Source organism: Micromys minutus (assembly GCF_963924665.1).
Source record: "Micromys minutus genome assembly, chromosome: 4".
Lineage (NCBI taxonomy): Eukaryota > Metazoa > Chordata > Mammalia > Rodentia > Muridae > Micromys > Micromys minutus.
In genome coordinates, this window is record NC_137973.1 from 86,721,944 (window position 1) to 87,010,301 (window position 288,358).

Sequence of the window (288,358 nt, forward strand, 5' to 3'; positions counted from 1 at the left end):
CTAGCAAAACTGGGAGACTAAGGAGAAGAAACTAAGGAAGCAAAATAATGCCACATAGGGACAAAACAAAGTTTGCTTTTCATTTTTTTTAAACAACTTTATTTTATAAAACAAAGATAAATGTACAGATTTTAAACATTTTTTGCTTAAAATTATACATTTTGTCAGTACTTATTTTTCAGATTTTAACATAATTTTTACATAAGACTATATGAATATATTTTTAGTCAGTACTTGATTTTTTTCAAGGTTTGATAGTATGCCTTGAAAACTTAATAGTTGCAATGAGCATAAAATACATGTAAAATAAAGTGTAACATGGAAATAGTTAAAGTTTTCTTGTTTTATAAATATTTTTTTGTTTTGTTTTGTTTTCTTTATTTCTTGAACTTCACACAGTCTGTGAGTTGTTTCTGGGGGAGTACAAGCCTCTGGGGTAAGCATCCCACTATCAGTGACTGCATATTATGTCTGTTCTTTTGTGACTGGGTTATTTCAATCAGGATGATATTCTCTAGATGCAGTCATTTTCTTAAGAATTTGGTTAAGTCGTTGTTTCTGGTGGCTGAGTAGTATTCCATTGTGTATATGTACCACAATTTTTGTATCCATTCGTCTTCTGAAGGACATCTGGGTTCTTTCCAGCTTCTGGCTATTATAAATAGAGCAGCTATGAACATTGTGGTGCATATAACTTTGTTGTGTATTAAAGTGTCTCTGGGTTATATGCTCAGAAGTGGAATAGCTGGGTCTTCAAGTAGTACTATATCCAATTTTCTGAGGTATCGCCAGACTGATTTCCAGAGTGGTTGTATTAGCTTGCAACCCCACAAACAGTGGAGAAGTGTTCCTCTTTCTCCGCAGCCTCGCCAGCATCTGCTGTCATCTGAGTTTTGGATCTTGGCCAATCTGATTGGTGTGAGGTGGAATCTCAGGGTTGTTTTGATTTGCATTTCCCTGATGGCTAAGGATGTCCAGCACTCCCTCAGATGTTTCTTGGCCATTCGGTGTTCCTCAACTGAAAACATTTTGTTTAGCTCTGTACCCCATTTTTTAATACGGTTATTTGATTCTCTGGTATCTAGCTTTTTGAGTTCCTTGTATACCTTGGATATTAGGCCTCTATCTGATGTGGTGATGGTAAAGATCTTTTCCCATTCTGTTGGTTACCGTTTTGTTTTCTTGACAATGTTCTTAGCCTTACAGAAACTTTGCAATCTCATTAAGTCCCATTTGTTAATCTTTGACCTTAGAGCTTGAGCCATTGGTGTTTTGTTCAGGAAATTTTCTCCTGTGCTAAGGTTTTTCCTACTTTCTCATCTAATAGTTTCAGTTTATCTGGTTTTCTGTGGAGATCTTTGATCCACATGCTCTTGAGCTTTGTACAAGAAGATAAGAAAGGGTCTATTTTCATTCTTTTGCATGTTGAGTTCCAGTTGGACCAGCACAATTTGTTGAATAGGCTCTCCTTTTCCAATGAATGTTTACTGCTCCTTTGTCAAAAATCAGGTGAACATATACATGAGGGCTCATTTCTGGATCTTCTATTCTGTTCTATTGATCCACATGCCTATTTCTGTACCAGTACCATGCAGTTTTCAGCACAATTGCCTTTTAATATAGCTTGAGGTCAGGGATAGTGATTCCCGCAGATGTTTTTTTGTTGTTGAGGATGGATTTTGCTATTCTAGGTCTTTTGTTATTCCATATGAAATTGCACATTGATCTTTCCAATTCCATGAAAAGCTGGGTTGGAATTTTGATGGAGATTGCATTGAATCTGTAGATTGCTTTTGGTAGGATGGCCATTTATAAGATGTTGATTTTTCCAATTCATGATCATGGGAGATCTTTCCATTTTCTGAGATCTTCCTCAATTTCTTTCTTTAGAGGTTTGAAGTTCTTGTCATAAAGGTCCTTCACTTGCTTAGTTAGAGTCACACCAAATATTTCATAATTTTTGTGACGATTGTGAAGGGTACCTTTTCCCTAATTTCTTTCTCCACATGTTTGTCCATTGAGTATAGGAAGGCTACTGATTTGTTTGAGTTAATTTTGTATCCAGCCACTTTGCTGAACTTGTTTATCAGCTGTAGGAGTTCTCTGGTGGAATTTTTGGGGTCACTCAAGTACACTATCATGTCATTGGCAAAGAAGGATGTTTTTATCTCTTCCTTTCCAATTTGTATCCCCTTGATCTCCTTTTGCTGTCTAATTGCTCCTGCCAGGATTTCTAGTACTATGTTGAATAGGTAGGGGGAGAGTGGGCAGCCTTGTCGAGTCCCTGATTTTAGTGGGATTGCTTCAAGTTTCCCACCATTAAGTTTGATGTTGGCTGTTGGTTTGCTGTATATTGCTTTTATTATGTTTAAGTATGGACCTTGGATTCCTGTTCTTTACAGGAGTTTTAACATGAAGTGGTGTTGGATTTTGTCAAATGCTTTCTCAGTTTCTAGTGAGATGACCATGTGATTATGATCTTTGAGTTTGTTTATATGGTGGATTACATTGATGGATTTCCTTATGTTAAACCATCCCTGCATCCCAGGGATGAAGCCTACTTGGTCATGATGAATGATCGTTTTGATGTGTTCTTGGATTCGGTTTGCAAGGATTTTGTTGAGTATCTTTGCATCAATGTTCATAAGTGAGATTGGTCTTAAGTTCTCTTTCCTTGTAGGGTCTTTGTGTGGTTTAGGTATGAGGGTTATTGTAGCCTCAAAAAATGAGTTGGGTAATATTCCATCTGATTCTATCTTTTGGAATAGTTTGGAGAGTATTGGTGTTATATCCCCAATAAATGTCTGATAAAATTCTGCACTGAACCTGTCTGGACCTGGGCTTTTTTTGGTAGGGAGGCTTTGGATGACTTCTTCTATTTCTTTAGGTGTTATAGAATTATTTAGATGGTTTACTTGGTCTTGGTTTAACTTTGAGATCTTGTATCTGTCCAGGAATTTGTCCAGTTCCTCCAGATTTTCCAATTTTGTGGAGTATAAGTTTTTGTAGTAGGATCTCATGATTTCTTGAATTTCCTCAGTTTCAGTTGTTATGTCGCCACTTTCCTTTCTGATTTTGTTAATTTGGATACTCTCTCTTTGCCCTCTAGTTAGTCTGGCTAGGGGTTTATCAATCTTGTTGATTTTCTCAAAGAACCAACTTTTGGTTTTGTTGATATTTTCAATGGTTCTTTTTGTTTCTATTTGGTCTATTTCTGCCTTAATATTAATTATTTCTTGCCGTCTACTCTTTTTGGGTATATTTGCTTCTCTTTCTTCTAGGGCTTTTAGCTGTGCTGTCAGGTTGCTGATGTAGGGTCTCTCCATTTTCTTTTTGGAAGCACTTAGGGCTATGAGTTTTCCTCTCAATACTGCTTTCATTGCATCCCGTAGGTTGGGTATGTTGTGTTTTCGTTTTCGTTGAATACTAGAATATCCTTAATTTCTTTCTTTATTTCTTCTTTGACCCTGCTCTAGTTTAATAAAGCGTTGTTTAGTTTCCATGTGTATGTGGGTTTTTTGTTGTCTTTGTTGTTGTTAAAGATCAGTCATAGACCACGGTGATCTGAGAGGATGCATGGGAGGATTTCAGTCTTCTTATATTGATGTAGGCTCGTTCTGCATTGAATTATGTAGTCAATTTTCGAGAAGGTGTCATGGTGTGGTGAGAAGAAGGTGTATTCTTTTACTTTAGGATAATATGTTCTGTACATATCTATTAATTCTAGTTGGTTCAAAGTCTCTGCTAGTTTTGCAGTGTCCTTCTTCAGTTTCTGTTTCCATGATCTGTCCATTGGTGAGAGTGGGATATTAAAGTCTACCACTATTATTGTGTGGGGTGAGATGTATTTTTTGAGCATTAGTAGGGTTTCTTTTATGAATGTGGGTGCTTTTTTATTTGGAGCATATATGTTGAGGGTGAGAGTTCCTCCTGACAGATTTCTCCAGTAATGAGTAAAAAGTGTTCTTCCTTATTTTTTTGATAACTTTTGGTTGGAAATTTACTTTATTCGATATTAGAATACCCACTCCAGATTGTTTCTTGGAGCTGTTTGCTTGGAAGTTTTTTTCCCACCCTTTTATTCTGAGATAGTGTCTGTCTCTGTCTCTGAGATGAGTTTCCTGTATGCAGCAAAAGACTGGATTTTGTTTATGTATCCAGTCTGATAGTCTATGTCTCTCTATTTGGGAGTTCAGTCCATTTATGTTGATAGATATTAAGGAATAGTTGTTTCTGTTTCCTGCCATTATTGCTTTTCTGGGTTGAGTTGTGTCTGTGTTTTTTCTTCTTTTAGTTTTCTTATTTAGGAGTTTTCTTTTTTTACTAGGCTGTATTTTCCCTCATTGTATTGGGTTTTCCAACTATAATCAGTTGTAGTGCTGGGTTTGTGGTCCGATATTGTGTAAATTTTGATTTGTCTTGAAATATCTTCATCTCTCCATCGATGGTGATTGATAGTTTTGCTGGGTATAGCAGCTTGGGCTGGCACTTGTGCTCTCTTAAGGAGTGCATGATGTCTGTCCAGGCTCTTCTAGCTTTCATAGTCTCTGTTGAGAAATCGGGTGTGAGTCTGATTGGTCTGCCTTTATATGTTACCTGACCTTTTTCCCTTACTGCTTTTAGTATTCTTTCTTTGCTTTGGGCACTTGATGTGTTTACTATTATGTGTCGGGAGGTATTTCTTTTCTGGTCCAACCTATTTGGAGTTCTGAAGGCTTCTTTTATGCTCGTGGTCATCTCATTCTTGAGGGTAGGGAAGTTTTCTTCTATGATTTTGTTAAAGATATTTACTGTGCCTCTTAGTTGATACTCTTCTCCCTCTTCTATTCCTATTATCCTTATGTTCGGTCTTCTCATTGTGTCCTGGATTTCCTGGACATTTTGGGTTAGAAACTTTTTGTTTTTTGCGTCTTTTCTGGCTGTTTTGTCTACGTTTGCAATGTTGTCTTCTGCCCCCGAGATTCTCTTTTCGATCTCTTGTAATCCATTGGAAATGCTTGCTTCTGTGACTCCTGATTTCTTTTTTTGGTGTTCTGACTCTAGGGTTATCTCTTTTAGCGTTTTCTTTATTGTGTCAATTTCCGTTTTAATTTCCCTCTTCCATTCCTTTATTTCTTTGGTTCTCTTTTCCTCTAGTTCTTTGAGTTCTTTGAGTGTTTTTCTTGTTTCTTCTTTAAAAGCTTCTGAATCTTTTTGCTTTTCCTCCCTTTCTTGTTTAAGTATCTCTATCATCATCTTGAGGCATGTTTTCAGGTCTGTGTCTTCTTTCTCTGGAGTGTTTGGAATTCCGATGTTTGCTGTTATGGGAGAGCTGGGTTCTGGTGTTGCTAGATTGTCTTGGTTTCCTTTGGATATACTCTCTCTCTTTCTTTTTGCCATTTTGTTGTCAGTGATATGTTCTTGCCTTTCCCTTGTATCTGGTCTGTGTCCCTGGATCTCCACTGGTCCAGGTGTCAGATGGGCTGAGCCCTGTTCTATGCCTCAGAGTCGTCGGGTGGGAACAGAAGTTCCAATGTTCTGTTTCTGGTCACTGGATCAGGCTCGGCAGGGCAAGGCAAGGCAGGGGCGCACTTTCCGTGTGCACTCCGCAGAGATCTCTCTGCTCCCCTGCAGCTTACGTCTCCCACTCACCAGTTGTTTAGCCTTTACGAACTGCTGTTCCTGGTAGCAGATTGGCCAGGCTCAGCTCTGCGTCCTGTAGTCGCCTCCGGGTGGAAAAAGAAGTTCTAATTTTCTGTTCCCAGTTGCTGGATTGGGCAAGGCAGGGCAGGGCAAGGCAGGGGGTGCACTTTTCGTGTGCACTCCGCAGAGATCTCTCTGCTCCCCAGCAGCCCAGGTCTCCCACCCACCAGTTGCTCAGCCTCTCAAAGTTCGCTTTTCTATCCTGCTCTTTTCTCTGTCCTGCTTTTTATAAAAATATTTCCAAAATAAAATAATATTTATTTTGTTTGTTGTTCACTTTTTTTTCTGGAAATGTTCTAGAAGAGGAAGTTTTCTGGGATCTTTTCATTATACAGCTCAGAAAAATTTAAATTTTTACCACCAATTAAATTTGCTTTTCTCTTGAAGTAAAACTCACACACAAAAAAAGAAGAGGTATTCTATAATCATTTCTAAAAGAAAGATGCATAAAATAATTAGGACATTACTTGGGGGATTATAACAAATGGAAAATAACAAAGTCTCAAAACAGACAAAATGTGTTTCTCTTCATATTATCAACAATGAATCATGGTGTATGCATCATTCTCTTCAGATGTACAGCACTGCTCTCTGACCTGACAGATTCTGCTGTAGTTCTACCTTTTGTAACTGTGTTGTAACTACCAGCAAGAGTTACTGGATAGTGAGGGTCATGAGACTCCAAGTTCTCAGCAAGGAACTTAACTCTATCCTATGTGTTTTATTCATACACTTGAGTTTTATGGTCACTAAAGAACAAATGTCTAGAAAATGAGACAGTTGTGTGGCTTCATGGGAACTTAGTCAAAGTAGTTTGCTGTGTGTAAAAGAAGATGTGAGAGTACATGTTACCAAATATGCACCTTCATGTGGATATTTAAACAGATTTAATCTACAATGAAATTCCATTTCTTTGTTATTTGGTTAGTAGATAGAACATATACCCATGTTCAACCCCCACCAAAATTATAACGGGACAAAGGGAAGTAAAATTATACCTTAAAATTGTTCAATATCTTTGAGGAAAATATTTTAATTACTATGTTCTTGGGAAGGTAAAGTGGAGGCCCTGAAACCTTGACTCACGCTGAGATTTTGGTCCAATAGGATGAGCAGTCCTTGGTTAGTGCTCAGTCATGTGGGTGTTTTACATATCTCATAGACCTTCTGCATATAGGCACGAATTCTGTATTTGCTCCACAAAGCAAGATATTTAGAGCCACATGACCTCTGAGATGTTTTTAGTGTTCATGTCATCAGAGAAATTAACTCAAAAGTCTACTTGTATGTTTATGAGTTGTTGACATATGCAATGTGGTTTGAAGAAGGATTACATTGCGGAATATGAGAGATTGTTGTTAAGGCAATTTTTGACAAGAAATCCTGCAGAAATTTACTGCATCATACACAAGCTCCACATGTCAAGCTTGATAGAGAAAACAGCCATAAGTAAGTACCCACTTTGGTGTGCACTTCAAAGTACCCCAACATTACCATTACTACCACCAATACACACAGACACACATACACAAACAAATACATATGCACACATACACATATACATACACATGCATGCATGGGCATACACATACATACACATATATACACATGCACACATACATACATATACACATACACACACAAACACATTCACACACATGCATGCACCCACACAAGCACACATAGGTACACACACACACATGCATGCATGTGCACACACACATACACTCACACATAGACACCCACAAGCACATACACACACATGCAGATGAATGTATGCATGCACACATGCACATGCACACATACAGAACAACTCTGACATTGGCCTGTTAGTAACAGTGTGCCACCTAGTGTTTGTAGATATTGTCAATCACAGACAAGTTTATGTTGTCAGTCTTAGATAATAATAAATTTACAATTTGACAAGAATTAGTTCTTCATCCTGTTGCACCACGGCAGAAACACGTTTTTAAAGATTATATTAATTTTTAAATATAACTATTTCTACTGCAGTATAATAAATAATGTTTATAAATGCCTAGACAAATAGCAAGGCTTCATAATTAGAACCTAACATCATGTAACCACTGCTTAATTTTCAATACAAAAATCATTTGTTCATGATTTCTGGTTCAGAAATGTTTAGACTTGTGCAGCATTTATCTAGAACTGTCCTCTTATCTAGGAAGAGATATGCCTAAGATCCTGGGGAAGTAATCAAGATGCTGTGTAAGACAGTGCGGGGGCGATTCCTGCGCAGGATGGCACCCAATGGAGATTAAAGCGGGTCATTCACACACCACCGATCAGTTTCACTGCCCCCGTTATTTTCAAGTATCTAAGTGCATAGTACTAAAGCATGGGTGATAACGAGGTGTCCAACTGAAATGACTCATACCAAAAACTGGGTTTAGTTAAAATATTGAAATTCTAGCCCACAGAAGTTTGCTGGCTCTTCAATATTCAAACCTGGAGAGGACAAAGATTCCCTTTTGTTCCAATTCTATGTGAAGTTGCATTGATTCAGACACATTCTCATTCTTCATTCATTTAATCATTTATTCATTCAACAAATGGTGCCCACGAGCCCAGCGCAGGCCAAGACCTCCCTGCAGACATGACACATGACACCACTGGATGCACATCCTTCATCTTCACCACAGTTCACATGTGTGCATTGTTTAGCCCCATCTGCCTCGTCCCATTCCATGGCCTGTAACCACGGTAAATGTACCTTCACCCATACATGGGAGGCAGAGTGCAATGGATGAATCCTGGATGCCTTGATGACCTTCACCTGTCACTCCGACTGAGCCACACACCATTAAATTACTCTGTAATTCTCAGTCAGGGTGGACTCGGTGCTTACATCATTGATGCAATGATGCATTAGTTAGAGGTACATAAGATAAATAAAACAATCTTTGACCATTATCCTCTCACGAATTAGCCAGAAACATTAACCAGTGTTGGTGCTTTATGTAACTGCATGACAAAGTAGCTGTTGAGAAAACGGGGCACATGGAGCAGGTTGCATTGGATGGTGCAGTATGCCTTCAGCTTGATAGCCTGTTTAAGCTCCATCTTAAACAGAGGAGGACAATTTCACAGAGGCAGCAGGGAAAGAGTGTGAGAACAGATACACCAGAGAAACACTTTCAAAGAACAGGTAGGATGTGCAAAGTAGTGCAACTGCTTTCAAGAAAAGGCGACATGAGGGCGTGTCAGGGGAGGAGGCACTGTTATGATTGACAAGGTTGCTGTAGTTTGGAGAACAACTTATCATCTAATGTTCCTTCACTGACTGAGTTTCTAGGACTAAATCACAAAAGCATATACACTATAGAACTTTCTAGCGTGGATGTTCTATATGTGTATAGTGGTTTGGATATGCTTGGCCCACTGTTAGGAGGTGTGGCCTTGTTGGGGGTAGCATTTCTCTGTGGCTGTGGGCTTTAAGATCCTCCTCCTAGCTGCCTGAAAGTCAGTCTTCCCCTTTTTCCTTTGGGACAAGGTGTTGAATTCTCTGCTCCTCCTGTGATATGTATGCAAAGGTGCTGCCATGTTTCCACCTCGGTAATGATAATGAACTGACTGAACCACTGAACTTGCAAACCAGCCCCAGTTAAATCTTGTCCTTATGAGGGTATCCTTCATAATGGTGTATGCTCACAGCAGTAAAACCCTAACTAAGACAATGTAGAATAAAGAATAGTGTGATTGTCTTTTGTTATGTATTTCCTGCTCAGTAACGTGCTTCATTCATGATAAAAATACAAGTGATCACAGCTATATGAAGGGATAATCTCAAGAACAAAGAGATACTTTCATTCTGTCATAATAGACACAAGGAATCTTCCAGTTAAGTTCAAATGGCAGGAATTACAGACAGAACCTAAAAAGCTTTTATATGAATAATTTTTACTATAGGCCATAACATACAGTGTAGTTGAAAGGCTGGGAAATTAATGCAGTGTTGCCTTGCACCCGTTCATTGTCCCCAGCAATGTGTCTTCTGGATACATCTGCATCTCCATGACTGAGGGTTAGTCTGCAAGGAGAACAAAAACATAGAAACAGGCTTCCTGAGACAACAACAAAACATTAATTACTCTGTAGTTTCAGCAACACAAAGTAAATATTTTGGTTTGAGACTGGAGGGGTTAATGCCTGATCCACCTCTCCATGACCTGGTGAGTGTCAAAAAGCATACTTTATTCATCTTTTCAGTTCTTTTGTTCCTCCTTTATGTTATCCAATTGAATCCAGAATGTTGTATTATGTGGGCTAGTTAGAATCTTTTATACCTGAGTTTGTGGCCAAAGGAGTTTAATAACATAGAGAATTGATGACTGTCCATCATCAAGATATTGTACTAAGTGAGGGGCGGTCGATGAGAATAGAGTTAGATTCCTTCAAACCAATGGGTTCTTACAGTTGAAAATTTAATTGACTATCAGGCCAACATTTTTAGAAGTGCCACAATATCAACGATAAAACCAGGGTCTGCAAAGTTGTATATGAAGCTTAGACTGCAGTCACAGACACAATAATTGGCAAAGAAAACATACCAGCTGTCAATGTATTCTTCATATAGCCTGATTTTTTGTGCTATAATTTTAGGGTTTCTGATAGGATGGGTATATAGGTCATACAGTTTGATAGCATTTCTATTTATAGTATCATATTTCCCATTTATTTTTAAAGAAATACTTTTATAGGTAAAAATAAAATAAGACAAGTGCTAAGTGATCATTTAAAATATGATTATGCAGAAGGTACACTTAAAACAAAATTAGTTACTTGAGTTTAACATTTAAAGGATAAAAATATATGGAATAATTCAGGAAACCCTTGGCATTGTCATCTGGGTGAATTAAAAGGTTGTGGGGAACACATAAAATGAAATAACTCTGAAGGTATTTCTTACCTCCTTAGATGGACTTTGGAAAGTACAAAGATACATTATAAGAAAGGTATGCTTTTGGAAAAATTCACCCTAAAAGCACTCTGACAATGAGTTCTTACTTAGAGGAAATTCAAAGTTATGAGCTCAAATCTAATTTGAAGAAATAAAACATAAATGGTCCTACATCTACACTTCTTCCTCTAGATCATTTCTACAATTAGGAAACAAAGATGGTGTCCACAGTTAAGATGTAACTACAATTTCCATGATTTCTAAAGGTTTTTGGACTAAGCAGTTTCAGTTGTGTGATTTGAGGAAAAGCACCTATGAATAAAAGCTTTGCTAAACTAGAGTAAAATCAACACCCTCCCTTCAGTGGGCTCCTGACTGAGAATGATTCTACTTCATTATAAGAAAGAGGATAAACATTTTAGGCTCAATAAGAACATAGTTATATCCATATGTTTCCAACTTTGCAATTTCCAATTCTATACAAAAACAGATTGAAGCAACATTTACAGTAATAAAATGGGTAAGCTGTTTTGTGAGACATAAGTGGAATACAATATTTACAAAATGATGTCAGAAGAACAGCACTGCTAAGGTTAACAAATGTGTCTTCATGGACTCAAGATACCTGTTTTCAAATTATTGTAACCCAGCATTTTACATGGTAGGTAAATAACACCCACTTTCTTTGTTTATATACAAGGTGCCCTAGAAGTTTGGGGAGTTTGAAAGTTCAACCATAATGAAAACATTCCAAAACTCAGCTGTGAACTCAAAAGTCTCTGTGTGGAGATGTTAGGAGAAATTGCCACATCCCATCTCACAGTGTGAGCATGTTCATGAAGAAAGAAGCTCGATTCATAATTTCATTGACTTATGTCTTTAAGATGCCAAACCGTAGAAATGTGAAGTTAACAAAATAAAATAAAAATAAAGAAAATGAAATTATTATCAGAAACAATTCAGAAAGTAACAATTTTGTTACAAAAATGTTAACAATTTTGCAGAGACATGTGTTAGCCACTTAAAGAAAGAAACTCTAGAAGTTTAAATGAAAGCTAGGAATCTTCTAAGATTCTATCAAGTAACTCCAGGTAAAGATAAAGACAGCGTGTAACAAAATTCAACAAATAATCAGCAAGGTTTATTTACCATTGTGTTCCTGATATGATAACAAACGGTAGTTGTAGTGGTCACAATGCTCATGGTGGTGATGGGGGTGATAGTGATAATGTTGATGTTGATGATGATGATGATTATGATGATGATATGATGATGATGATGATGATGATGATGATGATGATGATGATTATGATGATATGATGATGATGATGATGATTATGATGATGATGGTGATAATGATGAGGATGATAATGATGAGGATGATGATGATGATGATGATGACGATGGTGGTGATGGTAATGATGATGATGGTAATAATAATTATAATGGTAGTGATCCTGGTGGTGGTAATGATGATAATATAATGATGATAGTTCTGGTGGTGATGATGATGATGTTGGTAGTGGTAAAAATGATTGTGATGATGATAGTGATGGCAGTGACTATGGTGTTGGTGGTGGTAATGAGGATAATTACCTATTATTAAGTTTCAGTCTCTTCAAAGCCTCAACTTAATCATCCATTACGCATACACCTGTATTTGTAATAAAAATAATTGTGTGGAGAAAAAAATAACTTCATACATCCATCTAATATGATTAAATGAAGATTATTGCTATATTATTTTTATATTACATAACAAATTAACAAGATGGAGGTGATAAAGGCCACACAAATTTCAATAAGTAGACTGTGAATGGAAGCTAAGGAACAGTCTGTAGCAAGTTCCATTTTTAAATTTACCATGTTTGATATCTGAGAAGGACCAGAAATAAGAACTTGGGTACATATATTAAAAAGTATAACCCTTTCTAACTACCATTAGATCATTGTTAATTTACATTAGCTGGTTTATTTATAGTTGTCTTTTAGAAGGGGTCTGCTTGATACTTGAGAGGTGCTATGGAATCGGGCAGGGTACACCATGGCACAAAGTCCTATGAAAGATGCTTTGGCATCCAAGAATTTCTTTCTTAAAACGAATAGCTTTGAAAGCTAGAATACATTAAAAACATAAAGATATAAAAATGCAAAAATTTCAAATGATTAATCAATGAAAAATACAGAAATGAAATGAAAACAGAAAATGATTGAAGAGACCTTGAGCTTCAATGGTCATCTCTGCTTTATTCTGTGGGTTTTGTGTTCCTGGGGGTAAAATAACCCAGTCACAAAAGAACAGACATAATATGCAGTCACTGATAGTGGGATGCTAACCCCAGAGCCTCGAACTGCCCCCAAAACAACTCACAGACTGTGTGAAGTTCAAGAAAAAGAGAAAAGAAAAGAAAACAAACAAACAAACAAAAAAAAGTCATGATCAATCCTTACACTCCAAGAAAACGTTGACTAATTCTGGGTTACATCCTGTTTTACATGTACTTTTTGCTCATTGTAACTAGTAAGACCTTAATGCAGAATATCAAACCTTAAAAAAAGAAAAAAAAAAAAAAAAAAAAAAAAGCCAAGCACTGACACAATTGTATTTGTATACATTTATTCAAAACTGTTTAAAATTTAAATAAAGTTAAAAAAATAAAAATAACTAAGAAAATGAAAAAAAAAGAAAAAGAAAATGATTGAAGAGACCTTATGCTTCAGTGGTCACCTCTGCTTTATTCTGTGGGTTTTGTGTTCCTGTGGGTGGGGGGGTGTGTACACGGGTGTGTGTGCACATGTGTGTATGTGTGTGTGTTAAGATATAGACTTCAATTATTAATGTTTGTACTTTAGAATAGAGACTTCTTCAAGGCCAGGACTTTCTTTCTCAAAACCTCTGTATCTATTTCATAACCAGGACACAGGTAGCACTGCAAGAAATCCTGTCCGTACGCAACCAGAACACCAAAGTTCTTTCATAATATTGACTCAAGTAAAAACACAAATAGTATACAATGGCAAAAAAAGAACAAGAATAAAGTCTTTATTTTGTATTGTTGTTGTTTTGAGATGAGGTGTTTCTATATACCTTTTCCTGGATTTGAAATCACTTTGTTGTCTAAGCTGGCTTTAAACTCTCCAAGGCTTGCTACTGCCTCGTGAGTACAGGGAGTGTTAGCATGTATCAGCACGCCTAAGGGGAAGGAGTCAACTCTTTAAATAACAACAAAAAGAATGAAATTCCATAGTCAACACATAGTAAGGCTCTGGAAAAATGAAATGCCGTGACTGACACATAGTAGGACTGTGATGTACTCAGGTGAGAACTTAACTCATGAGTGGATAGAGATATATACTTATACTATTGACTGCATCTACTCATTTTTATATACTTGTACTTGATACTTAGTAGAGTTTAGTCAGGGTAGGGAATGCTGGCAACAGGGCAAAGATAGCCTTAATACACACAGTATTCTGCAGTTGACTGTAATTTAGGTGCAAGATTCTATTTACCAATTAAGAGTCACATCTGAGGCGACTGCTTTTCTTCTTAATATAACCGTTTTCACCCTTTGCTCAGCTGTGGACAGAATCCGGATAGTTGTCTCAGCTACTCTATATTCAGTTTACTATGCTTGCCAACATTCAGCCCAAATGAGTTTTTTATAGTAATGGGGAATAATACAAAGTGTATATCATTAACAGTGATATAATATGCTCATTAGATGTAGAATCATATTTGCTTGTATGCATAAGTCAGTGTATATGTGTATATCACCTGGTACTGACTACCAATGGGGGTTTTGTTGCCCTATGCTCTAAAGCATTTATTCCAACAGAGCTAATAAATAGTGAAGCATGAGAGATGCTAAGTTTGTAAAGTGCTTACTGCTCAACTATGATAACCCCAGCCCTCACATGAAAGTCAGGCACTTCAGTGTTTTTGTAACCATGGCATTATGGGAAGAGGGATTACATGGCAGAGAAACAGAAATCTCGGGGACTTGTGAAAATGTTAATCTATCTAAAAGAAAGAATCACGAGTTCTATAAAGAGACCAGTCTGACAAAGTAATAAAGTATAGAGCAACAAGAGAACCTAGTTCGGCTTCCACATGTGTGTACAGAAAGCACACTCACACACAAATGCACATGTGCATATATATGCTACACACATAAACAAAATAATTGTTTGGAAGTTCAGAAAAAAAGTAGGAAGTTAATACTAAAAAAATTGCAAGAATGTTTGTGAAAAGATATGTTAATTATGGATCTGGCCCTAATTATCAACTTGGTTTTCTCCTTTTCCCATGGTGTTTCTGTTCTGCTACAGCCTAACGGTAGCTGTATCAACACAAGTTTAACACTGTATTATGTATTCGGTTGACTAAACCTTTATTTTCTTCCAGAAAAAAAAAGTAGTTTTGTAAAATAAATACATGTATTTCTTACAGACTCGATATTTAAACAAACGTGCTCATTTCAGTGCATACATTGTTATTTTCCAGGTATCTTCTAAACCCATGCATCTAGATATCACTTTTTAATGGAGATGAAATAAGGTCAACAAATGAGGACCTACGGGCGACATGTGAAAGGTAAAGCAGAAAAGGAATGACACCTAACGGATGGGCTTTGGTCTGGAAAAGAAAACGTTTTGGAATCATGCTATATTAATCAGCTTAATTAAACGTGATAGTGGAATGACTAAATTTAAGCTTAGGCAAGGATACTGCCAACTCACTGCCTCAGGAGGGAAACCAGCTGATTGTTGTTGCCAAAACAGTACTCCTTCTAGTTTTATACAGAGCATTGAATATCTGTTCAGTATCAGAATCACTAGAAATTTTGCCATTTAGCTGAAAGTTATATTTTATAATATAGTCCTATTTTGGGGAAGAGTTAAGAAAAAACAATGAACTTGCCTTAGTCCTTTACAGACAGTCTAGAAATGTCGGCAATGAAAAGTTGAAGTTGGTCTATCTGTTCATCAGCCAAACCCAGTACAGAAACTCAGGACAAGGTCAGCTGCTCCTTCAACACAGACTTTCTCCTTTGATGTCATGAAATGCCTCTGAAGAGAAGCAACCACTTAAAGCAAAGATCCCTTCATTGTTCAGCTCTTAAGGCCTGTAAAGATAATCTTGTGTCCTGTGCTGCATACGGGGCCTAATTTATGATTGACATTCTGATGAAGAGCTGTCTGCCAGCATCTTTATCTCTTCGTCTCAGCTGAGTTATTGGTGAGAGAACATTGCGATTTCAGTGAGTATGCCATTTCCATTTTGGCTGCCCAGACACAGGTCACATACTTATAATGATTAAACAGACAGTAGCTGGCAACTGTGGGCTGAACTTTTACTACTGAACCACAGAGATGAGATGACAATGCTTTTAATGGCAGTGTGTCTCTCTTTCCTGGGTATTTAGGTCACCAGTGAGTACAATTTTGGCAGCTGCAGCCTTATCCCCATTTAGACATAGAAAAACGTGTCTAATTTGTGTCCCTAAATGCTCAGTGGTGATTGACAGCTCTCCATCAAGCACCAAGCACCTCACTGTGAGGCATGCACAGAAAGCTGAAGGGTCTTCTTCAAACACTGGGGCATCTGCAGAGAGTAAACTATTCTTAATTATTTTTCACAGGAGAAAACAGGTCAGGAAGATGGGGAGGGTAGGACAAAGAAAGGCCATTGTCCTCCTCTATTACCAATCTGCTTTGGGTGCTGCTAAGAGCCTTCAGTCACTGACAAGACATATCTTGGCTTAAGATGAAGGAAATAGAATTTAGGAGCACATGTCTGTGGCAATTCAATTTGATTGGACTCCAGTAAAGTTAATGCAATATGACTTGAAATCAGAGCAATTCAATTCCACAAAATAGATTCTCCGGTTTCTGGTGGCATCTTGGTCTCCACCACTTTTGAGGGCTGCACACAGAGAAGTTTTACACACTTAACTTTTTGTAATTCTATTGGGACTTTGAACTGCTTTTCTAAAAAACTAACTAAACTACTTTGATAATTAAGCTCCAAAGACCTTTGCAACTAACAATATTCTAATAATTATGCTGTAATACATGATTCTACTCAACCTGCCTAAATATCTATCTATTATGTAAAATTGTTCTAGAAGGTTTCATGAAAAGTTGATACTGAATTAAATGAATAGCCTTATTTATTCAACACATCTGATTACTAGTAAAAGTTTCTGTAAAAGTGCATAGTAATCGAAGATGTTGATCAACAAGGCTGCAGCAATAGGGATCCATGTTTTCTTGCTCTCCACTTAACCATGGAGAGCTCAGCTGCAGCAAAGGCCTCAATCGTGAGTTCATTTTCCATGACCTCATCAACCTGGCATGTGCCTCCTCATGAGCGCACCTCAGGACGGCACTGAGTCAAATCCTCCTTAGTTTATCTTCGGTGTTCATGTCTGTATTATCTGGGTTGGCCTTCCTCACCTTCAAACTGCGTAATTTATATCCATTTAATTCCAGCGGTTTCCTAAATATTTACCACTTCACAAGAGTGAGCTCCTATATATACACATACACTCACACACACTCACACACTCACACACATACACACAAATGCATACCATCTCCATATTGTGAACTTTACATAAGCTACATATTGTATTGTGTAAATTTCAACAGCTTAGTTTTTGAGAGTAAAGACTGTGTTTGTTAACTTTGTATTAATGTATGCATGTACCACTAAGTTTACTTTTTCTTGTTACATAGGAAAAGTCATCTAACTATTTTTTTTTCTTCTTTTGATTTTGTTTTTGGTCATATCCACTTTTATAGTTCTCACTTCCAATGTGTGTGCATGCATGTGGTGTGTGTGTGTTAGCTAAGAAATGCATCTGTTTTCAGATGATACATTTTACCTTTGGGTTAATCTTTTGCCTACCATCTGTCACTTGCCTGCTTAAACATTTTCATACCGAGTATTTGACCCTCTATTTCCATATTGTAATTTCTTCTTTACTGAAATGTTTTCATAACATATACTTTTGTAATATTCTTTCCCATCCCCCCAGTGGCTACCAGATCCTTCCAGTCTTTCGACTTATCCAACTTCATGTCCTCTCTCTCTCTCTCTCTCTCTCTCTCTCTCTCTCTCTCTCCCTCTGTCTGGAAAAAAAAAAAGCAACAAAATTCAAAACAAACTAAGAAAAAAAGAAAGGTTAAAAAGGAAATTAAAAAGTTAAGACAAAAATACAAAAAGAAAACAAAGAAAAATCATGGTTTTCATTTTCTGTTGTCAAACTACTCCTTGATATGAAACTTGTTCTAGAATATGGTTGATATATTTAGAGACATTTGCAGGATAAAAAAAGTTATTTTCCCCTTTCTGTCAGGTATAAGTTACAAATAGCATCTTAGTTTGGGTGTGACTTTGTGTTTTTCTATTTTCTCTTTCCAGTACTGGGACCATACATGTTTGAACCTGTTGAAGTCATGTGTGTGCCGTTACACTCTGTGAGTACATGTGGGCAGTGTGACTTTGTGAAAAACAGACATTTCTTCTTTCACCCATCTACACCTTCTGCCTCTTAAAATATGTCCATATTTTTATACAGCTTTATAGAATGACTCATTGTATACATAAAGCACATTTTCTTTATTCATTCCTTAGCTAATGAACATTTAGACTGATTCCATTTCATGGTTTTTATGAATACAGTAACTCTTGGCATGGATAGTAGACATGTGCAAGTGTCTCTGTGTTAATAAACAGAGTTTATTATGGGTGTTGACCAAGCCATGGTATTACTAAAATCTGAGAGAGAGAGAGAGAGAGAGAGAGAGAGAGAGAGAGAGAGAGAGAGAGAGAGAGCGAGAGAGAGAGAGAGAGCGAGAGAGAGAGAGAGAGCGAGAGAGAGAGAGAGAGAGAGAGAGAGAGATGTGTGTGTGTGTGTGTGTTCCTGTGTGACTGTAAGTCTCTATGTGTGTCTTTGTGCCTTTATCTGTTTATTTGTGTTCATGTATGTATAGATGGCGTCAAATGTGTTACATGTTCTAATTGGATAAAATAGCATGAATGGAATACTATGAACCAGGAATAATTTTATCATGAGAATCAATATACTTCAAATGTCTTAAAAATCCAAATAAGATACTTAAATATGTAAGTAATTATTTTTGTGGATTTTGAAAAGTAAGAAAGGGAAATTATTTAGTTTTAAAAGGCTGATGTCTGACTAGTAATCTCCCATTTGTTTACACTAGCCACAAATTAGTACTTGATGTTTGTGAGAATTTCACCCCTGTGGTAAATAGAGTTGTATTGTAATATTTCTTGTTTCACTGAGAGATCATTTTTCTGTACAGAAAAATACTCCAGGAAAGAAAGACTGTCCTTCAGAGAGCTAAGGCTGGACCATTAAGCCCACATAATGTGCTCCCTGTCATGAGTAGACCTTAGATGTCTATAAAGTGAGATACAAACATGAACACAGTGGGGCATGTTTATTACAATGAGCAGTACCACTAAGAGGCAGGGCTGTTTGGAGGACAAGGACATTGACTGTTCATGACAGAATCAGAGCAGAGAATGGCACTCCTTATTGTGAGCACTGGAAGGTAATGCCTAGCGGGAAATAATAAAAACAGCACCATCCCACACTAAAGATAGCTACTCTCTGGCCCTGGTGGCCTTGCTTCCTCCATGGATAGCCCCATGCAGCGACTGTTCATTTCGTGGTTAGCTGTCATAAATCCCTGTAACGTGGTAAAATAAAAACTCTAGAGGCTTGTAATTTATCAATAAGATTGGTATTATTAAACTCTCACCCCACAAAACATCCACACAATGAACTCAGAGCCAATTGATATTGATATAAACTGCTCATTTAGATAAGACAAATGGTCCTGCAATTAGCCATCTTTTTTAAGATATCGATATCTACCTGTGACTATTCAAAAACAAGCAGAATCTGTGTCGTCTTTCTCTTCCTTTATTTTCCTTCCTTCTGCTTTGCTCTCTGTGTTCTCTGTACTTGTCTCTAAAATCCTCGTCCTGCCTTCCTTTTCCACTGCCCAGTCACAAGCTCTTACCTTAGCTTACACCTGCCCTCACATGCATAAAAACAGAAATCTACAGAATTGCTCAGGAAAATCTCCACAGAGTAACCAGATAGATTAGAACTAAACAATGCTCAATAACAACTTACATGTGCCTATGTATCTACACACATGTAAAGTTAATCTGTTCCGACATTTGATACAAGTAATACAGTATTTAAAATGTGATTCACAAGCACAAAAATGTACTTCCAACATAAAAGAACATTTATAGAAGTATAAGAATATATATAGAACTATAAAGTCTGTGATAGAAATTTAACACTTTTCCAATTATCAAGGTGAACTATGGGTTTCTGAGTTATATGCAGGAGCAACGTTTATATTATGACTGCATCTCCTTCATTCCTGCTTTATGTTACATGACAGTAAGCCCACTGCACTGAACTTGTCTTGCAAAGCAAAAGTTGATACTAGTATCAATTTTTGAACATTCCAGGATAATGCTGAAAATAAAATCATAGCTTGTCAGAAAATCTAGCCATGGTTTTTTTTCTGACACTAAAGTAAAATAAGAATTTCACATTATTATAGAATATGACAGTTCAATCCATGGAAGGCAATGGCTCTTGAGAATATTTAGATGTTTGTATTATCTATTTTATATAAAATAGATGGGTTTTGGATACATGAGCAGCATCCCGACACAATATGACACTTTAAGAGTTAACTCTTGCCATTATTATTAAAATTATGAAGGGCAATTTCATGGTGACTCTATAAGAGTTGCTTAGAGATTCTATGACACCCATGTCATGTTGTTCTATATATCAAAAAGACAGTCATTTGACACAGCGTGAAACAAAGTATTATTGTGGGGTCTATTGCAATACACTATTATTTGTTTAAACTTCTTTCTACAAGTGATGTTTTAGAAGAAAGACCTATGACCTTCAGAATCTGATGTTCTGATTGTAACACTGATGCTACAAAGCTGGGTGATGTTTTAGCTGTTTTGATACTTGCTACAAAACTATCAATAATATTTATCTTTCAGGTTTATTGCCTTTATGGAAGGTAGTGTAAGGTAGGTTGTTGCAGCTAAGCAGGTTTGTTGGTGAGTGTTGAGGTCAGCTGTCTCTTATTCCTGCCAGGAGATACCATGGAAGCTCTAACCTACTAAAAATTTTTTTAAAAAATGATATTCTTAGAGATGTGATTTTTTGTGACTAATCAAAAACAAACATAGACTCTTTTCTCATAGAATAAACAAGAAAAATAAATTCCTATTATGACTCTTTTACCATTTGGAGAATATGCCAAAAACTATCAAAGAAGAAAAAAAGCATAATCAGGCCTATAATATAAATATCCCATCTTAAGTAAAAAATTTCTCTCCAAGTTACTATTCTCTTGCTGTAAGAAGATGTCATGGCCAAGGCAATTCATTCAAGGGAAAAATTTAATTAGGGCTTGATTACAGTTTTATAGGATCCTTCCATTATCACCACGGGGAAGAACATGGAGGCAGGCATAGCAGTTATGGTGCTGGAGAAATAGTTGAAAGCTACATCCTGATGCATGAGATCAAGACTGGGTCTACCATGTTTTTTGAAAGCTAAAAACCCATATAAGTAATATAGTACCTCCAACAAGCCCTCACCTCCTAATCTTTCTCAAGTAGTGCTACTCCCTAATGACTGAAGATTCCATTATGTGAGCCTCTGGGGGGCCATTCTCATTCAGACCACCACACAGTATTTATACAAAAAAAAATTATGTATTTAGATATGACAGGACAAGAGGCAGCAGAGAAAACCTGCCCAGTAGTAAAGACAGTACGTACCCAGATAAAGAGAAAATGAGCATCATTCTCCTTATCTTAGGATAAATCAATTCTCTATGTCTCAGGAATAAACATAATGAAATATTTTTTGAAAGACATAGACATTAGTTGGTCAGTGAGAGCTGTTTCTTTATCATTATGGAGAGAAAAACTCAGTGCCAAATACTTCACAAATGCTATTTCTGTGTACATTTAAAAAAAAAAAAAGAAGGGAAGGAGAAATAACAGATGTTCTGATTAGATTTGCATTAAAATGCTGACAGTATTTCTATCAGAACTTCAAATAAAAGGCTTAATTTGATACTAGTGACATTTGCCTCTCCTCTATGGAACACAACCCAGAAACAGACTTAAGTTAAACTACAGAGTGCATTCCAAACACATGCCCAAACAATTTTCCAGTCATTACCAGGATCTTGCTAGAAATTCTGTGAGACATCATTTCTCAATGCGTATATATGAAAAATAAGTATCTTATAAGAATATACAAAATTAATGATAAAATAAATAAAGCTAAACACCCAAGAAAATATCACTACAAAAAGTATCACAGTTTAGAAAAACTTACACAGTTATTAGTTTTAAGGAGATGTTGTCTGAAGCTTTGTAGGTAAAACAGGCCTATTATGCTCAGTGCCAGGCTACCTGTATCACTTCCTCTACAACCGAACATGGATGGGCAAAGCCATTATCTCTCCACTAGAAACTGTACAGATCATTTAATAGTTAAAGAAGGAAATGTGTGCATATACTGTGAGAAGAATACTGAAGGAATCTGCTAAGACTGAATAGAAGAATAGCTTATTTGCAATTCCAAAGAAGATCTCAAGTTACAGTTAGAATTTCTGGAAGAAGCTATAATTTAATGAGGCTTTAAAGATGCAAAGCATTTGAGGGAAATAGAATTGGTTTTGAAATTCAGTAAGTGTAGTTTTCTAAATATTACATGTAATTATGTGCAAAAATTTACAAAAAAAATTTAGCAGAATAGCACACTGAATGATAATGCCATCATGAGATTCATACAACTAGTATAAAAGAATGCGCAACTGTTGGAATGAAAGTATCCATTTTATAAACACTGGAAAGCTTTATACCTTACAAAGACAACTACACGCATGTGCTTTTTCATAGATAATTGCAACTACATGGACGTCACACTTAGCTGTGGACATTCTGGCCCTGTAAGAGAGGCAGCAGAAACCTACAACTCCAGTGGCTGAAGGTCAGGGGGTTTCATTGGTTCAGAAAGAAGATAAAAACTCAGAAACTTAGACAATTTAAGAGCAAAGGAGTCATAAATGTGTTGAGAGAAACAACATGTCTCTTTCTGCTGCTGAATGAATATTCCTGTAAACGACCTTACCCAAAATAAATAGATGGAGGATCTTTAAAACTCTTCACAACTGGAATTGCGTTTCTCAATTCAGAGTTCCATTCATGCAGAAGAAGGAAAGTTGTTAAGAAAAAGAGGGGCCCAGTCTCTGTGAAAATCATGACCTGACAGATGGATGCTAGAGGAAAGGCTGTCTACTGTGTTGCCCAGGTCCACATTTTCCAGCCGAAATGCACTTCATAGTTTGACTTAAGATTACTTAATTTCAATATAAAAGAGAAATTAAGCAGACTTTGAGGAGCAATATGGAACCCAGTGTTGTTGCTCTGATTATCACTGGCATCCTTGCTTCATCCCAAAGAAACTAGATATTGAAAGTGGAATCAAAATTACATATATATATTTGGAAAGTGACAGATCTCCATATAACTCAAAATATTAACGATTATTGTACATAGATTGTTGTTAGGAATTTACTGGGTTGATTTTAAAACTCAAAATTGATGTTTTAACAGCATTCTAAGAGAAAAACTATAGATGTGGAAATGATGCTAGTTTAAAAAAATACCAAAACTTTATGCATGAATCACACTATAATGACACGGAATGTTGTTCACTAGATATGGGACAGCACAGTTATACTAGACTGCTAACAACCGACTTCAGATAAGATGCTAGACCCAGAAGCACCAGTGTCACATGTTGTGCCTCATATGTGGACTCTGGCTTTGAGTCTTCAGATATGTGTGTGTTTAAATTAGTATAAAATAGAATGTAGAAAGCTATTAGGAGCCATGTAGATGGATTCCTGATAATTATAATATAATGAAATGGTATAAATGGGAAAAGCAGTTAGTGGAACAAGAAGAGTGAGATAGGGTGGAGGATGCAAGCCAGAGAGAGAATACATAGAATGATAACTAAAGACCTTGGAAAATACATATGAGACTCACTGCTATAGAATCTTCCTAAAATATACACATAGTCATATATAAAGGGGTGAAGCCAGAGTCACATTGTAACTGTGTCTATCCTTAGATGACATCGGCTTTAAGATAAAAATTAATATTGGTTGTTGATAAATGGAATCCCATAGGTGTCCTAAAATATTACATGATATACATGCCACAAGGGCTCAGATATAAGACCAGAAGAAATCAAACTGGCAAATTCTTTTATACTGGAAAATATAGATAATGCCAGAATGTTCTATGTACATGAGCAGGGAAGAAAAGTCAGTAACAGTCTTACCCAGTTATGAACCTGCTAACAATAATAACCTCTGGACTGGTAAAAATCTATCCACTGACACAATAGTAACATAATATAATGAAACTAATCAGCCATGTTCTGATTAGATTTAAATCTCTCTCAACAAGAAATACAAAGGAAAAGAAAACCCTAATGTTTACTGGACAATAAAAATCCCTGGCTGGCTAGATGGTAGGACTAAGCAGAGAACTTAGTGCTATTATTCTGCCAAGTGTACCATGAATTCTTGTCTTTACACACATAGATTAGTGTATATCTGTTCCTCACCAGATAACCTTTTTTGTGCCATTGTTGGTTGTTAGTACACATAGCCACAACTGGCCATAATGTGGAGAATCTGGAAAGATTCTGTAAAGCTCATCTCCAAGGGGAACAACTATGTCAGACATCCAACTAAGGGCTCAGTTATCATTGAAAGTATAAGGGACAGAAATATTAACCAATCCTGAAAGACTAGGTATCTGCCATGAGATAGTATTTGCCTAACATTAAGGCACTGTTGAATTATTAACCCATATATACATGACTGTGACTGCAATATATGAAACCAGCAAAAGATCTAGCTGCTGAATATCCAACATGAATGTTAGAGGGAAGAACAGTCTTGAAACCTACCCATGCATTATACAGTACACAGCTATGAATGTTCTGCTTTTCTATGTAGAGCTTTAAGTTCAATGAAAGATTTAAACTTACTCTAAAGGAATTAAAAATAAACACTAAGCAAGGCCAATAAGGAAGCCTCTGGTTTTTCTAATTGATTCTTCCATGAATGGATGTAAACTCAGCAAAGATGTTTGTCTAGTTGGACAATGACTCTGTATGATACTATGAAAAGGCCATGGGGCAGTCTTGATGAATTTTAGCTACAGGGGCCTTCTCATGATGCCAAAAAAGAAATTGATTTAAAATCAGAGCTACTGCAGCATGAGACAGAGACTTCATGGAATGTAATGGGAGTGTTCCACAGCCTCCACATGTCCTTCTCCTCCAGATAGCAGGTTAACAGTCTACCTCTTCTCACTAGTGACCAATCAGAAGAACAACAGCATCTCCTTGAAATAAATGGACTGGACAGATTTTGTGAGGTGTGATGTTTTCTTTTTATAAAGATTTATGTACTTATTATGTATGCCTGAAAACCATAAGAGAGCTCTAGATGTCATTATAAATGGTTTGAAGCCACCGTGTTGTTGGTGGGAATTGAACTCAGGACATCCTGGAAGAGCAACCAGTGCTCTTAACCTCTGAGCCATCTCTCCAGCCCCAAGGTGTGATGCTTTCTTATCCACTGTGTATTAAAATTGATGTACAGCTGATTCAGTGAAGGACAAGGCATAGTTGGGTTAAAGCAGTAGACACAGATGCTATGTCTTCTCAGGCTGGCAGAGAACAAATGTATTTATTTGTGGGGAAAAATGAAGGAACACTTCCGGCCAAGAAGGGGTACTCCATTAATTCAGAGTATCTCTGAAATTTCTTCATATTTTATGAGCACCGTAATTTGTTTTAACACTGAGAGGAAAACTGTCAAGCTGAAGGCAGAACACATTTTTGGAAAAAGCTTATTCTTTCACAAATGTCATTGTAGCCTAGGACCAGCTTCTGGATATTTAAAGATGCTACTTTATTGTCCTTTCTGACATTTCTGTCTCAGTGGCTAGTCCAGTATGAAAACAGGATGTTGCCTCTCAATTGGTGCCACTGTAGAGTTCATGCTTCCTTCACTCTGCTCCTTTTTGCTTTACATGTTCTGATATGCCTCTGGTGGGCACATTTTATTACATATTAACCTTGACATAATTTTGCTGTCTGAATTCTTTCACAATCACATGATAGCTGTGTTTAATTTTATTCATAGTTCTGATCTGAGGTCTTTTTTATTGACAGAAAGTATTTATTCATGATCTCATTTAATTTCCAGTGACTTGGGTGTATTTTTTTTTCATTGTTGCTCTGATAAGGTGTGTCTTCTTAGACTGCATAACAATGAGTCTTTGCTTTCTACCTGTTCCTTCGCCTCAGGGCCACTTGTTTGAGAATTGTATACTGGTTCCAGTAAAGTAATTTTATTTGGTGGGGACTCAGCACTGGCTTAGTGTCCCTTATTTACTGCTGGCTTCATTTCCTTCAGGCTCTTCAATTCTGTCTTCTCCTGCCTTATCCTGGTCGCTCAGGGATTTTTCTCTCTGCTGCACATTGATTGTGCTTGATTTTTACTTCTACTTTGTATATTATATGTTTTATCTTATAGTCACCAAAAGGCTTGCTAAAAAATACCTTGTGATTATGACATCTTTTCATAATTATGTAATTCTATTTCAAGGGAAAAATAAAATAGTGCATTTTGCTTCCATTTAAATTTATTGTGGAAGTTTTCTTATCACAATCTGCAGTCTCTATCTGTAATAGGTGCTTCTGAGTACTAACAATGCCCTCAAATGTTACCAAACAAAGTCAAGTAATGGTACAGTACATGGAAGCCAAACCATCCCCAGAGCACATTTAGACATTATGAACATTTAATTACAAAAACAAATTCTAGAAATAAGTGAAACAGAAAAGGGAAATATTATATCACCTGACTTCAAATTCAAATGACAAACCACTGTGAGGAAAACAGACACTGAACAATAGGAAAGAATATAGATCTAACATTACACATTTACACAAATCTGTGCTGGCTCTGTTTGTTTTTATGTGTATATGTATGTGAGTCTGTATGTTTGTGTATATAAGTATGTTGGTATGTATGTGTGTGTTTGTGTGTTTATGTGTGTGTGTACATGTGTATTCATAGATGGATGGGTGTGGTGTGTGAGTTTGTGTATGCAGGTGGGTTGTATGTACATATGTGTGTTTATATGTGCATGAGTATGTACATGCATGTGTAATGTGTGTGTACACAGATGTGTGCACGTGATATATATGTATATGGAATATGTGAATGTGTATGTATGTATGGGTATATCCAGTATTAAAGATTAAACCTGTGAAATTAAAATTTCTGGTTTCTTTGGAGACTCACATATTCCATGTGATATGTTTCTGGAAACTGTCTTATGAAAAGATATTTTTGTTATAGCAGACAAATGGGAAAATGTTTTGCTGAGAACAATCATGGTGTTTTTCCAGAAGCTATCTGGAAAATGGGCACGTGATGTTTTGCTAGAGTCAACACATGAGAAAACGCATGATGTTTGGAAAGGTTATAAATATAACCCCAACAAACAGTGTATAATGCTGTGTGGCATTGGTTCACGTTGCCAGTCTTTGCTGGTCTTCATTGGGCTTTGCTGATGCTGGTTTTCACTGATAATGCTGTAGCATTGGTTTGCCTTGCCTTCCTAGCTAACTATCTTTCATCATGACTTCATAGAGAGAAATGCACCAAAGAACTTCTGGCGGTGTTCTGGTGGCTTCTTGCTGCCTCCAAGGACTTGGGCAGATTGGCAGAGCCTTGTGGTTTCTTCTGGATCACACTGCCATTGCTGGTTTGTGAACAGAGTTTGCTAACGGATTGAGCTACCACTGCTGATTCATATAAACTGAACTGCTGATATTCTGACAACAAAGACTGAAATTTTACCAAAAAACTATTTCTAAACATGTCCACATCCTATTTTGCCCTGTTAACGTTTTCTTTCCACTATTTTTGGTGGGTGGTGAGCTAAAAGGGAAGTTAAAGCCTTTAAGTACCCTTATAAGCTAAGTTTAAAAAAATATATAAGCCTTCATCCTGGAACCTTCTCATGGTTGACAGTTTCTCTGCCATTAGCTTCAGCCTCATCCCTAGGCATAAGAATCTCATCAAGGGAGGAAAGAAAACACACAAGTGAACCATTAGTCTCTTGATATAAAATGCTCCGAAATCCTGGTATCAGTTTGTAGAAAAAGCAACTAGACTCCCATCTCTTACCAGCTGCAGTAACCAAGTAAAAATGACTAAATGTACAAATGTGAAACTCTCAGAAGAAAACTGAAGAAACACCTCAAGATATGGATTCAGGTAAGGACATATTTTTGCTATGACTCTGTAAGCACAGAAATAAAAACTAAGATATGAAATTACAGTACTAATTACCTCTCCATTACAGAGGAAGTAACTGAATAAAACCTAAAGTCCAACTCAGGAGCAAAACAAGATGTGAACTACAATTCTGATTGACTAATACTAGTTTATGAGGAACTAAGACAATCTGATTTCAAGTAAATCTAAATCATCCAGTGGTTCAGTGAACTGAAGAATCGAGGAGACTCCACAAGACCTACAGATGGCATACAAATTGAGAGACACATCACAGAAGGACTTACAGATGGCCAGCATGATTGAAAAAAAGAAAAGGACTCAGACCTACAGATGGTCACCAAAGGCACAGACATTTTTCTATCAACAGTAACCACTGAAAACTTATAGACCCAAACTACGATAGATGTGGACCCTCCCTAAAGTGCTCATTATAAAAAATAGTATGAAAATTTCTCAAAAATATAAAATTAGAACTGCCAATCTTAGCCCTCATATATACTTAAGGAGATGAATACATCCATGGAGGAGACTCTGTCCTCTGTGTCACCACAGCATCGCTGACATATAGATATGACATATGAATATCCATTACCAGACAAGTGTATAATACAGAAAATGACAGGATGAAGTACTATGCAGCCAGAAGACTGTCCCGTAATAGCACATGGCCTCACTCCTGTACATTTAATATCCTGATCTCAGGAGGAACTAGAGAACACCAGTGCTTACCACAGACGGTAAAGATGAGATGGATGTAGGTGTGGCAAATGGAGGAAGATAATTTGACAGTCAGATGAGCTGACCCTCTGAGACATGACAGAGTAAAACCATTTTAAAATAATGCCCTTGCATTTTAAATATTTCACTGTAGAAGAATTGATTAAATTTTAAGGTGATATATGTGTCTATTATTCTATTTAATTATTTTTTTAATCCATTCAAAGCACAATTACCAAATTGTATTGCATAAGCACATGTATGCCAGGTAATTAAAAAATAATACTTGGAAAAAATCATATATGTATATACATATATACGTGTGTGTGTGTGTGTGTGTGTGTTGGCAAAAACATTTAAGCCAAGTGGCACAGCCCTAGTCCTAGAACTCAGGAATCTGAAGCAGGAAAGTCAATGTAAGTTTGGTACTAGCCTGGGACACATGACAGGCCTGTACCTTAGATAAAGTATGAAAAGACAATTTTAATAATATCATCTGCAATAGCCATAAAATGCTTCTGCTTATATGTGAGAGCTTCACAGTCAGTCTTGGTGAATAATGGGATACAGAGGTCCTTAAGAGCCAGAGAGGAAGAAGGAGACAGGAAGTCGGGTGCACAAATGCTCTCAGACACATGTGCTCTGCCCACATTACCCATCTGCAGAGTCATGTGTGATCTTATCTTTTAGACATTTCAGAACACATAAAGTGACCAAAAGTGTCCACCTGAGAACATGGTGCTGTATTTGTCAGTTTTCCACACACATCCCATAATACAGCAGCCTTGGGTTTTATAGCTTTGTAAAAATTTCAATTACTGAATTTAGGTCACTCAGACTAAGGTGCCATTTCAGCAGAATATAGGCTAATGCCTTTAAGAAAAATATTACCTGGATATGTACATAATAAGTTTGTCCTGTCTGAGCTTTTAGTTTAAAAGTAAACCTTGAGTTGTAAGCATTTCCCCAGGTGTCCAGTTTGAGCATCACATTTTCTGAGAATAAACCCACAAGCAAAGAAGCCCCAGTAAAACAAAGAAGAAGCAGTATTGGCTATAGGAAGCCAAGTCAGTGAGCTGATAGTAGAAGCTTTGTACAAACAGCGTGAGGGTAGAATGGTACACAATTAAGACCAGAATTGTGGGGCACTGCCTGCACATTCTCCATTACAAGATGGCACTGACATCCAGCTGGAGTTAGCAGTAAACAAGTCATGTGCACACGCGCTGGGTAACTTTCCACTCCTTGAGCTCTGCCTCTCCCGTGGCGTCATAGGGCCTGATGAGTTTCAACCAATCAGGGGGCTCCATGTCCAAGGCGAGGACTGATTCCTATATAAGGGAACGGGTTAGATAGTTCGGGGTCTTCACTTCTACTTGATGTAAGCTTATGCTCTGCCTCTCGAGAGCATTAAAGCTTTACGCAGAAGAATCCTATTTCCTGTGCCGCATTGTTCTTGCTGGCGAGAAGGTTGAGCGGGACACAGAATTAACAGACAATGTAGCAAGCCACAACAAAAAAAAGAAGAAACAAAGCATCAGTTCAAACATGGGCATGGATGGACAGACACACATACGGAGACAAAAAAAAAAAAAAAAAAAAAAAAAAAAAAAACGGCTAACCTTTGGTGCTTTAACTGAATGCTGGGCCATAATGTCTCCAAAGAGACCAACTAGGCAAACCATATTGCTCACAAAATGATAGCTCGATGAAACTCTCCACAAACCAGTGAGAAAGTAGGAATCCATTCACTGCTGATTCTTTTCTTTCATTTATAGCCATGAGCGTAACAACTGTGCAGTCATGTTCTATTATAGCTCATTCTTCAGTCAAAAGTCACCATGTATTCAGAAGATGTTAGGCTCGGTGCTTCCACTCCAGTCACCCTCTTTTAGCTAACCATCCTTTGAAGGAGACTGCCATGAGGCAACAGTCTAATGAGCACCACGGTTGTGGAACAAAAATCAGCTCCTGGTTTGCAGGAGACTGGAAACATTCGATGAATAAATATTTAAAATTAACATGGGAGGAGATTAAAAAGAGCATCTGCTAGGAAATCAGGAATCCAGGGAAAAATTGGCAGGGCAGAGACCCAGCCAAGGGAGCTGCATCCACTTGCTGACTGCAGACAGAAAGAGCCAGAGGGCTTGGACCAGTTTTCTTATCATAATCACACACATACAAAAAAAGACAATAACAATACGCACAAATAGCGGGATCATAAGCCTGGATATGAAAGTGCCAATAAAAAGCAATGCATCTGGCATATTTGAAGATAGACTAGACTTGGAGCTGATCCTTGTGGTCACTGGAGCTTGAAAGGTAGCTCTAGAATATTGCAGCTGCTTATTATCCTATCCTATCAGATTCAGGAAAATTACAGACTGAACACTTAGCTTGTCTATGCTATTGCAAAAATTAATTGCAAATATTAAACCAGAAGACTATTGCAATGGAGCATAAGCATACAGTGATGAGACTAGAATCTGCAGTGTGGCTTCAGGGTGATAATAAATGTCTAGTTGGCTGACTAATTTAAAAAAATCTTAGATACATTTGTTTCTGCAGGAGACCACTACCACAAGTAATTGGCTGAGGACTAATGATTGTAAACAATCTAAGCATGTTATAAAATGAAGGACATTCAACAAGATAACACACAACACATGCTTGTGTTAGATCTGAAGTACAATTAGTTGACACAGTAGCTACACAGCCTTCTTCCTCTTTTAGCTAAGATGGCTTGTGTGCTTCCCCAGTATACAGTGCAGAGAGATCATAAAGTCTGTATGTATGAATAACCCACCGAACAAGGAAATTAAGCTCTCTTTTACTGGAACATGGATGAACAATATTAACTGATGACGATTCTGCCCCATCCTGGGAATTTAAAAACATTTAGCATTGCTAGGAGGAGCGTCTTACAATGGCCTGCCCCTCCCTGAAAATTTGTTGGCAGTCAGTTGTCTTTACTGATGTAACCAATGGTATGTCCTCCACGGTAAAATAACCCATTGCCCATGGCCATAGTTGTCTTTACTGATGTAACCAATGGTATGTCCTCCATGGTAAAATAACCCATTGCCCATGGCCATAGTTGTCTTTATTGATGCAACCAATGGTATGTCCTCCATGGTAAAATAACCCATTGCCCATGGCCATGTGCTCAGCACTCACTGATCCAACAGGTCCAACACTCAGATGAGACCATCGGAAAGTCGAAGAGGATGAGCTGAAATGGAAGAAGTGTAGTGGGCATGGAAGGGAACAAAAGGGGGAGACGGAGGGCTAACTGAGGCCCTATGAGCCCACATGTGCATGAACACACACCAGTATTTCTCATGCTTGATAGATCAGGGAAAGTCACATATATCATGTAATTGTATTGACTTCATGAGGAAATGTGCAAATATCACTCCTAAAAGGGAATTGTTTTATTTTAATAAACATCCATCCTTCCTTTCTGCTGGTATCTTACAGCATACATATACAGACCTCCCCCACCAAACACGCACACACACACACACACACACACACACGAGACAGACAGATGCATATCCTGTCTTCCCACATAGAAAGACAGGCAACACACAAACACACACACACACACACACACACACACACACACGAGACAGACAGAGGCATATCCTGTCTTCCCACATAGAAAGACAGGCAAACTCCCACACACACAGACAGCCACACACATACACACATAGAGACACATTTGAACAGACACATGTACCCAGACACACATACACACAAAGACCCAGAAGGAGATACACACATAGACCCACAAGCATACTCACAGAGAAACAGACATACACACAGACACACACACAAACACACATACACAACACAGGTATAAAGTCACATACAGAGACATATACAAACACACAGAGACACACAGACACATACTCAAACAGACAGACCCACACACAGATTCACAGACAGAAACACACATAGAAAGACCCACAGACAGACAAATACACACACAGACCCCCAGAGAGACAGACTGATACACATAAACAGAGCCATACAGGCCTACAAACAGACAGACAGACACACACATACACACAGAGAAACATACCTTTGACTTTTATTCCTGTTCTGCTTTAATAACAATAGTAAATTTGACACAAGGAATTATAGTTAATTAGCAATAGAAACCATCTACACCATTTACGTGTGGGATGCCTGTGTCTGGCAGGACCTTTTTCACTGGCTGCCACTACTCAGTGGAGGAATGTGTTGTAAATTCAAAAACTCACAGCTACTCATGAAGTCCCAAAGTGAAAGATGCAGCTAAGTCACAGTAGTAACTGTATTCTGAAGATCACATGGACTCTGGGATCCTGGAAGATACCCAGTCATTCACTTCTCACTTTCTCCTTGAGATGTGAGGAGATACTTTCATCAGCCACCATCCAGCCATCATCACAACGTTGTTCAAATACACACACACACACACACACACACACACACACACACAATAAAAACTAAATCCAGACCTGGTATTGGGCTGACCTAACCATCACACTCTCTTAATTGGTGCTAAAGTTCTTCTTGGTTAAAGGCTCCACCATCTATGTCCTTTCTGAACAGACTGTGGCTGACTTATCACTGATATACTGCCTTGAAGCTGCCTACAGTGTGGCTGATCCAACTCTGATACTGTCTTGAAGCTACTTCTTTAGTTTGTTCATAAACATTTCTTTTCCTAAATTAATTTCTAACCCCTAGCTATAATTTTTTAATCTGCACATGTTAAGGTTTATTTTCAAATATTTATATTTGTTCTTTGGAAATTCTATGTATGTATACAATGTATCTTGATAGTCTACCCATCCTTCTCCTCACTTTCAACCCCCTATAATTCTTGGAACAAAATTTCCAAGAGGTAAAAACAGACACAGACCAGGAAATTTTTTACTTTGTAAAGTTCATTTTATTTTAGACTAGATCACCTATCAACACCTAGGACTCCATATACAATGATTTATTTTCCAAGTAAAGCCACTGCATCAAAATCCCACGTGATCTAGGCACACAAGTAGGTATCTAAAATGTTCCTTCTGTGGATTCTGAGAAGGCCCCTGAAAGCAACACAGAGTGATTTTGGGACTGTGGCCAGCTTGGGCATGGCCAGCATGGCTCAGGCAGGCCTTGCCCTTCTCTATTTCCTGCCTTAATAAAAACAATTAGATTGCATTCCTGAAGCTAGCCACCAAAGTCTGCTGCCTTATTTGGCCACTTCCTCCGCTTGAAGCCAACTATCCAGGTCCAGAATTAAAGCCTAGCCATCAAAAGCCTCCTTTGTCTCACCTAATTAGCATGCCTAATTAAAATTAAACACCTCATCCTAACATGGGGTTTCCCCTGTATCTTTGTAAACCTCCTATGTGCCACATCTGGGTCTTCTCTATCCAGAGGCAGTCCTTTCCTTTGGGATAAATACATCTAATACCTCTCCCTTGTTCCTTTCCCCTTCTCCCCCATACTCTATCTCATGCCTTTGTCTTTTATTCCCTGTCCCCTGTCCCTCTGGGGCAAATAAAAGTCCTTTGTGCTGAGAACTAGGCCTCAGGGGTCCTGAGCCAATACCTTCCCCAACAATAATGTTTCTGAAGACTCTCCAATTGAAAAAAGAAAAGTGGGATAGATGCTATGAGCTACTGCTCAGACCTCTTAAGGTCTGAAGCATTTGTACTCACAGCTGTCACATGGAAACGCTCAACTCTAAGTCATCTCAGGACACTGCCCTTGGCTGGAGCCAGCTGCCATGGACAAAAGCAGGCTTCCTCTTCAGGGAGCCTACATATAAATAAACCCTGGTTCATATGAGTGCAGAACCAAATATCCCCACAAGAGATACCCAGAAGAGTCCCAGCTGCAGAGCTCTAACATTGGGTAGATGGGAGCTATGACTGAGCCCAGAGTCTGCTACCACAGGCTCCATTTCTATAACGTGCTAACAAATTACTCTTCTCTACTAACTTTCTAAGAGGTTCCATGAAGTCCATTTTTGTGCACACACTTAAGCAAATAAAAAATATCTAAAATAACTAAGTAATAGTAACATTTCGGCTTGTGAAGCTGTAACAGGCATCAAACAACCAAATGCTCTACAGTCTGACAGCGCGTAAATTCGACACAGTAACAGATAGTTCTGGGAACTTCTGCCCACAACACATTAAACCATTCCTGTGCATTCTTACACATAAAGCAGTGTTGTGAGGTTGTGACTACTATTTTCAAATGTTGCTGCCACACAGAACCTCATCCTTAGAAAGTTCTAACACCTTATTGTAGATCCACAGCCTCTAACCTGGAGAACCATGTTAGAATTGCAAAAGGTTCAGTACAACACTGTTTTCTGTCCCATTTTTATATCTTATTCTCAAACTCAAAGGAGAAGCTGGGCATTACAACTGTCATACAACATCTGTATTTCTTGTGTTCCCTGGGCTTCTCCTATGCTGTTAGCATAACATCCAGTAGGTAGGAAACACGTGGTGGTGAGTTATCATCTGCTCTCCTACCATGTGAGTTCTTCATTCCTGAGCTTAATTGCTACAGAAAATGTTGTCAGCACACAGTTAAAATATTGAGACAAAACATGTAGCTGTTTCACATAATTAACATTTCAGAGATTGAGATTAATACTGGCAAAATGCAAATCCATAATTGACTAATGATCAGTCATCATAGAGACAGTTTGGAGTTCACAGTCAGCTAACACCAACACCACCCAAGCTAAGGCCAAAGTATTCTTAGACAAAATACTTAAGAGTTATAAATGTGAACAGCTTCATCAAGATTTCATAATAGGAAATAGAGTTGAGCTCTGACCACTTTATATGTATCCTTTCCAATTAACAAATATGTAAGTATAATAATGTAACAATAATATGAGACACAATGAGGAACAATTCTTTGTCTTTAATGTCCTATTAACATCATGGTTCCATTTATTATATAAATACTAACTAGAATTTTGGAGGAAAATAACAAAATTATTATCTTTCCAAAATTTATTAAGTAGTATTTATTATTATTTTAATATAATAAAATCACTTTTTAACTCTAGATTATTTTTATTTGAAAATGTTATTCATGGGATTTATCATCCTTTCCTGGTTTCTCAGGTATCCTGCTTTTGCTCAGAGCCAGAGAAGTCCTGTGGCTAGACAAGCTGTCTTCCGGGCAGCTTGCTTGCAAGTTCCAAGTTGCTGCACAACTTCCTACCCAAGGTGTAGGATGCCTCACCAGGCTCCCATCTTTGTGCTTTTAGCCTGCAGACACCACCACTGCTCTGTGCTTCCTTTGTTTCCAGCGGACAAGCAGCAAGTAGCTGCAGCTGCAGCTGCTCCATGCAAGAGGCTGCCTATTGGACATAGAATTGGCTCCATTCAGTAATGACATCAGATTTTCAGGATTGTCTCCTCCATGAACTCCAGAAATTTACAGATGGGGTAGAGTTTGGAGACCATCTCAAAGCACTGGATCTGGGCCTGTGTGTCCCATGTTAGAGCAGGCGACATGGAAGCAGACAGAACTGAGGGTTGGGGGGGGCAGTGTCCGGATCCATGACTGGCAGATGAGCTGGGAGCTCTGTAGACTTCTGCTTCCTGTTGGTAGGTGGCCACCGAATTCCGAGCTTACACAACCATCTTAGCAGCTTGCTCTCCGGTTTTCAGAGCCATATTTAAACATAAAATGAAAGAGAGCCTAACAAACCGTATTGAGATCCATGCTCTGAATGTGAGAGTCTTCATGGAGATAGAGATGATGGGCTTCATTTAAGCGAGGAAGGTAGCAAACCTCTACACCATGGCCACTGGCATGCTGGAAGCTCTGACAGTATGGCCTGGAAGGTCATGTGTGAGGACACCCTCTGCAGGAACCTCTCAGTGTAGGATCCTACACTCACACTCTTCATGAATGACCTCCACAGGTCAGAGCATCTGAAAATGCAGGCCTTGGATATCATTACAATCCATACCTCTGAGGTCTCTGAGACCTAGGGGTGAAAGTCAATGGTGAAAACATATTCCTATTTGGAGGCTGAAGCTTACATTTCTGTCATCAGCACTGGACATGTTACTAGAGATTCTCTTAACTGGGAGCCTTATGGTAAACCCGGGAAGGACAGCATGTTGGCTCTCATGTTAATACAGGTCCAAATAAATTGGAATGTCCAGTAGTCTATACTGGACTTCGGCATACCTACCCATATCTACTCCATTGCTGGACTGGTTCCATTTTTCTCTGAGTTTAGAAACTGAGAATCAATTTAGTTGACAGCCCCAAGCACATCTCAACAGGGTTTGATTGATTGATTGATTGATTGATTGACTGTATTTGGAGACACCTTCCTGCATTCGAGTGAGCAGAACACATTGCTCAGAATAGGCAATTTAAGCAAAGGAGAAAAAAAAGAAACATTAACATTCAGTTATGAGTGAAAGGAAGGGAAAGAGAACAAAGTTTGTGGGACCCGAGGCTCTAACTCAGGTGGCAAAAGCAAATACTGAGCCCCAACATTTGAAGAAATGTCCCTTTCTTTGTTCTTGCCCACACAGTGAACTCATCAAACATCTATAACTAGAGATTCAAAAGATCCAAATCCTCCTTCACTAGACATAATCTTATCCACATAAAAACCAAATGAATAAAAGTTGTAAAATAACAAAATATTACTCAACTTTTCAATGAAGTTAAAATTAAATCAGCATTTCAAGTCATAATTATCTTAGACCTTTAATCAGTCAAGATAGCATAACAGAACAGCAGCCTACAGGGTATTTCTACCCTGAACACTGACTTTGAGCACATAATTAACAGATTCCGTGCCTTATTCAATCATAGGTCTTATATTCATAAAAATCCATAACAAAATAAAGAAAACACAGTTTGCATCAAACACAACACAACCACCAAACTTTACACAGCAAACTCTATACAGAGTTTGGAGCAATTTTGTCTTCTGAAACAGAAAAAAAGCATAGAACTGTCCTTCTGTACCAGCTTTTCACACCGGCGCTTTTGCCCTGCTGAGAAGAAAATGCTAACTCTGGGGTATTCTGAGTATTTCAGTGTACATCACTCATGTTAGTAGGGAAACTATGTGAAACTGTGGCCACAGCACTTTTAGAAACATGTATATGCCACTGCAACCCATCTGAAATAAATACTTAGAGAGTAGCTTGCTTTATTTGTACATCAAGGTTTGAATATTAGAATAAGCCTGTGCTTGAAGTGTCCCAGCAGTGTATAAATGAAGCACGTGTTAGCCTTGTAATCTATATCCACATTTAGAGACAAGTCTGACAGTTCACTTCCGGCCTCCTATTAAGCCACTTTTACCCAACCCTCTGTGGAATTCTGGCATGAACACCAACGAAGAAGTGAGGAAATTCAAAACTTCACTATCCTCACATTCTATCTGGAACCACACGTGCTTAGGAAACACACCAGAAAGAAATTCAGAACATCTGGGAGACCTTTATGGAGAGGAACAGGTAGGGCCTGAGTCCTTCCACATATATAAGCAGCTCAAGGTAGGCTCAATCTTCTGACACTGAGATATAACAGTTCCATCTCCATAGCTCAAAGTCCAGAAATGAACAGCACCACTAACATGTTTCTAATTAGTCTTGATCCACATTATTACCTATGTGTCCCATGTGTTGGAAAAGGTTAGGAGAGAAAAAAGGAAATGTTCAAAGAAGTTTAAAGGATGAACTGTAAGGAACAATGAAATAGATCTCTTATTAAGTCAGGGGTGGATACTTGGGGAGAAGAAGGGAGCTCATTGGAAAGAGAGGGATTGTAGGGAGCCATTTGTGCTGCACCCAAACATGGCGCCGGCTTCCCGCCGAGAACTCAGCAAACAGAGCTGTTGCCCAGCCAAGAGACTTAATGCGCATGCGCCACATACGTCATAGCCTGCTCTCGGGGCATACTATTGAGTTACTGGAGGGCGCACCAATCAGGTAGCGACACGAGTCTCCTAGGCATATATAGCAGTGCATTTCTCCCCCATGTGGGAGAGGAAGACAGAGGGGGAGAGGAAGAGAGTGGAGAGATTGCGAGAGACCACGTGGAGGGATGGCAGGGAGATACCACGTGGAGAGAAACCCGATAGGAGAGGTTGCGGGAGATCCCACGTGGAGAGAGACTCGGTAAAAGAGATTGCAGGAGGTCCCGCGTGGACAGAGACTGGACAGAGAGATCGCTCGTGGGGGACTGCGCGAGAGGTCGCCTAGACAGTAGAACCCGGTAGGGAGTCCCCGGCTCAAAGAGAAGTTTCCTGCTCAAGAAGCCCCTGCTCAAAGTGCTGTTCAATAAAGGTTATCCGCAGAAGAAGCTGTTTGTTTGTTGCACGCCTGTTCCTAGCGGCGGGAAGCATGGGCGCGTGACAAGGGATAAGGGAGGCAATGGTGTGGTCTCTAGGAATAAAGTCTACTGGAGCATTTGTATGATGAAACTCAGAACAACATAGCTGAAACCGGGGAAGGGGCCATATGCACCCTGGAGGCTGGGGAGGTATCTGTGAAGACACATTCTATCTGTTGTCTCTTCTGAAATTTATGGGTAGATCTTCCTCTGTCACATGTCCCCATGTAATGACTCTTGCCTAGTGAGAGTAAGAAGAGGTGCAGAGGCCAGGTCCAGATGAGCCTCACACAATGGCTCTTCCACACTTGTCAAAGGCCCCCGACTCTGCTGTCTTCAGATTTTCTTGTGCTTGCTCTGCCTGTCCCGAACATGCCTGCTCTGCAGATTCTTTCATGATATTAACCCAAGTTCATTCTCCCTACTTCTTCTCGCTGAACTTTGTTATAAATCAATACTTAAGATGTATTTATACACTATGATTTCCATATATAATCTGTAATTTTGACAAAATGAATAAACATACAACTACTGCTTTTTACCACTCTTGCTGACGTTGATTTGGGTCTGTTCCACTCACCCCTCTTCACATAAATTCTTAAAGTGTCCTTGGTAGTGTCCTGCAAGTTAAAGCATAAATAGAACATGTTTAAAATTTACCTCTAATAGCACCTCCCTTTATACCCGCATTTCCTTGCCTTCCTTCCACATTACCAATTTCTGGCACAGACTCCTGAGGTAGTATCAACTATTTTTAAACCATACCACCCGCCCCACCCTTAATGAACACAGCCACCATTTCTCTAAATGGTTCTTCACATGAATTAGACTCTGTTTTCTGAACCTTTCTGCATCTGCTGCTTTGAATCAGTCCTTGTCATACACGGCTGCTAATTTTGGACACAATGCTGCTGTAGGTTCTGGTAATCAATATCCCTTCTCTGGATTTGTCCTTTTCCTTCCTCTCTTGGCTGTTTTCCAGAATCTTTTACTGAATAAGGTACACTATAAGATCTCCTGCAAACATGCTAAGTAGCCATTGCACAGCTTCACAGCTCTTGACCCTAGAGGAAAACCGTCACCTGTAGAATGTTTATTCATGAACAATTGCCAGTCTCTTAATCTTAGTCATCTTTAAATCACTGATAAATATCACTGTACCTTGCATAATGACTAGCAGGTTAATAGACATGGCTTCCTAATGAACGCCCCGTAACTGGATTTAATTTCTCCCTGTGCCTTTGTTCATTTTATTGTGATTTTTCCTCCCCGATACCACCGATACCACTGCTGCCTGAATTCTTTCACTGAAACCTGTGTTTCTGTCTCCTTAATGAGTCATTAGACCCTGGAAAGGACACAAATGAAGGAAGAGGACTATTCAGGTGTTTCTTTCTAAGTCACTTGGTTGAATAGGAAATCAGCATACAATGCCAGGGCCAAGCCAAACAAATCACACAAAGTAGCCAGATGCATGTGGTTATTCTTAGTTATCAACTTTACTACATCTGCAATTAACCATGGCTCAAGTTGCTGAGTATTTTTCTTGACTGAATCACTTAAAGTCAGAAGTCTCACCCTACATCCAGCTTTGCTTTGTTTTGTTTTCTTTTCTCTTCTTTTCTAGGGTGAGAAAACCCATGTTAGTCTCAGCCACACTCTCTTCTGGCTGCCTATGTAAAATTCATGGAAGAAGGAAGGTCTTGTTCTTTTTCTGCTTGCTTTGCTTCTGCTGGCAAGTCCATTCCCTCACTAGAGCCTACTTGTGTGGAATTCTGGAGTACGTTGAAGACTAGACAAGACCTCGCTTCTTGGACTTAACAACTACTGGATACTTGGACTTTAAACCAAAATACAGCTTTTGTTGGTGTAGTCAGACCATAAACTGAAAACCACTCCAAGAAACCTTATATATTCATTCTATCAGTTTTCTTTCCCTAAAGAACCCCAAGTATGCTCATCACGTTTATAAAGTAATTTATCAATTAATGTTCTCAACTACAAGTAGACATCAAGCATTGGCTTCCTGTATCACAGGTAGCCAGACTCTGCAACCCAAGGTATGATCTGTCTGATGCCAGGACTGTCTCTGCCTGTGCCTTCTTTTTTCCTCCTCTGCACATAGCAGTGCAAGGTCTCCCAATATCTCATCGTTTCTTGGTTGTATGTAGCATGACATCATTATACAGCAAGGCATGTCCAGCCTATTACTGGATGAGAAGGAAAGATAGGTGGAGACAAGTCTAGGAAGGACAGAAAAGAAAGAGCAGGGGAAAATCAAGATGAAACCGGAAAAGGAACATCAAGATCCAGGTGGTCTTAATTGGCAAAAGGTAGATATGAATATTTTCAAGGGTTTCTGTAGGTCAATTTGTCTTATCTAGGTGGGCAGATTATTTTTCAACTGGTTGTAAGCTTATTGTGTGGATGGGTTATAGATTGAGGATTTAACTTATAAATCTGATTGATAAATTATTGATTATTGATTCATGACTTTTCCGGGTTGTAGAGAATGTGAGCAAAGTTCCGAGTTGGCAGAGAGACAACCTGGAGAGGGTGGTCCACAGACCTGCCCAGGAGGTCTGCTCCTCCTTGCTGGTGTGGCTACTACAATTCCACAGAGCCACACGGAGTGACAAGACACGTGAACGAGTAGCCACAGATTCATTTCTTAATGTTACTGCAACAGTTGTGCCCTACCCTGGCTTCCTGGATCTGAGAGGTTCCAGAACTCTTGGCTAGCATCCTATGCTGTGTCATATTGAACCTACTAATACACCAACCCGAAGCTTCTATGGGAAACCTCTAGCATTTCCTCCTACTTCTTCTCCATTCAGCCCCATCTTTTCCCTGAATATCTTGATCTTTATTTTCCCTTGGTTCAGGTTTCTGCTGTCATTTGCCTTCACCATAGGAGTCATCTGTCTCCCTTCCATCACTATACTGACAAGCCTTTTGAGGACTACAACTAAAGTATTACTCAAGAACTCCACTGACACATTGCTATTCTGTTTATTTTTCTCCAGATAGCTATTGCTACTGTACCCAATCTCACCAGGACAAATAAACAAAAAGCCATGCCATTCAAGCAAGATGACTTCATCCAAAAAAACCTTTTTGATTGAGACAGAAGACTGTCATCAAAGCTTGTCTTTCTCTTTAGTACCAGCAAGACATTTTTAAGTTAATTTTATTACAATATTTTATTTGCAGTTAGGAGAATATGTTTGGCATATAGTATATATGTAGAGATCAGAAAACAACTTAGGTCTGTTGGTTCTCTATGCCCACCATTTCGGTACAGTGATCTATATCAAGTCATTAGACTTACCAGCTACCATTTTTATCCAGTGAGCCCTCTTGCTGTTCCTTGTTTTTTTGTTTTTTTGTTTTTTATTTAATTCTTAGGGGCAGAAGAATGTTTAGTTATGGAGTATCTGCCCAAAGCTTTATGGGTAAAAGGCATGTCTCTTGATATAGTACTATTTATAGGTAAGGCTTGTGGGAGATGGTTAGATTATGAGGAGATTATTAGATTAGGCTGTGACTTCACTGGTGGGCTAATCCATCAATGGAGTCATAATCTTATGCCATTATTAGAAGACGATAAAAAGTAGGAAGTGGAATTATGCTGGCTACTTTTATGTCTATTTGGCTCAGGCCAGGAGCCCCTATTAGAAGGGAACCTCAACTGAGAAAACTCCTTCATGAGACAGGCCCCTGGGCATTCCTGTAGAACACCTTAGAATAAGTGGTTACTGTGGGAGGGCCCAGATCACTGTGTACTGTGCTATCTCCTGGGAAGGTCACTCTAGGTGCTATAAGAAAGCAGGCTAAGCTTGCCAGGAGGAGAAAGCCAATACACAGCTTTCTTCCAGGATCTCTGCTTCAGCTCCTCCTGTGACCTCACTAAGTAATGGAGTGCAACTGAGTTATGAGCTGAAATAAACCTTTCTCCCCATATTGTTTACAGCTAAGCATAACAATAGAAGGCTTACTAAGACAAGGCTCTGATTGGAGGTGGCAGGCAACCGGGATCACCTTCCTGGAATTTATGCTGTCAGCTCTCTGTGTTTTCTAGCTACCATGAAGCAAGCTTATCTGCTTGTTTTTATTTCCAATAGGACTTTTTTCTTTACCACAGGCCCACTGTGACCCACTGACAAAACACTGGCAACTGTGAGCCAAAATAAGATTTTCTTCTATGAGTTGATTTTCTCCACTATCATGGAAAGATTTTTATATGAGGGAATAAAGAAATGCAAAGAGAACATCATGAGATTTTCCCCCTCCACTAGAGTCTGGTATACTTGTCTAAGGTCTCTGTAACTTTTGCATAGGGGTCCATCTCAACCACAAGTTAACATACCACATGCCTCGCATCAGATTGATGTTTCAAGGCTCTCTTTGTGTACGTTGCTTATACTGAGATGTTATTAAACAGAATCTAAATTTTTGGAAGCTAAGGCTAACAAGCTGTTCTATATGGAATCAATGCAGACATATCATGACCATTAAGATCTCAACACCAATGTAAAGTGGCTGTTATACTTTAAATGACTTGTATTGTAACTTAATCTGCAAATAACGATGTGAGGTAGTTTTATGTGCTTGCTATTAGGGGACAGAACACCAATGATTTCCTGTTCTGGGGGGCAGATTGAAGTACTTCCACTTCATGCTGTCCTTCTCCTGCAGTACCTCTTCCACAGAATGAAACAAACAGATCCCGTGGCATATATACATTTCAGACAAAGGAACATTTGATATCACAAGTATGTGTGTTATAAAATTGTCCTGATTTTCTTTTCTCCCTTTCTTCTTTTTTGTCTTTCTTTCTTTCTTTGTTGTTATTTCTTCTTCTGTGATGAACACTGTAAGCAAAATCAATGTAAGAAAAGAAAGGGACCATGTCCTCCTGTTCTTTCATGTCACAGTACATCACAGGAAAGTCAGGTCAGGGACTCAAATAGTGACCATGGCTGAACTTTGATTACTGGGTTGCTGTCACGGATCCCTTCTTAGGAAGGCATGGCCTACAGAGTGTTGGGCCCTGCCACTCTAATCAATAGTCAGTCTGTCACATACATGGTCAAAGACCACTCTGTTCTGGGAATTCACCCAGTGGAGACTCCCTCAGATGACTCTAGGTTGTGTCAAGTCAACACTCAAGACCAACTGAGATAGTGGCTATTGAAAACATACAGATGTACTTCACAACTCAATAAGGAAAAATCAACTCCTCACAAAAGAGTGGGTTTAGAGGATGAGTTAAACATTTGTCTTGGCGTGATATGCCAGCTGACAATGCTCTATCTCTGGAGAATGATTGGTTTATAATGTATCCTTCACACATGGAGGTATCTCCAGTATCGGTCACATTATATTTTTTTCAGAAAAGAACCCTCATCATCCAATCCAGTCGGGCATCTATGGGGTTAGAGAGGACAGCAGCTCTGTGTGTGAGAACATTTAAAATGAAAGAAAGGAGGCCTGGTGAGACTGTGCTGCAAGTAGCCAGGGCACAGAGAGGTCTAGGCCAAGCTCACAGAAAGCGCCCCCCTCCATTGGGTCGGGGAAGCAGGAACTCTGCTGTAAAGATTTGGTTGCCACCCAGAGGGCCCATGCCTACAGAACAGGTGATCGGGCCATCTGCCACCAGGAACAACAGAGGTCCAGGAACATAGACCTGGTGAGACTCGGCTGCAAGTAGCCGAGGCGCAGAGATGTCTGGGCCGAGACCATGAAAAGCACTACCTGGGATTGGTTCAGGGGAGCAAGAATTCTGGTGTAGGGACACAGAGACCACCCTGAGGGCCCATGAATGTGGAACAAACACTCAGGCCATCTGCCACGAGGAAGAGCTGAGATCCAGGGATGCAGCCCTAGTGAAACTGCACTGTTAGTAGCCAAGGTGCAGAGAGGTCTGGGCTGAGCACTCAAAAAGCACACCCCCCACATTGGGTCAGGGGAGCAGGAACTCTGCTATAGGGACTCAGTATTCACCTTGAGAGCCCCTGCATTCAGAAAAAAAATGCTCAGGCCATCTGCTACCAGGAACAGCAGAGATCCAGGGACAAACGCCAGATACACGGGAGAGACAGTAACGAATCACTGATAACAAGGCCACAGATAATCACAGATAACAAGATGGCAAGAGGAAAGCAAAAGAACTTACCCAATGGAAACCAAGACAACCTGGTAAACCAGAATGTAGCTCTCCCATCAAAGCAAACCCAAAAAGCTAACACTCCAGAAAAAGAAGACTCAGACCTGAAATCATACCTCAAGATGATGATAGAGATCCTTAAACAAGAAAGGGAGGAAAATCATAAAGAAATAGAATCTTTTAAAGAGGAAACAAGAAAAACACTCAAAGAAAGCAATGAACTAGAGGAAAACAGAACCAAAGAGATTAAGGAATTGAAGAAGAAACTTAAAATTGAAATGGAAACAATAAAGAAAACACTAAAAGAGACAACCCTGAAGGTAGAAAACCTAAAAAAAGAAATCAGTAGTAACAGATGCAAGCATCTCCAACAGACTACAAGAAATGGAACAGAGAATCTCAGGGCCTGTAGACAACATGGAAAACATAGACAAAAGAGTCAGAGAAGATGCAAAAGCCAAAAAGCTCCTAACCCAAAGTATCTAGGAGATCCAGGTCACAATGACTAAGACCAAACCTAAGGATAATAGGAATAGAAGAGGGCAAAGAATATCAACTAATAGGCACAGTAAATATCTTCAACAAAATTGTAAAAGAAAACTTGCCTACCCTTAAGAATGAGATGACCATGAGTATAAAAGAAGAGTAAAGAAGTCCAAATAGATTGGACCAGAAGAGAAATTGATCCTGACACATGATAGTCAAAACGACAAGTGACCAAAGCAAAGAAGGAATACTAAAAGCAGTAAGGAAAAAGGTCATGTAACATATAAAGACAGACCAATCAGAATCACACATGACTTTTCAACAGAGACTAGAAAAGCTAGAATCCTGGACAGACATCATGTAGACCCTAAGAGAACACAAGTGTCAGTCCAAGTTGCTATAAACAGCAAAATTTTCTTTTTTTTTAAACAAATTTATTTTACAAAACAAAGATAAATGTACAGATTTTAAACATTTTTTGCTTAAAATTATACATTTTTGTCAATACTTTTTTTTTCAGATTTTAAAATAATTTTTACATAAAACAATATGAATATATTTTTTAGTCAGTACTTGATTTTTTTTAAGGTTTGATAGTATGCATTGAAAACATAATAGTTACAATGAGCATAAAGTACATGTAAAACAAAATGTAACATGGAAATAGTCAAAGTTTTCTTGTTGTGTAAATATTCTTTTGTTTTTGTTTTCTTTTCTTTATTTCTTGGACTTCATACAGTCTGTGAGTTATTTCTGGGGGAGTGCAAGCCTCTGGGGTTAGCATCCCACTATCAGTGACTGCATATTATGTCTGTTCTTTTGTGACTGGGTTATCTCACTCAGGATGATATTCTCTAGATGCAGCCATTTTCTTAAGAATTTGGTTAAGTCATTGTTTCCGGTGGCTGAGTAGTATTTCATTGTGTAAATGTACCACAATTTTTATATCCATTCATCTTCTGAAGGACATCTGGGTTATTTCCAGCTTCGGGCTATTATAAATAGAGCTGCTATGAACATTGTGGTGCATATATCTTTGTTGTGTATTAAAGTGTCTCTGGGGTATATGCCCAGAAGTGGAATAGGTGGGTCTTCAGGTAGTATTATGTCCAATTTTCTGAGGTATCGCCAGACAGATTTCCAGAGTGGTTGTATTAGTCAACACCACCAACAGTAGAGAAGTGTTCCTCTTTCTCCACAACCTTGCCAGCATTTGTTGTCATCTGAGTTGTGGATCTTGGCCAATCTGACTGATGTGAGTAGAATCACAGGGTTGTTTTCATTTGCATTTCCCTAATGGCTAAGGATGTTGAGCACTTCCTTAGATGTTTTTCAGCCATTCGATATTTCTCTATTGAGAACATTTTGTTTAGTTCTGTTCCCCAATTTTAGTAGGGTTATTTGATTCTCTGGTGTCTAGCTTTTTGAGTTGTTTGTATACCTTGGATATTAGGCCTCTATCTGATGTAGTGTTGGTAAAAGTCTTTCCCCATTCTGTTGGTTGCCGTTTTGTTTTCTTGACAATGTCCTTAGCCTTACAGAAACATTGCAATCTCATTAAGTCCCATTTGTTAATCTTTGACCTTAGAGCTTGAGCCATTGGTGTTTTGTTCAGGAAATTTTCTCCTGTACCAATGTGTTCTAAGGTTTTCCCTACTTTCTCATCTAATAGTTTCAGTGTATCTGGTTTACTGTGAAGATCTTTGATCCACTTACACTTGAGCTTTGTACAAGGAGATAAGAAAGGGTCTATTTTCATTCTTTTGCATGCTGAGTGCCAGTTGGACCAACACCATTTGTTGAATAGTCTGTCCTTTTTCCATTGAATGTTTACTGCTCCTTCGTCAAAAATCAGGTGACCATATACATGAGGGCTCATTTCTGGATCTTCTATTCTATTCCATTGATCCACATGCCTATTTCTGTACCAGTACCATGCAGTTTTAGCACAATTGCCTTGTAATATAGCTTGAGGTCAGGGATAGTTATTCCCACAGATGTTTTTTTGTTGTTGAGGATGGATTTCGCTATTCTAGGTCTTTTGTTATTCCATATGAAATTGCACATTGACCTTTCCAATTCCATGAAGAACTGGGTTGGAATTTTGATGGGGATTGCATAGAATCTTTAGATTGCTTTTGGTAGGATGGCCATTTTTAAGATGTTGATCATTCCAATCCATGAGCATGGGAGATCTTTCCATTTTCTGAGATCGTCCTCAATTTCTTTCTTTAGAGGTTTGAAGTTCTTGTTATACAGGTTCTTCACTTGCTTAGTTAGAGTCACACCAAGGTATTTCAGAGTTTTTGAAACGATTGTGAAGGGTACCATTTTCCTAATTTCTTTCTCCACATGTTTGTCCTTGAGTATAGGAAGGCTACTGATTTGTTTGAGTTAATTTTGTATCCATCCACTTTCCTGAACTTGTTTATCAGCTGTAGGAGTTCTCTGGTGAAATTTTTGGGGTCACTCAAGTACATTATCATGTCATCGGCAAAGAGTGATGTTTTTATCTCTTCCTTTCCGATTTGTATCCCCTTGATCTCCTTTTGCTCTCTAATTGCTCCAGCCAGGACTTACAGTACTATGCTGAATAGGTAGGGGGAGAGTGGGCAGCCTTGTCGAGTCCCTGATTTTAGTGGGATTGCTTCAAGTTTCTCTCCATTAAGTTTGATGTTGGCTGTTGGTTTGCTGTATATTGCTTTTATTATGTTTAAGTATAGACCTTGGATTCCTGTTCTTTCCAGGACTTTTAACATGAAGGGGTGTTGGATTTTGTCAAATGCTTTCTCAGCATCTAGTGAGATGACCATGTGATTTTCATCTTTGAGTTTGTTTATATGTGGGATTACATTGATAGATTTCCTTATATTAAACCATCCCTGCATCCCAGGGATGAAGCCTACTTGGTCATGATGAATGATCGTTTTGATGTGTTCTTGGATTCGGTTTGCAAGGATTTTGTTGAGTATTTTTGCATCAATGTTCATAAGTGAGATTGGTCTGAAGTTCTCTTTCCTTGTAGGGGCTTTGTGTGGTTTAGGTACGAGGGTTATTGTAGCCTCAAAAAATGAGTTAGGTAGTATTCCATCTGATTCTATCTTTTGGAATAGTTTGGAGAGTATTGGTGTTATATCCACAATAAATGTCTGATAAAATTCTGCACTGAACCCGTCTAGACCTGGGCATTTTTTGGTTGGGAGGCTTTTGATGACTTCTTCTTTTTCTTTAGGTGTTATAGGGTTATTTAGATGGTTTATTGATCCTGGTTTAACTTTAGGATCTTGTATCTGTCTAAAAATTCGTCCATTTCCTCCAGATTTTCTAATTTTGTGGAGTATAAGTTTTTGTAGTAGGATCTGATGATTTCTTGAATTTCCTCATTTCAGTTGTTATGTCCCCACTTTCCTTTCTGATTCTTTAATTTGTATACTCTCTCTTTGCCCTCTAGTTAGTCTAGCTGGGGTTTATCAATCTTGTTGATTTTCTCAAAGAACCAACTCTTGGTTTTGTTGATTTTTTTCAATGGTTCTTTTTGATTCTATTTGGTCTATTTCTGCCCTAATTTTGATTATTTCTTGCCGTCTACTCTTTTTGGGTATATCTGCTTCCTTTTGTTCTAGGGCTTTTAGCTGTGTTGTCAGGTTGCTGATGTCAGCTCTCTCCAGTTTTTTTTTTTTGGAAGCACTTAGGGCTATGAGTTTTCCTTGCAGTACTGCTTTCAATGCATCCCATAGGTTTGGGTATGTTGTATTTTCGTTTTTGTTGAATTCTAGAAAATCCTTAATTTCTTTCTTTATTTCTTCTTTGACCCTGCTATCTTTAACAGAGCATTATTTAGTTTCTATGTGTATGTGGGCTTTTTGTTGTCGATGTTGCTGTTAAAGACCAGCCGTAGACCATGGTGATCTGAGAGGATGCATGGTAGTATTTCAATCTTCTTATATCGATTGAGGCTCGTTCTGTGTCCAATTATGTGGTCAGTTTTCGAGAAGGTGCCATGGGGTGGTGAGAAGAAGGTATATTCTTTTACTTTAGGATAATATGTTGTGTATATATCTATTAATTCTAGTTGGTTCAAAGTCTCTGCTACTTTTGCAATGTCTTTGTTCTGTTTCTGTTTCCATAATCTGTCCATTGGTGAGAGTGGGGTATTAAAGTCTCCCACTATTATTGTGTGGGGCAAAATGTATTTTTTGAGCTTTAGTAGGGTTTCTTTTATGAATGTGGGTGCTTTTTTATTTGGAGCATATATATTAAGGATTGAGAGTTCCTCCTGACAGATTTCCCCGGTAATGAGTAAAAAGTGTCCTACCTTATCTTTTTGATAACATTTGGTTGGAAATTTACTTTATTTGATATTAGAATAGCCACTCCAGCTTGCTTCTTGGAGCTGTTTGCTTGGAAGTTTTTTTTCCCACCTCTTTACTCTGAGATAGTGTCTGTCTTTGTCTCTGAGATGAGTTTCCTGTATGCAGCAAAAGGCTGGATTTTGTTTATGTATACAGTCTGATAGCCTATGTCTCTTTATTGGGGAGTTGAGTCCATTTATGTTAAAAGATATCAAGAAATAGTTGTTTCTGCTTCCTGCCATTATTGCTTTTGTGGGATGAGTTGTGTCTTTGTCTTTTTTTTCTTTTAGTTTTCTTGTTTTCACCAGGCTGTATTTTCCTTCATTGTATTGGGTTTTCCACCTATACTTTGTTGTAGTTCTTGGTTTGTGGTCCGATATTGTGTAAATTTTGATTTGTCTTGAAATATCTTCATCTCTCCATCGATGGTGATTGATAGTTTTGCTGGGTATAGCAGCTTGGGCTGGCACTTGTGCTCTCTTAGGGTGTGCATGATGTCTGTCCAGGCTCGTCTAGCTTTCATAGTCTCTTTTGAGAAATCTGGTGTGAGTCTGATTGGTCTGCCTTTATATGTTACCAGACATTTTTCCCTTACTGCTTTTAGTATTCTTTCTTTGCTTTGGGCACTTGAAGTTTTCACTATTATGTGTCGGGAGGTATTTCTTTTCTGGTCCAACCGATTTGGAGTTCTGAAGGCTTCTTTTATGTTTGTGGTCATCTCATTCTTGAGGGTAGGGAAGTTTTCTTTTACGATTTTGTTGAAGATATTTACTGTGCCTCTTAGTTGATACTCTTCTCCCTCTTCTATTTCTATTATCCTTAGTTTCAGTCTTCTCATTGTGTCCTGGATTTCCTGGACATTTTGGGTTAGGAGCTTTTTGTTTTTTGCATCTTCTCTGGCTGTTTTGTCTATGTTTACAATGTTGTCTTCTGCCCCCAAGATTCTCTCTTCCATCTCTTGTAATCTATTGGAAATGCTTGCTTCTGTGACTCCTGATTTCTTTTTTTTCTTTTTTTTTTTTTTTTTTTTTTTTTTTTTTTTTTTTTTTTGGTGTTCTACCTCAAGGTTTATCTCTTTTATTGTTTTCTTTATTGTTTTAATTTCCATTTTAAATTCTCTCTTCCATTCCTTCTTCACTTTGGTTGTGTTTTCCTATAGTTCTTTGAGTTTTTTGTTTTGTTTCCTCTTTAAAAGCTTCTGAATCTTATTGCTTTTCCTCCCATTCTTGTTTAAGTATCTCTATCAGCATCTTGAGTTATGATTTCAAGTCTGTGTCTTTTTTTTCTGGAGTGTTTGGCATTCTGATGTTTGCTGTTATGGAACAGCTGGGTTCTGGTGTTGCTAGATTGTCTTGGTTTCCTTGGGATATACTCTTTTGCTTTCCTCTTGCCATTTTGTTGTCAGTGATATGTTCTTGCCTTTCTTTTGTATCTGGTCTGTGTCCCTGGATTTCCTCTGGTTCAGGTGGCAGATGGGCTGAGCCCTGTTCTATGCCTCCGAGTCGCCAGGTGGGAACAGAAGTTTCAAAGTTCTGTTCCTGGTCGCTGGATTAGGCGGGGCAGGGCGGGGCAAGGCAGGGGTGTACTTTCCATGTGCAATCCGCAGAGGTCTCTCTGCTCCCTGGCAGCCCAGGTCTCCCACTCACCAGTTGTTCAGCCTTTACAAGCTGCCGTTCCGGGTGGCAGATCCCAGCAAAACTTTCAATCAATATAGATGGAGAGACCAAGATATTCCAGGACAAAACTAAATTTATACACTATCTGACCACAAACCCAACACTACAAAGAATTATAGTTGGAAAACCCAATACAAGGAAGGAAACTATATCCTAGTAAAAGCAAGAAAACCAAAAGACAAAGACACTCAGGCACAAATCTACCTATAAAAGCAAAAATAGCATGAAAGAGCAACCACTATTCCTTAATATCTGTTAACATCAATATACTCAATAACCCAATAAATAGATATAAGCTATCAGACTGGATATATATACAGAGTCCAGCGTTTTGCTGCATACAGGAAACTCATCTCAGAGACAAAGACTGACACTATCTCAGAGTAAAAGGTTGGGACAAAAACTTCCAAGAAAACAGCCCCAAGAAGCAAGCTGGAGTGGCCATTCTAATATCGAATAAAGTAGATTTTCAACCAAAAGTTATCTAAAAAGACAGGGAAGGACACCTTTTACTCATCACAGGGAAAATATGTCAGGAGGAACTCTCTATTCTCAATGCTTCAAATATAAGAGCACTCATATTCATAAAAGAAACCGTATTAAAGCTCAAAATATACATTGCCCCCCACATAATAATAGTGGGAGACCTCAACAACCCACTCTCCTCAATGGACAGATCATGGAAATAGAAACTGAACAATGACACAGTGAAACTAGCATGGATATGAACCAATTCAATTAATAGACATCAACAGAACATATCATCCAAAAACAAAAGAATACACCTTCTTCTCAGCACATCATAGCACCTTCTCCAAAATTGACCATATAATTCGTAACAAAACAAGTCTCAATAGATATAAGAAGATTGAAATACTCCCATGCATCCCAGCAGATCACGATGGTCTAAGGCTGGTCTTTAATATTAACAAATAGAACAAAAAGCCCAAGTACACATGAAACTAAACAATGCTCTATTAAATTATAGCATGGTCAAAGAAGAAATAAAGAAAGAAATTAAGGATCTTCTAGAATTTAATAAAAATGAAAACACAACATACCCAAACCTATTAGATGCAATGAAAGCAGTACTGAGAGGAAAACTTATACCTCTGAATACTTCCAGAAAGAAACTAAAGAGAACATATAGTAGCAAATTGACAGCATAGTTGAAAGCTCTAGAATAAAAGGAAACAGATACACCCAAGCAGACAGCAAGAAATAATGAAAATCAGAGCAGAAATTAACCAAATAGAAACAAAAAGAACCATTCAAAGAATCAAAAAAACCAAGAGTGGATTCTTTGAGAAAATTAACAAGATTGATAATCCCTTAGCCAGACTAATGAAAGGCCAAAGAGACAGTATACAAATGAACAAAATCAGAAAAAAAAAAGTGGAGACATAACAACTGAAACTGAGGAAATTCAAGAAATTATCAGTTCCTACTACAAAAGCCTATACTCAACAAAGCTAGAAAATCTGGAGGAAATAGATGAATTTCTAGACAGATACCAGATACTAAAGTTAAACGAGGACCAGGTAAACCATCTAAAGAATCCCATAACACATAAAGAAAAGAAGCAGTCGTCAAAAGCTTCCCAACTAAAAAAAGCCCAGATCCAGATGGGTTTAGTACAGAATTTTATCAGACATTTATTGATGACATAATACCAATACTGTCCAAACTATTCCAAAAAATAGAATCAGATGGAACATTACCTAACTCATTATTTGAGGTTACAATAACCCTCGTTCCTAAACCACACAAAGACCCTACAAAGAAAGAGAACTTCAAACCAATCTCACTTATTAACGTTGATGCAAAAATATTCAACAAAATTCTTGCAAACTGAATCCAAGAAAACATCAAAATGATCATTTACTATGATCAAATAGGCTTCATCCCTGGGATGTAGGAATGGTTTAATATACGAGAAACCATCAATGTAATCCACCATATAAACAAACTCATAGAAAAAAAATTACATGGTTATCTCACTAGATGTTGAGAAATCATTTGACAAAATTCAACACCCCTTGATGTTAAAAGTCTCGGAAAAAACAAGAATCCAAGGCCCATACCTAAACATAATAAAAGCAAAATACCGCAAACCAATAGTTAACATCAAACTTAACGGTGGGAAACGTGAAGCAATCCTACTAAAATCGGGGACTAGTCAAGGCTGCCCACTCTCCCCCTACCTATTCAATTAGACAGCAAAATTAAATCAAAGGGATGCAAATTAGAAAGGAAGAAATAAAAACATCACTGTCTACAGATAATATCAGCACTTATGTACTGATAGTGTACATAAGTGACCCCAAAAATTCCACCAGAGAACTTCTACAGCTGATAAACAAGTTCAGCAATGTGGCTGGATATAAAATTAACTCAAACAAATCAGTAGCCTTCCTCTACTCAAAGGACAAACATGTGGAGAAAGAAATTAGGGAAAAAATACCCTTAAAAATAGTCACAAACAATATGATACACCTTGGTGGAACTCAAACTAAGCAAGTGAAGGTCGACATGATCTTCAAATCTCAAAGAAGAAAATCGAGGAAGACCTCAAAAAATGGAAAGATCTCCCATGCTTATAGATTGGAAGGATCAGCATCTTAAAAATGGCCATCTTACCAAAAGCCATTTACAGATTCAATTCAATCCCCATCAAAATTCCAACCCAATTCTTCATAGAGTTGAAAAGAGCAATGTGCAATTTCATCTGGAATAGCAAAAGACCTAGAAAAGTGAAAACCATCCTCAACAACAAGAACACATCTGTGGTAATCACTATCTCTGACTTCAAGCTATAATACAAGGCAATTGTGCTAAGAATTGCATGGCACTGAGACAAAGATAAACACATGGATCAATGGAATAGAATAGAAGATTCAGAAATAAGCTCTCACATATATGGTAACTTGATTTTTGGCAAAGGAGCTGTAAACATTCAATGGAAAAAGGACAGCCTCTTCAACAAATTGTGTTAGTCCAACTGGCACTCAGCATGAAGAAGAATGAAAATAAACACTTTCTTATCTCTTGTACAAAGCTCAAGTGCAAGTGGATCAAAGATCTCCACATTAAACCAGGTACACTGAAACTAATAGATGAGAAAGTAGGGAAAACCTTAGAACACATAGGCACAGGAGAAAATTTCCTGAACAGAACACCAGTGGCTCGTGCTCTAAGGCCAAATAGGGACAAATGGGACTTAATGAGATTGCAATGTTTCTGTAAGGCTAAGGACACTGTCAGGAAAACAAAATGGCAGCCAACAGATTGGGAAAAGATTGTTACCAACCCCACATCTGATAGAGGCCTACTATTCAAGGTATTCAAAGAACTCAAGAAGTTAGACACCACAAAATCAAACAACCCTATTTAAAAATGGGGTACAGAGCTAAACAAAAATTTCTCAATTGAGGAATATCGAATAGCTGAGAAGCATCTAAGGAAGTGCTTGACATCATTATTCATCAGGGAAATGCAAATCCAAACAACACTGAGATTCCACCTCACACCAGTCAGAATGGCTAAGATCAAAAATTCAGATGACAGCAGATGCTGACGAGGGTGTGAAGAAAGAGGAACACTTCTCCACTGTTGGTGGGGTTGGAAACTGGTACAACCACTCTGAGAATCAGTCTGGTAATCTGCAGAAAATTGGGCATAGTACTACCTAAAGACCCAGTTATTCCACTTCTGGGCATTTACCCCAGAGAAGCTCCAACATACAACAAAGACACATGCACCACAATGTTCATAGAAGCCCTATTTATAATAGCCAGAAGCTGGAAAGAACCCAGATGTCCTTCAGTAGATGAATGGATACAAAAATTGTGTTATATTTACACAATGGAGTACTACTCAGCTATCAGAAACAATGACTTTATGAAATTCTTAAGAAAATGGATGCATCTAGAGAATATCATCCTGAGTGAGGGAACCCATTCACAAAAGAACAGACATAATACGCAGTCACTGATAATTGGATACTAATCCCAGAACGCTCTGAACACCCCAGAAACAACCCACAGACTATATGAAGTTCAAGAAAAACAAAGGCCAAAAAAAAAAAAAAGAAAAAAATGAAAAACCCTTATGCTTAATTTTTACACACCAAGAAACTTTGACTATTTCCAGGTTACATCTTATTTTACACGTACACTATGTTCATTGTAACTAGTAAGACTTTAATGCATACTATCAAACCTTGAAAACAATCAAGGACTGACAAAAACATATTCATATACTTTCATGCAAAAATTCTTAAAATCTGTACATTTATTTTTGTTTGTTATAATAAAGTTGTTCAATTGTAAAAAAAAATAAAAGGATAGACAGTAAAGTATCTCTGAAGTTAAAATGTAGCAGAATGCTGAATTGCCATATAATGGTTATACCAAGAGATTCAGCTAGCATATTACACCAAGACATTTGGGCTCCTTTTTCTACTGACTTCTGGTTCTGGCTAGATTAAGTCAAACATCCTTCATGCTGGTGGTAACTTCAGGTCTTTATGTGTGACCTCCTTTAGCTTGGCCAATATAAATCTTAATAGAGTAATATGCAGATTGAACACATCCCAATATCTTGTCCACAGGATGCCAGCCAAGGTCTGCACACTGCACTAGAGGTAAGGGCTATTTCTATTTTTCATCTCAAAATGCAGGATCATCTGAAATAATCACTTTAGTATTAACAGAAGGCCTGTCATAGCCTCCTTGGTTTTCTTAGCTGACATCCAGAAATGGCCATGCCAGAGTAAACCTGCTTTCTAAATAGTCATCAGCCATCCAAGGGGCACATAGCAAGGCAGCTCTTAGTCATTTTAAATGACCTGTTTGCGTAGTTAACATCTGTCCTGCTGGGGAAAGGTTACAAATTTTCCACAGTAATTTTCAATTTCTTTTTATTCCTCTATTTTATTTTACATGGGATAAAAGTTTTTCTTTTTAATGAAACTCAATGAAAACAGAAAAATAAAAGGAGTTCAATTATTGATCAGCATGGCTGGTGTAGAATAGAAAGGTGACTTGCACAGATTGCTTCTGAGGTGTCTTTAATTGATTGAGTCATTATTTTCTCAAGCACAAAGAAAAATTCTGGGAAAGCTCTGCTCTGCCTTTCAAATCTGGGTGAGAAGCTGTGTTGGAATAGTTTCTTTCAGACTAGCTGAAAAGCATAGCAGAAAGGTTTCCTTTCAAAATATTTGTTTTTAGCTTTTCCTAAAAAATTGTTTAAACAAATGCCAAGGACCCCCTTTGAGGAGTGAAATTACTACAAAGAGCCATACATAACCACAAACAGGTATGGGTGCTGACTTTCCATGTACTGAGGAAAAGGCTTTGTGTATGGCAGGTTACCTGGTGGTGTTTTACACATAGATACCAGGTCTTCCTAAGACAACTCTCTTTCTAGTTTCCAAACTAATGCCAACTCTATTTCTCCAAACATGTCAGCAAATGCCACCCGAAGTAAAGGAAAGATTCAAATCAGCACAGTTCTGTTTAGAGTTTGGCAAGATGGCTGGTCTGGGATCAGGCACTTATGCAAAGGATGTTTTTAATACATTTACTGTAGGATTTGGTATAGACAAGCTTCTAAAGTACTATAGCCTGAGAATGTGATTTGGATGCTGTGCTGCTGACTTACTTATGACTCAGTTTAGTTGAATGGAAAGCAGTAGGTATCTCAGCATGTTATATGAGCATGTTTTAAAAGCCTCATTTCTCCAGTGTTTTCTTTTTGTGTTATCCTCGATACTTGCTCAATAAGAATCCCCTCTTTTTTTTTTTTTTAGATGTATTCATTTTAATTTCAGATTTGAGTCTCCCATGTCATATCTAGGTTGTTTCATTTTCTTTTCATTATGGTAAAGTTACTAAATATTTTTTAGTTAGTAATTCTTTACATTATATCATTTTTCTTAGTTGAGATGCCCCCTAGCACACATCACCTTTTCCTTCCACCCCTCACTGACCTCTATGTTTCTTCTCTTTCTTCTACCAATTTATCCTCTTCTACATCTACTTGGAGAACCCTTCGGTTGACCTAAAGTCTCTACCTCATTTCCTCCATGTTCCAAATACCTTTGATACTTTAGAAATTTAAACTTTTCTTTATTGCAGTTCAATACTACTTTTTATATTCTATCATTAATTGACCTTTAAGGTACTTTAAATTTGTGTGTGTGTGTGTGTGTGTGTGTGTGTGTGTGTGTGTGTTTGCTATGCTTGTTTGAAATTCGTATCTATCAATATCTGGAACACCTGTATCTATGTATTTCTGACATGCATGATTCTGATTGGTTAGGGTTTTTGAGACTGTTGTGTTCCTAAAGAAGTCATGTTGAACTTTGAGAGTTCCTCTGTATGATTCTTAGACAATGCTTACCTGCATTTAATTCTATCTTCACTTGGTTTTGTAAAGTGTATTGCTCATATAGCTTTGAGCCTTGAATAGGGATCAGATACAAATCAGACTGGTCCCCACTGTCCTCTCTCTGCATTTTATAGAGTGCTGTGGCCAACACAGTGGTTTGGTCCCTGCTTCCCACTCCCAAGATCTTACTGCTTTCTTTATTTTTACTACTTCCTCATAGTGTAAGGTTACTATGTTTTAAGTACTCATGCTAGCAAGTAAACTCAAGAGACAATTATTGGCTTGGCTGTCTGTACTTATTTAGAAATCCCTGTGATTTCTCAAGCTTACCTTTTAATTCCCATTCATGAAGTTTTCCTTCTCTGCATAATAGTAGAACATAATTGTAAAATTTTTGTTGCTATTTATGTTTATCATTTTTATAATTTGCATTTATTGTAATATCCTCATATTTGTATTTTAAAGTTTAAAGAGTCTGTTTATCTATTTGAATAAAGTATTATTTTCTTTGTTGAAATTTGCATTATGTTATTGTTTTAATAATACTCATTGGATGCTTCCACCTGTAGAGACCCCAGGAAGTCTAATGTTTGCCTCTTATACCAGTTGCACTATATTCAGAACTGAAGGAGAACATATATGGTCTCTTACTGTCCACTTCTGTGGAGATCAGCTTCATGATGCATCAATAGAAAATGTAAAATCCCCATGAGGAGCTGGAGAAGTGACTCAGTCTCAGTTTGATTTTCAGTATCTATGTAGCAGCTCACAACTATCGAATCTCTAGTGGGCCAACATGAGTGTGTGCATGAGCCTGTGTGGTATCCACAGCTGCATGAAATTGCTTGCACACAAATGGGTCATATAGTGCTTCTGACAGAAAGGCTGTATCCCTATCTCTTTGCCTATTACAATAAACATAAAAACATTCTCAGAAAATGTGGAAAGTAAGTTCTCCATGGTTGATAATAATAAGACTGTGATTCTATTGTCCTGGTAAAACATATGCTCATCAATACAAGTATGGTATTTTCATACCTTAAACAATAAACTACCTCAAATGAGACTTCTTGTCTCTGAGAGAACTAATCCCATCAAAGTTGAGGATATTTTGAACTAGAGCAGGGAAACGCTCTCCCAGGTAAGTGTGTCAGGCTTGTATTCCTATGAGGTTAACTCACTGTTCTCTTTTGCAATTAATTTAATCTTTCTAGAGGCTGATTTTATCTATTACTTTATCAAGATGTGGATTCATGAATGCCTGGGGAAGACAGACTTAGAAATTACATGTAACTAAGGAAAGAATAAAGTCAAGACTTTTAGCCATCATCCACAATGCTCAGTGATTATTATTACATTTAAAGCTGATGCTGATCTGATGGTGTCTATTTAAAACTTGTAATCACAATCAGGAAGCTTTGGATACCATTCATTAAATTTGCAAACAAAAACAAAAAGCCTAATATCAAACAGTAAATTTCCATGATAGAAAAAGCTTTGAAGACACCACGTGCAGTAGAATCTTGTCCCTTCATACACCCATTCAGCACCAACTAACCTTTTGGAGTTGTGATTTTTCCTTTATAAGTCCTGTCATAGTTTGTTCATCCTAGAAACACCAACTCTACACCAACATTCACAGCAGAAGAGATGAAATTGGCTTGTGTATTCCAGTGAACCTGTATCACCAAGACATACACTGAGCAAGTGATCTCCCCACACTGTCTTACCCTAAGTGCGTCATGTCTGTGAGGTTGGTAATAGCTGTGCTCTACTACCTTGGCTCCAACTATGTCCAGGCAGGGTTTCTAAAGCTCCTTTGCAATTGCCAATCATAGAATGCAACATGATGCTTGACAGAGGCAGTTTCGGATCCCATTCACAGTCATGTCCTTCCCCACTGTTCTTGAGACTGTTGTCTTGAATGACTATTCATTAAGACTGAGAACTTGAAGTCCTTGAAGAAAGAAATTAAAGATAAAATCAGAAGAAGAAAAGATTCCCTTATGCTCATGGATAGGCAGGAATAACATAGTAAAAATGGCAAACTTACCAAAAGCAAATCTACAGATTCAGTGTAATCTCCATCAAAATTCCAACACACTGTTTATAGACTTTAAAAGAGCAATTCTCAACTTCATATGGAAAAATTAAAGCAAACAACAATCAAAAGCATCAAAATTAAACAAACAAAAAATACAAATAAGCAAGCAAAAAACAGAATAGCCAAAAATAATCCTGAACAATAAAAAAAGAAAAAAACAACTTCTTCCAGGGGAATAGTCATCTGTCACCTCAAGCTGTACTACAGAGCAATAGTGATAAAAACTAAATGGTATTGATACAGGGTCATATACATAGCTTTATTTTTTCAAAGTAGATATGGGTCTCAATATAATTGTTCCTGCCAGCAGATATGTCACAAATTTCTTGGGGAAAATACAGTAGGGTTTGACAACTGTGGCCACCAAAAATCTCACACTGTATCTACTTCTGAAAATAACATTTTCACAATTACAATTATACTGTTAAAGAAATGCTTTTAGTTGGATATGTGTATATATACATATATATGCATATATATGCATTCCTTTATTGAAATTATATTAGTAGTTTCAACACAAAAGAGCTTAAGTCACTCTGAACTTTTGATTTATCAAGAACTCTTTGAGAGTAATATGCTAAGGCAGATAAGGCAGATAATATTGGGAATTCAGTAAGACTAACAATGACTCTAAAGAGTTTAAGATATAAAACTGGAAGTCCCTGTGTTTAGCTCATGTGATCAGTTTACAGAGTTATTGGTATTTTACCAAAGCCAAAGAATCCTATAAAATATAATCTTCATCTTCCCCACCTAGGTCTTAACTCATACATTCTTTGCACAGTTTCTCTGCCCTGTTGCCCATCTACCTATGGCTGCAGGTTCCTCCCCTGTCCGCCTAGCTACCTATGGCTGCAGGCTCCTTCCCTGATCTTCCAGCTACCCATGGCTACAGCTTCCTCTTCTGTTCCTCTAGTTGTCCCTGACTGCAAGATGCTCCACTATCAATTCTTTCTGGAACAGATACTACCTTAGATATTTTAAGATCACTCTAACTGTCCTCTGCTCAAGGCTCAGCATCTCAGAAAAATGGATTTGGCTTGGTGTGCTAGGTTCAGATCTTTGATACATTGTACTTACCTTTTACTATATGTGATAGCTACAAATGTAACCTTTTCATATCTATTTAATCTCATTCTTGTAGCCTTGAAAGGCAGGCATATTGTTTGCCTCATGTTCACTGGTATTTTCCAACAACCATCAAGAACCTGATGTATAAGGATTGGAAAATTTCAAAGTTGTCTTTAAAGATTAGTTATTCCAAGACTGTACTTTCTGCAAAGGTTGGCAAAATTAACGTGAAAGTTTGAAAGCTACAAATTCCTAGGGATAATGAAGGAATTATATTCATTAAAAAAATGTTCGAGAGGTTAGAAACACAATTCTTTAAACTGAGGATTCCCTTCCTTAAACTGAGACAACTCCTGTTGACAGTGTTTAAGGACTATATGAAATACTCTCAAATTCCTCAGTTCAAACCCTAACCCTATGTCTTAATCCATGTTGCATTAAATTAATGACATATCTGCAGCACTATTTTAAAAAATAAAGTTTGTGTTGCTTACAGTTATGGAAGCTTAAGGACAAGGATAATGAATGATCCCTGTCTTGGTCCCCATATGGGAGAGGGCATCAGATGGTAAGGATGCACAACTGCATGTCTTTATCCTTTTGATAAAAAGGTTGGTGACTTTTTACTAATTTAAATAATGCTTGAGGCCTCAGCTCCAGATAATACAGTCTGTACAGGTTTCTAGACATTTGAAGTCCATTTTCCAGACTGATGCAGAGTTCTTGCCTTAGAGCTTCCCCAAGAGCCACATTCTAAGAGTACAAAATGCAATCTTGTCATTCTGGATAATCCTATGCCTATGAATAAATGTATTTGAACATTAAGTCAAAAGTCTAAAATCTAGAATTTCATTTGATGGTCAAGAAGGATCCTCATACTAGTGAACTTATAATTCAAAATAAATTTTCCACTTCCAAAGAGTGGTGGGAGGCAAAAACACACATTTCCTGCCCAAAATACATAGATCCACATGGGAAAAATAGCCAAAGCAAGAGCTGAATTTTGTAGAGCAGTCACTATATTATAAGGTCTACAGTACCCACACACACTCCAGCAAAGAGAACATCCTCAAAATCGCATGCTCTCTGACCTTGAATATTTATAGACTGTCATCCACAAGACAATTACTTCTGACTGATGTCATGTGCTAGCATTGTGTGGTAGCCATAGGGTTTCCCATGAGCCTTAACTTCCCTGTCTCTATGAACTCATGAGCATTTACTGCTAGAGCCTTTATCCTGACTCCCAGCTTGTATTTAAAGCCTTACTTTGGTGTTGTGATGCATGTCATCTCAACATGACATGTGTCTATGGCCAATGTATAAAGAAATTTAAATTCAGCATCATGGCCAGACTAGCAAAGTAGTGCATGCAAAGAGCTCCTAGGTGTATGTGATCTGGTTAGAGTACAGACATCACCTTAGCACACACCTTTAATCCCTAACAATGAGGACTAAGTCTTAGAAGAAAGCAGCCTTGGTGGAAAGTAATGTCTAATTGAGGGACAAAGTAATTAATCAGAGAAAGATTTGATGTAATGAATCAGAGATATGATATATCCAACACTGACAAAAAGTAACATAGGAAGATGAGCCCATTTAAGAATAGCATAGGGAGAGAAAAGAGGTGGTATATGGCAATTTTGGTGTGATAGTTTTACAAAGACTGGTGTCTGAGAAAACAAGCATGACACAGGTGAACCCAGAATAATACAGAAAATGATAAGGAACCAGAAAATTAGAACATATCACCAAAGTTAATATGAGGTCAGGCAGAATAATTCAGTGAGAAGCCAAGAGAAGCCTGATTGAATCAGTCAGCTTTAAAGATTAGATTGTGTAGAGGCTAGAAGCTTCCAAGCCTAGACTTATAAATAGTTAGAGCAGAGAAAACAAAAGTTCTAAGCTCAGCTGAGGCCTTGCATTCACATAGCTTGGATGTGGCTCTCATTTCATCCCTCTGTCTAAGGAAGTAAGTGTGAAATTTACACAGTGTGAGACACATCTGGATTTTTTTTTTGAACCACAGCTACAGCCATGAGGTCGACAAAAATATAACAAAGGGAAAACCAGTACAAAAGGACTCACAGCAGTAAGTTTATAGATGATGCTCTGGGATACCTTCCTGACATTACTCTATCCTGAAAAGTTCTGCTCCTCTGGTGAGAAGGGAGAACTGTGAAATTTCAGATGGTCTTACAATTCCGTTGTGAAATTTCTGAGTTTTGGTGAACTTCATATGATCAATAGCTTGATCATTTTTATATGTCCACTATTTCATTCATACAGCAAAATAATGATTCCAATGCTCCAGTTTCTTATTAGGAGGCAAAATACCTTATGTGTAAATCTCTTCTCACATGATTAAATCCTCATTGAATGAGAGCTACTATCACTGATGAGTGTTTCTGAGTGCAGACATTCAGGTTCTACACATAACACAAAGAAATGTCAACTCACTTAGAAATCATTTAACCTTTCTTCTTTCTACTCTAGTCTCTGTGAATCCAGTCATAACATGCCAATTTATTAGCATAATAGAAAAGGGCCTGAAACTATGCACATGGGCTCTTTGTGAATTCTACCATTTCATTGACTTGTCACAGTGAACAACACATTTGCTATTTTAATCCATAGTTCTGTGTTTGTATCTGCAGTGTAGCAAGGTGGGAACTAATTAAGTATGAAATTACCTTATATATCCAAAGCAGTGCCCGCTCACCTTTAGGCATTTTGGGAATCCACCTAATGAGTTGTGAGTTTTGCTCCACAGGACAATCGCAGAGCTCATTAATGCTCATTAAAACATAAGTAGTATTCAATGGATTCAGCAAAAACTCACTGTATTTTAATGAGCAGCTGAGTTATCCAATGATCCAAACCCTGTCATGGGGAAAATCTAACTACACAAAGAAAGTGGATGTCTATAAAGACACAAAGCACTGTGTGTTACATCAATGGATGCATCAGCAACAAAGGGACAAACTAACCCAAGAAGTGTATAGCCTCACACCAAATTCAAAACTGAGTGGATGGTTTAGAAAGACTATGAAGCAACAAAGAAGGTTATTGGTAATTACCAATCTCAGCCTAACTTGAGTAAGGAACACTACCAAGGTGACAAACCAGTAAGGGACAAGGTTGAAGGATACATAGAATCTCAGTGTGAATAGGTATATTCAACAGCTTGCAAACTCAGAGAGAAGAACTCCACCAATCACCTGAAGCCTCAGAAAACCAGAAGCTAGGACAGTCAATGTGTCAGAACTCATTAGGTCTCTCAGTAACAACAAATACCAGTCACAAGCAATGTAAGGAAGAAATGCGGTTGTTGTTATTTTTGTTGTCATTGACACAGTTTGAGATAAATAGTCTCTCATATTGAGTAAGGGATAGAGGAGGCATCACTTATATTGCTCAGCTAACCTCTATCCTAGTCAACCAGGCACGCAAGCCAAGGATTGACATTCACATCAGAGTGAGTCTTCTCTCTTCATTTACTCCTTTCTAAATACCCTCAGGGACACATACAGTTGACTCTAAATTCAATACAATTGGAATTTAAGATCACCCAGAATAAGATGCATGAATTCGAATAGCCAAGTCTCTCTTATGCCGAGGTCTCTGGATTCCTTGGCCTAAGGATCATGAGAGTCTGAGAACGTCCCAGGATTTCCCTCCTTTAGTCACAGGCTGAAAATGTAACATTAGTTTCTCTGGTTCTAAGATCTTTGTATTTAAACCAACAGTCTACAAAGACTAGAGAGATACCAATTCAAACAAATTGTTGCATTGACCTATATTACCATCCAAGACATGTCCATGAAAATTCTTCATTGTGTATATAAATATGCAGATTAAATACATGACCTTACTATTTAGAAATAGTGACAGATCTTGAGATAACCAATGCTGGTACTGAATGAAAGCCACAGAATTTGTTAAGCAATCTATGAGCCTAGAATATAAAAACACATACAGATTAATGTGAGAAAACATGATAGGTTCAACTCTACCTGCATCAGGTTGCTGCCACCTGTGTCAGTGTGTTTTATGACAATGCCATAATACAAACAAAGCAAGAGAATTTCAACCTTATTGTATTTCTTGTGGCCAGAAGTCAACTTTAGATCTTTAGTCTAATATAATTATTATCTACATAACATTTCATATTTTAAATAGTAGGGATTTATTTCTCTCAAATATGCTTATATATTAACACTGAAACTAGGAAATATTCTGTAAAGTCATGAACTAAGCACTGGGTGCTTCTCATGAGCCCCTAACTAAGAATTTTTATCCATGAAACCCTCTTCCCATTTCAAAGCATTAAAGGCTGTATCAATCTTTTTATTTTGAAAGGGCAGGTCTTGGTTGCTCTCTCTACTGAAGTTCAAAATATGATCCTATTTTGGGAACATTCAGACATTATTTTTGTTTAAATGTTAAGGATTTCTTATAAGGATGACTAGTAATTAGTGAAATCAGTCATTTTGAGGCAATTGAACTTGGTGGATTGTACCATAATCTCCCCCCCCACACACACACACTTAGCAAAACCTATCTTATTCCTTAGGAATTTTCCTATGAACAGGCATTCATTCATTCATTTATGAAACTCCAGGCTTCTTTGCAACTTACCGGAAGAGAGCATACTTTTTGAAAACTATCTGTGTACACATGCACCAAATCTGTCAATTTCTTCAAAGTCTGTCCACAGTGCACAGAATCCACCTATGCTCCTCAAAACTTACTTCATTTCTGGAAGGACCATTGTATCTATTCTAGTTCTCTTAAGCTTGCTGTAGGCTCATTATTATCAGTCATTTGCTTAGTTAATCTAAACTCATATCTGAAATCTGGCTTTTAACACTATTACTTTAACTTCCATGTGATGAACTGTACTACACAGAGGAAAATTCCTAAGGGAAATGTGATCATTGTCAGGTCATTTTGTTTTGTCAAGCAGGCCTTCATCAATAGGATGGTTTTGATTTTATCACATTAGATCATTGATAGGCTTAACAATTAGCAGGATAGGGAGATCAAATCTAGATGCAAAATAAATATCCGTGGCATGGATAACAAATTACTGCTCCCCACTGCTAATTGTAAGCCTCGAAATGCAATCAGTGTCACAAGCTTTCCCCACTGCTACACTTGAAATATGACACTGATGGGCAGGTATTGGTGACAGATAAAGCCTTGAAAAAGACCCCAAGTTTGGTAAAGTCCATGGAACCTATGCACCATACCTCACATACTCTCGTTGCATGGCCATTTGGAAGATATTTTCCCCGAACAAGGCCTTTGACCTTACTTAGTTTATGTGTCTGAATATAATGATTAGTCCTCTGTTCATTTTGAACATTTACCATGGTAGCATTTTTGTGTGAAATAGGTCATTTTGAGGCTATTTGTGAAATTCAGCCTATATCTACCATTTGCTTAGGAAACAAAATTGTGCTTACTTTTATTTATAAGACAATACCACTTGATGTAAGCCCCAGAGGACATATAAACTCTCAGAATGACTTTCTTTGACAAAATATGTAGGGATTGCATTTATTATACAAAGACGTTCATTAGATGACAAAACCGGAGGAAAAGAATTTGTATGAATTTGTGATGCAAGCATTTTGTGAAGATATTTTCTCTCTTGTTTTGTTGTTGTTGTTTGTTTTCTTCTTCTTTTTGATATATATTTTTGTATCTCTCTCTGTCTCTCTCTGTTGTCTCTGTCTCTCCCTCTCACACCCTTTTTCTCCCCCCAGTGTGTGTGTGATTGTATGTGTGTGTGTGTGTGTGTGTGTGTGTGTGTGTGTGTGTGTGTTTGTAGTGCAGTGTACATGTGAGTTACATTATCAGCAGAGTAGAGAAGAGGGTGTCAGATGTCCCAGACCTAAAGTTGCCAGTAACTTTGACCTGCCCAGAGTGGGTGTTGAAAATGAGATTTTGTTTGTTGACAAAAAATCTGCATATTCATAATTACTGACCCATTTCTTCTACACCAACATCTTTTTTACAAACTTTGAAAATTCCATGAAAAGTCTCTCTAACAGTTGTTTTCAGAGTCAGACCATTCCTGGGTTATGATAGTCATTGTAGAATACAGAAAGAGTATGTGTGTCTAATAATAGGAATGAAGACAGGATATTGCCATTTATCATTAAAAGATGATTTATACCTTTCTGTCCAACATGGCTACCTCTTTTTTTCTCTTCCCTTTTTTCCTTCCGTTTTCTATATAGATTTTCTAGGCTGACCCATAACTAGCTGCATATCTAAAAACGTCTGGACACTCAAGCAAACTCTTAGTGCTGAGGCTGTAGTCATGCAACACCCAAATTATGTGTCTCATGCTTTATAAACAATTTAGTAGATGAACCTCACGCTGGAACCAATACAATGTAACATAGACTATCCTTATTCTCAATATGCAGATTGGGAATCTTTTACTGGGAAGAGACCTGTTCATAGTAGCTGGTCTATGTTAATAGAATCAATATTCTTTGCTTTAGTATTCATACAGTCCCTAACAATGTATAGTTTCTCTCGAGATTTCCAGAATGGGATAGTCATTGATAGGATGCTGTTCTTTTAAAAAGTGTCTGTTACACCAGAGAATGCATCTCAGGTACAATCGTGGACACAATGTCTATTGCCCTTTTTACCTTTTCCAAATGCTGAGAATGGAGTCAAAACTCAGCATTGAATGATACCCTCATAACCATGAAATTGCATCACAGTTCCACTGAGTTACTGCTATGTAGGTTTGATGTTCCTGTGGTGGCAAGGGTAGCTAAGTATGGAGACCTAACATGTTGAGTTTGATGCCTGAGATTTAACTGGTGAAAGGAGTGAATAGGCTTCTGAAAGCTATTCATATGTTCACTTAGATACTCACTAAACCTGGGCGCACACACAAAATAAGTGAATGTTAAAAGTCTCCCTAATTCTGTGCTCTGTGACTCTTAATTAACCTTCATGGCTTCAGCATTATTGTTTGTTTAATGAAAATGAATTAGTGCCTATTTATAGTGCCCAGAAGGATGAGAGAGAAAAAAGTTGTAAAGATGGTCAGAATGTCCTACTTTATGCTGTTGGATGGATTTCAATCAATTTCATCTATAGACATAGTAAAAGATTTGTAAACATGTAGTAGTAAAAGTGTTGGTGGCTGTAAATAACACCGGTGTATTTTCAGTTGAAGACTGTATAAAAGCAGATTTTTGTCTTTAGTGGAGAAATGACTTGAATGTTAAAAGGAAAGCTTGAAATCATAGATCGATATTGGAAGTTAATAGTAAGCAACGAATAGTGCAAGGTAGTGAAATGCATGTGGAGGTAGACATACTTGCACAGATGAAGAAATAAAGTACTCATAAGATAGTAATAATGAAATGAGGGCACATGCAGACAACTCATAATGCCTAAGTAGAAATGACATTGTAAGAACAAAATCAATATTAATAAAATTCAGAAATCAAGGAATGGATTATTATACATTCATGTCTGTCCATAAAATACACTACAGATAAGCTTCATAATATAAATATCTAAATGGTTGAAATGTTATACTGTGACTTTACTATATAAAAGGAAGACATGAGGAAATTTCCACTGTTTTTTGAGAGGCCAGAGCATTAATAAGTTGCATTAGCCTAACTGAATCAGGTTCAGTGGAATCTTTATCCAACAAGAGATTCTTACTACATTGCTCACTGTAGAAAAAATGAATTAGACATCAGATGCTATCTTCATCTAACAAAACGGCATGATATTGCAGCATAAAGGGGCAAATTATATTTAAATAACCAGACGTTCTTAATATGACCAGAATTATGTAAACTCCAACAACCATCAATTTTCAAAGAATTTTAGTCTTCATGCTAATTCACAAAATCAAGCACAATATATTTGCAGCTGGCTTAAATCTCGGCTAATCTTTCACAAGGAGATTTTGTTAAGTTGTATACTTGAATTATTGAAAAGCATATTTCACAGAACTGGGCATTGCCAAACTGGTGTGGTTCCATTAAGACAAATAATATTTGGCAAATTTCAGTATGATCATAGGGCACTCAAGTCTCTGGCATCTTACACTGTGCCCCATACAATCAACAGCCAGAACTACATTTGGCAGATGAGACTCAGAATGTCAATAGGACCATGGTTTCTGTCCTACAGCTGAAGTTTTTAGAAGAGTTAATACCTATGGTTTACATAGGTAAGGAACTTCCTCCATTTGAAGTTTACTATCTCCAACTTACACATAGTCATCATTATGTATACAATAGGAGCTTAGTGACCCTTTGGTAGCTGTGTTCATTTCAACCTTCTCAGATGGTGACTATATAAATTTTTCTAGATCATTTTAGCAGGGATAAAAAAGAAAAGGAAATTCAAAAACCAAGAAGAGAACACACAGCCTTTGTCAGTGTTGTTGAGTTAAGCACTTGAGTATAGTAACAAAATGACATGAACTGAATACTGAATAAAACAGAATTGATTTCTCACAGTTTTGGAAGCTGAAAAGCTTAAGGCCAAAGTTCCGAAAAATTAAGTGTCTGGTGAGACTGTTTTTCTCAAAGATGAACCTTCTCTATGTCTTTCAATGCTTACCAGGCACTAGAGATCTCAAGGAATCTTCCCATGAAGTCATTAATCAGTTCCATTCATGACAATCTAATAATTGTGATCTGGTCACACTCTGAAGACCACAACTCATAATATCAGTGTCTTACAGATAAGGATGTCAACATTTGAAATTCAGGGAAATGTACTTTTGAGTTTAGCAAGCTTTAAACAGACAGACACAGAGGCTAGAATACAGAGGGCATGCAGAGATACATGATACAATGAGCCTCCCAAGATGAGGACAAGCATGCCTATTAACCATTATTAGACAACTTATTTGCCCCACGAACGCCTAAGGGCCCTGATTACATCCTCATAATCAGAACTCATCTACTGCTCTGAACGTATTTTCTACTTGCTACATTTAAACAATAGTAGTCAAAGTATAGTCTTATTCTCTTCCTACACACACGTGACTTTTGAAATGAAAATAAATCATATACAAAGTTCTTCCACTTAAGTTTATGTCCGGAATGCAAAGATTCAATCACACTGTCCTTAAGACAATGGGTCCACAGAACACTAATGATGATTCTGACAGGAGTCAGCAGAGCAGCTTGGCTGAGCCAGCACTGCATAATGGGGTAGATATGTCCAAGTGCATTTATAGCCATTGTTACAATTTACACCAATCACCAATCCTTCCACTACCTGTGAAAGTGGCACTGATTCCAAGGCAGCTGTTAGGATGAGAAGAACATTTGGAAGCCAGAATCCCATGTATACACAGAAGAGTTCCAAGTGAAATCTTGAAACCGTAAATGGAAAAACTTTTATTTACAACCAGGCTTCAGCTTATTCTTTTTTGCTCTTAATTTTTTTATATATTTTCACGCTATAATGAACAACTCTAAAAAATGATGCTTAAGCATTCATTTTTAAAAAAAAACATTCTTATTGGCATAGAAAATAATATTTTTTTCTTTCTATTTATTTATTTATTTTAATTAAGCAACTTTATTTTAAAAAACAGAGATAAATGTACAGATTTTAAAAGGATTTTTGCACAAAACTATATGAATATATTTTTGTCAGTATTTGATTTTTTTAAAGGTATGATAGTATGCATTGAAATCTTACTAGTTACAATGAGCATAATGTACATGTAAAACAAAATGTAACATGGAAATAGTCAAAGTTTTCTGTGACTCATTATCCCCTTGTGTGTGTGTGTGTGTGTGTGTGTGTGTGTGTGTGTGTGTGCGCGTGCGTGTGTGTGTGTGTGTGTGTGTGTGTGTGTGCACATGTATCCATGCACTCACATTGAATGAGTATGCATATTTGCAAGTTCATGTACTCGTACATGGGTTTTACATATTATATGTGTGATAGAAACAAGGACTTGAAAAAAGGTCGTTGGATCCTCTGGAACTGGAGTTACAGGTGGGTCTGAGCCAAGGCATAGATGTTAAATACTGAACCAGGTCCTCAGCAACCATACTCTCAACCACTAACTAAGCCATCCTTTTACCCCATCTGTCTCTTTGTAACCTTGTGGGTAAAGGTGAGGTAAGTGGGAAGATTAGTCTGGTTAGGTTTGTAAATTTGCATAGCAAGTGTAAATAAGTAAGACAGATGCAGAAAGAAAATTTCATCTCTGGATTATATACGTTGAACTACCTGTGACAGAAAGTGACATATAAATGTTCAAAACAAAGAAAGAAAGAAAGAAAGTAGTTTGCTGGACAGATGAAGTGCAGGTCACATGGAACAAAGAATTTTAGAAGTCCTGCAATCATGCATTGTAAACTAGAAATGTAGGAGCTGGTTACAGGAAACATAGAGGTTTTGTTGTTGTTTGATATTTTCGATAATCAAGGTGTGTGTGTGTGTGTGTGTGTGTGTGTGTGTGTGTGTGTGTGTGTGTGTGTGTTATGACTGGGGTGAAGCAAAGTACATGGATTTTGAAGGATGTCAAAGAACTCAGAGCTCAAGCTTCAGAAATGTTGTGATAATGTAGACCATTTTCAGGAGCAACTATATTCATGTGGTTCAAAATTTTAGGAATGCTATCTCATATCATAAGTTATCAGGTAAATACAAATCAAAACAGCAGTTACCTAGAAGCAGTATAGGTACAACAAATTGATAGATGCATGCTGTGTTGGAGTTTATGTAGACAAATCCAATCTGCATTTATTGTAGGTCAGAAGATAAAAAAGGTGTGTCTGTTTAAGAAAGTTCTTTAACAGTTTCACAACTTGTTACATGTAACTTTACTACGTATCTCAAGAATGCATTCAGGACTGATGAAAACATGTAAATACAAGAGTAATAAATTATTTATATTAGCAAAAATGTGCATGCAGCCTAAGCTACATGTCCCTTGTCTAAGGGATGTACAAATAGAGTGTGGTATGTTCTCATGTCGGTTATTATTCAGCAATAAAATAATTGAGGCACCAAGACGTGTTAAAAGATAAATCAGCATTTTAATCATTATGTTTGCTGAAGGAAGCCAACTACTGAAAGCCACCAGATTCTTTATCCTACTTATCTCTGATGTCTAGAACTAGACAAATCTATAGAGACATGAAGTAAGTTAGTAGTTGACTGTAGTTTGGACAAAATGCTGGGCGGGAGCAATGTTTCATAATATATAGAGAGTCTCTATGGAAGGAGTTGAAAATATTCTTGTGGAAATGTTTTAATGAATGTAGTAAAATCTTTAAATTGCACAGTATAGATATACTTGAGTGTGGGAAAACATTGGGCATAGGCACATAATAAAACTTTGCTTCCTGTATGCATGTATTAATAGCTGAGTAGAATGCACTAGAAAAGTGATAAATAAGAGCTACACTTATATATTAGACAAGCACTACTAAACCCATTATACACTCCCGATCTTGGACTGGTTTAGGGAGTGGCTGGTCTACCTGTTTACAGTAGAAAAGGGCCACTCAATGTAAATGATTTTCTTTCCGTTCCTGTGTACCTAGCTACCACAAAATTAATATCAGAAATGATGTCATCTGTTCACAGAAGTAAAACCCTAAGACATACCTAGAGATAAGTTTATTTTAACATGGTTAAAATAAAAAATCACAAGCTAAATAGAATTCCCAAATTTCCAAAACAATTTTATTTCAAAATGTGGTAAATAAACACATAATTCTAAATAATTTGAAAACATTTATATTACATTACAGGAAAATATTACAGGAAAAGATAATAATAATAATAGTAATTCTATTAAAAATAAGCTAATACTTTTTCCATCTTTATTTGGTGATGACAATGAACCTTAGCTGGGTAAAGAGTCTAGTGAGGAGTGATGGCAAATTTAAATTCATATTGTGATAACTGTCAGCAACAGCTGCTAGTCCTATGAACTCATCAAAACTGAAATAGTAAATATCTGTGGAATCTGAGTGATGTTTTTATTTATTTTATATTGCTTTAGTGAAACCCAATTTCTTATAACAGACATGTGTCACTCCTGGGAAGTCACTTTTTAAAGTATAAATTCAATGGAAACCAATAAGCTAATGACCCAAAGATTGTTAATTCTACATTATATGAAGGGGAATAACTTGAGATAGTGCTGGATACAGGGTTGAGAATACTAGCTGCTTTTAGAAAGGACCTGACTTTAGTTCCTAGACATGAATAAAGGTTCCCAACATATATGACTCTAGTTATAGGGTATATGATGTGCTCTTCCACACTTGATGATTATTGAACATGCATGCCATGTAGACATTTATGTAGGCAAAACACTCATATAATAAAATAAAAATAAACGAGTCATTCAAAAATATCATAAAGTGGAGATAGGTTTAGGAGTATCTATGTGAAAATATAGCATGTATGTGTGTGTGTGTGTGTGTGTGTGTGTGTGTGTGAATACATGCATATATGTGCACACAATCAGAACGTTCCTATCTTAAGCTGCTTTAATAGATGAAAAACAAACCAAAACCAAAACAAAACAAAAAAACAACTAACAAACAAAATGAAAACAATAAACAAACCAAACTAAAAAAAAACTAGTCTATGGGAAATCTCTATTCCAGTCTACACCTCTATCTGCAATTGCAGATCTGCATTTCACACCCCAACTTATGGCTCTTTATGACGTCCAGGAGTCCTGCTGCCACCCAAGACCCAGTCCCAGAGGCCTGTTACTCCCAGGGACTTCGAAACCAGCTAACACCAAAGACAAGAAAATAGCTAAAGGCAATCCCAAAAAGAAGTTTAAACAAGCCAGTGCAACATGGCACCATGAGAACCCAGCTCTTCTACTATAGCAGGCCTTAGATATGTGAACACACCTGTAAGGTAAGACTGTGACCTTAAATCTCATCTTATAATGTTGATAGAATCTTTTAAGGAGGAAATAAATAAAATTCTTAGATAAATACAAGAAAACACAATCAGAGAGAGGCCTTTAAAGGGGAAACAAATATCTTAAAGAAATGCCTGAAAATGTAATCAAACAAGTGAATAAAATTAATAAAGCTGTTTAAGACCTGAAAATAGTAATAGAAGCAATAAAGAAAACACAAATGGAGGTACTCTAGAGATGGAAAACCTAGGAAAGAGAACAAAACAGACACACACAAGCATCTCCAACAGATGCAAGAGATGGGAGAGAAATTTTCAAGCATAAAAGATACAATAAAGAAACTGGTGCATCAGTCAAAGAAAATGTCAAATCTAAAAAGATTCTAACAAAAAACATTCAAGAAGTTTGTGATACTATTAGAAGTCTAAAACTAAAAATAATAGAAATAGAAGATGGTAAGATTCTCATTTCAAAGGCGCAAAAATTAAAATCAACAAAATCATAGAAGAAAACTACCATAACCTAAAGAATGATATGGCTATAAATGTAAAAGAAGCTTACAGAACGTCAAATAGATTAGGTTAGAAACAATCCTCCCACCACATAATAATCATAAATGTAGAGGAGAAAGAAAGTATATTAAAAGCTATAAGAGAAAAAGGCAAAGTTATAAATAAAGGCAGATTTATCAGAATTATACCGGATTTCTCAACAGAGACTCTAAATGTCAGAAGGTCCTGGACAGATGCCAACCCAGATTACTATACCCAGCAAAATTTTCAATCACCATAGAATATTCAATGGCAAAACCAAATTTAAACAATCCTTCTACTAATCCAGGCTTATAATAAATAATAAGAGGAAAACTCCAATACAAGAAGGATAGCCACACCCAAGAAAAAGAAGGGAAACACACACATACACACATACAGAGAGGGGGGAGGGAGGGAGGGAGAAAGAGAGAGAGAGAGAGAGAGAGAGAGAGAGAGAGAGAGAGAGAGAGAGAGAGAGAGAGAATAGTACCACCAACATCAATATAATAAGACTAAAAGTAAATGCTCATTATATCTTTCAACAGCAATAGATTAAATTCACCAATAAAAATACACTGGCTAACAGAGTAAATACAGAAATAGAATCCATCACTCTGCTGCATTCAATAAACACACTTCAGCAACAAAGATAGATATTACTTCAGAGAAAAGGGCTGGAGAATTTTTTCCATGCATCTACAACAAAGAAACACGCTGGAGTAGACATTCTAATATCTAACAAAATAGATAGACTTTTGACTAAATATAATCAAAACAGATTAGGAAAACACATGTTACTCATCAAAGATCCACCAAAATGACATTAGAAATGTGAACATTTATGTCCCAAATGCAAGGGAACCCACATTCATAATAAAAGAATTACTAAAGCTTAAATCACACATCAAACTCCACACAATAATAAATAGAGGGGGACATCAACATGTCACTCTGAGCAATGAACAGGTCATCAAAACCAAAACTAAACAGAGAAATTCTGAAACTAACGTGTTATAAATCAAATAGACCTCACAGATATTTACAGAACCTTTTACCGAAACACAAAAGTACCGCATGAACCCCTTTTTAAATTGGCCATTTAATCAGTCACAAAATGAGCCCCAACAGAGAGAAGAAATTGAAATAACCCCTTGCATCTTATCATATCACCATGGATTAAAGCTGGACTTCAACCATGACAAAAACAGCAAAATCTCAACACATTTATGGATTGTGAACAATTCTCTACTCAATGATCACTTAGTCAGGGAAGAAACAAAGAAAGACATGGAAGACTTTCTAGATCTCAATAAAAATAGATACATCATACCCAAACTTTTAGAATGCAATGAAAGTGGTGGTAAAAAGGAAAGTTCATAGTACTGTGCACCTTCATAAAAAAATTAGAGATGCCTCACACCAACAACTTAGCAGCATACTTTAGAGATCTAGAACAAAAAAAAAGAAAATACACTGACATCAAATTTAGGGTTGAAATCAATTATTTGAAACAAAGAGAACAAAGCAAAAAATCAACAAAAAGAAGGGCTGGCTCTTTGAGAAAATCAACAAGATACACAAACCCTTAGCCAAACTAACTAAAAGGAAGAGAGACAGTATCTAAATTAACAGAATCAGAAATGAAAAGGAAACATAACAATAGAAATTGAAGAGATCCAAAGAATCATTAGGTCTTATTTCAAAATCTGGTACTTCACAAAATTAGAAAATTTAGATGAAATAGACAATTTTCTAGATAGATACTACTTACCAAATTTAAGTCAAGATCAGGTAAACTATTTAAACACTCTTATAACTGTTCAGGAATTAGAAGATTAGAAGAAGCAGAATAACACTGCTGAACTCACTCACTCAATGAGAACACAGTCACCCTGATACCTAAAGCACACTGAACCCTAAACCACATACACAATAGACTCCACAAAGAAAGAAAATTTCAGAAAAAGTTTCTTATGAACATCGAGCCCAAAACACATAAATAACACCATCCACCATGATCAACGATGCTTTATCCCAGGGATGCAGAGATGGTTCAACATATGAAAATCTATCAATGTAATACACCATATAAAATATCTGAAAGGAAAAAAACACACAAATATCTCATTATATGCTGAAAAAAAAAAGCCTTTGACAAAACCCAATACTCCTTCATGTTAAAAGTCTCAGAGAGATCAGGAGTGTAAAGCACATAATAAAAGCAATATTCAGCAAGCCAATAGCAAACACCAAATTATGTGAAAAAACATAAAGCAATCGCTCTAAAATCAGAGACAATACTGCCCACTCTTTCCCTATATATTTTTTATAGTATGTAAAGTTATAGCTAGAGCAATAAGACAACTAAAAGAGATCACAACTATACAAATTTCAAAGAAAGAAATTAATGTATCACTATTCACAGAAGATATGATAGTATACATAAGTGACCCCAAAAATTCAATCAGAGAACTTTTACTGCTGAGAAAATCCTATAGCAAATTGGCTGGACACAAAATTTACTCAAATAAATTAGTAGTTCTCCTTTATACAAATGATAAATTAACTGAGAGAGAAATTATAGAACAACACCCTTGACAATAGCCACATATAATATAAAATATCTTGGTGTAACGCTAACCAAACAAGTGAAAGATCTATATGACAGGAATTTCACATCCTTGAAGAAAGAAATTGAAGAAGATATTAAAGATGAGAAGACCTTCCATGGTCATGGATTAGTAGGATTAATAGTGAAAATGACCATCTCAACAAAAGTAATTTACAGATTCAATACAATTCCCACCAAAATTCCAACACACTTTTTTACAGACCATCAAAGAGCAATTCTCGACATCATATGGAAAAACAAAATAACCCAGAATAACTAAAGGACAGAGGAATCACTGTCCCTGATCTCAAGCTGTTCTACAGAGCAATAGCAATAACAACTGCATGTTATTGGTACAGAAACAGACAGGTTAATCAAATTGAATAGAAGGCTCAGAAATACATCTACATGTCTATAAACACTTGGTGTTTAACCAAGACTCCAAACCATTTAATGAAAAAGAAGAAACTATCTTCAATAAATGGTATAACTGGACAGCTGCATATAGAAGAATGCAAATAGATGCAGATCTATCCCCCCACACTTAACTCAAGTTCAAATGGAGCAAATTTTTCAACATAGAAACAATTATACTAAATCTAATAAAATAGAACCTTGGAAATAGCTTTGACAACATTGGAACAGAAGACAACTTCATGAACAGAACACCAACAGCTCAGGCACTAAGAACATAAATTAACAAATAAAACTTGTGAAACTTTAATACTTCTTTAAGGCAAAGAACACTGTCTTTTAGAACCAAATTGCCCTCTACAGATTGAGAGCTAACCCTACATACAACAGAAGGCTAATATCAAAAATATTTAAAACAGTCAGGGAATTAAACACCAACAAACCAAATAACCCAATCAAAAATGAGCTACAGAACTAAATAGAATTCTCAGTAGAGGAATATTGAATGGCTGAGAAGCACTTAAAGAAATGTTCAATGTTCTTTGTCACCAGGAAAATAAAAATCAAAATGATACTGAGATTTCATCTTAACCTATCAGAATGGCTAAGATAAAAAACTAAAAATACCATACACTATTGATGATGTGGAGAATGGCAAATAAGCATTCTTCCCTTGCTGATGGGAATGCAAACTTGTATAATCACTCTGGAAATCAATCTGACCATTCATTTTCTGAAAATTGGAAATAGTTCTACTTGGAGACCCAGCTATATCACTTCTGGGCATATAAAAAGACCCAAAAGATGTTCTGCCATACCAGAAGGGCATGTGCTCCACTGTGTTCATAGCAGCCTTATTTAGAATAAGCAGAAGCTGGAAATAACACAGATGTCCTTCAACCAAAGAATGTATACAGAAAATGTGGTTCATTTAAACAATGGTTTAATATTCAGCTTTAAAGTCAAGGGTATCATGAATTTTTTTCATGCAAATGGATTGAACTAGAAAAATATCATACTGAGTGAAGTAACCCAGACCCAAAAGGGCACGCAGGATATGCGCTCACTTAGAAGAGTATAATAGACATAAAGTAGAAGATACCCACAATACATCCACAGACCCAAAGAAACTGAACAAGAACAAGACCCAAGCAGGAAAGCTTAGAAGGAAGAATAAAATAGTCATAGGAGACAGATGGTGGAGGGGGTCTGGGTAGGAGAGGAAATGGGGGTATCAGTGTCTGGTGTGGGGAGACACTGAAGAAAGGGTCAGAGGACTCGGAGAATGGATGAAAATCTTTAACTGCTGGCAGGGAGGTGGGAGGCATCTCCAGTAGGTTCGAGAGACCTGGCATGGAGGGGGCTTCTAGATGTCAGTATGGGTGACCTTAGCTAAGATGTTTAGCAGTGGACATATAAAAACTAAAGAAATCACCTCCTGTCGCCAGGCAGCCCCTACAGTGGAGGGATAAGGATGGTAATCCACCCACAAAATTTTTGACACAAAGTTTGTCCTGTCTAGTAGAAATATTGGAACAAAGATGGAGCAGAGACTGAGAAAAGAACCAACCAACAATAGACACGACTTGAGACCCATCCCATCAGTAAGCACCAATACCAGACACTATTAATCATACTGTTATGCTTACAAATAGGAGCCTAGCATGGCTGTCCTATGAGAGGCTCTATACCTCAGCTGAAGGAAATGGATGAAGCGACCCACATCCAAACATTGGATGTAGCTCAGGAAGATTTGGGAGAAAACTTAAGGGCACAGAAGGAGATAGGAACTCCACAGGAAGATCAGCAGAATCAAGTAGCCTGGATCCTTGGGGCTCTCAAAGACTGAACCTCCAACCAATGAGCATATATGGACTAGACCAAGGCCAAAGGCACATATGTAGCTTATGTGCTGCTTGGTCTTTGGATCCAGGGGCTGTTCTTAAGCTGTGGCCTGTCTGTGGAATCTATTACCCAAACTGGGCTGCCTATTGTCCTCAGTGGGAGAGCATGTGCCACAAATCTTGATATGCTGGCTGGTGGGGAGGGATACCTAGAGGAAGCCTCTACCCCCTCAAAGAAGAAATAGAGGCAAAGAGGGGGCAGAGGGACTGTGTGAGGGAGAGCGTGGGAGGTTGAGTAGCTATCCAGATATAAAATAAATAATTAAAGAAATAGTTGAAAAAAAGATTTTGAGTTTATTACCAACAGTCTTCAAAAAATTCTTTCTTTGACCTCATAATAAGGGTTTAATTTTCATTTAAAATTATACTTAAAGGAAAAGACTTGGTTTAACTTTAACATCTAATGTGATTTGCCTTCTGTTTATAAAACAGAAAAAAATGTAGGGAATAGTCAATGGAATGAGTGTGAAGTCTTAAATATCATGACTTCCTCTGGCTTTGTATAAATTATGTGTGTATTTTCAGTTTGGTAGCTGACTGACATTTTTCTCATCTCTGTTGCATAGATCAGTAACTCTTACTACCTATTTATGAAGTTAATAACATATAGACAGTAACAATCAAAGCATACTAAAAGGATTAGTCCTGAATGTTAACAACAACAACAACAACAACAATAATAATAATAATAATAATAATAATAATAATAATGTATATTATGTTCCCAGCAGTTTCCCAAAAGAGAGGAAGCAATGTTGAATATCAGTAAATATAAAACGTTATTTAGATTTATAGAGTAACAGACACCTGATGTTGCTTTAAGAAAAATTGATGTATGGCTCCTATTGTCAGATACACTAGGGGTGAGCAAATTTATCTGACACTAATGTGTAATTTGTTTGGTGTTTTCTGTTGGTGAAATAAATAATGTAAAGCCAATGAGATGGCTCTACAGACAAAGAGGCTTGCTGCCAAGCCTGTGGTTCTGAATTCACTCTCCTGAATCCACAGAGTTGGAAAGAACCAACTCTGGCAAGTTGTCCTCTATCCTCAGGATTCACCCTGCTGAGCATACATACACATGCATGCATACACAAAATACAACTTTGAAACTTAAAATAATGCAAATGTTATAACCACCTATCTTTATATGCTTAAGTATTCTTATAGGAACACCATTTTTTTTCTTGTCATTCCCACATATACACAAAATACAACTTTGAAACTTAAAATAATGCAAACGTTATGACCACCTATCTTTATATGCCAAAATATTCTTATAGGAACACCATTTTTTTTTCTTGTCACTCCCACATACATCCAGACATTTATGTAAGTGAATGTAATACAGTGTTGTAGAAGAATATGATCTTGCTGCTGAAAGCACTGTGATCAATATGAAATCAATATTGTTTCATGTGCTTCACAAAGGAGCTCACCCAAAACTATGATTCACAGACAAAATCCGGCATACCAACTGTTTAGGAGAATGTAGCTTTGGCAACTATTTGATGGTGGTGTGATTGCAGGATGGGACAATTACTTGGTACAGCGGTGTACAAGTCCCTTACCTAACTCTCATTTTGCAATGAGTCCCTTTACAATGGGGGTTGAAATCTTAAAAGATGGTCAAGGAGTTCTGTAAGGATCTTGCAGCCTGAATGGTCTCTGTCAAACTTTAGGGAAAATCAAAGCATTCTTCAGCAGGTGAATGCATAAATTGTCATATATTTGTACAAGAAAAGACGTTTCAGGACTAAAGTGAGAGTAGGGTCAAGAAATAATAAAGAAGAAGGCACCATGGAAACATCCCTGAAAAACAAAAAACAAACAAATACCTGGGTAGCTCAGTGCACCATACGGAAAAGGCAAAAGGCGAAGTGTGACCTGAGTCTGAGGAAACATACATATACAGCATGCCTATACTAAGGCTGTGTGACTTCTTACTCACACTCTTCTTAACATAATGCACACTTACATGATGTAAAACGCAAAAAGGAAATTGAAGTGTCAGCTCTGCATTTGGATGGTGATGATGGGTTTGTGTCAGCAACATCCACAGATACTACCCCTGCCAGTGACCCATAAAATAGAAAAAGACCCTGTTTACTGGAAACCAGAGGACAAATGTGAAGACGACCCTTTTTCTACTTCACTTTATTATAAATTTAAAATGGCTCTACAAAAAGAAATCCATGTTTAGATCATATAAAAATGATTGTGTGGATTTATTTATCTTAGAGAAAAGTTTGATGGTGTACAACTAGGGAGATGTTTGTTTCAATTTCTCCAAAATTTTTCCACTAATTCAAAACACTGCGTTTGGATATCAAACATGAGTTGAGGCACATGAGGAATTTCAAAGGTTTTCCCCAGAGACCCCAAGTTTCCAAAAACACCGACAATAAAACCTTTGTGGTAAGTTGGCACTGAGAATGTAGAAATGCAGCCAAACCGGCTGTGTTGGCAAGCATACCTTAGGACAGTTTCATAAATGCGTTTGTAGAGTGTGTCAACCTGGACAGTTGCCTGGGAATTCTGATACTTGCATGTGTATTGCTATTTCTAGGGAATGCAGCTATCTATGGTAGATGATTTCTAGGGAACATAAGGGACAGCCTCACTCAGTGCTTCTTTATTTCTTCCTAAGGCATTTGAGAAGGAGTAATAAAGACATTATCTCATGCCATGGAGTGTTGACATATTCATCCTGCCAGGAAGCAGGGATACTCCTGGTATGTCACTTTCAACAGAGTCACAAAGACCTGCTGCAGCTGGCCTCTCCCTGTTCCTTTTACCACTCAGGAAACACTCAGTAGACATCTTTGCCAGTATTGACCATCATGCTTTGTGTACTGAGATCCTAAACTGTGCTAATTACTCTGGCTGGAATTCAAAAATCATAACTCCTTTGCCAGGAGTAAGACAGCGGTCCCTAGAATGCTGGCAGGACTGGTAGGTGGGTGAAGGGAGGACTCAGCTTTTAGCTTATTAAGCCACCATGCTGGCCACTTCATCATCGAAGTCTTTATGTCCCTAGAAGCCAAGAAAGATTTATGGAGCTGCTTACAAATTAAAGGAGATGCTGAATAGGCAAGCACACGCTTCAGCTCTCTGTGAATAGAGCTAGAAAAAAAATAAAACAGTGTAAAACAGACAATACCAGTGTGCTATTCAACATGTGCAAAGTTATGATTGACTTCAGGCTTTAGAATTTACATTACAGAAGACTTTGCTTCCTACTTTTGAAGTATCAAAGCAATAGTAGTAAATTGAGTGTCAACAATCTTTAGAGGGCAAAAATGCATTTTTCCCAACCTCTAAACTGCCTGGATTGGTTTGCTTGTTTGTTGTGTGGAAATCCCATCTGTCAAAAAATAAGTGCCACAAAATGACAAATCAATCATTTTAAATATCTTTTTATCAGATTCATTTCTCTTCTTCCTCTTGGGGGTGATTAATAAAGTTAATTTGGTGTTGAAAGTGCCTTCTTTTCCTCATATCTCCAAAATGTATCTGAAGCCAAATCCTTGCTACAGCTGTCAGAAATTTGGATGTTTAATAGTCTCCCTGAGGTCTTAGCTCACTCTAATTCCTATTAATGGCTTGCAGTTGGTACAGAAGACAACCACCGTTTTGTTATAACACAGCTACTCAGTGATTTGGCTAAAGGTTTGAGCATATCTGATTTTCTTAATACCCAAGTAAAATTAGATAAAAAGAAGAGAATTGCAAATTAGCAAAGTGTTTAATTTAGGTCCACAGGGCTGCTGATTTGGGCTTTCCCACAGAGCTGGCTGCAGGGGCTTGGCCCAGATGCAGCCAACTCCCCACTTTTCCCTTTGAATCCTGTTCCAGGTTGAGTACCCTCCCCTTTGACTCAGAGCTTTGACATCAGCATGAATTTTTCTATTTTCCCTCTTTTTTCTGTTATTTTTGATGTACACAAGGCATTTATAAAGTGCTTTATGAGAAAATACACAAACTATTTATTGGGTATTTGCTATTTTGCCAATACTGACTTACATGCAATCAGGTAAAGAAGCGATATTGCAAATGTAAATTAGTCCATCATCAAAAACTTGAAATTTGGCAGGAGATAAAACACATGGAGGAGACAATGTCAGCCCAACAGAGCCTTTTTATTTCGATGCTGAATCATATACCAGGCTTAGGGAGGCCTTAAACACTCTAAAACAAAGCTCTGGCTTACAATGTTGAAACAGACTTAGACCATAATAGATTTCTGTCGGCACTAATGTGTTCTGAATGCTATCTTCGGAAAAGACTGTGAACATAGTAAATGTATTCATTGAATTAGCACAGTAAATGCAGTGTGTTCGTGCCCTTCATGTGAAAGGCATCCAGGAATGAATGCAAGTGGAGGGGGAAATCTTCTTGTTCTAGACTGTAGGGAGAGCAATACGTTCACATGACAAAGCTCTTCTCTGAGCTTTGTCCCATGGGCTGAGAGAAATCATATTGATTTCTATGTCACTGGGGTATCTACTTTCTGTATTCATCATGACCTTTCCATGTCCACATGTTTTCAAGAGAAACCAAAGAAATGTATCCTGGAGACTGGAGAAATGGCTTAGCAGTTAAAAACAGTCATTGCCTGTCATTGCAGAGATCCCAAGCTTGGTTCTAACACCTATACCAGGTGGCTCACAACTGCCTGAAACTGGAACTCTAATGGACCCATCACTCTCTCCTGGACTCTTTGGATATTGCACAAACAGGTGCATATCCCTACCTAAATGTGCACACATGCACACACAAACACACACACACACATAGACACACACATACACACACACACAAACACAGACACAAACACAGATACATACACAGACACACACGCACACAGACACACACACACAGAGACACATACACACACACAGACACATAGACACACAGAGACACACACACACTGATACAGACACACACAGGGACACACACAGAAACACACACAGAAACACACACACACACACACACACACACACACACGGACATACACAAATAAAATCTAATATAAAAATATGTCTTGTAATAATTGTTCATAAGTAACTCTTCTTTCTTCTCTTCTTTCTCTCTACCTCACTCCATGTTCTTACAGAGCCTTTGGTTATTCAGAATGTAATGTTCTAATTAAATTCATATTCTACTGCGCCCTGATATGATGCAATAAGGCACATAGGGAGTGAGAGGGAGCAGCAGTGTAGACTTAGATGTAAAGGGATCTCCGAGATGGACAGTTCTTTTTGGAGGACAAGTCATCCCCGGTGATGAGCGACAATTACAGTAGCAGTAAGCAGAAAGTAGAACAAAGCCAGGCTTTCTGTTGACACAGATTGCTTTGGGTCATTGCTACTCTGCAGCAGCAGAAGGCACAGAGCTGAAGGGGTTCTCATAAGGAATTCACATTCAGACATGGTGGGCAGGGTTTGCTGAGAGCCAGCAAGAGGTTTGGTTTGGCAAGTGAAGTTGCCTGCCATGAAGCTTGAAGACCTGAATCCAACTTCTGAGCTCACTTAGGAGAAGGAGAGAACTGACTCCCATAAGTTGTCCTCTGGCTTCCACACATGTGTCCCCTACCGCCCACATACATATTCATGCAGAAGAAAATGACATAAAAATAGACCTGTAGATACAGAAGTAGAATAGATTTTGCTATGTTGAGAAAACACTTGTTCTTTCTGAAGTGCTCTTGTAAAGAGTTTACTGGAATCCATGTTTTACTTAGTGTGGGGAAATATGTCATATTTTACAATGTTGAAGATGGCCTGTATAATGAACTTGATCACTAAACAATAGACAGAAATGAAAAATTAATGTCCTTGAGAAGTAAGTAGTATTCATCACATAAAAACAAAACTGGAGGTGTGTGTGTGTGTGTGTGTGTGTGTGTGTGTATGTGTGTATGTATGTATGTGTGTGTGTGTGTGTGTGTGTGTATGTGTATGTGTGTGTGTGTGTGTGTGTGTGTGTGTTGGCATGTCTATATGCTTCTGCATGGCAAGACATGGGAATACTTCCTCAGCAAGCTTAGAATGGCTGGGGTCAGTTTTAGGACTAAAAAGGAAAGGGGAGTTGTTTACTTATTATTTTTTAATTATTTAATATGCAGGGGTGTTTTATCTGCATGCACACATGTGTACCATTTGTATGTCTCTTGCCTAAGGAGACCAGAAGATAGGGTCAGATTTCCAGGGACTGGAATTGCAGACAGTTGGGAGCTGTCATGTGGGTGTTAGGGAACAGGGCCTACTACAAGAGCAGTTAGTTCTTTTACTCGACCATGTATCCAGTCCCCAAATCAACTTTCTAAAAGGTAGAAACTTTCAATGGGATTTAAAAAATAATACTGAATAATGTTCAGATTTCTTCCTTAAGTTGGGTTTAAAAATATCACCACTGCCCATCACTGTAGAAAACTCAAACTCTTCTTCATGCTGCTAAAGAAATGCTGAGCGGAGCAAAGCAATTGAGTAAAGGCTCAGCGGGCACTGTTTACATGTGGGTGTCTGACCCCATAGACCCACGAGGGCCACGACTAACTACTGTAGCACCGTGCAGTGGGAATACAACTGGAAGCTGGCCTCACCTTCCTTTAGAATAAGAACACAGTAATTCCTCTGCGTCAACTCCCATGTTCAGGTTAGTCTTTTCGTAGTAGCGGTTTAATAAGGGTGTTTTGGAGGCTTGAAAGGAAACGGCTTGCGTTTGAAAATGCCTGGAGTGGCTTTGCAGCCCGTGATAAGGCAATATATAAATCTGAGTTGTTGTTGTTGCTAATGGGATCTATTCTCAACAAAGCATCATTGTGCTGGCTGCTTTTGTGCTGAGGCTGCCTGGAGGAGGGAGGCAGGAGGAGAGTGCAGTCCCTGCTCTAAAGGAAATAATCAGTCTGCAGGTGGCTGCATGGTGGGTAAGCAAATGGGACTAAGTGCAGCATGGCTTTCCTCACAGAATCACAGCGAATGCGAATGAGCCCGATAAAGATCTTTTGTACTACCAGCATGGAACAAAAGCTTTGGCTACTGAAGTCTTCATGTTTATGCAGCAAAATCATGGTTTGCTTAAAATTGCATTTTTCTCCCCAGGAACTCCCTACTATTGTGTAGAATTGGGGAAGTGTATGACTCTAGCTAGCTAACTGTTTCTATCCCTTCAGTGCGTCCCGAACCTATTGGGAGTCACTTCTAGGCCACCATGGGTCACAGTGTAGTAGATCCTGGCTCTGAGATACAGCGCTGCAGGCTCCGTTAGTTATCTATTACCAAGTAGTTTGTCCAGCGTTCAAAGTTAATATGCTTCTATTTATCTCTATACAGCAAACATTTTCTCAAAAGAAGAAAGTAGGTTTAAAGCACTATTGAATTACTTTGAAAGGGGGTATTATTCTGGCTTTTCACATCTCCTTAGTCAACTCAGTCTTACGGCGCAGTTGGGAAACATTTGACGCACATCATGGACTTTGGAGAATATGCTTCTTTAGATTCTCAGTGCAATGAAATCTGGACATGTTTGAGTCCCTATGATTTTCAATGATAAGAACTTTCCTGAAGACACTACTAGGTGCTCTCCAGCTTGCTGAGAGAAACGTAGAAGAATTTGATTTAAAATCTCCCCTGGCAAAAACAAGGGACAGCTTTAGTGAATGGGGTTCCCCCTAAAATGTGTTGCAGTTTATTCTGTGTGAGAGTCCCCAAACTCTTGTATTGGGATTCTGTGGAGTGGTCTCCAGGATAGCCATATTGCAGGACAAAAGCTAGAAGCAAGGGATGGAGGGCTTCCAGCTACATCCTATGAGCCTGTGAGCTGCTGCCAGAGATAACAGGAAGGCTTCAAAGGCTATGTATGAGGACAGCTGCTCCAGCAGGGAGCTAAGAAGGCAAGAAAGAAAAGGAGAAGGGGAGGGAGAGGCATGGAGGGCAGGGAGGGCAGGGAGGGAGAGGTAAAGAGGGTATTGGAGAGGAAGAGAAAAGAGGGGGAGGAACAGGAATGTGGGTGAGAAAAACAGGAGAAAAGATGAGCCTCTGACTAACAAGGAAGTGGTCCCCTTGGAACCAGTTACTAATTTACAGGACAATAATCAGTATTCCTTGTTGTTATGTCAGAATTTCCTCCTTCAGAATAGTCTGGTTAAACACATCCACTCCCAGAGCAACAATTACAAACCTAAATGAGAGTCCCAATGAAAATGAATCTATTCAAACCTTATCAGAGAGTTTAAAGATTTGTGTGTGGGGGGGGGGGGAATTCAGGAAGTATAGTGAGAGCATGAGACACCCAGAGGGAGAGAGGGAGGGAGGGAAAGACAAAAATCAGAGAGAGACAACGAGACAGCAACAGAGAAAGAAACAGCACACTTGTGTGGTTGTACATATGCCTGTGTGTGTGTGTGTGTGTGTAACTCTGTGTATGTATGTGTGTGTCTGTGCATATGTGATTGCATATATTCAGGTCAGGGTAGATTATGAAGGAGAAGGTCATCTGATAATAAGTTTTTAGAAGTAGATGATTCCTAGTGTTCTCTCTCTCTCTCTCTCTCTCTCTCTCTGCCAAAAATATGTATACCAGGTCAGGTTTGTTTCTCTGGAGGGTACATCTGGGGCTATGTTTTTTTCCCCTTCTTTTAATTTAATTTTTTGTATAATATATTTGATCATTGTTTTTCTTTCCTTTTTGTCATGAATGACAAGTCAATCTAACAACCCTATGGCCAGGCCAAGGGAGAGACAGTCTAACTTCCTGCTGCCTATGGAACTCAGAGCCAGTTAACCACCCAGATCCTTGGAGACTGCGAATATGAAGATTCAGCACTTTGCCCCTTTCCAGGTCTTGGGTAAGTGACTTATTATTCTGTGCCTCTGTTTTTCACTGGTTCATAGAACAGACACAATCTCTTTCCAGGATGTCTGAGAATTAGATGAAGTCTATCTAGCATACAGATGAATAACTAAGCAGCCCCCAACGCTGTCCTAGAGAGCAGTCTGGTATTCAGCACACAACATTTGCAATTTGCTTCCAAGTTAGGCTCTGGGAGGAATAATGGAAGAGGACTGATAATATTTACCCCAAGCTTCCAATTGTTTTGTGTGCCGAGGAAAGAGACAATGTTGGTTTCCACAGTACACAGGAAATGAGAAATGTTTTCAATACCAAGTAGCAGACAGAAGACTAACTGCTCCTGGAGGATAAGGGAATAGCGTCTTATCAAAATATTCAGTGAGCAAATTCTAGATTTAAATGGCTTTATGGTCACATAATTCCTTTCAATAGCCTTCTCTTTATCGAAACTCTTGGCTATGCTCTCCTTTCTAGATTTGGGTCTGCTATTTTCATGATGTGTCATATACTTAGTGGTCTCAGGACTTTCTCAAACTGTAATCTTGTGAAAATAGAGGCACAGTTTCAGTAGGAACATGAAAATCCCATCATTCTGAGTTTGCTAGAGTGACAAAAACCTGAAGTTACTTACATGTGGCAAAGACTCACTGCCAGACAAAGTAGGAACTTTTACAGTAAAAACCAAGATGGGTCTGAAGAGCTGTGGCCTGATTAAGGTGTGTGTACAGACATGGCTCAGGATACAGTGAGCAAGCCTGGGGAGGTTATCGGCTGCTACTGAAGTCATGAATGTTAGATTCAAAGACCAGAGATGGTGTGGATAGATTTGTGGGACTTATGAAAGTTATGGGTTTTATTCTAACACTTGGTTTTATTTGTGTATGTAACTAATGATTGTTGGAGAAATGCTGTGTGTTCGCTTCTACTCTGCTTGCAAAGCTGAGCTAGACCAGCTGAAAGCAACAAGAAATGAAAGGAAGCAGGAGAAAGCCAGAGTCACAGCCACTTTTATTCCTGACTTCAGTCCATTTTTAATCAGGATAAAATCAGAGTCAAAAGTAAGGGTCAAATACAAGAAGTCCTTTTTCCGTTTGTAAATAAATCACACATATCCAGCAAATCATATTTTCAATAAAGATTAATTGAACACAAATCTGGATTCTATAGCTTTCCTACAAAGAGCACAGATTTCACTGGACACTCGCACTCAGGAGAGACAATTGCAGGCCTCTGTGCTGGTTTCGCTAAGGTATCAGTCTCCTAGACACTGAAAGAGGGAGGATGACTCAAGAATGGGTTTGTCACTCTCACTACAGGGACAGGAGGGAGAAGTGTAGAAATGTGTCCAAGGAAGCAGTAGAGGTTGAAGAGGGGCGAACTTTCAAACAATCAAACAGCTAAAGTCAATGTGTGGCCTTACCACCCAAAGTACAATGATCATAAGTCATAACTCACGCAGCAAGATTGCCTTCAGGGACAATACTCAATACTGCAAAAGGAAAAGGAACCAAAAGGATATATTGGAATTCACCGAAGCTTTAACCATTTTCTTCTCAAGGCCAGCAAATTCACAGTCAGCATTTGTCCTGACTCTCCTTCCACTAGCTCTGGTACACACACACACACACACACACACACACACACACACACACACACACACACACAAATGGCATTTTCTAAAGCAAAATATAAGACGTGTATGAGGTAGAAATAATACTGTACAAGAAATATATGGTCCCGGGCCCTGTATTCCAGCTGGATGGAAACAAGCCCAGTTTCACAGAGTACTGGATGAGGAGGGCCTCTGTATTGATGATAACCAGTATAGTGCTTACCAAAGACCTATAACAGGGGTTATCAAAGCCCATCATAGACGCGTTCAGTGCACAGAAAGGGCAAGCTGGTGTAAAAACTCTAGTTAGATCCAGTCTGAAAGGACATAAATGGGAAGCAAACAGAGAAAGAGGTCCTGCTCTTAAATTCAAATCCTGTAGGTAGCTGCTGTGTTTTAGATGTTAACCGTCCTTAGAGGGGCGTGAGCCAGAAGAAATACTTGCTCACACTTCTGCTTTAGACAGTTCACCCCAGCAGCAGGATAAAGGGATGTGTGGAGGGACTTCTGAGTGATGTGCCTTCAGCAACATAAGACCACTCACTCAAGAATGAGAGGGATTTATTTTCAAACGATGTTGCTAAGAAGAAAGATAACAAGGCAGAACCTGAGAGTAGAGAGGAAGGTGGCCTTAGTGATGAGCACAGGATGAAGAAGTTGAGGAGAACTCAAGAGGGGACCACGGGAAGCACGTGTTCAACTCCCCCTTGTGCTCTACAGCTCTCAGGAAGAGTCCTGGCCTCTGACATTCTGCAGGTTAACCTTGGTAAGTACAGACTTACTGAAGAGATTCCAGCTCAGCTATTGTGTTATTTGTTACCTTCTTGCCAGACTATCGCTTGTATTCAGTCTTTATTGCTTGATTGACCTTCCTTACTTATATGACAAATTCTTGGAGGACAACAATGTTGACACCTTTCGAAAAAGCACCTGTTCAGTAAATGTCTGTGTATTCTCCATCATCAGCAATGAGACAGCAAGAAAGTGTGAACTTAAAGCACTCTTAATCCTTATGACCCACCGTATTCTTCCACTTCCTGTTTGTGGAAGACAACCTGAGTCACCGTTTCCCTTCTTACAATATTAAATATCTCTGCATGTTCATCACACAAAATTGGCAAATAAAATGAGCACAGCCTGTTTCAGTTTCCAGGCGGTGTGCCGGAATGGGCCGAGAGGTCTGCAGTGATGGGAATATCTCTTCATAGGGACGGCCGGCTGATTCCTGCAACAGCTGGTTTCACATGAGGGAAGACATTTCAAAATGTGAAGAAATACAAATTCAGAAATAAATATTTCATCTGGAAAATTAAAAACTCCATATAAATTAAAGTTTGAATTTCATAAACATATTTTTCTAAGACACTGATTTAATGTGCTACGTAGTTAGTGTTGGAATTACAGTATTAGAACTTCTGAGATGATAAAATGCAAATAAATTAGTTAATATATAATAACTATGTTATTAATGAATTTACAGCTATAAATTTGACAAAAACAAATAAATTTAGCTTATTTCAAGCAAGTCCTTTTGTTTGTCACTGGGGATCAAGTCTGGGATCCTATGAGTGCCAGAAATAGCCTTTACACCTGAGTTGTCTCGAGTACTTGTGTTGTTGCTAAGGGTTTGTTTGTTTGTTTTTCTTTTCTTTTGTCATTACTGTATTTCTTCTGAGATTATAATTATATAATTTCACTTTCTTTTTCTTCCTCCAAACCCTCCCACATATAATTCCCTGATCTTCTTCAAATTCCTGGCCTCTTTTTTCATTAATTATTATTACATATATGGATATGGACACACATTCCTAAATGTAACCTATTGAGTCCATGAAATGTTACTTGTATGTCTGCCATGGGGCAGTCTGGGCTATGAAGATATTCTTCCTACTCCACCCCCAACACACCACACCTTTCTTCACTTGTGGCAAAGGGAGTAGCTAGCTGACCCGGGGGCTATGAGAATGAGTGCTGGTGAACTGGTCCTGAGGCTTAAGAGCAGAGCAGTTGGTTCTGCACCTTGCCAGCGTCACCAGTGGATGATCTAGCCAGCAGAGTGCTAGAGAGTTTGTCCTGGTGGTGCGGGTGCAGGAGAGCTGGCAGGTTGACCAGACCCAGGTCCAGGGCTACAAGTTTGCATACTCCAACACCTACCCCATCTGTGAAGGGACTGATCCTACAGATTCACAGCTGTAGTATCTCTATGACCTGGGGCAACATCAGGGTATCTGAGCAGCATCCTGCTGAAGATCCAGTATTATTCATACTATTACAAACACCGTAGGCATCAAACAAGGCCAAGAACTCATTGCAATGAACATTCACAAGCAAAGGTCTGTGGACTAAAGGAAACGCAGTGTGAACCAAAGGGAAAACAGTGGGACACGCTGTGACCCACCACAGCTTCCACACGTTTTTTTCCTATTCGGAAGAGATTGGCAGGAGGAGGAAAGGTAGGAAGACAGGGAGATGAGCAGGATGGAGGTGCATGATTCATAAACCATCAATTAAAAACCACCTTCTAAAAAAGAATGAGAAACAGGCTTCAGGAACTAGATGAGTTTGTACGGGTTCCCTGGCATTTCTGATCCTGGGTGTTTGTTTCCTGCTGCATTACCTTCAGTGGGAGGACTGGTGCAGTCCTGAGCCTTGTCCCACATGGTAGCACTTCCTGTACTTTGGAGCCTGTGGCCTTTTAATAGCTCTGTCGGAACCGGTAGCTCTGCTTCAATAGCAAGCTAGAGTGTTCTCCAGGCAACTGCAACGAGAACGCGACCTCGGTTGTCCTCTCCTGATCCGTTTACACTTGTCCCGCCGCAGTGACAGAAAAGTGACAGAGCAGATAACAAAACCCCTGGGAATTCAGTTTCCAGAGTCATCCTCACCCGGCAACTCAGACCAAAGAATTTGCTGATGGTGCCCTCTCTATATAGACAGAAGCCTGACCTAGATGCTTGGTGAAACTCGTAAGCACACACATGCAGTATGAGTCTGAACATAAGCTTAAAACTGCAAAACCCCAGGAACTATAGTGTATCACTCCTCACACCGGAGTCTGACCAAGTGGTACAAAAACAAGACAACAAAATAAAGCCAAAACCAAAGACTACTAAAACGCAATGCACATTTTCATGTTAAAATATATCCATCTCACCCCATAAGAAGAGCAATATCAACCAACAAGACTCCCAGAGCTCCCAGAAACTAAACCACCATCCAAAGAGTACACATGGAGGGACCCTTGGCTCCAGCTGCATATGTAGAAGAGGATGGCCTTGTCAAACATCAATAGGAAGAAAGGCCCTGGGTCCTATGAAGGCTTGATGTCCCCAATGCAGGGAAATGCCAGGGCAGGTAGTCGAGAGTGGGGGCTGGGGGGATGGGTGGTGGAGCACCCTCATAGAAGCAGGGAGAAGGGGATGAGATAGAGGGAATTCAAGAGGGGAATCCTGGAAAGGGAATAACATTTGAAATGTAAATTAAGTAATAGCCAATAAAAGAAAATATATATTCAGCTTAAAAGTTAAATATGTCTAATTACCAAAATTTACCAGCTTACATCCAACTTAGATCTTGGGGAATAAGATGGATGGCACATGTACATTTTGAAATCTAGTTGCATTGCAATGAACATTTGCAAATAAAGAAATGTGATCTAAAGAGAACATTGCAGTTTCCACAGTTTTTTTTTTTTTTTTTTTTTTTTTTTTTTTTTTTTTTTTTTTTTTTTTTTCTTTTTCCATTTAGGAGGAGATTCCCAGAGGAAGGACATGTAGAAAAGGACAAGAAGAGACTGGGATCAGGGGACAAGGAGACGGTGGGATTGGGGAGATGGTGGGATTGGGAGACAGTGGTATTGGGAAGATTGTGGGATTGGGGAAACCGTGGGATTGGGGTGCCTGATACTGGTTGAGTCAGTACTAGCTGCCAGTACCCCCCATGAGTTGCAAAGTCAAAGACAGGAAAACGGCAATGAATAAAATTCAATCAGGAGTTAATCTGTTAGATTCAAGTAGGACAGCTTTTTAGGGTACATGTAACTGATTATAAAGAGGTGACAACATAGTTTAGCATTGGTAACCAACCAATGTACATACACACAGAGCTGTAAAAGAGTTTAGCAATGTCACATAACTCTCTGAACTTGAAAAAGACAAAGTGTCTTCATAGCCTAATTACCCCAAAATTCACATTATCACAGCAATCCAGTCTTCTGCTCTTCCTGGTAACGTGGCCAGAAACACATTTAGAAAAGGTAGCTATTCTTTTATGTCAGAGGGTTTTGAATCATAAGGAAATGTGGTGTCACAGAAAACAGTGCATTGGTGCAGAATAGCAATTGTGGCAATCATATATGAAAACAGGCAACAAAACATCCTAAACATTTGGAGGCATTAGTGATGGGATATAACTATCACTATAGCAACACATTCAGGACCTTGTCACAAGAAAACAAACTGAGGAAAGAATGGGAATATTTATTACTTGTCTGCCTTATGCTAAAGTTTGGTGAGATGTGTGCACTGCACAGTCTGTGATGTGTGTACAGCTGATCTCCATCACACAAAACCCATTGTCCACAGAGCCATTAATATCATAATGTATATGTCCCATCCATACTCTTCCCCAAAACCTACATTGAATGTAAGTTGGTATATTTTGATAATTAAACATTTAATTATCAAAGCTGGAAACATTTAACATGAAAATATGCAGAGCATTTTGGTGGTTTGAGGGGCGTTGTTTGCTTTTTGTTTTGTTTTTGCGATTTGAACTCAGTATAATCTAAAACCAAGATAAATCCATTTCATGAACAACAGACAAAATAATGATAATAACACCAAGGACTAGAGTGATAGGAATTGCATAAAACTGAGTGAATTCAGTTTCTCACCATGTACAGAGCACATGTACAAACAAGTAATATTTTAATAAAATTTATGGTGATTTAATAAAACATTAGATAAATTATCTTAAACAGTTAACTTAGGAAGAAGACAGAAAAGTCTGGATCATGTGTCTGCTCTGCAGTAACGACAAGTCAAAGCTTCCTGGGAGCAAAACGATCTTGGAGATATTATAGGAGAATCACACGGTAGTTAAGCTGAGTTTGTACCACAGAGCAGGCACTGTCACACTTCACATGAGGAGACCAATCTTCACTTGGAGCTGCAGGTAGTCTCACCCTAAATCCCAAATACGTCATCTTCTCTGTTTTGCAATGAAAGGGAAGTAAAGGAAAACCAAGGTCTAAGATCATGATTTTGGTTGAAATACTTATTCGTAATTTTTCTCGGTTTTCCATTGGAAATAAAAACTGTAAGTGTAGTTTGTGTGAAGCTTCTCTGTGCTGAGATATTGCTATGATGTGTGATTTGAGGCATTTGCAAAACCATTATTAAGTTGCATCCCTGTAAGCCAGCTTGAGGCATAGTGGTAGATTTCATAGAGTCTCTTAGACACATCATGTGCTCATTAAAAAAGAAATAGTCAAATATCAAATACGTTTAGGCAGAATGCTGGAAATTAATTGAATACAGCTTTATAATTTAGATGATCCCAACTGCATCAAGTTCACAGTGAGGTAGTCACTCTCCTTCTAAGTAAAAATGGGTATTTTTTAGAATGTTTAAAAGCTTCAACTCTGCAGAAGCTTCACCATCCAGAAGCCTGGAGAAGTAATCTGATATAGTCCAAATAAACACTCCTGTCTGTCACATAACCTTTAATTATAATATGCAACTGTAATTTCACCTAATTAGAAAAGGTGAACTCAATTTTGAATTGCAAATTATTCATTTTATGGAAGCTTTTATGAAATTAAATCCTTGTCAGACTGACAGACTCAGTCAGTGTGGAATGAGATGCCCTATGATGTGAGAGTTTTGATTAATCAGAGATCCGTTCCAAAGGCTGATGGCTGGAACCATTCACTGGTTTTAATGCCAGTAAAGACAACTTTTCAATTAAAACTTCCATCATTGTTTTAGAGACCAGAACTCTAGCCCTGCCCAATCTCCCTGAACTTACCCATTGTTCCTCAGGTGTAAGGGTGGATCTGAGAACTCACTTCCTGTGAAGTAAAACCTTCATGAGAAGTCATAATAAAATAATCTGCTCATCATGAAGGCTGATTTAAACTGAGCCTAATTGTAATTAGTTTAGTATTGCAAGCCTTGAGCATTAGTTCTACCAAGAATATCAAAAATCTTTGTAGGTGTAAAACTGTAGAAAAATTTTTGGTTTTGTGACCTGAGGATATTAAATCACCACCAGTTGAATAAAAATGTTTATGTTTAATGAAATCAATGAAAGGCCCTTTAAAGGAAGAACTGAGTCTAAGATGATATAAATGAGGAGGGAACTTTTAAGTTTTTACATATTTAGTAATAAACTAGCCTCCTGGCTTTGCCGTTCCAAGATTTGTTAAAATGTAAGCATCCTAATATGAAAATAATCCCCTTAATGCATAAGCACACCTGCAGAACCCACTTGCAATCCCACCAGGAACAGCAACTGTTAATGTCTTAGCTGTAAGCAGAATTGTAAGCCAATGGGCCTCTATGATGCTACCTTAAAGAGGTGATGGTTAAATAATTAAAAGAACTTGGTCTCTTAATTTTCCTTCACAGCACCCACTCCAGACAACTCATCCATCTGTAAACCCAGTTCTATATAACCCAATTCCCTCATGACCTCTGTGGGTACCACAGGCAGTTTTGTTTACAAACATAGTTCAGGCACACAGACAGACTCAAACATATAAAAAAGAAAAAAAAAAATGTATGTGTTAAGAATCTGAAAGCCTAAAGGCATAGCCATACTCAACAGACTTTCATTTTCACCAAACAAACATTAAGAATTGAGGTATTAAACAACTATAAAATTTATTTTTTGTGTTCTATAGGCATCATCATTGCTAGCATATAAATAACTTCAAAAGGTTATTATTATTATTATTATTATTATTATTATTAGGACTTTCACATTATAATATACAAAGAATAATATTTATAAGAAAACCTTAGTATTGTGGATTGCACTTTCATTTTCTGGAATGTAGCGGAAGCCAATAAAACAGAATAAGACAGCTAGCAGAGACAGTCTATCTTGTTGAGTTCTCACAGCAGCCCCCAGAGACAAGAAAGCAAAAATCAGAAAAGAAATAATGCTTTGGTGTTGTTAACTTTCCCACAGAATTTTTTTCTTTTCATACACAGTTTCAAAAGAATGTTTACGAACCTCTCGTCCCTGTTGTAAAAACTCATCCTGTAGAAAATCCTCTGGTCTGAAGACTGAGCAAGAACTGCAGGCCCTTGAAGCCTTCTTCCATCATGTATCTTCATGGCTTCTTAGCACAGAAGTTGGGAAACGACGAGTCAGCGTGCACAGTGAACAGTTTATCTGACTCAGAGCAACAGAAGACAGTTTCTAATGGGACTCCATGGGAGAAAATGTGTAACACACTCAGATAGAAACTCATAGTCCAGGCAGAGGCGATCATTCCCAGGAAATCCATAAGTCCCATTGCAGTGCAATTGGCAAAAATAGACCAGTACTAGCATATTCACTTCTCCCTGTGCCGGTGATGAGTGTGGAGAAAAGAAATGGATGGGTGTGACAGTTTGTATATGCTTGGCCCAGAGAGCGACACTATTAAGAGGTGTGGCCTTGTTGGAGTGGGTGTGTCACTGTGGGCCTGGGCGTAAGACCCTCATCCTAGCTGCCTGGAAGTCAGTTTTCCACTAGCCACTTTCAGATGAAGGTGTAGAACTCTAAGTTCTGCCTGCACCAGGCCTGCCTGGATGCTGCCATGCTCCCACCTTGATGATAATAGACTGAACCTTTGAACTGTAAGCCAGCCCCAAATATATGTTGTCCTTTATAAGCCTTGGTCATGGTGTCTGTTCACAGAAATAAAACCTAAACTAAAACAGTGGGTCAATATGAAGAACATGCATCCTTGGAAAGATAAATTCAGCATTGCATCCAACTCAGCATTGAACCCAGAGGCTTCCAGAGTGGATTATATCTTTTGAGTTTACTCAAAACAAAACTATGTTCTATTGTGAAGTCATCTCCTGTCATACAGCCTTCTTTCAGTAGCACAGGAGAAACAATACCCATCTCTGAAGTGTTATGATACATAAATTAATGCAGTATGGTTTTGTTTGTAAGATATCTGCTACATACTACATTCTTGATAAATATACATATGTGGTTTGTATCTCCTGAGTAATTCAGAAAGCCTTTCATTTGTTGTAGTTACCTCTTGTTTTTTAGAAATATCCTGGTAGATCGGGTAGCCCTAAGCTTGCTCTATTGCTAAGAATCTCCTTGAACTCGTCATCATCCTATCTCTACCTCCTAGGGGCAAATTGTGCTGGGAGAGGTGTGTGCCACCAGCTCAAGGTTAAGTGTGCTCCAAAACAAACCTTCTAAGCTACAGCCCCATCCAACAACTGGAACCTCCACTAATAGCCTAAATATTGTATTATAATAATTGCATTAATAGTCACAACATCATTGCCTCGCTATAGACACAGGGGATGTTGCCTTCAATGTGAACAAAGGTGACAATCAAATTGAACATGTATATGACATAGAAGAAACTGGATGAGTGATTACGAGTAAAGAGGAATCTGAGGAAGTGATAGGTAATAATTTTAAAGACAAAGAAATGGAACACAGATTCCACAAGTGGGTAAGAAAATTAAAACAGCTGGAAATGATTACTGTTTCCATAGCCCATGACTCCCCACCAAAAATAATCAAAATAAATACACACTGTCCCATTAGAAACAGAAAGCAATTATAGAAAATACAGAGCCATCCCCAAGCACCTTCCTCAGACAAAAAGTAACTGCATTTGCTGCTCCCATATCTTACTACAGTAAAGAATAGACGAATTGCTGTTTAAAAGTTAGATTCTGTGGCCGACAATATTTTTGTAAATCTTCTTAAGGAACAGTAAGAGTTGAATTCTAAAGAAATTTTAAGACTGTTTTCATCATGAAAATTTTAAGGAATTAAAATAAATCTCAACTTTGTTATTTGGGACTTGAATAAACTGACACTGTCACCCATGAGATGTTTCTATGCCTAAAGTTATTAATGTTATCAGTGTTTTAAACTTTCCCTGAAGACCTTCATCCAAAGATCCCCATCAGAAGAGGGAGTGGACGAAAAAGGCACAGCACATCCGGATTTTGCAGGAACCATAAATACATATGTCATACAATGACTGACAGATCTGCCAAGTGTCACATGCCTTCCATGACATCCACAACATTGGACAGATTTCTATGTATCACATACAAAAAGTCTAGAGGTGCTAGAGAATCTTTCCTTCAGAATGGTGTCCGGCTAGGTTAGGAGTCCATTCCTACAGTCTCTGAAGACAGAAGCAGGGCATCAGGAGTTTCCAGTTGTCGTGTATTCTTAGTAAATCTTGGTGGTAGAACCATAAAACTGTGGGGCATACAATATAATATGATGTCATGTTTTTATGCATTCATGGTTTCTTCTGATGATGCTATGGGTCTGCACAGAGAAAAATTTGCCAAGTGTCTGCTATTGATATGAAGTTCTCTCTATTCCAGCTTTATAGGGTGGCAAATTCATGGCCAAGCTGTGCTAATGAGTCCCACAAAGCTAACCTGTGGGATGTGACCCCTCTAGAAGATTCAACAAGACATAGTTGAGTGATTTCAAGGAGACTCAATGCAAGTTTATCACGATCCTTCAGTGGAAACAAAATCATCCCAAGTAACTAGTGTGATGGATACAGTGATGTGCACAGGCACACTCGGGCACCCTCAGGCACACTTGGACACACTCGGGCACACTGGGGAGGCAAGAGTGGAAAAGAAGACAAACAGTGGTTTGCCTTGAGCCATGCACTTGCTATATCAAGCAAACCCACATGATGACTGCCTGTCAAAGCAGCACCCAAAAATCAATCAAGGAGCATAAATTGTGAAACTAATTCTAGATTTCTAAGAATCCCAAAGTGCTAAGAAAACCTACAAATGTCAAAGCCTTAAGAAAATTCTTTCCAATGTAAGCTTAAGTGTCAGGGTCACCATAAAATCAGAGGCAAGCAGATCCCTGCCAGTTCTTTGTTCCTTGGCTGGCCTTGTGCCTCACATCAAATCCTGGAAATAATTCAGAAGTTTTGTTTTGAACAATCTTGATTTCTGATGTTTCAAATACACAGGCCTTACTGTATCTACCCTTGTCAAATTCACTCATAAAACATAAGGCTTTACCACTACTAGTCAGGTTTGTTTGTTTAATATATGAAGAACATGTCCTGTATGAGAAAACATACTTCTTCCCACATAGCTAACATAAGACTGTATTCTACCTGAATGAAATTTAACTAATTTTTATGTAGCTGTAACTCAGTTTTATAACTTTATTCAACAATAAATAAAGTGAAATAAATGTGAGAATTTGAGTAAAAAAACCAAATATATACATATTAGTGTATTTAAAAATCATGCAAATGTACAATTCATTCTAATTTTATGAACAAATTCTATTAAATATAAGTGATTCTTACCTAGGTATTAAGGAGCTAACCCAATAATGAGTGTAACGCTGAGCTGTGTCAGATAGAAGCATCACAGGAAAAAAAAAGTGTCACATGCCAAGAAGAAAAAAGGAAGAGTTCAAAATTATTAACTTTATTGGTTTGTTGGACAGATCCTACAGAGGCAAAATCCAGACTTTTATAAAAACAGACTAGAAGTGTTGTGTCTGAGATCAAGGGCGTCCTGCAGGCTGGGCAGGCACACTTCAGCAGGCTGGAACAGAAGTCCCTGGGCGACATCAGGCTTGGTTTTGTAAGCATTGTAGGAAGGATATCAGCTGGAACCCAGGCCTATTTAGACTGCTTGTCTGTTACTGACAGGAGGAGAAAGCTAATAGAACCCTGTAGTCAGCAAGAGTCTGTCTTCCTGCCTGTAAAAGCTCCTGTGTCTGTTCCTGGTACACTCTCCAGAGTCTTAACAGAAAGAGAAGTTGATGAGGCAGAAATTATGTTTGCTGAGTCTAAGATCCAGACCTGAAGATTTTAACAGAGCCTTGAATACCAAAAGTAAAGAATATTGTTATATACCGACTTAGATGAAGGGAAATTTATTGCAGTGATAGAGATTTTCTCAATTCACTCCCAAACACCAGAAAACCTCTAGACTTGTACAATAAAATTAATGAGAATATTGCTCAGAACATCATCTAAAATAAAGTTCTAGGCCCCAATTAAGGTTACTTGCAAATTCTTTCCAGTATGAGCTACGGTGTTAGCAAAACTTTATAACTAAAGGTATAATGTTAAAAGAAAATTTCATGCAAATACCCATCCATGATGAAAATACATAAAATTCTTTACACTCATGCAGCTACTAATTCAAATTCTACAATGTGTAAAAGATATTACTGATAATGGAGCTTAGCCCCAGGCTGTATGCAAATTGTGTATGTTTACAGCTGAGTATTATAATGGTCATACAATGAACAACGATCATCAAGGATTGGGTATCAGTGCAAAGAGGCAAAGTTCCAAAGGATCACCAAGACACTGCTAAAAAAAAGGAAAATTCATTGTCAATTGATAACGTCTCCTACCAACACCCTGTCTTCCCATCTAGACTGTGCATCCCATACATGCTCAGACACAGCCTCATCCATCACTGTGTAAACAGCTTGTCACTTTGAAATCTGAACTTGTCTTTCCTGCTCTACAGTGCTATTCACACCCTACAGATGTCAATCATAAGAATTGATACCATTCACGAGTAGCAATTCTTATGTCTGTCAGAAATGAAACCAGATGTGTGGGGCTTCACATTTTATAAAAGACTCAAGTTAAATGCTAAAGGACAAATTATTTAAAGTCACTCCCAAGGTCTTTCATAATCTCTGCTTTGATCATGTAAGAACAAGAGAGTAAAGTTTCCTGATCCCTCCCAAATCATTACATACAAAAGCAAAACAATATGGGGTTACTTCTTGTTAATAATTCTTATGAATTTATAGGAAATAATTTCTAAGCAAGAAATATGCTGAACTTTTGTTGAAGCTGTTTTGAAATTTAGTAAACAAATCATTACTGTTATTTTTATTGTAAACTTTATTTGTATCAAGTTCAAAATAATTTTGCACATAGATTTGAGTCAGATAAGAAGAGTGTAGAAACTGGCTCTTCAAACCAATTAAGGAGCATTAGTAATTTTTAAAATGCATTAGTACCAATACCATTAGGGTCACATGGCACTGTGAGGTATCTTTATCTCAGCAGCTTCATGTTGTCCCCAAATAATCTCAGAGGCAGGCAATCTGCAAGCCACCCTCTCCCAGCTGTCTTCCTACCAGCCTGGAACTTTGCTTACATTCCCCACAGCCCAAAAAAATGATGGCTCAATAATCGATAATTTATCAATCAGAATTTTATATTAGATTCTCAACACATAATCTATCCACACAACCAGTTGACAAAGATATAAACCTCCCACTTAGATAAGATAAATTGACCTATAGAAATCCATCCCTTAGAAAATATACATACTCCTCAATTGAGAATTGTTATCACTCTGCCCCATTTTTAACAGTATTGTTTGATTCTTTGGAATCTAATTTCTTGAATTCTTAGTATATATTGGATATTAGACCTCTATCAGATGTGGGATTGGTAGAGATTGTTTCCCAATCTGTTGGTTGCTTCTTGAGAGTGTCCTTAGCCTTACAGAAACTTCGTAATCTCATTTAGTCTCATTTATCAATTCTTGATCTTAGAGCACAAGCCATTGGTGTTCTGTTCAGGAAATTTCCCCTGTGCCTATGTGTTCTAAGGTTTTCCACGCTTTCTCTTATAATAGTTTCAGTGTATCTGGTTTTATGTGGCAATCTTTCTCCACTTGCACTTGAGCTTTGTACAAGGAGATAAGAAAGGATCTATTTTCATTCTTCTGCATGCTGACTGTCAGTTGAGCCAAAATCATTTGTTGAAGAGTCTGTCTTTTTTACATTGAATGTTTTCAGCTATTCACAATAAGTGTATAGCACGTTCTTAGAGTGGGGTACACCTAGACCTTAAATCATTAATAACTCAAGAGCTAAAAAGATAGCCTTGTAGGAATTTTTGATGTTTAAAAATCATTATGTTTAATTTATACACATCAAAAAAACTGACTATTTCCATGTTATACTTTATTTTCCATGTACTTTATGTTTATTGTAACTAGTAAGATTTCAATGCATCCTATCAAACCTTTAAAAAATGAAGTACTGACAAAAATATAGTTTCATGCAAAAATGCCTTTAAAAATCTGTACATGTATCTCTGTTTTTTTAAAAATAAAGAAAATATACACAACTACCTGTGACTACTCAGAGCCATGCAGCCAGAGATCGTTCATCTTCATTCTTCAACTTTTCCTCCTCTACTGGCCTTCCTAAACTTTCTACCACCCACTTTCCTTTCTCAGACAATGATAGGCTGTACCTGCCTTGTTTTATAATGATATCATCCTACAAGGTTTGGTATAGAGTATTGTTCATGGGGGAAAAGTATGCCATGTTTGGTAGTGTACAATCATATTTGCAAATCAGTTGTGAGGCTCTAAGGTTCATAAAGGTTCCTGTGCTACTAGAGCATACCCCTTCCATGATTTTAGCACAACAGCAAAAACAGCTTTTGTGCTGAATAATAAATAATAATATATAATATAAAAATACATAAATATATAATTTATAAGTATAAAATATATAAATAATAATAAATAATGAATAATAATGAGTGTATTATTTCAACATTGAAATTATTGATATTGTCATTTGATACCCACCCTTTGAGAAGGAAATGAGTTGGGTTGAATAACAATAAAAATTTTGATTTTTTTGCTATAATGAATTATCTAGGTATTATGTAAGCCAAATATTAGCATAACACCAAGAGTTCAATCCTTTGAAGATTTCAACATCAAGTCATACAAGCTATTTTGCAGTTCTACAAAAACCAAGCATATTGCCACACTTCTGGATTTAAACCATTAGGTAAACTAAGGCTGGAGGATTATGCATTAACACAGGCTAGTGTCAGCTACACAAAGAAACTCTGTGTTAAAATATAGATAGAAACATAGATAAATGTAGATGATAATTAGATGACAATACCTAGAGAGACAGAAACTGATAGATAGATAGATAGATAGATAGATAGATAGATAGATAGATAGATAGATAGGAATAGATAGGCAGGAAGACAAACAGACAGACAGACAGATAGATAGATGGATGAAGAGATCCATAGGTAATAGATGTAGGTATATGAATACATAGATAATAGGTAAGTAAGTAGTTAGGTAGGTAGAGGCAGACAGATCTACATATGCATACTTACATGTGTACATAGATAGCAGAGAGGTAGATAAGTCATAGATGATGGATTGATAAGTAATACATAATATACAGATAATATGACTGAGACAACTACAGATTTATGGACAGAGAGACGTGAATACATAGATGAAAGAACAGTGGGTTTTGATAGAGAAGCTGGAGCTGAGTCATTGTTACAATCCTTGGGAAAATTTAAAATATAAACTTTGCTGAACAAAGCACACTTATTTCTATTTTACAAAGAGTATGAACTATTATGAACCATTAAAACATCTAGAATATTAATTTTTAGTAGTTACTTAAATTTAGTCATGAAATTTTATATCTTGCACATGTGTGCATGTGTATGTATGCATGCTCACTCTGGTAAAATAATCTCAAGGTAATTCATAGAAAATTTTGTACATGTTATGTGTCAAATCCAGATTTCATTAGAGACTTTAGCTTGGCTCATATTCATCTGATAATATATTGGTGTTCTCTCAAGATGTAGTGTTTTCCTCATTTTGAATATAGACCAACTGAGAATTTTCAACCCTGGGTATAACATATGTTCCAAGCACTGAAATGATTGGGTTAGATTTCTTTCTCTTTTTCAAATTAATATAATTAAAAGTATAATAGTATAGTTCACATATTGAATTTATTCATTTCTACACAATTTCCCTCCACTTCCATATGACATGGCACATGAGACAGTGCATAATAAGAGATTCAAGTAAGTATGGTATCTCATCCTCTGTAGGTCAGACCTCCAACGTCTGACTGCAATGTCCCCCCATAGGACTCGTTCTGAAGCAGTGTTTCTTCTCCCGAATATGCCAGCTTGCATATACACACAACACATCTGCCCAGGGCACGTTAAATGTTTTCTGAGAACATTTTTGTCTTTCCATGAGACGTCTGGAGACTTGATCCCTCACTCCAGGAGAGAGCATATCCCATGTTTTTCCTTTCCTGGATAGATAGGAATAGACCACAAACTTCTCCTGAATCACTGAACCACTATTTATAATGTACACATTCAACTTCAAACTAAGAATATGTCCACCTATAAAGCTGCACTTGGCAACTGGACTTTCAAAATATCTGCCTTAATTATTTCTCTCCAAACACAGCTTTAAATCATTTATTTCTTTAAGTGACTACAGAACTAAAGATCTGATGACACAGACCTCTTTCTGGCCTTGATTAGAGTGATACCATTATTTGTTTCTTGAACTGAGCACTCCTCAGCTCAGGACTACAATGCTTTACCCAGAAATCTGACTGGAAAAGTTGTGGCCTCTTTATAAAAGAAAATATTACATTAACTTACTCAGTCAAATCCTCAGCTTTCTCAGTAGTCCTTGTGGGCCTTGAGTTGGTAATTCACATGTCTAAGCATCCAGAGTAACTCTGAATACAGACCTTCACCATAGGTTCTGTTTCTCTTTATGGTGTAAAACTTACTTTACAAGCACTTTACTCTGAGTACAAGGGCAATCATAATAAACATTTAATGTGTTAAATTGTGTCTTTTATATGCAGTTTTCTTCTCCAGTGTTTTTGGTTTTGGTGTTGATGGTGTTTTGTTTTGTTCTTCCATATGGACTTTAAGTTAAAATTTGTGACAATGTTATGGAATAGAACATAACTATAGTGAAGGCAAATACATGAAAACTAGTGATCAAGAGTGTACACGTACACACACACACATACACACACACACACACACACACACACACACACACACACACAAGAAGATCCTTACTTCCATTATTGTCTCATTCCTTTGTTGGTTGTAGTCAGGCTCTTGCTATGTTTCCCTTATTGGTCTGTAACCCAGCAGGTAGACCAGATGGGCCTTAAACTTGTAGAGACTCATGTACCTTTGCCTTCCCATTGCTAAGGTCAAAGGTGTGTTCCACAGTAGTGACTAAGTCTTATTATTTTTAGCTTATTTTTATGTAAATGGTGCAACATTACTCCAGGAACACAATTATTTAGTACTGTTTCTTTTTCTTCTAAGATTTTTTATTAGATACTCTCTGTATTTACATTTCAAATGTTATCCTCTTTTCCTAACCTGCTCCCATCCCCTCCCTACTTGTCTCCACGAAGGTGCACCCTCCCCAATCACCCTCTCCACTTCAGTGGGAAATGAACCCTCACTGAACCAAAGGCCTCTTCTTATATTTATGCCAGACACTGCTATCTTCTGCTACATAAGCAACTGGAGCCATAGACTCTCAATGTCTGCTCAATGGTTGGTGTTTTAGTCCATGGGGATTGTGGAGGGATCAAAAACCTCCATAAAAAACCAAATACACTGAAAATATTAAAAGAGAAAGTGGGAAAGAGCTTAGAACACATAGACACAGGGAAATTTTTCTGAGCAGAACACCAATGGCTTTTGCTCTAAGATCAATAATCCACAAATGGGAACTCATGAAACTGCAAAGTTTCTGTAAGGCTAAAGAGACTGTAAAGAAGACAAAATGGCAGGCAACAGATTAGAAAAAAAATTTACCAATCCTGCCTCTGATAGAGGGCTAATGTGCAATATATACAAAGAACTCAAGAAATTAGACTCCAGAGAATCAAACAATCCTATTTAAAATGGGATACAGAGCTAAACAAAAAATTCTCAACTGAGGATTACTGAATGACCAAGAAGCACCTAAGGAAATACTCAACATCCCTAGTCATCAGGGAAATGCAAATCAAAACAACCCTGAGATTCCACCTCATACCAGTCAGAATGGCTAAGATCAAAAACCCAGGTGACAGCAGATGCTGGTGAGGATGTACATAAAAAGAAACATTTCTCCACTGTTGGTGGGGTTGTAAGCTGGTACAACCACTCTAGAAATCAGTCTGGCGGTTCCTCTGAAAATTAGACATAGTACCACCTAAAGATCCAGCTATTCCACTTCTGGGCATAGACTCTAATGATGCTTCAACATACAACAAAGACACATACACTACCATGTTCATAGCAGCCTTATATATAATATCTATAATCTGGAAAGAACCCAGATGTCCTTCAACAGAGGAATGGATACAGAAAGTGTGGTACATTTACACAACTGAGCACTACTCAGCTATTAGAAACAATGGCTTCATGAAATTCCTATGCAAATGGATGGAACTAGAAACTATCATCCTGAGTTAGATAACCCAGTCACAAAAGGACACAAAAGGACACAGATGCTAACCCCTGAAAATTCTTTTGAGATTTTAAAGCAAGAATTCTTAATATCCCATCACTGGTGACTTCACTTCATTTCACCACCAAGGACAAGTCATATGAGAATATGCTTAGAATATGATCTCTAAGTTTAAGTACTATACCAGGGGTAATAGGTGGAACACCTGTGTTCGTCACACCTATAAGAGAATTATGATACTGCTGTCCTGAAGACCAGCACAGACTGAATGCAATGCTCACTGAAGTCCCTGAACATGATCAGTCTGAGTGAAATTGCTAGCCCATCCGAAGGAATCATATTATGACCCCTTCTCTTGTGGCACCACTGCTGACTAAGGTAGTGACACGTGTGAGAATTTCCATCAATAGATTTTAAAGCCAGAAAATGTAGGATCTGTTCCAGAAAGAGAAAAGTAAAACAGATTATGCTAAAGTTGGGTTCTGTCACTTGTGTAGATAGATGGCTTAAAAATAGACTTTAATCAATAAGAATGATCTCATAATACTAGACACTGGCTTTATGGCACACTTTTCTCTGAGCCTCCATCTTGCACTGCATTATGAAAGTCAGTTCACAGCCATCATCCTGGTGAAAAGCACATGAGATCATTTTTTATCTTCCAGTTCACACCTTTAGAGCTCATATATAAACCATCTTCTATATTTTTAACATGCTATTCAAATTCATTATTTATTCTTCTAAATAACTTTATTTAGAATCTCTCTTACATTTTTTCTCAACCATTGTCCACAATTACAACTAAATCATTTATAGATGGCATAGTTTCACTACCAGTAACAATACAATTCAAAAAATTTCTAAAGATATGATAAATATTTCAATTGGATCTTCCACAATATTCAATAATTTTCCAAAACACAGTCATCTCATTCTTTCCGAGAGGTGAGGTAGTGTCACATATGCCTTCCAAATGCCAGAGGCATCAAAGATCTGATAACCTTGCTTAACTAATGGGACACACTTGGCTGCAGAAAACAGAAGGTACTAACAGAAACAGACACCGTGTGTGTGTGTGTGTGTGTGTGTGTGTGTGTGTGTGTGTGTGTGTCTGTGTGTGTGTGTGTGTGTGTGTGTTCTAATGTGTGTGTATTTATATATGGGTATGTGTGTGTGCATGTGTATTTGTATGTGTGTGTGCATTTGTGTGCATTTATATGTGTGTGTATGTGTATGTATGTATGTATATATGTATGTATGTATGTATGTATGTATATATGCATGTATGTTCCAAAATCCTATGACTGCTTAGTAACTACAGAAGCTAAGAGAGAAACACATGGCTAGTCAAGAAGCACACAGTCCTTCATGGAAATAAAATGCTTAAGTAATTTTAGGGAACTTCAGGCAAAACTCCTAGACAACAAACTAAATGCAGGCAATTCAAACTAGAGGCTTTATATGTTGATATAAGCTCATATGGTTTAATTCACCAACATCTTTAACTATGTTCAAGAGATCAGCCACTACACCACTGAAATATGCCCTGGAAAAGCAACTGCTTAAAACATTATAGAGCATTAAAAATCAAAACTAATTCCCCAGTTATCAGTTCTCAACTCCATCGTTGTATTGTGAAGATTGAGTAGGATGCCATGAGGTCCTCCACAGCCTCAGTTTGTACAGCATTGTAGAAAATGGTGCCACTTTGTGACAGCCTGGACTTCTCAAGGGACAGATTTACTCCCCCAGTTCAAATAACTTGGACTTCTCTAGCCAGAATCCTTGTCTTTGAGGAGAATATCTTTCTCCAAGGATTAAGTTGGGCCAGACTACAAGGTTGTTCCTTTGTTTAATCTCTTAGGGATAATTATAATAGAAGTTATTAGTCTGTAATAGACCGGCCAATATCCTGAATGCCATTCTTTTCTAACTGTAAGTTCCTTATCCATCATCTTAGTCAGGATTTATACTCCTACATAAAACATCATGACCAAGAAGCAAATTGCATAGAAAAGGTTGTATTCAGCTTACACTTCCACATTGCTGTTCATCACCAAAGAAAGTCAAGGCAGGAACTCACACAGGGCAGAAATTTTGAGGCAGGAGGTGATGCAGAGACCATGGAGGGGTGCTGCTAATGGGATTGCTCCCCTTGGCTTGCTCAACTTTCATTCTTATAGAACCCAGGACTTCAGGCCCAGGTATGGCACAACCCACAGTGGACATTCCTGCCCTTGATCACTAATTGAGGAAATGCCTTACTGCTAGATCTCATGGAGCCATCACCTCAAAGGAGGCTCCTTTCTCTGTAATAACTCCAGTTTATGTCAAGTTGACACAAAAACCAGTTAATACATCTTTTGTCTAAATTAAGAAATTAAGTCAGTCCCTTTCATTCTTCCTTAAGCAAAACTGAATAGATGTGTGTGAATGCCTATATGTGTATTCATGTATGTGTTTCTTTGTGTGTGTGTGTTTTTTGTGTATTTGTGTTTTGTTTTTCTTTTATGTTTAAAAGTGTTCAACAGAAGCATATTATTTTATGATTGAAAGATCTGTGTCATTTTACTCTCAAAGTTAGATCTGTGAAATGTTGAAACATCTGCTTGAAATTTTAAGCTGAAGTTTATAGATTGTGAGCCACAACATTGCAGGATTGTAAGGGTAAATTAGTAGAGGGGTTTTGGTTTGTTTGTTTGTTTGTTTGTTTTTGTTGATTTCTTTGTTTTGTGCTATGTTACAGCTTATTAGAAACAATCCTGATCATGTAGATTGGAAATAAGTTAATTGATCAGCTAATCCTCTCATTCTCATCCCCAGTTGAAGTTCTACATTACTGCAGAATTATATTTAAATATCAATGTATGTATTAGACATATTATTGATATGGTTCATAAGCTAAAATCAATCCTTGTAAATAGCTGTGGGACAATTGCTTTCTTTGCAGATAATTAGTATAAATTGTGCATATCTGCTTTCTAATCATTTTATTATTGATTTCACTTTTATTATCATTAACAATATTTTATACATATTTGAACATCTTGGCATCAGTTTCCCTAACATGAAATGATCAATAAGACCTGCTTTTAAAACCTTCAGTCTGAGTATGTGGTCATCTGTTTCTGATGACAGACATGTCATGGGAGATATCAGTCCTTTCTTCATGTATATTGTTGAAGCTCAGAAGCACAATGTGGTTAATGGCACTGAAATCTGCTGCCTTATAGAATGATTTTGTTAAATTTCTCATTCATGTGTTATTTTTACATGTAGAAGTAATGTAGGTGCCAGACTATATTCAAACTGCTTGAAGAGATCAGGACAAGGATGGTGATAGATCATTATTTCATAATTGAGTATTAAAGATCAGCCATGGACTGATGAGATTTCTTAGCTGGTAAATACATTTGCTGATGTACCTGGTAACCTGAGTTTGATCACTGGAACCCATACGCCTGAAGCAGAGAACTTATTCTTTAACTTGTCCACTGATGCCTTGTATCATACACATGCAAGGTAAATAAGTAATTAAAAATTAAAAAAATAAAATTATTTTTTAAAAATTCTGCTTTATTCATCCTGAGTGAGGTAACCCAGTCACAAAAGAACTCTCATGGAATGTACCCACTTATAAGTGGATACTAGCCCCAAAAGCTCAGAATACCTAAGAAACAATTCACAGAACTTATGAAACTCAAAAAGAAGGAAGGCCAGAAGGTAGATGCCTCAGTCCTTCTTAGAAGGGAGAATGAAATGCTTGAGAGGAAATAAATGGACAAAGAGGAATAGGAATTGGAGAAAAAATTATCCAAAGAATGCTTCACCACGGGATCCACCCCTTATGCAGCCACTAAACCCAAGCACTATTGCTGATGCCAAGTAGTGCTTACTGGCAGGAACCTCATATGGATGACTCCTCAGAGGAGGATGCTTATAGCTAACCATCAGAATGATCACAAGAAACCTAATGAAGGAGCTAGAGCAAGAACTGAAGGAGTTGAAAGGGTCTGCCACCCCATGGGAAGAACAAAATTATTAACTAACCAAACCCACCACAGCTCCTAGGGATTAAATCACCACCCAATGAGTTCACATGGAGAGACCCATGGCTCCAGGTGCATATGCAGCAGAAGATAGCATTCTCTGTCATCGATGAGAGGAGAGGACTTTGCTCTAGCGAAGGCTTGTTTTCCCAGTCTAGGGAAATGTCAAGATATTGAGGTAGGAGAGGGTGGCTGGAAGAGGGAGCTCCTTCATGAGAAGGGGGAATGGGATTGGGAGAAGGGGATAACATCTGAAATGTAAATAAAGAGAATATCCAATTTAAAAAAAAATCTCTGCGTTATGCAACCATTTCTTCTCAGCTACATAGCAACGTTTGTCCCTCTCCTAAATAATCAGTCTGCAATTAGCCCACTGGATGGCATCAGATGGCTGGTAGGTTCCTGTTGTCTTATTATGTACTTGATAACTTCACAAGGTGGATATTCACAGACATATCTTAGAAACGCTTATACACTCAGTGGCTCGTGCCTCATCAAAGGTTTATGCTTGAGATGGCATCTACACAAGTGAAGGAGAAAACTGAGTCACTTCACTTGACAAATCACAAATTACTTTAGATCACCCGGGCAATTCTATTTTATGTGCATCTCACAGAAGATTCATGCATTGCAATGTTCATTTCTATGTATCCATACACATGTGTGTGTATGTGTATCTGTGTGCATGTATGTTTCTGAGTGCATGTATTGATTTGTATGTGTACCTATGTGCATATGTATTTCTGCATGTAAGTGTATATGTATGTATGTATGTATGTATGTATGTATGTATGTATATTTTGTGTTACATTTTAACTATTCCCTAGACAACTGTATAGCCTGTCAAATAATTCTCATGTTTCAAAGAATATGCAATAATTTCATGATCCATTTTAAGCCACTGTATTATCATCATCATAACATGCTTGATGTCATGTCACCATGTTCACATCTTCCAATAATTAATCAAATACAAGCATATCTATTATGTTCTATCAGGAAAATTAAATTTTGGAAAAAATACAAAGTATAAGAGAACTTGGAACATTTTCATCCTGAGATCTTTTTGATATGGACTATTATGCTAAACCCAATATTCCATTTTTAAATTCTTATTATATATAAACAGGTGACATGCAAAACTATGTAGAGAAAATATTCCAACCCAGGAAAATAAACAAAGTATCTATAATTGAATTAAAACATAGAAATGAGAGAATTTCTTGTAGGCAATAATCTTAACTCCAGGTCTTTCATGAAATAAGAACCAATGAAAGAATGGAACAAAATCATTCATGGTCTCTCTTACTGAATTGTGTCTTACTAAATATCACCATCATTAGACACCTTCATCCGAAAATATTATCTACACCTGCAAAATGACACTTCACTCTAATTAGAGAAATCCACTTCAAAAGAGTGAAAAATAAACGTGAAAAGAATGAAATTACCAAATATACACGATTTGCTGCAAAGTAACATGACTTTTCTTTAGTGTATCAAAATTTAGAGCAGTAATTTTGGAATTTGAATATTCTTTACAAATTTTTCCAAGTTTAATTCTCAAAAATTTCAATTTTTATGTGTGTTTTTTGTCTCTCTCTGTATATCCATTTTTATGTGTAATATATAGTCAGTGTCCACAGAAGCTGGAAGAGGGTGTCCGATTCTCTGGAAATGATTCAATAAAAGTCAGAGCAGACAGATGTAGATGCTAGAAATCAGTACAGGAGCACAGACAAAGATTTCAATTCAGTGATTGATTTAAAGGAATGTCATGGAATCTTTTTACTTTAATTTTTCATTGGTTATTTATTTATTTACATTTCAAATATTATCCCCTTTCTGGTTTCCCCTCTGCAAACCCTCACCTCATCCACCTACCCCATTGGTTTCTCTGAAGGAGCTCTCCCACCCACTCACTCCTGCCTCACCCCTCTAGTATCTCCCTATGCTGGGTCATTGAACCTCCACAGGACCAAAGAGCTCCTCTCCCATTGATGCCAGCAGGATAGGGCCATCCTCTGCTACATTTCCACCTGGGGTCATGGGTCACCACATGTGAACACTTTGGTTTAGATCCCTGGAAGCTCTGGGGTTTGGTTGATTGATATTGTTGTTTTTCCTATGGGGGTGCAAACCCCTTCAACTCCTTCAGTCCTTGCCCTAACTTCTCCACTGGGGTCTCTGCACTTAGTCAGATGTTTGGCTGCATGCATCTGCATTTTCTTAACAAAGTCTGATTTGTTTACACTCTTTGGCCAATATTCTGTTGATGATTTTCTTCTATGTTCATATCTCCATAAACAATTTTAAATCATCTGGGCAGATTTGTTTCATTTTAGAGTACATACTTCAGGATAGGAGAATTCTGTGTTTGTGATGCAGATCTTTGAAAGAAGAGGAATCTTTTAACCCAGGGGGTTTTATCCAGAGTCTTGGGTGCTGAACACCAGTGCTCCCTGGAAGTCGACCTAAGGCATGAGGACATAAATGTGTTGTCTCACATCAGTGGGAATGGCATGATTGGAGGATGAGTGAGAAAAGCAAAAATTAGACTTTTTGAAAAATTTAGAAAGATTCCCTAGGGAGGCTTCACTCAGATGTTGGACTGGGAACTTTTATAGAACTTATGCCAGAAACTAGACAGAGATTATGTAGGTTTTCTTAAGGTAAGGTCATTCTCTGTGAAAACCACAGCCTAGTAGACCAATATGGTTTCACATGTTCTGAGAAAATTTAATCAGCTGTAATTAGATGTAAGGACAAGACAGAGCAGCATTGACTTGCGTATGCTTCTAAGAGGGGCTTCTTAGTAACCAGTGGTTGAGTTCTTTCTTTCAGAGATCTTTACTTATATGATCAGCTTGGATGTCTCAAATGAGCTTTGCTCCTAACTAGTTCTGGATTTGCTGTATTAATCATAACCTTCCTTTTAAGTAACTAATCTTAGTTTTCTCCTTAACATTATGGCGTGCCATATTTGCATTCTAAAACTCTCATTTTAAAAAGGGGTTGCTATATTGAGCACCTGTAAATGAATAGGTCATGTAGGGTCAGGCTAAAATTCCTGAAAGGCACCATGCCAAACCCTTGGTCCATGACCCATAACAACACTGAGAGGAGCTGTGACCTTTCACAGACTGCGATTGTGTAGTCACTGTGGTATATATTGTATGACTATCCTGTGGCTCAAAAACATCCTGCTAGAAAAAAATAATGAGGCTCTCATCTCTGGATCAGCCGAGATAGAAGCAAGAATTCATGAAACTTATAAACATTAGGAAGCTCACAGACTTAAGACACTCACAGCCACCCCATCCCCCCAACTTGATTTAGACAGAGTCCAATTTCTGGGGTGAGCAGATTCAAATTGTTGGTAGAGTGGTCTACAAGATATCCCAAAAGCTCTAGGTGTAGTTTAAATAAAACCTCACCGGCACTGGGGTAAGATTTGGGTGGTGCAGCTGGCACTGAGTCACTTCCTCATGCAAGCAACCTTAGTAAATGCTGAACTCTACAGGAGATGTGGACACAGTTTCCTTGGCCTCCCACAAATGCTTTCTCTAGGGGCAAATATGTTTGTTTATTTTCTTCATGAAAGGTGACTTTAGTGTCCATTTTTCCTGTTGTTCTTTCACCTCTGTCTTCATGAGTTGAAGAACTTTGTCCACCAGGCACTTCTGTCACAGATCCAAAGAACCACATGAGGGAGAACCCACAGAACTATAGAGCAATTACAGAGAAAGCTGTATTCTTTTAAGCTTTGGTCCCTCAGATATTTTATTTTTTCACCATAATGGAAATTTGACTGTCACAAGTGATGTTTAACTGGTCCACTAATGAAACTTAAGACAAATATTCCCTACAGTAGAAGAAATCACAATCATAATCACCATGAATGATTCCCTTCACGGCCTCAGTATCCCAAAGACCTATATTTCAGCACAGAATAAAGTTACCAAAGATGTGTTTCTGACTACTTTCGACTTTGTCTAGCTCCTGGGAACATCCATCTGCCTATGAAGCTTTCAAGACAGTGACAGTCCTACAATTCAACGAAATCTTACATTCAAATAATTTCTCTTTCATTCCTTTTCTATTGCCTTGTCACAAGCAGAGATGTGAGATGCCTTTCAGAAAACAATCTTGAGCACAAGTGAAGAAACTGTGGTTATTTGTAAGAAATATCACCTTGTGAAAGGAACACCCGAAGTAAGCAAAAAAAAAGTATGGGAAACTGAAAACACTTCATTTTTCAGCACACAGCTGCTTTTTTGAGATCTGTTCTATTTGTTTCCTTTCTCTTCAATAGTTTAATGTTGTAATTGTGCAGACTAAGACAGATGCATATTACTGAAATTGCCAGGTAGATAAATATCTCAATATCTGCCTATTAGGAGCCACACAATCATAGAGAGAAAATGGCTTTTTAATGGCAAAATGCAATAGAAGCTCAACACAGTGGAAGTTAAAACCGATGGCCACACACCTCTTTGGATAAAATAATTGCTAGGGAATTTCTCCTTTAGAATGTTCGAGCTGCCACTACATAATACGGTTTTAATGCAATCACATAAGCCATATAAATACATCTTAATCAGCCGTAAAATTGAAAGGGTGCACTATTACCTAAGATGATAGGATTTTAGCACAGTGAGAGCCTCAGGTATGCAATGGAAGGATGGTTTCTGTTGGCAGTTAAACATTTAGGACCACATATGTTTCAGCAGTGATGTGACAATGACAAGAATAAGTGAACATGTCTTTGTTTGACCTCTGTACCTGAGTTCCTCAGGTGCTCATGTTTCTCAGATTTTTGTAAAGTACTTGAATACTGACTAGTCAAGTATTTTAATGTCTGCCCTCCAACCAGTAATATCAGGAAGGTGTGAGTGGACTTGATTTCTTCAAACCTTGATAATAGATTGAACTGTGAATGTGCCAAAATTATCAACTTTTACAAAAAGTCTAACTTGTTATTAAATTTTAAATTTATTGCAAAAGCTTCTAAACAGAACTAAATAAATACAGGTTATTCTATTAAATCATACAGATGTAAAAGACAAAAAATATATAATTAATTAATAGTCTGTATTTTACTCTCTTCAATTCACCAACAAATACTTCCAAATTCTCTATATTATTTTAAAACTATTTAAATTGTGTTATTGAAATCTACTATGTATCGCATATGCATGTGCATGCACATGCATGTGCATATGTGTATGTGTATATGTATATACATGCTTTAACAAATGATTGCTACAATGCACATGTTGACGTCCAAGAACTGGTGGGGCTGTTTCTCCTCTTTCATCATGACTGTCCGAATGATCAAATTCTGGTCATCAGGGTGGATGGAAAGCATTGGTATCCACCCAACTATTTTGCTTGGCAATTTGAAATAATTGAACGACCAGCAAGAAACAAATAGATGACTTATTTTCATTTTGTTTTTAAATTTTGAATGGTAAGTCAAAATCCCAGTTTGACCCAATTGTGACCCTCTTGTTTAGAGTCACAAATGCATCATGTAGAAAATGAAACTGTAAGAGAAACTAAGCTTATGTAATCAATTCTTTGAATGTATGGGAGAGATCAAGAGAGGGAGAAAGGAAGCATACTGTGTAAAGCTTAGATAAAAAATATGAGCAGGATAAGAAAGGAATATTTGTAATAAAGAAAGCATACACACATGCCCTGCCCCACATGCTCATGGTGGTTGGGTGGTGACGAGATTTACACTTGCATTCTCTGTTTTCCTACACTAGCACCTGGGGCAGTCAGCTCTGTAACTGAGAGTCTAAGGAGATTTAACAGAAATCTCTTATAAATGTCACCCCAGGCATCAAATGAAGATCATACATAAACAATTAAATAACTAACTCTAATTATAAAAATATGACTTTATAAATCGTAATGCATGCATTCAAAACTAGACTTTTAAGTGAAGACACATGACCTTGAACAAAAACTTAAAGCCCAGATTGCTGATTTCTTCAGTTTCTCTCTTACAAGATAGCTAGAACTCAAGTCATGAGGTTTAGTTCATTTGCAAATTGAAGTAAGAAAGAAAACACATTTCTAAAAACTTTCAAGTTTGAAAACCAAGATCCTGTAATGTTTCTCTCATTTTTCCGATACTTTACTTGAAACCAGTAATGAAGATATTTTTGTAGTGATCATCAAATCACTGCTTATTTTAATAACTCAGAAACCATTTTTTACAGAATTAATAAAGCATCGGACAGAAAGTTTAATTAAATTGCCCCATAATATGTCAGTATGCTACATGGAAGAAAGGCTGTTTCTATAAAGCTGAACTTAAGGCTGGCACATGAGTGTTTCTCTCATAGGATAGAATATTCATGAGCAAGAGATATCAGTAAGTAGGAAAAGATGATCACATTTGGTTGTAAGTTTGTTTATATTAAAATAATAGTAACTATGTCTTATTTTCATAATGATTGTTAATTCCTTAATGCATTACTAAGTGGCAATTTTTTTTAGAAAACAATTTAGTAGAGTTCATTTGAGTAATAGTATACATAAAAGCTAAAACAGAATAAATCAAATTTGAGTATCAGGCAGCCACAGAACCAGAATGGTCTCCAGGATCTCCCTCCTGAAACACTGACAAAAAGTGGGACTGAGAGATGGTCGTTGTCCAGACAGAGCCTAATTACTCACCTGGTAACAGAACCTCCTATAACTAAGCTTAGCCACTGTGATAAGACACTATAGCATGTTGTTCTGTTGGGTCCAGTGTGAGAGCTTAGTTTGGTTTATGATAGCCTTAAGTACTCACATGACAATTTCCCTCCATTGAATTTTCTCCCCACTCTCCCACATAACCTCTCAAGAGCTGAGATTGTAAGGTATGAGTCATCACAGCCAACATACAAAGTTCTTTCAAGTGTAACAAATATTTTTTAAACTAACCAGCAGCATACATCCTTTCTTCTCTATCCCCTCTTCTACTGACCAAGTTACTTCTTGTCCTTTTGCTTTTCTCCCCTAATTTACAGGAGTCATCGAACACTTGTGGTTTTCTGTTACCAGGTTCTCTTCTGTACTTTTCCTCTAGTAATGCCACCAACAATCACTTGCAAGGAGAATTTCTCCTTCCCTCTGGTGTTTTAAAATTCCAGCAGAGGAAGCCCTAAAATTTTGCAGTTATCACTTTTCAGACATTGCCTATACAAACAATATCAGCTTTGCCTTTCCCTACAATGCTTATTATTATTATTATGATGCCCCACAATTCTCCAACTGGTCTACCCACTTAAACATTACCAATACTAGTTTGCTGGGTTTCTGATTTTTGGGTCCTAAGTGCACTTCTATAACCAACTGGCATATTGTATGATATGGTTAGGCTGCTCCATCTGTAATGTTCAACTATGCCTGCCGGGCCTGTTTTACAGTTTAGCTATGAAAATTAAGTTAAATGGCAGCTTATGCCCTTTGAACCTATTTTAGAACAACCATTTGAAAATTTGTTTTTGCTTACCTTTTGCAGAATGCATGTCATTTGATACACAGAAGAAAACACATAGCCCAGCTTTGCTATAGGGTGCTACTGTGGCCATCCCTGTGAAAAATTTTCTCATCCAGGCCTAGTTCAGAAATTGGTAGCTTTCTACAAAAGAAGAAGACATGCCAACCATCTGTGGTGGCTCAGGTAGCAAGTGCTGCCTCCAAAGCAGTCAGTTTTGATGCTACTTATTTTAATTTCCATTACAATATTTTCTGATCATAGTTTGTCCTCCCTGAACTCCTCCCATATTCTACCTCTGCAACTACTTAAATCTACACCATTTCTTGCTCTCACTCACTACAATCCACCTATCTAAAAAAGGAAGGAAGGAAAGAAGGAAGGAAGGAAGAAAGAAAGAAAGGAAATAATAGGAAAAAGAGCCAAAGAAAAAACACAAGAACACATGAATAGATACCAGTCACATAAGTTCACACACAATGAAATGTCATAAGGACACAAAAATCAGAAATCATAATGTATAAGCTAAATACCTGTAGGGGAAAACTAAAACAAAAGAATGCTTTTGACAAAGGATTATGAGACAAAAAGCTTGTGAAACTGCTGTTAAGTTAGTTTTGTGTGTCCATCCATTGCTGATTGTGCCTGCCCTTCAGAGTGGTTTGTATAACCAGTGAGACTCCATTGGAAAAGTAACTATTTTTTCCTTGTAACCAGTTGGATATTGATTAAAAATAGCTTGTTTTTAGCCTACCATGTACTATGTACAAAAAAACTATGCAGATTTTTTTCAAAGCCATAGAAATTTAAAAGAATTTCAGTTGGAATACTGAACAGGACTTGCAGAAATCTTTCATGTTTTCTCTCAGATAAAAAAAATGTAAAGTGATTTATATGCATAACTATGTTCTTAAAGGTTGAGAGGAGATGATTAGATGGTTGAAGAGTTCAGAGTCAGGGAGAAGATGGGGGAATATACAAGGCAAGAAAGCAGAAGGAAATTGTTTGTGGGAAGCCAGTGACCAGCAAAAGGGAGAAATGAGGAAAGAGGGAAAGTAGTGGTGGAGAATGAGAACAAAGAATAATGTGTGCATGTGCATATGTGTTTGTTTGTGTGCATGTGTGCATGTATGTGTGTGTACATGTCTGAGTGTGTGCATCCTTGTGTGTATGTGAAATAAAATAATAAAATAGAGTTATCTATAATTCTGTGAGTATTGATTTAAACAATTGATTCCACATGTAATTAAATTCACAAGTCAGGTTTAAAAAGTAATAAAAGAACAGTTGAGGACCTGCCATGTGTCTCTCTCACACTGGGCAAATGTGCTGTGAGCTTTACAGCTCACCTCTGACCAATACCATGGGCAAACCTATTCAAGGCAGTTAACCCTAAAATTGCGGTCTGCATGTGGCCTGCTAACCCTGAGCAATTGCTTGCATCAGACAGCCATGACCCGTGGCAGTTTCCAGCTGTTCCTCTAACAGAATCATGCCCTGACCTAGCACAGACACTCTCTATGGCTGTAGGACGGGGTCTGCCCATGGCATGCTGTCCTGCCTGCAGAGCTCTGCCTTTGATTTACAAGCCAACGATGCTTCCCGAGCGAAACGCTGTTTCACAGGACCTCCATGCTTTCTTGGCCTAGGTGTATGTCTCACAGAGCAATCGGGACTTTTGAAATGTCTCCTTTTACAAAGCAAATACATAATTTTTAATAACACAGAGTATCAGAGTGACTGATGTCCTCGCAATCTCATATTTACCTTCAGAGTCTTTAATGGCGAAATCATTCCAGCAAAGCAGAAAATTAATATTTTAATATGTCTCCCACTTTAGCAAGTGGAAATAAGAAAAGCGGGGCTCATGGCAGAGAAGAAATGTTTTAGTGTTAACTATGCTCATGAATATTTATTGCCCTTACACATCTTTTTTCCAGTGTGCCCACTCACTTAGATATATCATAAATCACTGCAGAATTCGAGAGCAATTGTTTCACATTTTACAGAAAAGAGGGCGACAATTTCCCTTTAATACTCTTTTGATTGGATTTTGTCAGAGTTTTTTTACTGAATGAATACTTAAGAGTGAAGCACAGCTAATAAAAGCGCAGACAATAGCTTTCTACTCAGGACATCTCATCAGCCAAGGGGACAGCAGTGAAACTAGAGGGGAATTTAAAGGGACAGGGGTGAGAGCATGGGTGTGGGTGTGGGTGGGAGCTTCACTGCCTAATTACTGTCTGGAAACTGCTTTCCCTCTTGGACCAGCAGTGACTCATTTAACTCTTCTGTTGTTATGATGTGGCTGCATTTGCTTGAGGAATAAACAAACAAACAAACAAAACGGTGTGGTCAAAAAGTTCATCAATAAATGCAAGTATCATGTAAAACACCGCAGTCATAGGGGATTTGTCAGTGCAGAGGGAATCCAAACTCTGAATCGTGTGGCCAATTATTTATGGCCTTAGTATTGTTTAATATAGTCCACCACATAGGGTTTTACTTTGGTGTCCAGTAACTTTTCGAAATGCATTCAACGCTCACTCTGTTCCCTTTGCCTTTATATGTCCTCCTCACACATGAACTACATAACAATCACATGCATGAACTCTTAAAATGTTATCTTTTGTTGGAATTTTATTTGTTTAACAAGAATATTCTCACCCTATGGTAAAGTAGAGTCAACTGAATGCTGTGGATAGGACAAAACATGTAACCAAATATGAGGAAAATGTTTACCAAATTTCCTTATGGAGACCCATTAAATCTTAGGTCCTAGAACTCCCTCTCCATGAAGGCCCCTCTACACCCCTGATCAATAGAGCCATTCTTCTTGGGACAATATTCAATAACCCAAATTAAATCCTCTCGGTGCCAGCTTGACTTTCATGGAGGCAACAAAAACAAAGCAAAACTATTGAAACAAATCTATTAACTATTTATAGAGAAACATGCTTAAAAGACTGAGCTATCTCTGTGAAGAAGTGATTTAAAAGTTGTTTTAGTAATGTGTAGAAGTTTAAAGGAGTAAAAATATCACAAACACGGACACTCAGAACTAAATGGGGGAAAATATTGCCTGTCATCTGCTGACATCTAGGTTGGTTCCACTTGCTATTGCCAATAAAACAGCAATAAACATATAGAGATGCTGAAATGTGGCTCAGGTACAGAGAGGAAATGGCATCTTGGTTTGCATGAACCTTCAGATTCCCCTGTACATGTGTGTCCATAGAAAGCATCATCACACTGGACCATCAGGGAGTAAATTTTAACAGTGATTCCATGTTCAGTGAGTGACAGACATGTCTGTGGACATGTGCATCTTACACTATCAGGTAACAGATGAATTACAGCTAAGCAATATCCCTGATCTCTTATTGCAGAAGAGAGATTACATCATCTAAATTAGAAAAATAAATAAATAAAATACAGGGAAACGACCCTTATTTCCTTTAAGAGTTCAGATGGGTAAGGGCAGAAACTAAAGACAACTGTCTCCTCTGCTTTAGGGCAACACAACTATGTGTCTGATATTTTCTGTGTAACAGCTATAATTATAAAACATACGTGTGTGTGTGTGTGTGTGTGTGTGTGTGTGTGTGTGTGTGTTTGTGTGTGTGACTTTGATTTTACAGTCAGATAAAAGACAACATCTAGGCAGTACCTCAGTGTCCATTTTTCATTCAGGTTTCCTCATAGGAGCATCTTAGAACATCTGGGGTCTTATTTCTCATTTTGGCAGCTGTTACCAAACCGTAACCTACCTCAACAGTGCTCATCAGGCTACTCATCCAGTCTTATTCCTTCCTAGCTGCCATGGTGCATTAGGCTTTCTAGAGTTGAGCTGTTAGCCGCCTCCTATCGAGATGGCTACATGGTTTTACTGCCCTGCCTTATTGCTTCCAACAACAGGCAAGCTGCCCTCTGAGTTTTTAAGGTACTATAAATCACTCAATGAAACAAGGAGAGAACAGAAAAATGCTAAGCTAACAATGAGTCTTTATAGCACCCTTGACCTGACAGTGTGAGAACCACAGAAGACTTGGAGCCAGACAGATGGAGGCTTTAATCTCATTTCACCTGTCTCTATTTTAGGATTGAGTTACCTCTCTGAGCACCAGAACCATCTGACTGGTGGTCTAGTGATGCTGTCAATCATCGAGTCACAAGCCAGTGAATCATAGGAGCAGCACAACACAGAGAGAATCAATGACACAACTGAAAAAAATCTATGTGCTTGATCCAATAACAGAAGCTATTATCATTATTAATAACAATGATTGTAACTGTGACCATTTCCCTCCATGTGACAAACTGTAAGGATTGTACTAACTTATAGTATTGAAAATTACATAGCAAGATGAAAGTTATTGAAATGCCTCTTGAAAGATATAATTGCTTCTCTCATTTCCTTGCTTCTGCATGCCGCATTTCATTTTTTACTGTGTTCTAACTTCATTGGGTGAGAGGAGAGGAATAAACTTGATGCACTACTTATGCAGGGATGTAACTGGAAACCAGTTGATGTCAAATTTCGTCCATGATAATTATGGTAAAGGGTAAGTCAGAAAATATATATCCTAAATCTATTCGCAAATACTAGCTTGAATGCATACTTCATATTAGCATTTCATATATGACTTTTGAAAATGTTGTTGAAGATGTCTATGTCTTTAGAAGAGAAAAGGAGAACTGAAAATTTTCTGTTCTCTATTCTCCTGAATGGGCTATCATTTCTATGAAATAAACCAGCAGTCATGTTCTATCTCTGCCTACCACAAATTACAACGAGTCCCACTTTTTGTTTTCCATGTAATTGACGCTATTCCAAACAATAGCAGATTAATTTACTTCCTGTCTGTATCCACACACAATGGGAGATGATAAGAGTGGTGCAGAATTTTTTAAAAACCAGTTCAATCTGTGTTCACTGATTCAAGTACACTGAATATGAGGAAGCTCAGATGCTTAGCATGAGAGCTCATAGCTCTAGAAGGTTCCTCGCTCTCTTTCAATGAACAGGCTTATGTGCACACCCACACGGTGGAACTGTATCAGATGAAAATGATTGATCAAAAAAACATCAGGCTCACAGGTCCAGAAGAATGAATTGTAGGGAGAAGTGCCTTGGCATGAAGAGACAGAGAAAGCAGCTAACTGCACAGAGCTGAGTGGAGAAGGTGAATGTGTCTAGGCTGTTTGCTCATTTACTGATACTTTTTTGTAGCAAGGAAGATAAGCCATTGTATGTTGTGTGGAATAGAACAAGGGACAGTAAAAGAGCTCTGGGGGTCTGAGTATTGTGTGTACGTCTTAAATACAAACATATTCATCAATTGATATGGGCAAACACCCAAAAGTCCTCATCATGTTTTTCTACACATACATAAACCTAATACATCATGCATTGATTTATAGACCATGAAAATAGCATGAACTTTGGCAATATCTCAGTTATACTGTTTCATCAGAGGTCAATGGCTATATGTTCCTTTATCTAAGGACGGGCTATATCTCATGTCATATTTTTTCCAAGGTCAGTTTTCTTTGTTTTTAGCTCCCAATTTTATTTATTTATCCAATGTTGATTAGTAGCCTTTGCAATTGTATATGGCAATATTCTGTAAAATATTTCATAAAGTATTTAATGTTGCATTTGGTTATGTGCCATTCATGGGTTTTGTAATGAAGCCTTTTATGGCACAACTGTCCTGTATACATCATCAAGTCTCTCATTACAGAACAACTTGATTGCTTTAGTACATGTTGTGTTGTGTTCCAAACTTCTAATTCCAAATGACAAAAAAAAATATGTGACTCTGCCTATTTTTGATAGTACTTGTATCTCAACAACAAAGTAACCATCTTGTAATGGATACATTATAATTGGAAATGAAAAGAACCATATGTTGATATAAAACAAATGCCACAAATTCATGCATCAATCCGTACTTCAAACTTGACCTTTTGCAAGGAGCAGTATTTAATGGTGCTATTGGGGCAGGGAGTTGTTGCTATTTTATTGTCACAGGAGCCATCTATAGAGGCGAACTTGAATACAGAACACAATGGCATAAAATAATTAGCTGTGCAAATGTCATGGGTAAAATATCCAGGACAGAGGACCTGCTGTGAGCCAACTGTGTGTTGGAGGAACAATGGCAGATGGTTCAGCGGTCTCTGGCAGGGAATGACAGGAGGCAAATGATGCCAGCGTCCCCTTGAGTAGGGAATACTCAAGACTGCTGTTTCATTAAGTGTAGCAATAAGCTTCTATGGGGGTCTGGAGAGGAACAATGATACTCCTTTTCTAATTGTAAAAAAAATGCTTTGTGTTATAACGAAGGAAGAGTGTGTAGAGAGAGAAGGAAAACTCCTTCTGTAGTACAGGTCAAGATGATGGGTTTGGACTTCTAGATAAAGAAATGTGTTCACCTTAAAAAGCAATGGCATTACTTGTCTTGTGCCTGGACTGGGAAAGTCATTGAGTGATTGAGCAAAAGAGAGATGTCCTGACTAGAATTTAAGCATAGAGAAAGAACAAAGATAAAACTAAATTTTCTTTCAGTGTTACAATGTGTTTTCCATATCACAATACCTCAGCACAGTCAGTGAAGAAGCAATGGTAGGCTAAGGCATGTTGATGATGTCATAGAGTGCACCTTATGAGTGCCTGGTGCTCGCAGGGTTTAGAAGAGGGTGTCTGGTCCTGAGGTTATAGAGATATGAATAGTAGTGAGTTATCATGTAACTTATAGAAGCTGAATATAGGTCCTTTCCAAAAGCAGCCAATGCTCTAACCCACTGAGCCATTACTCATACCTCTGTGCTAAACCTTTTTGAATTCATTTGCACAGGGGAAATTTTCCTAAACAGAATTCTGATAGTTCAGTGTCTAAGATCAAGAACTGATAAATGGGACCTCATGAAACTGGAAAGCTTCTGTAAGACAAAGGATAAGGTCAATAGGACAAATCAACAACCTAGAGATTGGAAAAAAAAATCTTTACTAACTCCACAACTGATAGAGAAATAATATCCAAAATATATAAGGAACTCAAGAAGCTAACCACCAAACAACTCAATGGGAAAAATGGCATATAGAACTGGACCCCTGAGGGCCAGAAAAAAGAATGAAAACAGGCAACTTCAGGAGGTAGGAGGTGTGTGGGACCCTCTATAATGTACCAGATACCAGGGAGTTGGGAGACTCAAAGGGAAGGGCCTTAGATGGAATGTTCTACAATGAGGAAAAGTAACTTGTATACTCCACCTACCGTAGAAAAACAGGGCATCAAATGAGGGATGCAGTTGCCATCCCACAGTCAAAAAACTGACCCAAAAACTGACAAAAATGGAGAAGAGCCTGAGGTCTTCAACAGGCCCAAATTTAGATCTGGCTCAAAGGGAGGCCCCAAGGCCTGACATTATTACTGAGGTGTGCTCATAAAATTGGGTCTATCCTGACTGTTCTCCAAAAGACCCAACAAGCAGCTGATAGAGTCATGTGCAGATATTTATACCCAAGCAATGGACAGAAGCTGCTTAACCCCATCACTGAATTAGGAGACAGCTGGAAGAAGCTGAGGAGGGCAAACCTATAGGAAGACCAGCACTCACAACTGACCTGGATTCCTAAGATCTCTCAGACACTGGGCCACCAACCAGGCATCATATACCAGCTGATTTGAGGCCCTCAACATATATACAGCAGAGGACTGCCTGGTCTAGACTCAGTCAAAGGAAGATATACCTAACCCTCAAGAGACTGGAGGCCTCAGGGAGTAGGTTGGTCTGGTGGTCTGGGGAATGGAGAAGTGGGGACATCCTCATGGAGATGGAAGGGGAAGTAGGAAGGGTATGGGATGTGGAACAGTCAGAGAATGGACAGGAAAGGGATAAAATCTGGACTGTAAAAATTATGAAATAAAATTAATTAAAAAATGTATCTAGTCAAGAGAGGAGAAAATGGGAAGAAAAGAAAGAACTTCAATGGGCTGCTAATGCATATACCACCATGCAAAGAAAGATAGAGTTAATGTGGCAAGGAGTGGATAATGATAATTTATTTACCTGACATGATCTTATTGCTGTTCCATTCTCTACTTCTTGAAGCACTAATGTTTGTCTTACTGTTTTCATTTACAAGTAACTCCCACATTGACAAAAAATTACCCAGAAATTCCATTTAAACCACAACCCAGGATTCCACCTCTGAACTTTAAATTCCCTCAAATTCTCTTATGTAAATTTTCTGGTGGACCACATCTTACGAACTACCCCTTGTGGACAGTAACTACTAAATAAGGCTATTTTTTTAAATAAATGAAAAAGTGGATTGCACTGTTTATTGAAAGATATTCTCCAATCAACACTAGAAAGAATATCTATGGAACCTTATGTGACAACCTGACATCAACCTAAAAATAAACACCATAGATAGAACAAAACAAAGCAGCTGATCACATATAAATTGTAACATTTGAATGACCAGTGTACCTGCAATATTAGATCTACCGTCCTGGAGCCAGTATGCATAGATGTAAATTCTAAATGGCAGAAGCAAACCCATCTCTTCCTAAAATTGAAAGGAAAAATTAAACAGATGTCATTCGTTCCTTTGAAGTCACCAAGGTGTTAAATTATAAATCACATTGTCAAGCAAATGGCACCATTTCTTCATTCACAGAAGTCAAAATCTTTGAGTGTTACTATATGTCTTAATAATAAACTTTTTTGCCATGCTTGTTATGACCCCCAAAATTCATCAATCATTATTTATTTTAGGGCAGTTTGGAAATTCTGATGAGAGCATATTCTACCAAAATAATTATGAAGACTGTAAAGCAAAACAGTGCTTGGATGGATCTTAACTGATAATCCACTCTTTCCTTTTCAAAAATGCCAAGAGGGACATGGATTGTAGCTCAAGATCCAGTTCCCATACCAAAAATCTTTCTTAAGATTGTATACATTCTGACCATGTGTATGTCTGAAAGCTGGCATAGATGACTGCCTTGTTATACAAATGTGATTAGTTTCCACAAGTTTACATAATGAAAAACAAGACCCCTCCACACACACACTGTACACGTCTCTGAGACTCATGCCATTCTTAGAGAAAAGAAAATGTATATGTCCAAGAAGTATGAATTCACAATTAATTCTCATAGAAACACAAAGGTTTATATAGCTGTTGTCTCTAAAAAAGAATTTGTGCTTTTCTCTCTTTCTGTGCACAGGCTTTCTATTAGTACTTTATCTGTGAACTTTTTTTTTTTTTTTTTTTTTTTTTTTTTTTTTTTTTTACTACGTCACCAGTAACTATGGCCAGTTACTACAATCAAGCGTTTTAAGATACAAGCTCTAAGAACAACATCATTCGAATAGAACAATTAAGAAACATTTTATTATGAGAAATGAGAATTCTCTAAGAGAGAAGAATTGATCTAAATACTCCCATGAAGGTGTGTGTCTCCTGAGGGTTGCTTTGGTTTTGTTTTGTATGTTTTGTTTTTGTCTAAGCTGGTATGGGTTTGTAACTTTTACTTTCAGTCTTTGTCAGAGGACATAAATTCCTAAGGCAGTTACAGATAAAATGTTGTCTTTGTTCCTCATAAAAATATAAAAATACCTGTGTTATTTTTCTCCCAAAGGATCATAAATACACCTGAACACTGGGGCTCCTGAGAGCTGATCATTCCCAACCACTAAAACAAACAATTAGCTTAGAAGGAAGCTAAGGAACAAATTACCAAATGTCATGAAGAAACCTTTTTTAGTTATTTTATTTATTTACATTTCATATGTTGTCCCCTTCCTGGTCTCCTCTCTGCAATCCTTGATCCCATCTCCCGTCCCATTTGCCTCTAAGAGAGTGGTCCCCCACCCACCCACTCTCAACACACCTCTCTACATCCTCTACTTCAGGTTTTCTGTATTTAATGCATAATTTCCCTTATTTATGTCAGGATTAAAAATGTTTACATGTTTTTATTAGGAAGGGGCTCTAAATGGTTCCAGAGCCCCTAGGTAAAGCCTCAGCTTGCAGATCAATTTTCTCGTGGTAGCCATGTGTCTGTATTTTGGCCCTGGAGAAAGAGTAATGTCTGAAGCCATCACAACACCAGCACTGTGGTGGGTTGACCTGGGCTGCATTGTTCCAGAAAGATCCTCACAAGATGCTGTGATGAAGAACCCTGAAGTACCCTAGTGTGTGGAAGAATGCCCACCTTTTCTCTGTTTTGAGATATGCATTGTATCCACTTTATAATAGTTATAACAGAGACTAGAGACACTCCTATGACTTGTCTCACTTTTAAAGGTGGTCAGAACATCTCACTTCTAATTCATCAGGCTATATAGATGATTTTAGTAAAGGTAACATAACTGCTTGTCAATCAAAAGACAATATCTGAGAGAAATGGGGAAGTGTGGATATTGTGTAATGGAATGTCTTCTTATGTACATTTATGAAATAAAAGAGAAGTTTACAGTGTGGTAGTAACATTGAATACAACTCAAAGTAATATACAGTTTTCAATAGAATTTTACAATACTTAAGCTTTGTTTTTTCCTTTGAGACAGTATGGTATAGTCTAGTCTGGTCTCAAGTCACTATGTAATTAAAGATGACATTGAACGCTAAGGCAAGCATCTACCCTCCTGGGTTCTGGGTACATGTGTGCATCAACACAACATGTTTGTGTGCTTGAACCATGAACTTCATGTAAACCAGGTAGGCACTTATAAAATAAGCTGTATTCATTGTTCTGCATTCTGAAAATGTTAAAATAGAAAGTGTGTGTGTGTTGAGTTTGGTATGCATGATGTGCATGTATATGAATGGGTTTGGTATACATGTGTTATGTGTGTAGTCAGTGTATTACATAAACATGAGCATATGCAGGCATGTGCACCAATGTAGCTGGAGAAGCCAGGGAAGAATGTTCAGTGTCCTCTGCAATCCCTATGAATCATATGGAGACAAGACCTCTCACTGAACCTGGAAGAATCTATATATGCACATATTAATTTAAAATTCTGTATATGAACTTAGTTAATATGTTATTGGGGTTAATTTATCTTTACTTATGAATACAGACTGTAAACATTTTCATGCCTCTTCTGTTACTTTCTTCTGTACTGCAGACCTGAAACTTCATTCTCCAATTAAACTTAACTATTTTCATATAATTACTCTTGCTTTGATTGTATCATACTTAATATAAAGGGGTTTTAAGGTGACTTGTAGAGAAATTCGAAGAATATTGTTCTTTCCATACACATGAGAGCAATTGGGACGAAGGAACAGCTAGAGTGTGGGGAAAGATCAAACTGTGAAGAGGCAAACACTTTTCCATTTTCAAATGTTTATAAGATTCTCTGGCTTTTGCAGACATGAAGCTTAAATGAATAGCCGAGCTTCTCTGCAGCAACAATACAAGAAAACAAAAAACAAACAAGCAAGCAAGCAAAATCCACAAGGACCAGTGTCTGTGTGAGTAAATACACGGGATTCTCAAGGGGGTCTTCACACTTCTGCTTCTGACTCGGACAGCCATCCTGCCCTCAGCTTTTCCCATTGCTATTCATTGCTGACTGACGCTCATTTGCCATACGGTATACCAGGGACCACAGGACCTGGGATCTGTTCAGAATGCAGGACATAACAGATATCACAGAGGAGATGGGAGAGTGTAATGTGGGCCATACAATTCTGACACTGAAGTAATAGAGGAATTCATACAGGAGATTGCATGGAGACTGTTTCTTAAAGTATGGTGAAAAGAGGTGACAGGCTGAGACAGGGAAAAAAACTGTCTAGCCAGAGAAGCTAGCGCGGGAAAATGCACAGAAATGGAGAAGAGAGAACATGTTTGCTAATTTTTAATCAAAGGAGATGTCTTGGTTTTCTTGACACAGCTACTTAAAATCAGTAGGAACTTAAAATAGGTGTCAAAATATTGGCAAAGGGAATAAGCCGAAAGCATCATTTTCATACCATGAGCTTGGTAGCTTTGTAGTCGTGAAGATAAAAATTATTTTTATCAAGCTACATTTTGAACATTTACTTAGCTCAGAAATACTTTTGAACAAAGTTTTTGGTGTGTTAGGTCCATGATTCCTAAGTGGTATTTATAATCCAGCAAACTCTAATTTGGGGGGAAGTCAGTTGGTTTGTGGTAGAGTTAGGTTGGCAGATCCGTTTTATGGTTAAGAGGGGATTCAATGTTCATTTGATGAATCAAGAACTCTTTTATAAAAGATGACATTTTTAACTGTAGTTGAGATAGAAATTATTTCACAGATCTTTCGTGATTTTGGTATATAAAATTGTGTCTTACTTTATTCATCAAAACTTATCACTGAGAATTCCCTTTACTGAGATTTATTTTTAAATAGTATGCTGTATATTTCTAAAGCGTGTTTGTTATCTGATGAAAATACATGTTGGGAATGACCTGATACTATTAGTGTTTGTGTACTGACAAGTTTAGTCAAAATAAAAACTAATTTGTGGAAAAATATTTAACTTAGAAAAATTCTACAGAAAATATGAATTTGGACATACTAAATTTAAATCTGAATTATTGAAATGTTTTGTTCCAGTGCTACGCAAATTAAAATTTTTATGTTTCTGGAAACTTTGAATTATATCAAAAAAACTTAAGTGAGATATTTTGAAAACTAAACAAGTAAAGTTTTGTGAGTATAAATATTAACTTAGACATAAAATTCATTATTTGGTGCCCTGGAAGAGTGGACAGTCTCCAATTAGAACTACATTTAACTAAGAAAGGATTAATACGTTACTTCATGAAATACACAGCTATCTTTCTTTTATGACCTGGAGTGTTATGTGGGGTAGATATTAGTTACTTTTCTCTTACAGTACCATAACTAAAAGCAACTTGGAGGGGAACAGGGCTTAAGTTGACAGATGGGATATGGGCCACAGTGGGAATATGGCAGGAACATAAAACCATCCTCACAACCAGAGACACGGAGGCAACATTTCATTTGCCAGAAGCAAACAGTGGGATCAGAGTAAGAAGTAGGAGAAACATATGAATCCCTCAGACCTGCCGCCAGTGGCATACTGCCTCTAGCAAGGCTCTGCCTCTTAAAGGGTAAGCTCCTCAAACCGTGCCACTATCTGAGACCATGGGTTGAAACACATAAACCTATGGAGGACATTTCCGTTGTGAAGCTCTGCAGCTAGTTTGGGGACAGTTTGAACTCTGCCTCTTCAAAATGACCTTTCTTCTCAACTTCAGTGTGGGCTTCCTGCAGGCTTGGAGGTATTTCTAAGGAAACCAACTAAAGCATTGTCCTATGAATACTCTCAGCAAAGCAGACTGGCTGAGAAGTGACTGCATTTCTCGTTTGTCTTTTCCTATGCAGTCTTTTACACAGTTCCTCGCTGTGTCTACATTACATTTCCTCTCTTCAATAATCACTGGTTCCCTCAACTTGACAGGAAAACTCAGGTCTACACAAATGCACCCTTTGCCAATGCTGTCTAAATCACAATATTTTGTCAATTTTCACAATTACTCTCACAAGGAGAGTGTTTGGATTTCTGTTAAACACAACTCTATTTATTACTGTTCACCATAATCCAGAACCAGTCTGCCTCTGTGTGGAGAGCATTTTTGGCATCTCTGGACAGCTGATGGTGGGTAATATTAATTTTCCAGGACATCTTGAAGCTAGCCAAGGCAGAAACCTGGTTTCTGTTCTACGCCCTGTAAGGGCTAGAATTAAGCACATTTGCATCTGTAGCTCTAGGTAGATCCCCTAGGATAAAGCTATAGAAAAGTACATCTACATTTGTAGTTCAGGGTGGAACCCTAGGATACAGCTATAGGGAAGTACATCTACATTTGTAGTTCATGGTGGAACCCTTAGGACTGAAGCTCAGGGCAGGGAAGATTTCTGGATGTAGGCACAGCAGTATCCAATTTTGTCTCTGACCTTTTCACCTGACCTCCAGTAAGATGTTTATGGGTTCTTTGATTGTTAACTTGTTTGTTCCAGGGCTCAGAACTTATGTCACCCTTTTTCAAGTAATTGAAGTGATTTTAAAAGAGGACAGAATAAACCAGGCTTTGCTTCATCCAGGAGGTTTCAGCCCCAAGTATGGCCGAAGTCATGTTGCAACTTTTACTAACTTGTCTTTTTTTCTTTCAATCCTCTCTAGGGCTCTGGGGAATCTGTTGTCTGATGGACTCTGACACCTCTGAAGTTCTAGCAATATGAATAGATTTGATTGTCATATGGGTAAAACAATGTGTCCATGGAGTCATTATCAGAAAAGGCTGCAGCACCCACTTATCTCAGAAATTGGTTGGAAAGTAGTATCTGAGGAGTATATGTTTTTATTACCCAACATTAGTTAATTGTATAGGTATGATTCTACAAGTACATTTTTTATCTGAAAATCTACAGTGCACAGAAAAGAAACTCATGCTTCTAATATTAATGCATTCTCTCTATTGTAAGAATGTTGCTGCTGGTTTCGTTTGAAGATCAATACTAAACTCTCTCTTACTGAACAGACTTTTAGTTCTATGTCACATACTACAATCTGAATGCCACCTAACCCATCCCCCTAGATCACCAACATGGAAGGAGACTGCCAAGCAGTGTGTGCCTCCTCCTCCCGGGGGTTGTGTCTAACTAGCTCTGTCAGTAGAGCATGGGACTCTTAAACCCAGAGTCCTGGGTTTGAGCCCCATGTTGGATGCCATCTTTTCAAAAACACCCCTTCTCCTTTGCCAGGGACACTCACTCCCAGCTTAGCTCCAAGATCCTAGGTTGCTCCTGACCTGTCCTTTCCTGGTTCCTCTCAGTTTAGCACTGCAAATGCAACCCCCACAGGAAAAAGCCAGGAGCTGCTGTCCCCATTCCACTGCCTCTCTCTCTCTTTCTCAGCCCACCTTTGCTCTGTGGTTGAAGAACATTCAGATAACTTTATTATCTTAGAATCTGATTGGGAGCTAGTGCACCTTCGTGAAGACAAATAGAGGGGGAGGGGGGAGGAGAGCAGGGGTGGGCGAAGGTGATAACATTTTGAATGTAAAAGAAGAAGAGGAGGGGGAGGAGGAAGAGAAGGAGAAGGGTCAAAGGAGGAGGAGGGGGGGAGAGGGGAGGAGGAGAAGGAAAAGGAGAAGGAGAAAAAGAAGAAGATAGAGAAGAAGGAGAAGGAGTAGAAGGAGGAGGAGGAAGAAGAAGAGGAAGAGGAAGAGGAAGAAGAATTGCTGAGCACCAAATCTCCGGCCCTAAACTTATTAGCTATCCTCTATCAGCTAGCTCCACCAACCTCAACCCCACACCCTGCCTGTAGCAGAGGCTGGAGGCCCTTGAATGACTGCTACTTTCTCCTTGGTTCAGTACATGGCTACAGATGCCCCTCCTATTTCCCAGCCTCTCTTTCCTTCTCCTGGGACCTGGAAGTCCCACCTGTCCTTTCCATCCAGGCCTTTTTTTATTGGCACCTCCTCACTATACTAATATACAAGGCAGTTTGAAACAAAGCACTGTGTTTGCTCTTGAACAATGAATGACCCGTGCCTCTGAGTCGTGAAGAATGATCCAAGCGTTTCCACCCTAAGCCTCTCCCATCCATCTTATGGTCTCCCATGCTTTCTCTGTTTGAGAAAATGTTGAGTTCACTCACTGCGATATGCAAACCATGGCATCTCAAAACCATGGGTGGATCCCTGCTTTCTTTTCAGTGTATTTTGAAACAGTCTCATACAACCAGGTTGCGCACCTTCAACACTAACAGTGTGGATGAATGCAGGCTTTGGTCATCTCATAGGACATGTTCTTTGTAGGACACTGTATGTTTATTATTAATATTATCTGCATGTTTTCCTACTTATTTTATGCGTTATTATTATTCTACAGTCATTTTGTGTAAACATCTACCTGTAAAGATAGAAACAGCACATACCTCAGTATCAGCATTTGGCCACGACATTTTCAAACCGCACATCACTTAAATCATGTTATCATAAGAAGTTTACAGAATGAGGTGTGACCACACATTTTCCCTTCGGTTACTGCAGTCTCTTTCATACAACTGTTCTCTGGGTGTTTGCCGGGAAGAAGCCAGGCTGTGCCAGCCATGAATGAGTCCTAACACAGGTCCTTTGGGAGACAACACAATGAGAAAGAATGCTGTGGTATCTGAGCAAACAAAATCATTAATGCTTTAGGGTATGGCTATTTACACTGGTGCTATTTCTCATAAAAAAATATAAGCATATTGAAAGAACAAAAACCAAAACACACCTTCCAGAGTAGCATTCTGTTTTCCTCACCCTCCTAACATGAACAGGTATGGTATCCAGTCACTGCAGGCTGACCCAATGCTGTCACATTGGACAGAAATACATCTCATTTTATGTTCTTCGCTGTACAATCCTGGTGGCTACAAATGTTCTACCTCCCAGGGAAGACATGATCCTCTGTTGAAAAATAAACATAAAACAATTTTAACTTAGTTCTTCCCAAGCTCTTTGTTTCCATGTCCTGACCTAATTCCTCTCATAAAGTAATTTGGTGCCTACCGTTAATCAGATGACCACCCCAGAGACTTTAATGTGGGGGCAGTGTCAGCGCACTAAGTTTAGGGAAACACCTGGGCAGGAGTGGGTGTGTTATAATTTGGAAGCCTTGCCATGTGCACTGTTGTTGCTGTGAGGCGAATTGCTAATGCCATTTGAATGAGGTCCACAAGAATGAGGAACATTCTATAAATACACAGGGGAAAACTGAACAAAGTGAATCTTCCTGTGCTCTCTCCATGTTTCTCACAGGAGCAGCTCTTAAAGGGAAACTAGAAAGACCAGTGGAGATCACAGCTGGAAGGCTTGGCCCAGCCTCACAGAGCTCAGACCTGCAGCACCGCATACAGCTCCTTAGAAGCAAGGGTGCTGTTACTGGCCTGGAGACAGTGCTTCTTATCACAAGGCAAAGTGAATCTAAAGTTTGTCAGGAAGCAGCTCTCTGACAGCAGACCGCTCTGGGCCATCCCAGGAGAGATGCCAGCCAGATCAGTAGCTTAGCACAAAAGTCTGTTGGTAAATAAGGAGCCCACTTACAGAACTCAACCAGAGTCCATCTCCCTATAAATAAACAGGCATTCAGAAAGCCACACCATCCCTGCTGAAACCTATAATAATCACAGATATGGTCTAAGTACATATCTTAGTGGATAATGGAGACTGATAAAACCCATGGATAATGGATAATAATAAAATTTATTTTTGGAAAACACACGAAGGATTATTTATTTTCCATTTGTAGCTTCTTCTTCCAATAAGCACTACTTTCCAATTTTACAACATTACATTAGTAGAGAATGTGAAATACCTTTGTAAGACTGTTAAAAGCTTGGAAGGCATCTGCTCAGTACACTGGTTATCTTGGCTGCAGGAAACAAGGCCTGTGACCTGAGTCTTAGAAAAGAAGGGAAAAACAGTCCCAGCAACCGACTACTGGGGCACAGCCTAGAAGTACTTGTAAGACTGTCTCAATGAAGGCTTGTCTTTGTTGGACTGTGGCCATGTCTAGTGGGGAGAGGTGTAGTTAACTGATGTTGGAAGATCCCTGGGAAGCACTATTCCTGATCAGTCAGCCCTGGACTATTTTAGACCAATGAAATGAGCCACGTAGCAAGCATTAACTCTGCTCCCGCCTACAGATATAACATGGCCGGCTCTTTGCTGGCACCACAATGTTCCTGCAGTGGCAGACTGTGGCCAGAAATAGTGAACTGAAATAAAATTGTGGACTAAAATAAGATGCTTATGTGGGGTCTATAAGGAAAAGGAGTAGGAGTACCCATAGCCCATAGAGTGAAGCACAAGGTGACAGGAGATACAGGATTTAGCAGAGAAAGGAAGGGTAGAGTCCATGATGGGGCAGATACCTCTATAAGAGAAAGTAAGACACTCTGTGGACATGCAGTCAGAAAGGTAGCCATTCGCAAACCAGGACCAGGGCCCTCATCTGACACTGTGCCTTCTCCCTTCCTGGATATTTGGCCTCTAAGGCTGTGAGAACTGGATTTGAAGTTAGACCATGAATGCAAAACTGCTTCAATTCCATCTAATGCTGAACATGGCTATTGGAACAAGGCTAAAGTAATGAACTGCACTTCTGTTTAATGCTAGGTTGATAAAATCCCAAATTTCCACTTATGGCCATCTTACTTCAGAGGATGGAGTCACACTTCAGCTCAGCCTCCCAGGTTCTTCTAAATGACCAACACAGCATCCAGGGCTCCCTTTCCTCCCCAACAATGCCATTTTCTGATTTTAATTACATTACAAGAATCAACAGACCACTTTGAACCATGGAAACAACTGAGCTCTGGTGAGAAAACGTCAATTGCTCCAGTGTAAGCTGCAAATGGAAGTGATCTTCTGAGCCACAAACACACCGCACCAAGCTACTGTGAATCTACAACCATCTTCTGAATAGTGTTTGCTTACTCCTTTCCTGAACTTCACATTATATCTCTCGCACTCCCAATATTCAATTCCTATTACAACTTTGGGGTTTTATATTGGTCTCATATACTAGAGCAAGTGAAATTAAAATATGGAGGTTTATTAGCTTTGTCAAAACTAAATATACTGGGCTGGGAGTTGATTATCTGGAAAAAAGATGGTGGGGCTGGGTGTGGATCTCCAATATGCATCTAAAAATACAGCTGTGCCACAAGCTTGAAAAACCCCTTCAACAGGATGAGTTGGAACAGAAGCACCTGAACTAGCAGTTTGTCAGCCAGAGGAAACTGTAAGCCATAGTGACTGAGGGAACCTCACCAAAAAGAAGAAGGTAGGAAAAACAGATGGAACCACCCAAGAGACTCTGACTTCTACATATATGCATTAGAGTGCACAGCCACACACATGTATGTGTACACACACTCATGCACATTCGAAAACCGAGTGTTTCGGTTTAACTTTATGCACATCTATGTTCCCCTCCTTCTCCTATTAGAAGACCATTTCCTTCTAAGAGAAGAATCCCCAGTGAGTAGACCACACCTTATGCTTCCTACAAGATAAGGTCAACAAAGTAAGGTCAGTTGAAAGACAAAGTGAAGCCAGGAAAAGCCTCAATTATAGTACCAGCTGCTCCATTTTTGGGGGGGGGGGGAGGGGTCAGAACATTTTGTTTCGTTTCTTATCAGACTTGTAACTAATTTTTCTATTAATAACTTTTTTTTTTTTAAGATTTATTTATTTTACATATGAGTACACTGTCACTGTCTTCAGACACACCGGAAGAGGGCATCAGATCCCATTACAGATGGTTGTGAGCCACCATGTGGTTGCTGGGAATTGAACTCAGGACCTCTGGAAGAGCAGTCAGTGCTCTTAACCACTGAGCCATCTCTCCAGCCCTATTAATAACTTTTGAGTAATAAAATTTTAAATCCATAATTCGAAGCCTCTTTCATATTTGTTCACAGTCCCAGCATTCTTGTACAGACTTTACCCTGACACCATTTCTGTGAATTAATTCTGAACCATGTATACTAACCCTTTCTCCCTCCCTCCCTCCTTCCCTCCCTCCCTCCCTCCCTGCTCCTTCCCTCCCTCCCTCTCTCTCTCTCTTGCTCTCTCCCTCCATCTCTCTCTCTCTCTCTCTCTCTCTCTCTCTCTCTCTCTCTCTCTGTGTGTGTGTGTGTGTGTGTGTGTGTGTATTTTCTTGACACACACACACATATATACATGCATGCATGTATACATATATGCATATATGTGTATTTATATACATAGTTATATATATATATATATATATATATATATATATATATATATATATATATATATATATATATATATATATTTCTGGTGCACACCTTAAATATATACAAACATGTTCCTCACAGGTCACTCATTCAGTGTTCAGAATTTGTATAGTATGATACTTGCGTTCATAATATCTGTGCTGAGCCTCTGATGAGCTTACAGACTTTCCTGTAAAGAAAATAATTGCTGTCTCTTTAAGGAAAGTGGTGGAAATCTTAGAGAAAGCTCAACCCTGAATCCATCCTTTTGCATTTTTCTTCTGTTTTGTTGTCATTTTCCTTGTTGCTGGCAGAAATCATGTTCGTCCTTATTTTTCATTTACTACATTCAGTTTTAGTTTTAATTTTAGTTCAATTTGGCTTTAGTTCTCTACACCTTGCTGCTGTATTTTTGTTGTTGTTTTTGGATACCACGAATAAGGATTAGCATTGTTTCTAAATTCCCATTCTTGTAAACAATGCTGCACTGAGTATTCTCACAGATTTTCAGGTTTTCAAGTGTGTGAGGCGGAATTTTACATTCTGTGGTATTTGCCCCATTGTGATCCCTCCCTGAATATGTTGCATTGCCCAGCAGACAGCTTTGCACATGTAAATGAGGAGCCCTGAAATAGAAAGGTATTATCATATTGCTTCTGCAGGGCTAGCATAATGGCAGGTATTCACAGAAGGATGGTGATTTCTCCTGATGGCAGTGTTAGAGAAAGGTAGTGTGATATTTGAAGCAGACGATTTCAATGTTTTGTTGGCTTAAAGACGAAGTGGCAAGAGAAAAGAGAATTTAGTCACAAGAGTCCAAGTTGCTGAATTACCAGAAGATCTAGTCTGAGACTAGACACAGAACAGGAAGCAGAGCAGCCAATGAGAGCCTGGGTTCATCATTCATTCGACTCCTCATTGCTGCAGGCCTCAGGAAAATCCGAGCTAAATCATATTGTATTTGAGCACATAAACTCATGCTTTGGCTTATTTGTTGGTTAGACTTTTAAAATTCAACTAATAATAATTGTGCTGAAAGATCAAGTCTGAACATTTCAGTCCATGATTCCTGTGTACCCTGACAACATTTAAGTTGGTGTGAGTGTAGCTATTACCTCAAATACTTATTATGTCTCTTTAGAAAACAAAATCCAAAACTTGTCACACCCGAAAAATACATTCCTATTATGTGAAGTATCTACAATACAAAAGCACACAAGTCTTCCTACTTCCATCCAACCATTGATAATTCCCAACGCCCAAGAGGCTCTTCCCATTACCAAACTTTATAACATGAATACTTTTAGGGTTCTCATCTGAGACAGATCACAGGGCACCTGCCTTTATGTGCCTGTCATACTTATCATATCACAAACGAAATAATCCCATTATTTTTATATTCAATTCTTTGTAAGTGACAAACTTTATTTATCCACAATTTAGTACACAATGCTATGTTGATTAAGCTGTAGAAAAGGAACACCTTTGAGAGTGGCTGTTCTGTGTCTCATCTGTGACATTCACAGTGAAGTTTGAGTTATCACTACAGACCCAGGTTCCATCTGAAAACCTGTTATGCATTTCCAGTAAAATGAATGAATGCACAACTGAAGTTTATTAATGATGAAGACTGAAGGAGAGAGTTGCATAAGAAATAGGACAGGAAATCTAATAAGGATGCATTAATGGACCTGGGTACGGGTATAATGCAAGAAATCAATAGCTATTATTTCTGAAAATATAACAATAAAAATGTTGTACCAAAGAATAATTGGTAGTGCCTACTTAAGAAACATTATATTTGAATAATTAGAAAACATAATTTGTTTAGAGAACAAACATTTTCACAGTGAAATGCTATTAGAGGGGATCAATAAGACATCCTAATCACCTAAATGCAGTAGATTAATCTATAGTAGAATTGATCAGCTACCTGCATGATGCAGATAGGACAGATATTCACAATGTCCTTAGTAGAATATTCTCAGCAAAGTCAGAAGAGTTGTTGCAAAATAAAACTTTTGTTTTTATAGAAAAAAAAAAGAGAATGTTTGGAAAAAGATGATGTCCCAGGCTTTGTCACTAATGTTAGGGAAAAGATGAAGAGAGTGGGGGGATATGCTCAAAGGAGGTGTGTGAGGCATGGGGGAAAGGGGGATTCCTCTGGACGACCCATGTTGGGAATCCCTTCCTCCAGAGGGACCAGCCACATAGTGGTATAGTGCAGAACAGAGTTTATTCATGTAATGGGGAGGGGAGTTAAAAAGGTAGTAGAGGCAGAGAGAGAGGAGAAGAGGAGTAGAGAAGCAGAGGCCGGCCATGAGCATGTGGAGAGTGGGGGTGAGGTGGGGAGATGAGATTCAAGGGGGAAGAGCAAAGGCAAGAAAATAAGAGACAAAGAGGCAGAGAGAGAGAGAGAGAGAGAGAGAGAGAGAGAGAGAGAGAGAGAGGAGGGGGCAAGCAGCCCCTTCTCTAGTGCCAGGTAACTGGGGTGGAGCATACCTGGCTATTGAATCCCAACAAAAACTACAAAACAAAGTGAGAACCTGTAGGAGAGAGACAGGAATGACATTGTTTCCTCTGAGAAGCTAACCTTCAAAACTGTGACAAAGTAATTGCTCAGTCAAACTGTTGGGGAGAGGAAACAGGAGGCAAGGGCTAAGATCACCAAGGAGCTTCTTACCTCTCATTCAACAACTCAGAGGATCAAGAGTTTCAAAGACTACTTCTCAGATAGCATCCATGAAACAACAAAACCTATGGACTTACCAAGGTTTTACAATTAGTTAGCAGAAGGAGAATATGGACTACTCAGAGAACACTCAACCATAAGTGCTAATGCATGAAAAAACTAAGTCATTCCCAATCTGTGCAAAATAAGTTAATCTCCACCAATTGACTTAGTGCAAGGTAGTTTAATCAATCGACATGGGTTGGGTTGTATGTGTGTGTGTTGTGGAGAGGTTGATCTTGTTTTGTTGGTTCACTGGTTAGTTTCTTGCTTCCTCCACAGTTTTTTTTTTTCATTGTATAGTCTGTCTACAGATTTTCTACCTGTATAAAATAACTTGAGATTGGGGTTTTATATATATAGTATATTTTTCTAGGCTAATTTTTAATCATGTAGAAAAATGACCATTTTCCCTGCCGTGATTTGGGGAGTTTTATCATACTTCCATTTTGTGGTGGCTATGTGCTAGGCTGGCAAGGCAAAACTTTTGGTTCATGAAATAAAGTACAATTAACATTTACAGTGAATCAAATGTTTCAACAGTGTTACAGAACAATCTTTCCAATGGCTACAAACAACACTTTCTCCATAGCTCATCATGCATGGTAAAAAAAAGGTCACATATTAAACTAAAGACAAGTCTTGATAAATTATTAAATCTTGTTTCTGACTACTTTGGAATAAAACTTAAAGATAACAACAAAAAAAGCAACAAAACTCTGATTTATAGGTCCTTAAGAATGTGTTAGGAAAACAAAGAATTGATAACTCCAAACACTTCCACAGATAAAACTTAAAATTTTAGAAAATTACTTAGGTATAGAAATAACAGTCAACCCATAACCCCCAGTGAGGGATCCTGAGTGCCCTCTGAGCCTGGAAGGTTAAGATCATCCTATACACAGCAAGGTATTGCTGCAAAGGTTAGAATAAGTAATTCCTGAGGTAAATGAAAATGTTAAAAACAAAATCCTAAAAATTACAAAAAACTTTCAGGAAAGCAGTACATTTGCAGTAATAAACACTTATCCCCCAAATGAGGTCATATAAGCCCAGCATATTGAAGGCTGAGTTAAAATTTCTGTGATTTGTAGCTGAACTGGACTACAAAATGAGATGTTTTTCTCAAAAATCCCAAACCCCAAACATTTTAAATTACAAATTTATTTGTTTATCTTACTATTCAGGAAAGCCAAGCACAAAGTTAGAAGAAATGATGAAGGACAGGAATTAGTAAAATAACAATTAATATAAAAACAGTTCATAAAAAGTCAGTTTTAAAAAACATAGTATTAAAAAACCTTAAGCAAAGTAACTTAGAAATAGAGAAATCCAAAAATAAACAGTCAGTGAAGAAAGACATGTCATAAACATGTGCAGATTACATAGACATGTAAAGACATGTCACAGACATGTACAGATTACACAGACATATTAAGGAATAGCAATTGTATGCAGCCAGTCCATACAACTCAGAAAACATGGAATCATTGATTAATATTTATATTCAAATAGCCTACTAAGTTTGAGGCATAATACTACAGGATTTCCAACCAGACAAATAATGAAGAATTAAACCAGGTGTAAAATTCCTTATGGTATATAAAGGTGAGGAGCAGCTAACTTCACTGAAGAATGAGTCAAAATAGAAGAGTTCACCAAGTCTCCTCAAACTTCTCAAGGAATTCAAAGGGGAGGGGGCTTTACACACTCATTCTGAGGCTAGTATTTATTACCCAACACCAAACCCAGACAAGAAACAAGAGTCACAAACAAAAATCAGGTGCCAAAATTCAGAACAAAATGCTAGTGAACTGAATCCCTCAGCAAGTCAACACAATTATTCTCACAGATGAGTTTATTCCCCAAATTTAATGATAGTTGAGCACCAGAAAAATCCATAATTATAATATACAATCTCAATAGGATGAAGGATGAATATCAAATGACCAGCTCATTACATGTAGACAAGCATTCCGTAAACTCACCATCCATCACCAGCCAAGCAATCTGATGGAGCAAATTCTTCATTTGAGGCTTGCTCTTCCCATGTATGCCAAGCATAGGCGGTTCACCAAATATCAATATTCTACAGACATTGTCCTGTGTGGTTCAGAGAATGATTTATAATTTCTATGTTGTGGGTTTACAAGAGCATCCATTAGGCATAAAGCAAACAAGAGTAAAAGAATAAATAGATGGAGATTATTACAGAAGCAGCAAATAGCAAAGTAGCAGCCCAGTGGGTGTCACAGTGTCAAACGGGAAGGAGCCAGATGAGAGAGGAAACAGGGTGAACAGACAAAATTGGGGCTCTAGAAATACAGCAACTGATCTGAGCACCCTGATAGAGGAGTCCTGAGAACAGCGCTCTCAGCACAGAGATGCTTGCAGCTTTCCTTCCCACTCTGGAAACACTTCACCTTTTGGTTGTTCCCAATTACACAAGGATAATACTGCTTGCTGGTTTCCGTTCTTTCTGTTATGGGGCTAGGCAGCCCCTCTAGTCCTTAGCCTGTCCTTGAGGATAATTTGAAAGGAAATGGTAAATGGAACATATCAGTGATTTGAAATAGTGCAGGACAGTTTACCAGTGCGATGTCCACTGCAGCCACCATCTACCCAGTGTGCAAAAGCTGAACATTTTATATGTTGTCTAGAGCATAAAGAGAATGTATGGTCCCACAACTCCTGTCCAGTTTCATACTGAAAGCTTTAACAAGGAAAGTCAAGGAAGGAAAAGGAAAGAAAACAGTTCATACAAAAGTAGCAAAGCCAGATAAGCTTTCTCTTTTCAGAAGATATGGAACAATGGCCAGGAAAAAAAAAAACCTATCCCAAAGCCAGTAGAACTAATGAACAAATTCAGTAATGCCACCACTTCTGTGATAAAATTCAACACTCCAGAGCAGATTATACATCAACAGGAAATTGCTGAGAAAGAATTCATGAGCCTAATCCTGTTCATCCACACTGCAATAAAACATCTGGGTAGATACCTACTCAAAGATGTCCACAGCCTCTAGAGTGAGTATTAAAATGTCCTCATGAAACTACCCAAAGAAGCCACAGAAATATAAATAGAAAGGACTCATTTGTTGGACATGGTGCAGTGATCCTGCTAACACAGATGTGGCATAAAACGTGTATGTGGAAGCAATTCCATGGAGATGTGGCAGAGCTTGAGCTTCAGAAACACCAGATTGTGAAAAGAGGAAAAATAGGCTGATTTTCACTGGACTCCTCCCTCCCTTCTTCACCCCTCTCTCTTTCTCCCCACTTCCCTTTCTCTCCCCTTCTCTCCCTCTACCTTCTCTCTAACCACTTTTATTTTTGATACCACATTATAATTGTATCATTTTTCCCCTTCTCTCTCTTGCCTCTGAACTTTCTCATATACTATCCTCATTCTCTTTCTAATTCATTACACCGTTTTACTCTTTTACATTAATTTTTGTTGCATATATATTCATAAATATAACCTAATTTACCTATATAATGTTAACTGTATGAATGTTTCCAGGGCTGGTCATTTTGCATCAGAAAATTGTGGCAGTTTGGAGGAAAATGACTCCCGCAGGCTCATATATTTTAATGCTTAGTCACCAGAGAGTGAAACTGTTTGAAAAACGATTATGAAGGTGTGACCTTGGTAAAAGAAGTGTGTTGCTAGGTATAGGCTATTAGGTTTCAAATGCCTGCAGTAGCCCCAATTCCATCTTTCTTCTTTCTGCCACTTGAGGATCAGATGTGAGCTCTCAGCTATTGTTCCAGTACCATGGCTGCCTGCATGCTGCCTTGCTTTCCACCAGGATGATCATTGACTCACTCTCTGAACTATAAGCAAACCCAAATTAAGTGTTTTCTCTACAAGTTGCCTTAGTTGTATTGTTTTATCAAAGCAATAGAACAGTAAACAAGACAACAATCAATCTGGGTCTTCTTTCCCAGGGAAGGCTATATCTTCTGTTGAACTAAACAAATTCTTTAGTTGTCTGTTTTCTTTGTTTAAGCCTCCTATGTGTTCCCCAGTACACATTAGCATTTCTATTCTTTAACCTCGTTCATCCCATGTATAAGAAGTTTTCGGAGTGAGACTTTGTGGATATAGCTTGTAATATTACTAAGAGACACACTCTTATAGCAAACTCCTTAATCCCCTGGTTCTAACAAATGTCTAGCCCCCTTTCTGCAATGATGGTCTGAGACTGAGTTATTTATTCCTTTGTCCTGTTTTGGTTGGTGTTTGTTTTTAGTAAATATCTATCTTTAGAATGAGCTCTAAAACTCTGTATTTTGATTGAATTTCTTTTTCTGCAACCCCCTCAAAGAAACCAACAACATCAAACAAAATCCTCCAAAACATTTGTGAGAACCTTGCTTTTGAGTAGGTCAGGGATGTCCTGGACACTCTCAAAACATACACCTTGCTGCTATTGCCCATGAATGTCCCTCAGAAGTTGAGGTTAGTCCATATTAATGAAGAACCACAGGTCTTTAGACTTTATACATAGGACCTAAGAGACCCCCAAGCTAAATGTGATCTGAAAGCTTCTTTGTTGAGGAACAGATTTCATGGTACAAGAAAGAGCGATGCAATCTTCTAAAGGAGAGAAGCAGGCAATGGTCCTATTCAGCTATAATGCCTACGAACCACAGCTACAGTCAACATGGCACAATATCCCTAAGAGTACAGTAGTGACATACATACCTTAGCAATAACCACAGCACTTTAACTAGTCTTAAGACCAGTTCAACAGGGGGGACAGGAAGTGGAAATTTCTGGTTTATTTAACTCATATTGTGTCACGTGATATTTTTTCTGGAAGCTGTTGTGGGAGAACATGTGGTGTTTTGCTGAAAGCAGACACTTGAGAGGGCATGTGATGTTTCCAAAGAACATAAGTGGAACCCCACAAACAGTGAGAAGATGCTCTTACGTTGATACTCTGTTGTCCAGCACGTCACTCGTCTTCTCTGCTCTTTATTGGTCTTCATTTTGTAGAGAGAAATGCACCGAAGAACTTCTCAGTGGCATTCAGGCTGCTTCTCACTACTTCTGCTGACTTGTGTAGAGCCGGCAGAGCCTGACTCTTTCTGTTCCATGGAGCAGCCACTACTGCTTCATGTTTGGTGTTTGTTATTGAATTGGACCCCTGACAACAAAGAGTGGAATCACCCCAAGGAACTACTTCTAAACAGGTCCACAAACCCTTTTCCTATTAAACTACTTTCTCCCCTACCTCTCTGTGGTCAATGGGTTAAAAGAGAGGTTGAAGTGTATAAGAACCCTAAATGAAGTAGGGTTTGAAAAATGTAAGCCTACAGGGAAACCGTGCCTTGTATTGGAAATTTAGCCAATTACGGAGAACTAATGAAGTAATGAATCTTGGAGGAAAACCTACAACCACCACTTAAGTAAACTAACCACGCTCTAAACAATTGGCCTTATACTCACAGGTAAGGATAGTCCTTGCCTGTCACTGAGGAAGCTTGTTACTCTTCAGTTGCTTTTGATGATGTAAATGCCATAGCAACTCTCATACCTGCATTCTCATTTGTGATATTGTGTGTGTGTGTGTTGTCATTTGCAACAAAGAGGACCTGAAGACATTACATTAATGAGCCAGACTGAGCCAGACACAGACAGGTAAGTCTTGCTCGTTCATTCCTTCTCTGTGAAAGTTAAAGATTAAAGTCAACCTAAAATCAGATAGATAGTTGGCAGAGGTTTCTGCAAGATGAGGGGCAAATATGGCAGATAAAAGGAGGCTGGACTTAAAATTGTATCCAGTGTGCTCACATTTCCCGAAATTTTTTTAATACGTACAATTAATGTGTGCTAATCAAAAAAACAAGCAACTGAATAAATATTTCCAGTTTCCCTCAGGCTATATTATTTGGTTAAGCTAAAAGGAATTATTGGCTAAGCTGTAATTAAGCTAAGATTTACCTACTTAAAAATCTTGTTACAATATGCTTTGCAATATTAACCTAATCTCTTTTTACTGCCTTGTTTTATGTCTCCTGCTTTGCATATGGGGCTCCACCATTTTCCTCTGGTCAGTATTCTAAAGCAGTCACTAGATGCCAGCACTGCACATTTGCAGCTCAGTAACTAAAACTTTGTTTCCACACTCATTTCGCAGTTAAAGAAATCCTGCCTCCCTCCATTTCTGAATCGATTCTGTATGAGCCATATTCTCATTTATAATGTCAGTATATTAGCACAGCACAGCTTCATCGTGAGACAGAACTCAATATACAGAACATTGCAGCAGACATGGCAGGTCTTTCTGTCATTGTCCGTCACTGCAACAAAACAATGGCCAGAGTACAGTTGGAGAGGGAGGGTGTTTTTCATCTTACAGTTCAGTGCCACTATCCCCTCTTCACTAAACCCAGGGCAAGAGTCAGAAACTGAAGCAGAGAACATGGAGGGAAGCTGCTAACTTGCTGGGTTCTTCACAAGTTCTCAACTTATTTTCTCAAAGACCCAACCACATATTCAGGGATGACACTAAGGGTGGGCTGTGTCCTGCCACATTATTATTTAATCCAGAAAATGCTCCCATAGTCTTACTTACAGGCCAATCCAAGAAGGATGTTCCTCTACTGAGGGTACTCCCTCCAACATGATTCTAGATTTTATCTAGTTGACAAAATAAACTAACCAGTGTACTTTTTTAAATCGACAAGTTGTTGGTTTTGTTCCTTAGGAAAAGATTGCTTAAAAACAAAAACAACAAACAATAACAAGGAAAGCTATCAAAATGTCATGGTACTATTGATTTGCTATATAATAATTCATTAATTATTTATATTTTAAAATTACATGAAAATATAAGACCAAACTCTACCTCCTTAAAGATTATAAAAAAGGTACTATAAAAAGGATGTATGAAGTCACTCAGTGATATTGAATTCCAAAGTTAGTCTGTGGTATCCTGACAGAGAAAAGTGTTCACTGTGTGTGTGTGTGTGTGTGTGTGTGCTTGTGTGTGGGTATGTGTGGTTTGTGTGTGTGTGTGTGTGTGTGTGTGTGTGTGTGTGTGTGTGTGTGTGGCAAAAGAAATATATAATCAGGAATGATAGGGTGTATAATGCCATTTCTTCTGTTAGAAATATTTGCCAGGCTATCCCTGTAAAATAATTATTGTATCATTCCAGTTGAAAAGGCAAACTAATGATTGTGAATAATGATTTTTCTCCTTCCATTTGTTCAACTGGATGAAGTTATTTTTCTGAGTAGATCAAACAAAGTCTCTCTTAAGTTGACATCTTAGTAATTGAAACTGTACGGTGTATAGATAAAGCTTCACCAGGTATATAGTGTTTAAACCATAAGACGGTTTAGGAAGAATCATCTAAAGAAAGACAGTGGGCTTAGGTGTGATGGGGCTTACAAAAGTCCTTTGTAACCGTGTTCCCGTGAAAGAAGCTGAACCTCAATTGTACCAGAAACTGCCTGCCAGAGAATCAGATAGTGAGAATTGCAGAAGGAAGGTAGAAGGCAAGGAGGGAACAGCGAGCACTATGGGTTTGTCATTTGATGGATATTGGCAGGAGGTTCTTAAATCATTGTTTATTTTTGAATTTATATCATAATTACACCATTTCTCACCTTCCTTTCCTCCCTCCAACACATCTCATATACCCACTACCTCTCAAACTCACAGCCTTTTATTGAGAAGTGTGTGTTTGTGTGTGCAAATATGTGATATGTGTATGTATATACATATACACTTGACTATATATTTATAAACATACATATACAACCTTGCATGGGGTTCTTTAAACAAAAGTTTAAAGACTGAACTTACAATACTGTAAAGACTGATGAATTATACTTTTCTCAGAGTTGAAAGCTCCTATTTACTAAACCATAGTCTTAAGTTATCCAAATATAAATGAGACCCAAAGCAGGTGACAGTAGTCTTGCATGTTACCATTCATACTTAGAAAATAAAACAAGTTAGTAAGAAACCATGTAACTTTACTGAAAGGGGAAAGCCTTGGCCAGCATTTTACAGGAGAAGAAATGTAGCAGCCAATAAATACATAGATGGGATTTAATGAGGTAATCACCAGAAAATGCAAGTATATGTTAGATAGAGTAAGTGACTCTAACATGGCCACACCACCAAATGAGAGAGAACTTAACAGAGTTGACTTATCCACCTGGCAGAACTGATGAAAACGGGTTTTCTGATGTTTTAAGTGGTTGACAGTGCTTCCATAACCGAACACGCCATACCAAACGGTTCGCTGTCAGACTGATCAGAGAAGTGGAGAAGCTCAAGGCAAAGTTCCAGCCACTGTTTTCTAGGACTCAGGAAGCATCCCCACTCATACAGGCGTGACTAGTACACAACATGTTCCTATAATGCATCCCCCAGCCGAACATCTCTGACTAAACTCAATACACACTCCTGTCATGAACTACTACACAAAAATGGAGTGGAAGAAGTCTGTTTAGGCAACAAGCAAACCACCCTCATAGACATGTTGAGCAGAATGTCACACACTTGAAGAAATAAGGATAATGGTCTCCTCTGGGTTCAGTGGATCGCTGGGGAAGGGGTTGCTGTGGTGTACTGCGGTGTTCACTGTACAAGAGACATGATGCAGACATTAGTCCCTGGTGTGATCATTTACCAAACGTGTCACTAAGTCATCATTTTAACAGTACTGAATATGCTAAAAGTTTACAAACAAGTGATTAAATACACACAAAAGTTAGGTACAAGGCTCTACAATACTTTCTGTTAATTATATTAAAGCTGTTTCAGATGTGGCTGACACTCATTTGGTTACTGACTGGTATCCAAATGTATGGCTGCATGTATGAATTTTACTTTATTTTCAAACTTTCAATTAAGAATGGAGAAATTATTAACACTCTACCTTTGCCATGTGGTTTTAGCCTTTTAGAGCATAATTTCATGAAAATTACACTGCAAAAACATCAATTTCCTTTCAGTTTTTTCACAGAGAACAGTTTTTGCGGCTGTCGAGTAACTGTGTTCTGTTCTACTTAGATGTTTATTTTACAAGTTGAGTTGAATTACAGACAGAAAGGTTGCATTAATTCATTCATGTACAGTTCCTATGTATGCATGCTCTGCCTCCATGGTTGAAGCAACACCAGCATATTCCTCAGTATTTATCACAGGCTGTGCACCACAGTAGACATTCCATCCATTCACCCATTAACAATCACTGCACCCCAAGACGCAGTGTTTTCTTTGCCTTATTTTTGAGAAGCTAAGAAGGTCAGGGGGTCAGATCATCCCTCTACCAGGTCCTTGCACCTCAGCTGTCTGGGAATCTCATATGATCTGTTAGCTACTTCTCTAGCTGTGACAAAATGTCATGACCAAAGCAACTTAAAAATAAGGGTTTATTTGGGTCTTCAGTTCCAGTGGAATTGGAGCCCATCATGGCCGCGAGCCGCAAGCACAGAAGCAGCGGAAGCAGGAAGCTAAGAGATTGATTCTCAACCAGCTGATGCAGACAGAATGAACTGGAAGTGGGGTTAACTACGAAATCTCAAAGCCTGTTCCACGACATACTTTCTCCAGAAAGGATACACCCCTTCATTATTTCATACCCTATGCGAGCATCTCCACTGACTAGGGACCAAGTGTTCAAATACACAAGACTTTTTTATTCACACCACCGTAAGTGCAGACTTCTTGGTGCATCACTAAGATGCAGCAAGCCAGGATAGGTTCATTGGCCCATGTCTGATTTCTTCCACAGATTGTCTCCATTCTTAGAGGTTCCATGTGTGTGGCTATGTACTGCAGCACTGAATCAAGTTACTGATCCTCGCAGAGAATTACACTGCTCTTCCTTTGGAACCCCAGAGGCTTCCCTGGTTGTGCATTAGACTGATATCTCCCTGATGCACCAGCTGGCTTCCTCATCCTCCTTTGCTGCTGCTATTTGTTGCTATGGCAGACACTGAGGTGTGAGATCTCGGTGGTGTGATTATTAATTGCTGCACCTGGAGGAGGGAAGCAGTATGGTTGACGGGGGCCGATGGTCTCACTTTGCTTCTACAGATGCCGCTATAATGCTTACCTTATTCTATCATTATCAGCACTTAGCACAGGGCGCTGCCGTGTGAGCAATGTTTATTTCCTGGGGGATCTCAAGGTGTCAGGATTTGTGCATTGTTTGATTCTTGGAGTTTAGGCTGACAATGTTTGCCTGAGTTACAAGGTACAGTTGAAATACTGAAGGTGAAGCACTGAAGAGCAAGCCAACCTCTGATGGTTTGGTCCTCTGAGTTTGTATCATGTCAGATGGATGGTACACACTGGGCCTTGAAAACAAAACACTACTGGTGTTTGGGTTCTGAGAATTTACATGTCAGATGGTTGGTACACAATGGGCATTGGGAACAGAACACTACTGGTGTTTGGGTTCTATGAATTCACATGTCAGATGGATGGTACACACTGGGCCTTGGGAACAGAACACTACTGGTGTTTGGGTTCTGAGAATTTACATTTCAGATGGTTGCTGAACCCTGGATATGGATTCTAAGCCCATGTGACAGTATAAAGGTTCCAGTGCTGAAACTGGCGACAGGAAGTTCATGTATACAAAGAAAAGAGGGGCCCAGGTGTGTCTTTAGTAGGCTAAACTGAAGCAGAGAGCACAGGGCACTGGGAATTGTGAGAAACAAAATTATCACAGTTTGTTTATGCCTTCTTTATGACATATCACCATTCCTACCATTAAAGGAGAAAATGGTGCTCTTTTTTTTTTTTTTTTCAACTTGGAGACACTTAATTTTTTTTTATTAACAAATATTTAAGCCTCCTTATTTATTTTTTCTCTTGGGATGTTATTTATTTATTTTGCCTCTACAACTAGCCTACAACATCCTCAAATACAGAAATTAAATTTTCTGAGAGACTGTTCTGAGAACAATCTGGAAAATGTTCTCTAAATGGTTAAGTTGGATTAGCTACTAATTTTGTAACATAGCAAATAAATTTATTAATATCATTACTTAACTAACACATCAGGCAAATGCTATATTCTAGCCAGTGCAAAGAATAAAATATAGAGGATATCTGTAAACTTCATTTTTGTTGACACTTTCAGCCTTCTGAAATTTTCCTTGCCCGAATGTCAGAGTTCCATTTAAGATGACACAGCCAAGCAATGCCTACTGAAGTATGCTGGTCCCTTGTATAGCAGATCTGAGGGGGCATGGCCAGGAGTACTATGGGTAGCATTTGACATTAAGGTTCTCTTGGCACCTGATGAGCTCAGTATTATAAGCAGGAGAGGTGAGTGGATATGAGCAGGAGGCAAGCACAAAGGGAAATGTTGAACTTTCTCTGATTTTAAAGCCACCATAATCTTCAGCAGAGGGAGATTGTAGAGGAATTTCCCTTCATTATCAGATTGGCTAATAAAGATGACAAATAGCCAATCATTGGGCAATAATGACGAGGTAGGAAGAGGAGAGGAAGAGTTGGAGGGGATGACAGAGGGAGCGGGACAGAGGAAGAGAACGTGGACAGACGATGGAGCAGAACCATGTGGCTTGGAGGAATTACAAGTGGCTAAGGCTGTTGTAGCTGGAGAAAAAAGTGGAGCAGAGGCTTATCTGTCCAATATAGGCATGGAGTTTATAAATATATAACTGAGGTACATTTTCCTTGTATAGGCTTATTGGGGTTGGAGATTTACTGTAACAGGAGATCACAGAGGGAACTTACCAAGAGCCTGAGGATTGTGGAGTCTGGGAGAGGCAGACTCCTGGCCTTCCAAGTACAAGCTCAATACAAGTTCAGGCTTAGTCACATCAAGATGAGGATGTCCTGACATGTGCGACTTTGTATTGGCGGTATCTCCTCAAATACCTTCCACACAAAAGTCAGGACCAATGTTAACAAGGGACAGAGCCAAGAATAAATGATAGCATGTATTGATGTTTGACTCTGGAGTAGTTGAGTTAGAGAACAGGAATACATCCAGGGCCCAGGGAAAGGGAAAATGGCCTATGCGTTAATCAAAGGCATTTTTCTCAAAAGGTTTAAAAGCTGCAAGGGAGAATATTTCAGCATTTGAGAAAAAAATAAAGTTTAGAAATTGCCAATGATTTTACATCGGACATTGAACTTTGTGTTTGTCTAGATTAGAGTTTATGGAATGGTATTTTGCCAACTGCAATTTAGATACCACATACCCAAATGCACATTATAGGCTTGGTGAGTCGTAAACATTGAAGATGCAAAGCCTTGTGGGACAAAGGAGCCATGGTGTTGTGATCAAAAAGGCAGCATACATGCACACGCACACACACACACACACATTCACACACAAATTGAAACATAAGTAATGCTGGGATGACAGGCCAGCTCCACCACACCAAACTAAGCATTCTCATCTGGTTTGACAAGTAGAAAAACATTTGAACATCTTACTGTGTAAAAAAAGCTTGTCTGCAGAACTGGAGAAGTTGATAAATTACTTTGATTAATTCATAGATTTTAATTATATCAATGACTATAAGGCAGTGCCCGCTTTCCTGTTTCTATTTATTATGCAATGGCTGATAACAGTGGAGCAAGTATAATGTTTTGTATTTATATTACAGGTTTAATTAAGTGACTGACCTGCTCCTCCCAACTTCACTAAATTAAACAAACAAGACAGTGACCTTGGTGGGAGTGTTGCCGTTATGGGTGTTGATGAGCTGCACTCTTAAGCTCTCTGTCACATTCAATTAATTTCTAAATTGCACCAAATTGTTTTATAAATAATAGAAATTTAACAAATTATTGTATCCTTCTTGACAAGAACATATATGAAGCTTGTTCGTTGAATGCCTCCTATAGTTGTCATAATGGAGCTAATCCATCAGGAGAAATTTAATGCACATCACAATTATGAATCTTACCAAACTGTATTTTATACATACATTTATGCCAAATTAATACATACTTAGGTTCCAAATCAAGACAGGTACCACATTTAAATAATTTTGTAAATTTTTGAATAAACTTTAAATATATATCCAATAAGAGCACCACTCGTTAAAGAAATGGGGCAAGTGGAAGGTTCTGCCAGATGTAATAACCTCTGTTCCAAATAGTGTTGTTGGGTCAGAAAGATGGATTTGAAGCAGCTTTGAAATTGAAATACCCATGGTCTGATTGCCTAGTGCCAGACAACCAACTCTCAGTAAACAAAACGGGGAGTCTCCTTGTAGTGAAACAGATCTCAGTATTTCTCCAGCTACAAGCCCTAAGATCTTTGAGTAGAGTTAGGTGCAAAGCGTACTTTGCCATCAATATGCTCTCTGTGTACCTGTCGGTATATAGCTAATAGTGGATATTCATCTTGCGTATTGCTTCTACTTGCCAAATATGGAGCATTCGCTTCTATAGTTAATATAAGTTGCTTATGGAAATCCTCATTGATATTGAAACCTAGTTTTCTAAACTGGGCTTCAGAATTCTTTCTACTAATTAGAAATGAACTAAGTCCATTCCCTTTACAAAAGCCAATGAAATCCTGAAGATGATGAGTAGATGGATAGTTTTACTCATTCGAACCAATAACCCCATACAGCAGCTTAAATGCAACTACCATGTTTTCAATGTTATTATGCATCTGCTACATATTTACTGCGTCACAAACATAATATTTTTATTGATAGTTAGAAACAAATGATGCAAATAAAAATTTCCACAGGTCCTATAGCTTCTTTTTCAAAGATACAAAGATACAAAACTACAGTATAATGAGGTTTCAATACGTCATATCTTTAAGCATGAAGCAAGGAAGTCACTCTGAGGCATAGAGCCATAGTATGTGAATAATATCAGAACTCTTCCTTGTGAGACAAAACATACACATCCACTCACTCCAGAGAGAGAATCTATGACATAGCAAAGATACCACAAAAGTCCAAATTGATGAACTGATGAGTTTTATTGGGGTTACCTAGAGAAATATTGGTGAGGGGTTACTTACAGGAACAGAAATGACTCAGACAGCTCCATTACCTAAGCCCACAACAACATGGATGATAGTTCACAAAGCTGGTACCCTGGAACACACTGCACAGCCTGCAGGCATCCTAACAGGTTGAAAGTATCATTTCTGAGGAATAGGAAGAGGAGTAGGAGATACAGGGGTTTTGATGGGTGGTGTGGCTAATGCATCTGTTAAGTTTCAAGGACTTCCTGAATCTATTCTATGATGTGTACCTTTCTGCTTAATGAAATTCATGACACAGTGGAATTTTTGAGGAAACTTTTATACAACTACATCACAACTAGAAACAGCCTAGAGGCTTCTGGGTAGAATGGTAACAATAACTACAGGCTCTGTAAAGGTCATGATGATCAGGCATTGAAGGAAAATATGTTTTGAGACAAAGGAGGAACTGTTGGTTGAGATTTGGCTTTCAACCTTGAATAAACATGAAACCATATGGAGAGCTATAGGCAGACATTACATGATGCCTGCACTAGAACTTCTTGCCAGCAGCTATGGTATGGGACCCAATAAGTACATTTGCAAGCCTTTCTGCCATGTTTTTTCCCTGTGTAGCTATAATGGACTGAGTGAAAAATGTCTCTCATAGGTTCACAAATGAGAACAGTTAGTCTCCAGTTGGTACTGCTTTGTTGGAAGGTTATAGAATTCTTAGAAGGAACATTTTGCTAGAGGCTGGACATTACCACCATCTAGCCTTGAATCTCTCTCTCTCTCTCTCTCTCTCTCTCTCTCTCTCTCTCTCTCTCTCTCTCTCTCTCTCTCCACATCTCTCTCTCTCTCTCCACATCTCTCTCACCCCCTCATCCTGGGGTATAGATAAAGGCATGCACAGCTAATTCCCCTCTCCTACCTTCCTGGCTTTCCTACCATGATAGATTCTGTGCTCTGGAATTGTAAAAGAAAACTAAAACAAGCAAAGCAAAACAAAACAAAATACCTTTTAATTGCTTTTGTGGAGACAGATGTTTAACCTGGCTTAAGGAGTCTTATCTGACTCTTATATAAGAACTATAGTGTAACTAAAGAAAAACAAATAAATAAAACAAACCTTGAAAACAATAATTAAAATCCATTAAGGAGGCAGATGGGAGATAGTTTCTGGGCTGGGTTCTTCCACCTTTTATCTTCATTATTGTTGATTCTGCAGCGTTGATTTATTTATTTTTTCATGATAATGAGCAGTAACTTATATCACTGTATATTGAGCAAAAATTGCTCTAATAAAACCTGTTGTCTATTTGGTATTGGGTATTTTTAAAAGGCAGGTTTTGTGCTAAATCGTCTATATAGATTTAATTCCTTTTAAAAAGAAAAAAATCAATATTAACTTTCTTGTGTGGTATAATTTTAAGCCCACAAAACTCTTACAGGACTTGAAACATGAGCATATGTGTTGATTCTTCTGAAAGCACCTGTTGAGAAACAGCGGGATTTTTAACCCAACGTTAATTATTTCATTGATTTGACAGTGGTTCCTACAGCTCTATGCAGTGGCTCCTGTGTTGATGTCCCAGCTCTCACAGTGAGCTAACTGAACGCATGTCAGGGAGGAAAACATAATAAATCACAGGAAATAACAGGAACCTTATGATGGTGCCATCTGAGACCCCAGGATGCATTCAATGTTTCAGGCCTTTTTTTTTAATCCTCTACTTTTCACTCTCTTTCCAACTTTTCTAGTTGTATCCCAACTCTGAACTTCCCCAACAGAAACACTATCCTGTGATGTCATCATAAAACACCACCACTAGTCCGAGTTTCCATTCTCTGTCTACTGTGCATGTGTCTTTTCTCTCTGTTAAATCTGATCACATCGCTGTATTTTCTAATAAACAAAAGCTATCAATGAGAATTGTGGTGGTTTGTTGTGATGAAGGAGGGAAGAAAAGGAAGGGAGAGGGAGGAGAGGGAGTCTTTAGAAGAAGCATAATCAGAAGTTAATGGGTTTGTGAGCAATTACCCATGCACACATAGTAAATCATAATCAGACCCTTCTGGCTCCAGCCACTTGTGGTGGGTCTGAGTTTTCTACTAAGACTGGGGGGGTCATATGACAACCTGTCTGTCTGCTCTGCTGCTGTACTATCCAGAGGCCATGGCTTCTTTGCCTATTCTGGCATATGTGCATCCATTCCCTGGGCCCCTCCTAACCCCTTTGACACCCTAGTCCCTAGGATATCGCTATACTCTATTTTCATAATTTTTATTCTTACTCTTGTTCTTTCACCTTCTCTTCTTTCTCTTTTTTTCTATATTTGTAACCTGAAAATATAAGTATCTTTTCAAAAAAACTAGTTTAAAATAAAATATTTATGAGAAATTTGCTGTGTTCTGTCTCCAATAGTCTGTCATCTTTCTTGTCTCAATTCAGAAACAGGGGTTTACTGAAGAGCCTTCCCAGCTCCAGTATTGAAAACCTTGAGGATATACCTCTTCAAAGTCCTCAAGGCAGTTTGAGCTCAGTAGCACATGAATTTGAGGTCTCAGAACATGTGTTTATTTGTGTATAGTTTACCCAAATATGATCTCTATGTTTGAAGTTTAGAATTGCTCTGATCTGACTCATTCTAAAAGTATTCAAACCTGGGGTTGGCAGTTTGTCCTCCCCCCATCCTCTGCAGTGTGGTCAATGAGAGAGCAATCCCATAGCTGCCTTTTCCCCCGGTTTTAGAGAAAAATGGGTGTGCAAACTCATAGATTTTAAATTAGACAGATGAAAGTAAAGAATCTAAATCAGTACTTACGAGAAATTTCTTCTTATATCCCTTGAAGACTTATTTTATGATAGATATTTTGCTAAAATATAACAATTTGTATGTTTTCTTCTAGGCAGAAAATGAAATGGGGCTCATGGAGCATGAGGGCTATGAACTCGGACAAAGAAAAGAGAGTGTATAAATTCTTTTTCCTAAGACTTTAAAAAGGTTTTCACCCATTTCTGCTGCAAGAACACTGCAAAATATTGCCATGTTCTGAAATTAAGATGCAAGATGTCTTTGATGGAGAGGGGGGTCAGTTTCCATTTTTAAAGAACTGTGATCCTAAGGGTAAGACCAAGTAACTGTGATCAGAGGGATTTACGTAGTACCATTAGAAGATGTGGCCTTGCTGGAAGAGATGTATCACTGGGGTAGTCCTTAAAGTTTCAAAAGCCATTCCAGGCTTACTTTTTCCTGTGCCTGCAATTGTAGATCTGATGTGAGCTCAGCTACTGCTCCATTTCCCTGCTTGCCTGCTACTATAGGTCCTACCATGATGTTCATGAATTCTAACAGTTTGAAAGTGTAAGCACACCCCAGATAAATTCTTCCTTGTATAAGTTGACTTGGCCATGATGTTTCTTCAGAGCTTATGTGGTTTTACCCTAATATATTCTTAATTTTTATGAGATTATCATACTATGCAATTTAGTAAGAGAACCAAGACAGAAGGTTCAAGTAATTTCAAAAGATATACTTTGAGTGAACTAAACAAAGATGCCATGAGTTGTTAAGTAAGAAGGTAATATCTGATCATGGGGCTCAGGAACACCAAAAGATTGTTGAAAGGATACTTCTTAGTAAATTGGTTTTTGAGTGTCACTCATGAATAGTTCACTCATAATTCAATCAATTATGAATCAAGACAGCTCAATTTCATGGTAAGAGTAAAAGATAAGATTTCAAATGATTGAAGACACCCATAGAACTAAAAACCAAACTTGCTGGTTCCATTGATTTCACAAATGTCCAACCTTTCGAATTGTAACTTAAGTTTTATAGGAAAAATTAATACCACTGATTCCCTAAAATTCCTGTGGTATTACAGATGGTAGTCAGTCATCCGGAGAATGACTCACATGGAAGAGTACTTACTGAGAGATCTAGGGAGACAGGCCTGGCAAGACTGCGCTGCGAGTAGCCTGGACACAGAGAGGTCTGGGCCAAGCAGGCAGAAAGCACACCCCCACCTCCCACCCCCTATTGGATCAGGGGAACAGAAACTCTGCTGTAGGGACGAGGTTTCCACCCAGCGGGCTCATGCATGCAGAACAGGCACTCAGGCCTTCTGCCACAGAGAACAACAGAGATCCAGGGACACAGGCGAGGAACACGGGAGAGAGGGAACCAATCACTGACAAAAAGACCACAGATAATCACAAACAACAAGATTTCTAGAGGAAAGTGAAAGGACTTAGCCAATGGAAACCAAGACAACAAGACAACACGAGAAACCAGCTCTCCCATCACAGCAAGCAGTGGAATGCTAAACACTCTGTAAAATAAAGACTCAGACCTGAAATCACACCTCAAGATGATGATAGAGATCCTTAAACAAGAAAGAGAGGAAAAGCATAAAGAAATAGAAGTTTTTAAAGAGGAAACAAGAAAAACAAACAAATCAAAGAACTAGAGCAAAACAGAACAAAAGAGATGAAAGAATTGAAGAAGGAACTTAAAATGGTAATGGAAACAATAAAGAAAACACTAAAAGAGACAATCTTGGAGGCAGAAAATATAAAAAAGAAATCAAAAGTCAAAGATGCAAGCATCTCCAACAGACTACCAAAGAGGGAAGAGAGAATCTCAGGGGTCTAAAACAACATGGGAAACATAGACAGAAGAGCCAGAGAAGATGCAAAAGGCAAAAAGCTCATAACTCAAAATATCCAGGAGATCCAGGACACAATGAAAAGACCAAACCTAAGGATAATAGGAATAGAAGAGGGCAAAGAATATCAACTAAGAGGAACAGTAAATATCTTTAACAAAATCATTCCTCCCGACACATAATAGTCAAAATGCCAAGTACCCAAACAAGGAAAGAATACTAAAAGCAGTAGGGGAAAAATGTTATGTAACATATAAAGGCAGACCAATCAGAATCACACCCGACTTCTCAGCAGAGACTATGAAAGCTAGAAGATCTTGGACAGACATCATACAGACCTTAAGAGAATACAAGTGTCAGCCCAGGCTGCTATACCCAGCAAAACTTTCAATCACTATAGATGAAGAGATCAAGATATTCCAGGACAAAACCAAATTTACACAATATCTGACGACAAACCCAGCACTACAACGAATTATAGGTGGAAAACCCAATACAAAAAAGGAAAATACATCCTAGTAAAAAAAAAAAGAAAATACCTAAGCAAGAAAACAAAAAGAAGAAAGACAAACCGGCACAATTCTACCTCTAAAAGCAAAAATTGCAGAAAACAGCAACCACTATTCCTTAATATCTGTTAACATAAATGGACTCAATTCCCCCATACAAAGGCTATCAGACTGGATACATAACAAAAGCCAGCATTGTGCCGAATACAGGAAACTCATCTCAGAGACAAAACAGACACTATCTCAGAGTAAAAGGTTGGGAAAAAACCTGCCAAGCAAATGGCCCCAATATGCAAGCTGGAGTAGCCATTCTAATATCGAATAATGTAGATTTTCAACTAAAAGTTATCAAAAAAGGTAAGGAAGGACACTTTTTACTCATTACTGGGAAAATTTGTCAGGAGAAACTCTCAATCCTTAACATATTTGCTCCAAACACAAGCCACACATATTCATAAAAGAAACCCTACTAAAGCTCAAAAAATACATTGCACCCCAAAAATTAATAGTGGAAGATCTCAACACCCCACTCTCAATAATAGACTTATCATGGAAAGAGAAACTGAACAAGAATGCAATGAAAGTACCAGAGGTTATGAACCAATTGGAATTAATAGACATCTATAGAGCATTTCATCCTAAAACAAAAGAATACACCTTCTTCTCAGCACCTCATGGCACCTTCTCAAAAACTGGCCATATAATTGATCACAGAGCAAGCCTCAATAGATATAAGAAGATTAAAATACTCCCATGCTTCCTATCAGATGACCATGGTCTGAGGCTGGTCTTTAACAATAACAAAGACAAGAAAAAGTCCATATACACATGGAAACTAAACAATGCTTTATTAAGTGATACTATGATCAAAAAGAAATAAAGAAATTAAGGATTTTATAGAATTTAATGAAAATGAAAACACAACATACCCAAACCTATGGGGTACAAAGCAGCACTGAAAGGAAACCTCATAGCTCTGAGTGCTTCCAAAAAAAAAAAAAAAAAAAAAAAAAAAAAAAAAAAAAAAAAAAAAAAAAAAATCTGCAAAGAGCATACACTAATAACTTGACAGCAAAGTAGAAAGCTCTGGAACAAAAGGGAACAGATACACCCAAGAGGAGTAGACAGCAAGAAATAATCAAACTCAGAGCAGAAATTGACAAAATATAAACAAATAGAACCATTCAAAGAATCAACAAAACCAAGAGCTAGTTCTTGGAGAAAATTAACAATATTGATAAATCCTTAGGCTGACTTACTAGAGGGCAAAGAGAGAGTATCCAAATTAATAAAATCAGAAAGGAAAGTGGAGACATAACAACTAAAAGTGAGAAAATTCAAGAAATTATCAGATCCTACTACAAAAGCCTATACTCAACAAACCTGGAAAATCTGGAGGAAATGGATGAATTCCTAGACAGATACCAGAAACTAAAGTTAAACCAGGACCAGATAAACCATGTAAGTAATCCCATAACACCTAAATAAATAGATACAGTCATCAAAAGCCTCTTAATCAACAAAAAGCCAAGGTCCAGATGGGTTCGCAGAATTCTATCAGAAATTAATTGATGACCTAATACCAATAATCTCCAAACTATTCCACAAAATAGTATCAGATGGAACACTACCTAACTCATTTTTGAGGCCACAATAACCCTCGTTTCTAAACCACACAAAAACCCAACAAGGAAAGAGAACTTCAGATCAACCTCACTAATGAACATTGATGCAAAAATATTCAACAATATCCTTGCAAATCGAATCAAAGAACACCTCTAAATGATCATTCACCATTATCAAGTAGGCTTCATCCCTGTGATGCAGGGATGGTTTAATATAAGGAAATCCATCAATGCAATCCACCATATAAACAATCTCAAAGAAAAAAAACCACATGTTCTTCTCACTAGATGCTGAGAGAGCATTTGACAAAATTCAACATGCCTTCATGTTAAAAGTCTTGGAAAGAACAGGAATCCATGGCCCATACCTAAACACAATAAAAGCAATGTACAACAAACCAATAGCTAACACCAAACTTAACTGTGAGAAACGTGAAGCAATCCCCTAAAATCAGGGACTAGACAAAGCTGCACACTCTCCCCCTACCTATTCATCATAGTCCTGGAAGTCCTAGCCATAGCAATTAGACATCAAAAGGAAATCAAAGGGATACAAATTAGAAAGGAAGAAGTAAAAACATCACTGTTTGCACATGACATGATACTGTACATAAGTGGCCCCAAAAATTCCACCAGAGAAATTCTACAGCTGATAAACAAGCTCAGCAAAGTGGCTGCATATAAAATTAACTCAAACAAATCAGTTATTTTGACAAACATGTGGAGAAAGAAATAAGAAAAAGATACCCTTCACAATAGTCACAAACAATATGAAATACCTTGCTGTGACTCTAACTAAGCAAGTGAAGGAACTGTATGATAAGAACTTCAAATATCTAAAGAAGTAAATCGAGGAAGATCTCAGAAAATGAAAGGATCTCCCATGCTCATAGATTAGAAGGATCAATATTGTGAAAATGGCCATCTTACCAAAAGCAATCTACAGATTCAATGCAATCCCCATCAAAATTCCAACCCAATTCTTCATAGAGTTGGAAAGAGCAATGTGCAATTTCATCTGGAATAACAAAAGACCTAGAAAAGTGAAATCCATCCTCAACAACAAGAAAACATCTGCGGGAATCACTATCCCTGACCTCAAGCTATATTAAAAGGCAATTGTGTTAAAAATGCTTAGTACTGGTACAGAGATAGACATGTGGATCAATGGAATAGAATAGCAGATACAGAAATAATCGCTCACATATATGGTCATTTGATTTTTGACAAAAGAGCTATAAACAGTTAATGGAAAAAGGACAGCATCTTCAGCAAATGGTGTTGGTCCAACTGGCACTCAGCATGCAGAAGAATGAAAATAGACCCTTCCTTATCTCCCTGTACAATGCTCACATGCAAGTGGATCAAAATCTTCACAATAAACGAAGTATACTGAAACTTTTAGAAAAGAAAGTAGGGAAAACCTTAGAACACATAGGCACAGGAGAAAATTTCCTGAACAAAACACCATTGGCTCGCGTTTTAAGGTCAAATATCGACAAATCGGACTTCATGAGATTGTACAGTTTCTGTAAAGCTAAGGACACTGTCAAGAAAACAAAATGGCAGCCAACAGATTGGGAAAAGATCTTTACCAACCCCACATCTGATAGAGGCCTAATATCCAAGATATACAAAAAACTCAAGAAGTTACACAACCAGAGAATCATACAACCCTACTAAAAAATGGGGTGCAGAGCTAAACAAAAAGTTCTCAATTGAGGAATATCGAATGGCCAAGAAGCATCTAAGGAAGTGCTTGACATCATTAGCCATCAGGGAAATGCAAATCAAAACAACCCTGAGATTCCACCTCCTACCAAATAGAATGGCTAAGATCAAAATTCAGATGACAGCAGATGCTGGTGAAGATGTGGAGAAAGAGGAACACTTCTCCACTGTTTTGGGGGTTGTAAACTGGTACAACCACTCTGGGAATCAGTCTGGGGATCCTCAGAAAATTGGACATAGTACTACCTGAAGACTCAGTTATTCTACTTCTGGCCATATACCCCACAGAAGCTCCAACATTCAACAAGGACATATGCACCACAATGATCATAGAAGCCCTATTTATAATAGCCAGAAGCTAGAAACAACCCAGATGTCCTTCAGTAGATTAATGGATAAAAAATGTGGTATATTTATACAATGGAGTACTACTCAACTATCAGAAACAACGACTTTATAAAATTCTTAAGAAAATGGATGCATCTAGAGAATATCATTCTGAGTGAGGTAACAAAAGAAGAGACATAATATGCAGTCACTGCTAATTGTATACTAACCCTAGAAAGCTCTGAACACCCCCAAAACAACTCACAGATTATATAAAGTTCAAGAAAAACAAAGGGCAAAAAAATTGAGAAATCATATGCTTAATCTTTACACACCATGAAAACTTTGACTATTTCCAGGTTACATCTTGTTTTACATGTACTTTATGTCAATTGTTACTAGTAAGATTTTAAGGCATACTATGAAACCTTTAAAAATATCAAGTACTGACAAAAATGTATTCATAAACTGTTATCCAAAAATGCTTTTAAAATCTGTACATTATCTTCGTTTTTTAATATAAAGTTGTTCCATTTAAAAAAGAAAGAAATAAATATGTATATACACTTATATATACAAGTTTTTTGCTCAATCTCTATGTTTATATGTATGTACATATGCAACTATCTTGGCTCTGTGTATATATAAATGTATATACTTATATAAATTTGATATAAAACAGAACATTGCTCAGCCTTCATCATAAAAAAAGAAAAGTACTTACTGTTTTCTTGAAGTGTTTTATCTTATTTTTATGAGTAGAACCAACACTCCAGATATTTAGAATATTCCAAAACACTCAGTGCTTCAATAGAGTTTCTGTCTTGTTTGCAATTGGTGATTAATAAATATGTTTCAGGCTTGACACTAATCTGTGTTAAATTGTTTAATGCCTGACCTTTGTAGCTTGTGGCTCTTAGTTTTGTGGCACTGGAGGTTATTAAAATGGGTAGATCCCTTTAATAATGAAAGCTTCCAAGAAGGTAGACTAGAGACATCAAACAAAAAAAGTGACTGGAACCAAACAGGATCTACAGACACATAACCTTGAAACTCCCTAGGTAGACCCTACCTACTAAGCAGACCCAGGTGAGGAATCAAACATTCAACAAGAACTCCATGGAGAATACATCCCCTACAATCAGAGCACTTGGTGTCTTGCCATATTCTTTGTGACATACTCAGGCATTAAGTGTATTTAGATTCCTCTCAACTCTTTGGAAGCTCAGTCTCCTTTGAAAGGTAGTTCATGTTGTGTTCTAATTTCATTCTCGGATACAGCTTTTCTCTTGTTAAAGTAAATGCTGTGCAATACATTTCCTTACCTCACTTTATTTCAATATGTCTCCCTGCCTACTAATAAAGAATACCAGTAATTCTGATTTGTGAAGCAGGGATACAGGAGGCCAAAATGTAAGCTCAGTCACGTACAGGATAAGAGGACATCCAGACAGTCCTTTAAAGAAGAATTTGAAAAAGCAAAGCTAATTTAGATTTAAAAAACAATATATCTTGTTTGCCAGTCATTAATCAGCGCTCTAAATGTTCTACAAATGAAAAAGTATGAATTTGTCCTTTGCAGAGTGTGAGAAGAAATGAATACAAACATGCATTTTAAGGTGAAGTGTGCTTCAAATTCAAATTAGGTCATTATTTTGGCATTCAGTCATACATTTCTTCAGTCATTTGTCTAAAAATACCAACTTTGGTGCCATTTCTAGGCCAGTCTTAATTGTAGCACCCGAGGGTTAGACTGTTCACAAGAAATGAGCCTGCATCAGAGATCTATTGACTCATTGGAAAAGTTAAAACCTGAACAATGACGATCTGGTACATAACTATGGTTACCAAAGAGTACATGCAGCATGGCAGGAACAACTACCCAAAGAGGACAGATGGGAACAAAGTGTAGTGACAGATGTGAATGGGAAAGCCAATGGGTTCCAGTACCTGGTAGTCTAACGGAGTATTGATTAAAATGTTAAACAGAATGGAAAATAATCTGTCTCCAATTTTATGTAGAGTACTCAAGCAAGTTCACCTCCCAACCCCTGTTTTATAATGTAAGAATTCAGATGTAGTCGGAGAAGAAACAAGAATCTACAATAAGCAAAATGAAATTCAGATCCTCTTGACCTTTGGTGATTCAGAAATTAGGGATTTGGAAGAAGGAGCACTCAAGTCAAATACATCATAAGGGGGTATGGCCTAGGACTGCAAGCTGGAGTTTAGAGCCTTTGCTCCAGTGGAGATGTCAGGACACAAGACTGTGTCATTGCAGTTTGGGTAACTGTGTTGACTAATCCTTTGATTTTCTTCATAATATTATATAACACACTGAAATAATATCCATGTAATACATAAATATTATATTCATCTCCTCTTTTAAACCCCCAACAGTCTAAAACTAGTAGAGATTAACTTGAGAAACAATCTGAAAAGTTATAATGTTATTCACATTGTGAAAAAGAGTTTTAGATTTCAAACAATTGACAGATTAAAAAACTCAGAATAAATTGTTGACTGAATTTACAACTTTTTTCCATGGAGCTACTCAGTAGAATTCTGGTATCTATAAGCAAAGCTTGGAAAGATAAGGCCCCACAAGCTTGGACAAACAGAATCATCTACATTAGAGATCATGACTGATTTATCCTACAGGAGTTAAAACAATAGATTGTCATAGAGTTATTTTCTTACAGGTTTCTCTTTTCAAAGTTTGTTTAAAACTGTATTATCAGGGACAAAATATAAAAATGTAATGTCAAGACTTACATTGTTGGAAAGAAATTAATTCTTATACATTACCAAATGGAAGTCCTGAATGCTTAGGCCTTTTCAGGAAAAGGTTATTTGTAATGACCAAATTCGTCACTGTTTGGAATCTTGGAAAGGTCACAGAGAGAAGGTTTCTACTTGTTTTAAATAAAATTCTATATTTTAAAAATAAATATGCCTTTCTTTCATTTCATAGAAATATCAACACTGTTTGCCCTATAATTTACTTTTCGAGCCTCTGACATTTACCCAGCTGACTGTCTTTGGAGAACAATCTCTTGATGGAGAAGGCTTTAGGTAAGAAAACTGTCAATTACAAATTACTGCTTGATGCATCTAAAGTGCAGACGTCTCTAGCTCTAAAGACCAACCTTGTTAAGTACTTCACAGCCTCTACTTCTAACTGAAGTCTACATGGTGCATCAATATTACTGCAGATCAGTTTAAATAACAAAGATATTGTCAGGAAAGGAAAATGTCTTAAGTAAATAATAAGTGTATTATAAAGCTAACATTAGAGATGTTTCTAAGATCAGTGAATGATAAATCAGACATTTAAAGTTTAGAGGCTCTTAGAATTGCACACACACACCTTCTTTTCATATGGACACTTGATTGGGCAGTTAAGATCCTGACTTGCATGATGCACACAGCTGAATGCACAACCTGATTGATTAGTTCTGGACATTCCTCTCAACATCTCATGAATGAGCCTATCAGGGTTAAACCCAGGTCTGGCATTTCTTCTGAACATACTTTATCTCATACAAAATCATAAGAAGCTGTAGTGTATAGGAGTAAATGTTTTCTAAAAGTGACTTAAAAGAACTGTTCTAGAAAATTGAAAGCCAGGAACTGATTGCCCAGAGGAATGACTTTCCACTTGCGATGTATAAAATACACATTTCTGGGTACCAAGTGGCATAGAGAAAACACTTACACACTTAGTGTCAAGTGCATTCCTAACATTTCAAAACTGTAAGCTTGGGCTACCAGGATACATGTTGAAAATATTGGACATTTCATGACTGATGCTACAACCTTTGCAACAAAAAATACATTTTACTATTCAGTGAAGTGTTAGTATAAGATTGTAAATTAATGAGATGTATTTACTTTTATATTCCACAACAAACATCTCCAAAGGAAACAATCATATTCTATGCTCCTAGATATGCCTCAAGATGAATTTAAACATCTGTTTTAACCTAATTGGATAATAATTTGTGTTTTAAACACACATCCTTTTGTACCTTCATATATCAATTTAGGATGAAGCAAAATATTGTTCAATCATAATTTATTTTCTTATGGCTTACAAACATGCACATACACTGTTATATATCCTTAATATATATATACATATATATGATGTATAAATATATTATAAGCACATTCATTCATTCATTGTACATATACAAGCACCAGTGAGTGCTGAAATGGTCATTCCTTTATGTTAAATTTATTTCATGTGATCAAGATATTATAATCAGTATTGTTTTTTAAAAAATGTTCAATTCCAATTGTTTCATCCCACCTTACCAAAAAGAGTCTTATTTAAAGTATAATATACAAACCAGTGTTGATTTTATGTTCTTACTCATGTGTACTGCTTGGCATAAGACCCAGGTGTTGGGTGTTATATACGCTAACAAGCATACAAACATTGAAAGACATCCCAGTCTAGTTCTGTTTTCATAACAGCTGTAGGAAATCCTGTACCTTCACTAACACGCTCATCCAAAAATACTAGACAACTATGAACTACTATGAGTTACAATTCCATGTGATCCAACATTTCTATCTTCTTAGATGTTATTATCCAACTGAATCAAGAAATAAGTAAACAATACAAATACAAAGTGAGAGACTGTAGGGTGGTGATAAAGTTATCATATTAGAGAATCAGTCATGAAGCTGAAATGGAACATATGAGAATGCAGGACTACTAGGGTGGAGAAGAGACTCAACTTGTAAAGTGCTTGTCATTCAAGGACTAGATTTCAAATTTTCAACATCCCTGTGAATAGCAAATAGGAGCTAGATCTGCCTGTATCCAAGACATGGGAGCCAGAGAAAGGGGATCCCTGGTTCATACCATACCAAAGCATTAAGGTCTTGATTCAATATTTAACATAAGAAACTTTAATATATATATCATATGTGTTTTTGTATATATATATTGATGTTGATTTGTATCATATATATCTATATATTATATATAGATATGTATTATATATGTATTTATACCAACTTATATATATAACAATATATGTATATATGTATATGTGTATAGGTATATAGATGTATAGATGTGTAAATGTACATATATATATATATATATATATGTATATGTATATGCCAATATAGAAGGTAAAAAGTTCAGCAAAGATACTTAATATCAACATCAGCCATCCATATACATGTGCATATACATATAATTTAATCACACATGCAAATATCTGCAGACCACAAAACGACACAAAAGCAAACATACGCACTTGTGAGTAGAAAATGGTAGATGTCTCTCAATCTAAATGATGAACTATTGTCAGAAAAGAGCTAAGCAAAAGATGGCTGACAATGAGAATTGACAGTTGCCATGACAACACCATCTCTGACCCCTTTATCAGGAAACGTCAAAGAGACCAAACATACCACCTGTGCATTCATGCTTCACATTACCAAACTTAACATTTGCATAGGTTGATGAAGCTGCAGCAGGCTCTAGACATAGATGTTAGTGATGACTGCACACTTTCTAATTGGCCTGTTGACTTCTCTTTGAGAAAAAAGAACTAGTAATGACTTATTTTTCACTTTCTTAGTAATTCCAGTTTTGCGCAGCCATATCTAATTGGGAACAGTGAAAATCCAAAAAAACCCAAAAAAAACAAACAAACAAACAAACAAAAACATCATTACTGCTTGACAAAAATACAGCAAAGCTGAGCTGAATGACTCAATCACAGTCCTGGGATCTTTCACTTTTTGTCTCAATCTCCATGTGTTGCATGCTTGAGAATATGAGATTGATGGGAAATTTCTGAGGACCATTTTTGCTTTCTCTCAGGACTACTGCTTCTAATCTTACCCAGGAAAGTCCTGAGCATACTATTTCTCCTGCTTTTAGGGAGATATCCTTATCTGGCCCTTCCTGAAGGTCTTCCGTTAGCCCTGGAGTTTGTGATTGAAATAAAGACACTCTCCTTAGAGGCTACAGTGTGGTTCTGTGTTCTATCAGCAGGGGTGTAGGAACTCGCTTGGGCGGGAGAAATAGGAGACACTGGAGTGCATTTAGCCTGTGTCAGCTGTTGGGTAATGAGCTGGAGGGATATGCCAATGCACTGCTCTTCGGGTGGGAGAATGCAGCCCTGGATGAGGGGCCTCATCCCAAATGAAAAATGACTCAGAATGTGGCCAAAGTTGGGGCTCCAAGCTCCCAGGCATCACCATGGAAACCTCATGAAGTAGGGAATGAAGGGGGTCTGCAGGCCTGTGAGGAGGCAGGGCCTGGAGGTTCTCAGACTCCTGGATATCCAGATGCTTCTGATCCTGGGATAGGGGGTGGAGGGGATAGAGAAGTCCAGCTTAGTTTAGCAGCAATTGTCTGGGAGCACTTAGGGGCCCATCAGTAGGAGACTTCGGTTGCTCTGCTCTGTAGACAACAGCTTTCTTCCAGTTTCCCAAGACAGTTCTTGATGAAAGAGAAAGTTCTTGATGCCAAACTGCTTATTGATTGTTTATCATGCAAAATCAGTACACACACCTCCTCAGGCTTACCAGAGATTAACTACCTTTTGCAGGAAGTACTGTCTGATAAAGAAAGCTTATTGGCTTCAGGGCCCATCTCATTACCTTGTTAGTTTGGAGAAATCTATTCTGATTTATGTGACAATAGGTCACATTCCTTTGTTGGGAGTGTGGTTAGAAACAGGTGAAGCTTCTATCTTCCACTCAGAGGTTCCAGGACTTTCAACCCACTCAACCTTACAAAGTTTCCTGGCATGGTCCACTGCCTGGCACTCTAGCTCCAAGAGACTCACAGACATCTGGCCTGTAGGCAAATGCATGGAACTAGAAAATATTCTGAGTGAGATAACCCAGACTCAAAAGGACATTCATGTTGTGTACTCACTGATAAGTGTATGTTAGTTGTAAAGTACAGGATGAGCACTCGACAATCCACAGACCCCAAGAAGACAAATAACATATACATTGAAGGTAGATGGAGGGTACTGGGATGCAAAGGGTATGGGGAGGAGAATAGGGTGGAGCAGGGCAGAGAGAATGGAAACTGGTGGCAGCAGGAACATCTACAGGGGGAATGTCCCAAGTACTTGGGGGAGGACTCTAGATGAGACTCTGAGCAGTGGAGGTCATAGAGCCTGAAGTAGTTACCTGCTAAGCCAGTCAGACTCCCCAGTGGAGAGATTAGGACACGACACCTACGCACCCACAATATGTTTGACCCAAGATATCCTGGCCCCAGCACTTGTTCAACTATTTTCAACAGCCATAAAATATAATAAAATATTTGAATTGTGGTTTGAATAACACAAAAATCTGGAAAAAAAATTGGAGTTTTCTTTAGAGGTGATCAAATACTGTGATTCCCAACTGTAGGGTGAAAATGAGACCTCCTTTCTCTTGGCACAGTTCTGTCATTGTCTGGGAGTCTTCCTCCTGCAATGGTCTGTAATGGTGCTCAGTGCAGTGACCAAACATGACCTTTGTCCTCTCTTCATTGCTGCTCACTTTTCTTAATCTTTCCCTAGCTCAGAGACTTTTCCTGACAGAATGTAAACGGGACGTGTCAGCACTGCTTCCGTGAGTCAGACCACCCAGCATCTGACATAGGTATGACACAGAAACTTTTCATCATCCTGAGTATTTCCTGAGGGAGGATAAAATCAAGAAACCCAGGAACAGTGCCAAGTTTTCCACACATATAGTGTCACTGTGTCCCTTTCATTTGGGATCTGTCCCACCTGTTCAACTATGAACTCAACAGCCTTTGACAAAGAGTTCAGACACACAAAAAATCATTTTGTATCAATGAACGAGGAAGCTACAAATATCATCATGTTTTGTGATAGATTAACACGTAGGGGAAAAAAAACTCAGTTTCAATGAAAAAGAAATAGGATTTCTCACAAAACAGTTATGTTTTGTAACCTACCTTTATCTTATGATAGTATTTGCATAAATTTTCTAAGATGTAAAGAGAAAAGCAAAATTCTGAACACTGTCTCTAGTATCTACATGCTGAACTATGTCAAGAAAGTCATTCAGGTACCCACTGCTCACTCAGCTGAGTGAGTTTATGGTGAAACACTGGGTTTACATGGTGAGAGAATTACCTTGAACTGGTTACAAGAAAAGGAAATGACACAAGAGCATGCACCTTTCCTCTAGACCAATGTAACCATATTAACGGCCTTCTATAGGATGCTTCTGGGCCAGATTAAATGCTTTTCCCTGTAGCCCAGTTTAAGAAACTGGTCATGTTGAACATCCAGGTACCACACACAGAACATTGCCCTCTCTTCCACTCAGCCACACCCTCCTGAGGACGCTAGTACTTTGCAGACATCTCCTGGCATTTGAGCCTGATTACTCTGGAGATAGGGTTTCAGTCTGGGAATAATCAGTTGACAGAAAAATGGCTCCTGAGTAGTGAGTGCCTCTTCTACGTACAGAGAAACTGGCAGCACCTTTCAGGATCCAGCATTTTCTTTCAGATTAGAAAATGTCACAAATGCTGCCTACAGCAAGGCTTTCTTTCCTTCTTCTGAGAAACAGGTCATTATCCAGAGTCGGAAAGAACACATTTATTTTTGTCACCTCCCAATACTAGCTTCCACTCTGACGTCTCAATTACTTTATCTAAATTTTAAATCAAAATTATGACTAATGCCTCTCTCTTCAATCTTTAATAAGGTCATTTCAGGAAGGAAATGTGGTCTTACACAACAACAGAACACATTAGTTAACTGAGGGTCCCATATACAATGATAGCCTTGTGATAGCACATAACTTGTTTTGTAGAATTCTATAGCAACTGGACCTCCGATTGTGCCCACACACTGTCTAATCTTCACTAATAATTAAGCCATCTAGCCATGCATTTCGCAGAAAGTATGTCCTCATTAAATTCCTTATGAGTTTATCAAAGTAACTGTGTCCTAATGTTTGAAGCCAAAGTTGAAATTAGCCAATCCATCAACATGCTCAAAACTGTACAGTTTCAATTTAGGAATTATTTACCTCTGGAATCCATTCAGTGTACGGATTCTTACTGACTGTGATGACTGAAACTGTACAAAGTGAGGTGCGCCCAAGAGGGGCCACTGAGGCTTGTCACTGAAGCCATCAATTTGTGTTTACTTCTCTCAGCCTGCTTAGCTAGTACTTGTGAATGTGAGATTTCTATATTATTTGAATTAGCAACTATTTCCTGTCTCTTCTTTCTGTTTATGTCTGATCCAACTTCTTAAAGATGGGCAATGTGTCCATAACTGCCAGATATGGCAATAGTACTGTGCCCGTGCCTAGGAAGGTTCTTGAAAAATATTCAATAGGATAGGACTAGTGGGTAATTACAGAACATGTTGTGCTCACAGAATCAACATTTTCCAGAGGTAGACAGTACAATCATTGTCTGTGGACAGATCTAGCTGCTAGCTATTCTCCGTTCCTAAAGAAAATAGGACATCAGAAGTTAGCACCAAGGTAGAGCTGACACTGAACAGAATATGACTCTTTCCAGTATTGGAAACCTTTTGAAAAACTCACCACAAATCCAGTCAATAAACTTGCTCATAGGTCACTAGCAGGTGTTTGGTTCCCCAGGAAAAGAAAACATAAAATCTGTGAATGGTATGCAATGACGGAAGAGTGGCCAGTGTGAGCTGACACGTTTGTCAGAGTGAAGAGAGCGGTGAGGCTGGATCCACACTAATTATCTTAATTACAGCTAAGCAACAGGCAGGTCTATCAAGACTGTGACTGGCTGCTGCCTTTGATGGAAGAAACTAGATGCTGAGGGTACAACAGAGAGTCAAAGGCTGCAGAACTGCGGGCTGACGCCACGTGGGGTTCGCTACACAGGTCCAGAGATGGTTGCTCTGCAGCAACATGAGAAGCAGTGTTTGTGCCTCCCAATTTGCCTTTAATTACTTAATATAATTCCATTGATGTTTGTGCTAAAATATTTATTTCAAAATCAATGTGACAATTTTTAAGGGCTTTCTGTAATCCCATCCTGTGATAATGTGTTTTCTTTTAATTAATGGGAATTGGCATTGGTCTTTCTTTAATGAAAAGGCAATGATGTATTTTCAAGTTTGAGTCGGAAGCGGTAATTAATACAGAGTGTACAATCTGTGTGTTAGTCACCCTGAACTAGATAAAATGTGGGAACCTTAACCAGAGCCTTGCCAAACTTTTGAATTTTCTTCCAGAGCAAAAAGACACAGTGTTTCTTCCAAATTTCTCCCATCAGTGACTTTAATTAGTGATTAGTGGTTAATGCTTGTGGTTTTCAATCTCCTCTAATAATGACAGGTTACAAACTAATGATAACTTTAAAATATATTTAAATAAATCATCCCTCAAAAACAACTTTTTAAGATTATGTATGCCTGCCACCTTCAAGAAAGGGCTGTGTGGTGCCCTGGGAAAGTGAAAGTTATATTATTTTTAGCCATTTCTCTTTGTGTGGAGTATGAAAGATATATTTATTGAAGCCACAGTCCCAAGGATGAGCTTTTCAATTCCAAGAATCCAGGGTTTAATATAGAGCAGAATGTAAATGATTAGTCATTTGGGTTAGTCACAAGTACACAACCAAGTGATATTCCAATTCCAATTGAAACTAGAACAGCCAAGCTTAATCGAAGGCACTAACAGATAAATGAACTGAAGGACAGTGCCCCATATTTCTTAATCTAAAGGAAAATGAATTGCCCTGGCTTGTTCAAATGCCAGATCAAACAGTACGAAAAGAATCAGGAGGAGAGCAGAATTGAATATAAATAATGTTATTCTAAATTGCAGATGTACTCTATTTTTATTTTCTTTCTAATACCATTCAAACAAAACTGTGCAGCCTTCGATCAGCTTACCCTTCTTCCTGGAATTAGTGAAGCAGAATGTAGAACTTATCATGTTTTCCATTCCTGCACCATGAATCTTTGTTTATCTGATGTTATATTAGGTTTTATGCAGATATTGGAATTTGTTTTGTCACGCCCTCAAAAAAAGTAAGCAAAAAAAAAAAATTTAAAAAAAGGTGTAACGGTCTTAGAAAGAAACTGTTATTGATCTGATAATCTATGCTGTGAATGCTGACAATGTCTGCACACATTTAAGGAGGCAGGACTTGCACATGCATCAAGAACATCCCAGTCAGAAAGATCATGGATGCTGAGGTTGTGCTTCTGCTGGGACCTGAGTGGTGACTTGAATTCAGCATTTTATAGTGTAAGGGGAGGTTTAAGGGAGCAACCAAAGCAGGTAGAACACTGAAGGAAACTAGTGCAAGAAGAGGGACTACATGATTGTCGTCTGTACAGCTAATGGGTAAAATTATTGAAGAAAGAGATATATACAGAAGTAGGAAATTTGAAGAAAGGCCTCAAACGATAAATTCAGAATTGTTACTTTGAAAGCATCTGCCCTATACTTTGCAGGAAAGAGAATGGAGATTCAAGTTGGCACGTGTAACATAGGGGAGAAGCTTGAGACTGAGATCATGGTTTGTGTAGACCCCTGGGTGTAGTTGAGGATATCTGAGGGAGAGAATGTGGAATAAGAGAAAAGTAGGGTTTGAGTTGAGAATTGAGGAAATTTATAATTATCGAGCTATAAACAATTTTAAGGCAAATAACAGTTTGGAGGAAAATCCAGGAAGATGACATTTCAAGAAAATAGTAGCAGAAAACAATTATAGGACCATTTTAACCCTACAAAATTCTAGTGTCTTGAAATGCATGTGTACTTTTTAATCCAAACCAGATGTATCAACATGAGGTCATTGGTTTCACCCAAAGAATGAAGTTATAGCAAAATAATGACAGAAGCCATGCTGAATGAATGTAGCAGATGTAGTCATATTGGACATTGATATATGATGGTGGGTGATGCTGATTTCCTGGCTTTAAAAAAAAAATAGGATGAAGCCATAGTAGGAGAGACTTGCAGAATACAATTTCTGTTCTGAAATTGTTCTTGATCGTGTTTAGTTGTTTGAGGATCCCTGAAGAGATGAGAAAGGAAGAAGAGGACAAAGAAGTTCTGAATACAGGAGCACTTAGCTAATACACAAACCATGGGAAGGAATGACATGCTGCATACCTCTGCACAGTTATGTAGACTCCCCCAGATGGCTCTCTTGTCTGTCTTTGCTTTTACTGAGCAGGCAAAAGTAAGGTAGATGTTTATGTCTGCAATCTAGCTTTACCATAAAGACAAGAACCCTAGGAGACAAGAACAACAGTAAGAATACAAAGAAGTCCAGGCTGGTGCAGAGGAAAACACAGCTCAAATGCCAACAAGAAATAGGCAAGTCAGATAGGAGAGAAGACAGTGACTAGGGTGAAAATACTTCTAATCACAGTGTTTGGAAAGTGTTTAAGAATAGCCAACAACTGCCCCAGATTTATGAGCAACAGTTTAGGGAGGGAGGAAGGAAGAGAGGGAGAGAAGAGAAAGAAGATACAAACATACAAGCATATGGACATAGTTACCCATATACACATACCAAGTTGAGCAAAAGTTCTTGCATCATTTATGGAGTTGGGAGACCAAGCGTGCAGTAACAGGGCTGAAGTGTGGCTGGAAGGAACTGCTGGAGATAAAGGATTTTGAGCGGCCTGGATAAAGAGAGAGTACTCTGCTTTAGTGTGAACACACAGCACCTAAGATCATCACAAGAGCAGACATGCATACCACAGTGCAGTAGCTAAGGAAGTGTCCCCTGGACTCTCACAAAAGCTAGGAACTGCTGTGGAATTCTCTTTGTAAAGGGGAAAATTTCCAGGCCAGTGTTCTGGATAACCAAGCACCACCATCTTATCAAGGGATGACCCCAGGTCAGCACAACCACAGCCAACATCACTAAGCACTTTCAGCAAGGGTGCCAGTATATCCTGGTTCCCAAACAGAGTGTAGCATTGGTATTCAGAGCAATATATTAAAATGTATTCTGAATAAAAGTCACCAAAAATAGCCTCAAAGATTCACATGACTGACTTCCAAAGAGAAACCTGGAATTGTTGCATTCCGTTACCTTCCTGATCAGGAGAGTACATGCAAGGTTTTCCAATATACTTTTTTTTATGTCCAAATGATGCTGAAAATGGAAAACATTGAGCATTAATTCCGAGGACTTCCAGATTTTGTCCTTAATCTGGATGTGAAGAGAGAGAGAATGAGATTCAAATTGCAAATCCTATCAGGAATCTTTACCACTTTTGCTTTCCAGGCCAAATGAATCTGAGAAAAGAAATTGAAATCAAGATTAAAATGAGTCCTTGATAATCCTGAGTTGACCACTTCTGACAGGTCACAGAAGATGAATTGGGAAACATAAGCTGTCCTATTTTATCTTGCATACTTGAAGAACACCATTTTATCTCAGGCAAGTTCCTGAGATCCTTGAAGGTCAAAACTCTGCTCATAACGTGTGATAATGGAAGACAGACCCTGTATATCCCATTAACTCTCAGCAGAGTTGGATCCCTTTTAAATAGGCATTTAAATTGACCATAGATTTTATCTATAAAATGTAATCTACTTCCTTTATAATCAATATATTATTAATGGAAACACTGTAACCTATACTAAACTATAGAACACCATTTTCTGTACTATTATTGAACTGTCACATAAATACCCCAACAGGTAAATTCAACGTTTTTCCAATTATTTGGAATCCATACTCAGATTATACTTTCTAAATGGGACAGATGGATGTCTGTTTCGTAATTCAAAACGCATGCAGTATTTGCTTGGTCAAACTTATTTAGAGGAAGAAACTTTATCTTTCCAATTTAGAAACATCATTAACTTATACACAGAGAAGCATTTGGTCCAAACAATACTCAAGGTACACTGAAATGTGAGTGAATTACCTAAAACTGGCAATAATATTTTATTAACCACTAGCTTTTGTTATAACTTTTGCTTAAGAAAATATGAACTCCTTCAACCTATCTTTTAAAATTTACCTTAGCTCTCTTAAAACATCCAATAGTTTGCACATTTTATGAGTTGATTTCTACTTTATGTATTTAATTGTTTCACTATGTCCTACAGTAAAACAAAAAAAAAAAAAAAAATCAACCTTCTAGTTAACAAAATTGAGTTTAAAGCTTCTTCTGAAACTGCGTATAAAATGCCATCTTTAAAATTATCATTCCAGATGAAGAAACACTCATGGCGATCATAATTTAATAATTATATAAACAAAGGCAATTAAAGGAATACTAAAAATCATTTTATTGCTTTGCATAACACACAAATTTGAAGTATTGAAAATCAGAGTTTGAGTTTAATGAATGAGCTGTTTTGATATAAATGTGAGATGATTTCTAAAGCCTCTAAGACAGATGTTCACAGCCCACCATTGGACTGAGAACGAGGACCCCTGTGGAGAAGTTAGAGAAAGGACTGAGAAGCTGAAGGGGTTTGCAACTCACAGGAAGAACAATGATTTCAACCAACCAGATTCCCCCAGAGATCCCATGGACTAAACCACCAACCAAAGAGTAAACATAAAGGGACCTATGGCTCCAGTCACATATGTAGCAGAGGATGGCCTTGTGGGACATCAATGGGACAAGAGGCCCTTGGTACTATGAAGGCTTGATGCCCAGTGTGAGGGAATGCCAGGGTGGGGAGGTTGGAGGCAGTGGGTAGAGGAGCACCCTCATAAGAGCAGGGGGAGCAAGGATGGGATAGGGAGTTTTTGGAGGGGAAACAGAGAAAGGGGATAACATTTGAAATTTAAATACACGAAGTAAATAATAAAAAACAAAACCCTCTGGGTCTTAGAACTATGTCATGAGAGGCCATGACTGAAAACTGTTCAACTAACCGACAACAGCCCAGAGATATATGACTGACACCAAAAGCTGACAGATATCCCTACTGGGACACACACACACACACACACACACACACACACACACACACACAATCCTGGCTTACCCTATCACTGCAGTAAGCCCCTGACTGGGCATCTCTAAGAGGCATGAGGAGAGAAACTGTACAATCTCATTAACAATGTCACAAACAAAAAAATATTCCAAAATGATTAACAAGCTGAACTCCTTTTCCCGCTGGGCATGTTCACATTTGAGTGGGCCAATCACAGAGGGATGTTCACATCTTCAGCATATGGAAGTTGCTGTGAGAAGAAAGCAATTAGCATACTACATTCTTCCAAAGCTGCTTTGGGCTACAAAAAGCAGCATTAGTTGATGGAGAAAGAGGCACTAAAATATAAACACACTGATACTTCTTTGAAAATGTATTTGGTTTAAAACAAAATGTTGAAAAGTATTATGTACTTTGCATTTTAAATATTCTGAAAGAAAACAAGCCTTTCAAATGTCACAAACACGAGAAGTTTCTTCCTTTAAAGTATCTGTCAATTATTTCCCACATTTTGTTTTAGCTTGGCTTTTAGACTTGAATTTCTTAGTAAAACTCAGAAGTCATTTGAATGATAGATTTTTTTTTCTCTTCAGGGAGAGGAGGAGTTGAAGGAGAAAGATGACTTGGTACAGCAGATCACAGAAGACAGGGTTCTTTCTCTCCTTTTCTTTTGTGAAATTATTCTGTGGGTGATTGTGTGTGTGTGTGTGTGTGTGTTTGTGTGTGTGTGTGTGTGTGTGTGTGTGTGTGTGTGTGCTCTTAACACCAATGGTTCTTCTAGCCTAAAGTTCCCATGTTCTTACACAGTCCTCCCGAAAACATGGCCAGGTTTTCATAGGAATACCCCACTATGCTGGTACCAATTCTGTCTTAGAGTTTTACTGCTGTGAAGAGACACCATGACCAAGGCAACTCTTATAAGGATAATATTTAATTGTCCGTGACTTAAAGGTTCAGTTCGTTATCATCAAGGCAGGATCATGGCAGCATTCAAGCAGCTATGAAGCAGGAGGATCTGAGAGTTCTATGTCTTCATCTGAAGACTTCAGGTGGCAAACTGACTTCCAGGCACCTATAGTGAGGGTGTTAAACCCACACCCACAGTGACACACCTACTCCAAGGCCAAGCAAGTAACCATCACAAGAAGCTATTAACCATGAAGATGGAGAGAAGACAGAAGGGAGATGCCATGAAGTTTACTTTCAATGTTTTCATCCATGGGAAAAATAACTGGGAAAAGATGGGAACACTGGGAAGAAGAGGCACCCGGGTAGCAAGTGAAAGACACACAGTGTTCTCCTCCACCTGTAAGCTTTCCACCTCTGTGCCAAAATACTCCAAGGAAGCCAGGTCAGAGAACAGATTTTGTTGTTGTTACTGTTGGCTTTGCTCTGTTTTGTTTTGTTTGAGTTTGCTTTGGTTTGGTTTTTGTTGGTTTTGATTTAGTTTGGTTTGTTTTTGCCTTTGTTTTGTTTTGCTCGGGTCATGCTGTAATAGGAGTGAGTCCATGATAGCTGGTCCCTGGTGACTTGGGGCTTGGGGTCAGGCAGTAATTTTTAGCCCAAGAAAGTAGTGGAATCAATTATCCTTCTGGATGGCAAGAATCAAAGAGAAAGGATGGGATAGAACCCAGTGTCTTGTAGGACACCTCTGACTGCCATGGCATCACTTGCTTAGTCCTCAAGATCCCACCACCTTATCTTACTGTCAACATCTAGGGATTATCCTTCAATTACTAACAGCACTACTACCATTAGTATTTGGGGACCAAGTGGTCATACACGTAAGACCATGGTAGACTTTCTTCATTTATTCCTAAACAGGCATAAAATTCTTGTTGCTGCTTAGAATTAGGGGTTAAAAGCATTTAATGGATATTCACATTTACTCGATGGAACTTGGTGGTATTAAAATTTAGATTCAATAAAGTGTGGTGGAAGCAAGAAGTGATAGAGGTTGCCTATTGTATATTTTAGCAGATTCTTTAACAAGAATGTTTTCTTACTTCCAAGTACCCCAAAATTGTGATTGATACATTGTCTATGACAATAAGGTCCCTGCATTTAGGGATACCATTATATACTGAAGAATAAAAGAAAATTATTAAATATCTAGTTTAATTTAATTAAATTGTGGGTAAATGTTACAATTTCCAATAACATAAAACATTAACTATAAATATGTACCAAATATATTGGGAAAATATACCTCATGTGTTAAATTAGATAGTATCCACCCTGGTGCATGCAGAAAATTAAGCCAAGCAAAGAAAACATCCTATATGAGGGAGCATTCATCAAGGGCATGGCGTCTGGCTGGAAATGAGAAACTTGTGAAACATGGCAGATGATATCACATGACTAAGTCACCTCTGAGCATCTAAAGCCACATCAACCCTTTAGGCACCCTGCTCTAAAAAGGGACTTAATAGAAGTTGAGGCTTTGGAAGTATTTTTTCAGTGCTTCAGAACTGTGATAGCAGAATAAAAGGCTTATAAAAGGCTGAAAAAACATGTCATTGTAGGGACATAGTACAAATACCCTTCTGGAAACATCTAGGCCTGGAACTTCAGCCTTTGAATGCTTGGACAAAAATCTCTGCGGCAGATGCCATTGTGCTCTTGCATTTTGAAATAGCAGCTCAAATGAACTAATGCAGACCAGGAGTTAAAATGAATGGATTTTGATGGCTACACCACATCTGCCATGGGTGTAGTAAGGGCAACAGGACAAAGAAGAGTTGTAGCCTCACTGAGGAAGTTGTACCTTTTCTATTAATACTGCTCAGATCACCATGTGAAGTGGAACCTTAGTTTGAGTCAACCAAAACGAATACCAGCATCAGTGTATAAAAGGTGGGTGAGACTGACTGACTCTAAGGTTAGCAGAAGAGGTGGTAAGAGGGAAGAGACGTAGCTGTGTAGAGTTGGATCTGGTCCTGAGCAAACAAAAGGAATAAACTCAGGGGAAGGTCAAATGTACCACCTTGAGTATGACTTACTCGAGGTATGAAGGACAGATCCTCATGATGCTGGAACATGTGCGGAGCACAGAGCATTTGATAGAACCTTGAGTTGTTTTCACAGTTGTTAGATAAATGTGTTAAATATCGCCAACTCCCAGAAGAGCTGAGCTTAGCAATAAATAGGGAATCTTTATGGGTGTTGTGTGAATGTTTCTTGCAGTGAGTTGCATATGAACCATGCCAAGATTACTAGGAATTATTTTAAAATCGCTGGAACCAAGCCAGAGTCATGTTAAGTCTGACTGTATCATAAGTTAGTACCTGCATGATGCTAACAGATGGTGGCATGTGATAATCTCTGACAGGGATGATAGATAGGGAAATGCCACTCAGGACAGGGTGGTACACTGCTGTGCCTGTTTTTGATGATATGGATACTAACAAAATAATGTGGGTCTTTAGGGAGTTTTGTAAGGGGCTATAAGAAAAATCACAAAAGAAACAAAAAAAAAAAAAAAAAAAAAAAAGCAATGCCCCGTTCCCCCCAAACTCATCAAAGAAACCAGGTTTAGAATTGCTTCAGATTTACTTTTTCAAACTTAAGCTTTATAAAACTCTCTGTGGACTTCAGTGTTGACTTCTTCACCTAAGTGTAAGTTCAGGAGATTCAGAGACTGGCCATTGAACCAGGAATTGCCAAGCTGTGACATAGCAAACAGATGCTTGCTGTTTGCTTATATTGACTTTGTATGTTTGTTTAACAAATGGATGCCAATGTTTAAGTCTCAGAAATTATAAAATATGTTAATTATCATAAATGGTAAGCGATCCATTTCAAATGGAGTTGTTCTGGAGGAGGAAATACATTTTAAATAAATGTGTGGTACTTTCTAATAATGTTCTAATGTGAATGGTATTTTCTGACTTTAAATTTTGTTCACCTGTATTATCCAAACAGTATTGTTATTTCATATTTATATTTAATTCATTACATACATATATGCAATATACATAAGATAAATTATCATAGAATTTGGACACACTAAAATGTTACATGTTTCTTCTGAGATAATACAGATTGAAACAGAGTCATCTGACAGCAGTCTACACTATTTGCTGTGCTATAAGTAGCCATGAAGGAGAGAATGTTGCAGTTCATTGGGTATATATGTCAGAAATGTATGTAGCACGAATCTCTGTATTTTAAAGCACTCTTTGTTGGATTCAACCTGTAAAGAACACAGAAGACAACAGAGAGGAATGATATAACATGGCTCTGTGTATTTTTTCAGATAATGGATCACCACACCCCTTTTCAATTTTGATTTGGTGCTGTTTTATCACTTCTAATTTAAGACTCTCTCACATCTTTCTGTCACTCACTGAAAGCTTGATTTTTATTTATCTCCATAAAATTGTAGTGTATAATAATGAAACAAATAGAAAAAAGTTATAAAATGATTGCAAGGAGCATTCTAGATAGAAAAAGGAAATGCCTCCACTGTAGGAAAGGGGCATTCATGTAAATGATGCCCTGTGTCTCCGTATTTCATTCAAAAATAATTCTTTCCCCTTCAGGTGGCAAGTCACATCTGCATTTAAATAGAAAAATGAATCCCAATCGAGTTCTCAGCTCCTGGAATCAACAAGAAAGCAATCAGGTATTGGCTGGAGTTTGTGTTGGTATCACACTGCTGAACATAGCTGAGGTTTGCGCCTACACAGACTCATGTGACTAATTCTGCTGATGGAGATTCTTGTATGTCTTTAATTTCCTCTTCTCGGAATATGAAAAAAAAACAATGTCAGAAAATAGCTTTCAGTGTGAATCTTTTGGAATGTTTCTCTCAGCAGATATGTGTACTTAATAATGAGTTTCATTATGACTTTTCATATGAGTGCATGGCGTGTTTTGATTATATTCACCACAGTTCCCCCATCTTATACCCAAGCCCACTTCATTAGTTCTTTTCCTTTTTCCAGACACCCCACTTCTCTTTAATTTATTTTGTGTATATGAACCTTCCAGGTACATGGAGTTGTTTACAAGAATATGCATGCTTTGCCAGTGGCTTTACCACTGAAGAAAATGTCACTTCCACCAAATCAGTGTCTGTGTGTAAATCTTCAGGAAGTGTGATAATGCCTCCTTTAGGTCTGAAGAATTTGCATTATTAATTATCTGGGTTTTTAATAGTTATGAATTTCTGCAGTCAATGTTGACTACTACCAATGAATGAATGAATGGATGGATGGATGAATGAATGAATGAATGAATGAATGAACAAACAAAATAAAAAATATCTCTGATGAAAGCTCATAATTACACTGTTCTATAACATAATCATTGTTGTTTAAAGGGGAATTTGTCAGGCACACATGTCTGTTTTCCAAAACTACAACTTTCCGAGTTTTACCTTTGACTTCTCTTATCATGGACTATTGCTCTAGCTTACAATATAGAACTAAATGTGATTCTTTCCTGTGTGTGGAGCCTCAAATCTCATTATGTAGCAGTTGGTTGTCCCTCTAACAGACTTTCCATGATTTTACCAGTGGGCTCATTCTGCCTGACATATTGGTTCTTCACACATGGGGCCACCACTTAATAGTGATAGTTTTGTATAGCAACTTGTATGTCAACTTCAGGCCCCATGAGGACTTGACCCCAGGGAGGAGCCATCGTGTTTGTTCTAGCTTGATTATTTCATATTCTTCAACCACAGCTTTCAACATCTTCAGGGACAGGGTCTTGCCATGTGGCTCTGGTGGGCAGTTAGGAGTGCTGTTAGACTATATTGTGGGAGCCTCAATAGCTCAAAAGCCCCTTTGGCCAAAGGGAGACACTCCAGCCAATACAGTAGGATTTTTGCAGAGCACTTTTTAAAATAATATTGGGCATTGAAAGACCTTTAAAACCTATAAAATAATAGACTCTTTTGAAGGTCATTCCTTAGCCTGTCTGCACCACACAGTGTGCTTACCTGAGTTTCTACCTATGACCTAAGCAGTTGCCCACAACATAAAATGTCAGGTGTGAAACTCCATAGGGGTCATGCTGTTGGCTGGCTTTTCACCACCCTAGAACTGGATGTGGTTCACAAAGGATGGAAGGGTTTGCTCAGGAAACTTCTACAAAAATATACCTCAGAATTTTACCACAATCAGAGTAAAATGATCTTTGAAAATGTTAGCCAATGATGAACCAGAAATCAGGAGGAGCCACCATAGAGAGAACTTTGAATGAGCATTTGTCTTCCCTTCACAAAAGAAATAGAAATACTCTTATGGCAAGGAACACCTTCCTGAAACTTCAGTCTCCATTGATGGAGCTAAATACTGATTGTGTGGAGTTATGTTCAACATTTCCTGACTGAGTTACTTCTGACAGTGGAAACTGTTTCTTCTCTTGTGTTAATTTTTCAATGATATACATAACTGTTCTTTGAATATATTGCTGTTGGGAATGCCTACTGTGCTATTCTTCATTTGGCTAAAGACTCAAGGAACAGTAACTCAGCATCTTTTTTGTGAAGACAATTTTCAAATGTTGTTCTATTATCATTATTATTATTATTATTATTATTATTATTATTATTATTATTATTATCTATCTCCTCCTCCTCCTTGTTTTAAAAGTCAGCATTCATGTAGGATGCTATTTGTCCAATTAGGCTGCAGAGAAACACACATCTCACGGGACTTGAAATGTACAGTCTTTACAGCAATAAAAACACCTTCCTTTGTGCACTGGCTCAAACTCCTTTTCTATGTGACTCTTAGGAAATGGCAAACTTTAGTGGTCTCTTCACCTTCAGGAAGCATGATGTCACTACCTCAGTGCTTAATGAGATGCAAATGAGACTCCATGCTTGACATGCTGAAAGCTTCATGAACTGGCAATAGGGATTAGCTGCAATGAGTCTTCTTCCTAGAACAGAATCTATGAATTTCCTCCTACACACAGCTTTCATAAGATTTACATATTTGAAATATGTATTTAAAATACTCAGTTCCCTCATCTATAGGTATTAGATGTTTCTAGATGTGCCTTAAACATTAAAATGATACCAGGTTACAACACCAAATTTTTCTTAGCTTTCATAGTATCTAGATTAAGTTCTATAAAATGCATGGTGCCATCAAATGCCTCTGCTATAAAAAAATGCCAAACAATGCTAGTGCATCTCCTATGGTATAATAGACTGAAAGAAGTATGCTAATTTATGACTCTAAAAATGGCAACCAAAAAAATAGATTTTCTCAAAATTTAATATACATTGAATGTTAAAAAGAACAATATTACAGTATTTCTACATAAAAAATGTTGTGTAATGTTCAGACATAAAAAGAAAAGGTTTAACTTTAAGCCTTTCTTTCTTTGTAATGCCAATTTCTATCTGTTACTGAGATCATCTTCAAAGCAAGGGATTGATTAATTAGCCAATTGATCACTTTGTTATATTAATATGAGAGTGAGAAGAATATGTTCCTGTACCTTGCCTGAACGACATCTGCATCAAACCCTCCTCCACTTCCAGTGAGAACGTGAGCTCATGTTAAAGTGCCTCATTTACAAGGAAAAATAGCTGCCTGCCAAAAAAGAGCAATGCAACATAATTACTCCTAGCTTGGAAGCCTACTATTATTTTATTCAATGACATTCCCAAATGGGGCTGGAAGAATTTGACATGAAACATTTTTTTTGTTAGAAAAAACATCTTTCTGCTTATTTATAATATAGACATTGGACAAAAATATGAATGGTGGAAATGAGCTCCCATTTAACACTGACAAACTGCGATCCACACAAACCCTTAGATTTCATCCCTTTGGTGCTATTTTTGGGCTGGAGTGGCATACAATATTGCAAATGGTTCTCTAGATTCAAAGCAAAGTCTAGCAGAATGGATGTTTTCTGCCATAATGTAGGCCTTCAATGACATTTACCGATAGAAGCCCAAGAGGGACCTCTCTTAATAGACAAAAAAGGTGAGACATGGAACATTTTGGACCAGGGAATGGCTCAACACCTACAGTGTGACATTATCCATTTACGGTGACAATAAAATGCAAATACGGTCACTATTATCACATGGTCAAAGAGTAAAGGAATCCTCACACACCTCCAGTTCTGTCTCCTATGGCCGTTTTTGCCTTTTAACCTATGTGGAGGCAGTACCTTGTTTTGGGTGTCATATATAAAACTTACACTTTCAGATTAGAAGGACTTGACTTCAAACAATTGGCTTGATTTTCTCAAGTTTGACGTTTTGGGGTTTTTTTTTCTGCATTAGTTTTGAGCTGCAAACTAGTTTGTTAGCATGTAGACCCATGAATGCTATGTGTCAATCATTTTTGTTTGATATATTAGATAGTCTTGGAGTAGAGAGGTACAGGGAACAAATATAGAAGACACCATTTTGTATCAAGTATCAAGTTCTTCTGGTTCTTACAATACTTCCAACCCCTCTTCTATAATGTTCTTTACACCTTAGATTGCAAATTGTTTGGGTATGGGCACCCATGGTTCTGTGGGATTTGATAAGTTGTCAATTTCTGTGATGGTCTCTGACTCAAAAAAAAGTTTCTTCAATAGCAGGTGAGGACTATTCTTTCCTCTGAAAATAAGGAAGGAAATGTAGAATACAGCTGGGAATTATAGTGTTTCAAAAGGATACTGAAGGAGGTTCTTTTAGATCTGTAATAGCACCAGCCACAGGCAGTTAGCCAGGTTTAAATGCAAGCATGAGTTTCCCCCTCTTGCTCAGGCTTTCAGTCTAGTTGGGCAGCTGTTGGTTGCCCTAAGACAGAAGAGTCACTATTGCTCCCTTGAGAATGCTTGCCATAGTGGTCATTGTTGTGATTCAAAACTATCCCAACTGAGTAGATCTTTGTTTTTCTTCCTTGGCCACTTGCATACAACCTTCTATTCCAGGTTGGTCCTAGCTAGTTTCCTCTATGTGGTCCCAGCTAGTTTCCTCTATGTGTCCAAAGTATGTGGCCTCTTCAATAACACATTCTTATCCTTCAAGTTCTTGGGACCAAACATGGGATCTGAGTGGTTTAAGCTCCTGGGGAATTTATTTTCTTATGTTGATATTACAGAAGTAGAAACATGGTGTATCAAAAATGACTCAGCCAGGATTATGCCAATCTAAAAGTATGCATTCCAAATCATTCTGCTATATTGACAATTGAAAAGAAAAGTTAATGCAGGGGACTGAAAGAACAAGAAACCATGGTTATGGGACCAATAAAGCCAGCACACAAACCTAATGTTTGTGTCCAGAAAACAAATATTTCTGTTCAGAAAACTTTGTTTAAATAAAGCACACAGCAAACTTGTAGTTGTTATTGGGTAGTTTATAAGAATACAGATTAAGGTATGTCACCAGAAATGAAAATAAAGCAGCAAAAAGATCCCACTGACTAATATCTAACCCATAGGGACTGCGGTATTCATCAGCATTGTCAGTGCAAACAGCCATCATCATCACTGTCCCATGGCCAGCGGCATGGCCACAGGAACACTTACCCTGAATGTTCCCAAGTTATACACTGACTCAAAACAATTTACTGTGATAGTTCAGACTGGTTTACACTCTCAATGCAGGTGTCTTAACACAAAGGTAATATCTGTAGACTGTCCATAAATGAAAATTATACTTGTTCTCTGAATTCCATGGAGGACGTTATACATCATCAAGATTGGAATTAACCTAAGTACAGTTTGCCAATAGAGGTTTACACAAGACAACAGTTATTTAAAATGTTACAGGCACCATACTTAAGTTATGTGAATTAACTGTATGAATCACTCTGCAGGATACACACACATTAGGACTTGTGAGGAGATGGTAAAAAGTGATTCAAGGAGCTCAGACTTCGATACCTCTTTCTAAATGTTCTTGGTATAACAGAAAACTCCAATGAAAACTAATACTATGGAGGGAAACATATTTTATGATGCTGTTGGATACACCAGGTCATGACTGACATGAGAAGCACAGATTTTTGCTCACACACAGGAACATATCTTTAAAATGTCATCACTGTCCTAGTTAGAGCTATCTGCCAGAGGAACACTGGTGTATCCAACTCTATGGGTCATGCCATTGCTCACAAATGCTGTCCTGAGTTTGCCCTTAGAAAAAGCCTGTGTTTGCATAAAACATTACCTGCGTTAATTTTCACCACACTACATCTGAACTCATTCCTCATTGTGAATCCTAGTTTCTGGAATCTTCCATAATACAGTTGTCTTTTAGTAAGAATATATACGAGTGTATGAAGTGAGTGTATGGAGCAAGTGTCTGTCTTTGAGACTTTATGTCCCACCCATAAACAAATGGTGCCCAGCACATTCTGTCTGCTCTGTGACTCGGTGTGTTACACAGACACTTGAGGGTGTGAACTGGGCTTGTGAACAGAGCGTTCTAAGCATAAAGCAATCTCTCAGTCTCTACCTCACACTCTTTCCTAGTTTCCCCTTGTGAAACCGCTTCTCTACTCACACAGTTTAGTCTAAAACACAACGAGCAGTCTGCATTCCCTGATTCCACCCACAAGCTTTACATTCCTACTCCCGATGCTCTGATGAGCCAGTCCTATGATCTCTCAGCATGGAGTCCAGTGACTGGCAACCCACACAGCAGCCACCACAGTTGTCCTTGCCCCTCGATTTCACTCATCCATCTATCACCAATTTTACAAGCTGCAGGAAGAATCATCAATGTCAATGACCTGCGTAAGCGCTCCTTTGACCAGCTGTCATCTCTTATGACCAAGAAGAAATCCAAACTCTTTATCAAGCTCTTACGAGCACCTCTCTGTTCACTTATCTTCACAATGGATCTCAGAATTTCCTCCATCTGGCTGCAGCAGCCACTCTGGCTTCACCTCTTCACTGCTTGCAAACACTCTCTATTCCAATCTGTCTTCCGGTAGTTCCCTCCCTTGCTCCCTCAAATCCCACTGCTCCCTTACCATGGTGACACTCGAACACCAAAGCCAAGAAGCACGTTCTTTATGCCAGGTCATGCTAATTTATCTCTGCCTTGTTATGAAATATATTTCATATGTTAAGTCACTGCCCCTTTGCTGTGTATCTTTTTTTAAGAAGGACATCAGAAGACATGTTTAATAATAGCATGAAGTCTTTTTATTTGTTTCAAATAATATTGTACTAAAATGCTGTGCGGTAACTGTTACATCAGAATAAAAGAGGGGATTGTGAGTAAGTTTGGTCTTGTATAACTTCATGTAGGTTATTGCAAAAATGGTTTATGTTAATGAATATCATCATGATAAGAAAACGTAATATAGTTTCATATCATACACTGTAAGGGGTTTGAGCTGGAGATGGGTCACTAGTTAAGGGTACACACTGGTCTTTCAGAGCAGCCTTTTCAGGCATCTCAAAACCACCAGCTCCATGGCTTCCAGTGGCACTGGTCTCCAATGTCATCCACACTCGTGTACATAGCACACCTACATGCATACACATAAACATATACACATATGTAAATCATTCTTTATGGCACTGAAGAAGGTAAAATACAGACTTAATGATGCCACACAAGGCTGTTTCTGGACCTCACATTTGCAGGCACACTTTCCAGTACCTTGTTTTTCATCTGTGAGACCAATTTCTTTTCAATTTTTCCAATATGCTGGCTTCCTTCTCTTCCCTCCCCATTTATACATATATATCCTTTTTCTATTTTTTATTTTTATTTATTTTTCTTAGATATTTTATGTATTTATATTTTAAATGTTATCCCATTAGCCCATCTCCCATGCTCTCTCCCTCTCCCCTGCTTCTATGAAGATGCTCCAATTTCCACTTCAACACCCTGGCATTCCCCTACTCTATAGAAACAAGTCTTCACAGGACCAAGGGCTTCTTTTCCTGTTGATGCCAGACAATGCCATCCTCTGCTACATATGCAGCTGGAGCCGTGGGTTCTTCCATGAATACTCTTTGGTTGATAGTTTAGTCCCTGGGAACTCTAGGAGGTCTGGTTGGTTGATATTGTTGTTCTTCCTATGATGTTGCAAAAACCTTCAGCTTCTTCAGTACTTTTTCTAACTCCTTCATTGGGATCCCCAGGCTTAGTCCAATGTTCAGCTGCAAGCATCCTAATCTGTATCAATAAGGCTCTGTCAGAACCTCTCAGGAGACATCCATATCAGGCTCTTGTCAGCAAGCACCTTTTCGCATCAGCAATAGTGACTGGGATTGGTAGTTGTACATGGGATGGATCTCCAGGTGAGGCAGTCTCCATATGGCCTTTCCTTCAGTCCCTGCTCTACTCTTTGTCTCTGTATTTCCTCCTGTGAATAGTTTGTTCCCCCTTCTAAGAAGGACTGAAGCATCCACATTTTGGTCTCCTTGAGCTTTATATGGTCTTTTTAAAATAATTCAATTATTTAGAATTATTCTTTCTCTTTCTATGTTCACAGAAGGATGAGCAGGAGGACCACAATGGCTCCTTGACTGTATTGGACACAAGAGTAAATGTTCCTGCTATCAGCACCCACAATGCAGTGAGTGGCTGTTATTGATAATACAACCATAGTCATCCGGGTCCACAGTCCTCCTGGAGCCTCTCATTTTACTTTACACTGTGAGATCTGAAAGAAGATGCAATGGATTAGTTCACTTTCATGGAACACGTTCACCACTGAAAATGGAGTCCTCTCTGTTTACTTTGTCTTCTTTTCTCCTCACTAATCTAAGAAAGCTACAGATTTATTTTAATGTTTACATACTTTTGTCCTTTTCAGAATGTCTTATCATTAGAATCAAGTAGTTTATTGCTCTTTCAGACTAGATTTGTTCATATTGTAATATGAGTTCCTGTTCCTTCTCTGTCTTTTCGTGGCTTAATCAATCATTTTATTTAATAGCATATTCCCATTGCGAAGACTCACAACAGAAGGTATCTGTCTGCTGAAAGAAATTTTGGATTACCTAGGTTTATATTTTTGAAATGTTCAGTCATTCTCACCCCTGCATCTTGAAATCATCCAGCTTAAGTCAGCTTCTTGCTTTCCAGTCTAAGTGAAGCCTCCATGCACAACATGTTGAGCAATGAGAAAACACCCTCAGTGCCATAGGAGAGTACTTCCTCACTGAAGCTGCTACTGCTCACAAGTCTGGCAACCCCAACTCAATAACTCGGGTAAAGTTAAGAGAACCAGTTCCATCAGGTTTTCCTCTGACCTCCACATTCACCATATATGTGACTACACACACACACACACACACACACACACACACACAGAAAGAGAGACAGAGAGAGAGAGAGAGAGAGAGAGAGAGAGAGAGAGAGAGAGAGAGAGAGAGAGAGAGAGCACACAAAATCACAAAATCACAAGAACTAAGTAAATATATTTGGAAAACCATTTGTTTAACAGTTATAAAAGATATAAAATGTTGTTCCTATTAAAAGGTAGTATATTTTTATGGGCTGAATACATTGTATATTTGTAATAGTAAATATTAACAAAGGACAAGACACTATGCCACACTACTGCCTGTTACTTTTTGTCCTCAGTGGTCTCTCTGCCTCCACGGCCAGCCCCATGCAGTGACCGCCCATCTCAAGCCTCTCTGCTCACATTCTTTTCATCCACCCTTTGTGGTTATTGTCACAATTCCCAGTAGTGCAGTTAAATCAAAACTCTGGAAATTTGTAATTTATTAACCAGATTTATATCAGTAAATTCTCACTCTATAAAACATCCACACAATGAACTCAGCGCCAACTGATATTGATACATACTGCCACAAACTGCCCACCTGTAATAATTCATCCCTTATACAATATTCATAGCTACCTGTGGCTATTTAAAGCCACATGGGACCAGCTCATCCTTTTCTTCCTCCATCTTGGGTTCTCCTTTTTTCTTTCCCTATCTCTCTTGCTTCTCAAAAACTCTGTGCCTGCCTTTCCTTCTCACTGCCCAATCACAGACCTTGCCTCACCTTGTACCTGCCTTCACCCAATTATAGACATCAACCTACATATATTGGTTTGAACAGATTCAAATATATCTATCCTTGCAAACATTTATGATATCTTCACTATAAAAATTCTAGAATAGTTTTTTTTTCCTACTGTACAGTAGATGTTCCCACAACCATACATGGTAACACGTAGTAGACTCAGGGCTTAATACTAAATAAAAGGGACATGAACCTGTGAGGATGGAGTTTTTGAGAGCTGTGGGAAGTTAGAAGATAGGAACAGACTAGAAATGGATATGATCAAAATATGTTACATATGTATATAAAATTTCTAAAGATAAATTAAAATTTTTAAAAAGAAAAAGTAAGGTTTAAATGTTGTTTCATTGTATATTTTAGAATTGTTTGTATACAAAGAACTCAAGAAGTTAGACTACAGAAAATCAAAAACCCAATTAAGAATGGGTTACAGAGCTAAGCAGAGAATTCTCAACTAAGGAATCTCAAAGAATGTTCAATATCTGTCACCAGAAAAATGCAAATAAAAATAACACCAAGATTCCACCTTGTGCCAATAATAATTTTTAAGGTTAAAAAAAAAAAAAGTTGAGCAATAGCATATGCTGACAAGAATGTGAAGAAAGAACACTTCTTCATTGCTGCTGGGATTGCAAACTGGTACAATGACTTTGAAAATCAGTCTGTCTGTTCTTCAGAAAATTGGAAATAGTTCTACCTAAAAACTCAGCTATACCACTCCTAGACATACACCCAAAAGATGCTCCCCCATACCATTAAAACATGTGCCCTACTATGTGCATAGCAGCCTTATTTGTAATAGGCAGAAGCTGGAAACAACCCAGATGTCTCTTTGCAAAAGAATGGATACAGGAAATGTGGTCCATAATGGAAAACTACTCGGCTATTAAAAATAAGGACATAATGAATTTTGTAGGCAAATGGATGGAATTTGAAAATATCATTCTGCGTGAGGTTATCCAGACCCCAAAGGGATGTCACACATGGATATTAGCCAAAAAAATTAAGAGTACCCACAATATAATTCACAGACCATATAAAGCTTCACAGCAAGGAAGACCCAAATGTGTATATTTCAATCACACTTAGAAGGGAGAACAAAATAATCACCATAGGCAAAGGGAGGGAGGGACCTGTGTAGGAGAGGGGTGGAAAAAGAAATAAAGGGAGTCAGGTATCAAAGTGAACAGGAAAAAACCCAGAGAGCCAGGAGAATGAATAAAAATATGCAGCAGTATGGGGCTAGGGCATCTACCTCCAGTAGATAAACATGGCCTCCATTTGAGACATGGGAACATCTACCCATCTTAAAAATTCTTGACCAAGAATTGTTCCTATCTAAAGAAAACGCAAGGACAAGCCCTTGGTCCTGGGAAGACCAGATGCCCTAGTGTAGGGAAATGCCAGGGCAGAAAGGTAGGAGTGGGTGGGTGTGTGGGAGAGCATCCTCACAGAAACAGGGGAAGGGGGAATGGTATAGGGTTTTTCAGAGGGGAAACTGTGGGAGGGGAATATAAATAAAATAAAAAACTTGAAATATAAATAAATATTCAATAAAAAATGAACACAGACTGAAGGAAAGGCCACCCAGTGACTGGTCTAACTGGGGATCCATCCCATGCACAGGCACCAAACTCTGACACTAATACTGATGCCACGCTGTGCTGGCAGACAGGAGCCTAGCATGGCTGTCCTCTGAGAGGCCCTACCAGCAGCTGACTGAGACAGAAACAGATACTTATAGACAACCACTGGACTAAGGTCAGAAACCCCTATGAAAGAGGTAGGGGAAGGATAGAAGGAGCTGAAGGGGATATCACTCAGAGGAAGAACAACAGTATGAACTGACCTGAACCCCTCAGAGCTCCCAGAGGCTAAGCCACCTCTAAGCATACAGGGGCTGGTCCATGGCCTCCTCCACTACAGATGTTGCAGAGGACTGCCTAAGCCTGCCTCAGTGAGTAAGAAAGTTTGATGCCCCAGGGAGGGGGATGCTGGGGAAGGAGTGAGGTGGGAGTGGGTGGGTGAGAGAAGAAGGATCCACTCAGAAGTGAGAGGGAAGGAAGATGGGGGGACTAGGAGGAGAGCAACATTTGGCATGTTAATAAGTAAAATAATAAAACTTAAAAATGTTTCTTTTATTTTGCCTTCCCAGGAAGATCCTTGCGCCATTCTTTAAGCCAGAGACTGGAAACAGAAGGAGTTCACAGAGATCAAGGAGCCTATAGGGGTGTGATGTAGTTCCTTTGCATACGTGCTATGGTTGAATAGCATGGTGTTCTTGTGGGATTCCTAAAAGTGGGAACAGGGACTGGCTGTGACTCTTTTGCCTGTTTCTGGGACCCTGTCATCCTACTGGGTTGCTTTGCCCATCCTTAATATGATATGTGCCTGGTCTTACTATAGCCTATTATGCTATGTTTTCTTGATGTCCCTTGGAGACTTGTTCTTTCCTGAGAGGAAAGGGACGCAGACCTAGAGAAAGGGAAGGTGGGGAGAAAACCCAGGCTATGGGACCAGTAGGCCTTGCCACCACACAGAACTGATAAGGTTGAGTGAGCCCAAACCCAGTGAAACTCAGAATTGAGAATTGTAAGAATGCCTAACTTTACTTACTGTGGAACACAGAACCAGAACACCCACTAAGAGGACCAAGGCCATCAGGAGAGAGAACACCTGAAGCTCTTCCCCTTGCAAATAGAGCTGCCCTAGCATCTCAAACTGAGACAATGGGAACCATCTTCCCCAGGATCCTACCCAACATTGCCATGCTTATAAAATCCCATCCACATGGAATGAAGTGCACAGGTTATTTCACTGAGAATTGTTGGAGACTGGCTGTTTTCCTGCACTGTAATACTCAGGGGATTAGTTTACCCTCCTGAAGAATTCATTGTTGGACCTTAGACCTCCCTGGGCGGCTGGGCTCATGCCCCCGCCACCCCTGCCACTGCCCACTCTCATCCACCCTGCCACCACCTCTTTATAATATAAAGTATATTACAGGTCTACCACACACGCCTACAGGAGTGCAGCACAGAGAGATACAGCATGCTTTAAAGACTACTTAACTAACAGAAAGGGGTAACAGAGATGCCCAGAAACAGGTTACATAATGCTTTATTGACTTTAACTTTTTGAATACTAATCAACAACTACAACAAACCAGCTGCTGAGAGACATTGGATTATGGGAAAAACTGCAGAACTAAATCAGTCTGTTTATATGAAGGATGTCCTAATTTCAAAATGGAGGGAAGGAAATATACTATGTCGAGGGGAGGGGCTTTGTATTTTTTCAAGAGGCACCAAAAATTGGATCCCTTCCAAATTGGTAAAAATAGATTTAAAAGATATAGACCTGCTGATGATCCTGACTGGAAGCATGAAAGGATCAAGACCAATGGAACTGAGAACATTTTGCTGATCCTTCTACATGGGAAAATCCTTGAAAGTGACTGAGACATTAAAATGTCCGAGTCAGAACCTCAGCTAAGCAAAGCCAGTAAATCTTGTTGACTACAGAATCCTCAGGACTTAGTATGACATCCTTTCAAATGATGTAAGTAAAAATTAGACAATCCAAACTAATTTGTAAATATACATGTCTTACCTGTTTAAACAGAGAACAGAAAATCATCTTTAACTGATCTATTCACTTTGCACATTCTATAAATATGCTACTGTGGAAATGTATAATACTTGTGAAGTTTGTGTGTTTACAGACACCAGTGAAGTCCATGCAGTCCTGACAAGATTCAACCTCGACAATGCTGAGAAGGACACTGAAGCGCTGAGATGTTTTATTCCAGCATTCTGCGTCACCCTAAATCAGACTACCTCATTGCTGTTTCCTCAAAAATCTGCATCCAGGACGATTTCTGAATGGCTGGCTAGATTGCCCAGTATCACAACCTGTTCAGCCAAGACTTCATTTACGCCTTGACTTTTTCAATATGCAGAGACTAGACAGCAAATGTTACAAAAGGCTTTCCATATCCCGGTTTTATAGCCCCCCTCAAAGAAAACAAACGTCAGCAGAGATCAATTAAAAGAGAACAATGCCTTGTTTCCAAAACATGTTTTGTCTTTGTTTTGTTTGTCATTCCATTAGTGATAGATATTTGTTGTCATTTTAGGGGGATTACTGCAAGTTATTACATGGAATTGATCAGGGAAAAAGTATAAGAGGTTATACTCAGGGATTTTTCACTTCATTTTTCTTTTCTCTATTCTTCTTTTTTCCTTATGTAGAGGAAGAGAGCTTAAAAGAAAAGATATGAGTATAGGAATAACATAGAAATAATAGAAAGTAAGGGCAGATTGAATTTAGTCTTAAACCAAAGAGCATTCTATAAGACAAGTTTGTTTTTTTTTTGTATATTGATACAAAAATTAATATTATGTTTGGATATATTAGTGTCAGTTTTTGTATACCGGTACAAAGTTTCGGTCATTTTTGCACTGGTATTTTGCTGATATTACACTGAAGCTGTAGATTTCTCTGGCAGTATACCATTTTAACATTGCTATTTCCCTGATCAATGCAGAGGGTCATTATCCTGACACATGTTCTTCTTATTTCTCACTGACCAGGAATTGTATTCCTTCTGTTAAATTTGATTGTGAAGTACTTCACTATTTGAAGCAACTATAACCCAGATATTTTTATTTCCATCTTATGAAAAAATATATATACATATAAAACTAGTTTTTTTTAAAGTTTGAAATATTTCAACATTTAAAGCCAACAATATGACAAAGGAAGAGGGAAGCAAATCTAAACTCTGCCTATATCAGACTCACAAACACTAGTAAACTAAGTCAAGAGGCATACTGAAGATGGTTGCTTACATTGGTGAGAAGCTGTGTTTGTCTCAGCAATGCAAGGGTGGAGCAACACACAAGTCAACAGACATGGAATCCACATTAACAAAACCAGGAGGAACACCAGGCAAACATTTTAGTATCTAGTATAAGAGTACGTTTGAGAAAACTTAGCAACCTTTCAAAATAGCCACAGTTTGTAATTTGTGGACTATACCTACAGAAGTTCACCTGTGAGTGAATAGAGAGCATTGTGTGTGGTGAGAAAGCTGAAAGCTCTCTCAGGACAGGATGGGAGAATGACTTTGCTTTCAGTCCTTCCTCTTGGGTTTGGAGGCAAAGTCAGAGCCACCATGAGGCAAAGATGAGTGTATGGTAATTAGAAAAGACATCAAAATGTCAGTGAGAACAGATGGTGTCATTGTATATACAGCCAACCACAAAGAAGCCACACACCCACTGTAGCTAGTAAACTGCCTCATCAAAGCTGCAGTTCTCAACATTATAGCTCTTTGACTTAGAAACTTCTGGTCTTTGAACACAGGTGTTTTTTTTTTTTTTAACCTGTTAAAGTTGATTTAAACACTTTTTATGCAATGTGCAGCTTAAGCCTCATGTCAGCTTCAGCAGAGATTCAACTCCACATTAAGAAATCCTACTTGATAAACAGTCCTTATGTCACTGATAAAAATCTTGGAAGAATTATTCTCAATCATGCCCTTGTGTTCAGTAGACTACTTGTGGTCTTAGTAAATCCCACTGAGCTGGTAATTCCACCTCCTCGAGATAAATGTATCCAAATAACAGTGGATACATTTTGAAATCAAATAAGAACAGTGATGAAACACTCCAGAGGGGTGTCAAACAGAACTAAAAATCTGGGTGTTCCATTATCTGCATTCCTTGGATGACTAGGGGAGGCTTTCAAACACTTCCGGAGGCGTGTCTGAGGAATACAATGAAGAGGCGGGTGCTCTCACACCTCCCTGTTTTCAATACCTTGGTTTTCTCATATCATTCTCTTCACACCAGGAACTGAACCCAACCTCCACCAAGTCCTTATTCATCTGTCTTTCTGCTGAAATATACATTCAGCTTTCAAAATTGGTGTATGAAAGAGATTTCTGATTATCTGATTCCAGACTCTAATCACATTCTTAGCTCTATGGTATGTCTCAGGATAGAAAATTAAGAAATATATGTATAAATATATATGATTTGTTAAGACAATCAGATAAACAGTCTGAGCTAGTTTGATCAGGTAAACTCCATGAGCCTAGTCAATTACTGTATCTTTGGATGAAGCTATGGGATGTAAACTTTTGCCTAGAAATGTTAATAACAGGATTATAAGTCTTACCAGTCATAAAATAAATGAAAATGGCATGGGATCTGACCTGCCCTTTACAGGGCCTTTACTTACATTGTGGCAACCTGTGATAGGGCCTACATCTCAGCTATTGCCAAGTAAACTGGCCTTGCGTTCAGCCTTTTGGTTCAACCAAAGAAGAGTCCAATGATGAATTTATTAATGCTCTTACTGAGCATCCACCATTAGACCTGAAGCCAAAGTCTCTGCTACCACTTCCATGTTTTCAGCCTAAACTAAGAAAGTGTAGGTCTGAGGTGTAAACAGACATTTATAATGTCATTTCAAGGTCTTAGACAGGCATCAGCCTCTAGATGAACACTTTGAATAGAACTTTGACAGAAAATTAAAACTTCAAGATAAACATTTAGGTTTAAAACAAGTCCTATAATTTAAATATGACCCAACCTCAAGAAATGACAACTGTCTGAGACAACACTGATACTTTCTTCAAGTAATAAAGCAGGAAGAAAAAAGTCCTCAAAATGTCTGTAAACCACAAAAAATTATCATTTTGCAAACATAGAAAAGAAAATTTTTCTAATAGCATGTTATTTCTTTCTCTGGTTTATGCCAACATTGTTTTGATACATTCCTTGTCAGGAATCTTGTGACCACAGAATGTTGGTGTTTTCAAACACAGCTCTGCCTCACCTTAGCCAACAAGCAGCACTGTCTGTCTGTTGCTTCAGCCTTCAGAGATCCTTTGAGATACCATCCAAACAGCTGTGTCACTGAGAGCATATTGACTAATAGATTCCAAAGGGAGGAGGTGACATTTGTTAGACAAACATTTAAAGTGAACCATTGCCTTACCTTTATAACAGACCACTAAGAATTCCCAGTAGTTATACAAGCATTTCACATGATGGGCCTGCACTTTGGTCCACAACCAACTGACACATTTATTTACATTTTTTATGTGACAGACAAATGCTTCTTGGCTTAACATGCAACAATGTTAAAGTATTGAGAGATTCTCTTGAAAGACATTTGGAACCAAATAAGCATGTCTGCGATAAATATGCTTGGTTAAAACGCTCTGTTTGTTTAGTTTATTTATTTTGGCTATTTTAAAATGTCTAATAGCAATTATGGAGGACATTGCTGTGGTACTACATCTTACCCTTTCCGCTCATATCTGAAAACTCAGTGTGAAATTGTCAACTAAATTGAAAACCCAATAGCAGTGTCCTAGGTCATGGGGGAAGGGGGAAATCTGCAAAGCCAAAGACCATGGGAGACATATTAGTTTAGAAATACTTTAAAATATGAATATAATATCTGGGCATATATGTATAAATATTTTAAATAAAATAAAAAATTAAATTATATCATTTTCAGTATCAATATGACTCCCTAGATCCACAGACTCTTTGACAACAATCCCACTGCCAGACATGGGAATCATTTCTTTGAATCGCTGGTCAGAGGAATCTGAGACACTTCCATTATGTTGTTGAAGAGATCACAAACTTTGGACACACAACTTAGAGAAATCTGGCTAGAACTGACCTGAACCAGAAGGTCCTCCTATGCAGTCTGTTCTGGGAAAAAAGGAAATTAAAAGCAATATCCAGCTGTGATACTTTTAAATCACAACAATGACCACTATGGCAAGCATTCTCAAGGGAGCAATAGTGACTCTTCTGTCTTAGGGCAACTAACAGCTGCCCAACTAGACTGAAAGCCTGAGCAAGAGGGGGAAACTCATGCTTGCATTTAAACCTGGCTAACTGCCTGTGGCTGGTGGTATTACAGATCTAAAAGAACCTCCTTCAGTATCCTTTTGTACCAGTATAATTCCCAGCTGTATTCTACATTTCCTTCTTTACTTTCAGAGCAAAGCATAGTCCTCACCCATTATTGTAGAAACTTCTTTTTGAGTCAAAGACCATTACAAAAATTGACAACTTATCAAAACTCACAGAATAACTGACTATAAGTGCCCAACACAAAATAACTTTTGTGTCTAAGGTGTAAGGCACATTACAGAAGAAGGGGTGGAAATATTGTAAAAGCCAGAAGAACAGGATACTTGCTATAAGATACCATCTTCTACATGGGATGGGGCATCTGCAGCTATCAGATAACAATACAGTTGGGTGATCAAGTTCTATACAATGGTAACTCCAGTGGACATGACAGTGTGGGTGGGGCAAATCTCATGAAGCCGAACCCCTAGATTAAGAACTACATGTAATAAGTAGCTTTTAAGGCAGGGATTATCAGTCCCCTTCAGGACCTAGACTCCTAAGTGCTCAGTCCTAAAACATAGGAGCAACACTAAGTGGATTGTGTGTGTGTGTGTGTGTGTGTGTGTGTGTGTGTGTGTGTGTGAGCATGTGTGTGCATGTGTGTGTGTATTTTTGTGTATCTGTGTATGTGTGTGTACAGTGAATACATGACAGTAGAACACGTCATGAAGACGAAAGAGAGTAGAGAGAGCACAGCAAAGCTTAGGAGAAATAAGTGATGGGAATTATCCATGTAAATTTTCCAGAAATTAATAATACAATGTGTGTTTAAATTGTTTTTTCCAGAAATACTTGAAGTAAATATTTTTCCCGTTTGTAGTTTGTTGTTATTCCACTTCTATTGAATTGACATATCGAAATATTAAAAATTTCTGAAAGAACAGCTGATGGATGCACTGAAGATAACAAAATTTCTCTAAAAGAAGGGTAAAGCAGAAATTAGTGGTCTAGACACTGTACAGAGTGCAATCCATGTCGTGATCACACTAGATAACTCACATGACCCAGTAGAGATTATGCGCAGCTTTACTTTGTTTTCTGCAAACTGCTGGTATAAGCTGTAAATCATGTCCTTAGAAATACCCTCTCAGTATCTTCTTGTTTGTTTGTTTGTTTGTTTGTTTCAAATAAAATTTTTCTGTACTAAGAACCTACATACCTTTAAGAATATTCACAAGAGATATATCTAACAAATAGAATATTCCAATATTCTACAGAATAGCATCCAAATTTAACTGGGTTTCAACTAAAAATACATATTAATTGCTGTATTGTAGAATTCAACAGTTCAGAGACGCAATTAAAAAGCCACTTGATGTTAGAAAGGAAGGCACTGTTTTCTACAAGAATGAAAATAAAATAGAACAAAGGCCTATGATAAACTGAATGTTAGTTTAGAAATCACAAAATACACTGCACTGATCATTTACAGGTGTTGGATACTAGTGAAAGTCAGACTCAAATAAAAGCCTGCATTAGAGAACGAGTAATGAGGTGAGAGAGAGAATGATGCAGTGTGAGAGTGAATGATGCAGTGAAAGGTTGCAATGTGAGAGTGAGAGATGCAGTGTGAGAGTGAGAGATGCAGTGTGAGACTGAGGGATGCAGTGTGAGACTGAGGGATGCAGTGTGAGAGTGAGGGATGCAGTGTGAGACTGAGGGATGCAGTGTGAGAGTAAGGGATGCAGCGTGAGACTGAGGGATGCAGGGTGAGAGTGTGAGATGCAGTGTGAGAGTGAGGGATGCAGTGTGAGAGTGAGAGATGCAGGGTGAGACTGAGGGATGCAGTGTGAGACTGAGGGATGCAGGGTGAGAGTGGGAGATGCAGTGTGAGAGTGAGGGATGCAGTGTGAGAGTGAGGGATGCAGGGTGAGAGTGTGAGATGCAGTGTGAGAGTGTGAGATGCAGTGTGAGAGTGAGGGATGCAGTGTGAGAGTGAGGTATGCAGGGTGAGACTGAGGGATGCAGGGTGAGACTGAGGGATGCAGTGTGAGACTGAGGGATGCAGGGTGAGAGTGTGAGATGCAGTGTGAGACTGAGGGATGCAGGGTGAGAGTGTGAGATGCAGTGTGAGAGTGAAGGATGCAGTGTGAGAGTGAGGATACAGTGTGAGAGTGTGAGATGCAGTGTGAGAGTGAGGGATGCAGTGTGAGAGTGAGGATACAGTGTGAGACTGTGAGATGCAGTGTGAGAGTGAGGGATGCAGTGTGAGAGTGAGGGATGCAGTGTGAGACTGAGGGATGCAGTGTGAGACTGAGAGATGCAGTGTGAGAGTGAGGGATGCAGTGTGAGACTGAGGGATGCAGTGTGAGACTGAGAGATGCAGTGTGAGAGTGAGGGATGCAGTGTGAGAGTGAGGGATGCATTGTGAGAGTGAGCAATGCAGTGTGAGAGTGAGGGATGCAGTGTGAGACTGAGGGATGCAGTGTGAGAGTGAGCGATGCAGGGTGAGAGTGAGGGATGCAGTGTGAGACTGAGGGATGCAGGGTGAGAGTGTGAGATGCAGTGTGAGAGTGAGGGATGCAGTGTGAGAGTGAGGGATGCAGTGTGAGAGTGAGGGATGCAGTGTGAGACTGTGAAATGCACTGTGAGATACAGAGGGTGACTGTTGCATGGTGAGAGTGAACATCTGTATAAATGTTGCTTGTGTGTGTGTGTGTGTGTGTGTGTGTATGTGTGTGTTTTCTTGATAACATCTTGGGAAACAGCTTGTGTGTGATAGCCATTCTCTTTCAGATGTTTTTACGTCAAAGCTATGAACACATATGTGGTAATTTCATAGTGTTTAAGGGACAGAGAGACGCATTACCATGAGCACTAAGATGAAAGAGAATGTAATCTGAAGGAATCAGGCAAAGATGTAAGGTGCTGAGGCCATAGGTAAGTCTCCTTTGATCATGTGGGATCCTGGGCTTTAAGATTTCACATGTGGATTCAGATGGCAGTATAAACTGGTGGGTTTTAGTACATCTAGTACCTAATATGAGGAAAATAATTTATTTTCCTATTTGGTGAAAAGTCACTGATTCAAATTTGCACAAAACTTTCTATAGTTTACATTATAGTTATTCTTTTTAGAGTATACAGATAATCTAAGAATACCAAGTTCTTCTTCACTTCTTGTGAAATTATTGGTATCTATATGAGTCCTGGGTCCACATTAATACTGGACACATATTTTAAAAGAATAAATACTTCACAACTCTTTGCTTATAAGAACATTTTCACCTGAAGCAGAGGTTCTCAACTTGCGGATCCCAACCCCTTTCACTGAGGTCACCTAATACCGTTGGAAAACAAAAATTTACATTATAATTAATAACAGTAGCAAAATTACAATAGTGAAGTAGTAACAAAAATAGTTTTATGGTTGAATTTCACCACATGAGGAACTGTTAAAAACGGTCACAGCATTAGGAATGCAGCAAACTGCTGGGTTCCTATACATACTCTTCAAGTATAAAGTGTATTTTTAAAAATGTCTAATTTTCACTGATTTTTTTCACTGCCTGATTTCTCTATGATAACACACATGCTCTCATATTTTCATACACACTTACAAGCACACACATTCTCACTCATGAGCATACACAATACTCCTGAACAGAAACATATGATTATATTTTAAAATAGTTATTTTAGTTGATTTAACATAAAACTTTAAACACTATTTGGCCTATATTGTATTTCATTTGACAAGAATTATTCCTTTTACTTTAAGCAAATACATTTCCTTGGTTTGGACATCATTCTTTTTCTGTTCATTTCTATTTAACTGGAAGGAAGGAAGCACAGACACTTGGCTGACTGAGAGTAAATACTGCTGTCATGTTATAATTCCACAGATATTTTCATCACGGATGGGTTATTTCAGATGTGTCCCAACCCTGTCACAAACCACAGAAAGGTTAAAGATCCTGTAATTTGTGTCTTGGTCTCCCTGTCAAGTCATGTTTACTGTCAATGGAAGGTTAGGCTGGGAGGGAATGCAGGAAGGTTGAGTGAGCTGTACATGTGCCTAGGAAGTGAAAGCCCCAGCATGCCCCAGTTTCACAGCATTGGTAGCCAAGACAGATTCTATGTCTGCTGTCACTCTTAGTGTCTCTAGGCACATGCAGTTCAGGTCTGACTCTTGGACAAACATTCTCACTCTCGTACTAAGATACAAATCACTCATAGATAAGTTTCCACAGCAGGTGGGCGTTTCCCAATCTGACTACCTGCAAACCTCTCGATTTAACAGTTACACCACAGGCTTTTATAAGAATGGTCATAGTCGTGAAAGGGACAGTCAGAAACTATGACTTCTCCTAGATATTTTCAAACACAAACCAAACCAATGGTAGTTTGTCATCTCATGTCTTGGTTAGGATTTGTTGGGGAGAAAAAAAAAGGTAAAAATTCCCCATATAGGCAACAAAGACAACTTTTGTAGTCTTTAGACAACTGGTAAATTCAAAATGCTGCAAGGAGTCTCTGATGAAGCTAAAGACTTCATGTACATGATTTAACAAAGCACATGGTGATGCTGATCATCTAAGCAGTCTTAACCCCCCTACTGATTTTATGTTAATTTACCTTCTCATTGCATAGCTCTGCTTGATCTGGAACCTATTATGAAGCCAAGGATGACTTCCAACTTTTACCATCCTCGGCCTTTTGGGATCATAGACACAGCCACCAAACTTGGCTAGTCTTATATAAATTCTAAGACTTCCTTAGAAAATTTAGTTGGAGAGAACTTGAGCCAGAAATCAAGATTAGTTTTTTTTTTAATTATGAATGATTATTTATAAGGTTCATGCTTTATGCATTGACAATTTCATGCATGCATATATCACATTCCGATTATCACCCCGTTCCTGTCTTATCTTTCATCCCTTCCAATCCTCCTCCTTTCTACCAGATTTCTAGTTCTGTGTGAGTGACTGACCTTTGTTGATGTAAACTACAAGGCTATGCTCCACTACTCCCTTTGAAAAGTGGGTGAATTCTTTCTAAGTGTCTGCTCATAATGTCTCTGTGTGAATTCTCTTTACACTTTCCTGAAACTTTAAAGACCTTCCTATGTCAATCAGTATTGCTCTGGATTTGACCTTTTTTGTTTTTCTTTTTTTAAGGTACTGTGCTGTGTACCTTTCAAAAGGCTCATTTATAATCGCAGTTCCTTGCTAGATGCAGAGGTTATACAGCCACTGAGAAGCCTATGAGAGTTAAGTCTGAGCTGACAAGAGAAACATGGCTTAGATACAATTCCATCTTGGAGCTGGAGGTTTAGTGACACATAAGGAATGTGTCATCAGAAGATTCTCCTCTTTATATCAACAACCAGGAGGACAGAAAGGGAACAAGGCCTCTCAACTTAGCCAGGAAGTGAGTGAGAGTTCATTTACTGTCTCCTCTTAGGAACAGAGAAAGCAGGACTCAGTGACATCCACAGAAAAGCAGATCTGCGGCTGCTGCCTGACCACTTCACCTGCAGAAGGGAGCCACCCTCTAAAGAAGTCAGCATGACTGGTTAAAACACAGCCCCAGGTTGCGGTGTGAACACTGCCGCCATTAACCTTTGACTCTGAAGTCAGTTGGATTTCTTTCCCTGGCACAAATGGTTTTTCAAATATACTCCCGAACCAGCAGCAAGAATGTCACCTGGGCACATGTGGCAAGGACTCGTCTTGCTTTGGAGTTGTTCAGGCAGCCCCAAGGTTCAAGCCACAAAGTTTTAATCTGTTATCCTCTTATTTCGATGGAACCCAATTTCTGTGAGTCGGTGTACTATACAAAGCTTCACTGAGTGCTTAATGGCAGTTGGGAAACATGAGAGAACAAGAAACAGGGTTTCTGCCTTCACACAGTGTTGGAAAGTTTTCAAAGAAGAAAATGTGAAATAATTTTAATAATCCTTTTGTTAATTGAGTGTTGGCCCTCTGCCAATCTAAAGTGTGAAGTCCCATTGTCTCATATGAAAGCTGAAAACACTGGACAGACAGGATCTAAGTACTGTTTACCTAACAGGTTCGCAGCTGAAGTGGGAGTCCTTGTAGCTCTGCACCACAATGGGACCCTGGGAGCTTCCATCAGCCCTGCTTTGGATTGATGCATATGTGACAGGTGAGGATGAGGCTCAAAAATCCCAAATTTTCTGGATGTTTCTCTTCTCCACATTGCCCTCAGCACAAGGTACAGGAATACCCACCCTTCAACTGAAGTCGTCTTTCTGGGAGAACACCAGTAGCTTACCAAATATCATTTCATTTTCTACATTATTAAACATCCTCCAGCAATAAAAGGCCAGTTCTCTGTGCTTAGATTCTTACAAAGAGTATCCTATGAAAATTTGAAAAAAAAAAGTTTGTTATTTATCTAAGAAATGGTGATTGATTGACAGTCGAGTGTGAATATGTCACTGATGCACTTGGGATGACTTTTGGGGATCATTCTGTTCAAAGAGGTCATGATGTTCATTTTAACTGAAACCTATTCTCCTGTAGCAGAGAAGGCTCTTGAGATTGTCAGCTGAGTCTCCAATGTCACATTACAGTACCTGACAAGTAGCTGTCAGAGCCTAAGGAAGTAACCTAGCACAAGCCAACCAATCTAATGAACTTCGTTAGGATTATGTTAGACATAACATTCACGTGATTGAACCAGGAAGTGCATCAAGCACATGCTAAATTTGCTTTCTGCCACGGGCTTTGGCATTTGAAAATCCAGCCTGGGATTAAATCCTGAGCCTACAATTTACTAGTTGGGCAAACATTATTAAGTCACCTAGTTGGTGTGAGTTTCACTCCTCCACTTATCAAGTGAAATATCCTCACATTTTGTGAGGATTGTCTGGGGGGAATCTGTGACAACCTCTGCTAGTTTGCATAAGCCAACATCCCTGTACTTCCCCATTTTGTATTTTTACTCAAGGATAGCCCATGGCCTCTGGATAGTTAATTTCATAAAGACTGTTCACCCAAAGTTGCACATTTCACTCTAGAGGTTCAGTCTCTCTGTCTCTTCAGCCTTGTAATTCTATATTTGGCTTGTATTTGGCTTGGAGAAGTAGTTCTATGGTTAGATGCAATGTAAGGTCTCAGTCATTGTGGGGGAAATCACCAACAGCACAGTGAAGGCTTTACCCTGTCCCCTGTTGATGTGGTTGGCAGCATCCCCCCTTCCTTAGCTCCTTCTTTCCTTCACATGGTTTCATTTTTCTCCTGCATTTTGTCTTTGCCCCTCTCTTTTTAACACTTCTTATCAAGCACTTTTCCTTTGGGTGGTCAAGTGAGATATTCCAGGTTTCAATCTTGGCTCCAGAATTAGTAATTCTATGACTAAACAAGTTACGGAATCTCTGAGCCCCAGCTCTTGCGAGGCTAGCCTCAGAGAGCACTGGCATCAGCCACAAAAATTTATTTTAAGAACAGAAGGGCAGTGCATATTATTACAGAAACTTGGCATGCAAGTCTCAGAAAATCATAGCTTTAAGATGTGTTCCTGCACTATTAAATAATTGTCTTAACTTGATAACTATATAAAGAAGAAAAATTTTAGAGGAAGAATTGAGAAAAGTCTAGGGGAAAAACTCAAGATGTGTTAAAAAGCCCTCTGTAGCATTTAAAGAGAGATTTATACCCAGACAAAAGGCCCAGTAAGGAGAAAAGCAAACAAGCAGGAGATGCTGTAGATGCAAGGAAGTGGAAAGAAATGCTTCTGGAAGTAGAACTTGGTGTTTGAATGGGTTCTGTGTGCTTCCTGGGAACATAATTAAGTCCGTATTTTGAGCTGTTTCTATTGCTCTTAAAATGACTGTATTCTATTGTTGATAATTTGGATTTTGCCATAATTTGTTATTTTTAAGCCTCTCAATATGTGGAAAGTGCTCTGCTCCAGTGAGTGCTCCTGAGACAGGATGCTTGCCATAGGTTAGGAACTATAAACACACCAAACATGAAATAAACATTGCTGAAACCTTCAAAGTGTGCATCAGCTACTATTTTAATTTACAAAAGCTGTTTTCTTAAATCTGTAGGCTTTGTTCACAGATGGCAATATTTAAATCACAGAGTTAACTGAAAGTGATAAGATCTTGGTCTTGTGATGCCTCCAGTAAACTAGAACTGTGCAAACTAACCAACTAAACTCGACAACTCCTTAAAGCATTTAATCCCACAGATGCAACACCCCATAATGGGTCAACCTGAGATGTGCATTCTGAAGCTTTCCTAGGCTGTTCTTCCTCAAGGTGGCATACATCATAAGTGCATGTGAGGACCAGACAATAGAAATTTTAATTAATATCCGCATACCAGGTGCTAAACCTTGCCCCTGTTACAGTGGAGTCTTCAGACCTGGCTTTGTGTCACTGTATCTTTTCCTTGTTCTTGTATCAGGAAGACAAACATCATAAAACCAAAAGAAGATTTAGAAGATTTTCTTCTAAAATCTTATTCCTAGAATTTATTTTAAAATATGGTTTTGTTCACCATTACAGGCTGATGCTATTTTCGTTTTGCTGAATCTAACCTCTTATCCCTAAGGTGTAAATCAGCTCCACAGAAGCACTCCAGCTTCTTGCCTTGAGATCATGCCAAGACTTTCCTCAGTGGAGGAGTGTGAGCTGGACTAACCAAATAAACCTTTTCTCCTTGTAAGTTGCGTTGTTCACTGTGTTTTATCACAGAAACAGAGAAGAAAATAGGAGAGAGAATGTTTCTTCCTTACCCACTTCATCAGTTCCTCTGCCTCAGGAAAATTCTTTTATAAGCCCCTCCTACTTCTGTCTTTCATGTCTTCTTCCTCTGTTTGGCCCACTGAGTTCAATAAGAGTTTCCTACCTAAGCATGCATGCATGGTGTGTTATTTAATGTATAATGGAGACTTATCAGTGGTTACACCACTAAAGGTAATGACAACTTTCCCCTGATGACTAATAATTGCCACAAACCCTTCGGGAAAGGTGGAGCCTCTGGACCATCCCCCATTTGGAATAAACAAGATATGGTTTTATTTTTATTTTACTAATAGAGAAGATTTCATAAATTGTCAAATCACTTATCTTTTTGTAATCTATTATCTGTGAGATAATTATTATTAGTAGTAGTAATATTAGTATTATTGAGCTGAATATATTAATTTTCTCATAAGGAAGAGAGCTTGTGTGCTAATGGAATTCTTGGGGGATCTCTGCAAGTGGCTAAGTCAGGGATCATCTCTGCTGGAAGAGTTCGAGCCAGAAGCAGACAATGTGGTTAACTGGACTGTATGTCTTTGTTTTTGTAACTGGAACCAAACCCTAATGCATCAGGTCTTCTGGTGAGAGCCAGGGAAACAGGCAGCATTCTTTGTCCACAGGTGGATGAGCCTTTTCAGCAAGGGGTGGTACTGAACCCCATTGAACCCTAGCCCAGAAAATTTCAACTGCTATTGTACCTATTAATCTAAACAGTCTCACAGACGCCAGATGGAAGAGTAGTTCACAGCCCCTCAGCATTGTTCTCTTGCTAATGTGAATGGTAGAATTATACTGAATTTTCTATTTTGTTCATTTCTGCCATGAAGGATCTGAAATGGAAGAGGAAAAGGAGTGTATGGGATCATAAAAGACTCTGTTAGAAAAATAAGCATCTGCATGCTAACAGCAGGCGTATTATTTTAAAGCATTTCTATAGAAAAGATATTTTGCATTGTGCATAATATTTAAACACATGCAGAAAGTAATTTTCTATAGAAAGTTGTGATCAGTGCGGTTTGTCAGGCTCTCTGAGAATGAGAAGTCTTATAGTCTGTGCTTCAGCTCACATAGCTTTCCTCACATTACTGCTTTTCATAGCAGGGAGAGAAAGACATGTTGAACATTGTAAAGAAGTAATAAAATAGCTTTTAAATAAAGAAATATATTACTGTGAAGTTCTGTTGGCATTGTAACTGGGAAATACTTCATGACATGTTGCTGTGTCTATTCATTTTTGGAAATGTTTGAGATTGTTCAAAAAGGCTTAGTTTTGTGTTTTCGAGAAGGGTTAAGTTTAGTGTGACAGTCTGTTGAAAGAGGACAGTGTGGAAAAACATTCTTTCCCTGAATATGTCACCTTGTAATAGATTTCTTTCCAGACATATTTAAACAACGTACTGTTTTCCACCAAATGGAGAATCAAACATCAGTTATAGACAGTTATGATATCTGCATGAATATATTCTCACTGGTTCCCTTCATTTACATCAGTTGGGAAAAGCATTGCTGAATTGATTCTGTCAAAATTTTTCTCTTCTTGTAGCTGTATAACCATGGCGGCTACTACCAGAGTCTCCATAGTATAAGGACTGAGATAAGGAGTCACTGAATGCAGGGTATGGTGACAAAGTTTAGGTGTTGTACCCAATGTGGCCACTGATGCCAGCTCTGCACCCTGATGAATTTAGTTCAGCTCATTAGCCCAGGGCTTTAGGTTTGTTGTTGTTTTCAGCAATAGAATGGGAATAACAAAGAACATACTTCTTTAAAAACGAAAGATAGACATGTTCAGAGGTCAAGAAGGTATTTTTTCAGTGATTAAGAGTACAGCATATTGGTATTATCTATTCCAACTTTCATGAATATTATATTAAACCAAAATAAACCCTGTACATAAAAACCATGTAATTACTAAAAATGTCAGATTTTCTCCACAGGGTCTTTCAAAGTAAGTTACATTGCATTTAGGAACTTCCAAACTAAAATAAAGTTCTTGCATATACAAGTAGATTGTAGAGTTTATGTCTAAATATTCTTGTTTTATTAGTATTCATAGATAAATTATAAGTGTACACATATTAGCTCTAGTTGATCAACTAGCTCTGTGGGCCCACAGCATTAATTCTTCAGTCGCCTTTCTGAAGTTTCATTCATGAAACTTTGCTTTTCATGAGTATAATGCAGGTTATGCTCAAAAGATCCCTAAAGGACATCTTAAGGAGGCTCTGCTCTTAAAACTACAAGAAAACATCTGTGTCCTTGCCACTGGGACCAACTGTCCTCTGCAGTCCTGTAAGGTAACAGGCATCACATGTTCACGTCTTGTTGGTTCACTGGCAACATCGATCAGTACTATCTCAAGCTTGATCTGAATAATTAGTGCAGGTTGCAGATGTGATTGTTGCAGTGTGCTTATGTCATTAGCAATGAGGGCACATGAGCATTAGCCAAACACATTGACAAAACATGAACAAGTCAACTAAATACACTGAGGGTTCGGTGGGGATGCCAACATAACAATATTTGGATTTCCCATCTTCAGCCTTTTCACTTCTACACATAAAGACAGATAGCTTAGAATGACTTGCCAGGAAATGTCCAACTATAGTAGTTGAAATACTTTGGAAGCTTTTTTTAAATTCAACTTTAGGACTTCTGCATTGTATGCCTATTGTCAACTTGAAATAACCATGTTTAGTCTCCTGGGAATAAAGAGTTTCAACTGAGGAATATCCTTGATCAGATTGGCCTCTAGCCATGTCTGTTAGAGAACTGCCTTGGTAGTTGATAGTTGTGGGAAAAACAGTTCACTGTAGGCAATGCCACACCAAATAGAGATATCAATAGGCCCCAAGGGATACTGGTAATGTAGTCCAAGATATATTGACACCCTTCAAGTTGATTGCTCTGTGTCTGCTTCTGAGATGTTTTTATTCATGTACATGTAAAATTATGACAGTTCTCAAAACTTGAAACCTCCTTCCAAAGTCCGGCATTGAAAATATCTGTCCCTCTCTCCAAATAGTGATAAACACCTGATTGTTTCTTCCATTTTTGTTTGTTTGTTGTCTCAGGAGAGATAAATTGGTTCCATTTGTATGCAAACAGAAACTAAGCAACACTTGTCAATCACAAAGTTCAGCCTGGGAGTTAAGCAGATGATTGTTCTGATACCTGTAGCAGCACCAGAAGTAAGAGCAATGATTGATGAACTGTATTTCTGAATTTCTGCTGCTTCAGTCCAACACTTCTGAGATAGCAGAAAAGTTCCAATGTGAGATAAGACTTTCACACAATCTTCCCATGCTGTCGTCTAATAATGTGGGTTCTGTCTCAGTCAGTGTTCTAGTGGTGTGAAGATACACCATGACCATTACAACTCTTAGAAATAAAAGCATTTAACTGGGACTTTATTGCATCCCAAAGTTTGTCCTTTATCACTGTGGATGGAAGCATGGTGACACATAGGCAGAGATGATGCTAGAGAAGAATCAGAGAGTTCTACATCTAGATCATTAGGCAGCAGGCAGAGACAGAGACACTGAGCCTGATTTGAGAATTTGAAATCCCAAAGCTCACCCTAGTGACACAATTCCTCCAACAAGTCCACATGTCCTAAGCCTTTCAAACAGTGACCCTCCCTCTGACTCTACAGAGACCATTCCTATTCAAACAACCGCAGAGTCTTTAGTTGATGAGAAATTATTTATATATTCCTAATAAGACCCTAAGGACATCTGATCTATCTGCAGTTTTCTAACATGTAATAGGAAATGAAGAGCAGAGCTAACCCCCAGTGTTTCACTTTTATATGATATCAAGAATGGCCCCAGATTTATCACCTTTAGTTCTGCAGCTTTGAACAAATTGTGTAATACTTTATTACACAATTTCTAGCATTTTATAGTATTATGTTATTATCTTTAATGAAAATAATGTAGATAACTCATCATTGTCTGGGCTATAAAGACTGTGATGCTGAGTCCACCCTGCTGTGCATTTTGGCCCCTGCCACCTGCCCACTTAGCTGAGCTAGTGATTCTGATCAGACAGAGAGCATATGGCCCATAGCTACAGCCCCTAGACATTTATTGCAGAAACCTGTGCAAGAAGCCTCACAACCATTGGCTGTACGATTCGTATCTTCTTCCTTCTATAGCTTTCTTCTTTGTTATTGGTGAGGTTGATTTTGATTCATAATTGAGCCTTTGTTTCTAATTTTCCTCATTATTAGTCAAATGCAAATCAGAACACTATCCAGATAATGCAGGGATAGGTCTGTGAAATATGGTTGTGTACTGCAACAATATGACCACATTCCATTCTTTGTTCCTCTTGCCTTTATTTTTGACAATTCTATAAACATATGCAATGTATTGTGCTCCCATCTCCTTCCCCATATCCTGTCTCACATCCCTTCCACTCCTACTGTCCTTTTCTCCCCAACTGGTTTCCTTTCTACTCTCATATTTAAAAGAAAATTTGGAGTTACTGTTACATACAAGAGCAAGACTGGAGGTTTTTATTGGAGCCTGGCGCTTCATCACTGAGGTATAGAACAGCTTCGCTCACAGCAGTGATTAAACATCCATGGCTTCACGCCCCATCCCCCATGTGACTGAATGCTGCAGGGCTCACTCAGGTATCTGCAGCTGTTATGGTTTTATGATTGCGATGGCCAAGCCATGTCTAGAAGACAAAATTTCACAACACCCTCCACATTTCCTGCCAATCATATTCACCCCCTCTTGTCATATGCACCCCCTCTTCCAAGATGCACCACATTCTTGAAAGGGGTGACATCTGTTTTTTTGGCACAGAATTCAACCGTCACTTATGACCAGCTGGTAAAATGATGAGTCAAAAATCTGTACATAGATTGACAGTTGCCTGAAGTAGATATATTAATCAGAAAAACATATGGCTTCCCTGGATCACACTTTCAACAAAACACATTCATTCATTTTGAAAACTAAATAGGTCTGACTCACACATCTATTTATTGGCTTCCTACATAAATGCAAATGTGTAACATGTATACAATTATATATTACACATTACAAATCTGTACCTAAAAGCCTTGTCATTTAAGTGTGAACTCATAATGCTCTAGAATCTTTAAAAATGGATGACACAATCCAGGGTCCATATATTGTACACTTTAAATTTATTTTTGTAGAAGACACATTTTATCCTACACATTTATTCTACCTGGATTAGTTGAAGATGTAAAATTTAAGTTCTCTCTTTCTCTCTCTCTCTCTCTCTCTCTCTCTCTCTCTCTGTGTGTGTGTGTGTGTGTGTGTGTGTGTGTGTGTGTGTGTATTAACCATGTATTAAAACTCCAAAGAAAACAGCAGCTCAAAATGTCATCTATGGAGTGTCATTAATGTTCTTTGGGATACAAAGTTTAAACCATCTTGCTGGCTTATGGCACTTAACATCTATGTAACAAATTAAACCATTCTCTTTCTGCATCTTTCAAATAGATATAATTTAATTTTAAGATTCAGCCTTTATCACAGAGTTTTCAGGAAGTAATTTATAAGGTCAGGTTAGCTCGAATCAGCACTACTTATCAATCCCTGGAATTTTTTGTATCATTGTGATTTTATGTGTTCCTGAAATATGTCAGTACATTTAATCTACCATAATATGCTCTCTCTTTTAATGATGAGTTATAAGTACCACATTTGTGCAGGTTACTTTTCTAAATGATGTGTCTAATACATAGTCTCTGTTTTTCAGTGTTGCCTAGACTTTTCTTAGCTGTCCTTATTCTCACAGGCAATGAATAAAAAGGGGCTATCTTTCTATCACACATTTATCAGCCCTGTCTGTATCCACACTCTCAGCCATATTCACAAGCTCGCAGCATACCCACGACATCTCTACTTAAACTCTAACTTCTATTTGAGTTTTGAGCATAAATATTACCACCATTATGCCAGCAACCTTCTTTCTGTTGTTTATGGCACCATATTTATCCACTAAAGACCTGCTCTCATCTTCAAAGGAAAGAAACAGCTTGACAACAGGCCATTTTCCATTTTCCAACCTGTCCATTTTACACACCATCCCTGAGTGGCCTCTTGTCATTATCAATATTGACGGGCAAATGATAAGCTGTAGAATCTCCTTGGGTGAGAGCCTCCAGGAACACTTCTAAAAGATTATCTGGATTCAGGTAATTCAGGTGAGATCACATTTTATAAACAGGTTTAGGAACTTGAAGGAAAGGAGAAAGTGAACAGAACCCAATAATAAAAATCACTCTCTGTTCCCCATGCAGAGCTGGCCTTTATATCAACAAGCTTCCCCAAACTCCAGCTGCCATGCCTTTTGTACCTTTTGTCTCAGCAAGGCATTCCTTCCACCTTGTGAAGACAATTCACTCCAATTTGCTCTGTATTTTTAAAGCACCCATTGCTCACATTTATCTTCCCTCTATTTCTAAATATCAAAGACTCAGATACTTATATAATTCCATTCTTATTTGTACTTAATTTTTAGATTTTTAAAAATCTAATGCAATGGTTTTAATCACTGCTCATTCATAATAATAAATAAATAAAAGTTGTAGCCACTATGCAATGGGAAGTGTTATAATTAATTTAGTTGATCTAATTAATTTTCAGGGAAATTAATTTCATTTTTCAGATGGTTAAGCTGGTTCCTAGAAAAGTTTAATATCTTGGCCAAACTGACAAAATTGCATGGTACACAGTGCTTTTCTGCTTTTATTCCAGAGCTCTTAACTCTTACTACTGCAACAAGATAAAGACATAGTTTACTCGCCCTGACCCTTCTGTGAATCTCTTGTATCTTATTTCCTAATTTCTCACCAAAATCTATATGCATTTGATCATTCTGTGCACATTTAAAAGGTAAACACATGGCATGATTATGGGCCCCACCTCTCTTGATTCCCTGATTAGCTGTATCTCTGAGGTCATGTCTTATAATTTTCATGGTCCTGGAACTGACCATGATTAAAGTCTTATCTCATCCTCATGAACTTTGAACTGAGCACAGTTCTGTTCCATCTCATCCTCATGGACAGCATACCCCACGCCTGACCTCTACATCCCCTGGCAGCCCCAGGACCCACACTCCCGCTTCACTTGCTCTAGGCTCACAGGTTCTCCTGCACATCTCTTAGGAGTAAAATAGATTTCTAATATTCTTTGTTAGGCATTCTCTGCATGACCTATTTTATTTTTTCCTCAGATGATTCTGACCACTTGACAAATATTTTTTGCTTGCTGCCTGTCTTTGACATGTCACCTTCATTGGTCAACACAGGATTCCTGGTGAGGCCATATTACCAAACCCTCTGCTGACCTTGACCTTCCCCCGAGCTAGCTCTATGCTGTCTGACCTCTTCCTTCCTGCATCAGTTTCTCCCTCTCTAAAGGTATTTATTTATCAGGAGGCCAAATCAATGCTGCTGTTTCTGCTATGATGATCTTCATAATTGCTTTCATTAAGATGTCATTCTTAAATTTTTAGACAAATTTTCTTTTGATTTCAGAGATAATTTTCAGCACCTACCTAGGAATACTATGTCTGTGCCTCTGGTTTTATTCTTTACACATTTATGTTTAATTACATTTCCAGTCTAATTGACAAACATCAGTGGATGCTCTCACACCTGTGTGTAGCAATATAAGCATTATATGCCTTACCTCCCAAAAGGCAGACACAGCAGTCTGCATGCTACAATCAGTCAGGTATACTCATGGTGGTGTGAATGACAATGGCCCCCATAGGTTCATATATTTGAATACTTTTTCCCTAGTAGGCAGAACATTTGGGAAGTATGAGGAGGTATGTCATTGCAAGAAATGTGCCACAGGAGTGGGAAGAGTTGAGACTTCAAAAGCCTAACACCAGCCCATCATCTCTCTTCCTCTCTGAATGATGCCTGAGCTCTGGATGTGAGCTCTCAGCTACTACTTCAGCAGTTTGCCTACCTGTCTGAGGCCTTGCTCCCTGCCATGATGGTCATGGACTCTAGGCCTCTAGACCTATAGGTCACAAATAAACCCATCTGTAAGCTGGATTAGCTGTGGTGTCTTATTACAGAACAGAAAAGTAACTGACACAATAACCCTATTGTTTCAAACATGTTTTTAAGTTGATTCTTATAACTATCACTACAAATTTAACTATTTGGAAACACCTGTCATTATCACCATGAAGAGTTACAAGATAAGGCTCTTAGATGTTTATATGATCTAATCTTTTTCATATCCATAATTTTTGACAAGCAGAAAGTGTTTGAAGCTTCTTTGAATGGCTGTCAATCAATTACATTTTCTGATATTTTGTTTCTGTTAATTGGAACCTCCTTTATCACATTATTCTTGATTAACAAGCAGGGAGTATGTTAGCTTCAATGTCACCTTAAAAATCCCAGAGAAGACCAGAATTCTGAAACAGCTCTGCCTCCAGCAGCTGTGCCCCTAATCCCCCTCTTTTATCTAAGGCAAGAAGGGCCCTGGTGCCTTCTGTTTCCCTGAGTTTGGACCTTGTGTGCTGATATTAGCCTAATGGATTAGATTGGCATAAAGAACAGCTGCTTTTGCCTCTGTTGGCATAAATTTTACAAACCCCATTGTCTTATCAAAGAGGCAGAAATAGAAAACACATGAGAATGGAATTCTGTTTTATTTGTTGAATGTGTAGAATATGGGATTTCTATATAATCTAAACATATCTGTCATAATTATCAGGTAACTGTTTGCTAGTGGAAGCCAACAGCAATGTTCTTTTCAAAATCTCAAACTCAGTATAATTAATACAATGTTTTAAATCTGTCTGCATGCATTTACTCTGTGCTTAGCTTAAGGAAAACAAACTTTGCATGCAAAATGATGCAGCTACTGTGTATATGCATTCAATAAACAACTTGGTTCTACCCGGTGAGTTGTTTTAGGGACATTGAGGAAAGGTTAGAAAATGTCCCTAACTACTTTTCTATAGGGAAACACCATAGAATTGGTCTATGTTCCTAAAGCCCTTTGCTCCTCTAAGAGAACTAGACTCTCCTTGAAGCAGTGGATAAGTACCTACTTTGAGAACTGTGTCCTAGATTTGGCTCCTCCTAAAATGTGAGCCAATCAACTTCACATACATGTACTGCTCATATGTTAAATATAAACTTCTGTCTAGCAAGACCCCATAAATGTAACATATTTATTTTAATTCAAATTCTAGTTACTAGGGCCTCCTTTCTAAGCAACCTAAATCACATTGCAATTTAATTTTATTACCTAATAAAATGGTCACAGACTTTTAATATATTCATCTAAGAGCTGGCGATGACAGTTTCCCTGTGGGCCTTAGAAAGTTGCTGAAGGGGCAGGACCAGGGGCTCAGCCTTGAGGAAACTCCATGCTGTTTCTAATTTGCTCCTGTGGTGTTTTTCCACAGGGTCCTCCAGACTGATTTCCAACATGGCGGCTACAGTCACCCTCCCTCACAGTAACATTCCTGTGTCGGGTGCTGGGGAGGGTTGCATGTGTCTAGAACCTTCTACGTTTAGCAAGAACCAGTCATGACCAGCTTGAGACCAGTCCCTGATGAGTACACTGAGGTGTTTTGTTTGTTGGTTTTGTGCACAATCAGAATACACTTTTCATACTAACATTTAAAAAGCAAATCATTGGAAATAAATCAATTAAATGTTCTTTGATCTAGTAAAATTAAACTCTCTTTCTTTCTCCTCATATACATATGAATGTGACCTTATTTTCAAGCAGAGACTTTCACAACTAACATGTAAAGGACCCAGAAATGAACTTATGATGAATCCTAGGATTTAGAAGGAGATACCAGCAAGAAGACCCGAGGTTTTAAGAGACACCCAGAGAAAGACAAGCAAAAGATTATATATGGTGAGATGAAAATAACAGGAAGTATGTTTTCATAAGTCACCAGGTGAGGTCAGCTAGGAGCCACCTTTCTCCAGCCCTCTAAGAAGCATAACCCTGCAGTCCTTGGTCATGAGACCCCATCACCTTGCTGTAGTGAAACAGCCTTTAGCTCCTTTAATCCATCAACTTGACCACAGCTTTGTGCATCTGCCTGTGGAGACTGAGATGCCATGTACCTGACATCCTGTCTGTCTGGGTCTTGTGCTCTGTTTTTCTTTTCCAGAATGTTCCTCTCAGCTGAACTACAGAAGTCTCAGGGAAAAGCCACTTTAATAAAATTAACATAGATAAGATAACATTTAATGCAAAACAAATGTCTTTAAGCTCTTTCACATTGACAAAGAAAACCCTTGTAAGTAAAGATGTGTTGTGGTTCAATTTGGTGTGGCACACCTGAAATCTCAGCACCTGGAAGGTAGAGAAAGGAGGATTGCAAGCTCAGATTAGCCTGTGGGGGAAAAGTTCTAGGTGAATAGATTGGGGACCTGGGCAGTTACCTGTAATAAAGAAGTTCTAAGACGATATCTTACATACTTAGGCAATTTTGGAACCTTGGAGATTTTTAGTGCATAACACCCTGTTGTAAGCAATTTTTCCTCTCTGTGTGCAATGCAAAATCCTGCCACACCTGTTTCCTTTGGAGTGAAATTATTCCTGTGTCTCATAAACACAGGTTTGTCTATACAAATCTCTCTGATCTGAATGCAGGTCACCCTGCTTCTCATTAAAGTCAAATGAAACCCAAGGTAGAGACTTGTGTACCCCAGACAATGCACAAACCCACATCTGTTTCTTAGCTCTAACCTCCCTCCCTTGTAGGTAAGGAGAAAGCAATGCCACAAGGGAAGTTACTCCATATGGCTATTTGGTTTCTGTCTTCTTGTAGCACTAGTGACACTTGTAAGGACATAGTAGACAATGGAACCCATAAGGGTGTTTCTACAAGTGACAAGAGGCAGGTAAGTTACTGCTACAAATCAGAGTGTAAGCTTTGTATCTAAGTGTGGGGAAACAACTTGGACCTCGGGCATCACTAAGCTCATGCATAGGAGCAGGATCCTGTGTAATAGTCATAGCTCAGACAGAAATGAGTACAGCTTGTACATGCCCCCGTGCCACACCTTAGTAGACAGACCCTGTACATGTTCTGCTTAGGACCTGTTATTACAGACGTTATGTAATGCTGAGCTTTGTTAAAGGGTTTGCAGCTCCAGCTGTTTGCTGTTGGTCTTGGGCTAGATGAAGACATTCATGCCAATTTAAAAGATGTTATATTTTGAATGGAAAAACATATCTTCCTGACCTTGAGAGTTGGACATCTGCCTGAAATCTATCAGCCAAAAATATATCTCATTTGTAATGTTCAGTGCTAGAGTCTTGTGCCTAAAAATGAATTAATACTCTAATATTTTATAGAACTATGTCCTTATTTACACACACATGAGAGAGACGGAGAGGGGAAGAGAGAGGGGGAGGGAGAGAGAGATTTAAATTATTTAGGTATAAAGGTAGACATTTCACCCAAGCCTGCCAACGTCCAGACTTGGCATAATAACAACAATGGGGAAGACAGGTCAAATAAGAGTGCAAAAGTTCTAAATCATGTGAAGATAATTGCCCCACTACATAAATCATACTTTTAACAAGCAGCTGCTCTGTTATTCACATTTTATTTGTGAATATTGCCTGGCTATGAAGTGTGTTCTCATAGGGGGAAAGAAATTTGTGTATGCCAGTAAAGTGAGATCTTTAATACAGGAAAATGAGCTTAGAGCAGGAAAAGTCTCTAGCTGGTTGACTTTGCCTCACCTCTATGTCCACACACCTGAGCAGAGTTTCTTTACTTGCTATTTCTCTGTTGGCCATTTCTGTTATTAGTTCTTTGCCTGAAATAAGGCATACTCACTCTGCCCCTGCTGGCCCATTCTGAGGTCACAAGTCATTCCTTTTCACAGAGTGTCCATGATAAAGCCAGACCAACAACCATTCCTTCATCTTTCAAGTGTTCATGAAAACTCTACTTCACATTAAAAAAATAAATGGCTCTAATTGGCACAGACAGCAATGACAGCTACTCAGATATACCTACAAGGACCCATTGAAATCTCATTTAAAGAGAACATGAAAGTTGTCTACTTAATAAAGAAAAGATTGGCTCAAACCTGTATTGACAACACAGGAGGTGGAGGCAGGAGGATCGAACTTCAGTGTCATCCTTTGCTACAATACAAGTTCAAAGACAGATTGAAATGTGAGACAGTGTCTGAATAAAAAAGAGAAGTATAGAAAGAGAGAGAAGTAGAAACCATTCCTGACGAGTTTTATAAGCTCCGCAACCAACACAAGCTTCTACATGAAAGTATGAAGAGAAAAAGAAACAAGCTAACAGCATTCACAGAGAACTTCAGATAGCAGGAGGCTCAGACAGTCTGTGTGATGAGGGTCTGGTTGAGGCAGATACTAAATTACAGGGTCAGGGTTGTATGTGGCTTGGGAGGTTGAGGTGTAACTTTAAACACACAGAGGAAGCACTGTTTAGCTACTTTTTGTCAATATCTAGGAAAAATAGCCAAATTTGCATTTTTCCTGCATGGTTCTCAAACATACTAATTTCTTTTGACAAATGCCTTTTACTAATAAAAAACATGGAAAAACATGTAAGATCTGTCATTGAGGCTATTTTTATAACAAATATTCTCTACCTTCTTTCCTGTCTTGAATGAATTTGCTGTTTAGAGAGAAGTATAGTGAAGACTCAATAAAGAACAAAATAATTGTTGAATTAAAACTTCGAAGTGTTAAATACATGGACAGTGTAAGAGAGAGAGAAAAAAGAAACTCTTTAATGGATCAGTTGGAACAAAATTTGGTATTTTTTTAAAACTTTAGCTCATGGTACAAGTGCAGATCAATAATTAATGACATTTTTTAGACATACATGTATCATAATTTAATTTTAAATCATTTTCTTTTATCTTCATGTTTTCATGTTTATTTATTTATTTATTTATTTATTTATTTATTTATTTATTGCCAGCACATATGAGGGAAGATGTCATAAGTGTCTTTCTATGGTTTAGCACATTTTCTTCAACATGATGACCTACAGTTCGATTCATTCACCAAAAAGTGACACTATTCCATTCTTATAGCTGAATAGTATGCCATCATATTGCATATTTATATTTAATCTTCATATATATCACATATTTTATAATCCATGCATTATTTCACAGCCTTCTTGAACACAGCAAGCATATAGGCATCTGTTTTCTATACATCTTCTCTTTGCTTTGGATGTATGCCCAACTGTTATAGATGGATCAGCTGCACATTTATATTTTGAGGTGGGCCATTAATACCCCTATAGTGATTACTGACTTTTAGTCTCAGCCGTATTGTGCATGAGTTTCCTAAGGGAATGATTTATTTAGTATCTTTCATGTCAGAGCCCCTGTCCTGTTTGGTAAGTCAGCTTGGTGAGGGGGGCTGTGGGAAGATGTGGAGGGGTGTCAATTACCAACACATAGTAGAGCATGTCTTACTATCTCTCAAACCTTTGAAATCCAGACACACAAGATTGCCCATCTTCCAGCATCTGCGGTCCCATATCTTAAAATTAAACCGACCTGTGTTATCCCACATCAGACTGCTTTCTTAACACTGAAGACCCTGCTGCTTTTGTTTTACAATCTCTCTCCAGAACTTCAAGAGCTCTTTGAGCAGATAACCACTGCCTCATTGGTATTTAGTTCACTGGTATCTGCTAAACATTTCTGAGACATAAAAGTGCTGGGATGTTTGAGTTAATTGCCATCAATTCCAGCCCAAACCACCCAAAATGTCCCCCAATCCCCACATGCCAGCAACAGAGAATATGGGGGCTTCCTTGTATACCAGTGAGCAGAACCCAGATCCATGTCCTGAACACAGTTCTGCACAGTAGCCATGATCCTTGTGTTCACCATGTTTTTGCCATCTTTTTTTGCCTCTTTCTCCAACTGTTTGATCTGTGTTTTCTCAGGCTTTTCACAAGAACATTCTGTACCACCCTGCCGCCAACCACCTCTATGTGCTACAGACCTCAACTATCTCCAGTTCATTATGGTGCCTTGTGTCTGATAGTGATTTCTTCTAAGAACAACTGAGATTTTAAGCATTCTGCCTTACTTTTGTTATTTGTAAAATGTGCTCCTGAGAAACAGTGGCTATGTAGACATATTGGTCAAAGACAAGGTGACTAACTTGCATTTTGCCTTCCTAGGGCATTCGTTCTGATTATTTTTAAAATGATGTTCATCCTGGAGTCTAACTCTGACTCCATGTTGGAGAGGGCTGCAAGAACTGTGTCAAAAAGAAAAAAGAACTCCAGGCTCTCCCACCAGCTATGTGTGAAAGCATGATCCTTCGATAAATGCCTGCCAAGAATGTAGTAAGCAAGCCTGGAACACAAACTTCACACAATTGCTAAATTTATACCAGTGTCTAAAAGTACACACGGCCTGAAAACTCTGTGGTTCTATAATGAGCTCTACAAAACTTTAAAGGACAACAACTACCACTGTTCAAGAGATACAGGAGAGGGATGGGGGCATGTTTCTTAGGTAACCTTAATTCCCTGAAGTAAAATAAAGTGAATAAAGTTTAGAAAGGAAAGAAAAACACTCACCACAGGTTTCATTCTACAGTGGGCATAGAAACTTGGGAGTCCTCATGGGTGGGCTACAGCAGAAGAAAGTGCTTACAGGCCTGTGGAAACCTCTGCTCTTGAACCAGAGTGACAGTCACCTGTTTGAAAGCAAAGCTTGCTATGGATTTGTCCAAGTTCCATTTTTTCTCAAGACAGAAGGGCAAGCTGAGTGCAGTGGTTCAGCTCAACAGGACTGAAAGAGTTTCACACCAACCAGCAATATCTCAAGAAAAAGGTGTGTGTATGGGGGGGGGGGGTTGAAGGGTGGGGAAAAAGAAAAAAAATAGTATCATGGAATAAGCTGATCAACCAGGGCCCAAAAGAAAGTAGAGGTGCTGAGAGCCGTCGCTGCTTCAGTGTATGCAGGTGAGCACTGTGTACTGTTCTTAGTATCTACAGGTAAGCGCTGATATATTGCAATTGTAAGCATGTAACATTTCCCAACATATGTCACATATATTTCCCCACACAATGGCTGGTAAGAGTGTGTTCTACTTTGATTCTTGTCATAATGACCCTTAAGATCATTCCCTGCTTTGTTTTCTATTTTACTTTTATTTCTGTTCCATTTAATACTGTACCCACCGCACATAGGACATACTGAATGCTTTTGCTCATTTTTAATTTTTGAAAATTACTTTGCGCATGGTATTTTGTATACATGAATATCTTTGGATCATATGAATTCTTGGGGCCCATTAAGCCAGGAAAGGACAACTTTGGAACAATAATCAGCATGTTCCTAAATAGTTGCAGGCTCTTGAGGAAAAATGAAGTTCCTCCAGGCACTTCTTTTAAATTTGAAGTTTCAACAGGAGCCGAAAGGTGTAATTTAAATTGGGCTGTTTTCTGATATCTCTGTTAACCTTTTACGCATTTTCAATGTGTTAATGCTTCCCCAGCATAGTTTTACAAAAGTTAGGGATGACTTAGTGGCTAAGTGCACTTCCTGCTTTCCCAGAGAATCCAAGTTCCATTCTCAGCATCCACCTGAGATGCTCCCAACCAGCCATACCTCCAGGTCCAGGTGATCTGACCCCTCTTACGTCCACCAAAGGAAACTGCACACACACACCCAAGAAAAAAAAATCTAAAGAAATAATTTCATCAAACTTGAAGAAAGAAATGTGTATAGAAGTATGACTTCTTTGGTCAATAGTCTTTGCTAATTATAAGCCTTTGTCTCGGTGACCAATCCATGATGGCTCCTCCTCTTCCTCTCCTACCCTGGCAGTGCAGGTGGTAGATTCGTATTTGCTGTAATATTAATGAACTGGAACTAGGTTATGCTACCCAGACATATAAAACAACAAAAGCAGACGTTATAATCACTTAAAGATTCATAGTACTTAATGAATTTATAATTACTAAAGAATTCTGGGATAAAGATGCCAGAACATTTTTTATCTATAGTGTAAACTATAAATTATCATACAGACTGCATGAAAAAATCATATTTGGACACTAAAGTATGCCTTTCCCTCCTCAAAGTGATATTTTAAGACAAATTTTGATTTCTCAACTCAAGAGGGCTAAATAATAACAGGAAATAAAACACTCTCAAATTGAAAGCTACGTTATTAGTGGGCACATTAATTTTTAAACGCATACCGTTAATTAAATAGAAATCCATTTTCCTCTTGCTCTTGAGTAAAAATACTCAGAGAACAACTGTCAAACTCCTTGCATTTCTGAAACAGAATGCATGCCATGCACTTGCTGAGCTTTCTTGCCACTTTCATTCTCCGTAGCCACTCTTTCTAATGCGGCTTATCAGAACTCCTCCCCGTCAATTTAAGAGAACAGGCTTTTGCTCTTATCTATTATGCAAAACACAGTTGTAATTCTTAAAAGCTGTTCATTATAGATTTATCACCGCTGGCTTCTATTTGTCTAGACAACTATTTAAATACCCACTCCTTCCATTTTAGTTCTCAGAGACTCTCCATGCTTGTTTGTTTGGCACAGAGATTCCAGCTCCAGCTTCTCCTCCTGGGCTGACTTCCCTGCCCAGTCTCAGGCAACCATAACCAGCTACCACATACAGCTTCCTTGAAGTAGGCAAACGCTTCTGGGGGTTTCTAGCTTCATTAAAATGGCTTTACATACTATTTAATGAAGCATGAAGATGGAAGACCAATTAAAGACTAAGTGTGCCTGTCCTTAGAGACAAGAAAGGTGGTCACAGCTTCCATTAAAGCTACTAAAGAGCCCAAATCAACAGCCAAACATGGAGTAAGGGAGAGACCTGGTATAACCAGAGCATCTGCTCTTTCCATCCAGAGCATGCACAAGAAAAAAAGCAGAACAAGTCATAAAGAGCTGCTGATGATAAATGTTTGCAATACAGTACTAGAGGCACCTGCCAACCATCTAAGTATTATTCATGAGTGCCAGGAAAAGAAGTAGGTGGCCTACCTATGGCTGCCATTAGGTTCCACACAATTTGGCAAGTATAATATTAAGCGACAGACAGATGTTGCTGTTTGGTTGGTAAACACAGTAAAACCCCTGCATCGCACCTATGCAACGATGAAACTTAACTTCTTCTTTAAGTTAGGCATTCGGAGTTTGAAAGAAAACAGAAAAGTAACATAAAAATAGTATGCAAGCTTGAGCCTGATCGACAAGATGCACCCGTACCCAGGAAGGCTTTTCTCCTCTGAACCTCTTCCATTGCGTTCATTTCATCTTAAGGTCAACACAGAGTCTAGGAACTTTCTTACATAATAAATCAAATGAAGATTTAATATCTGTTTGTTTCCTAAGCACAGATGTTTAACTAGGTAAATGGATACTTTCGTAGTGTCCACAGAGCTGGAGAAATCGCCCTTCTCACTGAACAGAGAATGTAGTATAAACAGTTTGTTTTCCAAAGCCAACTAGGAAAATTGTTACTTTGGGTGCTGAAGCTCATAATTAGGTTAACGGTTTTTACATCAGGGTACTTGACAGAATTTGAATTTCTGTCAGAAATATGTAGGAGATTTTTTTTAAAGAATGCAAATTCGAGGACACTTTTGAAGTAGGATCATCGAAGCCTGGTAACACTAGCTTCCCAGGAGAGAGCCTTGGAGCTGTATGCATGACAGGAGTTATTCAAGCTAGACCTGCAGACACAGGGAAGGGGAAGGGAGCCTGAGAGGTAGACTCCACAGGGCCAGCACAGCGCCTGTGGGCCTGATACCCAGAAGGTGTGGAATGCTCAGCTTCACCCGTCTCAGAAAACCAATATTCAAACCTGTCTGCAGCCCTCAAGGGCAGGGGTGTAAGTAGGAGGGACACTTGTCAGGTAGGAAGCCTTGTGGTGTTAACGGTTTAAACTCTGTTGAGTGTGCATCACAGCAAATAATATGGCACCGGGTACGGGTTCTTTTCCTGGGATGTTGTTTTTCTCCCAACTGAGACCATTTTAAGAGCAGTTTAGTGCTCACCAGAATTCCTGAAGACAGAGTGTATTACCCACAGAGTATGCATGACTCATGTTACAGTGAGTTCTCAGAGCTCCTGCCTTCATGTCAGTCACACCTGAGAAAGACCTTAGTTATTTTCTTTATGAAGAAAGGTCCATGAGTCCAGGGTGAAAAGCAACTCAGCATCTCTCTTGTTTTGCTTATTGGGAAACAGCAGGGTGTGCTACATATCTGCTATGTGCTAGGGGACTTCTAAGATGGAGGGTCACTTATCACCTTAAAAATAAAAACTCTGCATTGAATTTTCATTGGCAGATCTCCAGAGATTTACCACTCTTTACCAATGTTTATTGATGTTGCGAGTATTATTTACTGTCTTTTTTTTCCTTCTTCTTTGTGGTTAAGATTTGCAGCTCTGTGGAGATTGCAGATTTTTACCTCCTGCCATGTGAGGAGCCGCACTGAACTCAGGTATTCGAACACTTGATTCTCAGTCACTAGTGCTTGGTGGAGATTATGGAACAAGGGTTTGTAGGTGGAGACTGACAGGGAAGTTCATCACAGGGGTGGGAGGGAGGAAGTGCGTCACTAGCGATGGTCTGTGAGGGTTTGTAGGCTTCCTTCATCAATGTTTGGTCACTGGATCCTGCTGCCTACCAGTGCTGAATTTATCCCTCTGACACCATAATATAAAGTAAAGCTTTCTTTGGGTCATGATATTTTATCATAGAATGAGAAAGTAATGGAAGGGAAAAGGATGGTGTTGTTTGTGTTCAATGAGGGCAGACAGGAGCTTCCAGGGCAGGGAGGGAGGTTGGAGCACATGGAATGGAGTGTGCAGAACGTCACAAGCAGATAAATGACTAAGAGTCAACTGTGAAGAAACAATGAGGCCCACTATTTCTGCTAATGGATCCACCCCATGTGCAGCCACCAAACCCAAGCACTCTTGCTGATGCCAAGAAGTGCTTACTGGCAGGAGCCAGAGAGTGATGCCTCCTCAGAGCCTCTGCCAGAGTTGGACAGATAGAGTTGAGGATGCTTGCAGCTAACCATCGGACTGAATACAGGGACCCCAATGAAGAAGCTAGAGAAAGGACTAAAGGAGCTGAGGGGTTTGCAACCACATGAGAAGAACAACATTATCAACCAACCAAACCCCCTCCGGAACTCCCAGGGACTAAAATACCAGCCAATGAGTAAGCATGGAGAGACCCACGGCTCCATGTGAATACTCAGCAGAGGATGGCATTGTCTGGCATCAATGGAAGAAGAGGCCTTTGGTCCAGTGGAGGCACGTTTTCACAGTGTAGGAGAATGCCAAGGCACTGAGGTGGAGAAGGAGGTTGGGAGAGGGAGCACATTCATGAAAACAAGTGGAGGGGAAGGGGTATGGGAGTGGGGGAAAAGGGATAATATTTGAAATGTAAATACAGAGAATAGCCAATAAAAAAACCTAAAAGTAGAAGGACATTTTGCAGGCTATTGTGTCATGTCCCTGACCTTTTAGATTTATTTCCAGATATTTTTGTAGTTTGTGTTGTTTGTGACAGAAGTCTATTAAAATGTCTGTCTGATGGCAAGAAAGAAAATAATGATAATAAAGCATAATCTGAAATTTACATGCCTGTCTAGATATGCACTCTCCTTAGAATATCCCCTTAGCTGTGAATTTGAATAACTAAAATATTCCTTTGGCCTCTAGCCATATATATGTAGTCAATATCATTTGCCTTTTAAAATTCTTAACAAGAAACCCATTCATCTAATTTATACAGAAGCATTCGACAACAGCTCCAGTGTATAATCACCCACCATCAGTACAGCAAAGAACCACTATGTATTCATCAGACACCATTATTAATCATGACCGGCTTATAATGGCTATGCTTACATCTCCCTAACAGCTTCACTCTGTCAAAGAAGTCATTGTAGCCTGAGCTAAGAATTTCATTAAGTGCCTATTTTTCAGAGGCAACCCGTGTGAAGAACGCAGACCATGCATCCAAGCAGTATATAATTGCTCGATTATTTTACCACCACAATTCTGTTGCAAGCTGGCTTTGGCTATCCATCTTCACAATCAGAAAGACGGGAGAACTCTTCAAATTTACTTCATTTTAAAGTACATCAAAATATAAAATAGAAAGAGCTTTAGAGGAACACTAATCCAGTCGTAATGTGTGTCTAGACCTTCATCTTTTTAGATGTATCCAAGCAGCCAAATTGAAGTGATGATTAAAAATGTCAAGCAACACCTCTTAATCCAGTGTGTCCACAGATTTAATATAAAGATGACTTTTAATTTTAGGAGAATGGCTAATTTAAGTCATAAGTTTGGGTTTAGAGTCCATGACTTAATGTTATCTTCCAAAAATTTCATATGTATACATGCACCTAGGAAAATAAGTCTACTTCCATTGAGCATCTTCATCTATATGAACATGTATGTGAACATATGAATATGAACAGTCTTACTGAAAATACAACGTCAGTTTGTTTATAGGGCAAGGATAGGAATATGGTACATAAATGATAGGTGATAAATAGAAGGTTTCTATAGAGAGGATGGTTGAAATAAATACATATATATGGTAAGTAAATAGATGATACTTAGAAAAAGGATAGACGGACAGACAGACAGATGATGAGATGAAGATTGATATTGAAGGATGGTAAAAATAGAAACATGATGATAGATAGACAGTGATAGATAATACATGTTGATGCATGATAGATAATAAGTAGAAGACAGTTGATAAATTAATGATAGATGAATAACATATTGGTGATAGATGGCAGAAAGATTGATAGGTAATGAATAAAATGGATTAGAGACATAAATATATTGATGATAGACAATAGATTATGGATATAAATAGATTGAAAAAGGACAGACAGATTCTAAGTAATAGGCTATAGTCACAAATAGATATAAATGACTCATAGTTTCTATAGATATCTAAACTTACTAAATAAATTCAATTTTTAAATGCTTAAAGAAAGAATTGATTAATTCTGTCTAGAATTAAGAGGTGGAAAGTAAATTGAGCTGGTAGATAAAGGCTAGGATAGTTTGAAGATGTAGCCCTAGAAGGTTGGCATGAAACGGTGCTGTTAGGAATAAGAGTGTAGTCAGCAATATGAGCTGACTGTGGTTGGACCACACAAGAAAGGTGTGAGAAAGAGGACAAGCCAAACCGACCATCTGTTGCAGCCTGAACATAGCAATGCATTGCCACATACACTACAATGAGAAGCCTTGCTAAGGAAATGTGAAGATTATATATTATTCAAACAGTGCCTCCTCTAGTCTGTGACTCTGCTGTTTTGTGAGCTGACCCAGCCCTGCTGCCTTAAGCACCTCTTCACCCTCTGTTGAATTCATGATCACAGAAACAGGTCACCTCAAAGCACTGTCCCGAACATGTTCCTGATTGTTAGTGAACTACTACTGAACACAAAACAGGATAACATTTTTAATTTAAAGTAATTACATCAGTGAAATCAAATTGGTAGCCCATGTTAGACATAACCCTTACCCTAACGAGTCTAACAAATCTTAATCCTAGATAAAACAGTAAACACGCACCGTTTGTAACAAGTCTTTGTCAAAAAAAAAAAAAAAGATAGTTTGTTTTTTAACTTTAGGGAAACACTTTAATGTTCTAACATTAGGGGATTTGACACTGAATTCTCAGTTCCAAAATATGAAGAAGGACCAGATTTTGTGACAACTGCAGATCACTTCAAGGTGGTTAAAGTGCAGGTATAATTAAGGTCGATATTTAATATGCTTCCCAAAATCTGCTTTCCAATTTATGGGCTGTTCAACACCAAACCCTCCTGGGCTTAACTTTCATTAAATTACATCCACCCTATTTTCATTCTTTCTTAATTGTAACATTACAAATTATAACCTTTTATCAGTAACTTTTGCATTTTACTACCATTTTCATGAAAGGAATTGCTTCTTTTATTAACACCAGTTTTCTAAGATGTAATCAAATGTAATGGAAGCACTTAGAAAAATAACGTATTAATAAATTTTATAAAATAGTTTTATTTTAAAAGAGAATAAAAAGATGATAAATTTTCATTCTCTCTGTTTTGTTTTACTGTCAATAAATCCAAATAAATGACATCATTGTAGAAAAACATTTTCTCTGGAACTTAAAAATGATAGAAATTTGTAGAAGTTCCGCAGAATTTGGAGAAATTTGAAGAAACAAAAAAGTGTTACAAGAATTAGGTGGGGCATACACAAGTGAAGTTCTCAAAAGCAAGGCTGTTTGTTTAAATTAAATGAGTAATAATAATAAAGATAAAACTTTCGTTCTTCTCAAGGGAAAAGTTTGGAATGCTTGAAGAGAATATACTAACTTCAGAATGTGCTACCATCCTGATTGTTTCTAAGATCAGAAGAGACATGTTAGGACAACGAATTGTGCTGACACCAACACAGGTTTCCACAGTGACATGGCTCAGCCACATTGAGGGAGCAGGTGGCCTCTCCCAGGTTTACTTCACATATTAGCATGTAGACAGTACAGTCTACTATGACTCATGAGCTGCTGTGAGAAGCTGTTGTTAGGAAAACCAATAAATCAAACACAGGAAAACCCTGAAGAAATCTGCAAACTTCACAGCAAGATCAATGTCGAGAATAAAAAGGTGTCATCAAAGGACACCAAGCAAAACCATGGGTATCTAGTATGTGTGTGTGTGTGTGTGTGTGTGTGTGTGTGTGCATCTCTGTGTGTCTGTGTGTGTGTGCATGTATGTGTATCTGTGTGTGTGTCTGTGTGTGGTATGTGTCTGTGTGTGTGTTTGTGTGTGTATATGTGTGGGGGGGAGGTGAGAGTGTTCCAGCAAAGCAATTTCATGTATCCTTTTCAGATGAAACAGTAATTATCTTTCTTGTGAAACAAAGGTACAGGCATTAAACTCAGACTGAGAGAATATTTATTAGTTTGAAAAGGTTCTCCATTTACACACCTTAAGTACCTACACATGTAAAATGTGGTGAAAGAATATAGCTTTTTATTCATTCATTCTTCTTTCAGCACTTTATGCATTTCAAAATGAATGAAGCATGCTGGATTTCCTGAGGTCACATGACACTTGTAGACCCACTGCCATAACATATCTTACCCTATTTTGCATCTGCTCTTATGATTTGCACTTATGAGCAATTTTTCACATTATGTCCCCAAAATCTTCACACCTCAGTCATGATATTCTGCAGAAACAAACTAAAAATTACTGGCAGCTGGGATAATTATTTTTTATCATTTTTTCTTCAGGCCTTACTTACTTATGACAGAGGAACACATTGGTGAGCTCTCTCTCTCTCTCTGTGTGTGTGTGTGTGTGTGTGTGTGTGTGTATGTGTGTGTGTGTGTGTGTGTGTGTGTGTGCATGTGCCTGTGTGTACAGATGCTGCCAGGTGTTGGAACTTAGAGAGCTGAAGGTACAGATGCCAGCAGTTGTGAGCCACCCAGTAGACACCGGAAACTGAACTCAGATCATGCATTACAAAAGCAAGTACACGTAGCTGCTGAGCCATCTCTTGAGACACAGCATGTCTGTGCTTCAACACCTAAAATGACAGATTATAAAGTATTTAGAAAGTAACACATATGTGAGGTCTATTAAACTATAATACAATATATTCTAAATACCAGTACATAGAAATTAAAGTATAATACAGTATATTCCAGTAATGTAAAACATTTGTTTGTATTTAATTAGATATTTTTAACTTATATTGCAAATATATTTATTCTAGTTTACTCCTGTGCGTAAAATTATGTTCAAAACTTCTTTCATGAGTTCCCAAAGGTTTAAAGACTGGTGAGTAAGGGATCTGGGCAGCCAGGGAGCAGAGACATCTCTGCCAAGTGTGCACAGAAAGCATGACCCTGCCCTGCCTGGTCTAGGGACCAGGAACCCAGCACTGGGACCTCTGTTCCCACCTGGTGGCTTTGTGGCACAGAACAGGGCTCTGCCCATCCGCCACCAAAATCAGTGGAGATCCAAGGACACAGACCAGGTTCAAGGGAAAGGCAAGAACATATCACTGATGACAAGATGGCAAGAGGAAAGCAAAAGAGCATATCCCAAGGAAACCAAAACAACCTGGCAACACCAGTACCCAGCTTGCCAATCACATCAAACAGTGGAATGCCAAACACTCCAGAAAAAGAAGACACAGACCTAAAATCATACCTCAAGATGCTGATAGAGATCCTTAAACAAGAACGGGAGGAAAAGCAAAAAGAATTAGAAGCTTTTAAGAGGAAACAAGAAAAACACTCAAAGAACTCAAAGAACTAGAGGAAAACAGAACCAAAGAGATGAAGGAATAGAAGAAGGAATTTAAAACGAAAATTGACACAATAAAGAAAACACTAAAAGCGATAACCCTAGAGGTAGAACACCTAAAAAGAAATCAGGAGTCACAGAAGCAAGCATTTCAAGGAGACTACAAGAGATGGAAGAGAGAATCTCGGGTGCAGAAGACAACATTGTAAACATAGACAAAACAGCCAGAGAAGATGCAAAAAACAAAAAGCTCCTAACCCAAAATGTCCAGGAGATCCAGGACACAATGAGAAGACCAAACATAAGGATAATAGGAATAGAAGAGGGAGAAGAATATCAACTAAGAGGCACAGTAAATATCTTCAACAAAATTGTAGAAGAAAACTTCCCTACCTTTAAGAATGAGATGACGACGAGCATAAAAGAAGCCTTCAGAACTCCAAATAGGTTGGACCAGAAAAGAAATTCCTCCCAACACATAATAGTCAAAACACCAAGTGCCCAAAGCAAAGAAAGAATACTAAAAGCAGTAAGGGAAAAAGGTCAGATAACATATAAAGGCAGACCAATCAGAATCACACCTGATTTCTCAGCAGAGACTATGAAAGCTAGAAGAGCCTGGACAGACATCATGCATACCCTAAGAGAACACAAGTGCCAGCCCAAGCTGCTATACCCAGCAAAACTATCAATCACCATAGATAGAGAGATGAAGATATTTCAAGACAAAACTAAATTTACACAATATCTGACCACAAACCCAGCACTAGAATGAATTATAGGTGGAAAATCCAATACAAAGAGGGGAACTACATCCTAGTAAAAACAAGAAAATTCCTAAGCAAGAAAACCAAAAGAAAAAAGAGACACAGACACAACTCAACCTACAAAAGCAATAATAACAGGAAACAGAAACCACTATTCCTTGATATCTATTAAAATAAATGGACTCAACTCCCCAATAGACATAGGCTATCAGACTGGATACATAATCAAAACCCAGCATTTTGCTGCATACAGAAAAGGGTGGGAAAAAAACTTCCAAGCAAACAGCCCCAAGAATAAAGCTGGAGTGTCTATTCTAATATTGAATAAAGTAAATTTCCAACCAAAAGTTATCAAAAAAAATAAGGAAGGACACTATTTACACATTACAGGGGAAATCTGTCAAGAGGAACTCTCAATCCTTAACATATATGCTCCAAATAGAAAGGAAACACATTCATAAAAGAAACCCTAATAAAGCTCAAAAATACATTTTACCCCACACAATAATAGTGGGAGCCTTTAATACCCCACTCTCACCAATGGACAGATCATGGATACAGAAACTGAACAAGGACACTGTAAAACTAGCAGAGACTATGAACCAACTGGAATTAATAGATACCTACAGAACATATCATCCTAAAGTAAAAGAATACACCTTGTCTCAGCACCCCATGACACCTTCTCAAAAATTGACCACCTAATTGGACACAGAATGAGCCTCAATAGATATAAGAAGATTAAAATATTCCCATGCTTCCTCTCAGATCACGATGGTCTACAGCTTGTCTTTAACAACAACAACGACAACAAAAAGCCAACATACACATGGAAACTAAACAACGCTCTGTTAAACGATAGTAGGGTCAAAGAAGAAATAAAGAAAGAAATTAAGGATTTTCTAGAATTCAATGAAAATGAAAACACAACATACCCAATCCTATGAGATGCAATAAAAGCAGTACTGAGAGGAAAAGTCATAGCGCTGAGTGCTTCCAAAAAGAAACTGGAGAGGGCATACATCAGCAAGTAGACAGCACAGCTAAAAGCTCTAGAACAAAAGAAACCAGATACACAAAAGAAGAATAGACTGCAAGAAATAATCAAAATGAGGGCAGAAACAGACCAAATAGAAACTAAAAGAACCATCGAAAGAATCAACAAAACCAAGATTGGTTCTTTGAGAAAATCAACAACATTGATAAACCCCTAGCCAGACTAACTAGAGAGCAAGGAGACAGTATCCAAATTAACAAAATCAGAAAGGAAAGTGGGGACATAACAACTGAAACTGAGGAAATTCAAGAAATCATCATATCCTATTGCAAAAGCCTATACTCCACAAAGTTGGAAAATCTGGAGGAAATGGATGAGTTCCTAGACAGATACAAGAACCTAAAGTTAAAGGAGGACCAGGTAAACCATGTAAATAATCCCATAACACCTAAAGAAGTAGAAGAAGTCATCAAAAGCCTAACAACCAAAAAAAGCCCAGGTCCAGACAGGTTCAGTGCAGAATTTTTTCAGACATTTATTGCGGAAATAACACCAATTCTCTCCAAACCATTCCACAAGATAAAATCAGATGGAATACTAACTAACTCATTTTTGAGGCTACAATAACCCTCGTTCCTAAACCACACAAAGACTCTACAAAAAAAGAGAACTTCAGACCAATCTCACTTATGAACACTGATGCAAAAATACTCAACAAAATCCTTGCAAACCGAATCCAAGAACACATCAAAACGATCATTCACCATAACCAAGTAGGCTTCATCCCTGGGATGCAGGGTGGTTTAACATAAGGAAATCCATCAATGTAATCCACCATATAAACAAACTTAAGAACAAAATCACATGGTCATCTCACTAGATACTGAGAAAACCTTTCACAAAATTCAACACGCCTTCATGTTAAAAGTCCTGGAAAAAACAGAAATCCAAGGTCCATACCTACATATAATAAAAGCAATATACAGCAAAGCAACAGTCAACATCAAACTTAATGGTGGGAAACTTGAAGCAATCCCACTAAAATTAGGGACTCGACAAGGCTGCCCACTCTCCCCCTACCTACTAAACATAGTACTGGAAGTCCTGGCTGGAGCAATTAGACAGAAAAAAGAAATCAAGTGGATATAAACCGGAATGGAAGAGGTAAAAACATCGCTCTTTGCCGATGACATGATAGCGTACTTAAGTGACCCCAAAAATTCCACCAGAGAACTCCTACTGCTGATAAACAAGTTCAGCAAAGTGGCTGGATACAAAATTAACTCAAATAAATCAGTAGCCTTCCTATATTCAAAGGACAAACATGTGGAGAAAGAAATTAGGGAAAAGATACCCTTCACAATAGTCACAAAAACTATAAAATACCTTGGTGTGACTCTAACTAAGCAAGTGAAGAACGTGTATGACAAGAACTTCAAACCTCTAAAGAAGGAAATCAAGGACGATCTCAGAAAATGGAAAGACCTCCCATGCTTATGGATTGGAAGGATCAACATTTTAAAAATGGCCATCCTACCAAAAGCAATCTACAGATTTAATGCAATCTCCATCAAAATTCCAACCCAGTTCTATATTGAGTTGGAAAGATTAATGTTCAATTTCATATGGAATAACAAGAGACCTAGAATAGCGAAATCCATCCTCAACAACAAGAAAACATCTGCAAGAATCACTATCCCTGACCTCAAGCTATATTTTAAGGCAATTGTGCTGAAAACTGCATAGTACTGTTACCGAAATAGGCACGTGGATCAATGGAATAGAATAGAAGATCCAGAGATGAGCCCTACTGTACATGGTTACCTGATTTTTGACAAAGGAGCAGTAAACATTCAATGGAAAAAGGACAGCCTATTCAACAAATGGTGTTGGTCCAACTGGCACTCAGCATGCAAAAGAATGAAAATAGACCCTTTTTTGTATCCTTGTACAAAGCTCAAGTGTAAGTGGATCAAAGATCTCCACATTAACCAGATACACTGAAACTATTAGATGAGAATTAGGGAAAACCTTAGAACACATAGGCAGAGGAGAAAATTTTCTAAACAAAACACCAATGGCTCAAGCTCTAAGGTCAAAGATTAACAAATGGGACTTAATGAGATTGCAAAGTTTCTGTAAGGCTAAGGACATTGTCAAGAAAACAAAACAGCAACCAACAGAATGGGAAAAGATCTTTACCAACTCCACATCAGATAGAGGCCTAATATCCAAGGTATACAAACAACTCAAAAAGCTAGACACCAGAGAATCAAACAACCCCATTAAAAATGGGGTACAGAGCTAAACAAAACATTCTCAATAGAGGAATATCGAATGGCTGAGAAACATCTAAGGAAGTGCTCGACATCCTTAGCCATCAGGGAAATGCAAATCAAAACAACCCTGTGATTCTACCTCACATCAGTCAGATTGGCCAAGATCCACAACTCAGATGACTTCAGATGCTGGCGAGGTTGCAGAGAAAGAGGAACACTTCTCCACTGTTGGTGGGGTTATAAACTGATACTACCATTCTGGAAATCAGTCTGGCGGTTTTCAGAAAATTGGACATAGTACTACCTGAAGATCCAGCTATTCCACTTCTGGGCATATACCCCAGAGACACTTTAATATACAACAAAGTTACATGCACCACAATGTTCATAGCAGCTCTATTTATAATAGCCAGAAGCTGGAAATAACCTAGATAGCAGGGTCAAAGAAGAAATAAAGAAAGAAATTAAGGATTTTCTAGAATTCAACGAAAACGAAAACACAACATACCCAAACCTATGGGATGCAATGAAAGCAGTATTGAGAGGAAAACTCATAGCCCTAAGTGCTTCCAAAAAGAAACGAGAGAGCTCACATCAGCAACCTGACAGCACAGCTAAAAGCCCTAGAAGAAAAGGAAGCAGATATACCCAAAAAGAGTAGACGGCAAGAAATAATCAAAATTAGGGCAGAAATAGACCAAATAGAAACAAAAAGAACCATTGAAAAAATCAACAAAACAAAGAGTTGGTTTTTTGAGAAAATCAACAAGATTGATAAACCCCTAGCCAGACTAACTAAAGGGCAAAGAGAGTATCCAAATTAACAAAATCAGAAAGGAAAGTGGTGACATAACAACTGAAACTAAGGAAATTCAAGAAATCATCAGATCCTACAACAAAAACTTATACTCCACAAAATTGGAAAATCTGGAGGAAATGGACGAATTCCTAGACAGATACAAGGTCTCAAAGTTTAACCAGGACCAAGTAAACCATCTAAATAACCCTATAACACCTAAAGAAATAGAAGAAGACATCAAAAGCCTCCCAACCAAAAAAAGCCCAGGTCCAGACGGGTTCAGTGCAGAATTTTATCAGACATTTATTGGGGATATAACACCAATATTCGCCAAACTATTCCAAAAGATAGAATCAGATGGAATATTACCCAACTCATTTTTTGAGGCTACAATAACCCTCGTACCTAAACCACACAAAGACCCTACAAGGAAAGAGAACTTCAGACCAATCTCACTTATGAACATTGATGCAAAAATACTCAACAAAATCCTTGCTAACCGAATCCAAGAACACATCAAAACCATCATTCATCATGACCAATTAGGCTTCATCCCTGGGATGCAGGGATGGTTTAACATAAGGAAATGTATCAATGTAATCCACCATATAAACAAACTTAAAGACCAAAATCACATGGTCATCTCACTAGACGCTGAGAAAGCATTCGACAAAATCCAACACCCCTTCATGTTAAAAGTCCTGGAAAGAACAGGAATCCAAGGCCCATATTTAAACATAATAAAAGCAATATACAACAAACCAACAGCCAACATCAAACTTAATGGTGAGAAACTTGAAGCAATCCCACTTAAATCAGGGACTCGACAAGGCTGCCCACTCTCCCCCTACCTATTCAATATAGTACTGGAAGTCCTGGCTGGAGCAATTAGACAGCAAAAGGAGATCAAGGGGATACAAATCGGAAAGGAAGAGATAAAAACATCACTCTTTGCCGATGACATGATAGTGTACTTGAGTGACCCCAAAAATTCCACCAGAGAACTCCTACAGCTGATAAACAAGTTCAGCAAAGTGGCCGGATACAAAATTAACTCAAACAAATCAGTAGCCTTCCTATACTCAAAGGACAAACATGTGGAGAAAGAAATTAGGGAAAAGATACCCTTCACAATCGTTATAAAAACTATGAAATACCTTGGTGTGACTCTAACTAAGCAAGTGAAGGACCTGTATGACAAGAACTTCAAAACTCTAAAGAAAGAAATTAAGGAGGATCTCAGAAAATGGAAAGATCTCCCAGGCCCATGGATTGGAAAGATCAACATCTTAAAAATGGCCATCCTACCAAAAGCAATCTACAGATTCAATGCAATCCCCATCAAAATTCCAACCCAGTTCTTCATGGAATTGGAAAGATCAATGTGCAATTTCATATGGAATAACAAAAGACCTAGAATAGCGAAATCCATCCTCAACAACAAAAAAAAAACATCTGCGGGAATCACTATCCCTGACCTCAAGCTATATTACAAGACAATTGTGCTGAAAACTGCATGGTACTGGTACAGAAATAGGCAGGTGGATCAATGGAATAGAATAGAAGATCCAGAAATGAGCCCTCACGTATATGGTCACCTGATTTTTGACAAAGGAGCAGTAAACATTCAATGGAAAAAGGACAGCCTATTCAACAAATGGTGCTGGTCCAACTGGCACTCAACATGCAAAAGAATGAAAATAGACCCGTTCTTATCTCCTTGTACAAAGCTCAAGTGTAAGTGGATTAAGGATCTCCACATTAAACCAGATACACTGAAACTATTAGATGAGAAAGTAGGGAAAACCTTAGAACACATAGGCACAGGAGAAAATTTCCTGAACAAAACAGCAATGGCTCAAGCTCTAAGGTCAAAGATTAACAAATGGGACTTAATGAGATTACAAAGTTTCTGTAAGGCTAAGGACATCGTCAAGAAAACAAAACGGCAACCAACAGAATGGGAAAAGATCTTTACCAACACCACATCAGATAGAGGCCTAATATCCAAGGTGTACAAGGAACTCAAAAAGCTAGACACCAGAGAATCAAATAACCCTATTAAAAAATGGGGTAAAGAGCTAAACAAATCATTTTCAGTTGAGGAACACTGAATGGCCGAGAAACATCTGAGGAAGTGCTCCACATCCTTAGCCATCAGGGAAATGCAAATCAAAACAACCCTAAGATTCCACCTCACACCAGTCAGATTGGCCAAGATCCAAAACTCAGATGACAGCAGATGCTGGCGAGGCTGCGGAGAAAGAGGAACACTTCTCCACTGTTGGTGGGGTTGCAAGCTAATACAACCACTCTGGAAATCTGTCTGGCGATACCTCAGAAAATTGGATATAGTACTACCTGAAGACCCAGCTATTCCACTTCTGGGCATATACCCCAGAGACACTTTAATACACAACAAAGATATATGTACCACAATGTTCATAGCGGCTCTATTTATAATAGCCAGAGCTGGAAGGATCCCAGATATCCTTCAGAAGACGAATGGATACAAAAATTGTGGTACATATACACAATGGAATACTACTCAGCCACCAGAAACAATGACTTAACCAAATTCTTAAGAAAATGGCTGCATCTAGAGAAGATCATCCTGAGTGAGATAACCCAGTCACAAAAGAACAGACATAATATGCAGTCACTGATAGTGGGATGCTAACCCCAGAGGCTTGCACTCCCCCAGAAACAACTCACAGACTGTATGAAGTCCAAGAAATAAAGAAAACAAAAAATATACATATATTCACAAAACAAGAAGACTTTGACTATTTCCATGTTGCGTTTTGTTTTACATGTACTTTACGTTTATTGTAACTAGTAGGTTTTCAATGCATACTGTCAAGCCCTTGAAAAAAATCAAGTACTGACTAAAAAATATATTCACATGGTTTTATGTAAAATTTATTTTAATGTCTGAAAAAACAGTACTGACAAAAATGTAAAATTTTAAGCAAAAAATGTTTAAAATCTGTACATTTATCTTTGTTTTGCAAAATAAAGTCGTTAAAAAAAAAAAAACTACATTGCTAATCTTTTAAGTTGCATGACCCAGGAAAGAAATTAGAATTATTTATAAATTTTAGTTAATGCTTGGCATTTAAAAATGATAAATATTAAATAGACATAAATATTCAAAATAAATTAAGTGTGAAATTATTTGGGATTTGTGGAGATAAAATAACATTATTTATGATATAGCTATGTTAGAAATCATAAGCATCTAGGAACTAAAGAAGAAAAATTATACACCAGTTATGTAAATCTCACATGTAATTACATATGAAATAAAATAGAGTTAAAGATTAGTACATTTATATATAAGTGTAAATTCAATTGAAATTATTTGAACCAATACAATTACATGATTTTTAATTTTTGTTGGTTTTGTATTAAAAAGTAATTTAGAAATAGTTATGCTTACTAAAAACACACTTCTCTTTATATGATAAAATAATTATGAATTTAGAATTTAAAATAGGGGAGGAATATTCATCTTATAAATTTTTAATATGTTTAAATATTAAATGTAAAATATATAAATACACAGATTTTCAATAGATAAAAGAAAGTCTTAGAAATACCGACTTTTAGGTTTGGAATTTAACAAAGTAAGGAAAGCTATGGCCGCCAGATGACAAAACAGGAAAGATATCAGTAACCCCATAAACCACAGAGGACAGAGTCCAAGCAACAGAGAAACGTTGGAGTTCTGACAGTTAATGTGACTACTCTGCTCTCTCAGAAAGTGAATCAAAAGATGCAGAATATAAGTTAATCATAATTCAATTAATTTCAATAGCAATTAAGGAATCTGAGTTTATATTTAACTTAAATGATGAAATAAGTCAGGTCAGCCTGGAGTTTATTTGTTTAAATTTTCTTCAAAATGATACTGTAAGTTGTTTTTTTAAAAGATTTATTCATTTTATGAATGGGTACAGTATTGCTGTCTTAAGACACACCAGAAAAGGGCATCAGATCTCATTACAGATAGTTTTGAGTCACCATGTGGTTGCTGGGAATTGAACTCAGGACTTCTGTAAGAGCAGTCAGTGCTCTGAGCCACTGAACCATCTCTTCAGCCCCGATCCTGTAAGACTTATTCTTTATATCAACACTATTCCAAGGTGTTCAGGCTTATGAAGGTATTTCATTGATTGGGTGTCTTAAGGTCATAGGCTTAGGTTAGCTATCTTGATTTTCAGAAGTAACACTCAGCAGTTGCAAGTGGAAACCAAGTACCTGCTGTGGCTTTATATGCCTGGGAGTCAGACAGTATGGAAAAAGGGCAATTGACCTTGGAAAAACAAATTCTCTGTGCACTGTCTGTAGAGAAGATCAAGGCTATGAGACAACTAAATTTGGGTGTGGTTGGGTATAGTTTCTGCTTCATTTTACCTTCAAAACAAAGATGATAATGATTGCTTTTGTATAAAGTCCCCAAAATGTTGGAATTTACACTTGTAAAGCACAAAGACTTATGCATGGTAAACAGTGAGATTTTAGAAAAGATAAGTTGTTGGCTATTGCCTCTAATGTAAATTACTACATAATTCTAAGCACACAATTTTAACAAATATCTCATTTAGTGAAAACTTCACATACGCATATAATTTACCATGCTTCCTTCTGATTTTGAAGGTCTTAATGATCAAATTAACTATAAGTCATGAATATTTATATATAGATTTATATATATTTTTTTCCAATTTATTATTTGTAGAAAACATTCGTTTGCAATCTCTGTTGTCTGTCTGTCTGTCTGTCTGTCTGTCTGTCTCTCTCTCTCTCTCTCTCTCTCTCTCTCTCTCTCTCTGACTCTGGAAATAGTTCACTGTTTGGATAATGACAACTATTTTCTTTCTGAAATCTTCTCAACCAAATCCCGTTCTCACACAATTAAAAGGAAACATTGGCGCTGGCGCATAATAATGATCTAATTTGTTGTGCTGTGGTACAGGTTCTTCCGTCATTTCTTCAATTGGAAACCAATCAATCATGCTCAGGATTATTTCCACTTGTAAAAAAAGAAAAAGAAAGAAAAGAAAAAAAAACAGAAGGGAAGAGAGCAGTCACACTGTATTTAACTGGATTAAATGATATGTTGTTTGGCAGATGTCAGCAGGTTAAATCTGAGGGATGGTGGGTTAGCTTTCCTCACTGCTGTGCGTGGCCATTTATAACTCACGTGCATGACAAGTTAGATGAGCCTGTCATCTCTGACACTAAAGACGGGCTCTCACCAGAGTGGCCAGCGAATGAACTCTTGTCAAAATTTGATGTAATCTGCAGTCTTACACTGTTACTCTAGCTCTGCTACTTGTGCCTTGTACTAGAGTGTTTTGCATCTCTATTTATTAACATGAAACAATAAATAATTAATTATGCTGATTGGAACTAATACCCCTGTATTTTCAGCAGGTCAGTGTTTGGTAAATACTTCTTGAACAATGCCAGAGGCAGTGGGATGAAATTCTGTGTTGAACTTGAAGGAAGAAAAGATGTATTTATTTTCTGATCCCTATGCCTCATACACAGCAGGTGCACAGCAAATACATTTTTCAGAATAAATAAATACCTAAAAATAAGAAAAAGTCAGGAACTATTGAAAATGTCATGCAAGGTTAATTTTGCTAGGTAAAGCTTCTCTTTTCAGGGACGTTTTAAATGATGTCACATAACAAAAGTATTAGAACCTTGGACTTTATTATAAAGTAACTGATCCCTGGTTAAGCACTTTGTTTATCTAATAAAATAACAACCTTTGGAGACACATCTGTTTTCATTAACATGAGACAAACAGTAACCTATTTGGCCCTTGCCCTCTGGTATAAATAAATGCAAGGGGTGGCTTCTTATCTGTTCTTCTACATGCTGACAACCACTTCCCTGTTCAGGGCATGTGGCAGGAGCCAGCAATACCCTTAGCATGCTCTTCTTGACCTCCTGATGTGACTGCTTTGATACAGTGCATCCTGTGCAAAGATAAAACAGTAAGGCACACATAGCAGGAGATCATGGATGTCAACAGGTTTGGGACTCTTCTAAGTACGAATTAGCCCTGCTGTGCAAAGAGTGAAGCTATAAGTACTGCCCAGGATGTTGCCTAAATTCATGAAATTAAAGCATTACTGGGAACATGATGTGCTGTGCTCTTGAGAGACTAGGAAGAGAAACAGGCATTCTGAGTTCATGTCTGTCATCATCAGAGCACATGAGATATGCTAGAGTCACTTATTCAAGAACTGAGTGGTCAAATGTGCATATTAGAAACAACATTCCTGCTCATAGTGTGCCCTATATTTTTCCAAATTACCAATGCCTTTTCCCCAAATTCACTTTTTATTTACTAATAACTTACAAAGTATATTCTAGAAGGTCTACCTCATATCACCAAACTCCTCTGATATTACTAAACTCCAAAAATTTCTGGAAAATATTCCTGTCTTTCTTTTGTGTTTCCCCAAGCTTTTTTCAGGAGTGTAGGGATTAGTCTCCCTTGGTGTCCAGTATAAAGCAGGGCCCACGGCTCAGCCATGTCTTCTCCACAGGCTGTGAGCAAACAAGTTACCTTTGTCACTGAGCTCACAGGTGGCAGCAGGGAAAGTCAGTTCTAGACAGTGCCAGTATATCTAGCACTAAACTAGAATACACATTCTTACTGGAGTAACTGGTCATGGGGATCTACCTCTGCAGGAAATCTGAACTGGAGTTTTGGAAACAGTGAAGCAGCAGAAACAGGAGCCATGAGATCAGAGAACACCATCAGTTTTTAAGGTGTGTGTGTATGTGGGTGCCTACCAAGCTCTGTTCAGATAAGTCTGCTCTTCCCTTTATCACCTCACAATGGGGCAGCACACTGTACATCTGATTTTACAGCTCAGTGGATCATGTCACACACAACCCATGAACCACAACAAAAGAGATACAGTTGTGATGTCCTAAACAGGTGTCCACTGGGTTCCCCGACCCCCAGTAACAAGGCAGAGCTACACTTCAAATAAGCAAATGCTTTTTCTCCAGCTTTGTGTCTATTCTTTCTCCCTGTACCATGGGATTTAGTAGATTCCCTGGCTTAATCATGGTGCAATTAATCTCCAGTGAAAGGACTGGAGATAAGGTCATTACAAGAGCAAGGTACATTGTTAACTTGGGTGTTTATTTCTGTCATTCTTCTACCCATCAATGGACACAAAGTTCCATAATCAAAGGTTCTAGAAGTCATAGGGAGCGCTTTAAAGACTCTTTGTTGGCTCTTTCTAGCAGGAAACACATGTGTTTTTTTCTCTGTCATATTCCTGATCTGAACATGGAAATTGAAGACATGATAGGCCTGGTGTGCAGCACCAAGGCTGTGGCAGGGCTGATGTGAGCTGCATTTCTGATCTTCTGGCTCTGCAGTTTACACACTTCCTTCATTGCTACAAAGAAAACCACGAATTTGTCATTATTTAGCACATCCCAAGTGCTGTGAGTTGCAGGTGTTATCATGGAGTGGTTGTGAGATCACTACAGGCCTCTCAGAGAAGCTACAGAGAAGCTACAGTGAAGATTCACAGGCAAATGTAGATGGGGCCATGTTTTATGACATTGGCACTTCATGTACATATGTAAAGTTGTCTTCCTCAGTGAAAGGTTGTGATGGATTTTAACAAATCTCACATGTCTACACATGATTTAACCTGCTCTGTTTACAATGATGTCACCAACCTCATTCCTTTTCTCTTATGAGTAGAATTTTTCCATGAATAGTTTTAGCTAAATTTGTTTTGAATCAGTACATAAAACATAAAAATATCCACATGAGTTGGGTCACATGTGACATGAACATTCTATAATATCTAAAGAGTATGCATCCTCAAAAGTTTATGATTTCTTTATGGTGAAACTTTCTAAATTCTGTCTCCATGTCACTTGGAATGCATGATGCATAATTATAATGTAAAGTTGTCCCACTGAGCAACCTCATTTCAGAAACCAATGTTACCATCTGTTTGTGACTTAGAAAAACAGTGGGTAGTAATTCCCCATTCTTTTGTTAGCCATTTGTTTCTGCAAACTTTCAATTTCTTTAGGTGTTTATAAATTTAATTATTATTTCAATAAAGTGATTTGACTTCATAGATCCTTGTTCTGGTATGATGAGATTTGTGTCATATTTTGCTTTGCCCAGTGTATAGTTATTTAAGAATACCATCTGTTCACTTTGTGAAACTGCATCACTATACTGATTTTGACACAATATTTTCATTTTCCTCTTGATCCTTTATTGGTTCTTGATAGTCTAGAAGTGTGCTTTCTAGTCCATACATCTGGGGAAACTTCTCACAGATGTTTATTTGCATTGTTGGTTTCTTCTTTCAGTTACATGATGGAGGACCAGGAAACAGAAAGGGGCAGTAAGTGGATCTAGGACTAATCTTTAAAGCCCTCACTCAAATCCTACTTCTATAGACAGTACTCACATCTTCTGAAAGATGTTACCACCATCAGCTCAAAAAAGCAGAATGATATGGGGTCAATAAAGATCACAACTGCAACTGTGGAAGGAGAGGATGAAAAAGATTCTATTTGTAGTTCAATGTTGACTTAAAAGTTCTAAGTTTTAGGCAGGTCCTGTCATCTCAGCTCATTGCAAAGGGTCATGCGCAGTTTGGTGTGAGAACCATGCAACATAACTCCTTTATCTAAAGAAGACATTCAGTTCTCCAATGTCCACTACAAAGTCCTTCATTTGAGTATTTATTCTTTTCTCTTCAAACTGTGCTTGGCCTTAACTTTTCCTCTACAGGAAACTGTTATAATTTCATTAACAGAGCACAACTGATCACATTTTACTTTACTTAGATTGCTCTACATCCTACTTTACTGATATTTATCCCCATCTTTTAGCAAAGGGAAATTCCTTACTTTTAGTTCTGTGAGACTTCCCCATTGGCTGCTCTCATTGACAATCCTACCTTTGACTTTCCTCACCAGCACTACTTCTATCTTCTTTCTTCTCCTCCTTCTCCTCCTCCTCCTCCTTCTCCTTCTCCTCCTCCTCCTTCTTCTTCTTCCTTTTTCTTCTTCTCTTTCTCTTCCTTCTCCTTTTCCTTCTCTTCCTCCTCTTCCTCCTTCTCTTCTTCCCCCTCCTTTCCCCTTCCCTCTCCCCCACTTCCTCCTTCTCCTCCTTCTTCTACTTCTCCTTCTCTTCTTCCTCTTCCTCCTCCTCTTCTCTCCGCTCCTCCCTCTCCCCCTCCACCTCCTCCTCTTCTTCCTCCTCCTACTTCTTCTTCTATCTTCCTCCTTTTTCTCCCTTTTGATTTCTTGATGATAACAATTTTGACACTCAAAGGGGTTTCCTTTTCCTTTCTTTAATGGTTACTGATGAAGAATGCATGTAAAAGTTATAATGCTATACATTTATATCAGCCCAAAAATGAAACACCCGCATGACCCAGTAAAGTACAGGGCAGGCAGATGATGGGATTAACCTAGGTGTCTATAAAAAAATGAGTAGATAAAGGAAGCTTGAATTAAATACAAAATTCAGCCATTAAGAATAACTATCAGGAAAATGGGTGGAAATAGAGATCATCATGACAAGTGAAATAAACCAGGTTAATATATGAATTTATATACCTAGGGGAAAAGCAGTATTTGAGAAGAGAGCATGGAGGAGTGTTCGAAATGAGAATTCAGAACAGTGGGAAGGCAGAATGGTATAGCAAAGAGTCACTGTAATGTAAATAAAAAGACTCCAAGCACATGACATGCATGAATGATGGACCATAAAATCCACCTTGGTTCATGATGTGATCTTTTCTGAGAAACCGTTGCTCCCTTATCATCAGCATCCACAAGTGTTGCAGTCAACTAACTCATGGGTCATGACATGTGATAGTGTGACACTATTATTACCTACATCACTAGAGAGTCCATGCAGCTCACCACTGCATGAAGCACATAATGCAAGTTTGCCTTAAACTGCCAGGCATCATTCTTGGTCTGCTTTCACCTGCTGTGCAACAGACCATAGCCAAAAGCAACTTGGGGAAGGAATGTTTTCCTTCAGCTCACATATCATTATGCAGATAAGTCAGGGAAGTGCTCCAGGTAGAAAACTAGAGACAGGGAGTGAAGAAAAGACCATGTGGGAGGGATGCTGCTTACTGGATTATTTGCTGTGGCATGCTGAACCTGCTTTCTTATACTTCCCAGAGCCACCAGCTCAAGGATGGCACTGCAAATGTGAGTCATCTCATATCAATCATCAATCAAGAATGTGCCCTACAGACTTTTCTGTAGGTCAACCTCCTAGAGACAATACCTCTTCCCATACATATCTAGGTTTGTGTCAAATTGGTTTAACTAACCAGCACACTATCCTTCTGACCTCTGATGTCAGTCTGAGAAGGTTCACCCAAGCATCTCAGTATTACAGTGTTTGAATTACATCCCATCATTACCTATGTTTCTATCACTAAATACATTTTTAAAAAAACAAAATAAAAGTCTGGAAACAAACAAAAGAATCTGCTTTGCAAACAGCTAACTTGTTAAGGGAATGAAATAGTTCCTGATATTTTAATTAGTGTGTCTTCCTCAGATACAAGATGGTGTAGTACAGTACAAAGGATAGATTACAACAAGACAGCGTTTAATGAAACCGTGAGGACCTCCCCCTCAGCTTCTTGTTATTGGGTTAATCGGTGTCCCAGAAAGCAACATGCATCTCGGGCATCATGGCTGCCCCTCTGGCCCAGAGGTTTGAGACACTAATGAGTATGGATGGCAGGAATTCATGAAACACAAAGAAGCTGCTAATGTAAGCCCTAAATCTGGGAAGAAGAAATCAATGCGATTAGCAAAGGTAAAATTAACCTGTTCATGTCTCTGTCATCTCAAATACCTTCTTGCTCATGTCTGACAAAGCCCTGAGATTTTATATTTTATATGCCTTTAATTCTCTGCTACTGTTTATTATGAAGTGACAGAGGTCTTAGGCAAACTTATGAATGGATGGATGGTGGGGGAATCATGAAAATGCTACTGGTGTCCATGAATCCCTAAGCCATGCACATGGAGTCAATGACAATATGACCAGCCTACATCTGACTGTGGACTCAGCAGTATAAACACACTGCTGTATGAAAGACACTCTTAATGAAAAAAATCCCATTGAAAACAGATCTGCAATTCATTGATTTGGGAGATAAAAGATTGATGGAGATTTAAACAATTATTTTAAATCAATTTGTAGGTATACTTTTCCTCAAATTAAAAAAGAAAGATTTAATAAGCTAACAGCCGCAATGAGAAAAGCTCAGGCATAGCCTTGCATATTCCAGCCATTCAAGTTGTCTTCCTTGTTCTGTCTGACCTTCCTTTCTCCCTCCTTCCCTGTCTTATTTCTGTTCTCTCTTACCTCTCTCTTTCCTGTCTTCTTTCCTCATTTTCCTCTCTCTCTCCCTTCCTCCCTCTTCCCATGCCCCTCCTCACCTCTCTTGCCTCTCTCTCCCTCTTTCACAGGCCCTCAAGGTCAAGTTCGTACCTGAGGTTTTCTGGGTTTCTCCAGAATGTCTAAAACACAGTATTTTCAAAGTGAGGATGGTGAGTACTGACCTCTAAACACTGAACTTCAGTTTTATGATTGTGTCAAAATGGCTGAGTTCCAACATCTGGAAAAATAAAAGCAGTTTGCTAGATCCTGGAAGCTTACAAACTATTTTTATTATGATATTTCTGGAAGTACATGCTGCATGCATATTCATGGCTTTGAAAATGTTTCCTATTTCTATAGATTCCCTCCTCATTTGCAGGTGTGATTATGGATTCATGAATACAGCTAATCACTCCTAATGTGTCCAATACTCTAGCCACATGGAAATTTTACTTGATTTTGTGATAAAATAGAGGCCTGAGTGAAGCTCACTGCCTTGTGTAATCCAGAATAGCCTTCAAAAATAGTAGGGGCTGTGCAGAAAGTTACAGTGGTTTGATATTCACTTCTCTCAGTGGATGTTGGTCGATTGAATTCAGTTGTACTTGTCAGAAGGTGCACATTCACTAAAGGGAGTGCTCAGCAAGACAGTGCAGCAAAGAAGGACCTGAGTAGTGTGTATGACCTGCAATGGCAGTAGCCCATGTTAAACCACTCTCTGCTACCAGGGTTCTGCAACTGCTGAGGAAGACCCATAGTCTCTAGGAATTTATTTTGTACTTTTTTTTTCTGTGTGTGGCGAGTGGGGGTGGGGGAGGGTGTGTGTGTGTGTATGTATGTATGTCTTGGTCAGAACACTACCTGTATGAACTGATTCTCTGATTCAGATGGAACTTAGGTCATCGGTTTGGAAAAGGAAGTGTTGGATCTAGTCACTATCAGTGAAATTTTACTATGAAGAGGTTCTCCACTGCACATTCTCATATCAGACCTGCAAGCATGGGTCCTTCTTCAAGGAGAAGCAAAACCAAGGGAAGTCCCTCTTGTACTGATAACACCTCAGCTCTGGGCCCTTGGGTAGACTGCAGCAGCTGTGGTCTTGGCAATACGTTGCCATGTTTACTTTAAACTTTAAGCAACTCCTAGCTACATCTCAATCTCTTAGCACTTTTGTGTTGAAAAGTGATCATTTCAGACTTTGAGAATTAGCTAGTCTGGTGAGTTGTGTCACTGTGATGTCCAACTTTCAGAACAGCAGAAGCAAAGTTCAAGTATTGCCATTGGTACTAGCAGAGTTATGGAGCAGGTGGAGTTTAGATGTGAAAATCTGGGTCCACACAATCCTTCTACGGTTATGGGAAAGGAAGGTAGGTTTAGGAAAGTTTCCTGAGTTCTATTTTCCTTACTTTCTTAAAATTTAAGGAAAGGGGAGGAAAAGTCTATCCTGTTTGTTTTCTTCGAAGCTTGAAAACATAGAGCTTTCTAAATATTATGGTCTGACATGTAAGAAGAGCTTTGTTGTTTCATGTCATTGGCAAAAATAGGTATGTGCTTATTTTACTCCATGCTTAATGTACATATATGTCACATATAAAATCTACGGACTTGGAAAATGCAGCTATAAACAGTTGAACATTGTCCTGTGTCACTGATCACCTGACATAACGATCACTGGTTATACTGTGGGCATCACATGACAGATACGGATTTAATGTAAAAATTTAATCACCACAGAGGCTGACAAAGACTCACCTTTGTCTGCTATATGAAGAACAAAACAGTCCCTATGTTGTACTAAGTGTGCATGGTTTAGACTGACAACACATTAAAGTGGGAGAAAATCTTTGCTCAATAAGAAGTCATGACTTTAAGAACAAGAGTTTATCACCTCAAAGACATTTATAATAAAGTTGTGAAAGTTCGTTCTTTCATGTTTCTTATCCAAGGTTTCTAAAGACTGTGAAAATGAAGTGGAACAGTGCTATTCTCCAAAATGTTTATGGTTAGCTTTGATCTAAATCTTTTATGCTTCTAACTAAATTTGATGTGCCCTTCACCAAACATCAACAAATGTCAAGTTATTGAGAAAATCAACAAAAACAGAAAATAAATGCATGAAATATAAAAACGAGCTTGTGACCAATGAAATAGAAACATTTAAAAATTCATACTATGAATTTATTTATATAATAGAAATATAGATCTATACCTAAACTCATAAGGTGTTGACTTCTTTCATTAGGGCTTTATCTCATCACTTGACTCTCCGAATTAGGTACAATAATGGATTCAATAGATAAAGAAACTTTACCTTTTTAACTATGGAAATCTGTGCATGTGATTCGTTGGAGGGTCTCCTGGTTCTCAACAGTAACCTCTGTGAGACTTGGTACCATTCGGTGTCAGCAACATGAAATGATTTCCAACCTTCCCCAAAAATTCTATCACAGTATAATGATCAGTTAGTAACTGTAATGTAAATATTTTCACCAAACAGTCCTAATGAACAAGCACCATACATTTATAAGGATCATTTTTTTATTACTGATAAGGGTATGTGTCTGTGTGAGTATATAAACAATATATGTTCAAGACTGAGGAGGCAGAGACTGGAGCATCAGAAGGTCAAAACCATTTTTGACTACATATCACTGTTGAAGCCAGTCTAGGATTCGTGAACCCTGTCTATAAGTTAATTAGCTATACTCATGACATGCTCCCAATTAGCTATATAAACTGCAAGGACATTTGGGGTATACACAGTAGAAAACACAGACTAATTCTTAGGAAGCCTGAGTTCCTTTTACATACTTTGTAATGCTGTCTTTCGGGTCTACAATATACCACCTAAACTGCTCAGCTGTGTTTGTCAATGTATTTGTTGTCTAAGTCCTCAGTGAACAGTTCCAAAAGATGGTACAAACCCAGCACCAAAGTTAAAAGAATGAAATTTCAAGCAAAGGACTTAGAGTCACAAAATCCCTAAGACACTCGCTGAGTCTCCCATGTGTGACTTCAGATGGTTTAACTGTACTGAAGGGCTGTTGAGATTTCTAGGAACACTTACTTCTCTAGAAGAATGGGAATGGAAGAGGGTTTCTGCAATTCCAGCCCACAGGCATGTACCCTTTGTGTCTTGCTTGAAACTGAACCCAGGTCTTCCTGCACAGGAATTACGCATTCATTTAGAGCTGCAGCCCAACCCTTGCTACCTTTTTTATTTTTTAACTTGCTGTAAAATCCAGGCTATCCTCTAAACAGAATATTCTCCTGCCTCCGGTCCTGAAGGAAGGGATTGCATGTGTACACACACACCCACCAGGTTTTGGCTTTTAAATAATTCCTCAGAGACATCTGTAGATTCCAAAAGTTCTGTAAATATCTGGAGTGCATTTGGAGAGACCTTCACTGCTTCAATGATTTTGGTATTTTAATATCCTGTGCCCTAGAGAGGAGTATGATAAATACACATACTGTGAACTATTCGCATGATATTTATCATGTTCTACTTATTTTAATATGTGAGGGCACAAAATTGGTAGAAAAATATATCATATTTATGTAGACAAGGATGCACTTTAACATATAAACACAAGAAATACAAATTAGGATTTAAGTTCCAAGACTCCACAAATGCATTACATTGTTAAGGCAAATGTATCGGCACAGCCTATTAAAAAGAAAGGGGATGGGTCATTAAGGTCCTCCGATCTGCATACTCATAGACAGCTGTCTGCTCTGAATCATTCAGCTTGGTGTCTCCCCCTCCTTCTGTTAATACAGAGGGCTTGCATTGCTCTCTATGGTGGGATGCATTTTGTCCTGTTCTCCCGATCATACATTATACTCTGAAATTTTTCATTGGGTCCTGTGGGTGATAATTGGCATCTGTCCTCTCTCTGCTGTCAGTGTGTATCTTTTTCTCTCTTGTGCTACATTTGGTTATGAGAATCACAATTATTGGCTTAGTAATCAATCCATAGTTTTGGTTAATAAATATGGAGGACTATTAATTTTCACATAACATGTAAATTTGTTATTAAAAATAACAATTTCTCTCTCTCTCTTTCTCTCTCTCTCTCTCTCTCTCTCTCTCTCTCTCTCTCTCTGTCTCTGTCTCTGTCTCTGTCTCTGTCTCTCTTTCTGTCTCAGGAATGAGCACAAATGTCTTCCCAACCTTTTCTGGAATAAAATGTGGTAACTGTGGCTACAGTAACAGGGAAGGCAGGTGCCATCTAAATCTGGAAAAAGAACAGAATGAAATCTTTATCTTTAGCTGCTGTAGGATTTGCCAACAAGACCATTTTCTCCTTGCCCAGATGGCATGGCTCCTCACTGGAAGTCAGCAAGCTTAACAACAAGATTAGAAGTATGTATCTTACTGTACTGAAGATTGCAAATATAGGATCAAGTAGAAACAGCTATTAAGAGTCTGTCAAGTAAGACACATTATATACAACACATATATTTTAAAACTGAAATAATTAGTTCTTAGAATTTAGTCTTTTTCTATATGTAATGCTGAAGATACAGGGGCAATAGTAAGCATTAAAAACCATAATAATAACACAAATATAAGTTATAATTGAAAAGTGTTGACCTTTTAGAGATTATCAAGTAGTATTGATAGCAAATAACAACAGAATATTATCAGTGTTTGAGCAAAATCTAAATTATATAAAGAAACATAATTGAGTAATCAAAATTCAAACCTTCCTGTTTCACAAGCTAAAAATCATTTATAATCAATTATTTTACATTATATAGAATGTGTGTGAGGAACTTAAAACAATCCGCATTAAAATTTTAACACAATTTTCACTGAAATTGAACAGTAAATTTTACTTCAAATGGATACACAAGAAAACCTGTATAACTAATACAGTTCTGAATAATAAACCAGGATAACTAATACAGGCCTTCAGGACTGCTGGAGGTCTAACCATCCTTAATTTTAAGTTTTACTACAGAGCCATAAAGAAACAAACACCATGGTGTTTGCATAAAATGATACATATTGATCCAGGCAATTGAAATGAAGATTTAGACATAAATCCACATACCTCTGCATGCCTGATAAAGAAGCCATAATTACATACTGGGGGACAGGGGGCAGGAAGGCGGCAGTTTCACAAATGGTGTTTGTCAAACAGAATGGCTATTTAAGCAAAATAGTAAAAGGAAAATAGATCTATACTTATTGCCCTGAGAAAAACTCTTAGTCGTATAGTATTGCCATTCTATTCTATGCCACGGCAAGTTTGATGCAAGTATAAAGAAGTAGTCATGAGGGTGGGGAGGTGTCTCAGGAGTGCAGTGCTGGTTCTATGAATCATGAAGACCCGAGTCTATAACTCTAGTGCCTCTGCAAAGCCCGTGTGTGGTGGCAAGTGTCTGTAAGACCAGCAGTGGTTTCTTTGCATCTCTAAGGCCAACAGTATCATATACACATATGCATGCAGCATCCAATCATACTTCCAATATGCACCATGTAACCTTGATTATGGTATGCTATTACTGCCTCCAAGACCTGTGAATATAAAACCATGTGGTAAAGGAAAGTTAAGTTCCTTGGGTCCTGCTCACACGTCCCAACCAGCCTAATGGCAATCAAGCTCTAGAAGTGCAACAGTTGAGCAAGGCCAGTTTAGGCACTTGTAAAAGATGCTACATGTTCCACGTAACCATTTGGATGAAATGGATTCACAGTAAAACAAAGGAAAAAGTTTATATCAGAAAATAGAGAAGATTCAAAGTGCTAGAAGGCAGTTGTAGATTTGAAAGGTGTTTGACAAAACATGAGTGCCTCTTTGATACTTGATTTTGTCCAATGGCTAGAGTTACATTTAAAAAAAAAAGTTTGACCTACTGTTATTTATAACCAAGCATTGTAAGCTGCTGGGGAGAACTATTAAAATATAAAATGGCTTGCTTTATAATTCCACGATTTGCCGAGGTTTACATTATATTCGGAATTCCAAATGTTCTCATTTTCTTGTTTAACAATGTGTATGTTTGGGGTGAAGCTCATACCTTCTTCATTTACAGCAAGTGCTTCAGGACTGATAGGACCATTAACAATCCACCTCACAAAACTGGAAAAAGCGGGTAATAAGAACCCGGACGCTGAATCTGCCTTAGCACACCTTCCAATCGACTAACGCTCCCTGAGAGGAAACTCAATGAACTTTGAGCCAACTGACCAATACATTTGTCAGGCATAGTCAGAATAGCTTCAAGTGTATTCGTAAAATAGAAGGTCATATTTTATTTTAAATCTCAATCATAAAACTACTCTTTAAACTTACTTTAAAAAGTAAGTTTATTCCAGAGCTTAGCAAGGTTTTTTCTGTCATTTTAAATTAACAGATGTAAAGGCACCTTACAAAGTGTATCACACACAAAGAGGCTACACAATGTTATGTTTTATAAATACTTTATGAAATGTGAACAAAAGAGAAAGGTAGGTTTTTTAAAATGAAGACCATGAGATAATTTTCAAGCATTTTTTAATTTTACTTTTACATAAAATGTTGCATTTATTGGGCAAAAGTAACTGAATTCACAGTGACTTAGACTATGAAATGTTTCAGAGTCTGATTATAATAATTAAGTGGCTATTAATTAAAACACCTCTCAGGAAGTTTTGCTGCTTCACAGTGACTGGCTCCTTTGTACTTCTACAGATTGTCCCATTCATGAGCTCAGTCACAGGAGGAGCAACCCTGGGTTCTGGATTTTAATATGACCCCCACACAGCTTCCCATTCCAACCTGCTAACTGGTGAAAGCCTGGTTGTTAACATGGCTTTGACATACAGCACTAGGCTTCAGTCCTGCATTTTCTTTTCCAAAATTGTATCAACTCAAGCCTTGAAGTGAGTCCCCTAATATGCACTAGATGTTACAACTGGACTGTATTTCTATTATGAGTTTCTTTGTAGACTGGGCATCTAGGGTTACTGTTGAATTTCCTTTCCTTAGTCAAATCATTCTACATCTAAAATAAAGTCTTGTAAGTGTTTAGTTTGTTGTCTTTCTAGGTACAAGGGTGTTTCTTCTTTTATGTAGGATCTTTTATGATCTCTAAAATTATATGTGTATGTGTGTGTGCATGTGCACACACACACATACACAGACTTTATGTATTCACTTGTGACAGAGTAGTTGACACTGATTGTATCTATTGCTGTGGATAATTGGTGGAAAAAATCTCTTTAGATGAAGGACAAGGTCCTCACATCTTCCTCCCATCAAGTACAAACAAATGCCATCAAATCTATTTATGGCACATATACCCTCAAGCATGAGTTGTTCAAGAAAGCCAGGGAAGGTTCTTTGTACAGAATATCACTCTGTGTCCAATATCTAATTACAGAGATTGGAGATCACCAAATGATATAAGGGATATGGGAAAAGAAAGGAGAAAGGCAGAAACAGCAGTTTCCCAGTGCCAGAGTATAATAGAATCCATCTGTTTGCAAAGACTTCTTTGACATAATGTGCAGAGAAAGGGGAGAAGGAGAAAGAGAAGAATGTGCTGGTTATCACCCAGGGCAAAATAATGACAAGAGAAGCCAATATGGGATTATGCTTGGGGTCATGTTCACGTGTTTTCTCTGGTGACCTCAACAAGACTGGTAAAAGCAGACTCCTACTCAGCATGCTGGGGCTGCTGAAAGGAACAGCAACTCAGTGGAGGCACTTGTAATTGTAGATAAAACTAAGACCCAGTGCACTGAGTCCTCTCAGCACAGACAGGGGGGCGAGTAAGTGCAGGACAGACTGCCATCATGTATGTGTTTCGCTTTTATCTCATACTTGAGTTCATCATTTAATCTTTCCTCTTCATTTGCCTTTGGTTATAGGTTTTCACCCTAAGTTAAAAAAAAAACAGTGATTACTTCTAATATATTTTATTGAAAAGTACTGATAAGGAGAAAATATTATTTCTTTATTAACCTCCAGCCATCAAGCAAATATTATAATTTCAATAGTTTTACTCTGTAGTATGAATTTATGCCTATAAAGTATAGAGTGGTGTACTCGGCTCATAACATTTGAGTGAGAAACAAGAGTATATTTCTTTCAATTGCATTAACTGAAATCATAAATGAAGAAGTTTTCAAAACTCTCCCAGCAACTGACCCTGCTCTATAGACAGAATCTCAAGAACAGGCAGAAATGATTCAAACATAACTTAAAGTGGTGGCATTTATTGTAGTTGCCCCCTTAACCCAATTCCCCACAGATCCACATCACCACCTTTTCATATAAAATTGCTTGTCATTTTTGATGTTGATATTTTTAAATTCATCAGCTATTGGTTGCCCACACACTCTTGGGTGTGGCGCCATCCACTGAACTTTGTAGAACTATCAATACCCATATTCTTTAATAACTGACTCTTCATCTCCCAGAGCCTGTCAGTGACCAGTAGCTCTTCTGCTAGAGGTGGGAATGTATAACCCAGTCCCTTTTCCATGCTAGTATTTGTCTGTCTTGAGGTGACACAGGTCTTGTCCATGGTGTCACTACCACTGTGGGTTCATGTGTACAACCATCCTTCTGTGTCTACAAAGCACTGTTTCATTGTGGTCATCCACAGATTTTGGCTCTTATAAAGTTTCAACCTCTTCCTCTTCAGTGATGTCTGGGACTTGAAATGATGGTTGAAATCAAGTCATAATAGGCCAAAGGACACTCTTTATTCAATTACTTTTGAATCAATGACTGAAGACTTATTCAAAATAATGCCATTAACATATCTACATTCTAAACATATAAATATGAAGGAGAATACATGTGTGATAGGAACACCATAAAGCCCTGGGTTTGATAAACATTTCGTACATTTTAATTATTTGTTCATATATAATGTTCTCAAAAAGGTAAGAACTTTGATTTAAGAAAATCATATTTCTGTGGAAAACATTATAGCAAATGGTCAGTTTATTCTGAAGATCTAAAACAAAACATATTCACTTTGGTCTCCCAGTATTTAGCCATTCTTGATGGCTTTTCTTTATGTTATATTGTTCCCACATGTTTACTATAGGTTAGGTACTTCCCATAATGATGGTCATTACTATTTCTCTCTGAGTCTGTGTAACTTCACTGAATATTATAGATCCTAAATCCATTTTTTTCCTGCAAATTTTGTATTTGTGTATAGGAATATTCATACACATTATCATTACCATTCATTATTCATATATAATATTCATTATTATATGCATATACTCATTATTCATTTATCTGCTGATGGATACTTCATTGATTCCAATTCTTTGATACAATAAATACAGCAGCCATGTACTTTAGGGTACAAATATCTCTATGATAGTGTTTGGAGTTCTCTAAGTGTATGCCCAGCAGTGGAATAGCTTGGTCATTGATACTTCTATTTTGTTAATATTTGAGAAATATACAAACTGATTTTAATAACAATAGGTATAAAATAATAATACTATTTCCAGAATATGCAATATATAAAAAGTTATTTAGCATGTATATTTATGAATGTGGCAGAGAGTTCAACTAGTAGTTGATTTACAATGAAGTGAAGCTTTCAACATCCTAATCTGGGTTCCGTGCTGTGTGTCAAGCTATGCTCTGATTTTAAACTGGAGGTCACCCACATTTTCTTTAGAATTGTTTTATTACATACTTATAAACAATCATAGCTATTTAATGGGTCACAAATCACAATCATCATTATGAAAAACTGATATAACAATCTAAGAGTTAGATATATTCATTGAAGTGACAAATTACTTTTCTACATAATAAACTCAGTACTACAGTTGAAGAAATCATGTCCAGTGTATATAGTATTGTCTAGTAAACTCTCACTCTTTTAGATTTTTTTAATGTGGATTAATACACTATGGCTGTTTTCAGACAACAGAAGGTATGGGATCCCATTGCAGATGGTTGTGAGCCACCATGTGGTTTCTGGGAATTGAACTCAGGACCTTTGGGAAAGCAGTCAGTGCTCTTAACCGCTAAGCCATGTCTCCAGCCTCAATTCTCACTCTTTCAGTGTTCACAAATTATTTAAAATTATGACAATTGAGGTCTCTTTTACTTACCACACAGTTTATATATTTAATGACTCCTGAAACTCTCCACATTTTCTCAAGCATTCTATTTAAAGCCACCTTCATGTTGCAATGTAAAATGCAGGATGCTTGCTTTCTGTCAGAATCTCGTGAACCATTGTAAGCTATTCTCCATTGATGATCTTAAGGGAGTCCAGTGATGAAATTAGTTAAGAAGATATAAGTAACAACAATGGAGTCGAGTTAGAGCTGAAATTGATTTTGTCCTGCTAAATGGATGTGTTGCTAAAATACGTTTTAAATATTTATGTTCCTATCTATACACTACTGCTGCCCTCTGCCCTAATCAAGGAAAATTCTCTTTGACATGATCATTGGTCACCACAGAGATTCATGACTGGCCAAGGTGCTGAGTGCAAGTGACTGTTAAATGATTAATTTCACAAAGCTCAGAGCACACTATAGAAGATACAATAAAAAAATGTGTATGTATACACACACACAATGGGGAAGAGGACAGTAAATCTTGGTTCTTTTGTATGTAACATTGTTATGACAGTCATGTTCTCACCCATGTGCAGGGGGCTGCATATGACGCTGTATAAGACCGGATCCAAAAGATTTAGTCATAGATGGAGAAGGCTTCAAAGGGCTTCATTCTTCCTGGAGCAGCCTACAGCAGAGTATATGTGGGAGAAAAGGCTCCCCTTCTCAGTAACTCCACATTCATGCCACTGTTTTAACTGGGCTGCCCTGGTTAAACCATGTTCACAAAGCAAATATAGAACAAACCAAAAGCATGTGATAATAGGATTCTGTCTTGTTGGGAGGAGATGTCTGTACTGTGAGAGGGGAATAAGAGAAGATGGAGGAAGGAATGTGACCAGAAAGTATTACAAACATGCATGAATTGTCACAGAAAACATACATTCACAAACCATCACAGAACCAACGCATGCACAAACCATCACATTATAAATCATCACAGAATAAATGTAACAGACAAGTTTGCTTTAACCAGAATGATATTAAAAAGACTACACCAGGAATGATTGAGGATGGGATCACTTATTTCTTCTTTTCTTTTTCTTTCTTTTCTTTTTCTTTCTTTGCTTTTTTTTTTTTTTTTTTTTTTTTTTTTTTTTTTTTTTTTTTTTTTTTTTTTTTTAGGTTTTCATACAGGTTTATATATGAAATTTTCAATCCACAAACCCTCTACACAATAAGATTACATCAAATGGACAAAAATACAAACTGCCCTTCTATATGAGATAAATGACCTATAAAATCTCTTAAAATATTTATATCTTATTAGTGCCAAGTAAGTTCACCTGGGTCCAGATCACCCTTCTCCAGCTCCATCTTGATCTCCCTTTCTCTCTCTCCCTCCTCTTCCAACGTCCTCCCTTTTCTCCATCTGTCTCTCCCTGACTGATCATGTAACACCTTAACATAAATCTACATAGCACTGTTTTTGTTTATTTAAAACAAACAAACAAAATCTATGCCTTTAAATGTAAACTATGTATGACTATTACCACTTTACAATTAATGAAGTATAAGACAATCTTAACACCCAGTCTAACAATTTTATTAAATAAGATACTCTGACATCTATCTTAAAGGACTATAATTCTACACAGCTGTGTTGGCTATGAGGCTATCAGTCTTCAACCACATCAGAAACCCCAGAGTGACTTATATTACCTAATATATGATAAGCATAATAAAAAGCTTCCAAAACTAGCCAACTTATAGAAAATGCTAATCACTTGGATAGTCCCTCATTTCTCAAACTTTGGAGCATCAGTCTTCAGCCTTCTGTCCCAGAATCATATCTGACAGACCTTTTAATGCAGAAATGTGAAGGGTTGATAATTCTGGCTTGGCAAATATTAACAGTTGACTATTCTACATAATGTGTCCCTTCCTAGACAGTATTGTCTGCAGATGAATGAGGCAATTTTTGCCTAGTGGCTGTCTCGCCACAACTGGGGCAACTCAATTGATACTCAATTTCTTCTTAGAATATAAGGAGTGCTGTCAGGAGTAGACAGGTCTCTAGTCAAATGATCTTTAATTAAAAAAGAAGTCTATAAATGTCATATTCTGTGGACTTCTGACTCTTTGGAAGTTTATCTATTTACACAAAGCATCTCTGAACTGTTAAGCCTTGAATACTCTTGGCCATCTTTAATTGAAATATTTCAAAAACACCCTTTTATTGACTCAGAACTATGAGTTTGTTATCCAGTCCTTAACAATTATTGCTTAACTAAAAACAGTGTATAAACCTTAAATCCGTATTGAATCAATTCTATAGCACTGTAAAGATTATAACTTTAATTTTGCATCAATTAGAAAGATTCTTACCAGTGAAGATATGACTTTAGCTTAGTTACCAAAATAAATGATCACAGAATTAATGTGTAGCAGACAAGTTTGCTTTAAGCAGAATGATATTAAAGAGACAGCAGCTGCAATGATTGAGGATGGGGTCACTTATTTCTTCTTTGCTTTTTCTATCTTTCTTTCTTTCTTTTTAGGTTTTCATACAGGTTTATACATTAAATTCTCAATCCACAAACCCTCTATACAATAAGATTACATCAAATGGACAAAGATACAAACTGCCCTTCTATTGGATATTTTCTTTACTTACCTTTCAAATGTTATCCCCTTTCCTGGTTTCCCCTCTGGAAGTCCCCTATACGATCCCACTCCCCTGCCTCTACAAGAATGCCCTTACCCACCCACTCCCTCCCACTCCCTCTCAATTCCCCACGCTGGCATTCCCCTGGGGCATTGAGCCTTCACCGGACCAGGGGCCTCTTCTGCTGTTGATGCCCAATAAAGCCATCCTCTGCTACATATGCGGCTGGAGCCATTTTATTCTTAATTTCTGTATCTGTGTTTATGAAATATTGTTGCCACCTACTTTGCCACAAAACTAAGTTTGCTAAGAACTTAAGGACAGATTCAAAATCAATGCTTAATGTCCTGTAGATGTCACACTGTGGAACTTACTTAATAAAATGCCTGTTTATTCATAAACATTGGTGTCCTACCAACACATGTCTCTAGTTAATTATAACTGGTACTTTGTATGGCCTTTTCTTCAATTGTCCGCTTCATTCTGGGATTAAGTTGAACGAGATTTTTAAAGGCCAAAATATAACCTTTAAAAATTATATGTAATTCATGCCTAAGTATAAAACTATAAAAACACAACCTTAATAATATAGTAAAATATAACATCAAAACCTTCTCAGGGGCAGATCGACACTGTAATGTTGCATTTTCTCCATTGCATCACATGGATCTCAGCACATAATCATTTCTTAGCTCTATAATAGCACCATGCAACTGGTAATTTGGTGTTAAACATATCAGCAGGGATACTTGATGTCACATACAACTAGGAAGGAGGCCTTTTCAGTGAACCCAGGCCTTCTGTATCCAGGAATAAGAATGTTCATTGTGTTCCTCAGTCATGCTAAGGCCCACTGTTTACTGAAAGAAGTTTAATTGTGATCCTAAAGTCTGTTGATAAATTAAATTTGTAAGTGAATGGGCTTCTACACAATTGATCTTTTTTCTTTACTTTTGCATTCATAGCAATGAAACTGAAATCACTGATGGGTGTGTCTTGAGAAAATTATAGCACAAGTTGCATAGAAAGCTGTGCAGTGGCTGCTGACAGTGACTGTCCTGGTCGATTTCTCTGCTGCTTTGATAATCACTGAACAGCAGCATCTTGTGGAGGAAGAGGTTGTTACCGTCCCCTATTATAGATGCATTTATCCTTATAGTTACTTCTACTGCGCCCATGGTTAGGTATGTTTATTCATGTACACATGCATAACTTTAGTTGTTGAAATCATTTATGTTAATCTTCTTTCATGAACACAGGGAAAATAGTAATGTCTCATGGTGATACTTCAAATATCCAATGTTTGAAATGCCAATGTTACACAATAAAGATTTTATACAGTTAAACAGTTATGCTGTCATTAAATTAAATATTTGTACTGAGGGTCAATGCTTAAGAAACATTGAAAAACTAGGTGGCCATTTCTGATAACATTTATGTCCTTTGGGGAGAATACTAAAAGTATTTTTAGTGTTTTCTTATACAAAGTTTGAGGTTGCTTGATAAGTAGCAATAAATGACAAATACGACGATCAAAACTTTCAGTGCAAGTATTTCAACAAACACATGAGGATTTAGAATCCTTCAGGATCTTGAGAATCAGGGAATGTAGGTTATAGAATCTGAAGCATTTTGGCATTTATACTCTTGATTTTATAAAATCATAAATGTTCAGTATAGAGGACATAAGAAATTCAGAAGCATATCCAAATAGCTTTTTTTAATTTAAATTTGAACAATATTAATAGATAATAAAGAAGATACATACAGCATGGTATAAAGTAGGAATGTGATGCTCGCGCTAGACAGCTCCCTTGGCACACAAAGAGAAAACAGCTCCTGTAGCTAATTTCTGAATTGGTCATTGTTGTCCTTTTTCTTTTGTTAGTGCTTATTCTTTGGCTTGTTTATTTGATTGATTGATTGTGTGTGTGTGTGTGTGTGTGTGTGTGTGTGTGTGTGTGTGTGTATATGTGTGTGTGTATGTGTGTGTGTATGTGTGTGTGTATATGTGTGTGTGTATATGTGTGTGTATGTATGTATGTGTGTGTGTGTACATGTGTGTATATATATGTGTGTGTGTGTGTGTGTGTGTGTGTGTATGTGTGTGTGTGTGTGTGTGTGTGTGTGTGTGTGTGTGTGTGTGTGTGAGTGTCTTTTGGGATAGCGTTTAATCTAATTCTGTCTCTTTCCATCTACCTTGCCTTCTTCCTCTGAAGTGATGAGATTGAAGGATGGATTCACTCTCTTTCAACGCCATGAATCACTGTAGCAGCGAAGGCAGCAGTGTCTTTGTCAGTACAAACCAAGTGTTCCTATGTTAGGTGGGTTTTCTGATGCTGTGATGAAATACTACCAAAAATAATGAGGGAAGGAGTTTAGCTTGGCTCACATCACCCATCACAGTCTATCATGAAAGGAAGTCAGCCAAGAACTCAAGGCTGGATCCTGGAGGCAAAAACAGAAGCAGAGAAAGCATTGCCTCTGCCTGCTCTGCTACTGTATTTTACAACCCATGGCTGACTCAGGGCTGGTACAGCCCCTAATGTGCTGGCCCCCACATCAATTGTTAATCAGGAAATAGCCCCACAGACATCCCACAGGCCAATGACGGGAGCAACTCTTCATTTGAAGTCTTACCTTCCCAAGAGACTCTGGCTTTTGTCAAATTGACTAGCCTAGAAGCCGTGGTAGTTGCTTTAAGAAATCTTTTGACAGATTTTCTTTTTGACAGACTCACAGACAGCCTATTCTGTTTGTGGATAAGTTTAATTTTTAGAAATTATGCTTTACTTTTTCTATATAAGAACTGACTTCAGTTAAAGAAATAGCTTCCATCATATTCCTAATTTCCATTGGGGAAATTCAAGGCAAAATAATATCCAATGAAGTAAGTATGGAAATAAAGTTCTTAAAGGTTTTCTTTACCCTCTTTCTTTTTATAACACTGACACTCACAATAAGCTAAGTTGGCTATTGTTTCATTTCTGCTGACTTTTAAACACTGTAACCAAAGGATAAAATAACAGACTTACCTGGCTACTTGTTCCCAATATATTATTAAGCTGCAATATATATTTCCTCTGAGAAACAAACACCCCACCATATATATATATATATATATATATATATATATATATATATATATCACTCAGCCATAGCAAAGAGCTGAGGAAATATAGATTGACAAAGCTGGGTTCAGTTAATGAGAGTTGAAGGAGCTGAGAGCTTTTCCCAGGAATGAGGGTTTTCATTACAGCTTTTGGGAGGCAGGAAGCATTGAAGAGAGGGATTAAATAGCAAGGGAAAGAGAGGGCATGATTAGATTTCGCCTTTGAAGAGCTCTATTAGAAAATATTCTGTCAGAGTCTGACAGTTACCTTCAGCTTTCTCGGTTGCAGCGATATTGTTCTCCCAAATAAGACTGTTTGGAGAAGCATTTTTCACTTCGGGGTTTTCAGCTTGAGCAAAATAATGGAGCAAGTTGTTGGCATTACTTGTTAATAAAAATGAGACATGAATGTGATATTTTATTAGAATGGTCATTCTTATATATTGCTACTGTGACGTCAGTTCCTACCTCTCTAAATGTGATACTTTCTATTACTGCAGGCAGCAAAGAAGGGTGCATACATCAGTCTGACTACAGTGAGCAGATGGATCTCTGAGCAGCATCAAGCTGTGAGCAGGAAACTCGGGCACACATCTAAAATGCTAACTGTCAACACTTGATGAAGTCCTGTTACCTGTTGCCAAGGACTTGAATGGGAGGGAAGTCTTTACCAGCCGAATTTTTCTGCGTGTATTAAAAAACTATTCATTGATAAAATAAAAAAATTACCATATAAAAGCAAGCTTCACAAAGATAGCTAAATGGAAAGTATTTTTAAAGTAACTATGTATGAATTTGGTTCTCCCTTATCTGTATCAACGAGGTTTTAGTAGAGATGTTACTCCTGTGTATTTCTTATATCATGGACACTCTTCTAACATTTCCATAATTGTGGTTATCACTCTGAAAGTGGCTGCATTGTATAAAATTATCAAACTACAAGTTTTTAAGTGAGAATAAGGAAGAAACAAATATCAAAACAAGATTTTATACCAATGTTTAATTTAATAGTATCAATAGCAACATTTGATTTGAGTATAATTTAACAACAACATTTGATAAACCTTCATTTAAACTCTTAAGCAAGTATGTGATTTACATACTGAAAAGGATTCACAGGATGGCTATGTTGACGTGTTTTAAAGGAATTTGAACCCAGCAACATGGTTGATCTGATCACATCCCAAAATTTTTTAGATCTGTATGATCTGGCTGGAAGGTAGATAAGTACACCCAGCTATTCCTTAACAATGGAAGTAAAGTTAGTTTACAGAAGGAGGCACCCATGTTTGAAAAGGAAATTAAAATGAGGGGGAGGCAAAGTGATAATTCAGTGAAAGATTTGACAGAGTAAGTCAGAGATAGCATATACCCAACTCTCAGGAAAGCAGCAGAGGAAAGAGAATGCATTTAAAGAGCAGTGCAGGGAGAGGGAGTCCGTCAGCAGGAAGTCAGTGCAGTGGAGTTGAGTTAATGTGGTTCAGTGCAGGTCTCAGAGGCAGGTGAAGCCAGATAATAAATAAGAAAGAGCCAGGAGATTAGAACAGATTGCAAGAGTTACTTTGTAGCCAATCAAAGCAATTCTGTGAGAAGCCGAGAGAAGCCAGATTGAATTGGCCATCTCAGAGAGGAATTTGAGTCAGAACAGTTGAGTTGTATCAGCCAGAGTTTAGAATTAAGAAGAAAGGGTGAGCTTATTCATCAGTAAGTTTCTGAGCTGACAATTGCATCAAGCAAATAAAAATGACTATTACAAAGTGTGACTAAGATTTACACATTTCTGTTTCATTTGTTTATTCTTCTAGGTGCACCTTCATGAACAATTAAAGAACTTTAAGTCTAGTTAAAATCTTTAAGTTTAAATTTTAAGAATAAATGATCATTTTAAGTATGATAGAGAATTTTGTTTCTAACCAAGAAGAATTAGTAATAACCCGATTTCCTTACCTGCTGAAAAAAATACCAGATAAAGTACATGAGAAACTTATTTTTCAAAAAGATATAAATAAAGAGAAGAGCTAGTAAACATCCAAAAGATGAGAAATTATGAAGTAACTTTAAATTTATAAATATCTTTTCATTTACTATTGGTGGAAAAAAAAGCAACAGAAGATGCATGAAGTAATGAGGGCCAGCCAGCTACAAACCGTTCACCAGTCTTGTACTGAGCCCTCCCATACTGCTGAACAAATCATAAAAATAAAGGTGGAAAAGATTCAACTGTATTCAAGTTACTAAACTCAGCCTCACACAAGAGCTCAAAACCAATTTTAAGAAGATAAAAATTACCCCACATCCTAACAGAAGAGGGAACAGTTCCACCCAGGACCAACACAGGTGTTAGCATGAGAAAACACTACAGAATTGTCATTGTTATCCACCTGTTTAAAGAGTTTTTAAAAATAAAATATATTTTAAACCTCACAGTAAATTTTAAGGTTAAAAAAGGAATATAAAAGAGATGAAGTAGATGAATTTAAACAACATACAAAATAAATAAAAATTCTTAAGTCTGTTTTGAAATGATTAAGTTCATAAAACTTTAGCCTAACTTTTTATTAGCAAGGAATATATACAGAATCAACATGCATTCATATCAAAATGACACAGCTAAGAATAATCATGTTGATATTAATAAATTAATCACGGTGATATAAATCATATATAAGATGATAATGCAGTTCTTAAAACACTGAGACTATTCTGGAAGGATAGAATGAGTACCAGGGTACCTACTAATTGTGAGGATAAGAGGATGAGAACTTTCTGGATAAAAAACTGTCAACATAAATATGTTACCAGTAAATCATATCAAGTGAGTAAAGAACTTACAAGCGAGAATATACATGAACATTTACAAATAAATGATTTTTTTTCAATTATTTTACAGCGGTGAGATTATTCCAATATCAGAAGATAGATTTGTATCATGTAAAAACAAAAATAACACAAAAAAGTTTGAAACTTGTGCTACATTGTGTTTGCTTTCTATGTTTTTTTTTAAGTTAGTATAGAGGAGGATTTTTTTTTTTTAAATCACTGATCTCTTAACTCCTCTAGGTGAGCCAAATATGTCCTTGTTCCCATGGGTAGCAGCCTACACAACAGAATCCAGAGCTGAAATTCTGCCTAATGCCCGCCTCCACACACACACAGCCTGTGGATACTGTGAGTCTGGCTGCTTTAGCAAGAGGTCGGTGACAGGTCTCACTCCTATGCTACTGTTTTGCCCAACCAGGAGTATCTTGAAGGCTCTGTAAATTCTCTGTAAGAGGAGAATCAAAGAGCATCTTCTTCTGTGAGGATGAAAAAAGTTGTTGCCTCTACATGACATGTCTCATTCTTTCATAGGTTCATCGTAGTGCTCATGGATGGCTGGTGTCACACATGACAACAAAGAATGTAATCTCACTTGCGATTTGGTATAAAAATGTTTTTCTTGATTTGTGCATTTAGATTGATGTTTGTGTAAGACAAGCAATTTGTTCTTCAGTCCCAAGAACAAATTTCACAGCTATGGTTTTGAGTCTGAGAAATGATCTGGGGAAACCAGAACCAGCGATCTAGGTTCTTCTGAGTTCTGCAGTGAGCTCACATTCATTTGAATGAGCGATGCTTTAAGACATTGTGTTTGTGAATGGAGCATATGGTAGTATTCTAGCTACTTGCATTTCAGGAACTGTGAAAGGATAGTTTTGAAGAGGTTAATTCATAGAAAGGAGACCTTGAAAGCTACATGGGAAAACTGAGCCCAGGAAAACACATCGACAGAACTCTCTGAGGAAGCAGAGCCATCTCAGCTTTCACGTCTATAATAATTGCCTCTCCAGAGTGCTGCAAACCAGAGTTAACATGTCTCTCTTGCTGTTCTTAGATAGGTTCCCCAAATGTTAGGCATCAGAAACTTAACCTCTCCAAACGTGTGTGCTCCTGGTGTCTGGAGATGGCATCTTAGGATGATTAGGATTAGCTGGAACCTGAGAGTAGAACTGTAATCATAGGATGAGCGCTGTATGGAAAGCAGAGGTAAGTAAGCACAGCCCATGGAATCCTCTGCCTACACGCTCCATGTTCTCAAGAAAACTAGAGTCCCACACCCACTTGGCCTTTTTATCTTGGACTTCTTGGCTTCTAAAATTGTAATAAACAACTCTATTTCCATTATAAGTGACTCAATCTTAAGGACTATACTATAGAAACTGACTGCATGGCTTCTATTTCCTTTTCACACTTCCTAGTATGATCTCCACAGTCTTTCAGTTTCTCATTTAAAACCCCAAAACAGATGAAATTAGTCATACCAGTAGAATAGTCTCCAGTTGAGACACTTTTAGGAAATGGTCTGGTTCTAGTCTCACTTAGAAATAGTGCTCATTGCTAGGATGTGGACTCTTACCTTATATCTTATTCCAGGGTTCTTTAATGCACAAAATGTGCAAGCCCTACGATGACTCTGTTCTATTCATGTTATTCAGGCATTGGGGCAAAGTGGGGGGGGGTGTGAATGAGAGAGGGGGTGTGAATGAGAATTCCAGGGATGTAACAATAACTGGAAGGTGAAAGCATTAGTTATGTCACCAAGAAACCTTGTGAAAAGGGTAAAGGATGTCTCTAAAACAGGCTAATGGCTTGCATGAGAAGCTCTGAGATGGTGTTAATGCTTGTTATCACTTGGCTAAAAGAGAAGGGCTCTGAAGAAAGCTAATCCCCCAAAGTGAAGTTTAGTGAATGGTGTGAGGGCACAGGCATCAAGGTCAGAGCAAGAATGCTTCTGAGCACAGCTGACAACTGCTCTTCTCATGGACACAAAGCCATCTGAACGTTTGATGTGCTCACAGACTTGTTTCAGCGGGAACATGAACAGATGATAATTTAAATTCCCATCAATGTATTGGATATTCATAATGTGGCTGTCATTCTTTTAAAAAATTAAAATGATAAAACAGTGCTACCAAAATATACCTCCCATAGAAATTGACAATGCTGATTTAGAGCAAGTATTTTCTAAAGTACTTACAGATTTATTTGTCAGTTAAACATGAAACAAACTAACTAATAAAATTTTGTTGACATTACTGTTAGGAGTTTAACTGCATCACTGTAACTGAAACACAATAAAATGTGAACATGTCATAATGAATAAATTTTAGAAGCTGAATTGTCACAGAACTCATCACTAAGTTCTATAATAAACCTTTAAGTAGAGATTATGACAATATGGCAAAGGCTTTTTGATTTTGTGTTTGTTTGTTTTTTAAAGAGGTAACCTCAGCCATGGGTTAGCATCTCCCAACTCAGAGCAGAGAAGCATTTTCTTGCCATTAGCCGACAATTAACACAAAGATCTTCCACTACTCAACTGCATAAAATAAAGAATCACAGAGTGCTCAGCCCTAAATAAGACACTTTTACCAAGGCTCATGAATCTTCATGGAAGACAGGAGCACAGACTTTAAGAGTCAGTTACCTGTGAGAGTGTGTGTATAAGACCTGCTTGCTCCTGATCACACAAGACAAAACTGTGCTCTGAAGTGGATGGGGAAATGGGTGTGAAATCCCACCAGCTCAGAAGCTATTGAGGTATGATAGCTTCTGAGAGACATAGTCAGTTTCCTTCAGTGAATGAACCCTGGTAGGCTGTTCCAAGCTGGTCCCTCTTCCAAGAGATGTTGAGTAACAAACTAGAGTCACTGGGAGGAAAAAGAAAACGCAAAGTTGGGTGAGTGAAGATAAAAGTGGAGTGAGTGAGTATGAGAGGAAGTTGGGGAAATGAGCAAATTTGTCCACTGTGTGTGAAGAAGGAAAGGGCAGGGAACGTAAGTGGTCAGAGAGCTTTGGTTTTAACTGCATTGACTTCCAGTCTAACCTGTGATATCCTCTACCTAATTGTTTGGGATACTGCCTTTCCTTTGGTGACCATGGGTACTTTCATTGAAGATTCCAGAACTCATCTTCTCTGTGCACCCAATGTGGCCAAAGACAAAGGACAGCAGTTCTCCGGGAATTACCCAGGAGTTTATTCCAGGATGGTAAGCCTGCATCCACCATCTTGGACTGAGTTGCTACTGGAATCTTGGCTTCTCCGGTATAAAGCCAATCACCGTCATTACCCAGACAGGTTGTGTAACCCAACACAATGACTCCTCTATTAATGTCTAAATTCACTGTTCATCTACAGACCCCAGTCCAAAAGGAGGCTAACAAATCTGTGCACAGACTAAGGAACTGTCCAGTGCAGCGCGGCTGGACAAGAACTGAACATAGAGTAAGTATTCCAAGATGATTTTCTTAATATCAATGAAGCAACCCATACTTTTGTTTATTTCAGAGTTCTAGAAATCATAATGCAAATTAGAAAAACTATATCGAACTGTTGGAAATCACTGTGTTTTGTTCTTGTTATCACAGACCCAGTAATCATCACAGCAGAAATTATCCAGTAAAAATATTTGTGGGGACTTTTTATTGCATCTAATCAAAAGATATAGTTGTAAGAAAATGGCCATAAATATTATTTACAATCATTAAGTCATGATCGTCGGCAGAAGACACTCATTACATAATTCCAAAGCATGCTAACTGCATGTGTTTTCATGTCACTTGCTGGGAAAAACAGATTGACATGAAGACATGTAACCATGAAAATTGATCTAATGTGACATGCAAATCAGTGAACATTTGTAAAGGAACAGAATTTAGTGACTTTAGAGTCGTTTTGTACCTGCTTTGTGAAGGCAGAGACGGAAAGAGTTGGAGAGTGAGAATGACGGGACAGGAGAGAGTGGGAGGGCAGGAAACTAGGCAGGAAGTAAGGAGGAAGATACGGATGGAAGGAGAAAGGCACAAAGATGGAATGAAGAGAGTGTGGGAAGAGAGCCAGGGACAGACTGTTGGAGGAAGGAAGGACGGAGAGAGGCTTCCAATTCCAAGTTGTCTTCTTACTTATAAAATGATCCTGGGCAAGGGTGCTTATGCCCATTAAAGCTGTTTACTTGTCTGGAGGTTAGAATACAAATAGTACTTTTATAAATATCAGATGCTACAGTATTTGTGCTTTAAAAATTCATTTTTGAACGCAATTGTTTAATGTACTAAATCATGACCGACTGTGGCCAATTTATTCAGGCCAAGTTTGCCATCTGTGTTGCTCTTCATGTGATTCTAAACAGGGGCTGCCGAGCCTGTAGAGGAAGGCTTATTAAAGGCACAGCATTAATAAGATGCTGTGTAAAGAAACCAAGTCTTCAATAACAGTTTTTAGCTTTCTCATCCCAACTTAGAGAATCCCTTTTTAATTTTCCCTCGGTCACCACGGAAATCACAAATCTTTAAGATGCCCTGCCTTGGGGCTTCATCCTAGTGACATCTCCCTGGCAATGGTGACAGATTCCGTTCATTGGTTGTTAGATGAGTGTCTCTGCTTTGTTGACCGGGAAGCCAGAAAACACATAGCAATTAAAAAGATGTACAGTCTAATATATTCCAATTAGAGAGGGTCGCCCACATCTACCAGTGGGTATTCACAAATCACCAACTAACCCTTTCAGATCTACAACTGTCTTATGTGGTCCCTTCTGCTTCTGAAGACCAGAGTGAAAAAGGAGATTCCAAGGACACAAAGGGCTGGCTTTCAATTTAGTTTCCTTTGCTTTTTTGTCTTAATAGCTTGGCTATTTTCATATTAAAATTATAATGCTCATTAAAACATGATTTGAAGCAGTCTCTTCGAGGTTGGGGAGTATTTTTATTTTACAGAGGGCAAAGTAATGGGTGAAATTATAACTATCAACTAAATGTTATTAAAATAAAGTTAGCAATGAGAAGAAAGTAAATAAAATGATATGTTTAAATATACTCTTTTTTTTCCTAGAAAAGGAAAGGGAATAAGGAATGGATATGGCTGAGACATATTTTGTACATATATAAATTTTCAAGGAATAAATTTTAAAAGTATTTTAAAAATCAAAAATAGAAGGTCCATTAAAATGGTGCAGTGGCTTGAAATCACATGTTCCTCAGTGAAGTGGAAGCAAGGACCAGCGCTAGTGGCAACATGAAACTGGCATAGCCAGCACACAACGTGAAGATGTCTTCCTGACAGATTTAAGTCGCTGCAGCCAAATCAGCATCTTTGTTCTTTTGCTTCAATCAAACATTTTATCTCAGAAACTTCATAACTATTACCACTCTCAAATTCAGCAAGAAACCTAAGCTATCAATCCCCTAGTCTCATTCCAGCCCCAAGGAAGAGCTGCAGTTGAAGCCTCTGCTCCCTCTCTGCCCCCATCTCCAGTAGACAGTGCAGCTTTGAACCTTCCTCCCCACACAGACCTTTGTTTCAGGGCTCAACTCCAGCAGGAACTCCCTGGGAATCCAGCCAAACAAGTAGGCCAAGCAAGCAGTTAGGCTAGCTTCAGATCTTCCTTCTCCCATTCCACTCTTAGCTCAGTAGCAGACACCTGCTGTGGTCACTCCTGGCTCAGTACCCCATCCCCAGGGACTAATAGATGCTGCTGGCACACCCTGCTTTTCTCCTTTCTGTTGACCTCCTCAGCCCCCTCCTAAGACCTCCCAACCCACACTCATTTCTAAGTATCAGCTCTCAATGCCTGGAAATACATTGTACACTAAATCAGATAGTAGGAAATAGCCTTGAACTCATTGACACAAGAAAATATTTTCTGGACAGAACACATCCAGCACAGGCACTTGGAGAAACAATTAATAAATGGTACCTCAGGAAACTGAAAAGCTCCTGAGGAGCAATGACACTATTGTAAGAAGAAAATACAGCCTTGAGAAAATAGTTTCACCAATGATACATCTGATAAAAGGAATATATATATATATATATATATATATATATATATATATATATATATATATATATAAAATATCAAAAGTTAAGTATTAAGGAAAGAAATAACCCAATTTTTAAAATGGGCTTCAGATATAAGTAGAGAATTCTTAAAAGAAGAAACTCAAACAGCTGAGAAACACATAAAGAAATCTTTGACATCTCTAGTCATCAGAGAAATGCAACTCAAAACTACTTTGATATTTCATTTAACAGCTCTCAGAATGGCCGGATATAGAAACAACAATTAACAGGTCGTGCTGGTGAGAATAGGGAGTGGGGGAGCACCCCTCCATTGTTGGTGGGAGTACAAACTGGCACAGCCACTCTGGAAGCATGTGTGGCTGTCCAGAAGATAGGGGCTATACCCCCTCCTCCTCCTCCAGTCGCTCATCATCTTCATAATAGCAAGAAACAGAAAACAACCAAGATGCCACTCAGCATAGGGATTTTTTAAATGTGGTAAGTTTACATAGTGGAGTATTACTCCATTGATGAAGAAATGAAATCACAAAATTTGGAGGTAAATGGATGAAACTCTGGAAAAAAAAAAAAAATCATCCATGGTGAGGTTACCCAGACCCAGTAAGACAAATAGAAATTTATGTATGTGGACGTTAGCTGCTAAGTCAGTGACTATCACTGGCTATGTTTGTCAACTTGGCACCAGCTAGTGTTGTCTGAAGAAAGGGAGGAAGAGTCAACAAGTTGGTTTTGAAGGCAAGAAGAGGTCCTGGAGAACAGGTGAGAAGAGAGCGCAGCAGAGGCTTTTGGCGAAAGTGCTACCCAGTTGCAGCATCTGGAGATGGTAATTGAGTGGGAGGACCATCAAGAACAACAGAAGTTATGGAGTGAAGCCTGACAGAGCTTAGGAGACAACCTGTGTATGCTGAAAAGTGCAGAGAAGAGACCTGAGCCTTTCGGAGGACTGCAGGAAGCCATGAGTAGATGCCAGACACTGGTTACTGAGATGCTTTGAATTTTTAAAGGCTTTACATTTTAAAAGAGACTGTTTTAAAGAGTCTGAATGTTTAAAGACTGTGTGACTTTTAAGTTTTGGGATGTTAATATTGTAATGTTTTTAGTATAAGTAAGTAATCTTGGGGAAGAACAAAAAAGGAAAGGTTACAGCTTAAGAGGGATGTGTTCCAGTGACAAGTTGGCAAGGGGCCAATTGTTCTGGTTGGTTTTATGTCAGCTTGGCATAAGCTTGAGTCACTTGAGAGATGAGAGCCTTAGTTCAGAACGCCTCTATAAGAGTTGGCTGTAGGGCATTTTCTTAAGTAGTGATTGATAGAGTCCAGCCCTTTGTAGGTGGTACCACTCCGGGCTGATGACTTGAGTTCTACAATAAAAAAGGCTGAGCAATCAGTGGATAATAATACTTGTAAGCAGCATCCTTTTATGGCCTCTGCATTAGCTCCTGTCTTGAGGTTTCGGCTCTGTTTCAGTTCATGTTCTGACTGACCTCCCTTGATAATGAACAGTGACATGGAAGTGTAGGACAAACCCTTTCCTTCCTACATTCTTTGGTCACAGTGCTTTTCACATTAGAAACCCGAGTTAGAAAACCAGGAGCAGTATGTTCTGCGTTTTCCCACAGACCCCAATGGTTGTTAGAGGGCAGGTTCTCCCTCAAGCATTTGCCACCAAACAACAATCTTTAGAGACCACAAGCAAGATCATGTGACTCCCTCAGGAAAAAGTGTAGTAAGACTTAAATGGGTACTTTATTCTTGTTTACTTTGCTGACTCTGCAAAGCAAGGGGTGGTAAATAAAAGGTGTCCCCTGAGAGTTTCATGCATCTCTTCCTATAGTTGACACTTCCTCTGATCCTTCCAGCTTTCTGTTTTAAGGACTAAATTTCGACATTGGATCTACAGGCTAAGGGTTCCAAGAAAGCAGAACTAGTGTTTTCCTCTCCTCTCCTCCTCCCCCTCCTCTTCCTCCTTCTCCCCTTCCTCCTCCTTCTCCCTCTCCTCCTCCTTCTCCCCCTCCTCCTCCTTCTCTTTTCTAAGAGTTAGTAAGGAGAAACTCTGTTTCCTGGCAATATGAGAAAGATCCAAAAGAACCACTTACATTGATCTAGTGTCACTGGGATCCATGGTCTCAGCAGTGTGGATAAAGTTTGGGTTTTAAGTCAGCTTCAGCAAGGACAGTTTGTGCTACTTGAGACCCTATCTCAGAAATAAACAGAAAAAAGTCAGAAATGCCACAGTAAACACAAATCTAAAACAAAAAAAAAAACCAAACATCTTTACCATTAGCAGCATAGAGCATGGACAAAGGGCTAAAAAGGGTGAAAACCTGTCATGAGTTCCCAATAAATTCAAAGCACCTATAGCAACTTACACTGTAATGGCTACTTCTCATTTGGAGAGGTAATTATGAAAATTTCATTTTACAACTAAAAAAAAAAAAAGCACACTACTTGGCAGAACAAGATCATGGCTTGCTATCCCTGTTATTTGGAGGTATATAAACCTAGTTCCATTTTAGAATAATCCATTTAGTTTCTTGATGCTCCTTCCTTTTCCCTAATACCCTAATACCTGAACGTTGAGAGCAATATGCTCCAGAGAAGTACTGAAGTTCAAGGTTGCCCCAATGCAAACGCTGCAGGGTGTCTGCTTGTTCATACAGCCTCAACGGTGCTGCCTGTGTGTCAGCTCAATGTGTTATGAATAGAATCTGACGTTGACATATACTAGGATTCGTTCTCTGGTTTCTTCATTAGAAGGTAGAAATCCAGGATCTGAACAGCCTCGTATTGAAAAGCTTGTGGTGGTTGTGGGGGTGCAGTTTTTTCCTGGCTGCATTATGTTGGGTGTTCAGCTAGGGCTGGTCCCTGGTTGCCTGTTGACTGCTTCCTTCCAGTCTGGACTCTACAACATCTAAATCCTACAGTCTTCCTTCAAATCTACATTCAAACAACAGAAGAGTCATGAGACTGTTTATGCTTCAAAACTTTTTATTTCTGCAGCCTGCTAATGAAATCTTTCCCGATAAAGTCTGAGGTCATAGTGAGCACAGCCCACTGAGGTAATCAAAACTACATTGAGCAAGGGCTGTAACTACCCTTGCTAGGTCCTGTCACAGGAGCATCTGGATTGATGTTTTAATGACAAACAGGGCCCAGGAATCTTGGTGGCCCATGTAGGAATTTTATCCTACATAACCTCCCATGCTCCATGTAGTTTAAGACCTCCAGGAGCCCGTACCGTTGAGAATGAAGAAGAGAGCAGGTAGCAGTAGTTTTAGGAATTTGGGCTTTAAGAGAGTGAGACTGAAGTCCAGGTACAAGCTGAGGGAATTTGTTATTGTTGATGTGTGATCCCAAGAGCACACAGTATGACTCCATTTAAAGGCTCCATCACTCCAGCCTTGGTAGAAGCTGCCACTCAGGTCTCAATACAAGCATTTCCTTCCTCAAGCTCTTTTTCCTAGTGTCTGCCGTGAACAGAATGTCTGCTGTGAGCAGGATGTCTGCCTCCCATTGGATGACTAAGCAGCCAGAGAATAGACAGATTTCCAGAAAACAACTCTCAGGATAGTATCTCGATCACACTTTCTTATCTGATACCTTGACAGCATGCAGTACAGACTCCCCACCCATATCCCATCCATACTGTGAATTTCAATCTACATTATGTTAACATGTTGTCTGTCACCTGAACCTGAAGTTTACATTTGCATTGACCACATTGATCTTTGGGTCTTTTATGCTCACCATCTTCCTCAGAACCAAATACATAGTACCTGCAGATCATATAGAATAAATTCCCTTATAATTATAACTTAATTACTTTTCAGTCAACTGAGCCAAACATATGTCTAAAAATAAGATAAAGTCACTGACAGTTAAGCGTGGAGTCCCCACATATGAACACACAGCACACATTTAGATAAAGGATACCATTCGTGCACCTATGGATTACCATTAGAAACTGGGTCTCAGTGGTAAGTCAGGTCACAACATCCTGTCCTTTACATCCTGTGTATTTCTCTGCTCTGCTCACTATTGATGTAAGACGACCGATTATACAACAAGACTGAGCCTCACTCACCACCCCCTAAAGTCAGTACATTTTACTGTTTATTAACCAGAGACCAAAACTCAGACCATGAAGTTCTTGTGACCCTTTCCTGACAAGGCAACACTGCATTCCATAAATACTGCCAGTCCTACTGGAATTTTCTGAGGGAAACAGTACAGATATTTTAATTGCACTCTCGAGATTGCTCAGATAGTAACATACTTGCCACATGAGCACAAATACCTGAGTTTGAGCCCTGGAACCCATGTAAAAGCTGTGCACTGTGGTGTGTACTTGAAATCCCTGTTTTGTAGGGGCGTAGACTGAGGGACACCCGTTAACTTAGCCTGAGCCCCAAACCCATATCCTGGTGAAAGAGCCTGTCTCAGAAAATTAGGAAGATAGATTTCGAGGAATATCAGTTATGGTTTGCCTCTGGACTCTATGCATGCCCCCTTCCCACACATGTACATGAGTGCACACATGCATGTACACATGCACGCATATGAAATATTTAAAATGTGTGTGTGGGTGGGTGTGTATGTTTGTATTCATGTTTAACAAGTATGTCCTGAGTAAAATCCAAAATTGAGTTTTGATGGCGAGAAAGGCATTAACTGTTGAAATTTTCAAGCTCAGACAGACATTTTTCTAGGGATTATCTGACTCAGATTTAGCACGATGAGAGGAAGGCCTTATTTCTGGGTTCATTTTGAGCGTATGTTGCTTCTTTGAGTGCAGTTCAAATACACTTAAGCTTCACACAGATTTATAAGGCAACTAACATCTTTATGTCGAGCACAGATTTCACCCATCATTATTTTTATGTCTACCGGATGAATTTTTGTCTGAGAGAGTGTCACGCAGTAACTATGGGATAAGTTCTTCACTGCACATCTATAAATTAATGTTTCATGCTTTGATTAGGAAGGCTCAAGCTTCTAATTCTCTGCTACCTTTTTCAGGTATGTCAGTTGGAGTGACAGTTGTAATTACTTGAGGAGCTTTCACCTTAATGGCTACAATCTTATACTCTTCCAAGATGAAACCAACAGGAAGCTGCAGCAGCATCTCAGGTCTTCTTGCCTCTTCCTCAGCAACACTGTTATATTGATACATGAATAGTCAAGGCCTCTATGTATACTTAGTTGCACTGTGTGCCTCTAAGGAACCCTGCCTCAGTTTCTCTAATGTATAGACTTTGTTCAGCTTCATTTCCTTCCTGTGACAGGGTTATCCTCCAGTATTTCCTTCTTATTGAAGGGAATGGCATTTTCTACTCCAGCAGACACCAGATATCATGGTTTCCTGTTCCTCTAAAAGTACTTATATTTCTTAATCCTTCCCTTAATTTGTTAAAATTCTTCAGAACTAATGATATTTTCTCTTATCAAATGCCTCATTTTAAGCTTGCAATAAATAGCATGTCACTTGAGTTGAATCCTTTCATTTTCCTAAGGCCACTGATAAAACAGAATCATTAAGATACCCTCCTAAACACATATCCCTTTTTACAGAGAAAGCATTAAATATTCTGGAGATTTCTCCTATCTCCATTCCTATTTAATGTAAATAGTAGATTAAAAAATACCCATTCCTGAGGAACAGCGGAGATCCAAGGACACAGGCCTGGTAAGACTGCACTGCAAGTAGCCGGAGCACAGAGAGGTCTAGGCCGAGCACCAGGAAAGTGCCCTTCCCCATTCAGGGGAGCAGGAACTCTGTCATAGGGTCTCAGTTTCCACCTGACAGACCTGTGCATGCAGAAGAGGCGCTCAGGCCATCTGCCACCAGGAACAGCTGAGATCCAAGGACACAGGCCTGTTGAGATTGCACTGCAAGTAGCTGGGGCGCAGAGAGGTCTAGGTCAAGCGCCTGGAAAGCATGCCCCCCGCCCATTGGTTCAAAGGACCAGGAACTCTGCCTTAGGGACTTGGTTTCCAACCAGAGGGAACACGCATGCAGAACAAACACTCAGGCCATATGCCACTAGGAACAGCAGAGATCGAGGGACACAGGCCAGGTACACAGGAGAGACAGGAACCAATCACTGAAAACAAGACCATGTATAATCACAGAAAACAAGATGGCAAGAGGAAAGTGAAAGAATGTACCCCAGGGAAACCAAGACAACCTGGCAACACCAGAACCCAGCTCTCCCATCACAGCAAACAGCTGAAGCCAAACACCCCAGAAAAAGAAGACTCAGACCCAAAATAATACCTCGAGATGATGATAGAGATCCTTAAAAAAGAAAGGGAGGAAAAGCATAAAGAATTGGAAGCTTTTAAAGATGAAACAAGAAAAACAGTCAAAGAAATCAAAGAACTAAAGGAAAACAGAACCAAAGAGATGAAGGAATTAAAGAAGGAATTTAAAATGGAAATGAAAACAATAAAAAAGCACTAAAAGAGACAATCCTAGAGGTAGAAAACATAAAAAAGAAATCAGGAGTTACAGATGCAAGAATTTCCAACACACTACAAGAGATGGAAGAGAGAATCTCGGGGCTGAACACAACATTGAAAACATAGACAAAACAGTCAGAGAAGATGCAAAACCAAAAAGCTCCTAACCCAAAATGTCCAGGAGATCCAGGACACAAAGAGAAGACCAAAGCTACAAATAAAAGGAATAAGAGAGCAAAGAATATCAACTAAGAAGCACAGTAAATATCTTTAAAAACCATTAAAAAAAAAAAAAAAAAACTTCCCTACTGGTAAGAATGAAATAACCATGAGCATAAAAGTAGCCTACAGAACTCCAAATAACTTGGACCAGAAAAGGAATTACTCCTGACTCATAACAGTCAAAACGCTAAGTGACCAAAACAAAGAAAGAATACTAAAAGCAGTAAGGGAATAAAGTCATGTAACATATAAAGGCATACCAAACAGATTCACACCCAACTTCTCAACAAAGACTATGTAAGCTAGAATATCCTGGACAGATATCATGCAGACCCTAAGAAAACACAAGTGTCAGCCCAAGCTGCTATACCCAGCAAAACTCTCAATCACCATAGATGGAGAGACCAAGATATTCCAGGACAAAACGAAATTTACACAATATCTGACCACAAACCCAGCACTACAACAAATTATAGGTGGAAAACCCAAAACAAGGACGGAAACTACATCCTAGTAAAAACAAGAAAATACTTAAGCAAGAAAGCCAAAAGAAGAAAAACACACAGGCAAAATTCTACCTCTAAAAGCAAAAATAACATGAAACAGCAAACACTATTCCTTGATATCTGTTAACATAAATGGACTCAATTCCCCAATAAAAAGATATAGGCTATCAGACTAGATACATAAACAGACTTCAGCATTTTGCTGCATACAGGAACCTCATCTCAGAGACAAAGACAGACACTATCTCAGAATAAAAGGTTGGGAAAAACCTTCCAAGGAAAGGGGCCCAACAAGCAAGCTGGAGTGGCCATTCTAATATCTAATAAAGTAGATTTTCAACCAAAAGTTATCAAAAAATATAAGGAAGGACACTTTTTACTCATTAAAGGTAAATACTGTCAGGAGAAACGCTCAATCCTTAGCATATATGTTCCAAATACAAGAGCGCCCATATTCATAAAAGAAACCCTACTAAAGCTCAAAAAATACATTGCACCCCACACAATAATAGTGGGAGACCTCAACACATTACTCTCATCAATGGACATATTATGGAAACAGACACTGAACAAGGACACAGTAAAACTAGCAGAGGTTATGAACCAATTGGAATTAATAGACATCTACAGAACATATCATCCTAAAACAAAAGAATAAACCTTCTTCTCAGAACCTCATAGCATCTTCTCCAAAATTGAACATATAATTTGTCACAAAACAATCTTCAATAGATATAAGAAGAATGAAATACTCCCATGTATCCTATCAGGTCAACTTGGTCTAAGGCTGGTCTTTAATAACAACAAAGACAACAAAAAGCCGATATACACATGGAAACTAAACAATGCTCTATTAAACAATAGCATGGTAAAAGAAGAAATAAAGAAAGAAATTAAAGATTTTCTAGAATTTAACGAAAACAAAAAAACAACATACCCAAACCTATGGGATGCAATGAAAATAGTACTGAGAGGAAAACTCATAGCTCTGAGTGCTTCAAAAAAAAAAAAAAAAAAACTAGAAAGAATATACACTAGCATCTTTAACCACAGTTGAAAGCTCTAGAACAAAAGGAAGCAGATACACACAAGAGGAGTAGATGGCAAGAAATAATCAAACTCAGAGCAGAAATTGACCAAATAGAAACAAAAAGAGCCATTCAAAAATCAACAAAACCAAGAGCTGGTTCTATGATAAAATTAACAAGATTAATAAACCCTTAGCCAGACTAACTAGAGGGCAAAGAGAGAGTATCCAAATTAACAAAATGAGAACTGACAGTGAAGACATAGCAACTGAAACTGAGGAAATTCAAGAAATCATCAGATCACACTACAAGAGTCTATACTCAATAGAGCTGGAAAATCTGGAGGAAATGGATGAATTCCTAGACAGATTCCAGATACTAAAGTTAAACTGGGACCAGGCAAACCATCTAAATAATCCCATAACACCTTAAGAAATAGAAGCAATTGTCAAAAGCCTCGCAACCAAAAAAGGCCCAGGTCCAGATGGATTCAGTGCAGAATTTTATCATACATTTATCGATGACCTAATACCAATACTCTCCAAACTATTCCACAAAATAGAGTCAGATAGAACACTGCCTAACTCATATTTTGAGGCAACAATAACCCTCTTTCCTAACCCACACAAAGACCCGACAAGAAAAGAGAACTTCAGACCAATCTCACTTATGAACATTGATGGAAAAATAATCAACCAAATCTTTGCAAACCGAAGCCAAGAACACATCAAAACCATCACTCACCATGATCAAGTAGGCTTCATCCCTGGGATGCAGGGATGGTTTAATATACAGAAATCCCTCAACATAATCCACCATATAAAATAACTCAAACAAAAAGTCACATGATCATTTCACTAGATGCTGAGAAAGCATTTGACAAAATTCAACACCCTTTCATGATAAAAGCCTTGGAAAGAACAGGACTCCAAGGCCCATACCTAAACATAATAAAATCAATATACAGCAAACCAACAGCCAAAATCAAACTTAACGGTGAGAAATATGAAGCAATCCCACTAAAATCAGGGACTAGACAAGGCTACCCACTCTCCCCCTACCTATTTAGCAGAGTACTGGAAGTCATGGCTGGAACAATTAGACAGCAAAAGGAAATCAAAGGGATACAAATTAGAAAGGAAGAAGTAAAAACATCACTGTTTGCAGATGACATGATAGTGTACAAAAGTGACCCCAAAAATTCCACCAAAGAACTTCTACAGCTGATAAGCAAGTTCAGCAAAGTGGCAGGATATAAAATTAACTCAAACAAATTAGTAGCCTTCCTCTACTCAAAGGACAAACGTGGAGAAAGAAATTAGAGAAAAGATACCCTTCACAATAGCCACAAACAATTTGAAATACCTTGGTGTGACTCTAACTAAGCAAGGGAAGGACCTGTATGACAAGAACTTCAAATCTCTAATGAAGGAAATTGAGAAAGACCTCAGAAAATGGAAAGATCTCCCATGCTCATGGATTGGAAGGATCAACATTGTAAAAATGGCCATCTTGCTAAAAGCATTCTATAGATTCAATGAAATACCCATCAAAATTCAAACCTAATTTTTCATAGAGTTGGAAAGACCAATTTGCAATTTCATCTGGAATAACCAAAGACCTAGAATAGCGAAATCCATCCTCAACAACAAGAAAGCATCTGCAAGAATCACTATCCCTGACCTCAAGCTATATTACAAGGCAATTGTGCTAAAACTGCATGGTACTGGTACAGAGATAGGCAGGATGATCAATGGGATAGAATAGAAGATCCATAAATGAGCCCTCACATATATGGTAACTTGATTTTTGAAAAGGAACTGTAAACAGTCAATGGAAAAAGGACAGCCTCTTCAACATTTGGTGTGGGTCCAACTGGCACTCAGCATGCAGAAGAATGAAAATAGACCCTTTCTTGTCTCTTTGTACAAAGCTCAAGTGCAAGTGGATCAAAGATCTGCACATTAAACCAGGTACACTAAAATTATTAGAAGAGAAATTAGGGAAAACCTTAGAACACATAGGCACAGTAGAAAATTTCCTGAATAGGACACCAATGGCTCGTGCTCTAAGGTCAAATATTGACAAATGGGACTTAATAAGATTGCAAAGTTTCTGTAAGGCTAAGGACACTGTCAAGAAAACAAAATGGCAGCCAACAGATTGGTAAACAATCTTTACCAATCCCACATCAGATAGAGGCCTAATATTTAAGGTCTACAAAGAATTCAAGAAGCTAGACACCAGAGAATCAAACAACCCTATTAAAAAAAATGGGCTAGAGAGCTAAACAAAAAGTTCTCAGTTGAGGAATATTGAATGGTTGAGAAGCATCTAAGGAAGTGCTCAACATCATTAGCCATCAGGGAAATGCAAATCAAAACAACCCTGAGATTCTACCGCACACCAACCAGAATGGCTAAGATCAAAAATTCAGATGACAGCAAATGCTGCTGAGGATGCAGAGAAAGAGGAACACTTCTCCACTGTTGGTGGGATTGTAAACTGTTATAACCACTCTGGAAATCAGTTTGGTGTTTCCTCAGTAAATTGGACATAGTACTACCTGAAGATCCAGTTATTCCACTTCTGGGCATATACCCCAGAGACACTCCAATATACAACAAAAATACATGCACCACAATGTTCATAGCAGCTCTATCTATAATAGCCAGAAGCTGGAAAGAACCTAGATGTCTTTCAGTAGATGAATGGATACAAAAATTGTGGTATATTTACACAATGGAGTACTACTCAGCTATCAGAAACAATGACTTTATGAAATTCTTAAGAAAATGGATGCATCTAGAGAATATTATCCTGAGTGAGATAACCCAGTCACAAAACAACAGACATAATATGCAGTCACTGTTAATTGGATACTAATCCCAGAAAGCTCTGAATACCCTTGAAACAACTCACAGACTATATGAAGTTCAAGAAAAATCAAAGGCCAAAAAAAAAAAAAAGAAAGAAAGAAAGAAAGAAAATGAAAAACCATTATGCTTAATCTTTACATACCAAGAAAACGTTCACTATTTCCAGGCTGCATCTTGTTTTACATGTACTTTATGCTCATTGTAACTAGTAAGATATTACTCTCAAACCTTTAAAAAAAATCAAGTATGGACAAAAATGTATTTGTATACTTTTATGCAAAAATGCTTAAAATCTGTATATTTTCATTTTTTTAAAAATAAAGTTGTTCAATTTAAAAAGAAAAAAACCATTCCCTTTCATGCAGAAACATGAAACTATGTTGCTTGCCTGCTTTTCTCTGTAAATAATTCCAAACATAATTATGTGCCTCCTAAGTGCTCTTAGAGAACAGACCTCGACCTCTAGCATCCTCAGACTGTATCTAGGGTTTCTGAGGGAGGTTTTAGGGAGAATTCCTACTCTTGCCATTTGTTGCAGCATGAACAAAAGCGATCAGAGCTGCATATGCAGTAGTCAGGCAATTTTAGAGCCCTGTGCTAAAAGTGGTTAAGCCAATAAAAGTAATTCTATAATCTGACTAGTCAAGTAAGCACCCTACCTAGCCATGTGGCTGTGTGGCTCTGTATTGTGTGCTTCATTCCCTGTGGTTCACCCTGTGTGGTGGAAGATGGGAGTTCACATGCATACTCAAAAACAACCATCTGGTCATTTCCAAGGATCAACATCATATTGGGAACAAGCAGTGCCGGACATGTAACTTTCTAGGTTCTCTGTAAATGGCCTACATGAGACACATTGGCTCTTGCAGCTAATATCATCTCTGTTTCTTACGTTTTGAAAGGAAACAAGAGAGCAATGACCCTGGCTCTAGACTAACAGCTGAAATAAAGGCCATCCATGTTGTGTTCTGTTTTCCAAAACTCCATTTATTTTGATATTTGCATTTCCTGGGTTAGAGTTGAATACTCCTTGTTACATTAGAAACTGACAATGTAATTACTGGTGATAGATATAAGTTGCTCGTAGAAGTCCAGGCTAGAACATGAAGCATTCACCTTTACTCTGATTTGCATTTGTCATAATCACAATAACACATTTACAGAATGGAGTTAAATTAATATAATTGGATTAGGTAATAGTCATTGGAAAAATGCTAAGACAGGCAGAATTCTATATAGTAAGTACTAAACCTCCCTATTCTTCATTGTAGGGTTGGGCCCCACATGCTACACTGTTCAGCTGAAACTGCTATATGGATCTAAATTTAACATATTCTGCTTTAATGAGCAACCCTTTAAAATACAATAAGTTGTGTGTCTGTACTCAATACTCAGTGTAAAAACCAAGGGAAACTTTCCCATTCTCCATCTTGGCCAAGTTATACAACATGGTCTGTGAAGATATTGTATTCTAGACAATAGTATTTTTAAGCT